The sequence below is a fragment of the Ambystoma mexicanum genome, chromosome 7p (genome assembly GCF_040938575.1).
Source record: "Ambystoma mexicanum isolate Mex_15411 chromosome 7p, UKY_AmexF1_1, whole genome shotgun sequence".
Classification (NCBI taxonomy): Eukaryota; Metazoa; Chordata; class Amphibia; order Caudata; family Ambystomatidae; genus Ambystoma; species Ambystoma mexicanum.
Window position 1 is genome coordinate 265,366,048 of NC_090939.1, and position 288,358 is coordinate 265,654,405.

Below are 288,358 nucleotides of genomic sequence, written 5' to 3' on the forward strand. Positions count from 1 at the left end.
ATGATGACGGGTAATGACAAGTTCCTGCAATTCTTTACTTGACAGAAATAACCGCTCTTGGAAGTAGGGGAAATCATCCTTAACGGTGTAGTGAGGACCCTTTTGACTCCATTCCAGTAAGGCAGAAGAGTCAAAAAGCTGTTTTACTTGAGCTTGGATGTCCTCAATGGTTTGCAATGAAGTCAAGCCCAGAATTCTTTGTTCCGGTATGATTGGCACAGGTTCTAAACTCGAATTGGGTTCTTCCATGCCTATCCGGGATAAGGCATCTGCCTTACCATTCTTGCAGCCAGGGTGATAGGTAATTACAAAATCAAATTCCGCAAAGAATAAAGCCCATCGGAGTTGTCGCGAAGATTGAGCTTTGGCCGTCTTTAAATACTGCACATTTCTGTGGTCCGTAATTACGGTGATGGTGTGTCTTGCACCGAGAAGATAGTGACGCCAAGCCTTGAAAGCTGATTTAATAGCCAGTAGTTCTTTGTCGGTAATTGCGTAATTGAGTTCAGGTGGAGAGAATTTTCTGGACCAAAAGGCTACAGGGTGTAGTTGGTTAGTTTCTGGGTCTCTTTGCGACAGGACAGCTCCCATGGCCGAACTGGATGCATCGGTTTCCACGATGTAAGGGAGATCTGGGCGCGGGTGCTTCAATACAGGTGCAGAGGTGAATTTGGTTTTCAGGTCCTGAAAGGCTTGTTCAGCCTCAAGAGTCCATTCAAAGCGTTTGTTTTTCTTTAGGAGAGCTGTGATGGGTTGAACAGTTCGAGAAAATTCCGGGATGAACCTTCGATAGAAATTGGCAAAGCCAAGCATGCTTTGCACTCCCTTCACAGAGCTAGGAGATGGGCATTTGAGAATGGCGTCCACTTTCCGCGAGTCCATTCGGATTCCTTGAGGTGTCAGGATGAATCCGAGAAACTCCACTTCTGTGGTATGAAAAACGCATTTTTCGAGCTTGGCAAATAATTTGTGCTGGCGCAATTTCTCAAGAACTGCCCTAACATGGTTTCGGTGATCAGATTCTGAGGAGGAATACACCAGGATGTCGTCAATATAAACGATGACACAAACATCGATAAGTTCCCGAAGAACATCATTCATGAAGTACTGAAAGGCGGCAGGTGCGTTGCACAAACCGAAGGGCATTACTTGATATTCGAAGAGCCCACATTTGGTGCGGAATGCAGTCTTCCACTCGTCGCCCTCTTTTATACGTACCAGGTGGTAAGCTCCTCGGAGATCTAGCTTGGTGTACACACGAGCATCTTTTACTTGGTCGATAAGCTCAGGTATCAGGGGCAAAGGGTAACGATTCTTAATCGTTATCTGATTTAGGGCGCTGTAGTCAATACAGGTCCTAAGGTCTCCTTCCTTTTTAGGTACGAAGAACAAAGCGGAAGAGACTGGTGACTTTGATGGGCGAATGAAACCATTGGTCAGGTATTGATCCAAATACTGGCGCAAATGCAGGTTCTCAGGTTCAGTAAGAGCATAAATCCTACTACAAGGTAGTTGTGCATTGGGTACCAAGTCGATTTGGCAATCGTAAGATCGATGGGGAGGTAAGGTGTTAGCCTGCTCTTTCTGAAAAACGTCTTGGAATTCTTGGTATTCAGATGGTAGCTGTACAGGGGTGGAAGTTACAGAGGCTAGACCCATAGCTGGATTCCTTGGGTAACAGGTTGGTTCACAATCAGGAAAAGTTATCTTCTTTGCTCACCAGTCTATTCTCGGATTATGTGTTTCTAACCAAGGGATTCCAAGAAGTACTTGAAATTGTGGGGCCTTGATCACATCAAACACGATTGCTTCCCGATGTCCCTCCTGACCCACCAGAGTGATTTCAACTGTGGAATGCGTTACAGGCCCTGAGTCTATTTCGGTTCCATCAACTGTAGTAATTACATCTTGGGCTACTTTCGGGCGGAGAGGAAGCTTAATCCTGGAAGCCAATTCACGGTCTATGTAATTTCCAATAGCTCCACTGTCTATGTATGCTTTTATAGCATGCAACTGCTGAGGCTGTTTTGGGTTCACAAGCACCATTGGCATGACAAAATGCGAGGTCAAAGAGTTTGTTTTCAAGCTCGGCAAGCGGACCCCTACGCTTGTCGGGCTAGGTCGTTTCCCGAACCAGGTGTCAATAACTCGTTATCAGTGGCTCCAACCACCTTATTGGGTGGTTTAGCTGGACAACTTTGAAGAAAGTGACCGGAAGTTCCGCAATACAGACAAAGTTGCATTTGTCGCCTTCTCTCTCGTTCCTTCTGCGTTAATGGTCCTTTAACACTGCCAATTTGCATAGGTTCGGAAACGTCAGAACTCTTGGAGTTAACATGGGTCTTGATAGGTACTCTGGTTTCATACTTGAGCCGATCTGCTTTTCTATTTTGAAGTCTGTGATCAAGTTGAACCACTAAGTCTATGTACTCTGCGCAGGCCTGGGGTGGATCTACTATCTGAGCTATAACATCTTTAAGCTCTCCGCGCAGGCCTCGATGAAACAATGTGATCCTTTTATTTTCAGGCCATCCGGTTTCCACAACTAGTCTATTAAAGGTGGCGATATAGGACAAAAGATCCTGATTACCTTGTCGTAAGGATAGCAGTTCGTTGTCAAGGGCCTGTCCCTGCGAGTGTCGAGCGAACAATCTTTCCATGCTGGCCTGGAAGCCCTGGAAATCCTGGAGAATGGGATCATCCTGATTTACCAATGGAATAGACCAATCGGCAGCACAGCCACTGAGGTAAGATAGTACAAAGGCTACTTTGGTCTGGTCGTTGGGGAAGGCCCCGGGCCTGCATAAAAAGTGTAAACGGCATTGGTTCATAAAAACGGCATATTTCTTGGGGTCCCCCGCAAAACGTTCCGGCGGGGCCAAAGGCATGTGTCCAGGTAGATTGATTTGTACCGGGTTATTCGAACCCATTGTTGTAGAAATATCTCCGGAAACAGGTAAAGGAGTGTACTCTGCCTGGCCCTGCAATAACCTTTTGGCCAGATCATCAGTTCTTTCCTTGGATAGGATTAGTTCCCTTCTGAGAGCATTAGTGTCCTGGCGGGCTGAGTGCACTTCTGCCCGTAATTCCCCTAAAAGATGGGCCAGCTGATCTGTCTCGGAAGTCTCCATAGCACCCAGGTGGGAAATTGTGGTAAGGCTTCGCGTTCTGTAACGCTCACCTGGTTCCCACGGAGGCGCGGCGTCGAAGGCGCAGAACTCTGAAGATGGACAGGAAGGGCCCCTCTATTCTGGCTTCCCTGGCTCGTTGGATACCCTCCTGTGCGTGAAAAGGGAGTATTACCAACTGTGGAACAATGCTCAAGCCTCCCACTCCCTTCCAACCCTCCACGATACCTCCTCCACGATTCCCCGTGAAGCCTCACCTTAGGGTTTGGAAGGATGAGCTCTCCATCCTGCTTCTGAGGCAGGGGCGCATTGAAACCCAGTTACTTCACTGGATTGGGGATTGATGGGAGTTCAGGTAAGCTTGACTGTTCAGGTAAGGCGCTGTAAAAGTTCTGCTCAAAAGTTCAAGCTTAATAATAATGTTCGTTGTCTAATTGCAGCAAGCGCTAATGCTTATGTCTTTTTCCCCTTAGGGGCCGGGGTTCGGAGTGCCGGAGATATGGCGCCGACCCGAAGTGAAACAGTTCTGGATGAGCGCTCAGGTAATGTCTTTGCATTTGCTCATTCAATGTCTTTGTCTTTTTTCCCCATAGGGGCCGGGGTCCGGAGATGCCAGGAAGCGGCAGGACCCGAAATGCACTGGGAATAATCCAACAGGTAAGACTTAAAAGGAAACTGAGCTTTCCTTATTCCTTTTCTCCCTCTCACCTTTGTTCTTGTCTTTTTTCCTCTAGGCGCCGGGGCGTAGCTGAATCCGGAAGATCGCTGCTGAAGATGGAAGCGCCTTGCAAAGGTGAGTAAAATGCAGCGCTGCAGCGATCGAAACGAAATGCCTTTAAAATGATGTCTTCCTTTTCAGGGCCCTTGGAGAAATGACTCCGGGATGCAGATTTAGCAGATAAGGGCTTTTCCTCTCCTATTCTCTTCCTTTCTCCCCTTGCAGGTGTTCCAGGGTGCTGGCAGGCGTGGCTGAAGTCAGGATGCAGGAGCTGACACGGTGAGCGTCCAGCTGCTAGGTGCAGAACAACGCGAAGCATGTGTGGCTGTTCGGGTGGGGTTTAAATAGCCTTGGAAGAAGTTCCTGGTATGTATCCTTCCACCAATCAGGTATGTATCCTTCCCCGACCACACCCGGGTGGTGAAGTAGTCCTACAGGTTAAGTAGTCCCATTCAGGCCTCAAGAGGGCCTGGATGAAGCAGCAAGGTCTGCATCAGGTAAGTGTGCACCCAAGCACTTAAACACATATCCTCTTCTATGAGCCTGGCGCCTAAGGCGCCAGGACTGGGGTCCGCTATGAGCCTGGCGCCTAAGGCGCCAGGACTGAGTCCAAAGGGCCCCGACTTGGGCCCGCTGAGACTTCCCTGGGGAAAATGATGTCTGCCTCTGGGGTTGCTGGGCCCGGCCTGGCTCCTTAGAGGTAGGCATCATGACACAAAGGTAAACAATACACGCTGTGAGATATGCATGCTGTTACGCAAGGACACAATTTCTCTGATAGAACTAGCCAGAGTGATAGGCCTGCTCTCCTTTTCCCTTAAGGCCATATTTGCAGGGCCCTTATATTATAGTCAGCTGCAGAGGTTCAAGGCACAGCACTTGAGATGCAGTCTCTCTTATACTCAACGTCTAGCCTTGTCGCCAGAGGAGAGAACAGAGCTACACTGTTGGCTGACGCACATGGAAGACTGGAATGGCAGGGCGATCTTCGGATCAGCACCAGACCTTATTATAGGATCAGACGACAGCCGCAAGGGATGGGGAGCCAGGTACGGTTCAATCGCTACCAGAGTAAAGTGGTCGCTCGAGGAGCTAGAGATTCATATCAACTGTCTGACACTCCTTGTGGGTTCTTTTGAAGTTCAATAATTTACCAGAGACAGACTCAGCTGCTGTATACTGCTCAAAATGGACAATATATCAGCAGTCTGATACAATCAATCATCTGGGTGGCACCAGATCGAGGCCACTGGCAGAGCTAGCCAAGGATTTTTGGCACTTCTGCCTTCAGCACCTGATTTCAGTGACAGCAGAGTATTTGCTGGGGCTAGTGAATGATGTAGCAGATTGGCACTCCAGGTACCTTTTGGACTACAGCGATTGGAAGGTCAACAATCAGGTCTTCCTCAACCTGCAAAGCAGGTGGGGTCCACTTGTCAGATCTCTTTGCACCAATACTGAATGCCCAGCTGCCGCTGTTCTTCAGCTGGAGGCCGGATCCCGCCACAGCGGCAGCAGATGCTTTTCTACAGCAGTGGGGGAAAGGGGTGTCTTATGCTTTTCCCCCATTCGCGATGTTTGCAATGACCCTGGCCAAGGCCCATCAGGAGCAGGTAGAGTTAGTCCTCGTAGCCGCAGTTTGGACCTCTCAATCTTGGTATCCAGTTCTTCTGGAACTTTTGTTGGATTTTCCAATCCTACTACATGAAATTCGGGATCTCCTATCGGGTCAGAGCAGGGAACTGCAAACCCTCCTTCAGAGTAGGACGCTGGCCCTGGCAGCATGGAGTATTTCAGGTTGAGATGGAGAGTCCCAGGCATTTCGTACAAGGCTGTCAGCCTCATCGAGGAAAGATAGGCCCCCGGCCACTTCTAAGAGATATATCAGTTCATGAGGTGCCTAGATACACTGGTGCATAGAACAGGGTGTCTATCCAGTTTCAGCTTCTGTTGCAGAGGTTCTAAACTTCATTAGCAGGGCTCACTGAGTTGAGCTTGGCTTACCGGACGGTGAACACTTATCGCTCCGCCATCTCGGCGGGGCATGACCTGATGGATGGCCTTCCTGTTGGGGAACATCCATTAGTTTGTAGGATACTCAAGGGTATCCGTCTTGCGGCCCTGCCCCCAGCCCGCTATGACGGGTTATGGGACATTAACAATGTTCTGAATCTCTTCCTCTCTTGGCCTCACAACGCAGCGTTATCCCGCAGATCTGGCAAGCTCATGACTTTGTTATGACTAGTGTCATGCAGGAGAGTCTTGGACGTGAGAGCCCTAGATTTAGCAGCCACGTGTACTCTTCGTACGGGGTTCATGTTCCACGTTTCCAGAAGGACTAAGCATAACTCTGGAGTGATCACATACCCTGCTTTCAGGAGGCAACTGAAGCTGTGCATGGTAAAGGCCTACGAGGAGATGACAACCCACCTCCGAACAGATACGAGGGGTCAGATTTTGATAGTCCTGCGCAAGCCCCATAAGGCAGTCCCCACACCTACCCTTGCTCATTGGGTGTGCTGGACACCTGTGCAGGCCGGAATAGACACCACTCAATTTGGAGCCTTCTCTTTAAGGTGAACCATGGACTTTTAGGCTTTTCAGGTGGGAGTTAGGCTGGAAGACATCATGAGGATGGCCGACAGGGTGGGGGAGTCTGTCTTCAAGGAATTTTACCTGAAACCGGTGTAGCACCCATCATCGTTGGTGGTGAGTAAGCTTTAAACAAGCATAATGCTCACCTGCGGTCTTGGCATATAATGAAGATTTTCCAGAATAACTTTTAGAAAAGTCTTGATTCTATTAAAGACACAGAGGTAAGCATTATCCCCACCTGAAGTTCATGGTAGAAATTTTTATCGCTGATGCTGTGGTTTTCTTCTGGCAGGCTTGTTTGTTGGGAGATTTCAGCATCTATGCAAGTTTTAAGGACTTTTTGAGCAGTTTGTATGGCTAAAATCTTGCTGCTGAGTTAATTATGTTGAAAGGTTAATAAAGAAAGAGAAGCATAATGCTTGCATCCGTGTCTTTAATAGAATCAAGATTTTTCTACAAGTTATTCTGGAAAATCTTCATTCTTCATGATCAAGGTCTGGCAGCAGCAGAATGGCTGCTACTCCAAACCAATCATATAGGAGCAGTTAAATAGTTTCTGTTGATTCTTTTGGAATTCATCTCCCAAAATGTATATTTTCGTTTTAAGAACCAACATCTTTTACAAATATCAGACACAGCTATGGCAGCCACTGTGGCAGGTGGGTTCTGTTTGGCATGGCCCATTGTCCTCTCTCACAGACTTTACACACTATATTAATGCCATTTCTGTGTTGCTGCCTAAAAGTCTGCCTACTTTGCTGCTGCTGTGGGGGCTGGACTACTGCTCAAAACCCTTTGAGACTGCAGAGCGGCCGCAGAGTAGCAGTCTTTGCGTTACTCTTTCTGTGTTGCTGCCTGAAAGAGTGTCTACTGTTGTTGCTGCTGTGGGGGCTGGACTACTGCTCAACACCCCTTTGAGACCATGGAGCGGCCGCAGAGTAGCAGTCTTTGCGTTACTCTTTCTGTGTTGCTGTCTGAAAGCCTGTCTACTGTTGCTGCTGCTGTGGGGGCTGCACTGCTGCTCAAAACCACTTTGAGACTGTGGAGCGGCTGCAGAGTAGCTGCAGAGTAGCAGTCTCTGCGTTACTCTTTCTTTGTTGCTGCCTGAAAGTCTGTCTACTGTTGCTGCTGCTGTGGGGGCTGGACTACTGCTCAAAACCCCTTTGTGACCGCAGAGCGGCTGCAGAGTAGCTGCAGAGTAGCAGTCTCTGCAGTCTATGGCAGCGCTAGCTGCCCGTGACGACATGGATCCATTTTCTTTGGCAATCTCCTGTCCCGCCTGAGGAGTGTGCACCGTCGGCGCGAGGAAAAACTGACCCAGGTCCTGTCGGCAGGCTTCTGCATCCTCCCTGCAAAGGGGCGGGGGGCGGTGTGCCTCCCTTGCTGCCCCTGCCGGCGTGCTCTGTGACTCCTGTTTCGGAGAGGATGGACAAAATGGAGGCCCCAGCACTGCTTAGAAAAGGGATGCCGATCCAGTGTATATTACAACTCGCTGGGGACTTCATCGACCTCCCGAATGGGTGGCCTGCACCCTCCCCCAGTCCAAAATGTACGGGCCTGCCTGGTTCTCCTTTCGAGCCTCCTGGCGGACCCGCTTCTGCTTCTGCAGCCATCTTCCAGCCTGCGCCCATCTCTCTTCCAATCCCCCTGCCAAGGTGTGGAGAGCCTGCCCCACCCCTCGGAGGAGAGGCGCTGTCGGCCCCAACAGGTAAGTGGGGGAGAGGTGGTGGGGGGGTGATGGTTCGGAGGGCCCAAAGGAAGGTCTGGTGCCCATAGACACCAAAGCAGGAACCTCTGTTGGACTCAAGGATGTCGAGACATTCTATTCACATAAAGAGATTGGAAGAACTGACCCCCAGGGGCTATCATCATGGGGAAATGATCTGGGGAAGGACCAGAGGTCTGCTGAGAACCCTCAATCCCTGGATACCCACTCACTGTGGAAAAATCAGTTTGTGGTGCTGATCCAAATACATGCAAGTCAGCATGAAAGCTTTCTGCATAGCCCTGTGAACTAAGAGGCAGAGTTTGCCCCCAAACTAGGGTCCTCCCAGAGCGTCGTTACTACAAGTCCAAATTGTTGTCTGGTAGGATCGCCCCAGGAAGAGATAAAGGTGGACAGCAAGGTCACTTCCAATTTCAAGTCACTGCAGCAACCATCTGCAAAACAACGGGCATATAAACAAAAAGAAGTAACTTCCCAGAAACGCCCATTCAAACGGAAAAAAACGGAAAAAGGAATAAGGGGAAGACTCCAAGAAAGGGGAAGCTGTTAGCTCTCTGCTGGCACCAACCCTGGTGGAATTCTTCAGCAAACAGGCAAAAAGAAAGTTTGATAAGACAGTTGAGCTTTCAGATGCCAAAATCTTGGATGCAGTGCAGGAACACCAAACTTCTCTTAAGCAATGGAAAACTGATGAAGTTCTAAGGCCTGAAAAGGAAATGTCTTGTTTCTCTCAAAAGAAGTTGCTTCCCGAAGCCCAGTCTCCTTCAATAAGGTGGCATTTTCGGTCACCGAAAGTGACTTCAAAGGCTCTTCAACAGTCCTATAAAGACTCTCCGTCGGTTTGTGGCAAAACTGAGTGTCCAAAGAAGCCACTTGTCACGATGAAGAGCCAAACTCTGGGTGGGGTACCGCAGGCAATTTACCCTTTGAAGCAAACGCCAACTTCGGCTGCTCCTCGGACTGTCCCTTTATTGGTTCCATCTAGCCATTTGCAAAATCTGGAGGTACGGCCTGCTGAGACAGGGCAGGAGCACAGCGCACCCAGACCCCTGGAAATCCAGGGGCCTTCTTCTACTAGTGATTCAAACGAAAATGTGGAGCTCCATCCTCAAACGCCTATGCAAATCTCCAATGAAAGTGGGGGCTGCTCGACGCCCGACCCGATTGGCCCCAACAATTCTTTGGGGTCGCGCACTGCACCTATGCGGAGAGACTCAATACCATCTATACTCTCTTCCCCTCCTAGAAACAGAAAATTGAGCGAATTGCCATTTAACACAGCTAAAAACTCTCCATCAAAGAAATCTGACCTACTCTCAGTGATGCCAGCAGTAATGATTGCCCTGGCTCCTTTTAGTAAGTAATATCAGTCACTCAACGATACTCTAAAAGACCATACGACCATCTCAGCTATGATGAATAGTAAACTAATTTACTTGGAATGATACATAACAACTATGGAACAACGCTTAGAAGTTCGACGGCATGACAATCAAGGAAATGATAAACATAATGCCCATGGAGTTGCCTCGCCCTGTTGCAGCTTAGCCTCTTCAATTAGAATTAAAACTTTCGAAGCAAGCACCCAGACCACCTTCGAGCAAGGGGAGCTCCAAAGTGAAACAATGCAAAGAAAGGAGAAGTGTATGCGCAACCCATCGACATATCGAAAAGAAAACAAATCAGGAGGATCCAATAACTGTGTTATAGACAAAGACGTTATGCTTATTTCGACGGAACCGGTAAATAACACCAGTGGCGATACAGCTCCAAAAAAAAACATCGACAGAGAGTTTGCCATCTTTAACCAGTCAAAAGCCAAAGAAACTGCTGTAAGCAGGCAGAAAGCCTTGTCTAACGGTGGGGACCCAAATGCCAGTGGTGGAATTCAAATTTGGCTACTGATGCCCGCTGCGAGACTAAAAGCACAAGGCCCAGGACATTTAATAAACAAGGTGGGAAGTCAAAATTCACCTGAAAATCTAGACAAAGGGAATCCCCCTCCACAATCTCCAAGAACAGTCAAGGATTTTATGGCGGCAGATGACTTGATAAACCTAATTGAGCATCTGGACACAGATCAAGAGGCTAATATAGCCCAAAAGGAGGTTGAAAATGTTGGGGCAGGTGCCTCTGTTCCGGCGCTGTCAGAGCCTCCCATAAAAAGAGCAGTCAATAGACAGTCAGGGGAAAGTGAGGTCTCAGCTAACTTTCAGACTCTTGAGGATCATTGCAAAAAACAAATTTCCAGATCGACCTGGGGTCCGGTTACTGAAAATTGGAAATCACGGGGAGATACTAGGTTGTCAAAGCCAAAAGACGAGAAAATGCCTATAAGGAACTCCTGTCCCTGTGTAAGAGATTCACCTCAACGTCAAACCTTGACCGAACGCACCACAAAAGGTGCGAAATATTCACAAAGACCTACGTCGGGCACTCAGTGGCAACGGTTGGACCAGCTTGACATTAGAACCTGTCGCCCTGAAACAAGAACCCATTGTCCAAGGGAGATGGTGAATGGTGTGAAGACAAGCAGGGATATTCGTGTGAAAACAAAACGCACCTTTAAGCTGGAGCAATTGCTTGACAACCGGGAATACCTTGTTTTGAAAAGGAGAACTGTATTAAACCTACTGCAATGTATCCCGAACTTGCAGATCTTAAACTCGTGGAACCAGGGGAAGTGGGGGACAAAGCGATTGCATACTTACAGATATCCTCCCCAGTCGTGAAAACCATGATAGGTGATGCAGTTGAAAACTTCCTGAGATTGGGGTTCGACTTGTTAGAAGTAACAGACAGATCATCTCCGCCTGACAAAAGGTTCAAATGATGAAAGTTAAGCTACCAAAGAGGGTGCTTAAAAACTTAGTTGGACCTCCAAAATGGAAGATCGGCTTTATAAAACGAGGTCTGAGGAAGACGTTAAGACTCAATCCCCTTCAGAACACACAAAACGGGATGCTCGAGCCTCCAACAGATCAAAAGAAAGGAACATACCTCAAACTAATTCAACGATAGTTAAACAAACTCCACCCGTGCGAACGTCAGTTGAAAGGCAAAACTATAAACATCCCCTTGGGATCATAAGATTTCCATTAGGACCCTTGGAGAAAATACAAAGGACAGTGGTTCAAGACCTTCCTCAAGATACGTTATTGACTCAGGTAAAGGCGAGGCCTGAGGCCCGCACCGCTCCAAAGCCTATGGTCTTGGATCCTGAAAGCTCCAACTTCCAATCTTAGAAAGTAGCAATGCGAACCTCCTCTCCACCAAAAGGTCAAACAGGTCAAAAGGTCGAACATACTGACTTTCATAAACCATCGGAACAGGGGTTGAGGTTAGGTTCCTGGAACACGCAGGGCTTCCGTCACCTGATGGTGAAAGGTGGAATCGATTTGGGCACCTACGATATATATTGTGACTTCAGGAATCTTGGATAACTGAAAAATCCTCTCTTGATGGCTACGATCTAGTATTTGCTCCAGCTCAAAAAGGAGCCCAAGGTCGCCCTGCCTCAGGATTAATATCGGCGATATGCTCAGGTAGTGATCTACATCTACAAGCAACGATTGCAGCTAATCACTTTCTGTTGGTCATCCTAGTTGGGAACACCAAATGGCCCAGTCAGGCAAGCTATTCTCTACCCCAATGATTATTATGAATACTTATTGCAATCCTCAAGTCATGGACAATAAGAGCTTTCTGTCAATGATGGAAAAAGCAATCAACGAGGTGTATTCGGAACATCAAGTCTCTCATATAATCCTTTGTGGGGATCTAAACGCAATCTGCAGAAGCCAGGAGGGAAGAGGAACATTGAAGGAGCAAAACACTTGAGGTGAAGAGCGGAGTGCCTTGTGGAACAACCTCATGACCTTGAGAGATTTCTTCGACATGGGTACTCTATTCACACAAGCAGAATGTATACCAACATGGGAAAAAGACCAATCATATGCAACAATTGATTACATTTTCGCAACAAGGGCCTTATTGCCCCTAATAGACTCATTTGAGGTCACTAAAACAGTAGCAAGTGAAAATAATTTACTGTCTTTCGTAAGGTTATCACACTTGGCGCAAAAACTTCAAATGAAGACTTCCATAGAATGTAATCCTCAAAGAACCCGACTGAAACTGAGTGCTAGAAACATCTCAGAACTTACTAAAAACTATAATGATGTGAAAGGTGCTAGTCAGGCTACTGGAAACCCAACAGCCTCGGATTACCAACCACTGATCGTATTATACAAGGCAAATGTAACAAAATCAAGTCGTCAATCGAATCCTAAAAATCATATCTACAGCAAAATTCTTGTAGAAAAAAGACAAGAACTTTGAAAAATCAAAAACCTGGTTCAGAGGCAAAATTCTAAAACAAACAGAGATTGGTTGCTTGCAGCTACAAAGGCTTATAAGTCATGGGTTAAAAACCATCGCCTACCACTTTACCAACGAGACTCGGAGGAGATGTTGAGGAAGGTAAGCGGCCATAACCCGCGAGAATGCTCGTCTCTGATTACATCTGTGGATTCCGCAGTGGAGGGCCTCTTGAACAGCATAGGCGAAACAACATGGGTGAAGTTCTTCAAAACCTTATTTCAGCTTGCACCATCTGGCAGCACGTTGGAGCAATGCGATATAAATGAACCATGGCCTGATCTTGGAAACAGGGATGAAATCGAAGAGGTCATCCGGAAGCTGAAAACATCGAGAGTTCCGGGTCCCGATGGTATCACAAACATCGATCTCAAAAACCACTCGGGGGAATGGGCTTCCTTCATTAGCGCCGCTTTCATGAGATGTACTGAGTCCACATCTATACCAACATCTTGGACCTCATCCATCGTGGTCCCCATCTATAAAAAGGGAAGTAAAGCGGGCCCGGGAAATTACCGTCCCATCGCATTATTGGATGTGATTGGTAAAGTTTTCGGTTCTAAGTTGCTGAAGCGCTTTTTATTTTTGGGCCAGTTCCGCGCTTTGTGCCGACCCCTTTCAAACGGGATTTATGAAAAACAGTGGTACTAGCGCGAACATCATATTCATGAGTATCCTTAAGAGCAAGAACCAGGAGGGGTGCCCTAGGGTTTTTGTCACGTTTATTGACCTGGCTCAAGGCTTTGACCAGGTGAATCGAGAAAAGCTCTGGGCCAAACTAATACTGTGGCAATGTCCACCCGAAATCTTACATCCAATTTGTGTGTTGCACATTAACACCAAAATGAGGGTGCGTTTGAGTCAACAGGGTTTGTTATCTGATGAAATTCCATCGACAAGAGGCGTTAAACAAGGTTGCCCCTTGGCCCACGCGCTCTTTATAGCTTATATGGGAGACTTCAAAGATACAGAGGAAAACATAAGATCATTTCCCCCTACGATGGGTCAGACTAAAACTACCCGCCTTCTGAATGCCGATGACATGATATTAATAGACCATACTCCAATTGGTCTCCACCGCCAGCTTGTCAAATTGGCTCATTACATCCGCTCTAATAACCTAGAGATTAACATAAGGAAGACGAAAATCATGTCACTGGAAAAGTCTCAAAAGAAAAAGGAAAAATTCAAATGGTTTTTGGAAGGCTCTCAAATAGAAAAGGTCAATAAATGTAAGTATCTCGGAGTTACCCTGGACAGCTCCAAATCAGAAACCGCTATGCAACAAGTCCTCCACAAAAAAATAAGGAAGCTCACTTCCCAAGCAAGCGCTATGGACAAAAAATGTGGCCGCTTTTCATTAATTTAAGCTATTAGCTTCTATAGAGCGAAAGTGGTCCCGTCCCTTAGATATGGTGCGGAAGTAAGGCCACAGATAGCAAAAATGATATGGCCTCAACTTGAAGGTTTGACAACTTGGCGATCCGTTCTTAACTTGCCTAAATCATCTTTCATGGTTCTAATTAGACGAGGACGAAGTCTCCTTTCACTACAAGAAACAATTGAGCGTAACAGCATGATGCTGTACAGGAAACCTTGCTGGAAAACCGCCCTTGTATCGTCAATGTAATAAGACAGGAAACTACAGAAGGGCGGTGCAAAATGGTCAAGGAGTGGAAGAAAGACTGTATAAAGAAGCTGGAGGAAATCCAAAGCTGTGAAGAAGAGCTTACTCAAAATCCGACAAAGGTGAAAATAAAAATTGATGAATTCGACTGGATCAGAACGGTGGAAAAATTTAAATGTACATCACATTAACCGGCTCAAGTAAGGAAACTAAGCTGCATACAGGACTTCTTGAAAAAGTTTCCAAACAAAACATTAAGGAATACTTTCCTTAGAGCATCAATCTCTTGGAAACAAATGAATTTCTAGCAGTTAGAGGCCTTTCAAGCTCGAACAAGTGCTGTTTCCTTAGGGGGGAAGACCAGATTGAAACAATAAGACACTTGCTTCTGGCTTGTCTTGGAACTCAAACCATAAGAAGACTTGTCGTGTGAAATACTTATTGGTGGAGAAAACACTGCATGGGTAATAGCGACGGCACAAACTATGAAACAAATCCTGACAAGTGGGGAGCACCCCAGCTCTAAACCGCAGGACTAGCATTGAGCATCTTGGATTTGTTACCTGGATAATCGAAAGAAACCAGTTTCTTTTGTTTGTTTCTGCAATGTTTTACGTTTTCTTCTTCATAAAAACTTATCTTGTAAAAATCGCTAATCCGATTAAATCAAGTAATACATTTTTTTTTTTAATTATAGTATCCAGTTCACTGCTGAGATTGGTGACCCTGGGTTCCATTATTTGGATGTTCGTGTACTTGTAGAAATGGGCAAATTCAAGATTATGTTCCTGAAACCTACATATAGGAACAACCTATTGCATCTATCAAGCTTGCATCCCCCTAACACGATCAAAAGCCTACCCTATGGACAGATGCTGAGGGTTAAGAGGATTATAAGAGGATTATAAGTGATCCAGAGCATTGTTGAGATGCGTTTAACAAGCTCCATGATAGATTTATCGACAGAGGGTACTGTTTAGATGAGCCGGCACATGCAGAACCTGAGTTTGAGAAAAAAAACAAAGAGTATCCCATGTATGGGGAGAAAAATCCATCTGAGCCTGCCTTAACATCCAGGGCCCCTCTCAGCACAGGAATGGATGCAAGAGAGCTGCTTTGGATGATGGCCACTGATGCACGACGACACAGTTGGACACACTAGCCACGGTCAAATCTTCCCTCCCTATCTTGGGTCCCCTTGATGCTGGAACCACGAGATTGGCAGAGGTGAGTCTTGTAGCATAAGCTAGCGATCCCCCAAGTTCCAGGCCTCAAAGCGGAACAGCAATGCCTGTAGCATGGTATTCCAAACTTGGAGCTGGTATGCCACTGAGCGGTCCAGGGGCAATTCCGAAGGCTCTCCTTCGCAGGACTCTGAGGTGATGTTGAGAATGTATGTTCCCTCCACTACAAAGGTCGCAGCTCCTTCGCAGGACTGCTGAAGATCACCTACAAGACAAGGCTCTTCCAGGACAGCGGCAGAAGTTGATCGACAGGCCTTCTTCCAATGGGTCCATGGGTTGAGAGTCTTACAGAAGGACAGGATACTTGGCTCCTTCGTTTCTTCCAGGATCTCTCTGGAGTGGGCACAGGGGTCCTCTTCTTATACAAAAAGCCAGGTAAGAGCCAAACCTCCCACTAGCGAATCAAAGATCTCGCCAACACACAGCCCCCAGCAGTGGTCCAATCAGGACCACTGGTGGCACAACTCATGAATAACACTGAGACACACTGAAACCAGTTTGTGGATTGCGACGAGACAGGCCCAACCCACTTCCTGGCAGCAAACACACATGGCCCTGCTGTAGCACGCAAAAAGTCTCTGCTTTCCCGGGCACTGATCCATACAAGGATTTTCCTGGCCTCACAGTACAGGAAGAAGGGTTAGAGACAAGATGGCCAAGGGACAAACGAAAAACCATGTGGCATGTCCAAGTTTGTGCACTAGCCACAGTTGGTATTGTGAGAAACCTGAAGTTATCTCACCTGCTAGTCCCCGGGGATGTGTCATCCAGGTGGCCAGGACACGGCCATCTCTTTTTGATCCAGTTCCTGGGGGTGGACCAGTGTGGGAGGATCACCTGGTTGAGGAGTCTTCGGGGGTCTTCAGAGAGTGGGACACCGGATGACGAGATGCAGTATCCCCTTCGCTGAAGCACATTTAGGAACTCAACTCCCCCACCCCCTTTCCCAACATGAACACTTTCGCACAGACATCTTGCTATGAGAGAACACGGACTAACACCCGAACTGTATACCTGACATGTCACAATAAAATAGTCAGGCAGGGTCAGACAATTACTGACCATTACACACACCTGACTTCCATTACACTTCCCCACACAGATAAAAGGCAGAGCATGAGAGCACACTATGAGTGAGGAAAAGCACACAAGGAAGCAGCAGTTCCAAGATGGCAGTTTAATACAAGGCGAAAAGACAGTAAAACATAAAGGGATCGCAAGGAGGGAAGTGCTCTTGATCCTTTCGACAAGGAACTGCTGCTTTCATGAACCTTTCAGAATAGAAAACATAAGGCCAGGAAACAAGGCTGAAGAATCCTGCATTGTGTGTCGGTAGTACCCGGGGCTCTCCCGCTTCGATAGTCAAGGCAGGGAGAATCCCTAACCTCTGTGTTACTGTCCTTGGCTCCTACAATAAAGCAGTGCCAGTGAGGTCAGCACAGCCGGTGAGTTGGGGAGACTGGTACCAGACCAGCCTGTGGTGAAGCCAAGGTTGCAAGCAGCAACATTGTATAGTGAACTCTGAAGTGAACAGTGTGAAGCATATCTGATAATCAACGGGCGTAAAGTTAGACAGCAGATGAGTGATTGAACTTGGAAGCCAAGATATGCTACCTTAGACCGAGTTGTCCAGCACTATGTGCATGCTCACTTGAAAGTCTGTGTAAGGTATCCAACTGAAAGGTGACAAAAGGGAAAGAGTGACAAAGAATTGTAAATTGAAGTGGTCCTACAACGGGTCAAGTAAAATCCTGTGCACAATCGAAAGTCTTCGATGTTAATAGCGTAAAGAAAGTTGATGACAAGTAAATGAAGTTGGTCTGAGCCCGACGGAGGGGGATCAGATGAGCGCTTTTGGTTACAGCAATTTTGTGTTAAAGTTGAATGGAAATTGGTTCTTTTCCTGGTGGAGAAAGACTAATTGAACATTGTTTTAAAGAGGATCTGAGCCCAGCTGCGGGGATCCGGGGTGAACTGTAAATCACCTGAGAAATTGGAAGCATGTGTTAAAGTGGATCTGAGCCCAGCTGAGGGAGATCCGAGGTGAATAGTGAATCGCTTGAGAAATTGGGCCTCATTACACGGAAGGCGGTAATGGTTAACGGCCACCGTTAATGGTAACGGTGACCGTTAACCATTACCGCCTTACTACGAGGTCCCTTAGCGGGTTGGTGCTTTAACGCCTGCTTTTTGCAGGCGTTAAAAACCAACCCGCTAAGGGACCTCGGAGCTAATTACGGCACCGCACAATTGCGGTGCCGTAATTAGCGCCTTCCCCATTCCCATAGAGCCCTATGGGGCAGAAATGGGAATGGGGAAGGGCAATGGCGGAAGGGGGATTTACCGCCCCACCAACCTTGGAATGGGGCGGTAAATCCCCTTTCCGCCAAGGCGGTGCCGGTAATTTACCGGCATGGTCCAGGGTGCTAATAGCACCCTGGATCACCGCCTTCCGTGTAATGAGGCCCATTGTGTACTTGTGAAATCCTAAGAGGACAATAACTTATTGTTTGTTTGTTGCATCAAGCCCTCTGAAAGAAGAGAGTTTGAAAGGCAAAGAGACTTGGACATGGAAGGTCATGATGCTAATGATTGCACTTTATCCTTGTGCTAGAGAAGCCAGAGGCTGTACTAAGCTTGAGTGAACCACCTTGTCCTGTGCTGAAAATGTGGGGAAGGGAGGCCAACGGCCTGAACATACTGTCATAACATTTTGTGAACACGTCATTCTTTTTCGTAACACTGTTTCCCATGCTATTTGTATTTAGAGGTAAGGATTGGCAATAGGTTTATTAGTCTAGCCACTTTCATTTTGACAAGACACCTCTAGGACTGCGTTATTATTTGATGGTCATAGCTAGCTCCCAACTGTAGATCTAGGATTAGATAGGTTTTTCAAACCCTTTTTGAAGTTCAATAAACACCCTTGAACTGTGGTCACTTTTGTCTGTCTTACGGATGATACCATGCCTTCCTCACAGTAGGCAAACACGATAAACACAGTAGGGCTAAAGTAAAATACACCAAAAAAAAGCAAAAAGTAACTGCTGCCATAAGCTTGTTCCTTAAGCACAACTAGAGTAACCAAAAATCCTCTGAGTGTTGGTCTAGGGCAAAACAAAAGGTGTTCCCCATTTTACTGCATCGTAGGATGCATTGTACAATGATACAAATTTACCAAAGTGATAACATCAAAAGTGGCAACAAAGTAAAGAGACTAAGGAAAACAATGTTTCCCAGTACTGACATCTTGAAGGGCATGTCATTTTCCCCGTGAAAGATGAGCAAAAGCCAGTGTAGTGAAGCTGAAGGCTTCACTGTACTGTAAAAGCAGTAGGTTAGAATCAAAAATAAAAAGCTAAAAATGTGGGGGGTCCATACAAATTGAAGGAAAGGTGCTGCAAAGAGAAATCTTTCCTAACACCTTACACACCTCGCAGCATGTATGACCAGTGGGCAATATCAGGGAAGAAGTGCCTCCATGCACTGGGTAACAAAGGAAGATTCTCCATGTGAGGATAATTTCATAAAAGAAGTGTGTGGTGAGTGATGTTGAAACACAACATGAGGTAATATGTTACATATTGTCAGGCCCAAGAAGAGGAGGAAATAATAACAGACCACCACCAATTTCTGTAATGCACTGACAAACAGGGAAAAGATATTACTGGATGTGGGAGAAAAGGCCATTTACAAATAGAAGGACAGGTATTTACCAAAGAAGGTTGGGTCGAAGGACTGATCAGCTGTAAAGCAGAGGTGCCTGTAGAGCAACCAAGAGTGGTTGTGCAATAAGTAAATAAGCAGCGCCTCACAGAATGGACTAAATACACAAAAATACTAATGTGGTTAGAGGATGAAGCAGGCCCACTACACATAGTACCCTTGAAGGATGCCACCCTACGCATAGGAATACAGGCACAGTAAAAATAGGAAAAAACAGAGGGTGCAAATGCATTTTCAATGTGCCTAGAAAGAAAGTAGGCACTGCAGTATTAATGGACCATTACTGGGCTTCTGGTTCCAGAGCCTACATGCAGCTGCCTCCAAATTGTGTAAGTCATTGCTCCCCAGTGGTAATAGGTGCACCCTCCCTAGTAGTCCCCCAGTGTGAGCTGCAGATAGATGATTTCTCCCGGATGAACACATACTAAGAAATAGAAATAAGAGAACCCTCATCCTTAAATGCACAAAGATGGATAACTATTCCCCAGTAAAAGCAGCAAAGGCGTATGACAAAGTACCAGATGAGCATAAATTGTTGAGTAGAACAGGAATGTTTTTAAACCTTTCTTTACTCCTGGGTTGCAGGCATATACAAATGCAAAATGGTTGCAAATACCCCGATGGGAACTGCTGCAGACCTAAATACAAGGGAGGAGCCGAGAGCAGTCAGGCTCATGTTTCTCCAAAACATGTATGTCCTTGGCATTATTTCGGCCATAGAAGGTAGCGTGTGCGCAAAGATTTGTCTTTCTTGCTGCATGTACATGCCTGCCCACGATGAGGAAAATGGGACCCTCACAGAATAGAAAAATAGAAATGGTGGAAGAGGTGGAAGACATTGTGGATGATGACTGGCTTACATACCTGACCTCATGGATACCGACCCGGTTGGCGAACACATTCAAAATAACTAGTGGTCATACTGATACTAGTCCTACTAGCTTTCTTTTTTCTTTCGAATAACAATAAGACAATGCAAAAAGGCAGTAGGAATGTAAATAATGATAAACTTGGATACGCATGTGTATGAGTGCACACAAACAGATGAATTCCCCTGTACCCAAACAATGGAGAGCACTTTTTCTCCTCCTAGATCAAAATGTACATATCCTCAGGACCCCTACAACTACACAGAGCAACAGGAACACTGTGACTCTGAGGAGGAATGTTGATACATGACCTGGAGTCCAGACAAACACAAGACGTGGAGGTAGCTTGAGGGGAGTGAGGAAAATATGGATACCCAAAGAGCACTATCTGGAGGAGAGCTAAAGCACGAGTGTTGTTGAGGACTCGACCAGAGGGAGGAGTGTTGGGAGGCAGATGAATGCATCCGTAGCTTCTACTCCCCCCCCCCTGCACCAATACTGTAAAGGTGAGATACGTTACTCATTGAGACAGCCGTTCCGCCTTTATCCCCAACTGGTGCATCAGGGTTTGGAGACAATGTAAACTGAAGATGGTAAAAGCATTTGAACTAATGTTGTAATGGTAAAAGTGCATGCATTAGACAAGAAGCAAATATGTACTACACATGAATAACACGTACAATAGTACTAAATGCCATTAGACATGAAGAAAACTAACATAGCATCCACAGACATGAAGAACACTAACAGGAACAGGAACAATAAGGTGAATACAAAATGAACGACACTCAAATGTTGCTTGCTAAACACAGAAGCAAGTGTGTAATCAGGCAGCTTTCGTCTTAAAAATGGAAGCCACAGCATGTCTTTGAATGAGCAGAGTCCTCTGAAAAACTACACAGAAATACAGATCCTTGCAGAGCTCAGACAGGGGCTGTCAAGTAGTGCCAAGGTTAGAGTGAAATAATAGAGGATCAGAATGGGGGCACAAAGGCACTGGATAATAATTCCCAAGATGCAAGCATTATACTCACATATTAATTAAGATTGTATAAGAGCACAACCAGCATTTGTTAGTCAGGTGCAGTATAACAGTAAGCCAAAAAGACTCCATGAAGAATAACGCAAGAGTGTCCTTGGTGGCAACAGAATGACTCACACATTAATATTAATTAAAACCCTTAATAAATAGGAGGCAAATATATTCCAAACTTGGTCCCATCGACCGTGACCCATAATTAGAGAACACTGGGCATTCATTAGAAGGAAACATAGATAGAACACCTGCAATACTCCTCACATGCACACATTCACACGAGGAGCCACACAAGGCCAAGTACAAAGGGATTTTGCCGTCTCATAGCCTGAGAATGAGGGATGGTAACTTTTAATTGAAAGAACAATGTTCAAAGGGCCTCGCTCCCCCTACTCTTCATCTGTCTCATATCCTGACTACCTGTCAAGTGTCCAAGGTTGGGTAGCAATGTATCAACCTATCAAAATTCTTAGTGTCATGTCGCCCATGGTGTAATGTGCCAACCAATCCCTTGTCGTGGAGATGATGCGTTTTAACCTTTCTTAATATAGGAGCGGTGGCAAAGATTGTGATTTTCCTGGAGAATCTATTTATATATTTGTGAAAGTGGGTTTGTATAATCAGGATTGGCTCCAGCTCCATAACAATTGGTGGGAAGACATTTTGGCCCAAGGTCGGCATAACAGTCTGGGATGTACCTGCAATAGTGAAATTTTAACAACCCCACCCATTCACCCTGCATCGGGTGAGGTCTGGCCCTGTGCTATCAGTATAGGCGTTTCGGGAGATTGCTGATTTTGCGATTGTTGGCTCAAGCCCCACAACAGTTGGTCGGCTGAGGTTTTGGCCCGAGGTCAGCATACCAGTCTGGGCTGTACGGACGATGGTGAAATCTGACCAACCCCACCCATTCGTCCTGCACAGGGTGGGGTCCAGCCCTGTGCTATCAGTATAGGCAATTTCAGGAAATTTCTGATTTGATTTTGTGACTTTTCCAAAAATGTTCCAAGATCGGCATACCAGTCTGTGGTACACTAGCGATAGTGAAATTTGACCAATCCCACCCATTTGCCCTGCACAGAGGTAGAGTGGGGTGCGGCCCAGTGCTATCAGTATAGGTGATTTCGGGAGATTGACGATTTTGTGGTTTTTCAAAAATAGAAAGTTATAACACAATAAAACATACACAAGACTATAGCATACCCCTACGTGCATGTCATCTACAGACCCCGCCAGGTGGTACTGCTAGTTCCGTAGATGCTGAACTGAATGCTATGTTGGAGAAGTGTGGGAATAGTACTATTAATAACTTTATGGATTTTTCACAGATTATCTTACAAGGGATTGATATCTCTTTATGAAAATGAACAACTAATTGTGGAAAGGTTAAACTGGCATTGTATAGGGCAGACTGTCATGAGTAGCCGGATTCGACCCTTCTGGACTTCATGGTCCATGATGCACCGCGGAATAAACACTGCAATTCATCCAAGAAGACCGACAAGTCAGAACCGTTGCGGTCTAGCCTTTGCGTGCAGTCGCAAGCTTCCTAGAAAACCAGCGCGGCTCCGCGCGGCTCAACTCTACCCCTATGAGTTACTAGACATTGTTCGAGTTCGCTCTCTGCGTTGCCGTGTATTTCTATCTTCCTTCTTTGTTCCTGGAACCCTCTCCCTTCCAATCCTTACCTTCCTATACCTTCCTTTCTGGATTCATTGACATTTGTTCCTGGAATTCGAACGCTACCAGCTTGGCAGCCGGCTTCCATGCTGGAACCCGAGGACTCGCGTTCCAGCCTGTACAAGTCACGGTCGGTGAAAAAGAAAGAAGCCTCATCCCAGAAGAACTCAAGCAAGGAGAAAAAGGTGAGAAAGAAAGAGGCTTTTGACAGATTGAGACGCCAGAACCTGATACGGAAACAGATATGGAAGCGGCAGTCCAAGACCTCATGCGAGGTATGCAAGAATTAACTACCGAGGTTCAAAATCTCAAAGCCGAAAATACAGCTTTAAAACAGCTGGTCTTCTCCCGGGATTCCACAGTCAAAGAAAGCATTTTGGTAGGAGGTGCTGTGGACAAGTATGATGGATCCTCTAGGTCCCTGCAATCATTCCTAGATTCATGCTTAGTGCACTTTACTTTGAAACCCTACTATTTTTCTACACCACGAGCAAAGGTCGGATTCATGATTTCACACTTAACAGGCAATGCCTTAACCTGGGCAACTCCCTTAGTTAATTCGGGAGATCAGCTCTTGGATGACTACGAAGGATTTGTGGATGCCCTAAAGGCTATGTTCGATCAACCAGAGCTTGTCTACAGTGCACAATGAAGACTTCCTGAATTTAACCAAGGGAGTCAGGATATGCTCACTTATGTGACTCACTTCAAGCAGCTAGCTAAGGAAGCAAATTGGTCACAAGAAGCCAGTTTCACTCTCTTCAGAAGGGGGTTAAATGATGAAGTAAAGGATGAGCTAGCCAGAGTAGCACGTCCAGGAACCTTCCAGGCACTTATGGATCTTTCCTTGCAGATAGATTTTAGGATCCAGGAGATGAAGGATGAGAAAAGAAAGGTGAAAACATTCCCAAAGACAGCTACTGAATATCCAAGTACCAAAGAGAGCGCTGCTCCACATACCCCGGATCCCAAACCCATGAAACTAGGTGCCTTCAGGGGTCCAATTTCTCCACAAGAAAGGCTCTGTAGAATCGATACGGGACTCTGCATGTACTGTGCCTCTGACAAACATCTAGTCAGAGAATGCCCTATAGCACCACCCTGGCGTTCGGGAAACGCCAGCTCCCGATCCTAAGCGGAGCACAGCTTCGGGAGAAAGATGCCTGCTCCACATCCATTCCTTCCTTGAATACTCTGGGACAGAATATCTTAGTGATTCTACTAACTGTCCTGACATCCACCGAGAATTAATCTTTTCCCATCCTAGCTCTCGTGGACTGTGGTGCCATGGGGATTTTCATTGATCACGAATTTGCCACCACTCATAACATCCCTAGAGAGCTCAAAGAAGTGATACAACCTGTGGAAGGAATCAATAGAATCTATGTTGTCTTCAGGCCCCATTACTCCTCAAACAAAAGAATTGCAACTATCTATAAACAACCACCAGGAAAGGATACGATTTGACATCATAAAGGCTGCCCACTATCCCATGGTTTTAGGCATGCCCTGGTTACAGAAGTACAACCCATAGATCAATTGGACAGCAGGTTCCTTGGCTCAGAGTTTTGTATGTCTCACTGTCTATGTCAGAACACATCCCAGATTCTTCCAGTAAACTCCCAGAACCACAAACCATCCTCCTTGAGCATGTCCAACATGATCCATGTACCAGAATCATACCAGACATACTCCAACGTATTTTCAACAGCTATTGTTCAAGCTCTTCCACCCCACAGACCTGAGGACTGCACCATAGAAACGGAGTCTTCCGCCGCAATTCCATTTGGGAGAATGTTCATATTATCCGAACCTGAAAAGAGGGCTCTACGTGATTACCTGGATACCAACTTGGCAAATGGAACTATCCGGCCTTCAAAGTCTCCCGCCGGTGCCTCCTTGTGTTTTGTTCCCAAGAAAAACACAAAAGAGCTACGACCCTGTTTGCACTACCGTGGTCTTAACCAATGTACCCTCGAGGACCGCTATCCATTACCACTCATTTCTCATATTTTGGAAGCTGTGCGTGGAGCTGTTATTTTCACCAAGCTCGACCTCAGGGGTGCTTACCATCTCATTCGAATTAAAGAGGGTGATGAATGGAAGACTGCCTTTGGAACCCCTTTTGGCCACTTCGAATATTTGGTCATGCCCTTCGGTCTTGCCAATGCTCCCGCGGTATTTCAATGATTCATTGGCAGGGTCTTCTCAGATATGTTGTTCCTTTTGATATCGTATACCTGGATGATATACTGGTTTATTCTAAAGATCCCCAGATCCATGAAGAGCATGTTAAGGCAGTTCTACAGCGATTATGTGAAAACAAACTCCTGGCCAAGCCTGAAAAGTGTCTATTTCATGCTCAGACTGTTCATTACCTTGGATTTGTGCTCAGCCCTAATGGAATAGGAATGGATCCGGGCAAGATAGATTCCATACTTTCGTGGCCTGCGCCTACCACTGTGAAATAGATATAATCCTTCCTGGGACTTGCACATTTTTACAGAAGATTTATTCCGGCATTTTCTAAAATTGTACATCCCATTGTGGCACTTCTAAAGAAGGATAGACTGTTTCTTTGGTCTGCAGAACAAGAGAAGGCTTTTCAACAACTGAAACGAAAATTCACTGAAGGTCCAAATCCTGGCCCAACCCGATACAGATCGAACTTTCCTGGTGGAAACAGATGCTTCTGACTATGCCATCGGGGCAGTCTTAAAACAAGAATTTGAGGACAAGATGGAACATCCTATTGCCTACCTATCCCGCACCTTGGCACCTAGTGAATTCCATTATTCAGTCCTGGAAAAGGAGCTACTGGCCATCCCACAAGCATTCGCTGACTGGCGTCATTTACTCCTGGGAGCTAAATATCCAGTGCAAGTACGCACAGATCATCGAAACTTGCAAGTACTACAATCCCTGGAATGCAGAAACAGTCGCCAGGCCCGTTGGGCTTTCTTTTTCACTCAGTACCAGTTTCAAATTAACCACCTTCCTGGAATCAATAACATTGTCGCAGATGCCTTATCCAGACGTCCCGACTACGAATCTGTCGAGGTCAGGGTATTTCCCAAGATGTTTCCTAAAACCGTGTTTGTGGCACAAGCTCAATTTCTCCTGGAAGACATCCATGCTCATACCCCTTTCTCTGATCTCTGGAAAGATTACACCCAGAACAATCAATGGAACTTGAACACCAAGGATGGTTACCTCTTCAAGGACAAACAACTAGTCATCCCTACACAAGAACTGAGAAACAAAATCATGACTCTCTGTCATGACACCTTTCATCCAGGACATCGAGGCATTACCACTACCCTTCATCTCATACAGAGGCAATTCTGGTGGCCTAGAATGATTACTGATATAAAAACCTACATCCAATCCTGTGCTGTGTGCAATCAAAACAAAAATGACAATAGAAAACCTGCCGGTTTTCTGCATCAACCTACATTACCGAGACATCCTTGGGAGATCATCGCCACTGATATTATTGTGGAATTACCCCCATCCCGAGGATATACGACTATTATGGTTACCATTGACGTGTTTACCCATACAGCACATTTCACACCGCTGTTTAAATTACCCTCTTCACTTGATCTTGCTGGGATATTTATTGAACGCATATTTAGGCTCCATGGATTACCTTCCAAGATCATCTCCGATAGAGGTCCTCAGTATGTTTCCCAGTTCTGGAAAAAACTATGCCGAATACTAGGCATTCAGCGGGTATTATCTTCAGGTTACCATCCCCAAACCAACGGGATCACCAAAACAGTCAACCAGACTCTTGAACAGTATCTCTGCTGTTTTTCTAGCAAGGTCCAGGATGATTGGTCACTATTGATTCCTGTGGCCGAATTCGCTTACAACAATTCAGACCATTCGGCCATCAAGACAAGTCCATTCTTCTGCAGTCAATGATTCCATCCTTCAGTTTTACCATCAGTTTTACCACATCCAACCCCGGTCCCTGCAGTTGATTCCTGGATTGAAACGTTGGTAAACGTTCACAGGGATGCCAAGGAACATCTGGAAAAGGCCAGGATAGCTGTTAAACGATATGCAGATGCCAAGCGGAGACCTAGCCCTTCTTATTAAATAGGGGATGAAGTCTGGCTATCCTCCAAACTCCTTCCTCGACATCTACGGCCCAATAAACTGCCTTTCAAGTACTACGGACCTTTCACCATCAAAGAAATCATTAACCCAGTGACATATCGACTGCAGCTCCCAGAATCCTGGAGAAGAATTAATCCGGTCTTTCACACCTCCTTATTAAAGCCATATACACAATCCAATCAGACTATTCCTGTAACGCTCACCTGGTATCCACAGGGACGTCACTCAGCCTGTTCTGAACTCTTACGACCTCAAACCCTTCCCTGGAGTCTACACGACTGGAGACTGGGACTGAAACACAGATTTGGTAGAGTTTAACTCCCTGTTGTCTCTGTGTGCTTCAACCCCTTCTTCCCCGGGGTCCAACCCTTCCCATTGATCCACAGCTCACCTTGTTTTCTTGGATAGTGTGCTCTCCGTCCTGCTTTCAGCGCAGGGGCGCGTTGATTGATGCGGGCTCATTGCTGCCTAGTTACTTCACTGGCAAGAGTCCGACAGGTAAGTATAATGAGTCTTTTGAACAGTTCTCTAACTTCGTTCCTTTCCTTCCTTAGATGATGGCCGGCGTCCGGGGATGGCGACGTGCTGCTGAGATGAGTAGCGCTGAAGGTAAGTGAGAGCGCGATGCAACCCTTTCGTATTTGTATCCAACCAAATTCTTTTTCTGTGTTTTTTAGGTGCCTCGACGTTTTCAGCGTGGATGCCGGTTATGAAGAAGAAATGCAGTGAGTATGCACGGTATGCGGCGCCTCTAGATGTTTCCACGCTAATCTGGAGTGTCTTTTCCCTCTTGCAGATGGATGAGACAGAGTTCCCCCAGAGCGGCTGGGATTCAGGTAAGCGTTTGAAGCTTGTACAGTCTTTAAAAATAAGCAAAGATTTGCTGAATGATTTCTAATGCCTTTTTCTCTGTTCTTTTCCCTTTTCCTTAGGAAGCAGCGGGCCTTGATGGGACTGGCACCGTTGAAGATGCCCGCAGAACAGAAGAAGCGATGAATGATGGGCAGAAGCGCTGCAAGGTAAGGCTGTTCCTAAAGGTGTTCTTGTTCTTGCAGGAGCTGAGCGCAGAAGAAAGATGCAGGCCTACTGGAGACCAATCCGAACATGGTGAGTGTCACGCTGCAGGTGCAGAAAAAACAAAGCATGTTTCTCAGCCTGAGCGTGGCTTAAATAGTCTCTGGGTATCCCAGGTGTCTCTGGGCTGAACCACACCCAAAAGACTCGACTGCACATGCAGTTCTGGGAACCGAAATATGTGGGGGCATCCATCTTGTCCCCATTAAAGCACTACAAGTGTAATCCCCAATGTTATCCTATGGGAGTGAGTGAGTGAAGTCTCCAGGATATGCGATTCAGAGGCCAACTACAACATTTGGTAGAGTGGAAAGGTTATCCCCCCAGCGAGTGTACATGGGAACCAGTCTCTAACATGAATGCTCCTCGTTTTATGCAGAAGTTTCATCGAATACACCCGAGCAAACCAGGTGGGTCTGGGCTCAGGAGGAGGCATACTGTAATGAGTAGCCGGATTCGACCCTTCTGGACTTCATGGTCCATGATGCAACGTGGCATAAACACTGCAATTCATCCAAGATGGCTGACAAGTCAGAACCATTGCGGTCTAGCCTTTGCATGCAATCGCCAGCTTCCTAGAAAACCAGCACGCCTTCGCGGCTCCGCACGGCTCATCTCTACCCCTACGAGTTACTAGACGTTGTTCGAGTTCGCTCTCTGCATTGCCGTGTATTTCTATCTTCCTTCTTTGTTCCTGGAACCCTCTCCCTTCCAATCCTTACCTTCCTATACCTTCCTTCCTGGATTCATTGACATTTGTTCCTGGAATTCGAACGCTACCGGCTTGGTAGCCGGCTTCCACGCTGGAACCCGAGGACTCGCGTTCCAGCCTGTACAAGTCACGGTCGGTGAAAAAGAAAGAAGCCTCATCCCGTAAGAACTCAAGTAGGAGAAAAAGGTGAGAAAGAAAGAAAGGCTTTTGACATCGACTGGATCCAAACTATAGAAGAGATGCATGGTCTGCAATCCTTGAAACACCTTGAATTGGAACATAAAAAGATGGGTGTGCCTGATTTTTACTTGGCTCGTTTACCTAGTCAATTTGCATGAAATATCTTGTTTAGATTTAGAACAAATATCCTTCGGGCAAAAAGAGGACTGATTCCTGGGGAGAATGCTTTTTGTTGACATTGTGGCAATACAAATTAGCCAGGATTATGGAAACATATGCTGCTACAATGCCCTGACCTTTTGTTTTATGGGATGCTTTATTTTAGGCAATTTATTCATAATGTCTTCTATGTGGACGAGGATTGTATATTGTATATTGAAAAGAATTGTGGGATTATCAACTACTTCAACACGTTTGGCAGTTTGAGGCTTTATTTAACCTGCGAGTGTAAACACTTTGAAGAGAGATTGCTTCAAGGTTTTTTGTAATGTAATCTTGGAGATCATCTTATTTTAAATGTTATAAAGGTGTAAATTATGATGGATATATTCGTTTAATTGGTTTTAGTGAAAAAGATCATGCTTTAAGATCATATGTAGGATAATGACATGCTCTTTTAGATAATTTAGCATTTTGTATTGCATTGTTGTAATTTGTCATTTTATTCTCACTATGGGCCTCATTACACCTTGTGTGGTAAAAAAAGGCATTAAACTCTGAGTGGGTGGGAGGAGACCTGCGCATCCACAATTGGAGTGGAATCCATAGAGGGTGTTGGAGAAATGGCGCATGGCGTGGCCACTTCGTCCGATGGAGGCGAGTGTATGCATCAAAAAATGCACAGTGAAGTGTGAGGGGCCCCCCAATTATGTGTCCATATTAATGCCGTGGTTCAAGCCCCAAACATACATGCATGCATCCCCACATACACGTGCAACACATACCCATTCATGTATGACCCACCCAACATCCCCATTAGCTGAATCAACAATAAAGAGGCCCAAACGCATAGAGCGGCATGACGTAATCATTCATCATAAGGCGGGTCGAACCATAAATGATGAATATCCCCATTTCTCACCCCTACAGAATCACACACAGAAACTGAGGAGCCACGCACTGCGATACCTGCTCCCCCATCCACCAAAAAACCCAGGAGAGATGCCACAGGGGACACGCCACAGCCTCAAGGGGAACCGGGAGGAGTGACCATGACCAGAGGGACAAAGGCAGCAGGAGCACCAGTTCCATGCAGCCTGAGGCCATGCCTGCTGCCATCGTAGCACCCATGGTAGTGTGTCTCCCTGCAAGTGAAACCAGCATGGAGGGCACGCACTCTGCTGCCACCAGTTCAACTGGTGAGGCAGCAGCCACTGCCCCACTTTCGGACGATGAGGAAGCACATGGCATTGTGGATCAAAGCCAGACCCCCAGACCAACACGCTCCATTCTGGCAAGCCCAAGGTTGTCATCAGGTCCGGGTAGCCATGGAGGATCACCCACCCCCACCCTGGAAGGGGCATGGAGCGCCCAGGTATTCTCACCTGATGCCAGTGCCATGGATCAAGGCGCAGCAGTCATCCCACCAGCACCTAGCATGTAACATGACCTCTCATCCATCATCCAGAGGCAGGCAGAGATCACTGGGCTAGTAGGGCAGCATGTGGCTGAGGCAGGCCATCTGAGGGAGGACCTCAGTATGTATGCACGGCAGACAAGGGAGGGCATGGAGGCATGCACCAACAGGATCTGCAATGAAATGGCCCAACTCAGGCAGGCCATGATCCGTATAGCAAACGCGATTGTGCGCCGATGCCCACTCATAACACAGGATGAACCGGGCACCACCTCCTCTGGGAGTTCCCGGCAAACTAGCCCCTACGCCGGTCTCTGCACAACCTGAGGCGTACCACATCCCAACCACCAAATGGCGGAGGAGGCACTGACAATTAGGGCCAGCAAGGACTAGGTGGCACATGTGGAGAAGGACACGTTCACACCATGAGGCTCACATGGGGTGTTGTGGGGGGATGGGGGTAAGGGTGTTCTTGGGAGTGTTGTGGGGGGAGGGAGGTAAGGGTGTTCTTGGGAGTGTTGTGGGGGAGGGGGGTAAGGGTGTTCTTGGGAGTGTTGTGGGGGGAGGGGGGTAAAGGTGTTCTTGGGAGTGTTGTGGGGGGAGGGGGATAAAGTCGTTTGCACAGTTGGGGCCATGCACTTAATTATTGTCTTTTGTTCACAATACACTGTTGAAAAGTTGAAACACAGGCTTGGTATTCATCATTGTGTGTGTGTACTGTATTGGGGAGATGGTTCTTTGTGGGACTGACCACATGCATCAGGGCAGTAATACCCATCTGCATCCATAATAATTATACCTTGGATGTCATGGAATCTGATACATCAGATGCTGACGCAAATCGTGTCCCTCCTGGACATTGCCACTTGCATGTCCTTGCGGGCCTTTTGACCCATCCTCATCACCATCCACATCATCCTCATCTGGCGCTTGCATGTCAGGTGGAATAGGCACATTCCGTCTGATGACAATTTAGCCCGGCATCACACATGCCATGGTTATCTTCGGGACTTTGTCATGGCCGTAAAGGAGAGCCTCACCCGGCACGCTTAAGCACCAGAGCTGTGTGTTGGAGAGGCCGAATGCCTGCTCCATCACGACGCAGATACGGGTATGTGCAATATTGTTGTCCTCTTCCTCCTGGTTCTGTGGGTTCCATACAGGGGTTAGGTGCTACCTCTTCAGGGGATAGCCGGCTTTGCCTGTATGGGGTGAAGAATGGGTACCTGTTACCGGCCACCCTGCTGTGGACTGTACATGTCACACATGTCTTCTTTGCATTGTGATTAGAAGTCACAACTGACAGCATGCATGCAGACAATCTGCGTGACTGCAATGTACAAAGCTGGGCTCAACCATGCAAGTCGACATGCCCGAAACATGCCTCCGCAAGTAATGGTAATGTCCTGGCTGAGGCCAGGCCTCAGGTGTCCTTGGGCCTAGGCAAATTTTGTACCGCTATGCCAGTGTGCAGCCATCCCTACATCCATGTTGCTGTGCTGCGGGGCATAACTTCAGTGGTGCTATGGGTTTGTGGTCATGTGCCATGGCTAGGGGTGATTCCTTTGCATGCATTCTAGGGCACATTGCGGTAATGATGTTGTGCTGCCCAAATTCTGTATGACTGTCCTGACGGCAACATGATGATTTGTGTATTATGTGGTGTGGCATGATGTGAAATGTGGTTGTGGATGGATGTGTCGTCTTTGAAATGTTGGAATGTATGCAATGTTGTGCAGCTTCGCATTTCATGTGGGGTCTTATCAAGTACATTGTGAAGTCCCCCAATGGACATTGAAGTACATCTGTATGACCATTTGTCCCACGCACGCCAGACAATTCACAGTTGGTGTATCGTTCTCTCCCCCCCCCCAATCACACCGCCCTGTGCATGGCCTGCTACTCACCAAGTTGCCACGATCGTTGGCCAGCTTGTCGCTCCATGTTGCTTGGTATGGTTGAGTTCTGCAGGACCATTGAATCATGCGTTGATCTGGGATGTCTGGCGCAACAATGTGTGATTGTCTTGTTTGCATCACATGCCATTTGGAAAATGATTGGGTGAAGATATTTTCTGTTTCTGTGGACTACTTCATTGTGAAGTGGGACCACCAATTCCACATGGGTACAGTTGCTGGCCCAGATGCTACTTGGCATGGTTGCAAGTGAATAGATGCATAATTTGGTGTTTGCAATCTCCTGGGCAGTCCGTGGCAGGAATATGTGTTCATGTCCAAGCTTCAGGAGGGCATTGTGTCCCTGGTTCGGCGTGCATGGGAATACTGGTTGTGAGATGCCATTCATCTGCCACACATTATGCTGCTGCGAGCCTGTGGCCAGGGAGTGGAGCGCAGTCAACACCTGAGAGGGGGGATTGCAGTTCTGATGTCTATGAGTCTCCCGCTGTCGTCATGTATCTTATCCACGATGATGGTGATGGTATCCCAGTGCAGACGGTACAGGGTTTGTATGTGCTCAGGTGTCTGGTTCAATGGACTGGCTTGGATCCTAGAGATTGGTGGCTTGCTCTGTGGTATTTCTGGGTGCCCTGGTGGTGCTTGCTGCGCCTGTCTTGCCCTCCTCCTCCTCCGGGGTCTCCTCTGTGCTGCCTGTTGTTGGTGCTGCCGCACTGCAATCATGTCCTCCAGCCCATATAATGCTGGCAGTATTGGAAGCATTTGTGTGTGGGAAGGGGTGTGGTGTGCTCTTTTGTGCTGCCACAGTCTCCATTGCCTCCACCTGTGCTGGATGTGTCCACCTGTGGCAGGTGGAAACACTGCCCAGGTCTCTTAACGGGTGGTTCGCGATGCCGGTATTTGCGCCATGCCGGTAAGGGGTTTTTGGGTCTTTCCCATGCCGCTATTGCCATGTCCGCCTAGCTTGTGATGGGATGATATTAGCGCCATGCCGCTATTTCCGACCTGGGGGTCCCGCGCCCACGGACTTGCCGCTATTAGTGGCACCGTACTTAACGGTTACGCTAATAGTGGCAAGTCCGGGTCGTAATTAAATAGGGAATTTAGCGGTACCGGTAATCGCTTACCGGTACCGTTATTCCCTTACCGCCGTCCGTGTAATGAGGCCCTATGTGTTTAAATGTTTTGTATGTCATTTCAATCAACTTATTTGTATTTTTGAATTGTTGTAAAGGTTAAAAAATAAAATTGCTGTATACAAATGAACAAATATTTGTGATTCCAGGTGAAGTCATCAAATACTTGTAAGCCAATTAAATGTTTAACCCCTATGGAATTTATATGTAGCCAAACCCATTAACCAATCTCCAGTTCCCATACATTTTGTATGCTGATATCATGTTACGACATCATTGATGACATATATATCTGTAGTACTTAACCTATTGTTTTTGATGAACATGTCGAGAGCAACAAGATTTCAATGCTTGTATGCTGTGCCGGTTTTGTCTTGATGTGAATAAAGCTGGGGCTTGCCGTATACTGTCTACTCTGTTATTGATACTGTTTTGGACCGATTCTGATTCCTCTGGGTTTATTTGGAATTTTGAGAACACATTAACACTACTTCCTTCTTCGACACCTTTACATATGGTGTCAGACATGGGATTTTGACTCAACTGATATAAACTGAGTAACCCCGAAAAGTATATGGCCAGAGCAGGAACAGATTTTCCACGCATAAGGTACCTAGGAATAAAACCCAGTTTAAGATAACCCATTACAACTCCCACAAAGACCCCCTTTACTGCCTCTCTACCCATGAGTTCAGACCCTGAGAAATCTGGCCAAGAGACCTCAGCGATAAGGGGAACCCACCACCTATAGAAGTTCCTGATCCTCCTTCCAGTTATTCAAGGATCCAGAATGAGTCTTTGAAGTCCCTCTCTTCCACACAGGACAGAATGCTCTGACAAGTCGGGGAAAACAAGAAAGAGTCCACACAGATACAAGTACTGGATTCCCATCCCCTTAGCTTGAAAAACTCTAATGAGTCCCTGACATCCCTTCCTTCCCATTAATCCAAGTCATTAGACGAAGCCAAAAGTGAAAAGGAATGCAAATGCAGTTCAGGGGATTGGGAGGGCGTGGTATCCTCAGATGACTCCCTGAAGTCAAGGCAGAGAAAGAGGAGAAGAGAGACAAGCAGAAAAAGACTGGCCCCAGAGAAAAGACACTACCAGACTCTCCCACCCAATTTCCGAATCTAATCATGATGAATCTGATAGAGGCATTACTCGACCGCCTGGTCACTCATCAAATCCAGGCTGACATAAGATTCCAGGAGGGGTTGGATAAAAAAGCATCCAACCAGCAAATACCTGTCCTGCCACAATGGATTCTTCAGCCTTATCAGGATGGTGGAGACCTGGGGAATATTTGTTTACATTTTGAGAGACTGCACAACAGTTTCACAGGAGCAAACAGATTAAGACTTGCTACCTAGATCCGCTGATAAGGTGTGAACTCCAGGCATTTTATCAGACCCTTAATACACTGGGAACTGCATCATTTTACGAAATAAAACCAGGCCTCCTACACAGAGTAGGACAAACTAAAAGCTTCTACTGTCATAAGTTCTGGGAGATGAGTCTAAACCCTATTGAGAGTCTGCTGGAATTAGAGGCCAGGATACAGAATACCCTGTCGCAGTGGTTGGGCCAGAAAACCCTACCAGAAGTAATAGAGGCATTGGCATTAGAACAGCTGATTAATAACCCTTCCCGTCCTTAAAACGTGTGGTTTTACAACTTAGTAAACCTACTTTGAATAGTGCTATCGAAATCGCCCATGACCATGCCGAGGCAACAAAGCAACTCAGGGTATTACATAAAGGGGATGGATGAAGGAAGGACATACAGATAAACCCCAGAAACCTACCACTTAAAGAATGTAAAATAAAGCTAAGAGAAAAATCTCCCAAAAAATCTAACAAAATCTTTAAAACAAGGAGTAAGGAAATAGAAAAACAGGATGTACTGGCATATATCCCCTTTACAAAGAGAGGTGTAATAAAACCAGAGGAGGAAAAATCCCCCCCGTGTTTCTCATGTGGGGAGAAAGGACATACGGCCAGACAATGGGCTTCATTACAAGTGTGGCGGACCGGAATTATGGGTGCCGGTCGCATCGTACTGGCACCCATTTCCAGATTGCCACACTACAACTCTGTGGGCGGAGGCCATTGCACCCAGAAGGTTTGACCTGCCGAGCGTAAATGCCTCCACCTGCCGGTGCTTCCATGTCCCCATTCCCATGGGGTCCTATGGGGACTAACATTTTCCAGCACCTTAGTTCCCGATCCACCGGGACTTGTAATGTTCTGGTGGCACCGGGAAGTCAGGCGCCGGAAATGTGTCTGAGGCCCAATGACCCTTAGCAACTGTTTCTGTCTCTCCACCCCATTTAAAACCCAAGAGATTGTCATAGTCAATGGAGTGCCAGTATCAGCTCTGGTTGATTGCAGTAGCCGACAGACTACTGTAAGAGGAGACTTGATATTCGCTGATGAAATACAAATGGGAAAACCAGTCAGGATAACATTTGTCCATGGAGATCAAGAAATCTACTCTAGGACTACTGTCTCTATTAACATGAGGGGTACAGAAACCATTATGAACTCAGCCGTAGCACCCGGACTCCCTGAGGAGACCATGATTGGTACTGATTTTCCTCGGTTTGATAAGCTGATAGAGGAAATGAATAAGGTACCAGTTACATATTCCCCTTTTAATACCTGGGAGGAAGAAGGATTAAAATCGGTACCCCTGTCTGGTCATGGCTTGAAAACCCCAGAGAAAGCCCCAAGTCAGATCAGCAAAATCATGACCTCTGGACAATCTCAGATAGAGAAGACAGCAGCATTGGGGAATCATTTGTAACGATCCACTGGGTATCATCACTATTCCCCAAGGGGGAGTCCATTTCCATGAGACATGGAAGGTGCAGTCGTACCCAATAGTCCCCCTAGGGGGTGTTCAATGTGGGAGGACCTAATGGGGAGGGACTACCCCCTCTTGGGACAAGGACGATCACCTTGGGTACAACCCGTTGTACAACATCACATCCCCACATGCCCAAGCACCCCCTCCATGCCAAACCACTATATTCAAGGTAAACCTATGAATTTCTGTAGTGCCTGGGGTACAGCCAAGACAGAAAATACTAGGATGAAGAAGAGCACAGGAAACATGAGGAATACATACTGACTGTGACTGTGCTAGTACTGAGACGAGGTGGCTCACAGGAGGCATGAAGAATACCAAGGAGCCATTGACAACGGGTGTTGATGTTACGCTGAGTCAGAGTAATCCCCATAAAAAGAAGCAGTGACGAAGCAGACGGATGCAGGAAGTGGGAATGAGACTGACCCCAGTCCCTGGAGATACCAGCGTTGTCCGACCAAGTCCCAGAATGTAACGTGAAGCACAGGAGGACCGAAAGGCAATGTGGGGGGAAGGGTAGAGAGGTCTCCAGGTTTTCATGCCGGTGCAAGCGTAAGGCCTATCAAATGGCCATCAAGGTTCGAGGACCCACAGTGCGACACAGAGTGCATCCCATCCGAAGAAATCTTCCTTGTACCAGTGGCGGAGATAAGACCACTGAATACCAGAGAAGGGTCTGGGACCCTCACAGAAGAGAGCCAAGTATCAGAGGAAATCCTCCTCATACCAGTGGCGGAGATAAGTCCATTGACCATCAAAGAAGGGTCTGGAACCCCAACCGAAGTGAGACAAGCATCAGAGGAAATCCTCCTCATACCAGTGGCTGAGATAAATCCATTGACCATCAGAGAAGGGTCCGGGAAAACCGATGTGAACTGATATAGTCAAAAGGTGTTGAGATAAAAACCAAGTTGAGCAATAACTTTCAAACACCAGGAGAAGGGAGTCATTCTCCTGGTAAGAAAACAGAATCCTTTCAAGTACACTGAAGAGATGCCACGGGAACAGAATCATTCCCCATTGCCTTGTTGGGAAGCATTGGTGTGAACTATATTGGAAAGTGCAGACCAGTACCAAGAGAAGGGAGTCATTCTCCTGGTACAGATGTTGACTGTACAAAGTGCTGGAACTGCCAACAAGGGGAAGGGAGTGAGTCCCACTGGCACTTGTTTGGAAACACCACCCATATACCAGGAGAAGGGAGTCATTCCCATGGAGAAAATGCTTTCTGTTAGATTGCTACAAGCCAGGAAAAGATAGTCATTCCCCCTGGTGCCTTTTTGTAAGAGCACATTTTGGAAACGCCACCCATATATGAGGGGAACAGAGGAATTCTCTGTGAGAAGGAACTTTCTGTTGGTTTATATTAGTATTTAGTTTTAGTGTAAGGGATAGAAGTAGTTTGTGACGCAGGATGGTGGACTTTTCATTTGGACAGCCATGCAGACAGATCCTTTAGTATTAGTAGTGAGGATTATTTTACTATCAATAAAAGTCTATAAACAAACACATGCCACCCTTGTGTCCGCTTCCTTCTTCAACACCCTTAAAGAGCCCACAACCTACCAATCCCCAACCACCATGTATCTTGGGCTGCTCTACTCAATCAAACTCATAGAGGATGGGGGACACAGATTCTTCTCTCCCCTTAGGTCCCTTTTGGTTACGTAGATATGACATAGTAATGGACTGCATGTACATCAGAACTTTGCAGCCAAATTCCACACAACTGCTCAGTGCCAATTGGATTGCAGTAGTAAAGATGTTCAGTTCTGTGTGCATGAAATGGTAAACTATTTTTGATTAGTTTTGTTTTCATCCATGGTAGGTTAATGTGAAGAAAATACATAGAATAGTCATTTTAAAAACCTAATTTAGCAGAGACATTGGGAGTGGCAGATTACTAGATCGCAGCATAGTTTACTAATCGTTTTTTTTATTTTTCTTCTCTAGAGTTGTTAATAGCTGTTGCTGTGACAAAATGACGACTGATCTGCAGGAGTAAAGTTATGAGTAGTGGCTAAACCACCTGCTCAGCCCCACAAAACCAAAACAACCAGCAGTGATCCTAACCATAAAGGTGAAACAGGCACAGCTCGTTCATCCCTATTGGTAGCCCAGGACCAGGTCAGTCTATATCTTCAGGAAGGGTAGATGCTGAAAATAGTAGCAACCCAAACCTGGTTCCATAATAAAACAAAATGTCCAATTAAGGTTCTTTATAAATATAGACTTTTCATCGAACAATAAAATGCAATCAACGGATTAGAAAACATTAGAAAAAACAAAACCTATAAAAGAAACACAGAGAATACAGACATCTGAGAAATGGCACTCTAGGTAGATGAGCTGGGGTATTCAAGCAAAATTGTCAATAATTCCACTGTTGAAGCATATGTCTTTGAAGAAAAAAGGTTATAAAAGGTCGGCTTAAAAGTCACCATGGTCCAGGAGGACAGGAACTCTTCAAAGTTTATTTATTCTTGTCTTTGGTCCCGTCTGCACCGAGTCTGTTAGAAGGTGCAGGCTCCTAAAGGATAGAGTCAGCGTTTTAAACAGCGAGTCAAAAGTTTCCAAAGTTTCAGTGAAGCGGGAGAATCGGCAGTGAGACAAAGGTTCTGGTGGGTTGAGTAGGCATTTGAGATGGGTGAGTCTGTAGCCCCGAGAAGTTGAATTAGTGCTCAAGTCAGTGTCTCCCAAGATGTCGAGCTTGCAATGGGGTCGAGATGAGTCAGCCCACTTCAATGCCAGCCAGTGTCTGGATCTGAATAATTTGAGATGCATCAAGCATTTAGAAGTTTAGTAGAGTGCCAAAAGCAGCACCACGGACCGTGTCATGGCACAAAGTGTGTTGAACATGACTGGTCCAGTTTAAAGAGGTCTTGAGGCATTGAAACATGATTCAAACCCACTTCTGGACTTCTGGGTTGCTAGGAGTCTCAATCCAGGGAATCTAGGAGAAGGTGAGCATGTCTGTTCTTTACTCTCACTCTAGTGAGCTTGGTTAGAATCTACAGGGGACCCTTCACCTCCAATGCAGCCAGCAGAGAGGCCTTGGTCCATAGCTGTTCACACCTAATGTGCCCTGGTGGTAGTGCTTTCCTTTGCCTTGGATGCCTAGGTCTTTACCTTCATGGCAGAGGGCTTTGGAGAAGGCTGTACTCTCAAAAGATGTCCAGTGAATCCTTCTTGTCTTGTAAGAGTACAAGGATGAATCTGTGAAGGAGGGGATCTCCTCTCCTTATAAAGGCAACATGTCAGATGGGATTGGATTAAAGCAAGTCTGCTATCAGGAATCTAATCCAGGGTATTGTAACAAGTACCCTTTGCCTTCTGACATCATACAGTGCCTTGTCCTGCAAGAAAGAGGGAGGCGGTTGGCACCCCTAACAGAAATCAAGATGGCGAAACCCCTCTCTCAGCCCACCTCTCCCTTCTGGCTCCTCTAACTCTTCCCCCTTCCCATGCCTGATAACTTCACAGCCCTCCATTGGTTAGCAACCTGGTGTGATAGTGGTTTATATATGTAATTGCTGCCTCTGAAGCACCAGTTCCTATGAGACCTCCTAGGGAAGGGTGACTGTGTCCTGAAGGAAGGTGTTACCCTTCCTCTATAGGATCAAAGAAGCCAGCTTCCCGGTCATTTCCATACATAGTTGTAGTGCAGAGAGTCAGGCTAGAGGCTGATGCACCTCAGACCTGGCATAGCTACAGGCTTGCTCACAGAATTGACACTGGTATGATACTGACTGTGGCTGTATAATTGTTTGCACTTGGTAGTCACCTTATCACACACAGGCTTGGATTATATTTAAAGCTGTATGTGCCACATGTATTCGGTTTTGGATCAGTGGTGTTGGAAATTAAAATGTCACCTCTGCCTGCTCTCACTTTGTGTTCCATCAGCTGTCAGGAATGTACATGTGAGCTTTGAACCTGCCCTCTGCCAATGCAAAACTGGTGCTGTAGATGTCAGGAGACCAGTACAGCAAAAGCCCATGAATACACCATAATTTTGGCATGGAGAAATGTTAAAGTGGGATCCAATTAGCAGACCTCTGCTTCAGAAACAGAAAGCAAGGGCTTTTATACCTTAGCAGAGGGAAATCACCATAGCACACCCCCAGGCAAAAACATTGAGATTCACTCATCTAAAGGATTGGCTCATCCTCAAGACGAAACATTATACTGAAGCCTTCTGTATAGAGGTTTTGAGATCCAGGCTTAGGCGGCATGCCCATCTGGAATCTCTGTAAAGACATAACCCAATGGAAAAGCTTTGTATTCTTCTCAGCAGCTATGATCCATTTCCTTTATTTTCCCACCAATTCTATGTGTAGATAGGCAACGGGCCAATCAACCACCTCTGAGCTTAACTCTGCTGAATCTGGTCCAGTTCCAGGTTTACATGTACCTGTCTGGCACATGATTCCCTGCCCATAGTCTGGGTGTTCTGGAACTGGGGCCCTTCACAAATCATCTTTCCAGCGCTGAAAAGCTGTGTGGCAGGCAGAGGTCAGCTGATCTTTCTGTGGGATCTTCACAGCCACAGACATTAAGGGGGCTCTCCTGCCAGATTTGACTTTCCTGGGGCGATTCCAAATGAGAGAATTTGTCCTTCCGAGACCACCCAACCAGAGGTAGTTGATTTAAGTTGATCTCAGTCGCCCCTCTTGGCCTACCAGTACCTTGGCAAGACTGGAAGAAGTGCACTGTTTCTTTCATTTTCACAGCATTCTGAGGCCTGGAAAAGGGTCTGAAAAGCTGTCAGGTGCCCCAGTCATGTCTAAGTGATAGCCAGATTTCTATTAAAAAAAAAAAAAAGTCCTGTAGGAAACTCCAGAACAACCAACCTCTGGCCACACCCTGCATTAGAATTCTTGGACTCACTGTTTTTTAAAAGGTCAAGGCTTTTGATCTTGCGCCTGCTCGCTGTCCTGCGATAAACAACTGATTTCACCATGCGCCTGCTCCCCATCTGCCTCTGCAGACCCACTTGAGTGGGACACTCTCTCTGCTTCTAGAAAAAGTCAACCTGGCGAGGGCCTCCATCTGAGGACAACTCAGTCAGTTCTGGAAATTGTGTCAGGTCTGAACTTCCTCAGTCCACCATCTCAGGTTCCTTTTCTTTTTTTGTTTAAGTAATGATTTTTATTAGAATTATATCAAAGGTACAATTAATAATGCAGAAATCTATTAGAACTAGGTTATACACAGGGTATGCAGAGAATAAGAAAAACCACTCATAATAGTGCGTATAAGAATGAACATAAGAAGAGATGTATAATCATCCAGAAATCTGCAAAATGAATCTCAATGATAATATACAAATGACGAACAGGGAAACACAGACAGGGTGCAAAAGAGAGAACTGAAGGGTTTGGGGGGGGGGAATATATAGAACCATATGCTGTGATAAATATCATATTGACACAATAAAAAAGTTGCGTTAGATGAAACATATAAATGAAGTAATAGAAGATGAGTTCATGTACCATGTGAGGAAGCATTGAAACAATTCATATAGCGAATATAGAAGGACCATTTAGCATTGTATTTGGGAATAGAGTCTTGATAATTAGCCACACATAGCTCCAATTTTTGTATATGGTATATATTATTGCAACAACCTCGATTAGAGAGGGAGTGTGAATTTTACCAGTTGACAGTAATACATTTTAACGCAATAATAATAAATAGATCATACAATTTTGTTGAGGCTTGCAAATCATGTGAGGTCACAGCTAGATTTCCCAGAACAATATTCAAAAAGGGTAGCGGGACATCCACTATAAATATGCTTTTAAGATGTTTCCACACATCTTGCCAAAATGAGAAAATAAAAGGGCAATTAAAGAACATGTGTTGAAATGAGGCAGGAGATTGACCACACGTTCAGCATTTATCATCATTAATATTTTTAGTTTTTGAGAGCTTCCACAGGTGTGATAAACACTCTATGGATAAAAAATAGGAAGTGATGTGTTATATTGGCAGATACTGAGACATATCTTGTTCTGGAGAATATAGAAGACCATGTTTGATCATCCAAAGTGTAAACAAACTCATGCACCCCTAGCCGGCGCACAGACATAACCCCCTGCTTTAAAGATATAATTTCATAGAATTTAGAGGCCTTGATGTCAACAACCATGGTGAGTTGCAGTAGTCTGCATACATCAGGTGATAGGATATTATTTGAGAAAAGGTGGAGCGCATCTAGACATGAGTTTACTAGTTTATTGAAAAAATTAAAATCAGAATTAGGTATGGAGAATAAATGCTTCTGATGTCGCTCACGGAAGTACACAAAAGTACTGTTGGCTGTTGTCGGCTACTGGAAAAAGACTTTCTTGGACTTGCCTGTTTTCACGGACCTGAAAAGACTCTCATTGCCGCTCGGCAAGTCTGCATGAAAGCGGACGTCTTTGGCGAGCACACGGAGGCTGCCTGACCCTTAATTTGGATGTAAATATTGAACATTGTTAAGGAGCAATTACGTTTAGCGCTGTCCTAGAGTATTAACGTTTAGCTCTGTCTTAGAGTAACCACGTTCAGCGTCATTCACTAAAATCTCTCCCTTTCACTTGTTTTCAGCTTGCCATTTGATTGGGCCAGAACTCCTAAACCCCGCCCCTGACTCTGCCCCTTTTTACTTTCAAAAACACTGTGTGCACTGCACTCGCACACGGAAGTACACAAAAGTACTGCTGGCTGTTGCCGGCTACTGGAAAAAGACTTCCTTGGACTTGCCTTTTTTCACAGACCTGAAAAGACTCTCATTGCCGCTCGGCGAGTCTGCATCAAAGCGGACGTCTTTGGCGAGCACACGGAGGCTGCCTGACCCTCAATTTGGATGTAAATATTGAACATTGTTAAGGAGCAATTACGTTTAGCTCTGTCCTAGAGTATTAACGTTTAGCGCTGTCTTAGAATAACCACGTTCAGCGTCATTCACTAAAATCTCTCCCTTTCACTTGTTTTCAGCTTGCCATTTGATTGGGCCAAAACTCCTAAGCCAGCCCCTGACTCCGCCCCTTTTTACTTTCAAAAACACTGTGTGCAGCGCACTCGCGCGTGCACACGGAAGTACACAAAAGTACTGTTGGCTGTTCGCTGCTTCGATGATAAGTGATGTGATGTTATGATTTTGTCCTCTAACATTCTGACCTTGATATAATGTCTGACCTTGACCTGTGGTTCGGTAACATAAAACTTGAATAAGGTCACTAGCAGTAAACTGTATGGTGTATTGTGTTACCCGCCCTCTGCCCTCTTTCTGCATTGTGGCCCTTCAAGGTTTTGTTTTTTTGGCGTACACGCATACTTAAAGCGCGTCCTTAGTCTACTAATTTAGGATTGTTAGCCATTGTTAGCCAGATTGTTAGCCATTTATCTATACTTACTAATTTGATCTGTGCAACCAATCTTTGGAACTTTTACAACAATTGTCTCTACCAGCCATGGCTGCAGGCTTACGGAGTAAATGCAACGATTTAAGTATTACAGCATTTACATCTTCTAGCATCGACTCACTTGTTTGTCATGGCCGCACATCATATATTGAACCGGCTGCCTTGGAAGCACTGACTCCAGGTACTCTTGGGGAGGCCAGCGTTTGTCCAAACTTGTCACCATATGTGGTTATGATACATGCTAATGAAACAAGTCCATTATCAACTCTATGTCCTACATTTTCCCATGGTGATAGAAATACGAATAACTCCCTAGTTATGCCTCCAGATGAACTACACAGAAATTGCCTTGAGGTGCCCTTGTCTAACCTATCCACCAGTGATCAGCACGATCTCATCATAAAAAACATGGCTGCCCTTGATGACCAAGTGTCCTGTGCCATAGGCACATTAACCCTGCTTCTCTATGGCCCTCTTAAAAAGTCCCAAAGGGCTTTGTCGCAATCATATCGTGATCAAGGCTTTGTAAATGAGCCTGATAGAGATAGTTTCCAAGATATCAAACATGAATTACCACCACCGCGCATGTCATATTCCTCTGATATTGCAGATGTTTCCATTAGGCCCTTCCAAATTGACCCCTTGGATGGCCCAATTGACTCTGGCGAGAAAGACCTCCGATCTCCATGTACCTTTCCAGAGGTCATTAAAATACTCGATCTACTGGATAAGGGGCATGACTTGACCCATCTAGAACTGAAAGAGATAAAAGGCACTCTGCAACATCTATGTTCCAAAATGGACAAGATGGAAGGCTTTATTATTACTGCAGATACCCTACGAGCTATAACCAGTAAACCTATTCAGTCTGCCCCAGTTCACCTTGAAAAAGGTACTCAATTTGACAAGTTAAGCACTCATACCTCACAGCCGCCAAGCACTTCCATTCCCTCCTTGCCATGTAACTGCACGTCCGATTTAAAAGAACTCAAAGCCCTAATTGAAGCAATGAATTCTACCATCACTTCTCAACTGATCAAGCTGGTTCCTCTAGCTGATTGTCCGGATAGTCCTTCAACCTTGGTGAAGGTACTTCACGAACAGCAGCTGAAGGAACGTGAATCCTTCGACTCCGAAAAGAATTTCTTTTTCATGTCTCGCCGTGCAAAAAATTTGCACCTCAGGGCAATGAAAAGGAATGCTAAGAGGAGAAAGGAATCTATGGTTAAAAAATCTAATAAGGATGTAACTAATAATACTACATCACCGAGACCTGAAGCCTCCCAGATTTCCGAACAAGAAACGGTCATTGTAATTTCCGATGAGGAAAGCATTGACCTACAGCAACTCTCAAAGGAAAGTCAGGAGGCACTAATATTGACTCCAAGAATAAAATCCAAATTACACTCCAAAAATAAAAGGATTGAATCCATCTCGAAAAAAGCAAGTGAGCCTGTGAAAATGACAACAATCAAGCCCCTCTTGCTGATACCTCTGCCAAAAGCCCACTGGTTAAACCTAAACTAAGTGTACGGAATGGAGGTCAAAGTGATCGGTGAGACGTCTCTCTCAAACTTGAAACCAAATTTGAACAGCTACTTTCCGATTTCAGGAAGCTGCTCTACGACTAGAAAAGATGTTATATGTAGAGATTATACTTGTAGAATGTTGTGGCACGCAAACCATTCTCCCTGTTTGTTTCTGTCGGAGCTTGGTTCGCGTGACACGAGAGCAGTTGAGAGTTAACGTTTGTAGGGCCGGCACGGCGGGCCCCGCTTGAATAAACTTTATGTTTACACTTACGGCCGTTTCGCGAATTCCTCACATTGGCGACGAGGATGGGATCAAACTTTCCAATTGAAGGAGCTCTACTGATACACTCCTTAATGTTCTCAAAAGCTGTATTACACTCTGTGGACCACTCAAACTTTGCCCCTTTTTAAGTATCATTCTTATAGGAGAGGACACCATAGCAAAGTCTTTTATAAATCTGTGGTAATATTCGGCAAGGACCTCATCTGGTCTTTATCTGCAGGAATAGGAGCTCCCTTCACTGCCTCCACTAAGCACCTCTTCGGTTTTATACCAGACTCATCAATCTCATGCCCCAGGTACTCAACCCTTCCAACCGCAATCTTGCATTTCTCTCTTTTCACAGTCAAACCAGCCTCTGACAACCTACGCAACACCTGCCTCAGAACCACATCATGCTCACATTCAGAATTTGCAAACACAAGCATGTCGTCCTGAAACACTACAATGTTCTTCACCCCTTCCATAATCATGTCCATCACTCTTTGAAATACGGCCGCTGCCGAGGCAAGACCGAAAGGCATCCTGCAATATTTAAAAGTACCAAAAGGAGTGATGAACGCTGTCAAATGTTGTGGTTGTGGTTGCAGGCAGAAGGCTGTGACGAAGATCTTAAGCTAATTAAGGAGTGAACTGTGAAGGGTTGGCCACAAAAGAGGAATTTGGAAAAGAAATTTGACATTTGGTGGGAGGTCAAGGAGGAATTGAACCTGCAGGGTGATAGACTAAGAAGAGGGCGTTGTGTGGTTCCTCCCGAGTCTATCAGAGAGAGTCTTTTGGATCTGGCTCATGAGGGGCACCCAGGGGAAGGGGCCATGAAGAGGAAGCTCCGTCAGAATTATTGGTGGCCACGCATTGACAAAATGGCTGAGTGTAGAGTAAAGGAGTGTATGGAGTGTCAAGTGAGCGACAAAACAAAAGTGATAAGGGAAGTTCCGTTAGTTCCTAATGTGGTACCGGAACAACCGTGGTCTGAAGTTGCGGTGGACATCATGGGACCCATTGTGGGTTTAGGTTTCTGTTTGTGCTAGTTGATTTTCATACAAAGTGGATTGAATGGGAGGCAGTGAGGGAAGTTACTACCAGAGAACTCAGAGTTTCTAGAGGGAATTTTCGTTAAAGAGGGGGTGCCCGATGACCTTGTTTCAGATAATGGGGGGCAGTTTGTCTCATTGGCAATAAAGAAGTTTCTCAGTGGTTATGGCATTAGACATGTCAGAACTGCGTTGTATCACCCTAGGGCTAACGGCCTGGTGGAGAGAGTCAACCAGTTTTTGAAGGAGGGTTTACAATTGGCTATGAGGGTGAGGCAGCCATGGAGGGAAATGTTGAAGATGACGTGGAATTACCTCACTACACCGCATTCGGTGACTAGGATTTCACCTTTTGCGTCTCTGAAGGGAAGGGAACCAGGGACGCAGTTGTGTCCTGGTTGGCTGGGAATGGCTGGAGTGGTTAAGGTGGATGGAGAACAGATAATTAAATGTATCAAGGGGAGCCAGGAGAGGAACAAGAGGGGTTTTGATGCCCGCAAAAAGGTGAAGGATCAGGAGTGGAAGGTAGGAGAGATGGTGTATGTGAAAAATCCCAGATTGGTGAATACATGTTGGGATAGCAAATTCATGGGCCCTAGAAGGATTTCTGCAGTTAGGAAGAGTGTGGTCATATTAGAAGGAGGAGAGGTCTGGTCAAAAGGGAGGATTGCCAAGGCATATGGTGTGGATGGCAGTGTGGTTACAAGCAAGTGTCATGGTAATGGTGGAATAAGGGGAGAAGAGGATGGTAGTGTCCAAAACAGTTCGGGTGGTGTTCAGAGGACTAGAGTGAAACCAGTCTGGATGAAGGACTATGCGTCATAGGGAGAGGTTTTCACTAATCTGCTTAAGCTCTTTTGGGTTCTGTCATGATGCCTACCCCCGGAGCACCAGGCCAGGCCCAGCACCCCCGGAAGCAGGCATCATGCCCTCGGGTAAAAGCCCAGCGGCCCCTTATAGGGGCTCTTTGGACTCAGTCTTGGCGCCTTTGGCGCCAGGCTCATGTTGGACATCAGTCCTGGCACCATAGGCGCCAGGCTCATAAAGGGAGGTGTTTTGTGCACTTACCTGATGCAGACCATGCTGCACGCTTCAGGCCTCCCTGAGACCTGAAAGGGACTATTTTTTCATAGGGACTATTTTTTCACTCGGGCATGGCCAGGGAAGGATACATACCTAGTTGGGGAAGGATACATACCTGGGACTTCTTTGGAGGCTATTTAAGCCACGCCCAGACAGCAGCTCATGCTTTGCGTTGTTCTGCTTCCTGCAGCTTAACGCTCACCGTGTCTGCTCCTGCTCCTGGACTCCAGCCACGCCCGCCTCGAACCTGGAAGACCTGCAAGGAAGGAAGAGAAGAGAAAGGTGAAAACCAAGGACTATTTCAAACTTCTTACCTGCATCCGGAATCTTCTCGCCAGCATCCCTGAAGAAAGACTTCCATTTAAAAGCATCCCGTTGCTCGCTGCAGCGCCACGCTTCACTCACCTGTCCTCGAGACATCTCCCGGCTCCATCGCGGCTGTCAGCATCGGACGCCACATCTCTGCACCTAGGGGAGAGAGGAAGAAACAAAAGGTGAGCAGAAGGAACACAGACGGAAAGCCTGATTAACAGCCATAATACTTACCGGCTTTTCTTCAACATTTCGGGTCGGCGCCGCCCCGTTGGCAGGTACCATACCCTGGCCCCTATGGGGAAAGGACAAGAGACATTTCTGGGGAATGATAAGGACATTTAGAAGGATCGCCCTCATCACTACTCACCTCGGCAGTTTAACCCCTCGACGCATCGCCTTCATTCTGCACCTGAAATTAAGGACAGATCACAGGTTAGAAAGACAACATAAAGGGGGCCTCACTTGAACTTTGAACTTTCATACTTACGGCGCATCGCTCAGGAAAGTCAAGTGGATTTTGCCAGCGCCATTCTGAAAACCAGTGAAGTAATTGGACGAACATGCGTCCCTGCACCAGAAGCAGGATGGAGAGTTCATCCTTCCAAACCATAACGTGAGCTTAAACCGGGGTTTGGAGGAAGTTAGAGAGGAACGAAGGGGGAAGGGGGAAAGGGGGGAGCTAGCACACTATTCTGCAGACTGTTAATCCCCTTTCTCATCTGCAGAAGGATATTCCTACAGGCCAGGCAAGCACGATTTCGAGGTCCTGTCCAATCGGTGTTCCGGGTCCTGCGCATCACGCTAGAAGAGGCCACAGCAATCCAGACTAGACCAGCGCCCCCGTGGGAACCAGGTGAGCGTTACAGGTTCATTATTTTAGCATGCCACATGTATAAGGGAAATGGTTATTATATCTTTCTCAGACATATATGTTTTAACTTTATCAGAGTACATTTTGCTGGTGTGTATTTTCCTTCTTCCATTATAGGTATTGGCGTTAATTTCAATTTTATTATATGCATTGTTCATATTTTTTTGTTTTCCTTAAGGAGGAAGATATGTAGAGATTATACTTGTAGAATGTTGTGTACCCGAACCATTCTCCCTGTTTGTTTCTGTCGGAGCTTGGTTCGTGTGACACAAGAGCAGTTGAGATTTAATGTTTGTTGGGCCGGCACGGCGGGCCCCGCTTGAATAAACTTTATGTTTACACTTACAGCCGTTTCGCGAATTCCTCACATTATACTTGAACAATCCACCTTCAATAACGATTTAAAAATCACCACTAACACCCATCCGGTTTTGAGAAGATCTTACAGTGCGGCATGCACTGAACTCCCATGCAGCTCAGGGACTTCTGTAGGAAAAAATGAGACTGGTAACACCAAGTTCTCAAATATGATAAATGGTAAGGGCAAAGTTTCAGTATTAGATACTGAATCTGATCAACACAAGCCCAAATCTGCAGGACCCACCTCTGGCAAGGACAAGACGTTCTTGTCAGATAATGAGCAGCCTATTTCACTGAAAAGGAACAATACTATTGGCAAAGAGGAGGTAAAAGCTATCTTTGCCCCTACTCGCATCTCCATACATGGTCCAGCTTTGAGTAGAGTCGTTCCTGAGGTCAACTCTAAGGACCTCGCAAACTCTCATCAAGACTCTCTAGAAATTCTGAAAAAAGCTTTGGAGGAGGGCACGTTGAGTATTGAAACACTCATGAAGGTGCTTCCTGCCGTGCCATCGATGATGACCAGGGAGGAATCAATGCCACCTCCTCGTATTGAACAAAAAAGCCCTGTGAAATCTCACCATGAAATATTAGAAATCCTGAGAAAGGCCCTATACATTGACAATTTGAATGTTGAAACCCAAAGTAAGGTGTTACCAACATCCGTATCGCAGATGGTGAAAGGGGAAGCTACTTATCTTGAGAATCCGCCTGAGGTTGTCAATAAACTCTACCTTGTTGGCCTAGAAGGTAACAAGGTCTCGACTGCAGGGAAGTGCATTAATCGATCCTTTATACTGTTGCTTTTTTCACGCATCCCACAACTAAGAATGGTTAAATCTGAGGACATCCTCCGAGTGTCTATAGCCCAGACTGATAATTGTAGAGCAGTATTCTATCTGAGCTCTGAAATTATATTGAAGTTTCTTTGGTTTAATCGTGATGAGCTCAAAAACCAAGGACTAAAGTTATTCACCTTTGAATTGGAATCAACAGCTAATGATTTCTTAGCCTACACTGACCCTGTCATTGCTGCGAACGCAGCGAGTGGCATTAATGCTCAACAAACTAACGGTAGCGTTGATGGAGACTTGCATGCACTCCTAGCTCACGTAGCTATAACAAAAGGGATTCCATTACTTGAACCAATGGTCACTGCTATTATGGGATCTAAAATTTCACCTATCACCTCGTAGCATGGTGAACACTCATTAGAGACCGCCAGTCACCTCAAGGTTCTCTCATGGAATACCTGTGGCTACGCTAATTTTACGGGATGGCATGCATCATTACTGAGTAAGAACCAACCAACGATTCTAATATTACAGGAGACAATGAAATTGACCGCATTTTGCATACCAGGGTTTTCCACTTATTGCAAGCTTGCAAAGAGGCCTCTCTCAGGCCGACAAAGTGGTGGTCTAGTAATTGCTATTAATAATTCGGTCAATCTCCAGTCAAAGTGGGTATGGGAATCTGCAAACCTTTTGGGTGTACTTGTGGAGAACAACCTGTCAAAAAGGACCCCTTCTATCTTAATAATTTCTCTATATTAGAATCCCATTGGATCCTCGATTGAAGTAATGCTTGATGAATTGGATGAATGTTTAGGGAATATATCCAGCAAATACCAACCCCTAGAAATCATCATTGGTGGTGACTTCAATTGTGATTGTAGGGACTTGAGTGAATGTGGACCACTAAAACATTCATATTTATCACAGGGAAGGGGTGCGCAATTCAGAGAGCTACTAGAAAATTGGGATATGGATATGGTTGTAAGTAATGATGTGAAGTCTCAAATTACATGGTCCCGACAATCCAAATCATCGACAATCGACTTCATTTTTGTTACTCGTTCCCTGTCCACTCTTATCTCATCTTTGCAATGCAGTCGTATTCTATCTAGTGACCATGCACGTATTATTTGTAATCTGAAATGGGAATGTAGACTATTGGCTATTGTACGAGCTCTGGCACTAGTAGAGATTGACCGTCCTCAAATCTCCATTAGATGGAGTCAAGGATTGTGCCAGAAATTTGTTAACCATGTATCACATCAAATACAATCTTTTCGACTTTCCAACAATGAAATTGAATCTTCTATGATGAATTGTTATTCTGATGTGATCAATAATGCTATTTCCATTTTTAGCAAAAGGTATACTAGGAGTGACCATCCTCACCCGTTTGATTCCACCTGTAAAATCCTAAAATGAGAGAAAAATAAGGCACTCAGACAACTTAAAATATTGGATAGAAATTTTGAAAACTAAATTTGACTCCATTATCAGTACTGGTCATATTCCCCCCTCATGGACTACAGCGAATATTGTCCCAATATTCAAAAAGGGCGATCCTTCTCTTCCACAGAATTACAGGCCAATCTCTTTGAATGATACAGATGAAAAACTGTGCGCCATTCTTCTCTTACACAACCTTGAAAAATTCATTGAAGAAAATAGGCTCTATTCGAAACATCAAACAGGTTTTAGAAAAGGTATGAGCACCTTGCTGAACGCTGCTGTCATGTCCCATCTGATCGCTGGCACAAAGGGAAAGAATTCTCAATCCATATACAGAGCCATGATAGACATGACATCAGCTTTTGATAATGTGGTACGAAACCACTTATGGAACAAAATGAGATGAGGTCTATGGGAATTCCTACAGTTTTATTTTATTGGTTTATCAAACTCCATACTAACATTTCTTATAAAATAAAAATCTCTGCAGACGGTAGAACAACTGACCCTATTAGCACATCCATTGGTCTCAAGCAAGGCTGCAACCTAGCAGCAACTTTCTTTAACCTGTATCTCTCTGACCTCGACACGGAATGGGACCATAGCAATCAGTTCTCTGTCAAAAGTGGCTCTTTACGGCTTAAATGGATTGCGTTTGCAGACGACATCATAGTATTTGACCCTACGCTGGCCAGGCTGCAAACTAAGCTATTGCTTTTTGAGGAATTTGCAGTCGCACATAACCTCACTCCAAACCCTGCAAAAACAGCTATTTTAAAATTTGGCACCAAGCAAAACAGCAAAGGATATCAATGGGAGATTATGAAAACCCAAATCCCATGTACCTCTAGTGCGATCTATCTGGGTTACAACTTGACTGTTCAAAATTCAATTAAAGCATGGACGGACTTAATTAAAAACAAGTCGCGCCCTCTATTATCTCAACTTAAAATGATTTACGCAAAATATTATAAATTTTCACTAACACCCATGATAGATTTCTTTACACTAAAAATAGAAAGCGTCATTCTGTACTCCATTGACATGTGTCTAAGCGACATCACTGCAATTTTGGACTCTACGCAGGGATCACTGATAAAATCTGCTATGCACCTTCCAATGTGCATACCAAATGCAGTGATAGGTCATGAGCTTGGGTTGGTTGCACTATCTACACGCTGGAAATGGCGCCAACTATCGGTTATGTAAAGATTCACTTTCCACCCAAAAACTCTTTGTACGTAGATCTGAATAGTATGTTGAATTCTTCTACTTCCGCCTCCTTTAACAAATATCATCTTAGTATGCAATACATTTTGAACTCTTTAGGCATTACTATAGAACATGTTTATCAGCGTCCTGCTTTTGCAAAAAAGAAGCTTTTTGAACAGAATTGGAGGATCACAATAGAAAGCATATCAACATATAAAATGTACAAAGAGTATGGTGCTTTCCTCAAACAACGCATTCCCAGATTTGACCACATGGTTTTATTTCCATGCAACCATACCCGACAAGCTTACATTAGGTATAGATTGAATTTATACCATACTAGAGAAAGAACTTAACTGGATCAATAATGGTGAGCCCAAGGTAACGAAATGTCGCTTCCCTTCTTGTAAAGAGCCGATTGAGTCCATGAAACATCTTATTCTTGAATGCCCACATTTTAAATTAATAAGGGCCAATCGACTCTCGAAATTTGTGAATATTGATTTTGAAGATTGCATGCAATTTCTTTGGGTACGTATGATGCAAGGTACGCACAAACCTTTGATATTTGAATTAGTTAGCCTGTGTAAGCACATTGAAAAAGAGTTGCTCAAGTTTTAAGAATTAGAGGATATAAAGTGTTTGATATGATATCCTCTATTCTGAACCTGTTTATATATGATGTAAAGCCTATCAGGCCGATTCATGGAATTAATGTGCGCCGAAAAAACAGCGCACGCGTGCGAAAACGTGCGATTCGCAGTGAAATAGCGAAAATCGCAGTGCAAGTGCGATTATCGCACAGAAAACATCGCACATCAATTCATGGAAGTCCGTGCACGCGCAAAATGTGGGATGTGCGCTGAAAAAGTGCGCAGCGCACGCTGGCGCACAGGTCATCGAACGCCGTGCGATAAGGCCACAGCGAATTCGCACATAGCGCGGCGCACAGAACAAAAGTAGGCGTAACACGGGGCGTCACACGCAGAATGGGGAACAACTCGTGAAAATGCGGGCGTCACGGGGGAAGTACAGGAGGCAAGTGCGCAGAACGCCCACACGCTCGCCTACAACACGTATTAATGGAATCGAATAGGGAAAAACAGCGCACGGCCAAAGATGCGCACAGGCCCATACATGTCCGCCACACGAAAGCAGGCGGTAGCGCCCCTGCGCAGGAAAAAAATGTGCACCAAAGTCCTACACGCGCGAGAAGGCCCACACGCGATCGGGTCTGGGGGAGCGTGTGCGTGTATTACAGAGGTGCGCGAGAACTTTCACACGCGATCGGGCCTGGGGGAGCGTGTGCGTGTATACCAGAGGTGCGCGAGAAGTTTCACACGCGATCGGGCCTGGGGGAGCGTGTGCGTGTATTCCAGAGGTGCGCGAGAAGTTTCTCACACGCGATTGGCCTGGGCGCGTGTATTTCAGGGGTGCGCGAGAAGTTCCACACGCGATCGGGCCTGGGGGAGCGTGTGCGTGTATTTCAGAGGTGCGCGAGAAGTTTCACACGCGATCAGGCCTGGGGGAGTGTGTGCGTGTATCCCAGAGGTGTGTGAGAAGTTTCACATGCGATCGGGCCTGGGGGAGCGTGTGCGTGTATTCCAGAGGTGCGCGAGAAGTTTCTCACACGCGATTGGCCTGGGCGCGTGTATTTCAGGGGTGTGAGAGAAGTTCCACACGCGATCGGGCCTGGGGGAGCGTGTACGTGTATTTCAGGGGCTCGCGGGTGGTTTCACACGCGATCGGGCCTGGGGGAGCGTGTGCGTGTATTCCAGAGGTGCGCGAGAAGTTTCTCACATGCGATTGGCCTGGGCGCGTGTATTTCAGGGGCTCGCGGGTGTTTTCACACGCGATCGGGCCTGGGGGAGCGGGGTACGTGTATTTCAGGGGCTTGCGGGTGTTTTTACACGCGATCGGGCCTGGGGGAGCAGGGTACGTGTATTTCAGGGGCTCGCGGGTGTTTTTACACGCGATTGGGCCTGGGGGAGCGGGGTACGTGTATTTCAGGGGCTCGCGGGTGGTTTTACACGCGATCGGGCCTGGGGGAGCGGGGTACGTGTATTTCAGGGGCTCGCGGGTGGTTTTACACGAGATCGGGCTTGGGGGAGCAGGGTACCACTCACGTCTGCCTTGCGTGTAGAAGAACGCGTAGCCAACACCCACTCGCTGTGAAGTAATAGCGTGTGAACCCCAACGCCTGCAAGACACACGCACCGCACCCCACGAAAAGCAACGCCCGTGCGCGATACGTCATAGACACGCATACGCGCTAAGGGCCTTTGGTCCAATGGAATCGCGTATGTGTGCTCACGCGCTTACGCGCTAAGGGCCTTTCCTCGATTCACACGCTGACATGCAGAATTTTCACGTGCCAAATCACTCAGTATCAAGCTGGCCACGCGTAAGCACACAGAAGACCACGCTCCTGCCCAAAAGGCCGAATTACTGCCCCCCAGAGCCCCAAGCAGCCTCCCACGAGCCATCTGCTGCTGCCTGCTGCCACCGTGCCCTGCCATTTGGTGCCTGCACATCAGCCATCTGCAGGGGTCCAGTTGCTGTGTCCACCCCTGCTGGAACAGAACACTCCCGACTGGGATACCATCGCTCCACAGCCCAGCCCCAGGACCCAGTTGCCCACCCACGCCTGCCTCGGGGGTCGCCATGTCGGGGCAAACACCATCCGAGACCACTGGCGACCCCCAGCCAGAGGGGCAGAGGGCCACCAGCTTCAGTCAGAAGGAAGTTGGTGTCCTGGTGGAGCTTGTCCTGGGGCATTATGATGCCCTCTTCGGATTACCACGCGCCGACAAGGAAGGACGGGACAGGATCTGGGACGACTTTGTGGTTGCCATCAACGCGGAGGGGGTGGCAACCCGCAACATCAAGCAAGTCAAGAAGCGCTGGGAGGACTTCAGGTCCAGGACCCTCATAAAGGCCTGGCGCCTCGTGGAGGGGGGCCGGGGCAGCATGAGTACCATCCAGCTGAGGGTCCTGGAACGCGTACGCCCAGCGCTTCATGCCCAGATCCTTGAGAGGCAGACCCGTCTGGAGTCGAGCGGTAAGTGGCCAAGCATTTCTGTGTGAGACAGGGCATGTTGCAGCGTGCTGGTTGTCTGATACTTGCCTGTATGTGTGACATAGGCCATGTACGCGTGTGTGTGTGCAGGGACTTCATGGTCATGCATGTGAGACCAGTGATGTGTGAAGCACACGGTTGGTGTATGTGTTTAAATGTAACATGGGGAACCCTATGCGGAATGGACACATGAGAGCATGCCAGTCTCTGTTCCTGGACATGGGTGTGGGTGAAGGATGGGTGCTGATGCCATGTACATGTATGGTGTCCATGTCTGTGTTTCCGACCTGCGTGTCTGTGACTTGTGGATGCCATGGATGCATGACACACGTCTGTGACAATGTTCAGATTCACTGATGCAGCCTAGTTATCCTTGCATCCACTGTGTCTGGGGTGTACGAGTCCAGATGGATGAAAGTATGTTGAAGTGTGTGCATGTGATAGGCATGACCCATGATGCATGTGAGTCCAAAAACAACATTGTATGCTTCAAGAGTCCCTTGGACATGTTTGCTTATGTCCATAGCATGCGCCATGCCTGTTACTGCATGTGTTTTGCTTGCACTGACCCATGTGTTGTGGAGGAACATGATGGAAGTGATCTTTGACAGTGCCACTCATCTGCTATTGCTTCCTGTCTAGGGGACCATTGTACAGTACCCTGATGCTTGTGTTCTAGATCTCCCTCTACACAGTGCAAAGTGAAGAGGAGGGCGGAGACGGCGCTGTGGAGCTAAGCGGCGGGGATGCCCCCACGGCTGCAGCGGAAGGGGTGGGTGAGCCCCCACAGGGGCTTGCAACGGCGGAAGACGGTGTGGAGCCATCCAGGTTGGTGGTTTCCACAGAGGAGGAGGAGGGCGCTACTGAGCCGCACATGGGGCCTGGTGGGGGCATCCCTGCTGGTGCAAGTGGTGCAGTCCAGGGGCAGGGGCAGGAGGCAGCACAGGTCGCCGTGGAGGTGCCTATGCATGTCACTGTCCCTGACACTGACTGCACCACCATGCACCAGCAGGGATGCCCCATCCCAGGCCCGTCCGCAGGTAGGGGGGATGTCCATGTCATCTGACTCCTCTCCACCTGCGGACGAGGGGACCCCTGGCCGTAAGGAGAAGGTCCTGATAAGTGTCGTGTTGTGCACAGCTGTCATTCGTGATGAGGTACGTGCTTCCCGGGGGGAGCACGCACGTCATCACGAACAGCACCGTGCCAACGTGGCCCAGTTGGGAGCGGTCATGGTCGGGGGTCTCGTACATGTGTCAGGCACTCTGGCGACCCTATCCTCCTCTGTGGAGGCTATGCGCCAGTCGTTCTCCGGGCCGTCTTCCGACCCAGATGCCACCAGGGCCCCCTGTGAACCTGCCCCGACCAATGCAGCCGCCTCGGTGGGGATCCCATCCCTGCCACAGTCGGGAGTCGGAGGTCCAGCAGGCGTGGACACACCAGCAACTGGACCCCAGCAGATGTAGGATGTGACGGCATCATCGGGCAGGGCACGTGCACGACGGCGTCGGTGGTTTCCATCAGCCTGGATGCCGACGTGCTGGCACAGGCAGTTGCGTCGGAGGCAGCGGCAGGCTCTACGTGGGAGGCATCATGGCTCGGGGCCATCAACATCAGGAGTGCAGGCATCGGCCGGAGGGCAGGAGAACCCTGGAATGGGAGTGGCTTCGTGTGGGAGCGGTTGGGCCAGCAGATAGGTGCGGAGCGGCAGCAGGCAGAGGAGGAACGGCTCACAATGGTCAGGGCGGAGAACTCCATGCGGAGGGCGCTGAGGCGGGCTGAGTGCCTCGAGGGTCTTCGCAGGGAGTTGGAGCTGGACACTGCATTATCCCTGCGGGACCTCGGGGCCAGGGAACATGCCCGCCTCCACGCCATTGAAGAGGAGTTCGATGATGCCCTGGCCCATGACAACAACCAGTGAGCCGTCGGACTAGCCCGCTGCCCTTGTAAATAGTTATGTAGTTAGTGTTAGGTTTCCTTTGCTTTTTTATTTATTTTGGACCTTTTGGACAATGGGCCACATTTTTGTATATAGTTTTATTTTATTAGGTAGTATTTTTATGTAGGTTTCATTTCTTCAGTTGGGATCATGGACCCTGGTTTGTTTATCTGTATATAGTTGACTGTTGGATTTTTTAATTTTTTTTTGGATTTACCGAAGGAGCAATGGTTTTCGGTTTTGTTTTTACCTTGGATTTACTTTCTTGAACTGTGACTTTGGACACCTTTCCTTTGGATTATGATTTTTCGTTTTTCATTATTTTACGGACATGCTGTTTTTGTTTTTTGATTCCCATTGTCATTTGTTTATTTGTAATTCCATTTATGCTGTTTTTAATACATTTTTTTCATCAAACTTCAATGTGTAGTATCATCTCATTGGTATCATGCATATCATGATATGGGTTTTGAGATTCACTGACACCCATTGGGTGTATGTGAGGGCCATGTGTTCATTTCCAAACTTGCTATTGGGGTTCTATCATGTCATTGCCATTTCTAAGTTGGTGGATGCAATACTCGAGTGGGTGTTTTGCATTTGGAGGCTGACCATAAGGGCCAAGGATCTAGATTGTGATGACATGTTGGCTGGGGGACATGTGTGGGGGCCTGCTGGCAGGTGCCCCGCAACGCTGCGGGGTGGGGGTGCAGGGGGACATGAGTGGGACATGAGTGGGGGCCTGCTGGCAGGTGCCCCGCAATGCTGGGGGTGGGGGTCCAAGGGGACATGAGTTGATGATCAGTAGTGCAAGGAGACATGTGCCTTTGCTGGCGGGCATGCCCATGTTGGGTGGGCTGCCTGCGGGACATGACCAGGGATGCAGGGTAGTCCCCTGTGGTGTGGGCTGCCTGCAGGGGCCGTGGAGGGTGTACATGGGACACCTGGGAGGGCCCACACTGCCAAATCACATGTAGGACTCCCCGGCACCCCTGAAATCCACGTACCCTGCTGAAATCGCGTGTGAAAATTCTTGCGCACCCCTAAAATACACGTACCCTGCTGAAATCGCGTGTGGAAATTCTCGCGCACCCCTGAAAAACACGTACCCTGCTATCGCGTGTGAAAATTCTCACGCACCTCTGGAATACACGCGCCCAGGCCAGTCGCGTGTGTAACTTCTCGCGCACCTCTGAAATACACGTGCCCAGGCCAATCGCGTGTGGAACTTCTCGCGCACCTCTGAAATACACGCGCCCAGGCCAATCGCGTGTGGAACTTCTCGCGCACCTCTGAAATACACGCGCCCAGGCCAATCGCGTGTGGAACTTCTCGCGCACCTCTGAAATACACGCACACGCTCCCCCAGGCCAATCGCGTGTGGAACTTCTCGCGCACCTCTGAAATACACGCACACGCTCCCCCAGGCCAATCGCGTGTGGAACTTCCCGCGCACCTCTGAAATACACGCGCCCAGGCGAATCGCGTCTGGAACTTCTTGTGCACCCCTGAGATACACGCGCCCAGGCCAATCGCGTGTGGAACTTCTCGCGCACCTCTGAAATACACGCGCCCAGGCCAATCGCGTGTGGAACTTCTCGCGCACCTCTGAAATACACGCGCCCAGGCCAGTCGCGTGTGGAACTTCTCGCGCACCTCTGAAATACATGCGCCCAGGCCAATCGCGTGTGGAACTTCTCGCGCACCTCTGAAATACACGCGCCCAGGCCAATCGTGTGTGGAACTTCTCGCGCACCTCTGAAATACATGCGCCCAGGCCAATCGCGTGTGGAACTTGCGCACCCCTGAAATATACGCACACAGGCCAATCGCGTGTGAAAATTCTCGCGCACCTCTGAAATACACGCGCCCAGGCCAATCGCGTGTGGAACTTCTCGCGCACCTCTGAAATACACGCGCCCAGGCCAATCGCGTGTGAAAATTCTCGCGCACCTCTGAAATACACGCACACGCTCCCCCAGGCCAATCGCGCGTGGAACTTCTCGCGCAGCTCTGAAATACACGCACCCAGGCCAATCGCGTGTGGAACTTCTCGCGCAGCTCTGAAATACACGCACCCAGGCCAATCGCGTGTGGAACTTCTCGCGCACCTCTGAAATACACGCGCCCAGGCCAATCGCGTGTGGAACTTCTCGCGCACCTCTGAAATACACGCACCCGCTCCCCCAGGCCAATCGCGTGTGGAACTTCTCGCGCAGCTCTGAAATACACGCGCCCAGGCCAATCACGTGTGGAACTTCTCACGCACCTCTGAAATACACGCGCCCAGGCCAATCGCGTGTGGAACTTCTCGCGCACCTCTGAAATACACGCACACGCTCCCCCAGGCCAATCGCGTGTGGAACTTCTCGCGCACGTCTGAAATACACGCGCCCAGGCCAATCGCGTGTGGAACTTCCCACGCACCTCTGAAATACACGCGCCCAGGCCAATCGTGTGTGGAACTTCTCGCGCACCTCTGAAATACATGCGCCCAGGCCAATCACGTGTGGAACTTGCGCACCCCTGAAATATACGCACACAGGCCAATCGCGTGTGAAACTTCTCGCGCACCTCTGGAATACACGCGCCCAGGCCCGTCGCGTGTGAAAATTCTCGCGCACCTCTGGAATACACGTGCCCAGGCCAGTCGCGTGTGGAACTTCTCGCGCACCTCTGAAATACACGCGCCCAGGCCAATCGCGTGTGGAACTTCTCGCGCACCTCTGAAATACACGCACACGCTCCCCCAGGCCAATCGCGTGTGGAACTTCTCGCGCACGTCTGAAATACACGCGCCCAGGCCAATCGCGTGTGGAACTTCCCGCGCACCTCTGAAATACATGCGCCCAGGCGAATCGCGTCTGGAACTTCTCGCGCACCCCTGAGATACACGCGCCCAGGCCAATCGCGTGTGGAACTTCTCGCGCACCTCTGAAATACACGCGCCCAGGCCAGTCGCGTGTGGAACTTCTCGCGCACCTCTGAAATACATGCGCCCAGGCCAATCGCGTGTGGAACTTCTCGCGCACCTCTGAAATACACGCGCCCAGGCCAATCGTGAGTGGAACTTCTCGCGCACCTCTGAAATACATGCGCCCAGGCCAATCGCGTGTGGAACTTGCGCACCCCTGAAATATACGCACACAGGCCAATCGCGTGTGAAACTTCTCGCGCACCTCTGGAATACACGCGCCCAGGCCCGTCGCGTTTGGAACTTCTCGCGCACCTCTGAAATACACGCGCCCAGGCCAATCGCGTGTGGAACTTCTCGCGCACCTCTGAAATACACGCGCCCAGGCCAATCGCGTGTGGAACTTCTCGCGCACCTCTGAAATACACGCACACGCTCCCCCAGGCCAATCGCGTGTGGAACTTCTCGCGCACCTCTGAAATACACGCGCCCAGGCCAATCGCGTGTGGAACTTCTCGCGCACCCCTGAGATACACGCGCCCAGGCCAATCGCGTGTGGAACTTCTCGCACACCTCTGAAATACACGCGCCCAGGCCAATCGCGTGTGGAATTTCTCGCGCACCTCTGAAATACACGCACCCAGGCCAATCGCATGTGGAACTTCCCACGCACCTCTGAAATACACGCACCCAGGCCAATCGCGTGTGGAACTTCCCGCGCACCTCTGAAATACACGCACCCAGGCCAATCGCGTGTGGAACTTCTCGCGCACCCCCGAGATACACGCGCCCAGGCCAATCGCGTGTGGAACTTCTCGCACACCCCTCAGAGACACGCGCCCAGGCAAATCTTGTGTGGAACTTCTCGCGCACCCCTGAGATACACGTGCCCAGGCCAATCGCGTGTGGAACTTCTCGCGCACCTCTGGAATACACGCGCCCAGGGCAATCGCGTGTGGAACTTCGCGCGCAGCTCTGAAATACACGCGCCCAGGCCAATCGCGTGTGGAACTTCTTGCGCACCCCTGAAATACACGCACCCAGGCCATTCGCGTGTAGAACTTCTCGCGCACCCCAGAAATACACGCACACGCTCCCCCAGGCCCGATCGCGTGTGAGACTTCTCGCGCACCCCTGAAATATAGCACGCAGGCCAATCGCGTGTGAAACTTCTCGCGCACCTCTGGAATACACGCGCCCAGGCCCATCGCGTGTGGAACTTCTAGCGCACCTCTGAAATACACGTGCCCAGGCCAATCGCGTGTGGAACTTCTCGCGCACCTCTGAAATACACGCGCCCAGGCCAATCGCATATGGAACTTCTCGCGCACCTCTGAAATACACGCACACGCTTCCCCAGGCCAATCGCGTGTGGAACTTCTCGCGCACCTCTGAAATACATGCGCCCAGGCCAATCGCGTGTGGAACTTCCCGCGCACCTCTGAAATACACGCGCCCAGGCCAATCGCGTGTGGAACTTCTCGCGCACCCCTGAGATACACGCGCCCAGGCCAATCGCGTGTGGGACTTCTCGCGCACCACTGAGATACACGCGCCCAGGCAAATCTCGTGTGGAACTTCTCGCGCACCCCTGAGATACACGCGCCCAGGCCAATCGCGTGTGGAACTTTTCGCGCACCCTTGAAATACACGCGCACAGGCCAGTAGCGTGTGGAACTTCTCGCGCACCTCTGAAATACATGCGCCCAGGCCAATCGCGTGTGGAACTTCTGGCGCACCTCTGAAATACACGCGCCCAGGCCAATCGTGTGTGGAACTTCTCGCGCACCTCTGAAATACATGCGCCCAGGCCAATCGCGTGTGGAACTTGCGCACCCCTGAAATATACGCACACAGGCCAATCGCGTGTGAAACTTCTCGCGCACCTCTGGAATACACGCGCCCAGGCCCGTCGCGTGTGGAACTTCTCGCGCACCTCTGAAATACACGCGCCCAGGCCAATCGCGTGTGAAAATTCTCGCGCACCTCTGAAATACACGCGCCCAGGCCAATCGCGTGTGGAACTTCTCGCGCACCTCTGAAATACACGCGCCCAGGCCAATCGTGTGTGAAAATTCTCGCGCACCTCTGAAATACACGCACACGCTCCCCCAGGCCAATCGCGTGTGGAACTTCTGGCGCAGCTCTGAAATACACGCACCCAGGCCAATCGCGTGTGGAACTTCTCGCGCACCTCTGAAATACACGCGCCCAGGCCAATCGCGTGTGGAACTTCTCGCGCACCTCTGAAATACACGCACACGCTCCCCCAGGCCAATCGCGTGTGGAACTTCTCGCGCAGCTCTGAAATACACGCGCCCAGGCCAATCGCGTGTGGAACTTCTCGCGCACCTCTGAAATACACGCGCCCAGGCCAATCGCGTGTGGAACTTCTCGCGCACCTCTGAAATACACGCACACGCTCCCCCAGGCCAATCGCGTGTGGAACTTCTCGCGCACGTCTGAAATACACGCGCCCAGGCCAATCGCGTGTGGAACTTCCCACGCACCTCTGAAATACACGCGCCCAGGCCAATCGTGTGTGGAACTTCTCGCGCACCTCTGAAATACATGCGCCCAGGCCAACCGCGTGTGGAACTTGCGCACCCCTGAAATATACGCACACAGGCCAATCGCGTGTGAAACTTCTCGCGCACCTCTGGAATACACGCGCCCAGGCCCGTCGCGTGTGAAAATTCTCGCGCACCTCTGGAATACACGCGCCCAGGCCAGTCGCGTGTGGAACTTCTCGCGCACCTCTGAAATACACGCGCCCAGGCCAATCGCGTGTGGAACTTCTCGCGCACCTCTGAAATACACGCGCCCAGGCCAATCGCGTGTGGAACTTCTCGCGCACCTCTGAAATACACGCGCCCAGGCCAATCGCGTGTGGAACTTCTCGCGCACCTCTGAAATACACGCACACGCTCCCCCAAGCCAATCGCGTGTGGAACTTCTCGCGCACGTCTGAAATACACGCGCCCAGGCCAATCGCTTGTGGAACTTCCCGCGCACCTCTGAAATACACGCGCCCAGGCGAATCGTGTCTGGAACTTCTCGCGCACCCCTGAGATACACGCGCCCAGGCCAATCGCGTGTGGAACTTCTCGCGCACCTCTGAAATACACGCGCCCAGGCCAGTCGCGTGTGGAACTTCTCGCGCACCTCTGAAATACATGCGCCCAGGCCAATCGCGTGTGGAACTTCTCGCGCACCTCTGAAATACACGCGCCCAGGCCAATCGTGTGTGGAACTTCTCGCGCACCTCTGAAATACATGCGCCCAGGCCAATCGCATGTGGAACTTGCGCACCCCTGAAATATATGCACACAGGCCAATTGCGTGTGAAACTTCTCGCGCACCTCTGGAATACACGCGCCCAGGCCCGTCGCGTTTGGAACTTCTCGCGCACCTCTGAAATACACGCGCCCAGGCCAATCGCGTGTGGAACTTCTCGCGCACCTCTGAAATACACGCGCCCAGGCCAATCGCGTGTGGAACTTCTCGCGCACCTCTGAAATACACGCACACGCTCCCCCAGGCCAATCGCGTGTGGAACTTCTCGCGCACCTCTGAAATACACGCGCCCAGGCCAATCGCGTGTGGAACTTCTCGCGCACCACTGAGATACACGTGCCCAGGCCAATCGCGTGTGGCACTTCTCGCGCACCTCTGAAATACACGCGCCCAGGCCAATCGCGTGTGGAACTTCTCGCGCACCTCTGAAATACACGCGCCCAGGCCAATCGCGTGTGGAACTTCTCGCGCACCTCTGAAATACACGCACCCAGGCCAATCGCGTGTGGAACTTCCCGCGCACCTCTGAAATACACGCACCCAGGCCAATCGCGTGTGGAACTTCCCGCGCACCTCTGAAATACACGCACCCAGGCCAATCGCGTGTGGAACTTCTCGCGCACCCCCGAGATACACGCGCCCAGGCCAATCGCGTGTGGAACTTCTCGCGCACCCCTGAGATACACGTGCCCAGGCCAATCGCGTGTGGAACTTCTCGCGCACCTCTGGAATACACGCGCCCAGGGCAATCGCGTGTGGAACTTAGCGCGCACCTCTGAAATACACGTGCCCAGGCCAATCGCGTGTGGAACTTCTCGCGCACCCCTGAAATACACGCACCCAGGCCATTCGCGTGTAGAACTTCTCGCGCACCCCTGAAATACACGCACACGCTCCCCCAGGCCAATCGCGTGTGGAACTTCTCGCGCACCTCTGAAATACACGCGCCCAGGCCAATCGCGTGTGGAACTTCCCGCGCACCTCTGAAATACACGCACCCAGGCCAATCGCGTGTGGAACTTCTCGCGCACCCTTGAGATACACGCGCCCAGGCCAATCGCGTGTGGGACTTCTCGCGCACCACTGAGATACACGCGCCCAGGCAAATCTCGTGTGGAACTTCTCGCGCACCCCTGAGATACACGCGCCCAGGCCAATCGCGTGTGGAACTTCTCGCGCACCCTTGAAATACACGCGCACAGGCCAGTAGCGTGTGGAACTTCTCGCGCACCTCTGAAATACATGCGCCCAGGCCAATCGCGTGTGGAACTTCTGGCGCACCTCTGAAATACACGCGCCCAGGCCAATCGCGTGTGGAACTTTTCGCGCACCTCTGAAATACACGCGTCCAGGCCAATCGCGTGTGGAACTTCTCGCGCACCTCTGAAATACACGCACACGCTCCCCCAGGCCAATCGCGTGTGGAACTTCTCGCGCAGCTCTGAAATACACGCGCCCAGGCCAATCGCATGTGGAACTTCCCGCGCACCTCTGAAATACACGCACCCAGGCCAATCGCGTGTGGAACTTCTCGCGCACCCCCGAGATACACACGCCCAGGCCAATCGCGTGTGGATCTTCTCGCACACCCCTCAGATACACGCGCCCAGGCAAATCTTGTGTGGAACTTCTCGCGCACCCCTGAGATATACGCGCCCAGGCCAATCGCGTGTGGAACTTGCGCACCCCTGAAATATACGCACACAGGCCAATCGCGTGTAAAACTTCTCGCGCACCTCTGGAATACACGCGCCCAGGCCCGTCGCGTGTGGAACTTCTCGCGCACCTCTGAAATACACGCGCCCAGGCCAATCGCGCGTGGAACTTCTCGCGCACCTCTGAAATACACGCGCCCAGGCCAATCGCGTGTGGAGCTTCTCGCGCACCTCTGAAATACATGCACACGCTCCCCCAGGCCAATCGCATGTGGAACTTCTCGCGCACCTCTGAAATACACACGCCCAGGCCAATCGCGTGTGGAACTTCTCGCGCACCTCTGAAATACACACGCCCAGGCCAATCGCGTGTGGAACTTCTCGCGCACCCCTGAGATACACACGCCCAGGCCAATTGCGTGTGGAACTTCTCGCGCACCCCTGAAATACACGCGCACAGGCCAATCGCGTGTGAAACTTCTCACGCACCTCTGAAATACACGCACCCAGGCCAATCGCGTGTGGAACTTCTCGCGCACCTCTGAAATACACACGTCCAGGCCAATCGCGTGTGGAACTTGTCGCGCACCTCTGAAATACACGCACACGCTCCCCCAGGCCAATCGCGTGTGGAACTTCTCGCGCACCTCTGAAATACACGCGCCCAGGCCAATTGCGTGTGGAACTTCCCGCGCACCTCTGAAATACACGCGCCCAGGCCAATCGCATGTGGAACTTCTCGCGCACCTCTGAAATACACGCACACGCTCCCCCAGGCCAATCGCGTGTGGAACTTCTCGCGCACCTCTGAAATACACGCGCCCAGGCCAATCGCGTGTGGAACTTCCTGCGCACCTCTGAAATACACGCGCCCAGGCCAATCGCATGTGGAACTTCTCGCGCACCCCTGAGATAAACGCGCCCAGGCCAATCGCGTGTGGAACTTATCACGCACCCCTGAGATAAACGCGCCCAGGCCAATCGCGTGTGGAACTTCTCACGCACCCCTGAGATACACGCGCCCAGGCCAATCGCGTGTGGAAATTCTCGCGCACCCTTGAAATACACGCACACAGGCCAGTCGCGTGTGGAACTTCTCGCGCACCTCTGAAATACATGTGCCCAGGCCAATCGCGTGTGGAACTTCTCGCGCACCTCTGAAATACACGCGCCCAGGCCAATCGCGTGTGGAACTTTTCGCACACCTCTGAAATACACGCGTCCAGGCCAATCGCGTGTGGAACTTCTCGCGCACCTCTGAAATACAGGCACACGCTCCCCCAGGCCAATCGCGTGTGGAACTTCTCGCGCAGCTCTGAAATACACGCGCCCAGGCCAATCGCATGTGGAACTTCCCGCGCACCTCTGAAATACACGCACCCAGGCTAATCGCGTGTGGAACTTCTCGCGCACCCCAGAGATACACGCGCCCATGCCAATCGTGTGTGGAACTTCTCGCGCACCCCTCAGATACACGCGCCCAGGGCAATCGCGTGTGGAACTTCTCGCGCACCCCTGAACTACACGCACCCAGGCCATTCGCGTGTAGAACTTCTCGCGCACCCCTGAAATACACGCACACGCTCCCCCAGGCCCGATCGCGTGTGAGACTTCTCGCGCACCCCTGAAATATAGCACGCAGGCCAATCGCGTGTGAATCTTCTTGCGCACCTCTGGAATACACGCGCCCAGGCCAATCGCATGTGGAACTTCCCGCGCACCTCTGAAATACACGCACCCAGGCCAATCGCGTGTGGAACTTCTCGCGCACCCCCGAGATACACACGCCCAGGCCAATCGCGTGTGGAACTTCTCGCGCATCCCTCAGATACACGCGCCCAGGGAAATCGCGTGTGGAACTTCTCGCGCACCCCTGAACTACACGCACCCAGGCCATTCGCGTGTAGAACTTCTCGCGCACCCCTGAAATACACGCACACGCTCCCCCAGGCCCGATCGCGTGTGAGACTTCTCGCGCACCCCTGAAATATAGCACGCAGGCCAATCGCGTGTGAAACTTCTTGCGCACCTCTGGAATACACGCGCCCAGGCCCGTCGCGTGTGGAACTTCTCGCGCACCTCTGAAATACACGCGCCCAGGCCAATTGCGTGTGGAACTTCTCGCGCACCTCTGAAATACACGCGCCCAGGCCAATCGCATGTGGAACTTCTCGCGCACCTCTGAAATACACGCACACGCTCCCCCAGGCCAATCACGTGTGGAACTTCTCGCGCACCTCTGAAATACACGCGCCCAGGCCAATCGCGTGTGGAACTTCCTGCGCACCTCTGAAATACACGCGCCCAGGCCAATCGCGTGTGGAACTTCTCGCGCACCCCTGAGATAAACGCGCCCAGGCCAATCGCGTGTGGAACTTCTCACGCACCCCTGAGATACACGCGCCCAGGCCAATCGCGTGTGGAACTTCTCGCACACCCCTCAGAGACACGCGCCCAGGCAAATCTTGTGTGGAACTTCTCGCGCACCCCTGAGATACACGTGCCCAGGCCAATCGCGTGTGGAACTTCTCGCGCACCTCTGGAATACACGCGCCCAGGGCAATCGCGTGTGGAACTTCGCGCGCACCTCTGAAATACACGCGCCCAGGCCAATCGCGTGTGGAACTTCTTGCGCACCCCTGAAATACACGCACCCAGGCCATTCGCGTGTAGAACTTCTCGCGCACCCCAGAAATACACGCACACGCTCCCCCAGGCCCGATCGCGTGTGAGACTTCTCGCGCACCCCTGAAATATAGCACGCAGGCCAATCGCGTGTGAAACTTCTCGCGCACCTCTGGAATACACGCGCCCAGGCCCATCGCGTGTGGAACTTCTAGCGCACCTCTGAAATACACGTGCCCAGGCCAATCGCGTGTGGAACTTCTCGCGTACCTCTGAAATACACGCGCCCAGGCCAATCGCGTGTGGAACTTCCCGCGCACCTCTGAAATACACGCGCCCAGGCCAATCGCGTGTGGAACTTCTCGCGCACCCCTGAGATACACGCGCCCAGGCCAATCGCGTGTGGGACTTCTCGCGCACCACTGAGATACACGCGCCCAGGCAAATCTCGTGTGGAACTTCTCGCGCACCCCTGAGATACACGCGCCCAGGCCAATCGCGTGTGGAACTTCTCGCGCACCCTTGAAATACACGCGCACAGGCCAGTAGCGTGTGGAACTTCTCGCGCACCTCTGAAATACATGCGCCCAGGCCAATCGCGTGTGGAACTTCTGGCGCACCTCTGAAATACACGCGCCCAGGCCAATCGTGTGTGGAACTTCTCGCGCACCTCTGAAATACATGCGCCCAGGCCAATCGCGTGTGGAACTTGCGCACCCCTGAAATATACGCACACAGGCCAATCGCGTGTGAAACTTCTCGCGCACCTCTGGAATACACGCGCCCAGGCCCGTCGCGTGTGGAACTTCTCGCGCACCTCTGAAATACACGCGCCCAGGCCAATCGCGTGTGAAAATTCTCGCCCACCTCTGAAATACACGCGCCCAGGCCAATCGCGTGTGGAACTTCTCGCGCACCTCTGAAATACACGCGCCCAGGCCAATCGTGTGTGAAAATTCTCGCGCACCTCTGAAATACACGCACACGCTCCCCCAGGCCAATCGCGTGTGGAACTTCTCGCGCAGCTCTGAAATACACGCGCCCAGGCCAATCGCGTGTGGAACTTCTCGCGCACCTCTGAAATACACGCGCCCAGGCCAATCGCGTGTGGAACTTCTCGCGCACCTCTGAAATACACGCACACGCTCCCCCAGGCCAATCGCGTGTGGAACTTCTCGCGCACGTCTGAAATACACGCGCCCAGGCCAATCGCGTGTGGAACTTCCCACGCACCTCTGAAATACACGCGCCCAGGCCAATCGTGTGTGGAACTTCTCGCGCACCTCTGAAATACATGCGCCCAGGCCAATCGCGTGTGGAACTTGCGCACCCCTGAAATATACGCACACAGGCCAATCGCGTGTGAAACTTCTCGCGCACCTCTGGAATACACGCGCCCAGGCCCGTCGCGTGTGAAAATTCTCGCGCACCTCTGGAATACACGCGCCCAGGCCAGTCGCGTGTGGAACTTCTCGCGCACCTCTGAAATACACGCGCCCAGGCCAATCGCGTGTGGAACTTCTCGCGCACCTCTGAAATACACGCGCCCAGGCCAATCGCGTGTGGAACTTCTCGCGCACCTCTGAAATACACGCGCCCAGGCCAATCGCGTGTGGAACTTCTCGCGCACCTCTGAAATACACGCACACGCTCCCCCAGGCCAATCGCGTGTGGAACTTCTCGCGCACGTCTGAAATACACGCGCCCAGGCCAATCGCTTGTGGAACTTCCCGCGCACCTCTGAAATACACGCGCCCAGGCGAATCGTGTCTGGAACTTCTCGGGCACCCCTGAGATACACGCGCCCAGGCCAATCGCGTGTGGAACTTCTCGCGCACCTCTGAAATACACGCGCCCAGGCCAGTCGCGTGTGGAACTTCTCGCGCACCTCTGAAATACATGCGCCCAGGCCAATCGCGTGTGGAACTTCTCGCGCACCTCTGAAATACAAGCGCCCAGGCCAATCGTGTGTGGAACTTCTCGCGCACCTCTGAAATACATGCGCCCAGGCCAATCGCATGTGGAACTTGCGCACCCCTGAAATATATGCACACAGGCCAATTGCGTGTGAAACTTCTCGCGCACCTCTGGAATACACGCGCCCAGGCCCGTCGCGTTTGGAACTTCTCGCGCACCTCTGAAATACACGCGCCCAGGCCAATCGCGTGTGGAACTTCTCGCGCACCTCTGAAATACACGCGCCCAGGCCAATCGCGTGTGGAACTTCTCGCGCACCTCTGAAATACACGCACACGCTCCCCCAGGCCAATCGCGTGTGGAACTTCTCGCGCACCTCTGAAATACACGCGCCCAGGCCAATCGCGTGTGGAACTTCTCGCGCACCACTGAGATACACGTGCCCAGGCCAATCGCGTGTGGAACTTCTCGCGCACCTCTGAAATACACGCACCCAGGCCAATCGCATGTGGAACTTCCCGCGCACCTCTGAAATACACGCACCCAGGCCAATCGCGTGTGGAACTTCCCGCGCACCTCTGAAATACACGCACCCAGGCCAATCGCGTGTGGAACTTCTCGCGCACCCCCGAGATACACGCGCCCAGGCCAATCGCGTGTGGAACTTCTCGCGCACCCCTCAGAGACACGCGCCCAGGCAAATCTTGTGTGGAACTTGTCGCGCACCCCTGAGATACACGTGCCCAGGCCAATCGCGTGTGGAACTTCTCGCGCACCTCTGGAATACACGCGCCCAGGGCAATCGCGTGTGGAACTTAGCGCGCACCTCTGAAATACACGCGCCCAGGCCAATCGCGTGTGGAACTTCTCGCGCACCCCTGAAATACACGCACCCAGGCCATTCGCGTGTAGAACTTCTCGCGCACCCCTGAAATACACGCACACGCTCCCCCAGGCCCGATCGCGTGAGAGACTTCTCGCGCACCCCTGAAATATAGCACGCAGGCCAATCGCGTGTGAAACTTCTCGCGCACCTCTGGAATACACGCGCCTAGGCCCATCGCGTGTGGAACTTCTAGCGCACCTCTGAAATACACGTGCCCAGGCCAATCGCGTGTGGAACTTCTCGCGCACCTCTGAAATACACGCGCCCAGGCCAATCGCATATGGAACTTCTCGCGCACCTCTGAAATACACGCACACGCTCCCCCAGTCCAATCGCGTGTGGAACTTCTCGCGCACCTCTGAAATACACGCGCCCAGGCCAATCGCGTGTGGAACTTCCCGCGCACCTCTGAAATACACGCACCCAGGCCAATCGCGTGTGGAACTTCTCGCGCACCCTTGAGATACACGCGCCCAGGCCAATCGCGTGTGGGACTTCTCGCGCACCACTGAGATACACGCGCCCAGGCAAATCTCGTGTGGAACTTCTCGCGCACCCCTGAGATACACGCGCCCAGGCCAATCGCGTGTGGAACTTCTCGCGCACCCTTGAAATACACGCGCACAGGCCAGTAGCGTGTGGAACTTCTCGCGCACCTCTGAAATACATGCGCCCAGGCCAATCGCGTGTGGAACTTCTGGCGCACCTCTGAAATACACGCGCCCAGGCCAATCGCGTGTGGAACTTTTCGCGCACCTCTGAAATACACACGTCCAGGCCAATCGCGTGTGGAACCTCTCGCGCACCTCTGAAATACACGCACACGCTCCCCCAGGCCAATCACGTGTGGAACTTCTCGCGCAGCTCTGAAATACACGCGCCCAGGCCAATCGCATGTGGAACTTCCCGCGCACCTCTGAAATACACGCACCCAGGCCAATCGCGTGTGGAACTTCTCGCGCACCCCCGAGATACACACGCCCAGGCCAATCGCGTGTGGATCTTCTCGCACACCCCTCAGATACACGCGCCCAGGCAAATCTTGTGTGGAACTTCTCGCGCAACCCTGAGATATACGCGCCCAGGCCAATCGCGTGTGGAACTTGCGCACCCCTGAAATATACGCACACAGGCCAATCGCGTGTGAAACTTCTCGCGCACCTCTGGAATACACGCGCCCAGGCCCGTCACGTGTGGAACTTCTCGCGCATCTCTGAAATACACGCGCCCAGGCCAATCGCCCGTGGAACTTCTCGCGCACCTCTGAAATACACGCGCCCAGGCCAATCGCGTGTGGAGCTTCTCGCGCACCTCTGAAATACATGCACACGCTCCCCCAGGCCAATCGCATGTGGAACTTCTCGCGCACCTCTGAAATACACACGCCCAGGCCAATCGCGTGTGGAACTTCTCGCGCACCTCTGAAATACACACGCCCAGGCCAATCACGTGTGGAACTTCTCGCGCACCCCTGAGATACACACGCCCAGGCCAATTGCGTGTGGAACTTCTCGCGCACCCCTGAAATACACGCGCACAGGCCAATCGCGTGTGAAACTTCTCACGCACCTCTGGAATACACGCGCCCAGGCCAGTCGCGTGTGGAACTTCTCGCGCACCTCTGAAATACATGCGCCCAGGCCAATCGCGTGTGGAACTTCTCGCGCACCTCTGAAATACACGCACCCAGGCCAATCGTGTGTGGAACTTCTCGCGCACCTCTGAAATACACACGTCCAGGCCAATCGCGTGTGGAACTTGTCGGGCACCTCTGAAATACACGCACACGCTCCCCCAGGCCAATCGCGTGTGGAACTTCTCGCGCACCTCTGAAATACACGCGCCCAGGCCAATCGCATGTGGAACTTCCCGCGCACCTCTGAAATACACGCACCCAGGCCAATCGCGTGTGGAACTTCTCGCGCACCCCCGAGATACACGCGCCCAGGCCAATCGCGTGTGGAACTTCTCGCGCACCCCTCAGATACACGCGCCCAGGGCAATCGCGTGTGGAACTTCTCGCGCACCCCTGAACTACACGCACCCAGGCCATTCACGTGTAGAACTTCTCGCGCACCCCTGAAATACATGCACACGCTCCCCCAGGCCCGATCGCGTGTGAGACTTCTCGCGCACCCCTGAAATATAGCACGCAGGCCAATCGCGTGTGAAACTTCTTGCGCACCTCTGAAATACACGCGCCCAGGCCAATTGCGTGTGGAACTTCTCGCGCACCTCTGAAATACACGCGCCCAGGCCAATCGCATGTGGAACTTCTCGCGCACCTCTGAAATACACGCACACGCTCCCCCAGGCCAATCGCGTGTGGAACTTCTCGCGCACCTCTGAAATACACGCGCCCAGGCCAATCGCGTGTGGAACTTCCTGCGCACCTCTGAAATACACGCGCCCAGGCCAATCGCGTGTGGAACTTCTCGCGCACCCCTGAGATAAACGCGCCCAGGCCAATCGCGTGTGGAACTTCTCACGCACCCCTGAGATAAACGCGCCCAGGCCAATCGCGTGTGGAACTTCTCGCGCACCCTTGAAATACACGCACACAGGCCAGTCGCGTGTGGAACTTCTCGCGCACCTCTGAAATACATGTGCCCAGGCCAATCGCGTGTGGAACTTCTCGCGCACCTCTGAAATACACGCGCCCAGGCCAATCGCGTGTGGAACTTTTCGCACACCTCTGAAATACACGCGTCCAGGACAATCGCGTGTGGAACTTCTCGCGCACCTCTGAAATACAGGCACACGCTCCCCCAGGCCAATCGCGTGTGGAACTTCTCGCGCAGCTCTGAAATACACGCGCCCAGGCCAATCGCATGTGGAACTTCCCGCGCACCTCTGAAATACACGCACCCAGGCTAATCGCGTGTGGAACTTCTCGCGCACCCCAGAGATACACGCGCCCATGCCAATCGTGTGTGGAACTTCTCGCGCACCCCTCAGATACACGCGCCCAGGGCAATCGCGTGTGGAACTTCTCGCGCACCCCTGAACTACACGCACCCAGGCCATTCGCGTGTAGAACTTCTCGCGCACCCCTGAAATACACGCACACGCTCCCCCAGGCCCGATCGCGTGTGAGACTTCTCGCGCACCCCTGAAATATAGCACGCAGGCCAATCGCGTGTGAAACTTCTTGCGCACCTCTGGAATACACGCGCCCAGGCCAATCACATGTGGAACTTCCCGCGCACCTCTGAAATACACGCACCCAGGCCAATCGCGTGTGGAACTTCTCGCGCACCCCCGAGATACACACGCCCAGGCCAATCGCGTGTGGAACTTCTCGCGCATCCCTCAGATACACGCGCCCAGGGAAATCGCGTGTGGAACTTCTCGCGCACCCCTGAACTACACGCACCCAGGCCATTCGCGTGTAGAACTTCTCGCGCACCCCTGAAATACACGCACACGCTCCCCCAGGCCCGATCGCGTGTGAGACTTCTCGCGCACCCCTGAAATATAGCACGCAGGCCAATCGCGTGTGAAACTTCTTGCGCACCTCTGGAATACACGCGCCCAGGCCCGTCGCATGTGGAACTTCTCGCGCACCTCTGAAATACACGCGCCCAGGCCAATTGCGTGTGGAACTTCTCACGCACCTCTGAAATACACGCGCCCAGGCCAATCGCATGTGGAACTTCTCGCGCACCTCTGAAATACACGCACACGCTCCCCCAGGCCAATCGCGTGTGGAACTTCTCGCGCACCTCTGAAATACACGCGCCCAGGCCAATCGCGTGTGGAACTTCCTGCGCACCTCTGAAATACACGCGCCCAGGCCAATCGCGTGTGGAACTTCTCGCGCACCCCTGAGATAAACGCGCCCAGGCCAATCGCGTGTGGAACTTCTCACGCACCCCTGAGATACACGCGCCCAGGCCAATCGCGTGTGGAACTTCTCGCGCACCCTTGAAATACACGCACACAGACCAGTCGCGTGTGGAACTTCTCGCGCACCTCTGAAATACATGTGCCCAGGCCAATCGCGTGTGGAACTTCTCGCGCACCTCTGAAATACACGCGCCCAGGCCAATCGCGTGTGGAACTTTTCGCACACCTCTGAAATACACGCGTCCAGGCCAATCGCGTGTGGAACTTCTCGCGCACCTCTGAAATACAGGCACACGCTCCCCCAGGCCAATCGCGTGTGGAACTTCTCGCGCAGCTCTGAAATACACGCGCCCAGGCCAATCGCATGTGGAACTTCCCGCGCACCTCTGAAATACACGCACCCAGGCTAATCGCGTGTGGAACTTCTCGCGCACCCCAGAGATACACGCGCCCATGCCAATCGTGTGTGGAACTTCTCGCGCACCCCTCAGATACACGCATACAGGCAAATCTTGTGTGGAACTTCTCGCGCACCCCTGAGATATACGCGCCCAGGCAAATCGCGTGTGGAACTTCTCGCGCACCTCTGGAATACACGCGCCCAGGGCAATCGTGTGTGGAACTTTGCGCGCACCTCTGAAATACACACGCCCAGGCCAATCGCGTGTGGAACGTCTCGCGCACCCCTGAAATACACGCACACGCTCCCCCAGGCCCGATCGCGTGTGAGACTTCTCGCGCACCCCTGAAATACACGCACACGCTCCCCCAGGCCAGATCGCGTGTGGAACTTCACGATCGCGTGTGAAACTTCTCGCGCACGCGTGTTCCCGACACTTGTAATACTCGTTCCCCGCTTTGCGTTTGCTGTTTGCCAGTCCGGTAAACTGGTACAGGGTTGGCGCAGCCCGTTGCGATGGTTTTGCGATCTTGATGGCTTTTCCTTGCGCGAGGGCGTTCTTGGGGGCGTAACTGGCGCTGCTGCAGGGTCGCTGCGCAACTCTGCGCCACGTCTGCTTTTGGAGGTGAGAATCCATGAATACGCTGTGCGCGGAAATTGATTTTATCGCACGCGGCTGGCGCAGACATTCACACGGGCACGCTGTGCGCCAGCCGCGTGCGACACTTTCGTGAGTAATTACATGAATCGGCCTGTATATGTTGTAAATGTAAATATTTTATTGTTTTTTTTATATTATGTTTTGTAACGGTTCTACAATCTTTTTTGTAATTGAACCAAATACAAATAAAAAAAATAATAAATGCTTCAGATGTTGAAAGGAAAGAATGGAAGGACCATTAATTTCTTGAATACATCCGATACCTTTCTTTAACCACGATCTACGACACAAAGAACTGTTATTAATAACAATATTTTTATTATGCCACAGTAATGGGGAAAGATGTTTATTAAAAGGTTTGATGTGAGGGAAAAGGAAGATCCTTAGTGCATAGATAGAAGCTTTTATGTGGTTAGAAATAGTAATGGAGGTATGGCTGAATAAATAGGTATGGTTGCCTAGTTCATAAGGGTAAAACAGACTTTTATCAACAACATACCAAGAGGGGAAATCCAAAGTAAGATATGAGATAAACCAGCAACGGGATTGCTTAGGAAGGAATGCAGATTGATATGATTTATAGTCAGGAAACTTAACTCCTCTCTTATCATATGGGGCCTTTCATTTGACTACCGCTATTCTCTTACACTTGCCGTGACCTCATAGGAAATTAAGGAGGACAGAATGTTTGGGTTTAAAAAGAGAAAGAGGGGGGGCGCTGTTGCGCACGACGAAGATAGCCGCCTGAATCCTGAGCTCCTGCTCCAGTGCAAGATCCGTCCAGAAAACATCCGTTTTGGAGCCACCTAAGCACCCACAAATGGCTGTGTAGACGAGCCGAGGTCTGATTCCCAACGTCTCCAAATCCTGGTGGAAATCGGTCTCTGGCGCCGAAGTTACACCGCTCTGAACTTTGCCCGACTGGTGTTGGCAGCACGATCGCGTTCGGAGTTCCAGGCAGAGGCAACGCAGAGCCGTGGACTCTGGCGAGGAGGAGGCCGAGTGGGGGCGGGGCCATTGTCAACGGCCCGCGCCTGACTCGCGCCCGCGCTGAACAGCTGCAGACTTAGAGCTGTTCGTCCGTGAAGACGAGGAGACGTTGAGCCCCCCTCAGGTACAATACCCGCTACTCTTCTGTGGCCCCCACACCTTGGAAATTGCGGCAGAGACGCCACTAGACACGGCGGTGACATCCTGCTACGCGGCTGCCTGTTGCAGCCGGAGACACTCTCTGTGCTGCGCTCGGCAGGGAACCGGCACGTGGGGTGCGGAGGAATTGGCCCCAAGTGATCCGACACTCCTGGTGGACGGGAAGCCAGTCTCTGTGTTACGCGCGGGCCCATGCCCGCTAAGACATTACATAAATTTACGGAGGCCAAAGCCCACGGCTTCATGAAGCAACGGGAGGTGAGGAGCCCCTGCGCCAGTGAGGGGGGATCGACGGAAACGCCCTACTAGCGGGCAACATTGCTCCTGATACTACATTGCACGCCCTACATCCGTGAAGTCTGCTGCGGAGTCCTTGCTTCCCGGTTCCCATCCAGAACTATCTGTTTGTCGTGGGCACACATACGCAGGAGATTGCACTACTTTTGGCGGCTTCAGGCACGGTCGCCCTGGCGCATGAAGCCCTGTGCTGGTGGTCTGGCCGACCCCACGCACTGGTGGACACCCAGACATCTATATAAGCCCTCTTTGGCGTAAACTGTGGCGCACCCTGAGTTTTGACACCTAACTATGTGGGAGAAAATATCCATCGCTGGTGCCCAACATTAGGCTTTGGTGCCCTGGTATTGGGGCTCTGCCGGAAAATCTACAGGTGTCCTGGGAGCAGGGGGGGTGAGGCGGAGTACCCCCTTTGTCCCAGCGGCAAACTCTGTCATCCTGATCCAGCTGGCTTCGCCGAATATCCATAAACAACGGGCGGGTGCTCGAGCACCCGGCAGTAAGGGTAACTGAACCAGGTACTGAGGGACGGCACCATGGGCGAGCCACACAAGGCTGGGAAGGGAGGCAAAACACCCAGTAACAAGAGGAAGGGTCCTATGGATGCATTTACCGGCAGCCAGGCGCCGAAGGCCATAACTGAGGTGCATGACGACGCTAATGAAACCCCACCTGCAGACATTGAAGGACGGGAGGACAAGCTGACCAAGCTTGTGGAAAATGGATTCCGAGCACTGAACATGAAACTGGACGACATAGTGTCTACCATTGAAAAAGAGAGCATACGTGTCACTGATGCAGAAAATAGAATTAGCAGTAACGAAGACGCTATCTCACAACATGGTCGTGACATCGCTCAGCTTAAGGAAGCCATGTCTAAAATGCAACATAAATGCGAGGATCTTGAATCTAGATCGAGACGCAATAACATCTGTGTGGTCGGCGTGGCAGAGTCATTTGGGAAAGGCCAAATGGAAAAACAACTTGAACAACTGCTTAAAACACTATTTGGTCCTGAGTCATTCTCTGAACATTTCTTGGTGGAGAGAGCCCACCGTACTCTTGCCCCGGCCCCCAAACCAGGTGCTCCCCCTCGCACAATAATTGCACGGCTGCTTAACCATAGAGACAGGGACACAATCCTGCGGCTGGCCAGGGAGGCTGGAACGCTTCAACACGCGGAGTGCCGAATACATATATACCCAGTCTTTTCTGCCGGGGTCCAGGCGAGCAGGCGATCATATGAACCAGTCAAGAGACTCCTTAGAGACCGCCAGATTCCATATGCTCTGATGTTCCCGGCAAAGATGAGGATCCAACATGTGGGTAGGGCGCATTTTTTCGAATCCCCGACTGAGGCCACACTGTACATAGAGACTTCCATACCTCTCCCCCCGAGGGTGGGCAGGCCGGCACAGAACAATAGACCAAGACCCGAGGACTAGGGAGCTCCGGCGGCCGGATTGGTTTGTATCCTTATGCAGTATCTACTGCAGCCCTATTGATCCTACAAGCAGGGCGGCTCCATTCCATGTGACTATTGGAGATTGGAGCCAAACAGGCGGCCATGTGAGGCAACATGGCTACCCCGGGAATGTTCCACGATTGTTTTTGGGTACATCGTCAAGTTGGGGGTGATGATGAGGGTGGGGAGGAGGTAAGAGGGGTTGGAAATGGGTGTTCTTGGTGTGGAAATTTGGACCACCTGAAGGGGTTTCATTCAAATACAAGGTTGGCTTCGGCCGGAATTTTGGTCAATGCCAAAACAAGCTCGAGCATGGTTATTGAGTGGGTCAATATTCCGCAGTTGATGTGGGCGGTGGGTGGGACAAAGTTGGGGCAGATGTTGTGGGTTCCTGGTGTCAGATCAGGATGGTTTGGGGAGTTTCTGTTTAAAGGAGTTCGATTGTTAAAATCAGAGAGCGGTTACATGGCAGAATGGCCGCATCACTTGCGACAGGGGCGAGGCTACGGACAGATGATCTTTACAACATGCGGGTATGGCACAGGCTGATAGGGGCTTAGGAGTCAAGCTACTCTCTTGGAATATTCGTGGGCTTAACAACCCGGTGAAGGCAAGGAAGGTGGCAGCATATGTTACACTTCACAATCCTCATATTCTTCTCATTCAAGAGACGCACGCACTGGGAAATGTCAATTCTGCATTCCTGCCACGATGGGGCCCCCAGAGATACTACACGGAATACTCAACACAGTCTAGGGGAGTGTTGACCCTTGTACACCCCAAGCTGTGCTTTAAGTACCACTCCAGTAAAATAGATCCGCTTGACAGATATGCACTAGTCTGGGAGGAGTTGGCAGGATACCAATTAATACCTGTTAATACATATGGGCCAAATGTGGACGATCCACAGTTCTATTGTACGATACTTGATACACTGACTACGTCACGGGAGGCACTGATAATTTGGGGCGGCGCTTTCAATACTATTTTGGACCAGTCCCTTGATCGGTCCTCTACTGCCCCCAGGGCCCACTCCAGAGCCGCATTGGTTGTGCGGCAGTTGATGGAACAGATGGATGTGGTAGACGCTTGGCGCACACTGCACCCTGCTGAGAGGAAATTCACCTTTTACTCTTCTGTCCGTGATTCCCATTCACGTATCGATTACTGGATCATTAGCTCACCTCTTGCCGGCATGGTCGCCAGTTGTGAAATACACCCCCGCACCCTCTCTGACCACTCACCAGTAACACTTGCCATTCAGCTGGGTGATGCCCCTCCTCCAGTTAGACGGTGGAGAATGCCCCCCGCCATACTCGGGGACACTAATATTTGCGAAGCCCTCCATACTGAGATCACGGAATTTATTGAAATAAATGAGGGATCGGTAACCACTCATGCTACCCTTTGGGAGGCATTCAAGGTCTGGATCCGGGGTACTATCCTGGGCAAGTCCACGGGTATGCTTAAAGCTGTAAGACGGGAGCTGAGCGTAGTCGAAACTAAAATAGGCCTGTTACAAACTGAATATGGCGCCACACAGGACAAGGCAACACTATCGCAAATGCATGTCGCGTTGAAGGAATTCAACGCGTTACCCAGCAGGGAAGTCTTATACATGGCTGCGCCTGCCAAGGCCCGTAGATATGGGGAGAGTAATAAGGCCGGGAAATTCTTAGCTACCATGCTTAAAACAGATAGACATCGGAGTCCAATCCCTGGTATTCAGACACCCACTGGGACTTTGGTTAATAAGGAGCAAGACATTAATTCCACCTTCTCTGAGTTTTATTCCTCCCTTTTTCTCCAATCATGACATCAAAAGTAAAGAAGACACGTTCCGGTATTTGGATAGCCTAGACCTCCCTACACTGACCACTGAGACCCGTAACATATTAGATCAGCCCATCACTATTGAAGAAATCGTAGACGCCATTAAATCTCTGTCAGGGAGCCGCGCCCCCGGCTCGGATGGACTATATAAAGAAATTTAGGACTGAACTAGCCCCACTACTGTTAAAAGTGTGGGAAGAGGCGATGGATCAAGGGGACCTTCCAGAATCGATGCGCGAAGCTATCATTACTGTACTCCTGAAACCCCGTAGACCTGCACATGACATGGGTTCGTATAGACCGCTCCCCTTGATTAAAACCGATGCAAACATTTTCGCCAAGGTGTTAGCCACCAGGCTCCTGCCGTACATGTCGATCCTTGTTCACCCAGACCAGGCGGGCTTTATACCAACTAGATCTACAGCTCTCAACCTGAGGCGCTTGTTTAACGTTATGGCACACATTGATCCCGCAGCAAAGGCTGCCGTGGTGGCCCTTGATGCCGAGAAGGCCTTCGATTCTGTGTCCTGGTCTTATCTCTTCCTGGTGCTTGAACGGTTTGGCTTTGGCCAATACTTCATCAAATGCAAACAGCTACTATATACTCACCCGACTGCTAAGGTTCTGACCAACGCCACTTTGTCCCCCTCGTTTAGGCTCTATAGAGGTACCGGGCAGGGCTGTCCCTTTTCACCTATACTTTTTGCACTTACTATCGAGCCGATGGCGGAATATATATGCCAGAACCACTCACATAGAGGGCTTAGGATGTCCGCCCCCCCAGATGATTTCACTATATGCAGACGACACCCTGCTATATGTCCGCGACCCAGAAGAGAATGTACAGCACATAATGTTGGACATACATGAGTTCTCGGAATATTCAGGGTACAGAATCAACGTTCCCAAGTCCGAAATATTTCCCCTTACAGATTGTACGGGTAACATTGCTGCAATTGCTGGGCTTAGGCCCACCCCGACTCAAGTACGTTACTTGGGTACTATGGTGGCCAGGGACAAACAATTGTTATATACACAGAACCATGGTGAACTGTTACTGAGTTTGACGACCAAGTTCCAAACGTAGGCTAGTCTTCCCTTGTCCTTATATGGTAGAGTGGCTATTCTCAAAATGGTAGTCTTGCCCAAACTCTTATATTATTTTAACAACATTCCGATATGGCCCGGTAAGTCCTTTTTCATGAAACTCAAGTCGCTCGCCTCTAATTTCATTTGGAATGGGAAGACGGCCAGATTGGGGTGGGAGAAGATGCTGGAACCATTCTCATGGGGTGGCATTCCTGCGCCAGATTTTGAACTATATTATCTGGCTGCACAGGCTTAATTTGTTAAACACTGGTTTGACCCTGAGTACACATCTCCCCACATCCCCATGGAGAAACATGCTGATTGCCCCAATGACATCAGATCACTTCTTCTTAACCCTGTCTATGGAGACACATGCCCATTTGACCCGGTATATACAACCATACACGCCTGGGCCAAGATATATAACAGATTAGGCCTTGAGACCCCCTATGACCCGGAGGTCCCCCTGTGGAACTTCTCGAGTATATCACCAACATTTGATAAAGCCATTCAACAATCCTGGGATCCTAACAAGTTATTCACACTAAGGGACATGTTCCCAAATGGCACATTCTGTGAACTCACTGACTTCATCGGGATGGTGGGAGGAGGCCCACTTTAATGCTTTCAATATCATCGTATGAAAACTGCTTTTGCGGCTAGATGGCCATCTTTTCCGTTGGAACCCCAGGTACATGAATGTATTAGGGCAATAGTATCCCCTAACAGTCACAATAAAGGGGTCTCGTTGGTATACTTATTAGTACAAACCCACTCCCCGTCACGTAATACGATGAGAAACCTGGGAGCGGGATACGGGCACTCAGATTGATGAAATACGGTGGTCACGCTTCTGTCAACTCACCAGATCTGTCTAATGAACGCGGGACTACGGCTTATCCAGTTTAAAGTTCTGAATCAGCTCCACTATGCCCCCGCCAGGCTAGCCAAATTTGTTGAGAGTTGCACGGGAGCCTGCCCCAAGTGCAATGCACCAAACGCTGGTCCCTACCACATGTACTGGTCATGCCCTTTGATTATGGAATTCTGGCGGGAGGTGGCAGAACTCCTCGAAGACATAACGTCGATTCCGGCGACTCTGTCCCCCTTGAAGCACTTGCTTGGTGACATTGGTAAGGTGAAAGAAACTAAGAGGCGCTTATTTAATATTTCATGTGTTGTCGCCAAGCGCTGTATCCTTAAATCATGGAAGTCTACAACTGCACCATCCAGAGCCAATTTCTTAAAAGACTAATGTTTGGTAAACGATGATGAAGAACTTTTGTTTTATCGGTCCCGACACAGTGTCGGCCCAAAGACATTTGGTCGCTGTTACGTATTTACTTGTGTTCCCAGATACCGGACGAGGATGCTACGCCTCTCTCTTCACCATGATGCGGGATGTTTGTTGTGTTTTTCTTGTTACTCTGTATATATGTGCCAATACCGTACATGCCTCAATACCATGTCAAATTCTATTATTTGTGGACGGTCTGAATGCTAACCCGCTCTCTTAATAAAATAAATGTTTAACAAAAAAAAAAATAAATAAGAGAAAGAGGAAGTGAAACTGGAAGGAGTTGCAGGTAATATATAATGATGGAGGAAAGAATCATCTTAATTGTTTCTAGTCTGCCCCACCACTAGAGATACAGGGGAGACCACTTGGAAGTTAAGTCTTTAAGTTTCTCCAACAGTATTTGCGAATTAAGTTTAATAGTTTCATGAATAGTGGGGGTGAAGCGAATGCCGAGATAATTAATAGAATCACAACATCATTTAAAACCAAAGACATCCAAATCATGCTTAAAATAGAAGGAATTGTGGAGAAGGATTTCGGATTTATCTTTATTAAGTTTGTATCCCGATCCTAAACTAAATTGGTGAAGGATGTTAAGTAAGTGAGGAATATGGAGTTTGGGTTTTTTGATGAAGATGATGACATTGTTAGCATAGGCCGCGAGTTTGATATGCAACGAGTTCACTAGAATCCCGGGTATATTTCTATCAGACCTGACACGCTCAAGCCAGGGTTCTAAAGAAAGGATGTATAAAAAAAGGAGAGAAAGGACAACCCTGTGTCATACCGCTGAACAAAGAAAAAAATGATGAGGATTGACCATTAATATTTACAGAAGACTTGGGGCACCAATAGAGAAGTTTGACCAGTGAAATACATTTTCACCACACCCGTGCCATTGGAGTAATTGAAACAAAGTCCCAATTAACACGGTCGAATGCTTTTTTTGCATCCAACGCAATGGCTGCATAACCCTGTCTGTCCTTTTTGTCTTTAGAAACTATATGGAGAACGTTAAGTAACAGTCTTGCGTTAGAGGAGATATTGCGACCCTTAACATAGCTGACTTGGTCATTTACGATCAAATTGGAGAGAGATGACTCAATTCTATTGGCGAGGATTTTAGCGAAAATCTTACTCTCCACATTTATGAGAGAGATGGGGCGATAGTTACCAGGTAATGTGGGGTCCTCATCAGGTTTAGGAAATAAAATGAGTAGAGCTTCAGAAAAGGAGCTAGAGGATGATTTGTGAGAGATAAAGTAGGAGAATAAAGACCTACGTTTAGGAGTAAGGGAGTGAGCAAGAGCATTATAAAATTCAACAGAGAGGCCATCCGGTCCAGAAGCTTTACCCCTACCCAACCCCCTAATAGCATGTGTGATTTCAGAAGGATCAATTTCGTTGTCTAAATGAAAGAGGTTAGTTTGGGGATAAGAGGATTTGTTTATATTATTAAGAAATGACTTAATGTTCTCTAAAGGGACCAAAGAATCAGGAATATATAATTTTTCATAAAATGTTTTGAAACAATTCAATGTGTATTTTGGATGTTTATGTATGGTGCCAGAGGTGTCTTTAATCTATGATATATAAACATTTCCTTTTAGTCTTTAAGTATGAGGCAAGTGACCTGCTGGCGTTATTTGATGTTTGGTAGATCTTCGTTTTGTATTTTAGGATGGTTTCAGTGGCCATGTCCGTGAGGTCTTGATTGATTTGAGAATGTAGAGCCATGGCACAACGGAGATTCATTGGATTGGAGTGCTCTAAGGATGTCAGCTGGGCATAGAGGTTGTCAAGATGTTGTTTACGTAGTCTCTTCATCCTCCCCGAATATGCCATAATGTGGCCCCTAATTGCAGCCTTGAATGCATCCCAGTTGTTTACTTTGGAGGTATCACTGTCCTGATTGTCATCATAGTATTGTTGTAGTAACAATTGAACAGAATCAATAAATTGTTGATCTTGTAGTAGGTGGTTATTGAGTCTCCAGCGGGAGGAAGGCTTGCTAATGGCTTGAAACTCAAAAGAGGTGCTCACGGGGCGTGGTCAGAGATAATAATGTTGGAGATTGTGGAAAGAAAATGCCAAAGCAGCAAAGCTGGGAGACAACATATCTAAAGATGAGGAATACGTGGGAGGACACAATCTATTAGAAAGTGTATTATGTGGTGAAGAATGAAAAGTATAATCCAATTGTGTAGGATGGGAGAGCCACCATGTGTCAACCAATCCAGTCTCGGCCAGACAATTTAGGAAGGACTGGTGAGACTTAGGGCCTCATTACGACCCTTGTGGTCCCGTAATGAACGGTGCCGGCACGGGACCGGCACCGTTCAATACGGGATGCCTGATTACGAGGTCCCCTAGCGGGACCCGGAACGGACGTCTGGTGAAACCTTTCCGGGTCCCGCGAGGGGGCCAAGGAGCTAATAACGGGCCCGTTATTAACGGGCCCGTTATTAGCTCCATCCCCATTCCCATTGAGCCCTATGCGGACTCAAATGGGAATGGGGAATGGTTTTGTGCATGACGAATTACCGGTTCCTCCAAGTTCGGAATTACCCGATAATTCCTCATACACAGAACCCGGTATTGGAGCCTCGTATGGAGGCAGCCATGCCTCATTAAGGGCATGGCTGCCTCCATACTCGTAATGAGGCCCATAGTGTTCTTAAATACACATTTGGATTTCTGATCCATGAATGGATCCAGGACCTGATTGACATCCTCGCATACAACAAGATTAGTGAAGCCATTCCTAAGGATCATCTCCTTAATTGACCGCCAAAAACCAGGGTCTGGTAGGGTGGGACCATATATGTTAAGAATGGATATATGCACAGAGTCAACCAGGAGCCTGATCCACACCCAGCGCCCCTCAGTATCAGCAACTTGATCTATTATTTTAAATGGAAGCTTTTTGCTAAGTAATATGGCAACTCCATTCTTCTTGACAACTGCAGGGCTAGTGATAACTTCTTTAACCCATGGGGATTATTTGAGTTTCATGGCCTCTTTACTAGATAGATGTGTCCCTGAATGCAATCTACAGATGGTTTCCATTTGTTAAGATGTGATAAGATCCTACATCTTTTAATAAGGTTGTTGCATCCTTTAATATTCCATGTTACACATTTAAACACCATAGACTAAATTAATTGGTGTTAGAGATATCATATAAAACCATAATGAACACAACACATAAAAAGAACCCAAAAGGCAAGTTGTTTCATCAAAGCAATATGTTCCATTAGCATCAACATAAAAAGATAAACCCATAGGTCGGGACACAAAAGGAAAACACATGAGGAAACAAGTGGAGGGAAGGGGGGGTCTGATGAGGAGTAATGTGAACAGAGGTAGAGATCGTAGAAAAAAAATCTTAGAATGAGAAAGGAGAGGAACTTTAACATTGTGGAAAAGGAGTTCAGACCAGGGAAAAGGGAAAAAAGGATAAAGAGTATAATAGAGGCAGGTGACATCTGGAGGGCAGTCAAAAGAAAGAAAAAAGACGGCATATAGCGGAAGAAGGACGCCGTCACAGCCCCCATCCCACCAAGTTATAATAGGAGAATAATGATTGCATTAAGTGAAGAGCAGACTAACAAATAAAATGGAGAAGGTCTTTATGGTGCATATGAAGGCTCTTAGATCAGCTGGGTCAGCAAACATGACAGAACGACCATCATGAGTGACCTTGAAGGAACAAGGGTGGTACAGACCGTATCGTATGTTGAGCTGTTTTAGCGCAGGTCAAAGGGATAAGAACTCTTTCTCACGCAAAGCAGTGATTCTCACAACATCCTGGGATATATAACGTTTGTTTCCTTGCCATGCCAGAGACCTTTTTTCCTTAGATGCAGTTAGGATGAGTTGGAGCCGGGTATACTCAAAAAGATAAAATACAAGTGTTCTGGGGGGAGAGCGGGATGAGATAGAGGATTTTGGTTGCCTAATGCGATGAGCCCGTTGTATGTTGAGTTGAGACTCTGTAGGTAGATGCAGAATATTTGGCAGTCATTTTTGTAAAAAGGCAATGGGGTCTGATCCTTTGAATCCTTCCGGCAAACCAGATAACCGAAGGTTGTTGCGCCTGTTCTGTTTTCTAAATCCTCATTCTGTCGTTGGAGCTCCTTGATGGACTTCTCCAGCAGAGCAACTCTAGGGATACATCTTCCACTTCACCCACTCCTTTCTCCACCTTCTCCATTCTATTTTCGAAAACCCTCCATCTATAATCTATTTGTTGTAGTTTTTGATATGTCGTCTCGATGAAGGGTTTGAGAGCTCTAATTTCAAGTAAAATGGCTTCAATGGCTGGATCGGAGACACTGAGCGGAGGTGGTGAATCGCTTTTGGGTCTTTTAAGGTTGGTTGAAGACATGGTTGTATCTTTTGTGACTGGAGCATTTTTTTGATTATTTTTACAGGCAGCCATACTAGTAGCAACTCGTAGCCGGGTGATAAAGGAAATAGTTATACAGACACTGAGGTACAAGGGCTTAGGAGGCCAGACAAAGCATACAATGAGGAGCTTCCAGAGGCTAGGTTGAGTTCACAGGAATACAACCCTGTCGCCCAGAATCAAGATCAGCATTTGGAATTATTTAGATAGAAGGTTGCTGAATAATCAGGTGTAGCTGTGCTATGTTCTGCGTTTAACGTTGTTAAGTAAAAGGCGTGAGGTTTGCCTCTGCCCAGTTACAGTGAAGAAAATCACAAAACTCCAATAATAGAGTTCAAAACAGTTGAAATGCCTCAGAGTGTATTCTGATAAGGTGGATGCCAGACCCGAGTAGAAAAAAAGGGCAGCACTTTCAAATTCCACAGACAATGCTGGCTTGGTATTTGTATAGAGCATTACATGAGAGAACCAAGCTTATCAGTGCAAAAAGACGGTGTGCAATTGGTGGAATCCTCAAGTCTTAACTGTGGAGAGTTGGGCTGCATCCAGTGATGAAAAATATGAACAATCCCCAAAAAAGACCTGTTAATTGTAATTATGTGATTCCAGCAACACCGTTGTTATCTTAAAGAATTGTTATCCCTTTGGAAATTATAGAAATTCTAACAGTTCGAAAGGGTGCAGTATGCAGTAAGCACCTGAGGGGTAGCCACTGCCTGGGCCCAAGCCGGCACGTCACGTAGGAAGTGATGCTGGGTGTCTCCACACAGTCGTCGGTTACAGTGATAGCAGCTTGTGGGGAGAAGACGCAGTCTGTCAAACAAACTTCTTCAGTTTCGAGCACCGTCAGAGCCTCTGCATTTTTTCCTAAAATGAGCTCCGAAAGAATTAGCAAGAGTCAGGTGAGCAAAACAAGTAGATTTTATCACTTAAAAGCATATAAAACGAGGCGGTGGGACAGAGCAGTAGCGTTAGGCGACCATCCCCCGTGGCATTCAGCCACGCCCCCCATAGGTTCCTTTTCTACACCAACAGGCAACCCTTAGTTCACTCAATCCTGTGCTACATCTGTAGACACCTCAGTGCCCACTGGGTCCTCTCGCCCAGGTGCAAGCACCTCCAGGGTCTTGAGATCTGGACTGAGAGCTACTGCTGCGACCGATGTTTCACACTTTCCAGCTGAAAAAGCCTCAGGGCCCCGAGACTCATACACTTCCAAGATTTTGAGGGGGTTATCTTTGCAGGTGTTGAGGTGAAGGTAATACTGCCTTTCTGACGACACCCTGACCTCAACACTGTGGTGGAGAAATAGACCCGATGAGTGTAGAACAAGTTGATTGAACTATTTTTAATTAGAACATTTGAATCTATGTCCACGTGGGTCTTTTTTTTTTATAATGCTTTTTATTGATTTAAACAACAGTCACAATCAACAAAAACAGAAAGAAAAACAAAGTCAAAACATACGCATTCAAAGGATGGATCAGTAATTTTAGCATGGTTAGGGTCAATCGGTTTCCACATGTAGCCACCTCCATGTGTTATTTGATCATGTTCTTTTGGGTATCAAATGTTACTGAGGTTCGCGTTCTTCCCTTTTTCCCCATATTTTGGAGGCTTTAGTGGGGCAACCTCTTGCCTTGTAGACTCTATGTTGCAGCATTGCAAATGTGTCCATATAGTCTGCCCATTGATCCAGTGTCGGAGTGTCTGGGGCGCCCCATTTCTGTGCAATATTTCGTTTCATCAGCCCTGCAGCAGTGGACAGGAGCAATTATTCCCATTTGTTAGCAATGTTCTCATCGGGTTTACCCAATAACAACGTTTTCGGATCTAGTGGTATATTGCGGCCAAGCACTCTGGACAGTTCAGTGCAGCCTTCACCCCAGAAGCTCTGGATTTGGAGACACTCCCACAGGATGCGTATGAATGTTCCAGCCTCTTCACCACATCGGATGCTGTTCGGGTTTGGGGATCTCTTCCAGTTGTGTATCATAGTTCTGAGATACTATATTCTGTGCAGGATTTTTAATTGTACCACACGGAGTCTGGAAGAGATAGCGATCTCCCTGGGGTGCATTAGGATCTGGATGCAATCCTCCGGGTCTATGGTGCCCACATCTTTTTCCTATTTGGATTTAAGATGAGGGAGTTCCGGAGTGGCAAAGGAGGACATGGCATTATATAATATAGAAGTGCATTTAGCAGGGATGTATGCCGGGAATATATTGCGTTCTATGGGTGTACTCTCGGGAATGGCCACGTCCATTTGGATGTGTGTCTGTAGGGCGTGAGCCAGTTGAGTATAATGATATTGTTTGGTTGTTGGGAACTGGAATTTCAGCCGCAGGGCCTCGAAGGAGGCAATTTCCCCAGCTACCAGGACATCCCCGATCTTTGTGATTCCGGCCTTCTACCACTTAGACCACAGTTTGAGTTTGCCCAGTTCAACCAGGTTACCATTGTGCCACGGGGGCTGTGCAGTGGTGATCTTATCTTTCCATCCCACAAAAGCATGTGCTTGCCTCCAGACCATAGAAATGTGTTCTGCCATTGTTTGTGGTGGGGGTCTGTGAAGTGGCTGATAAAGCAGATGTAATAGGTCTGTATCATGAATGGCAGCAATTTCGGCCCTTATATGTGGTAATTCCCGGTCCCATGTAACAGGTCGTTGACCACCACCAGTTGAGAAGCCCAGTAGTAGGCCAGGAAGTGAGGCACGCTGATACCTCCCTCCCAGATCGATCTCTGTCTCTTTTATTTTTAGAATACTTAATGAATAAATCTTATGAGACACATGACAGTTTAGTGTGGTTTTATAGCATGCATCCTGGTTTGGTATTGTGAATAAATGGAGATGTAAGACAACCTTTCTCCTCGGAATGTGGACTGGCCTTATTCGGGAGTACATATTGAAAAAGATTAATTTATATTTTCTCGGGTTTCACTGCAATTCCATTTGTGTTTGAGAAGGGTTTCTAATGTATCTACTTGCCAAATCATAATTTAGCTTGCTGGCAAAATACCTTGTCTGGGAGTCTGTTGTGGAACAAATACATTTTTGTTTTCACACGTTTTAATGCAATGCCTCCAGTGTTTGTAAATCGTTTGTGAAGTGTTCACAAGTGTGCCTGCTGCATTAATTACCATTGCTCTTGACTTCATGAGGGGGGCCTTGTCTGTGCATTTTGGAGCAAATCAATTTTTGTTTCAATCTTGTTTTTTTATACTTTGAGCCTGATGATTGTCATGTCTCCTGGCCATTTCAAGCATAACTGGAAATCCGACCACACATAACGTTTACTTCCCTGCATTCAGTGTAACTTACAGGATCACTCTGAAAGATCAGCCTAGTTCCCAACACTGGCCAAGCAAGTTTAGCACATGTATTTTGGGTCCCATCCATCACCTTTAATGTCTTCTTCCCCTCTTATTCTCTTTCACTTGCCTATCTTCTCTGTCACCTCTTGACCCTGTCATAGCTGATTGCCTAAGCCCCTTGTCATTGGGTTTAACTGTGATATCAGTTCTCATTCCTAAGTAAACGTATGTGCTTCAAGGGAATTTAATAACACATCCCTAGCCTATCATATAACCAAACTACATACTATGAGAAACCTGAAGATGTCTCACCCGCTAGTCCCAGGGCATCTGTCATACAGGTGGCCAGGACACGGCCATCGCTATTGGATCTAGTTCCTGGGGGTGGACCAGTGCAGGAGAATCACCTGGTTGGGGGTCTTTGGGGAGTGGAAGTGGGACACCGAAGGGTGAGACGCGGTATCCCCTTCCTTATGACACCTGTTCCGCTTCCTGCCAAGAAGGATACTTAGAAACTCTACCCCCCCTTTCCAACACGAACACTTTCTCACACTGTTAGTGACAACGGTCTAATACCAGAGCTATTTACCTGACATGTCCCAATACAAGGGTCAGGCAGAGTCAGGCAAGTGCTGACAACTACACACACACCTGACTGCCCTTTCCCTTCCCCACTGGGATAAAAGGCAGAGCACAAGAGCACACTCTGAGCAAGGCCGAACGCACGAGAAAGCAGCTATTCCAGGACGACAGTTCAAACTTATGAGGAGAAAGGCGGCGAGACCTGAAAGGATGTCAAGGAGGTAGTCGTCCTTGCCCTTTTCAACCCAGACCCGCAAAGCCTCGAACAAAAGAAACATAAGACCGGGAATTCACAGTTGGCAATGGTGTGACGGATGTCAGCGCTACGGGGAACCCTCCCGCACTGATTGCCAGGGTGGGGAGACGTGGTTGCCATTGTGGTACCGTCCTTGACTCCAGCGGCAAAAGAAATGCCAACGAGTTCAGCACAGCCGGTGAGTCAGAAGAACCTGATAGTGGTCAGGACTGTGTTAGACTCAAGGTTGCAGTGGCAACATTAAGAAGATTAACAAACTGAGGTTTTTTGTGAACGAACTTGCTCCAGAGATAGAGTGGTCTGGAGCCACGTGGACGCTCATTCGAAGGTCTCTGGCTGGTACCCCTCTCCTGAACAAGGAAAATATTGAAATGAAAGATAGTGAAACTACAAGTAGCAAGAGGCTATATAGAAGGCTGGCTTGAGGTGTCAAGGTGGTCATACAAGGGTGAAGCCAAACCCCTTGTACAATCGAAGGTCCTTGACACGTTATAGAAAATTGTGGGAAGTGTGAACCCGAATGGGGGAACTCTGAAACTAGCGTTTGCACCCGGCTGAGGGGAACGCCGTACGAATTGGGATATTGTGAAGCACACACTTGCCACAGAATAACTGAGTGACCCAGCGAGACATTATTGCCCTTCGGAAGCCTCTGTTTAACATGGCAAGTATTTCGAGAGGCTAACGCTGACATTTAGGTTCAGAGCCCGGCTGAGGGGGATCCTAGGGTACAGAATAATCACCTGACATGAAGGTTATCAGAAGGAATTGTTTGTTTTGTTGTTTTGGCATATCAGGCCCTATAAAGCAAAACACTTTGCGTGAGAAGAGATTTGAACGCAGAAGGCCCTGATATAGAGAAAAGGAACTGTAAACTCGTGCTGGAGAAGCCCAGGAGTGTGCTGTGCTCAAGAGTTCCACCTTGTCCCAAGCTAGAAATGTGGGGAAGGGAGACCCCGGCCATAACATCCGGACTTATTATTTTGTGAACACTTCTTTCTTTTCTTGTGAAACACAACGTCCACACTATTTTGTAGCATAGCCGTAAGGATTGGCAATAGGTTTTTTAGTATAGGCTCGTTTTATTTGACTAGACTCTACTAGGACTGCATTATTATTATTTGATGGTCGTAGCTTGCTCCCATCTTGGATTTAGGTTTAGATTAGGCATTTATCTCACCCATTTTACAGTTTAACCCTTGAACTGTGATCACTTGTGTCCGTCTTCCTTACAATACCTACTAAGGGTACTGGCTACATGAGTACCAGTATTCTGCCACTCTGCTATGGTCGGCTTTAGGATGTTGCTCCCTACTAAGGCATTACTCCTAAAGCCTTACTCCTCCTCACTGCACTTTGTTCAAGTCACATTTAAGTCTGCACACCTCCAAGTTTAAGAAGTACTCCCCAATCTACCTGTCTATCCGTTGCTTCATCAATAACTTATGTTCAGCTTGTCTGTAGCTGCTCACGCTTTACCCGGCTACTTTCCTATTCTTTGTCCTTCTCAGACTCTGGTTTATGTGCCCCTGGCGGGACCCAATTCTCCAAACTGCAGACCAGCCTCGGCTCTGGTAATCATAGCAGTATAACATATTGTTAAATTGCAATACGTTTTATGACAACTGCTTGCAACCTCGGGTAGGCCAAATTAAAATTTGGCTATCAGTTTTCCTTTGCCACTCCAGACCATAACTCACATTCAGATTATTTAAGGCGAATAAATAAGGAGTCTATAATAGTAGGGAAAGGGTAGGTAAATGAAGAACCTTCTCAGACATAAACATATCCACTAAACTTGTTGCCCCCTGCCATCCAGGAAAGGGGAGATTCACAATAAGGGGGAACCAGTGCCATTTGACTCTGCCAGTTTCTTCCAGATGACATCCTGGTTGATAGTGTCACATTGCATCAACAAATCAGAAGCACCAGTGCCTCAGTGGGGCAGTTATCTACCAAGGTCAACATTTTCTTCCCAAACATCTATTAATATTGTTTTGGGTCAATGATCTAGAAACTATCGTAAATCTCCATGTGACTAATTATCCTTAAGATGGTTTTGACACTAATATGTGACTTGTAACTCCATACTTTAAGGCACATAAGGTTAATTTAATATTGGGACAACTATTCATATTGTCTCAGCATATGGCCCATGGAATGTGCACCTATTGCTGGATGGGATTACACCAGAATAATTCTGAGTCCAAATACCTGGACACACTGAAGAAGATGGCAAGTTGCTGTTTTATTAGCAATTATCTAAAACAGGGAGTTTAAAACAAACATCAATGGACATACGCTCATTCTCAGCGATTTCCACAAAAAATACAATTATATACTTCTTTATGCGTCAGAATGACGTCATGCTACTTGGCAATAGTGAAAAACCTATCAAGGGTTGGGATTGGTTAAGGGACAAATCTAGATATACAATCATATAGGAGCTAGGTTTGTTATTGGCTGTCCATCATCAGGTGGACATCTTCACACATGTCATTTAAGAAAACTCAGTTATATAATGCTTCATTGGTTCTCAAGTTATAAGGTGCTTCGTTATATGGACTAATACAATTGGTTTGGCACGCTGTCCATGTATGAAACATTTGGTTCAATAAGCAGCACACAAGCCAAGACCCAGGTGCAAGTAGATAGGACATGAGACTGCCCTACCACCCAATTAGCCCAACATCTCTCATCACCCATGCCCTCTGCCATGAGATTCTCTTTGTACTTGGCCTTGCAGAGTATTTTTGTCCTGGGAATGCAACCGGAGTGAGAGCACTCACTATCGTGTCTGGAACTCCAAGTTCAAGCCCTATTTCCATCCTCTACTCATGTGACAGGAGACCACGATTCTGTTCATTCTGCAAGCTTTTAAATGTTTTAAATTAATTAAGACTTGGCACCCTTTGTGTTCTTTCTTGAACCTTAACGTGAGATGATTCATCCTCCGCACACACGCTCCTCTTCAACGTAGATAGCTGACCTCGACTTCTCAGTTATTGACTTCAGGCCAGACAGCCTCCCAACGCAGCTCCAACAACCTGCTATTCTACTGCGACACAGCCTTGCATTCTTTCGTCATGATTCTATGGTTTATTATTTCATGATACCAATGTCCAGTTTCTGTACAATGGCGGCTCTGCCTGTATTCTATTCACTTTTTATAGCTAGCCTATATGATGACTTGATCTAGCTTGCGTTTCAGCATATGTACATTCTTTATACTTCTGATTTCTACAGCACTTTCAACTGTTTAATATTCTTCTTTTACACTTTAAAGTTCACTTGATTCTTTACTTCATCGTTTCTCCTCTAGGATCCATACATCGTGTTCAGTCAGTATTTCAGGACGTTGTACACACTTTCATATGATGTCATCAGTCTGTTTTCTTAGCTCTTTCTAATATTCCTTCAGAGAGTTCTTCCTGCAGGCTGCCATCAACTCGAGGGTAATTCGATATGGTTGTCTCAATGGATACCCTCTTCCAAATGCTAGCTGCAGTATTGGTACAATAGCCGGTGTCAGACAGGGCATGGTCTCATGTCTCCAATAGAGGGGAAGTAGGGGTGTAGGATCTCCAGCAGATGTGCATGTCTACTCCTCTACAGGTCATTCCAGGTTTCCTTATTCTCCAGGCACTATTACTGCTTGACTTAGAGATCCAGGAAACACACTTTATGACAAAGACATGAGGTACTAATAAACACCTTAAAGGTTGTGGCTGAACATGGATCAACTGGAGAACAGTGGACTTCCGATGACTCCAAATAGTTAGAACACATTTTTTTTCATTATGGGACACTGATTTGGTCAACTCAGCGGGATTTCCCAGTGTGAGTTTTATTGCAGATGCAATACGTGTAGATTCGTAACATTTCAATTATACTTCTCGGAACTTTAAACTGGCTAATGCCCATTGGACATCTTCAGTCTACACCAGTAGGCATAGTCCAGAAATTCTTATTTAATCTGCACACACACTCCCTGCTGTGACTTCCCCAAACAAAAAATCAGCACTCTCCCCAAGGCTCACTAACATGTACTGCCAGTGCCCTCTGCCACTCACAACGTCAGCCAGGTCCCCGGGCCCTCAGCTCTCAGTTCCTACCCAGTGCTTCCCACTCACAGACCTAGTTGGACCTTGGTCATTGGTGACATGTGAGAGAGCTGCAGCTAATTCCATAGATTTCCCCAGGACGATTGCCAAAAAGAAGGATAAGCTGCAACCAATGTCCCACACCTGCTCATGCGGATTAATCTAAAACAGCACTAACCCCCATACTTGGTGACTGGACACGCACTATAATATCTTTATGGACCCCACCCTTGGTCCATACTGTTAGTTATGTCTCCGTAAACCTTGTTATATGCCCTTGCTATGCTCAGGTCTTTAACTCGGTCTTCAGGGTCCAAAACACCAGGGACAGCCCTCAGGCTTTTATTATTATTATTTATTGCTTGTTATGTGCCACACGCTCACAGGCCTCTGTGAGCACATAAAACACTTAAGACAACAACAGAAGCACGTAGGACCTGTAGAGCCAAAATCCAAGCACATACAATGAAAAAGGGAGGTTGAGGACTATAGGGTCTCTCATATCTCTGAGTTAAAGAGGAATGTTTTCACCACTTTCTTAAATTGGGCCACGCAGGAGATCACATGAAGTTCGGAGGAAAGCTTATTCCAAATGCTCGGCCCTCAAGCATTGAAACTTGTGCCTCTGAATCTCTTCAATTTACAGTGCAGCCGAAAAAGCTTGTTGACATCATTAGAGCGTAGTAGTATCTTATTTGGGACATCTTTTAGTTGCTCCGATAAACAGCATGGAGCATTACCGGACCAACACTAGTGGGTCAGCGTGAGGATTTTGTGTGGGATTTTCCGCACCCAGTGAAGAGAAATTCTTGCCTCTGATAAATGCTCCTTAATACCCATCCCCCAAATGGCCCTATCGACGAAGGAGGCAACTGGAATGATAAAGTCGGCTACCTCTACTGGGGCTCCAGCTTTTTTATACATGGACTTGATCCTACGATAAACAACATAGTCTTGTTGTCATTCAAGGCCAAGGATTTGAAGGCCATCCAGGACTTACATAAATACACACATGTAATAACACAAACACTTTAAATAATCAGAGCCACATAAAGTATACATAGCAGTGAACAATCACTGTGCAACCTCTGAAATATCTGTGAAGAAATAAAACATAATATAAATTTATATATAATATAAATGGCCGCAGAGTGTGAAAGCAGAGTGTGGAGATTCTGCGAGAGTCCTGTCTGCCAGTCTGTTGTTGCTGGCTACTGTTTGCTGGGAGGAGCAAACAGGAGTGTGAAAGCAGGGTGTGGAGAGTATGCCAGAGTCCGCATGGGCAGCGGTAGACAGGCTGGTCTTCTGCCCGCATGTATATGAGACACGTTGCAATCAAGGTAAGAAGCGCTGCCATCCTCTATCGCGCTCCCTGTTTTCATCTACATATTGATATTATTTGGCAAAGACTTGCTACATACACATATAAACCAATACCCTCGTTTTAACTCTGTGGGGACTGTGGATCTTGATCATTGACCTGCACAAGTCGATCAATCGTCCACGAAATAAGGGTGAATTAATAAGAGGGTGACTGTCAGACTGTGCTGCCTGCCTGGCTACCTCCACTTGCTCAGAATAGTATGGAAAACACTCAAAGGAACGTCACAAACTTACCTTACGGAAGCGCTGACGCTGGAGTGCTGCGTACATCCCCGGTTTCTTGACTCGTCTGTCTGAGGCTTCGGGCGTGCGCACATTGAGATAAGGTTGATAAAAGGAAAACCACAAACTGCAACATACAAGCGTGTTGCCTAGGGAACAAGAAATCCACTGGAAAGTAAACATTAACAGTGACCTCCCTTGAACGTACATTATTACATGAGAATTATGCAAAGCCACTCCCACTCCGACCCCACACGCGACAAAGAACTAAAACAATGAGAGAGCTGACAGAAATAGAACTGGGAGTGAAGACTCTTCAAGATATACAAGAAACTTAATCAATAGAGAGTAATAAGGAAGGAAACATTTATTGATCCCCTCCTTTGCAACCCGTACACGAAATGCTGAAACCAAATGACATAAAGAAACAAGCATCACCCACCAAGGGAGACAACCACGATGAAACGATCAGAGGTAATGAATACCGAAAACATCATGACGCGGGTGATTGCCAAAAGGAAACAAACTGACAGAACTAAAAACGATACAGCAGAAGCCTTGCTGAGACATAACATGGTAACACAGAAACTAAATATGGAATTGCAAGAAATTAACACTGATGACCAAAATAAGATCACCAATACAAAATGAACTGAGATAGAAAGCAAACCAACAAAATTGGACACACCTGATGTTCGACCCAAACACAGAAATAATTCAAGGCCTATTGAAAGAAACATGATGCCACATCTTAAAACATTCACGAACCAACAAAAATATGGTCAAGAATATCTAAATGTTAGTACCCCAGTGTTACTGACACAAAAAGAAAAAGCACATCGGGCAAAAGAACAATGTAAAAAACATTACGAAAGACATGCAAGATCGGAACGCAATGATCCGACAGCCAAACTTCCACCAAAGACGCCTTGCTCGCCTATCTTTAGACCTTTACTGAGATTGAGGCCTTAATGGAGTTGCAAGAAACATCCAGAAAGAATAAACAGGCGAAAGAAACTAGAAAAGATGCTGATAAAACCACACAAGAACCTTGGATGGTAAATGCAAAGATGACGAACAAGGAGGGCGTGGACGAATCCTTGCATAAAATCACAAAGTCTCAATCCAAAAATCCGGTTTGCTGCACAAACCTAACAAATGATCATATCCATCAAGAGACCATCCCGACAACAATGGTCGACTTACAGAATATGCTGATAACAGTTACAACACAAACGATGATTCCATATATGAAACTGCAAGAAATAAATACAAAGACGGCAAGAGACAACGCCACGCTGCTTGCGTCTATTTATGCAAAGCAAAACACATGTGATCAGTTAATGGATAAAATACAGATCCGCCTCGACAGAGAGGCCGAAATTAGTCACAATTGGCAACAGAGGCTTGCTGATATGGCAAGACAAAACAGAGAAGATAAAACTCAAATAACTGAAGCACTAATTGCAATGATGAGGATATATCAACAAAAAACATCATCGAAACATGAAGGACATATGAAACCCACATCTTTACACCATGGCATGGGGACACAAACTGGGGAGAGCACACAAGAACGATGACCCCACATCTGGAGCAAGTTCACGATCAAAAAGTGAGACAGCCACAATAGAGGGTCTGCTGATAGATCTAACATCTAACACCCTGGAAAAAGAACCAATTCTTATTCCAGATTGTAGACCCAATACGGACAATCAAATTGAGAAAGGGAAAAAAAAATACAAGACAACAGTTCAGTAAAACATCAACAAAAAAAAACAAAAGTGATCAAGGGCATTCCTCAGAAATCTTACTCGAACCTTAAATACACCCAAACAAGAGAAACAAATGCCACTGATAAAACAACATAAGCTGGTTTTGCAAGCAGAAACAGTAGATCAGCATGAAGCAGCTCAAGAAGAAGCAGCAAATATCAGCATTCGGTAGACGGGAATGAAGAGAATGATAAAGATAAATCACAAACACAAGGAGATCAACTGATAAACGTTTCATCAATGATAATATTGGACCACTGTGAAGAACTAGAAGATCAACAATACGATGTGATTTCAGACACTGAGCTAAGCTATTACAATAATGATATAACCCCATTTAGACAAAACAAAATCTACCTTGAGGCGAGTCAACATACCCTCCACCACCTAATGCCACCCACAATCCCCAGTCTAGCAAATTCTCCTTCACCAAAACCACCACACTAGAGGTAGAGAAAATCATCCTCACCCTCAAACCATCTAACTGCAAAGGTGACATCTGCCCAGCACGGTTCATAAAAGACACTGCCAGAGATTTATCACCGTTTATCTCCAAACTTGTCAACGCATCCTTCTCCACAGGCATCATCCCTGCTAACTTAAAACAATCTTGTGTGCTCCCATCGCTCATTGCTAGACCCTCTTATCCCCACTAATTACCGTCCAATTACTACAGTTCCATTTCTTTTGAAGATCCTGGACAAAGTGGCCTATACACAGATTCAAAAACACTTTGCATTGCATAAGCTACTAGGAACTAGACAATCTGGCTTCCGCCCACTACATGGAACGGAAACAACCCTTATCGATTTAAAGACCCAAATAGACGAACTGAGAGATCAAGGCAAGACAGCTCTCCTCCTCCTACTAGATCTCTCAGCTGCATTCGACCTTGTGGACCACAAGGTCCTCTGCAGACATTTGGATTCTGCCGCTCACTTCTCCACCCAAGCCATCAGATGGATAGAATCCTTTCTGAGTGAGAGAACTATGAGAGTTTTTTCCCCATCGGCAGCAGCAGACCCTATACCCATCACATGTGGAGTCCCTCAGGGATCCTGCGTTTCCCCGACTTTATACAATATTTTCACCAAACCTCTGTTCGATGATCTGGACAATCTAGGTATCATCTACACTAACTATGCAGATGATACACAGATTCTCCTCCCGCTTTCTGGGGATCATAGCAGGGACAGGGTGTTGGTGAATAGAGTGTATCTTATCATTCAGGCATGGATGGCTACTCATGGTCTCTGCCTGAATGATGATAAAACAGAGTTGATTATTCTGGGTACACAAGCCAACATCAACAAATTGGGCCCGGACTACTCATTTTTCACCATAGATGGAAATGTTATCAAAGTCTCGAGGGAAGTAAAAACACTTGGTTTTTACCTTGATTCTACCATGTCTTTCACCAAACAGGTCAACTCCCTATCTTCCACCACTGCTTACACCTGTACATTGATAAGAGCAGGCAAGCCCTTCCTATCCAATACTAGTTGTCTGATCCTGGCGAGAGCCTTAATACTTTCCCGACTCGACTATTGTAATGCCCTCTATAGTGGTGCCAACAAAGTCACTACCCAAAGACTCCAAACTTTACAAAACAATGCTCTCAGAGCTGCACTTGGCATAAAGAAGAAGGAGCATATCTCCTCTATTAGGCGGCAACACAAATGGCTCTCCACTGATAACAAAATCCACCTAAAAATGATCTCCTTGACCTATAAGGCTCTTAATACTGCTGCTCCTAGTTACCTGACAGACAAAATAAAAAGAAAAACATCCAATAGACAGACCTATGAGACTTGCCAACTATAACTGCCTGGTAGTACCCAGATTTAGACTTGCCAAAATCGGTGGCACTAGCTTCCCTGTGAGAGCTGCTAACTTGTGGAACGCTCTGCCACGCAACCTAAGAGTAGACCAACCTTTCTCACACTTCAGAAGGAACTTCATTAAGCACATTAACGCTAACAATGCTTAGACACCTGTAACGACCCCCTCGCACGCTCAGCCCTATTCAATGTACATAGTTATTAGCTACCCCCTTTATGTTTATAACTGCTAACACTGTATGTATACTCCTGTACATTATATAGTTTCTCCTGGTAATCTCTCTAAATAGATTGTAAGTATGCAATTGTACATTCATGTAATATTGTAATATTGTAAATTTATTCATGTAACATTGTAAGTCTCGCATATACTTTCTGCTGCGCCCGGTAACCCATGGGTCTGGAGTAGGGGTGTCACGGTATTAGTTTTATAACGGTACGATAAACTTCTTGCCAAATGACGGTATATCATGGTTATCGCGGTATAGCAGGCGGAGTTAACTAATCTTAACAAATATTTTCTAAAAGGTCACAAATTGTCAGATTTATCATCACAAACAAAACCAGGCACACAGAGCCAGAATTGGGGTTTTCAACATACTTTCCACTGAAATGCCACCCCTTGCTTCCACCAAACACAAACACACATGTGGAGAGGAGGAGGGGGAGGTGGGCCTGCTGCAACTGGGAAAGTAAACTGATAGCTTTTCTTAAGTGGTCATTTAGGCTTTTAGCTCCCCCACTGGCTACTGGGGAAGATGAAAATGTTGCCATCTTTATAACCTGCATGCCAAAGATCAATGGAGGATGATGGTAGTATAAGCTTGTGTGCATACACACACACACACACACACACACACACACACACACACACAAACGCGCGCACGCTCTCTTTACGTTACAGCCTTTAGTTTACTTGCGGGCCAACATGTTACCCTTTGGTATGACAGTAGGGAATACCCACAGAGTAGTGAATTTCACAGTGTGACTTATTATATGTAAATTCAATGATAGAACCAGGGAAATCCTCCATTGTCATATGTTTAGCAAACATTATCCATTATAAATATATAAACCCCAAAGCCGCCAACCCAAAGTAAACCCTTTTCCTTCTTGGCACTGTATTTATTCTTCCTATTGCTAACATATTGATTTTGTGTCAGGCACGTGTGGTTTATGGAAGGGCATTAAAAACTGCTCCAACTGAAACTACTTTGCAGATGGCACATCCAACAGTGCAAGACCAAGACTGCGCAGAACTTGCTTACTGCAGCCTTTCCAAATCAGATTGAAAAGCACACTTAACGGTTTAAACGGTATACCGGTATAAACAATGTGACGGTTATTATTGTTTAATTGAGTGGTTCACGGTATCTTTAACGGTATACCTTAATACCGTTACATCCCTAGTCTGGAGCGCATTATAAATAAATAAACAAACAAGCAAACGAGGAAATCAACCAAGAACAAAACCCACAAACAAGAAGCACTTCCAAAGCCACCAATTTCTCTAGACCCACACCAAAAGATCAAAAGAAATAGGTAGAAACTAGAAAGGAAAATCAACCGAGATGGAAAATTGACCTTCAATAGAACAAACACGTTGCGTCTGCTACAAACAATTCCCAAATTTAATAACATGTCAACCAAAGACCTTGAACTAATTGAATTCATAGATACAGAGATTCTAGACAAAGTCTGGATTGACTGTTACACATATGACACTTTAGGGGTCATTACAAGGTGGGCGGTAAAGGATCCCTTACCACCCTATTCCAAGGTCCCTTGGCAGGGACCGTAAGGAACGTGTGGTCCGACCACACGTCCCTTACGGGTCCCGCTAAGGGACCAGGGTGCTAATAGCGAGCCCGTTATTAGCACCCTACGCCATTCCCAATGAGCCCTATTGGGGCTCAAATGCGAATGGGGAATGGTTTGTTCAATTGGGACTTATCGGTCCCGCCAGGGTCGGACTACACCGGTAAGTCCCCATTGAACACCACCTGTGCCGGACCCATTATTGGAGGCAGCCATGGCGCAAATAGCGCCATGGCTACCCCCAATCTCGGAATGAGGCCCTTTGAGTCTGATTGAATCATGCTCGCAAGAGATGAGACTACTTGGATTTGAATTAACCATCGAAGACATAGAAGCTAAAAACCAGATTGAAATACAGAACCGGACAATCCAAAGCAACTACACCATATATTCAGATATCAGCAGCTGCGAAGGTATTCGAACCTGTGATCTCCAAAAAGAACACCAATATATGAATACAGACAGCCATAGAAGACACCATCGGCAAACCTCTTACCAATCCAAAATTATGAGATCTCCATTTTAGCGAGATACTAGATCCGAAACACTGAGAGGAGAAGCAGAGCTCGCAAATATCAATGACTCGAAACAATAACATTATCCAAACAGCTAGGATATGTTCGTGGAATATACAGGGACATACTCATTTATTTCAACAAGAAAGATCGGATCTGAACAAAGCACATATTTTGTCCTTCCAAGAGACATGGATATCAGTGGCTCCCATTTGCGAAGGATACATGACTCACATGAACCCTGCAATTACCAAAGATAAAGGTCGACCCTCAGCAGAATTATTAACGTTGATCAAACATGACTCTCCATTCGAAGTAATAGAATCTTACAATATAGAACATTGGGCAATGAACACGATTCTGATATATCATCAAACAATCAAGAAACACGATGATAAAGTCCACCCACAATGCACAAAGCTCTATATTAGTATCTTGAACATATATTGGAATCCAAGAAAGACAGAGGACAAAACAGTTATTGACTCTTTGCTATCAGACATCGATAAAATCACAATGAAATATACAAATGCGGAATTTATTATATGTGGTGATTTCAAATTTCATTTATTTACTCAGACCGGGAAACCAATCGAAGAGCACAGGCTCGAACATCTTGCACGGAGATGGTCGGCAGAGATGCTCGACAGGAAATTTGATCGATTGGATTCATTAGATTCCAACACAAACTCTCTGACACCTACACGGTCAGGAGGAAAGAATGTATCCATCATCGATTATATCTACTGCTCTAATGGTATAAACGAAAACACTATTGATTCTAGTAACACTTATTCACAGAATAGTGACCACTTCATCTTGATGCAGACATAGCAGATAATGGGAGCTAGCCCAGAGAGAATAAACATACCCCCTCTGGGATTGACTGCTAGCATAAATCGCCTCAGAATATCACAGAATGAAGTGGCCGCCTTACCGGAAGCCTTTAAAAACACAAAAATGGAAGATAGCAGGAAAATGAACTATGGATGCCTCCTGGATCGATTCAAGCTAACCACTACCTCCAATCGACTTTTAAAAATCCAACCCATCTATGTCTACAACAAAGCCATAGCAGATAAAAAGCGAGAAATGAAAAAACTGAAGAAGGGAACATTTTATCCCATTGAAATAAAGAAGACCAAGATAAGAGCTGCCAAACAAAAATATAAAAATTGGCTAAGAGCAGCGAAAATGATGCAAGACCAGGAAAATGCTGAAACCATGCCTGGCGCATCAAAATCTCACAACACTTGGATGCTATGGGAATTATTAAAATCAGACCCTAAGCGAAAAGACCACATGATAGTTGATGTACAAGAACAGACATGTGTGACATATTTTTAAGCTCTGTATAAGGAAACACAAATAACCAAGGAAAACGGCCGTTCCACTAAATCGAAAGAGATGGACCATAACATGGGAACCGACAGAGATAACAGATATAATTCGGAAACTTAACGTTTCGAGAGCTACTGGACCTGGTGGCCTTTCGAATGCTGTCATAACAAAGAACCCAGAAGCATGGTCCGATTTCGGTTCCTAGTGATAGTTTCGAATGCCATAGTTTCGAATGGCAAAGTTTCGAATAAAAATGCATTTTTTGAAAAATAAATATGTAATGGGGGGGTCCACATCAACCTATTATTGTACCCCATAACACCCCTTTTGGTAAAAAAAACAAAAAAACCTTTACCTATAAATAAAATGCTTTTTTTGATGCATTTTTTGAAAACTTTTGTCATTCGAAACTATGTTTTTCAAACAATGCCTGGATACCCCGATTTCTGTACGACGATTTTCAAATTAATCAATTGTACCAACACTATCCCAGAATCATAGCAATTGGCAACCCTAGTTCCAATTTACAAACAGGGTTCAACAAAAGAACCCTAAAATGATTGCCCTCCGGCCCTACTCGACCCTCTGGGGAAAATGTTTGCAAATGTAATGTTAAATAAACTTCATGGATGGTCCAAACAAGCAAAACCTCCAAGCGGTGAGGCAAACTGGATTCACTCGAAATGTTGGGACCAATGTAAATTTAATAATCATGAATATGCTGAAGCATGAATCGACCAAGTCCAAAATTCAGATACATTTAATTTTATTTATTTTTTACATGTGTATATTGCACTACAGCCCAAAGGCATTGAGGCGTTTTTACAGGAAGTGTGCTTAGTCAAGATTGCGGCTACAGACTGTAATTGCTTAGTTACGAAGAGGAAATATACATGGTGAAGATTACGGTTACAATGTGGTTACTTGGTTACAAAGTGGTGGATCAGAGGTGCTCAGATGCTAAATACAATACAGTTAGGTGAAGTTCAGTGTGCACTGATGTTAACCAATCAAACAAATAGCCTAGGTTTTGATGGCTTTGCAGAAGGCTAGGTGAGAGTCAATGCTCCTGAGGTGCGTAGGTAGGGCGTTCCAGTGTGTTGCAGCCATGGCTGGGAAGCTGTAGCTACCTGCAGGCACTCTATGGGTTTTGAGCATGGAGATCCGGTAAGTGTAGGCCAGTCTGGACGGCCTAGAGGGGGTAGGCATGGATATGCGTTGAGGCAGGTAGGGGGGTATGCGGCTTATGTAGACCTACACTTTGCATTCAACAAGACCAACAGGAGGATACTATGGGAGAAGCTAGAGAAATGGGGCTGCCCCCACGACATCCTAGAAGCTATAAAATTATTATACTCCAACACCATGCTACAAGTGAAAATGACTTCTGATGGGCTGGTCACCAAGCCTATATTGACATGGAATGCATTAAAACAAGGCTGCCCTCTGGCTACGGCCCTATATAATCTTTATACTTCTGATTTCGAAGCAAGTATTTACACTCCACAAAATAACCCTCCTAAACTCAATGCCACCACCATTTTGTCGCTAATGTATGCTGACGATATTATCATCTTAGCGAAAAAACACCATTGGGATTACAAACTGTATTGAACAGAATGCAAGGATACATGGACAAGAATGAATTAGCCATCAATGTAACTAAAGCCAAAATCATGACTTTAAGGCTCCAGTCACAAAGAAAGAAGCAACCAGTCTTTTACATAAAAGAAGAAAAACTTGAGCAATTCCACACGTATAAATATTTAGGCATATGGATCAATCAATCCGAAACTGAACAAAGTTGGTTGATACATTTAAAATCCAAGGCCAAATCCCTGGCAAGGCAAGGTGTGAGCATTCACCATAAATATGGCAAATTCTCTGTTAAACCTACTGTGACTTTCTACGGACAAAAAGTAACGCCAATTCTAACATATGGCGGAGAAACACTAATAAACATAGATGTAGCCAGATGGCAGCAAATAGAGGCAATCTATTGGAGGAAAGTGTTAGCGCTACCTCAATAAACACCTACGCCAACGATAAGATACAAACTACGTCTATAGTCGTTGCGTTCAATGGTCATGTGGAAATCTGGAAATCTTTGGATCTCTTTCGCAAACTCAACAACGGAGAATCCATACCAGCGCTCGATATCCTGAGAACAATGGACCTACATGCAAATGATACCGTATGGAGTACATGGAAAGACGCCACTACGAAAATATACATTGAAAAAGAGATAACCATGGAAATGCTACTAAACAGGCCACAAAAAGCGAGAAAACAACTTGCGAGAACTGATTGGATTGACACCCAAAATAGGAAGAATCTTTATAAATTAACTTTAAGATGCGATGGCGAAGCACAATCACTGAATGAACTACCTCACTATCTCAGTCTCTTCCCCAATCGCCAAATCAGAGATACATTCCTAAGACTTAGGGCCTCATTACGACTCAGGCGGTAAGGGGTTTACGGCGGCGTAAACAGCGCCGACCCTTACCGCCTGATTCCGAGGTCCCTTAGCGCCATGGAGGATTTAACACCTGCTTTTAGCAGGTGTTAAAATCCATGGCGCTAAGGGACCTTGTTAATTACGCCACCGTAATTTACGGTGGCGTAATTAACGCCTTCCCCACTCCCATTATGCCCTATGGGGCAAAAATGAGAATGGGGAAGGGTAAATGGGGATTGGGGACTTACCGCCCCGCCAACCTCGGAATGGGGCGGTAAGTCCGCCAACCACCATGGCGTAAACGTAGTTTACGCCATGGTGGTAAAGGTACGAACCAGGCGGTAACTTACCGCCTGGGTCGTAATGAGGCCCTTAGACTAAACTTGCTCTAAACTCGGGAGATCATCGGGAAAAGAAGCCGCAACAAAGAAATTATTAAATCGTGCAGATTCTGCAAAAAAGAAGAGACAACAGAAACCATCAACCATATCGTCATGTAATGTGAAGCTCTAAACCATGAACGTGTTGAATTCAGCCGAAAATTTTCCAGTGCTCCCACAGAGCTAGAAAAATCTGAACGCTGGTCCGAGATACTGATTGGGAACAATAGACGAATGGTTACCACCATAGTACATTTTTGGACACTCAATCTGCAGATGGATACTCTGTGGAAGAATGAACACTTCGAAGATATCTTTAATGTATCATAACTGTAAATGATGTAAATAATGTTATAATTCGAATTTTATTTGAACAACTGAATATAAGGTTTAAGATATAAACCATAAACATTTAATTAAAAAAACAAAATATATAAATCAAACAAACTTTGGTTTCATGTTACACCTTTCATGTCATCTGCAATTTCGGCAAAATCCGCTCCCAGATGTGCAATGCTGCTGCCACTATAACCCGAGATTCGGCTGAAAAGATGGTAGCCCAAAACAGATTTGTATGAAAACTCTAGGTGAGGAGCAAAAGTGCCCATAACCCCTTACATCCACCCGCACCTTGCAGAGTCTGCACAGTCTTTGGATGCATAGTATGTTTGTCCATGCTCCAGTACACTCCAAGACTGATAACAGGTTTAGGCGCAGATATAGTATACATCATCTCAGAGAAGAGATACAGATTTTTGTAAAGTAACTACGTGATTTTTGAGGACAGAATCCCTGCAAAGCATACGCAGTGTAACGTTGCTGTTGGCCTTGGAGACCATATCCAAATAAGGACACACACCAGGATAGTGTAATACGTATTTTTTATTGCGCATACACTTTCAAACTGCCTTTCCCTTCCGTGCTCCTCCCTCCTTCCACATCACTTAACCCACGTGACTAACTTTTGAGTGTTGTCTTAAAGAGACAGCGATAATGTCCTTGCAAATGATTAACATTGTAAACTCACTGTTTATATTTAACATTCTTCTACTAGTCTGGGCGGCTTCCTGATGGTTCTCTGTGGACACCCTTGTGGCTCTTGAGTAGTGCCATCATCGGTGTTGTCCTGTGGATCTAACCAGCGTAGAGGCAGTGGCTCTGAGGGGATCCACAGCTCATATCGAGTATCGTGATACTCCGGGTCCAGCTCAGTAGGCAGGGGTCTCTCGGCCTCTCCTCTGTTGACATGTTTGAAACGAGAGCTGTTCCTGGTTATCTCCTTCTCATCATTTGCTGCTGTTACCTTGATCCCTTTGATGGCCGTCACTTGGAGAGGCATTGGGGAAAACTGGGAATCTGTTTGTCTGCTCAAGTTTTGTTGAACACACACTTCATCTCCTATGTGGAATTCTTTTGGTTGAGCTCCTCCCCCTTCATCTGTTTTGAGTCTTGTCTTCTCCTGCTCGGTATCTCTCTTGATGACGTCTCGATCTCCTTCAGGCTGGCTTGTGGGGTTTCTGACAACTCTGGTGCAGACCTGGCACCTCATCATTACTTCCGCCGGAGTTCTGTTGGTGACCTCATGTGATGTGTTGCGGTAAGCCCATAACAGACGGCAGAGCGCCTGATGTGGATCTGACCCTTTGATGCAGGCCCTTTGCAGTGTCTTCTTAACTGAGGCCATGAACCTTTCTGCCATCCCATTGGCTTGAGGCCAGCGCGGCATGATCTTTTGAGGACTGAACCCCATGTGTCTTGCAAATACCCCAAACTCGTGTCCACTGAAAGGTGGTCCGTTGTCTGATTTGATGATGTCCGGGATCCCGCATTCACTTATGACTTCGTCAAAGATGGCAGCTACATGGGTGAACGCTGTGGATTTCACCTTCTTTACGATCGGGAATCTGAGATGCTCCTCAATGAAGAGTAGCAGGTATTCACCTGTTTCAAGAGCTCCATAGAAGTCTACCACAACTCGCTCCCAAGCGTGTCCTGTGATCTGAATTGTCTTGAGCGGAATTGGGGGTTGTGCTCTAGCAGCAAATTGACAGGCTACACAGTTTTTCACCCACCGGTCAACCATGGCATCCAAGAACGGGAACCAGATATGACATCTGAGCTGCCTTTTGGTGGTGTCAGCCCCTCGATGGCCCTCGTGGGCTGTCTTGATGACGTCTGATTGGAGGGTCGCTGGGATGACACTCTCTCAGGAGTACCGTCTTGTCCTGAACAGCCAGCTCAGTGTGTACTTTGGCTAGCTTTTCAAGCTCATCTTTGGAGGCACCTGGATGTCTGAGTACCGTCCGGCGGAAGTCCTTCCACCTGTTGTTTTCCATGAGGCTTATTGCTAAGGCCATGGACGTTTCTGATGCTGAGGCCGCCGCTATGGCCTCAAGTGAGACAGCTGGGGAGAGTGCGATGGAAGTGACATACCTGATGTACTCACTGTCTCCTGGTCTGGGGACCGGCTTTCCAGCTGGGTGTCTCGATAGGTAGTCCGCCAGGTTGTTCTCGCCACCCGGCTGGTGAACGATTTTGAAATCATACTCCTGTAGTCTTATGCCCCACCATTCGATCCTCAGGGGCATCTTCGTCCTGGGGTTCCCGAAGAGGGATAACAGAGCCTGGTGGTCCGTGATGAGGGTGAACTTTTCCCTATTACAAAGTTGTGGACATTTTCGCAGGCCCAGACAGCCGCCAGTCTCTCTTTTTCGGCCTGCGAGTACGCGGATTCAGGTGGGGCCAGTGCTCTGCTGGCATATGCCACGATGTGTCTCTGGTTGGCATCTGCCCCACTGGTCTGTGCAAGTATGGCACCCAGCCCCACTGGGCTTGCATCTACCACAATTTCTGTATGTCAGTCCGGATCAAAATAGGCAAGTCTTCGAGCTTCCGCCAGAGCATGCTTCATCGTGTCAAGGCCGATTGGCATTCATCGGACCACAGGAATGGGGCTTATTTTTGCAGTAGACGCTATAACAGCAAATGGTGGTGAAGTCAGGGACATATCTGGCACAATACCCTGCCATCCCTAGGAATGATCTTACATCCGCTACCTGTCCTGGTTCTTGCAGGTTGAACATGGTGGAGACCTTCTCAGGGTCAGGGGTAATGCCTTCAGCATTTGTCCAGGTTAAGGGTCAGTCCTCTTGAATGGTGTCACGGGCGGCTTGGAGGGCTATATCATGTTCTTCAAGTGTCTTTCTGAATACAAGGATGTCGTCGCTGTAGTCGAGTGTTCCTTTCACAGGCCTGATGACGTCTGATGGCTGCGTAGACAATTTCAGCTGCCGACGAGATACCAAAATGTAGTCATTTGTAACGAAAGAGTATGTCATGGGTGGCGAACGTAGTGATTATTCTCGTAGCCTTGGTTGAGGTTGAGTTTTGAAAAGAGGACATCCTTATTGAGTTGATCTAACATGTCCTCAATTCTTGGTCCGGGATGCCGTTCTCTTTGGATGGCTGTATTGGCCATCCTCATGTCCACAATGGACCTGATCACGACTTTGGCGGTAACGGCGGTGGTATTAGCCCTAGCGCCGAACTCCCCGGCGCTAATAGCGCCGGATCACGAGTTCGGCGGGAATGTTAATCCCCATTCCCCATTGAGCCCATTCGGGAATGCCCCATTCCCCATTGAGCCCAATGGGAAATGTTTGCGCTCTTACCGCCGGCGGATTTCCCGCTGGCGGTAATAGCACGACTTTTCGGCAGATTTCCCCCCAGCTCAGAGCTGGGGCGAAATCCACCGAAGTCCTGATTTGGCGGACCCTTAAATCCAGCAGTAATAGCGCTACCACCGGATTTAAGTGTTAACGCCAAAGTCATGATCAGGCCCATAGTCTTAGGCGGCCCCCTTCCTTAGGTACGATTACAAGTGGTGAGACCCACGGGGTCGGGCCTGTGGCCTTTTCAATTATACCGTCCTTCAAGAGTTGGTTGAGTTCATTGGATACGGCAGCTTGGAGATGAAACCCAACTCTGGGTGGATGTTGATGGACCGGGGGCGGACTGACAAGTCAATGTGTAATTTGACAGGGGGACCCTTCATTTTGCCTAGGCCTTGACATAGAAGTGAGAATTCCTTCATGATGGTGTCTTTCGTGACAGTGAGAATTGGTGATTGGTTGTATACCATGCTGCAGACGCGTTCCTGTACTTCTGGCATGGGAGTTGTGGAGCGTATGGTGTCGCCTTCCTGCACGTGAATGTCAATCAAACCTAGGCATGAGGCAGTCTTGTACCACAACAGGCATCTCCCCTTTGTTGGGCTCCGGATCACATGGATCAGTGTTGTCGTTGCTTTGTTGCAGTGAATTAGCCGTCACTCAAAGGTCCCTATGCTGTGGATCGGTATGTCGGCTCCCCATTGAAAAATCCTGGAGGGTGTTCATGTTAGCATTGGTCTGTATTGCAGTTGTTGAAATTCTCCTTCCCCCATAATGTTTACGGTGGCCCCTGAGTTAATGAGGAAGCAAAATTGTTTACCACAAATGTCCACTGGAATTCTGGGTGCTTCCTCTGCCTCTCTGTTGTCCATGATGAGGTTTACAAATTCATCTTGCGAGTATAGGTCATAGTGTTCACTCTCATAGCTTTGTCTGTATGTGGCATGGTGTATTGGTTTTGATGGAACAGTGGTGGTCCGTCGTATTCATCATGAATTTGTGGGTTCAAGTCTTGCGTCTCGGGTTCTTGAGGTTCGTCTTCCGGGTATAGTTCCTCAACAACTCTCACGTACCTCCTTGGCCCTTTTTGGTACGGGCGCATTTGATATGTTTGATTCTCTGTTTTCCTCTGGTATGGCCTGTGTTGCAGCAATGAGGATGCTCGTGGCGTGGGGAATGGTCTGCCTTCTCTGCATACTGACTGGAAGTATCCTGCTCTTGCACAATTCCTGCATTTCTGGGTGAGTGCTGGGCACGTGCCTGCATGGGGAAAGGCCATTCCACATCAATAGCATTGTCGCATTCTATCTCCTCCTCATACAGTGTTAGTGTGAACTGCTGCTATCATGTCTCCTCAGTCCTGTTTCGGTGTTGTATTGTTGATCATTTGCGCGCCTTGTCTGTCTACCCTTTAAGGATTCTGACCATCTCGCTGACTTCTTCAATGGTGAGGGGTTTCTTGAGGAGTTGTTTTTTCAGTGTTGGTGAGAGATACCCTTCTATTACTCATAGACGGATAGCTTCTTCTAGGGAAAATGCATGGAGCTGGCAATGTGCGCCTTTGATTTGTAGCCTTGTGATGAATTTGTCCACGGTCTCATCTATTCGTTGGGTGCATTGATTAAACATGTACCTCTCATAATCTCTGTTGGGCTCTATGACCAATCTTTTGTTGAGGGCTGTAATTAGTGATGCGAAATCAGGGTGCTCCGCTGCCAGGATGGTTTTGATTAATGTCTTTACTTCGGTGCCAGCTGTATTGAGGAACATACTGCGCAATCTTGGGGATGTCTCCTCACCTGCTGCTGCAATGAAATTGTTAAAGTCCTCCAGCCATTCTACCCACCGGGGGCCTTTATCAGCTTGTGGGGTCATTGAAAATGGCAGGGGCATTCACCATGCTGTAGTAGTTGATCTTGTTGGGGGGGTTGAGGGTGGTGGTGCCTGCCCTCCTTGGTTGGGAGGTGAACTCATGTTGGTGGTGAGTCGTGGGTTGTTGCCACCGTCCTGCTGGACTTATTTGGTGGTTTGTGCGTTGTGCAAGGCATGTGGGTTGGTCCTGCTCAGTGTTTCAGCCTTTGTGAGGCTGGTGCGAGGTGACCTTGGTTAACTACCTTGTTTGGCACCCACTGTATTCACATTTGTCAGGTATTACCATCATAAGCTCAGCTACTCGCACCTTTGGGCAGCTATAGATATGATATGGCATTTATAATGCGCATATGCACAAGTGTTTCAAGGCGCGACAAGGCAAGGGAGGGGGAAAAAAGGGAGGACAAACAATGATCATACTAGGCCAGGTGTCATTCAGATCGCCGCCACATATGTCCAAGAACTCGTATCATCACCAGGGATTGACTTTAAATATCTCGGCACGCAAACCATTGTTGTGAATTTCTCTGTAATTCCCAGGTACTCACAACACTGTTGTGTGTGTGCATCTGTGTGGTGTGTGCAGTGTGTGTTGGCAGGCAGTGTATGTGTGTTTGTGTGTGAACAATGAGTGTGTGTGTATTTGTGGACTTTGTGTGTATGTGGTGTGAGAATCCTAATGGTGTTCTCCCACCTACACCTCCAGGGATCCTCTAGTCAGGTGGTTTGGGGAGGGCCATCGCTTTTGGATCCTGACCCTGGGGGTAGCCAAGTGAGGGAGGATCACGTTAGTAGAGGGTCACAAGGGATTGGGAGGAGAACATCCAAGGGCGAGACATGGTATTCCCTATTTTCTCATTACAGCTCAAAACCCTTTCCCTCAGCTTTCATGGGGTATTTCCAAACCCATACCATCACGCCCTGCCCATTTTCAACCAATACTGGGAGGAGGAAGAGGCAACCGGGAGTAGTGAAGGTTTCCCATAGGAATAACATGGTGAATATAAAGGAAACCGGCTATAGAATGAACTTAAGCTGTCCCATTGCTTGAGTCAGGCACTTACCAATACACCTGACTCCACTTGACTGCTTTCCCAACTATAAAAGTTTTGGTTCTAAACAAGTTTTTGAGCAAGCTGGGGACGGTGTTTGGATAAGAGAAGCCACGGAGCAGAGAGCAGCAGCATCTATGGCCCAGAGGAGAACGGTGTGCTGAGACACTTGCCCAGTGTTTCTGAGGGGCTGCAGTGTGGCAAGGGAGCTGTGTCTCCCAACAGCCGGAACAAAGCATCCTGCAGGTTATTGGTGGTCAGGACATTTCACGTTCCCTTGGGACCTGTGCCGGTCACACGTGAGGGGCAGGTGGTGAGACCCTGACCTCAGGCCCGCATAACCCAAATGGACCGCTCCCGCGTTGCTGCCCAGGAGAGTCTCTAAAAGTAAGTGAGAGAGAGACTCGGGAGCATGCGGCTGATTAAGACGGAGTGGGCGAAAGAAAATGCATAAAGTGGCACAGAGCAGAAGGAGGAAAGAAATGTAAAGAAACCAGTGAAGCTACTTAGACTGAAAGAGGAATGAAGAAATAACGAGAAAATAAGAGAGTCAGAAAAGCAGAGCAGACAAGGGCTGTGAAGTGAAAGAACTGGCAGATTGGGAGCAGGTTCAAATGGATCTTGGTCACCTGGATCAAGCCCCACCCACCTGGTGCCTTTCTGGTTGCTGCTTTTTTTCCCCACTTAGCAAGCCCCACCCATGCCTTCCTGGTTGCCACTCTTTTTTCCTACTTAAGAAGCCCTCCAGCCTCTTTTCCTTTGCAGATGGGGTGCAGGTGCAAGTGGATCTTGGTCACCTGATCTAAGCCCAGGCCACATGGTGCCTTCCTGGTTGCCGCTCTTTTTCTCCACTTAGCAATCCCCGCCCACCTGGTGCCTTCCTGGTTGCTGCTCTTTTTCCCTACTTAAGGAGCCCTCCGGCCTCTTTTCCTTTGCAGATGGGGAACAGGCGCAAGTGAATCTTGGTCACCTGGCCTAAGCCCTGCCCCCCTGGTTCCTTCCTGGTTGCCGCTCTTTTTCCCTACTCAAGGAGCCCTCCAGCCTCTTTTCCTTTGCAGATTGGGAGCAGGTGCAAGTGGACCTTGGTCACCTGGCCTAAGCCCCGCCCACCTGGTGCCTTCCTGGTTGACGCTGTTTTTTCCCACTTAGAAAGCCCTGCTCTAACTGGTGCCTTCCTGGTTGCCACTATTTTTCCCTACTTAAGGAGCCCTCCAGCCTTTTTTCCTTTGCAGATGGGGAGCAGGTGCAAGTGGATCTTGGTCATCTGGCCTAAGCCCCCCGCCCACCTGGTGCCTTCCTGTTTGCAGCTCTTTTTCCCCCGCCCACCTGGTGCCTTCCTAGTTGCCACTCTTTTTCCCTACTTAAGGAGCCCTACAGCCTCTTTTCATTTGCAAATGGGGAGAAGGTGGAAGTGTATTTGGGTCACCTGGTCTAAACCCCGCCCGCCTGGTGCCTTCCTGGTTGCCGCTCTTTTTCCCCACTTAGCAAGCCTGGCCCACCGGGTGTCTCACTGGTTGCTGCTCTTTTTCCATATATAAGGAGCCCTCCGCCTCTTTTCATTTGCAGATGGGGAGCAGGTGCAAGTGGATCTTGGTCACCTGGCCTAAGCCCCGCCCATCTGGTGAATTCCTGGTTGCTGCTATTTTTCCCCACTAAGCAAGCCCTGCCCATCTGGTGCCTTCCTGGTTGGCACTTTTTTTCCCTACTTAAGAAGCCCTCCAGCCTCTTTTCCTTTGCAGATGGAGAGCAGGAACAAGTGGATCTTGGTCACCTGACCTAAGCACCGCCCACCTTTTTAGCCCTACCTCTTCCTTCCTGCTCTTAACTCTTAGATCAAGGGCGTCTCTCACCCAGGCGCCCGAATTAAAGGCCAATTACTGTTTGGACCTGTTCGAACCAGGAGGATCCAGGGCCAAACCCTTGCTCATACAGCAGGTAAGCATGCACCAACTTGTGTTTACTCCCTTTGTCCCCAAAGGCCCTCACCACCCCTCTGGTCCCCCGTGATTTTACATTGTGCCCCCCTTCTCGCACACAGGTGTCGCCTGTTTTGCTTGACTCTTCTACCCTGCTCTCCCTTAACCCCCTCCAGCCTACTTCTGCAGGAGGCTGTCCTGATACATTCTGGTTTCACCATCACCGTCTTGTGGCCAATGTTGGATTTGCCTTTTATGGACTTCATTGATTAACACTGCGTCACCCTTTCTCATGGTGGCCCTGAATCATGCTGTTCCCATATTCATCTTGTATGCAGGCTTGCAACATTATGTGTTACTACTGACTTCTGAAATTGTATTCGCTCTCCCCTCTTCCTTCTCCACTCTTTTTGACTGCTTAATCTGTTCTCTCCTCCTCTCCCTTTCTCCCTTTTCATATCTCCTCTTCATCTCCCCTTACATTCTTGTATGCACTTACTCTATCATGTCATCAGGCCGAGTACGATAGTTAATTTCACATCCTTACTGTTCGTGGCCTGTAAGATTTTCCCTTGTTCCCTCCCTTGCCTTGAAGCGCTTTGAAACACATTGGGCCTCATTACAACTCAGGCGTTAAGGGTTAACGCCACCGTTAACCCTTAACACCTGATTCTGATTTTAACGCCTGCTTTTAGCAGGCGTTAAAATCCATGGCGCTAACCTGCCATGGTGCTAATTACGCCGCCGTAATTTACGGCGGCGTAATTAGCGCCTTCCCCACTCCCATTATGCCCTATGGGGCAAAAATGGGAATGGGGAAGGGAAAATGGGAAATGGGGATTTACCGCCCCACTCACCTTGGAATGGGGCGGTAAATCCGCCATCCACCATGGTGTAAACAGAGTTTACACCATGGTGGTAAAGTTGGTGCACTTAGCACCAAGGTTGTAATGAGGCCCATTGTGTATAGGGGCTAAATAAATAAACTATCATATCATAACTTAAAATAAAGAGGGCCCCAGCAATTCGAAGGTTTCAAGTGACCAGGTAGAGTGGAAAAAGAGTGCTGGTGAGCACAAGACATCTGGACAAGGTGCCAGGGGGCACAAAGAGGACAAAAAAGGCGCAAGTGTGCACAGAGAAGGTTAAAGAAGGTGCCAGTGGGCACAAGAAGGTGAGGAAGGTGCCAGAGCGCAGGAAAAGGAAAGAAAGGTGCCAGTGGGCACGAGAAAAAAGTCAAGAAAACAGAGATGCATTAAAGCTTGGAGTGGTCACGCTTGAAAGGAGAAAAGAACCTAGTGTTTCAAATTCTCTGATGCTACAGCTACTAAGGAACTGTAATGAACTTGTATATGAAAGAAAGGTACATCCTGACAAATTGAGCTTGTATTTGAAACTTGGTAGAGGGGCCTAAGATTGGGGAAGGGAACCCTGAGAGGCCTAAAAGCTGAACTTGTATTTTGTGTTACTGAAAGAGCTGAAGCTTGGGGAAGGGAACCCCAGGACATTAAGTACATTGATATTGTTTGAACTATGAAGGTCCTATTTTTGAGTAAGCTCGACCCTTTTGAAGCTGACCAACCTACAATCTGGTGAGAAGACCACCTGAAACCAATCCTGGTTTCCTATTTTTGTTCAACCACTACCCTTTACTTTATATAAGGCTTCCTAACACATTTATCTTAAAGGGTGAGGGCAAGCATAGGTTTAGACACATACAGAGTTTAATTTTGGACGTCAAGACTTCGACAGTCCTTAGATACATCAGTTAAGGGAACCATCCCTTTAGTGTTGGGGCCAGTTAGGCATTACACCAACCCAAGAACTTTAGTAAAATAAAGGTTTTGAAACAATTATCATGGAGTCTGTGTCTCTCTTGATACCATTCCTATCTCACAGTGGACGGTGTGTGTGTGTGTGTGCTGTATGTGGGCGTTTCAGGAATATGTATGTGTTGTGGGGTGTCAGTATGTGTGTGGGGCTGTGTTTGGGGGAATGTGTTTTGATGGACAGTGTGGGTGGAGGAGGTACAGCAGTGTGTGGGTGCAGTGTGAAGTGTGTGTGGGGGGCAGTGTGGGTGTGGGACAGTGGCTTTGTGGGTGATGTGTCTGGTGGCACAGTGCTTGGCATGGGACAGTGCATGTGTGCTGTTGATATGGGGGAGCGTGTGTGGGGTTAGTGTGTGTGGGGGGGTCAGTGGTGTTTGTGGGGGGTGAACAGATTATGAGTGCACGGGCAATGTGTGTGTTTTGGGGAAGTATGTGTGTGGTAGTTGTGATGAATCCTACGGATCCCCCACTATTTCCCTGCCTAAAGTCTCTTCCTAGGTGGCCAGGGAAAGGCAGAAGCTTCCTGATCCTGACCTTGGGGGTGGCATTCTGCGGGAGTATCACCTGGGTGTAGAAAGGGGCCAGTGGGGAAGAGGAATCCATGGGATGAGACACAGTATTCATTTTCCTCTGGCTGGCCCACAAGATATCCATACAAATAGGGGTGAACCCACTCGTGCACTCCTGGACTTGGAGAGAAATCAAGGTCCTTCTAAAGTTTTGGACATTTAAGAACCTCCCATACAGCCAAGGAGGCAGTAAAAGGAAAGTTGGGAATAACAACAGCGCAGAATAATTGCTTTTAAGTTCCTTCAAAGAATGTTACAAAGTGTGGTTTGAAAGTAGAGCAATAGAAGAACGAAAACCTAATTTTTCCCATCGGGACTTCAAGTCCCAGACTTCCCTAAGTGCAGGGACGAGGAAGAGGGTTGAAGAGGCACAATGTTGCAGGAGTGGTCAGTTCATTAGTGGAGATGACCCACACCTGAGGGGGACTGAGAGGCTTAAAAGGCTCCCTCAGGTGCAGGCCATAGAGAAGGAGCTGACTCTGCTGGTGAAGAGCAGCGGAAGTCAGACGCAGTCAGAAGCAGAAGGCACATGGTTCGAGTTGACAGCCCAAACAGAAGCTAGAGGAAAGAGAGGACACTGGGGCCACTGCAGGTGTGCGAGTGAGAGGCACTCACGTAGTAGCAGAACGAGTGCAAAGCTGCAATCGCGTGTGAATGAAAATAATCGACATGCTGGTTTTGAAAACAGAACATTTGTAAAACAACAGAAGCAGCAATCGCATAAGAGTGAAAGTGGTTCCCAAGCTATTTGTGTGATTCTAGCTAGGGAAAAGCGGGAGTTTTTGGAAAACCCAACCAACTGTGGGGGCAACTTTATTGAGAGTTGATGATAGTAAGCATTGCCCAAGCCAAGAGAGGCTGGAAATAAGACCAACACAATCTGGCCAATATTGCAAACAGCAGAAGGGGGCTAATTACTGCAGTATTATCTGTTTTACCATCTTGCCGCATTTAATTCTTTAATACTGTGATTGCATTCTAGCTGCCTCACGGACTGTTCAGTTGCCTTTCCTTCCCTCCCCACCCCTTGTTCCTCCTCCTGCACCCTTCCTCTGCCTGCCATGGACACTAATTGACCACTGGCCCATTGTCTCATTGCTGGTTTTATCTCTACCAAAGTGCACGGCGCAGCACTTTCATTTGGCTAGGTGGAGCACACGGTAGGGGCTGAGCACTCTGCTCTTGTCCTTACTGCAATTGTATCTTTTTCCATCTTGCCGCATTTAATTGTTTAAATGTGTGATTCCATTCTAGCCGCCTCACGGCATGTTGAGTTGCTTTCCCTTCCCTCCCGAACCCCTGTTCCACCTCCTGCACCCTGCCTCTGCTCGCCCCGACCCCGATTGGGCACTGGCCTGTTGCCAAGTTGCTGGTTTTATATCTGCCAAAGTGCTTGGCGCAGCTCTTTCAATCTGCTGGCCAGAGCACACGGTAGGGGCTGAGCACTCTGCTCTGATCTTGTCGCATTTAATTGTTTCAAACTGTGATTCCATTCTTGCCACCTCATAGCCTGTTAAGTTGCCTTCCCTTCCCTCCCCACCCCTTGCTCCTCCTCCTGCACCCTCTCTCTGGCCACCCCAACCCTGACTGGGCACTAGGCCCTACTTAACTGTTGAACTCAGAGCAGCCCTGCTGCCAGTTTCAGCCCCTGCGGCTAAGGGCCCCAAGGCAAAGGGCAGCTCCCACAGTAGCAGCTCCAGAGGGTGTTTGCTGGTGTTAAGTGTGTAAGCATGCAGTGCAGCTGTCAAACAACAGCAAATTACAAAGTAAGAAACATGCAGGCAGGAGGAACAGCTACTACTGCCCCATATTTAACTGACCCACCTCTCTTATTACTTCTATTATATAATTCTGCAGTCTGCTGCACTCGGCAGTTGTATGCTATCCTTATCTGTCATTGGTGAATTGTCATAATTAGCCTGTGAGGGTTTTCCACCATCTAGGAAAGTCAAATCTGTGTTTCTTGCATTTGATGCTTTGTTCAAAGAATTAGGCTTTTCCCTCTTTTCTAGTGCATTGAATCTGTGTTTTCTTGCAGTTCTGCTATGTTTAAGAATTACGCTTTTCCCTTTTTTTTCTAGTACAATTGAATCTGTGTGTTCTTCATTTACTGCTGTGTTTAGAAATTAGACTTTTCCCTCTTTCCTAGGAAAGTCGAATCTGGGTGGTCTTGCATTTCTGCTATGTTTAAAAATTACGCTTTTCCCTTTTTTTCTATGAAAGTCGAATCTGTGTGTTCTTGCATTTGCTGCTGTGTTTAAAAATGAGGCTTTTCCCTCTTTTTCTAGGAAAATCAAATCTGTATGTTCTTGCTTTGCTGCCGTTTCAAAAAGAGGCTCTTCTCTCTATCCAGATTCTTCCCTCTGTCTTGATAACTCGCTTCCAGGTGTCATGCTTTCTGCTTTCTGATCCATTCCTGGACACTTGACTCTAGATTGTGTCACTGCTTTTGGTTGTAGTTAGTGTCATGCTCTGCAGTACCGTCCTCTCTCCCTACTTGCTTTTCTCTGCACTCTCCCTCAATGGTGCTCTCAATCGCCCCTATTCTCTCTAATTGCTATTCTATCACCTATCCTATCCCTCTGACAAAATCTGGAAGGTAAAGTTCATTAAGGATCTCCTGGTCTCCAATCCAGGCCTGCCCATCGCTGACACCTATGTTAACGCTTCTTCCAGGCAGAGTTTCACCAACATCCTCTTAGTCATTCCTTCGCTGGACCATTGGATTCCTCTTATGGTCACTGTGATCGCCCCTTTCTCTTCCTCTTCCATTAATAGTGGCATCCTTCCTGTCCTCTAGGGTCATCATTAATGTCTACCTAAATGGCACTTTCATGGTCGAGGGATCTCAGCCCAACCTCCTCCTTCCCGATAGGCGTCTTCCTTCTCTCATCAACTTTCTTCCCTCTCCTGCAACTCCTCTTTCTGGCACCCCTCTGCCAGCTCCAAGGGATGACCACACTCCTGTACCCCTCATCGGTAGACCTTCAAAAGTGGCAACATGCTCCACTTAGCTACCCTCAACTCTTGCTCTGCCGTCAAACACTCTCTGACATCTGCCACCTCCTTGTAGACCTCGACCTAGACAGCCTCATTCTCACTGAGAAGTGGTTCACTGCCAGCTCTGTCACGATTTTTGATACTCTCCCCCCCTGAGGGTTACAAGATCTTCTCTAAGCCCAGGCCTAACCGGCCCGTGGCGGAGTTGCCCTGATCTTCCCCGAGTGGGTCCCTGCTACTATCATACCCACTCAGTCCTACTCCTCTTTTGAATGCCTTGTCTGCAGGTTTGGTGTCTCTCCTGGCCTCTCCCTGACTCTGGCTACCAGCTACAGGCCACCTGGCCAGGTCTCCCACTTCCTCTGAGGATGGAATGACCTCACTTCTTATCTGCTTGCCTCCTCTTCCAAGCTTCTAGTTCTCTGAGACTTCAATATCCACCTCAATTCCCCTGATACGGCCTCTGAGCTCTTCCGCAACCTCTGTGACTCTCTTTCCCTCTCCATTTTTCCCTCCGGGCCGATGCACTTAGTAGGACACTTAGTGGGACTCACCTTGGATGCTCTCATCTCTTTAGACATCCCCATCTCCAGCCCTCTCATTACTCCCCTCTCCTGGTGTGATCATGCTCTCCTGTCCTCTCACCTGGACCTCCTGGGTCCCCCGGCTAAGCCGCCACCTGCACTGCCAGCCTCCTTCTTCTCCGTCATTCGACCTATGAAGCGAGTGTCAGCTGCCGCTTTCGCTGCCACCTTCACTCCCCCCTCCTGCCACTGACTCTCACTATGACACAGCCCTCACTAACCTTCAACTATCAATCTCCAACACTCTGTACATCCTTGCCCCTGTCATGAGGATCCACATTAAACCTGCCTCCAAGTGCAATTCATGGTATGACTCCGACCTGGCGCTCTAAAACGCAAGCGCAGGAACAGCTGAGCAGAAGCGGCAAGCTTCGAGCACATCCTCTGACAAACTGGCCTGCTGCCTGCTCCAAAAGCAATACAGACTCTCCATCTGCTCGAAGAAGGGGGCCTATATCCAAGCCTGCATCTCAATGTCTGCTAAAAATATGGCAGAACTTTTCAAAATATGCAAGCAACCCGCCTACCCTACTGCAGTCTCCACTTCTCCTCTGCCTTCCCTGGCACTCTGCACTTCTCTGGCCTCTCACTTAATTTCTAAAACTCAGGACATCTTGTCCTCACTCTCCTCTACTCCTTACCCTTCTCCCTCACGCACTCACAGACCTCCCTTGGCCCCCTCTTCCCCCTCCTACTCTCCCTGTTTTCTCCCATAACACCTGATGAGGTTTCTAGACAAATCCGCTCTATGAAAGTCTCATCCAAACAGGTGCTCCCCTGCTCCTCCAGAACTATCAAGGACAACATTTTCTCTCTTGTTCCAATCTTAGCCAATTTCTGCAATCATTCCTTTGCCACTGGATCCTTCCCCTCACTCCTCAAGCATTCGCTTGTACATCCTCTCCTCAAAAAGCCCTCTGCCCACCCTTCCTGTCCAGCAAACTATCACCCTATCTCCATTACCCCCTTTCTGGGCAAACTTTTAGAAAAGCTAGCCATCTCCCTGCTTATCCACCACACTGAATCTGCTGGTTGTCTCCAGAACCGCAAGTCCTGCTTCAGAGGAGCCAGAGGCACAGAAACTGCTCCAGTGAACACACATGAAGACCTGCTCTCTAATCTCGATTCTAGCTCTCCTTCCATTCTCAGCCTTCTTGACCTTTCCTCTGCCTTTGATACGGTCAATCATGCTGATAAATCGACTACGTGATACCCTTGGTTGTCCTCCTCCCTCTCGGACCAACCTTCACAGGTTCAAATGGGCCCTTTTCTGTCCACCATCTCACCCTCCACCTGCGGAGTCCCTCGTGGCTCTATCCTCTCACCTTAACTTTTCAACATCTACCTTGCCCTTCTAGCCCATTTGATCCCCACCTTCTCTCCTAACTTCCAGTATAATGTAGATGACACGCATCTCTCCCTCCAGCTTCCCTGGTCTGCCTCTTCCTCTTTCATTCCTGACTGCCTGTATTGTGCACTGCTAACAACCTCTGCCTTAACTATGGTACTGGTAAGCATGCCGGTGCCGTAGTTCCCGGACCGGCAAACTACAAGTTCTGCTCGCAGGTGCAATTGCAGCTGCCAGGTCTGACCTGGCGGCAGTAACGGCAACCGCGAGCAGAGCATGTTGGATGCACCGGCACCGTTGATAACGGTGCCGGCGCATCCGGCTTCCCCATTCCCATTGAGCCCTATAGGGTTCAATGGGAATGGGGAAGAATGTTTTCCGGTGCCCAGGAATGGGCAAATACCGGGTCCGGCAAGGCCGTAAGGAGCCGATAATTGTCAATTTCTGTGTGCTGGAAAAAAAACAATACCGGTGGCAGCCTCGTAATGAGGCCCAATGTCTCCAGAGCTCTGGTCCTCTCCAGTCTCGACTACTGTAACGGCATCTTCCTTAATTTTCCTAACGCCTCCCTTTGCCCCCTATAACTATTCCAGAATAGGACTGCAAGGCTTATCCATGACCGCAAGCTCAGGGACTGCATTTCTCCAGCCCTAAAATCTCTCCACTGGCTCCTGGTTGCTGCAAGCTTTCTGGGGCCTGACACCCCTCTACATCCAACTCTCTCTCCCTAAATACCTCCCTGCCAGAGCGCTTCGATCGTCTAGCTCTAACTTTCTGCAGATCAGATGCTTTTCCAAGCAGAGAGTGGGGGGCGGGGTGGGTAGATCCCTCTCCTCCACAGGTGCCTCCCTATGGAATGGCCTCCCTATCCCTCTCAGACTTGAACTGGATCTCCTTAAGTTTCCAGAAGCTTCTCAAGACCCTCCTTTTCTCTTCCTCTTCTAACTCCCCCTCCCCTGCCAATGTCCCTGTCTGCTTCTCGACTGGCTGCCTGGTTCCTTCAGAGTCTTACAGGGCACCAGGCCCCCCTAATCCAGTCTACTCCTGCATGTGGTCTCGCCTGACACCTTCCCCTCAATCTGCACTGCCCTTTTGGGCCCCTACCCCCACACTAGCTCTGCCTTCTTGTAACTCTTCCAACCCCTTACCTCGCACTTAGCTCGTAAACATTCCTTCCCCCACACTCTCTGCTTTCCCCTGGCTCTGTCCACCTGGCCTCCCCTGGCACTTGCTTTTCTAACAGACTCCGACGCCCTGACCAGCACTCCCCCCACTCCCATCTTCCATGCACTACTCTTTACTGCACTTGCATAATCCGAATGTCCCAAGGCCTAGTAGGATCGTTTTTGGTTTTGTCCTCCCTGTTCCCCCACCCTCTTGTCTTGTTGTGTCTCAAAAAACATTGTGTATATGCCATTATAAATACCCAATAAATGAAATAAATAAAATAATGCAAGGGATGTCAACTCTGGAACTAAGTGCCCATATTATATGCAACATCTGGTACATAATGGGATACCCACAGCTTGTGAAAACCAGGGGAAAGGTAGAATGATACCTTATCCCCGTCAGTCTTTAGTTTTTTGTGAACTGGGGAAACAGGAGTGGCAAAAAGGCTTCCCTTCTGGGCACAAGTATCCACAAGGAAAGGAATAGCATTTACAGAAAAGTGTTGAAGAGCATCAATGTGACTCCGGTCTTCACAGATTCTTGAAGCTGTCACTTGTTGAATGCTGTGAAGCTGTTGTAACCTCATGTCAGTTGACATTGAAAATAAAAAGCATGTGTTATTGTGAAAAGCTGTTTGGGCAGGGGAGTAGGCCGGAATGGAAAACATGTGGAGATTGGAGGCTGGCAATGAAGCAGGCCAACTGGAAGTTGGAGAAGAGCTACAAGGAGGTCCTGACATAGACATTGTTTGTTTCGAAGTACTGGAGGAAGAGCCAAGTAAGGCTGTTGCTACTGAAGAACAGTTATATTTCCTGGAGTTGTTAAAGTGGGATATCATCCTGACCAAAAGACACATGTTTGCCATTAAATATATATAATAACTAAAAGCCTGTGCAAAGATGATGGGGAATCGTATAATGTATGTGTTTGAAGTTTCTGTTGAACTTTCATCAGACTATGTTGAAACTTGGTTGCCAATCAGGATTTCCTTGTGTTCTTTTCTTGAACTATGATGCAGAATCATGTTTAAAACCTGGGGAAGGGGGGTTCACCCAGGTCCTCAAGAGAGACTTCATGAACTCAATCATTATTGTTTTGAACTGCCATGTATTTCCTTGTTTATTTGTTGTATATTTAGGTGCGAGGGACAGATGTCCTTTGTTAGAGTGCTTCCTTTAATTTATTTTAGGCAGGGAAATCCTCGTCAGGGTAGGGATAGTGAGGTGTTCATCCAACCTAATATTCGGACAAAATGGCACATGTTTAGAAAACCTCACAACGTGGTCTGCCTCACATTTCTGACCCCTCACAGGGTGTAGTGTGTGGTGACAGGGTTAGTGTGTGGGCACTGAACTTGTATGGTCTGTTTGTGGGGCAGTGTGTGTGTGTGTGTGTGTGTGTGGGGAGAGTGGGTAAGGGAAGTGTGAGGGGTCAATGGGTTGGAGGGGACAGTGTGCAGGTGTGTGTAGGTAGATTGTGCCTGGGTGTGTAGGCAGAATGTGCTTGGGTGTGGGGCAGTGTGTGCATGCATATGTAGTGGGAGGTGTATGTTTGGAGAAAATAAATGTTGGTGGGTAATGTATGTGTGGGACCATGAGGGGGCAGTGTGTGCAGATTTGTAGAGGCAATGTGCATGTGGGGGGAGTGATAATGTGTCTGTGAGAGCTTTGTGTTTGGGCAGTTTGTATGTGGGTGCGGTGTTAGTGTGTGTGGGCCATGCATGTATGATGCTGGTCAATGTTTGTGATGGGAAGTCTGAGTGGGTGCAATATGTGTGGGGGCAGTGTGAGTGGTGGGGTAGTGTGAGTGTGGTGTGTAGGGGGCTTTGTTTGACAGCAGGCATTGCATGTGGGCAGATGAAGAGTGCAAGGAATGTGTGGAAGCAGTGTGTGTGTGCATGAAGTGTGTGATTGTTGCCGAGGGGAGAGTGTGCATTGTGGGGACAGTGTGCATGTGTGATCAGTCTGCATGGGTGGGGCAGTGTGCATGGGGGTAGTTTTGGTGCATGTAGTGGGGTAATGTGGTGGGGCAGTGTGTGGGGACAGTATTTCTAGAGCAGTGTGAGGGGAAAGTGGGTTCCTGCATGTTTGGGCAGTGGATGCGTGTAAGTGTGTGGTGGTAATGTGAATGTGTGGGCAGTGTGTGTTTGTTGAGGAGAGGTAGTGTGTAGTGGGAAGTGCATGTGTGGGGGGTGAGAGAGCAGCAGTGTATGTTGGGGTGGTTGTGTGTGGGGGAGTGGTATTGTGTGTGGGAAGTGGCAGTGTGTGTGTGTGAGAAGTCACAGTGTGTGTGTTTGTGAGGGACAGGGGGATAATGTTTGTGTGGGACAGTGTCTCTGTAGGTGATGTGCCCGGTGGCACAGTGCCTGGGGGTAGTGCATGTGTGTTGTCGATTTGGAGGGGCGTAGGTGAGGGTAGTGTGGGTGGGGTGTAAGTGGTGTTTTTGGGGGGTGGGCAAACTGAGTGAGGGGCAGTGTTTATGTGTTTTGGGGCAGTGTGTTTGTGGTGGTGCAGTGTGTGATGGCAGCGTCAGTGTGTGGGCACTGAGCATGTATGGTGAGTGTGTGGGGCAGTGTGTGTGTGTGGAGAGTGGGTGAGGGTCGTGTGAGGGGTCAATGGGTGAGGGAATAGTGGATGTAGGTGTTTAGGTAGAATGTGCCTGGGTGTGTAGCTAGAATGTGTCTGTGTGTCTGTGTGTCTGTGTGTCTGTGTGTCTGTGTGTGTGTGTGTGTGTGTGTGTGTGTGTGTGTGTGTGTGTGTGTGTGTGTGTGTGTGTGTGTGTGTGTGTGTGTGTGTGTGTGTGTGTGTGTGTGTGTGTGTGTGTGTGTGTGTGTGTGTGTGTGTGTGTGGAGTGAGGTGTATGTGTGGGGAAAGTATGTGTGTGGGGGCAGTCTATGTCTGGGCCCAGTGTCCATGAGGGGGCCGTGTGTGCAGATCTGTAGAGGCAGTGTGCATGTGGGGGGAGTGTTAGTGTGTGTTGGGGAGATGTGTGTGGAGGCAGTCTGTGTGTTGGTGCGGTGGTAGTTTGTGTGGGCAATGCATGTGTGATGCTGGCCAATGTATGGGATTGGAAATCTGATTGGGTTCAATGTGTGTGGGGGCTGACACGCCCATTTTTTTCCAGAGCTTTGCTGAGCTATGTAGTCAGGAAATGGGTCAATAAGTGGAGCGGGTTACCGTGTCCTCTGTTAAAACATTATTACAATATTTCCCGATTTCAAACATACAATGTCAACAGTTTGTTGAAATGAGGAGCTCATGTGGGAGGCAACGGTTTAAAAAGATCCAGTGGGACCTCGATCCGTGCCCAAACATGTTAATGTCGCCTAGGAAATCAGGGCTCTCTTCATCTCACTTTAGGCAATCAGACATTGATGAATTGTTTATTCTACTCACATAGTGAGAGCTGCATACCATCTCCATTGATGTCACCATCTAAGAACGTGATTAAATTGGTCAAACTGTACTTAAAAATAAAAACGTGCAAATTATGGTTCGCACACTATAACACATACGCTTGCAATATTTGGACTCAGTCATCATAGCTGTAAAAGGGAAATTATGGCATTTTGGTGACAAGCCATGAAGGGAAAATGCTTTAATTTTTGGGTATAGCCATCATATCCGTATAAGGACAAATGATGGAAATATTAGGGCAAAGCCTTAGCAGGTGTATCCACAGAGGAGCAAATACTGGTAATATTTGGGCAAAGTCCTCACACGTGTATCCTTACAGGGGCAGAAACTGGCAATATTTTTGCAGAGCCACCATGAGTGCTTACAGTGGTGAAGAAAAGGTCCATGGGATACCCCCCCTCATCCCCATGAAAATGATAGCCGAAGAGTCAGAACGCACAAAGCCACTCATTATTCGGACAACCTCCAGGAGCACCAGTCACTGACATGTATGCAGAGAGGTATTCCTTCAGACAACCATTCCAACTTTGTCCAGGTAATGCCTTTATGGATACAGGGGCCTCAACAGTGGTCGTAGATCTGCATGCCTTGATAAATGATGTTGACTAAAAATGCCAACAAACCACAGTGCTGACGTCACTAGTGACACCACCATGTAGCCATGTTAGTCATGAAGTACACTCTCAACCATGCACAGCTTTAAATAAACACACACTCGTATATGAAGAACATGCTTGCACAGTTCTTTAGATTGCACACAGAAACATATACATACTGTCAAAGCTTTTATTATTATTCTCATTAGCGAAGTGCAGAAATGCTGAACGCATCGCAACGAAGAGATGCAGAGCAAGCTTGCAGATGCTTATGGCAACTAACCCTTTGGAACTGCAGGATCACATAAGGAGATTAGCAGTACCAAGTAGGACTAACCTATAGGCAATATAGCACTATATAAGTGTGCAGAAATCGAAGTATAATAATTGAAAAACACATAAGGACTCACCCGTGGGACAAGAGATGAGAGAAACGCAGAACCAGGCTGCACAAAGCAGGAAGGTCAGGGCTCACAGCCAAGGTCAGAGACAAGCAGCACATTCCAAACTTAAGACGACAAGGAACCACCTGCAGTAAAACAGAATAAATCCTCATAATTGCAGAAGTGAAGAGATCGATTTTGTGGTCCTCAACCACATGATGCAGCCGAGCTAGACAATGGGTATTCTCCTGCGGTGGGAAGATGAACCGCTCTCAGCCACCCAGAGGAAAAGCGAAGCACAAACAAGTTAACAATGTTGCAACAAGGAGAGCACTCTCATAGGCAAAAGGGATAGGTATGATTTGACTGTGGCATAATTGTTCGCAGTGGATTTGACCATAGTCAATTTCGCCGCAAACCCAATTTTGCCATGGCCAAAATCATACCAATTTACCCCCCCTCACCCTCCCCAAATACTTCCCCACCTCCTCCCCCCCACGTACCTTTCAATATCTGCTTTACATCTCAGCTTGCGGCGTCAGTTCCGTCCCTGCAACGTGGGTCATAACTGATGACGCAGGGTCCCTTACTCTGTTTTCTTTTAAAAATTTAAATCCCCACTTCCAATGTCCTGGAAGCGGGGGATACCCCTGCAACACTGTTCCCATTATAGCGAGCAAGGGGAGGGACATTATAGCACCCCCATTCCCCTTGTTCACTATAATGGAACCATTTTGGCCCATTTCACTGAAATTTTGGTTGTACAATCATTTTGTGCAGCCTAAATTTGGTCAAATGGGCCATATGGTAAAAAAAAATATATATCGTTCAAATTGGCTAATACCAGCAAAAGTGGTATTGCTAACAGATACATTAGAAAGACATAGAGCCTGATTCACAGAACCTTTTCCTATGGGATTGCACAATTGTAAAACGCTTCTGTGAATCAGGCCCATAGTCGTTTCACAACATCTTGAAGAGGTGCACAGAGGGTTGAGAACCAAACTGGGTCCTAGGCCTAAGGAGACCAGCTTAGGCCAATCAGGGGACAGAAATCGGGGAGGGATGGCAGGGGGCAAGGGCCAATGGTAATCTTGCACCCCTGCAACAATGTAATAGACAGTTTAATGGGGAAGGGGCAGGCCAGCCACATGACATTGAAGGTCCAATAGAGTAAGATGTATATCGGCGATCCATTCTTCCTACCAATCCGAGCACCCAATTAACATAGGCAATAGGTTTTTGGGGCAGGGCCAGGTGCGGACGCCATTCTCTATCAAAACCGGGTGACATGCTTGTTGGATTGGTGATTCTGGAGATCTTTTGAATGTCCTGTATGATTCCTGTCAGTTTTTGTAATAAACAATAGTTCTAAGTTGTCCTTGGATGAGTTCTCTGTTTATTCTGGGAGCTGGGTTGTTGGGCTCTGTGGAGCTGAACGGGTGAGCCGTAGTAACCTTCAAAACCTCTGGCATACCCCTCCAACAGTTGCAATTCTGGCATTCTTTTATTTTATCTTTACTTGTATACCTACAAAATGTTCCAACTGGGCCGGGAGGGTAGCTATGGAGCAGCGCGCTCGCCTTGGAAGCTAGGCGGTGCCGCGCAACACAGGTTTGATCCCCAGGTCCACGCTTAGAAACCTCTGGCTATTAAGTGCGTTATAAATAACCAATTACAATTACAACTTAGAGCCGGACATCTATTTGTTTTTCTGCATGCAAACTGTATGTTTATTCCTGTGCGGAGTAGCCTGGTTCTCTTTGCCCTTGTTTTTATCACACTGGCATACCCTCTGATGGAATACATTTCACCCTACGACTGGCCAGTACCAAATAATTTGCAATTAAAAACATTTTTCGGACTGAAAGTATTTGGCTTCAACCAGTGGCATTGCCTCTCCGATTTCCCTGTACCGTTGTTGTTATACTCTTCCTCCATTGTGCGTGATGTCGCTTCTCTGTCCAATTCTTACAGACAGTTTAATTTCCAAAGACCAAAAAATACTCGTTAAACTTTGAAAATGCAATTTTCACTAAACAGACAAATTCATCGAAAAGCTGCTTCTTATGTTTATTGTCTTGTCAAACGTTATCCTAATTTAATGCAATGTAAACGTAATAAAATAAAAGTCGCTAACACAAGATTTTGAGCATTAAGGTGGCCATGGGGAAGCACAAGAGTGCAACCTTAGCAACACAATGCCATGAATCCATCAATCACATTTATTTTAAAAGTGTTAAAAACCCCCATTTGAGGGCGCAACAAAACAGCGTAAAACATATATATGGTATATCTTAAAAAATGGGCTTAGAACGCGGCAGGAACAACAATGTTGGTGTGAATCCTTGAGTAAGGGTGTGTTCCGAAACGCTGGATCCACACTTGAGACAGTGCAACCTCTTCGTACTGGACGAAATTTCACGGGCATGACGTGGAATGGTGAGACGCAGCCTCTCTGTGGACATTAGGTTCTGTGTAGTTGCAGTCTGGAGCGCCACACACAGTGGAGTAACGTTGCTGAATATGTTGCGGGGTAGGGGAGGGGGGGCGGGGTCGGACATGACATTAAATGAAAGGAGCCCTTTTGAAATGAGTGGGTCAAAATGGCGTGCCACAAAAGTTGGGGGGACAAACACCCTTGCCCCCCCCACCACCCCCCCGAAAATTACGCCCCATTCCTGCACATATGGTGGCCTCATAGCGATTCTGGGATTTGGAAATGTTGTAAACATAATCTCAAAAAAGCAGAACATAACACAGAAATTGCTTCTTGCTAGTGTTTTATGAGAGTAAATAAAAACAGGTCTCCACCCCCAGCCCCACCCCACGCAATTCCATCCAATACTAAGAATAATAATCCAGTTCATCGAAACATCTCATCGTCGATTATCTGTGGAAAAGCTGCAGTCTCTTCAGTCTTATTAATAAGCAGGTGCTAGCACCCTGACATTTTGAAATGAGCTAAACTAAATGCTAGTTACTTTAATGAGACCCCGTTTGCCCTGCAGTCACTGTTACATCAGATAAACATGGCGTTGCAATCTGTTCCTTCTGTATTTCGGGTAGCTGAGCAGCCATGCCAGGTATGGCGGCATGCTACGTGCACAGGCTATATTGTTTGTTGCACAAAGAGGTGACAAATTATTTAATTAGTGCATATGTAATGTGTCTCTTCAGCTGCGTGCATCTCTCTAATTGCAAAACAACCTTAATTTATTGCAGACACACTGCCCCAGATTACCAGCACATTAATTATCGGTTTCACTCACTCATGTAACAGCATCCTGTGGAAGCTGGAACACTTCCATCGTACAGAATTCTGTCACACTGGCAAAACATCGCCTTCAAAAGCTCGCCACTGTTTGTATTTTTAATTGCACTGTGTGGGTTCTTTAGTCCATGGTAGGCAGTTTTGCAAAATCATGTTGGGGACAGGAGCCAGCGGTAAACTTTGAATATAAATATACACATGTACACTTAGCACATAGCCAATGGGGGGACTGATGATGCACCTTTGTACACGTTTCCAACACACGCACTTAATCTGACATAGGTAAATTAGTATGGCATGGAGAGTCAAAATGGGCACCTAGCAGTTTGTGTTGCTATAATCAGAAGCCTACGCCCTCCTATAGGTATCACGATTCTCAAAACAACGTCTGGGAGATCACCGTTTTGTGGTTCTGGTCACCCATCTTCGCCACGAAAACGAATGCTTGCGTTTCTGAGGATACTGCAGGATTCTTCTTTTCTGGTAGACTTTTTATTATCAAACATTCTCCTGCCTCCCCTGCATCTGTTCTGTGGGCTGTCGCACTCTGAAGCGATCATCAGATTGCATGGGTGTTTTGTATTGCATTGTAGTTGTCCATTTATATAGCGCCTTTTCCCATTTATTTGGCCTCACACTTTGTAGTAGGAATGCCCTCGGGCACCAAAGTCCAGGTGTACGAAAAGTTCTAAGAGGAGACTTAAGATGTGTGTGTGCATTTGCCCGAAATTAGGATTTAGGAGGGCTGGCTAGGCTCCAGTACGCAGACCAAGGGGTCAGGTATGTGGGCAGGTGCTGAGGGTGGTCAGGACAGAGCGCTAGTGCAGGAGACTCAATCCGTACCCAGCTAGACCGAATTAGTCATAGGTTGTCGCTGTATTCTAATGGCAGAGGTGTTGCGGCATGTCTGGTGTTTCAGTGCAAAAGTTATGTTACCAGCTAGATTGAATTTGCCATAGCCGTAGGTGCGTTCTAGAGTGCATGGATGGGAAGCCGTGCCTACTGCAGATGTCCACAGTAGTGCTGAATAAACCCAAATAAATAAATAAATATTAAACAGGGCTACGAGCAGGAGCTAAATAGCTCTGAACAGCTTGATGCTCAAAGGTGATCGCTCCCTTGCCAGGCATATCCACAGGTTCTATCATTGAATACTCTTTAACTAAACACCTCAAACACAAAGCAGTCCAATCTCCACTGCCTGCCTCCTTCCTAGATGTTTTAGCCTAACAACTGAAGGACCAGTTTGGATTTATTAAAGCGGGGCCCATTTCTATGAAAGCGGTGCCCATTGGTGAATCAAGCATTCCTTGTTGCATTACTCCTCATCCCGATCTGGCATATAACGCTATAGCCAAACCTATTCCTCTGAAGGATACCAATATTAGGGTGGTTGAACTTCCCAACACGTGCCCCATTGGAAGGTTCAGTTTTCCAGGCAGGTTCAACCTGCCCTATCGGTTTTCCACAGGTATACTAAAGGGTTGAATCCAGCCACCCAATCAAAAGTCTGAGATTTGAGAGGGGAGTTCACCATAAAGAGGAACGATTCTAAAACAGGTTTTTAGGCATTTAGAAGGATGATCAAAAGCCTCAGAAATCGTGGGTTGACCTATTGAGGGGAAAGTAAGGTGACCGTGTGCCATTGGATAGGCAGGTAGCGGTGGTGTTCCCTAAGACTTTGTGAAAAACTTTGAATCAGCAAGATTCTCTGATGTAATAGTGCAGAATGGTGGTGCAAATGTACCCACTGCCTGTAGTTAAGGGATTGGAAACGTCCGGGCCTGCCCACCTTTCCTTTTGCCAGGTATCCAGCTGAGGCAGGCGTTTCATATGGAGTGACAAAAGATGCCTAAATTGGTATCCGTCTGCCCTCGCAGGACACATTTTTTGCATATGTGGTGGGTAGCAAGATGTGCTGCTGGTTCTTCTGATGTAAAATAACTCCACACTCCTGATTTTTTGGGAGGGCTGAGACAGGCCACATTAGAAGAATTTCCCAAAATCATTGCTAGTGTGTGGTTAGAATAATTCTTAGTGGGCCTGCAAGGACTTTTCATACTTTGGTCTAAACAAAATCTTTTCCTGAAAAGGCATGGTGCAACTCTTAATTCCTACTCATTGCCGGGTCCACAGGAAGGGATTCCTAGACCAGAACTCCACCCCCCACAGTTAGGTAGGGGTCATTGTAGGGATGAGGCTTTATGACAGTTTAATCCCTAACGGAAGAGGGGATTCAAGCGTGGAATGCTATCTCAGTCTCAGATCCTTAATTTAATTTGAAGACAACCAAACCCTAGGTAAGTAGGGGCGGCTGAGGACAACTACTAATGCCTTTGGTCCAGTTGCAGGAGATGCAGAGGTCCCGGGTGCAGTGGTTGATTTTGGTATCGGGTTTAGGCTGGACTAGCATTGGTGCAAGCCTCTCACAGGTTGATCAGTTCATGTGACCCACTAGCTGGAAAGGACTGATGTTAATAATGGGCAGCAACTGCCATGACATTGGAGGACCCCCTGGAATCTTCAGTCATGGCATCTTGCTTTGGTGATTGTGCACAGGGTCAGGCAGGCTAGACAGCACAGGTGGTTGAACGGAGGCTCCAAGCAGGAACCTCTCCATGGCGGATAGCAGTATCAGCAGCAGGTAACCAGGTTAAAGTCCAATGACTAATGGATCTGCTGAATCTCAAGCTGCAAAGTGAGACGATGCCCAGGCAGCAATGGTGTCCTCTTATAGGATGGTCCGAGTACCAGTGACACTTCTGAAGGTCCATGGAGACTAGGAGAGCTGTACAGGGCTTCAGACGCATTAGGCCAGCAGTCTATGGGAGTAAGGCACACAGTGAAGAGCTCTCCTTGTCACTTTAAGATAGGCAAGAGGTTCCCTTTGGCAATGCTTGTACGCAGTTGCAGCCCCCGGCGTTCCTTCATGATGTTCTCAGTGTTCAGACTCTTGGTCCCAGTGGGTGAAATCAAAATTGGCTCATACCAACTTCTTATATCCCAAATCTAGGATGGTGGCAACCCCAAGCCTTCAATGGTAAGGATCTGCACCATTCAAATTGACAGTTGCTGTCCATTGATGGACGGCAAGCTGACCCACTTTTGTCCAGCAACGAACATCCCTTAGCTGGAATGTGGACAAGATAGCACCAAGACCCAGTTTGAGCCAATTCAAACGCACAGAGCACTGACCAGGAGTCCAAGGCTAGACCCTGCGAAAGTGGGTTACCATACATGGCCATTCCTGGCACAAAGGGCACGAAGATGGACAAAAGCAAGAAGGCACAAATAACAGTACATGCACTGTGAGGAGTTATTTTCAATACATGGAACTCGCAAACACGTTATCGCTGTACAAACACTGTTGCACAGTAGTGCACCATAAAAAAAAAAGAAAATGTAATTAAGTTCACTTCCATCAGCCATTTCTATATACATCAAAAAGAGTTGCAAACGTTACCAAAAAGTTAAAGAAAACGGGACGTAAAACCTCAGTGCAGCATCCCACTCAAGGCAGGTTCAGCTACATTAAAACCACAAAGGTAAAAAGAAACGGGAGAAGCTATACTTGCTCTGGGAGCCAGAAGGGCTACCAGTTCACACCATACAACATAGGTGCAGCACATGAATAAGGCTGAAAAGTCATCACTCACCCAGAAATCAGTCTGAAGTCCAAGTCTATAACATATATTTTAGGGGCTTCATTGAATTCAATGAAGGGAAACATTTGAATAAGTGAACATATCCCTAACTGTCCCTAAATTCTCCTTTTTGGGGGTCTACATGGAGTATCTTCCAATGGATGCTTTGTGGGTTGTAAGGATGTCAAAGAAGGATGCTGACACAAGGGTGGCATGATGGTGGCTGACCTTTATATATTCTAAAAAGAAACACTAACTATCCCTATCTTCTAAGAGCGGGTACCCTGCCTCACATTAATAGTAAAGGATCTGTCAGAATGTCCCTCAAAATCAAACTTCACCATAATGTGTCATAACCTACTTCAATCCCTTACACTACAACTAAAGAATAATAAAATCCAAAAGAAAGATCCTTCTTCAGGTTAAAGACTTCCTTCTACTGATATTCAGGTGGTGTTTAAAAAATGTTCTCTTGCAAAAAGGATGTCAGTGGGAATGACTCCCTTCACCTGGTTTGAAGTTACAACAAACCTTGTACAACCCACCTTTCTAGACCAGGAGAATGACCTCCTTCTCCTGATATTTGTGTGTTGTTCCCAGAAATGTTCTCTGGTTGCCATGGGGCATGACTCCCTTCCCTTGGCTTTTGGTTCCAGCACATCCTTTGTACAACTCAACTTTCTGGGCCAGGAGAATGACTCCCTTTTCTCTTGGTATTGGTCTGCACACTCCAATATAGTTGGATATATATGCCTTACTCTCTTTCTCCCTTTCTCCTCTCTCACACTCCTCTACTGCTAATTCCTCCCCTCCAATCTACTCACGGCGTGACTTTCGTAACTTCAACGCTACCCTCTTTATAGACACTTGCTCTTCTTCTCTTCCAACTCTCCAAGACTTTGCTTTATTTTCTGCAAATGATGCTCTAGCCTCCCTTTCCCCCTCTATCTCCTCTGCCCTTGATCAACTTTAGCCCCTTTCTCTCTTCCATCCAACCCGGAAACCCTCTCAACCTTGGCTTTCTCCTCATCTCCTCCCTATGCGGCGCCTTCTCAGACGTCTGGAGAGACTCCGGCTCAAAACTCCCTTGCTTTCTAAGCAAACCTCTTACTTCTCTTACCACGCACTCTACAATTCTTGTCTTGCCTCGGCTAAATCCTCCTACTACTCTAACCTACTCCAATCTCAAGCCACCCACCCTCGTCGTATCTTCCAAACTCTCCCTCGTCTTCTCTCTCCTCCCACTCCTGATCCCTCCTCCAATTCCACACTCTCTCCTTCTGACTTTGCTAACTACTTCTCCTCCAAAATTCTCACCCTTCGGCAAAAAATCAACACCCCCTCTGATTTACCCTCTCCTCCTCCCCCCCTCTCTTCCCTCATCCTTCATGTCCATCTTCTTACCCATCTCCCCTTCCAATGTCTCCGCCCGTCTATCCAAAGCCCACCCCACGTCTACCCCATCTGACCCTCTGCCTTCCCTTCTTATCCCTAAGATCTACCCTCTTCTTATCCCCTAACTAACTTCCCTCCTTCTTCAACATCTGCCTCTCCTCAGCAACCTTTCCCTCTGCTTTCAAGCATGCACCGATTATTCCTATTCTGAAGAAACCTTCTGCTGATCCACTTCTTACCTCTAACTTCAGACCTATCTCTCTTCTCCCATTCCTCTCTAAGCTTCTTGAGCGCCTTGCCTACTCTCAGCTCTCATCCTTTGGTACTACTTCCTCTCTCCTACCTCCCTCCCAATCTGGCTTCCGTCCCAAACATTCCACTGAAACTGCTGTCACCTCTATCCTTAACTCCCTCCTCTCTGCTCGCCATGCCAAGCAATCCTCTATCCTTATTCTCCTTGATCTCTCCGAAGTCTTTGACACTGTCGATCATCCCCTTCTTCTCCACACTCTTTCCTCTTTCGGGTTCAAAGACTCTGTTCTCAAATGGTTATCCTCTTACCTCTCTTCCCGCTCCTTTGCTGTATCCTGGGGTGGCCGGACCTCTCCTACCTTTCCTCTTGATTGCGGTGTACCCCAAGGTTCTGTGCTTGGTCCTTTCCTCTTCTCTCTTTACACCTCCCTCATTGCCCCTATTATCTCCTCGTTTGGCATCTCCCACTATTTCTATGCCGATGACACTCAACTCTTTCTCTCGTTCTCCTCCTTCTCAACTGACCTTCACCAAAAACTCTCTTCCTGCCTTACTGCCATTAAGAACTGGATGTCCTCCTGCTTTCTCTCTCTTAACACCGACAAGACCAAAGTCCTTTTCTTTCCCTCCAACTCTCTTCCTGCTCCCTCTCCTCCCCCTTTCATTCACTTTCCTCCCTCTAATCTCCCTATCTCTCCCCAAGATCGTAATTTAGGCATTCTCTTTGACTCCTCTCTCTCCTTCTCCCAACATATTTCCCTCACCTCTCGCACTTGTCGATACCACCTCTACAACATTCGCAAAATCCGTCCCTCCCTCACTTTCCAAGCTACCAAACTCCTAATCTCCTCCCTCATCTTCTCCCGCCTCTTCTATTGCTCTTCTCTACTCTTTGGACTACCTACATCTCATCTTGCCCCCTTTAAATCATCTACCACTCTGCTGTTCGTACCCTATGTCTCCTTACTTCCCGTGACTCCATCTCTACTTGGCTCTCTTACCTTGGCTGGCTACCATTTCACTCCCAGCTAAAATGTTACTTTCTCTGCCTTGTCTTCAAATCCCTCCATGGTCTTGCTCCTCCTTATCTCTCCTCCCTCCTCTCTTTCTACTCCCCCTCCCGTTCCCTTCGATCTGCTGACCATTTCCTTCTCACTGTACCTCCATTCCCCTGTGCCTTCTCCCGTTTCCACTCCTTCCAACTCCTAGCGCCTCTGCACTGGAACTCACTCCCTCTCGCAATCCGCTCCACCCTGACCTTCTCCTCATTCCGCACCTCCCTTAAGTCCCTCCTCATCCATTCTCCTCCTTAAAACCTCCCACCCCCTCTCTGCTTCCCCTCCCCCCTTATTCTTTCCCCTGACTATCTCTCTCCCCTCTCCCACCTCCCATTTCCCTCCTCCAACTCATCACCACCCCTCCCCCCGCCCAGTCCCACTCCCCTATTCACCCTCTCCCCTCCAGTTAATTGCTATTTTCACTGCTTTGTTGAATGATTCATAATGTAATTTTGCTTCCACCGTTATTGTTGATGTTTTATGTATTATGTGGTTCCACTGTACAGCGCCTTGGTGTAAAGCGCTTTATAAATCAATCAATCAATATATATATAGTTCACAACAAGGCCAGGGGCCACTGCAACAAGGAAGAGGTCCTCATATGCTGGCTTATCTCTGCCATTGCTATGAGGAAGATTAGTTTGGACGAACAACTGGCCCTTCAAAGGCCCAACAGCTGTATCATTGCTCACGAGCCGAGGGAGAATCACCTGAGTCTGCCCCCTCTTGCAACTCCATGCCCCCTCTGGGTCTCCTGTACTACCTTTTGCCTTCACTAGGGCTTTGGTACGTCACCGGGGCTTCCTGGGACTGAGGTTCATCTCTCGGTGAGACTTCTCGGTCTGCAGCTGCGCTCAGGCCTCCAGATAAGGTGCGTACTAAGCCTTTTTACGCATGAAAATCTTGCAAATACGACAGCTTTTTTATTTTCCTGCGTACATTTACACACAGGTTTAGAGCAGAGGGCAGTGCAAAGGTCAGGTTACTTGACAGAAACCAGAAGACTTCTTTTGATTTTTATCTACATGGATGTAATTGCAAGCCACCTCTGAAACAGAATGTATTTCTCTGAAGCCAGCCAGGTTTTTGTGATTTCAACATTTAAATATATACAGGAGAGATCAAATGGCCAGACCTTAGAGAAATAATAAAAGGTGTATTCTGTCACAATGCAGAAAGCTGCCGTACGGTAAGGATTTCCATACAGTTTGTGCATGCGTCGCTGGATGTCACATACATTTTACTCTCTTGCAAAGGAGAAAAGTCATTTTTACTCTATTAAAATCACATTTACTCTCAAAGTTTAAAAACAGGGAGTAAAATACTCCCACCTCAAAATCTTATCTGGAGCACTCGCTGCGCTCATCCCTGCTTCTCCTCGATCTCGTGCCTGGGTCCGTTCCAGCGAGACCCCGGGCGGATTCTCTCAGCTGCTCACCGGCATCCTGCATTCTTCTCTTCCTCGGGACTGTCATCCAGGTTCGATACTCCCGTGCAGGGCAGTCTCCGCCGCTGCTGCTTCTCCAGGCTAGGCTTGATAAGTTCTTTAGTCAAACGTTTATTCGTATACATTGTTTCCAGTCCCGCTCTGGTGGATTGTCAAAGTCTTTTGTTTCTTTTGACACCTTTATCTCTATGCCTCCTCAGGGCCACCTCGTACCAGTACAAGCACAGTCAGTAATCTTCATGTCTTCTGTGCTCTTCTTCGTCCTGGTATTTTCTGTTTTGGTTGCGTGGGCTACATTGACCCCCTGAACAGAATTTCGCCAAAACCAAGCTGCATTTGCACAGAAACAGCAAAATGGTTGTGCTGGCTCCTACGAGCACCATGGACTCAAAACTGCATTTTGCAGCAACAAAAAGATGGCTGCACCGTCTTGCCAAGCATACATTGGGCAGGGCGGAATAAGGGGACACAATGAGGGAGCGTGCCAGTGTGTTCTGACATATACAAATGGAATAAAGTGAAAAAGCAGCGTTGCCTTGCTGCAAGCCCAAAATCCCCATTAAAAATGAAACTTTTTCACCTTTAAAAAATGCTACTCTGATGTTATTTCCATCTGTTCTTCCTTAAACCACTGTGATTAATAAGGCCCTGCCCATGCCCAGTATATCTCATAACCAGACATGATTTCTGAATGACAGGCCCTGTGTAATCAACTCTCAGAAAAATCAAGGATCTCCACTTTTACCCGCATGGGAAAAGCGTTCATTTTCTTCATAAAGTATCAAAGCTCAGTAGTTCAAAGAAACTCCAGCTATATGAGCCATGTCAATTTCAAGGAATCTCTGCTTCAAACAAAACTCCTGCATACAAGAAAATAACTATAGCTGCAAGACAGTGTGGGAATCCAGAGGGAGATGCAAAACCGAATTTAAAAAGAAATGCCAGCTTTTCACCATACATGTAAAATGGGCTTTGCAAGCCTGCCATTATATAGCAATGTGAAGGGGTTTGTTGCTGGGGAAAATACACACATGGGTTATTTTATTCAACTGGCTTGTTTCATTCAGGTTTTAACTGAGTTTCTCACACACCCCTTACTGCACCATACTCATTTGTCTGACTGACTCTCAATTCATACTAGTTCTATTAAGTTATAAAAGTCCTTTCAGTCAAAAAGGGTGGTAAGTATTTATTTGTGATAGAGTCCCTTTGTAATAGCACGTGTTTCAAAAACTCTGTGTCTTTTTCAAATCAGGGCAAGTCTGTAAAATAATTGAACCAAATGTGGGCAGAATGGTGCACCATAAAAATGTGAGATAAATTAAAGAAAAAGTCAAATGTATACAAACATGTTCAAGAACACAAACCAAATCATTTTCACATGTTCATGACAATGATACATGTAAATGCACATGCATGTCCAATTGCAGAGTCATCGGTGTGACAGAGATTAAGGGAGGGGGGAAATCGGGGAGTTTTGAAAGGGGTTGTACAAAAAGGTAGAGATGGGGGAGAGAAAGGGTAAGAGGGGTAGTAGAAGGAAAAACATTTTAGTTTCAAAGTCTTATTTCTTATTTCTGTTAACAGTCATGCTCACAACACATACATTGTTGAAGTAGCTTTGGACATAAAATATTTTGTCATCTTATTTGAGCTTTATACCAAATTTGAATGGCCATTAGAAATGGACAAATATCTCTAAGTTAATAGCTTGTGGGTAATTGTGGACGTAGGAATAGAATAATCTGATATGGGTCAGCTGATCAAAGCCTAGATCTGTGCACTCTGGTCATTAGTAAACATTTCTTAGATTTGAACTAGAAAGTATAGATTGTGTTTAATTCAGGACCAAATATAGGAAAGTAAAACTGTTAAACTATATGGGCTGGTTTTTGCAAGTTCCAAATGAAAAATAGGTTTCTGCTTGGGGGGATGCGACCAACAGGAGGGCCTCTCTCCGCAGATACTAACACCCCAGTGATAATGATTAGGTTGGACAGAATCTAGTCTAGGCTGAACCCACTGACAATGGAATTTCCAGGACAAGGAAGTGTGAAGTGGGGAAGGGGCAATAAACCTTCAATCCAGATGAGAAACCCCCACCTTGCTCTTTAAGAAATGACAGTTGGTGGCAGCTGAAGAAAGAACAAAATGGTCCAGTGAAAGACAAATGACTGCCATTTGCTGGCAAAGACTATTTATGAATACAAATGTAAAGACGTTTCTCTCTGCAGCAAGCCTTTGTAAAAATGTAAAAACTTTGCAGTTTAAAAGTGATTTTATGGGCTTTCATTTAAGACATGGTAGAATTCACTGACCCCTTTGGAATAGAAATGGCAAAGAATCAGGGATTACAAGGAAAGTATCCATAATGTCAATGTGAATTTTTATACTTCCATCCCTTATGTTAATTCACACATGTGTATAAAGCTATGGAATTTTAGGCCGAATCGTTTATACTCAAAATTACCAAAAAGTATCAGAAGGGTGAAACAATGTCTCACGGATTGCAGAGTTGGAGTGCTATGCTCTACACCAAATATGTAACCTGTGTATATAATTTGCTAAGAGATTTCAACTGTATAAATGTACCGTTTGTGGCAAAATCAGATTTTGGCTAAAATAACTGTGGGAGGTTTCTGAACATTGTAAACTCACATTGCAAATCTGCCCTCCTGCTTTGAAATCCAACCAGTACATGGGAGCGTCCATTTTGCCATTTCAGGCAGCCTCATCAGCTCTGCCCTGGCGGCACTAAACAATCAACAAAAGCCCCCTACTGGGAGCTTTTGCTTACTGCAGCCAGAGCAGAGCTGAGGAGGCTGCCTTCACTTTCATTTTACGTTTTCGGTGCTCCCCAAGCCCAGGGAAGCCCAGAAAACATAAAATGAAGGCAAAAAGCCAAGCCACGTCAATTAAAATACAATGTTGTATTTGTAAACACTGCAGCATATACAAATACAAGGATGTCGTATTTCTCAGTACTGCAGCTTTCGCTTGGAGTCTCCTGAACTCCCTCAGGGTTGGGGGAGCCCAGGAGACTCCACGAAAAAGCCGATGTAGTCAGAAGCACTGCAGCATTCCAAAACACACCCACGTTGTGTTTCTGCCATGCAGCGGCTTTCACTTTGGTTCTCCCAGGCTCCCCCGAGGGAGCCCGGGAGACCCAAACTGAAAGCTGCTGCAGGCAGAAACACAGCGGCATGGAAACACAACCGTGTTGTGTTTCTGCCTGCCTTGGCTATCACTTTAGGTCTCCCGGCTCCCCCACGGGAGCCAGGGAGACCCAAAGTGATAGCCATGGTTGACAGAAACACAATGCAGTTGAGTTTAAAGGAGGAGCACGAGAAACTTAGAAAGAAAACCGCAGTGTTTTTAAATACATCAACGTTGTATTTATGTTTGCGGTAGCTTCAGCAACGTTGTATTTATGTTTGAGGTAGCTTCAGCTTGGAGCCCAAGCTGAAGCTACCGTAAACATAAATACGTTTTAAAAGCTGTGGTTTTCTTTCTAAGTTTTCCAGGCTCCTCCAGCCCGGAAAACTTAGAAAGAAAACGCAGCTAGTGCTTATTTTAAAAAAAGAAAAAAGCACTTACCGAGATGCAGCTTTCCTGCCTGCAGTCTCTGGTCTCCGTCCTCCGGCACCAATGAAGCAAAAGCCACCCAGTGGTAGCTTTTGTTTATTACAATTACAGCTGGCTGGCTTTTGCTTCATTAGTACCGCAAGGGCAAGCACAGGAGGCATAAATTTACAAAATGGATGCCTCCTAGTGCTTCCCATTTTTAAGTTTGAGCTTCATTTGCTCAATACTTTACATAGGGGCGTTTTAAAAAAAAAATATTTAGATATGTTTTTGATTATTGGCCATCTTTTTAGCCAATAATATTTCTGACCGCACTATTCCTTTAATTTTCCCTAAAGAAAAGGGGTACAATGCATGAAGGGTTACAACTGCAGCGTAACTTTTATATTCACGGGTGGCGTTCCTCTTTTCTTAGCCATTAAATCTAGTTTAAGTAAAACTTTCCTTTCACTTTTAAAACCGATTTTCTCTTTTTCACTGCTATATTTTCCTAAATCGAACCTCACTCTACCTTCCCAATGTCTCTCAATTCACCTGCTAGTGACCTGTTTTCACCTCTATGCTGTACCAGTGATTTATATCTATTCCCCAGCCCAAAAACCACACTCCAAATCAGAGTATTTCACCCATTTTTATTAAAAACCCTTTGAGTAAATTTACACAGAAATTGAAAGGAAATGCAACTTTTACACGTGTCATTTTGCTGCAATCTGTTTTTAACTTTCCACTCAGTTTTCAATTGTATGCTCTTGGTAATCCATTGCTTGTGACTGTTAGTGACTTTGCATTGTTGCTTTAGTGAGGAATTGTATTTGCTTCAAGGTTTTTAACACATATTCATTATTTATTTGTTCATTTCTAAGTGTCATTTCATAACATTGTAAGGGGTTTAAAATCTGTTTTCCACTCTTATTTGGTGAGGGAAAGTCAGATTTGGATTCCGTTTTCTGCATCTTATTCCTGATTACCTGCTGTGTCTTTCTATCCATTCAGAATTGATTATTTGTGGGTTGAGGGGACATTGCAGGGGGAAAGTCCTAACTTGTGTGCTATCTTTCCTAAATCAAAAGTGCTCCTATTCCCCGGTGTTTTGTATATGTTACACTAGAAGGTTAAATTAAGTGCATTTCTTCCATTCTCACTGTAGTTATCACCCATTTGGTGATTACTGCCCATATTAAAAAATGTATGATTTATTTAGAATTTTAAAATAAATAAATAAATATTGCATTTCACCAACCATCCTGGTTCATGGTCCATTTTGACCCAGGGTATTTGAAAAGGGGGGGGTGATACAAATTATGTACCATCTCAAATTGAATCTGCATAAAATAAGGAGAAAAGCATCTCAGTTGTGCGCTACATACTAGGCCGAGACCAAAGTGAGTGTCGCCTGATTGAGATCCTTAACAAATTTGGAGGCTCATCTGGGATTGAGTTTGGTTACCACCCATGCAGTCTAGCACAGCAGGCTAACCTGCAGGGTAGTGATACTTGTGTGGTTGGAATACTGTGTTACACTGTACAAGCGCCTCCCAAAAATATTTTACTTTAAGTACCAGGACTGTGTCTAAAAATAAAACTAAAATCAACCCCAAAATAGACAGAAGAGCAATAGAATACAGGTTACCCTTACATAAATAAATAAATGAAGAAAGAACATGTCCAAAATGACTGTAGTAGAAATCAATATGACTAGGGAGCACCTTCTGCACAATCTATTTGTCAGAGGTGAGTGGCCAGAACAGGATGAACAAGTCTGGCTACAAGAAATAACACAACAGGTCACCGCCATGAACCTGGACACGTGGCAGGACCGTGGTCTATTACACCAAGCTTTGAGTGAGCTATATATGACCCCAAAAACTCTTGCGCAGAATCAAGTTGAACTATTAAATAAAATCCAGACTGATCTAAATTTAGCAGAACAAAAATTACAAAAGAGCCAAGTGTTGGAGGGAGAATCTGGAAATTATATCATAAAATAATTAAAAGAGGATTTGGCTCTCCAACAGCGGAATAATGCAGATCAAGAGACCCAATTGATAATAAATGTCTTCATTGGAAGAGTTGGGTCTCAAGGGGTATTTTGAAACTGGGAGATGTTTTGGATGGCACTCGGATGTTGAGTTTTGTGGAGTTGGTGGATAGATTTAATCTGGGTCAAAGAGAAATGGCTAGATATTTGAGATTGGCTCCGATGGTTGAACATAGAATTGCTATGGCGGGAGGCTCGCTTGGGATGAGACCGGAGATTAGTAAATTATTGGATGGTTCAGAGTATAGTGCACAAACTTACATGAATTTCATGCCCATGAATGCGAAACACCTGTTGGCATGGGGTGGGTTGAGGACTGCTTGGTCGAATGATATTAGCAGGGTCATTTCTGATGTTGAATGGAAAGATATTTTGAGAGTGGGTGTGAATCTAGGGAAAGATTTAACCTTCGTTTAATTCGGCAGAAAATTGTGGGTAGGTTGTATTGGACACCTGTGAGGATGTTTAAGTTGCGATTGAGTTTGGATGATTTGTGTTGGAGTTGTGGTACGAATAGGGGTACTCTTTTACATCTATTGTGAGAATGCCCTAGAGTACTGTCATTTTGGTGTGAGGTGATAGATAGGATTGATTTCATTTTTGGAATACGTTTACCTAGATCTGCGGCGAATATAATCTTGCTCTCGCATGTTGAAAGGGGTGCTCAAATTAGGAAACATAATTTTTGGATTGATAGAGCTGTGATGGTTGCGATTAGATTAATCCTCAGGATCTGGAAAACTAGGAAGAAACCAAGTGTTGAGGATTGGTTGATAGACCTGAGGGTGTTGTCTAGGTATGATAAGGTTTTGTTGAAGAATAGAGGCAAGGAGGACGAGTATTTGTTGCTGTGGGGTTCGTTTGATGCTCCCTATGATTGATTTGCTCATTCATGGAACATTTTGGTGGCAGGTGGAGATTGGTATAAGTTTTTTTTTTTTTAGTTTTTTTTCTCATTTACTTCCCGTCCTGTGGTGTTGTGTTTTGTCTTCGTGGTGTTTTGTGTGTGTGGGGTTAGACATTTGGTGAGGTTCATTTAGCTGAGTTTTACATAGTTGATTTTATTGCAAGATTTGGTTTAATTGGTTTGTTCGTGTTTTCATTTGAATTGAGTGCTTTATTGTTTGTTTCAGCCTATGTGGAACTGATGTATTGTAAACCTAATAAACAGAAGTTTAAAAAAAATAAAAAAAAGAGACCCAATTAGAGGCATTGAAAGGAGTGTAAGGAAAAGGTTGACTCTCCGCAAGAGAGTCAACAGAAGTTAAGTCAACAAATACATTTTAATAGAGCCTGCATAGAGCAGATAGTTACCCTACAAGATCAGATAGAGAAATTAAAAGAGGAAAATAATAAATTAATTATGAGAGACCTCCACTCTCAAGCAGAATTTGACCAAGAGTGCCAGAAATTCAATACCGTCAAGAAACAAAGTGAGGACCTGGCTGAGCAGAGGGGCACCCTAAATCAGGAGAAAGACGCCCTAGGCCAGGTAATAAGCAAATTAAAAACAGAGTTACAAGGAAGTGAGTTAGCCCTCCAGAAACTAAATGAACTCAAAATACAGTATGGGAATCTACGGGAGCACGCCAGACGGGTAGAATTTGCTCTGGAACAGAACACCCAAACCAAAGATGCACATACTCAGGAGGGGAGTCTCCTGCAACAGAAATTGTCTCATCATTTCCGAACCATACAGGAAACGCAGAGAGACAATGAGGCCCTCTGTGAAAAGAATGATGGGCTCCGCCAGCAGGTGGTAGCGCAAGAGCGGGTCATAGAGACCAGTAAAGCCGTGGTAGCTGAGCAAAAGGCTAAGATCTGTGCTTATTTTCAAGAAGTAGGGGCTGAGAAGGCGAAACTAGCAAGGTTGGAGAAAGAGGGTGCTAAATTTAATCCTAACTGGAGGCACCCTGAACAGGTAGAGGGTGAGAAGGTAACCCCTGATCATAGTATGATGACCTCTGTACTAAGGGACTCAAACCCCTTTTAACACTTTGTGCACTGCTGACTTCATGGTTGCTGATTCACATGAGCCGGAAACCATGAGGCCATCAGAATTTAATAGGCCAAGCATGATGGAACTGACAGGTCAGCGCCCCCCAGAAATTGATGTACGGGCATCCCTGTATAGATACCCAAACATTAAGGATGATGTCTCTGACAAGGAAGTCTCCTATGGGGGGGAGAGTCAGGGAATTAGATCCACAGAAATACTATCTTTCAAGGGACCACTTGGTTCAATTTGATGAAAAACCGAATTAAATGAGGCCCAAAAAGAGCATCCCGAAGACCTCTACCCAATTAGGGCAGTGGGGGGATACTCTGCCAACCCTGGGAGCAGGGAAGAGTCGGAATACTACTCTCCTGAGCACCACGGGAGTGGAGAAACTAGGCCCCACCATTCTGCAAGCCCCTCTCAAGCTCACAGAATCAAGGAGTGCCTAGATGAACATGAGGGGTCCTCAAGTAGTAGCGCCTCTGAGTCTGAGGGCGAGTGGGCTCGGGTGACTAAGCCAAAGAGGGCAAACAAACTCAGTAGAGTGACAAAATACCCCATTAGGCAGATTAAGGCTATTAGGAATTTCATAACCACATACCATAAACGCAAAATATTCTGTTTGGGAACACTTGGAACTCTATGAGCGGATGATGGGATACTTTTCATCTGAAAGACAACCAGAACTGCATAGAGTATGTAAAATTGAACTTTTCCCCTCAGTACTCCAGCTTCTTTGCGGGACTGGAAGACCAGAACCATTCAAAATGGTCCAACTACAGGGCAGCCATCTTGAAACACTTTCCGCTCACAGAAACTCCCAAGATGCTGGCAAAGCGGCCTACAATCTGCAGTGCGGGAAAGATCAGGCCCCACGAGAATTTGTGCCGGAGCTGAAACACGCCTTTGCACAAACCACCAGGAGGGTGCGCACAGATAGAAGGGAGTTTATAACCACCTTCTTTCATGCACTCTCCAAGTATATCATGACCCAGCTGGTGAGGGATTTCCATGACAAAAGATCTCTGGACTGGGTCATAGAGCAGGCGACCCGCATTTATGAGGTCAAAAAACTTGCAGAAGATAAAAATCTGGCCAAGAACCCCAAACTAGCCAACACCACTGCTGCTGCTAAGGTGGCAGAGGTGAAGGTTCCCCATTTTAGACCTAGAGATGGGGGGCCTAAAAATGTACCTACACAAAATCAGCAAAATCAGAGACCTAGAAGGACTTCAGGCCAATCACAAACAGGTATCAGTCAGGGAGGTAATCCCACCAATGGGACCCATTATATCAGTCCCAGATACAAGGGCAACTGACCAGTTCTGGGGTATGTATGGACTCCCCCAGCTCCAGGGGGGGATCCAATCAGGTAGGTACCGCCCCAGGAAACTTCCCTCCTAACTTCTCCCAGGGGGCAGTAATTCCACAAATGCTGGGTTAAGGTTCTTTCCCCAGTCCCCATCAAACCCGAACCTGCAGGACACCCTCTGTTCATTCCCCGATTTCAGGAACCCAGACAACCTAATCCGGGAGAGGGGAGCCCGAAACTCCCCAAATATCAGAATGTAAAAATGTTCTTTCAGATCCCCAAACTCCAACACGGAATTATGCCAAAACTACCCCTTGCCCAAAATGCACATTACCTTTGCCCATTGGAGGAGAAAGAGGGTAGATTTTATGCCCCGGTCCAAGTGCAAGGGCAATGTACATTTTTGGCGCTGCTGGTCACTGGATCCCAAGCCACTCTTTCTGTCAAAAAGGGCCTTTGATCAGCAAAATTCAGGAAGGGAGGAGAGATACCAGATCCCTCTCACCCCTCTTCCTGGACAACTCCAGAACTTCGATGGAAATGAAATTCCTGTCGAGGGGACTGCGGATTTGATAATAAAAAGTGGACGACACAAAGTGAAACACCCAGTCATAGTCATGACTCCAGAGGGCAAACCAGGTCTACTAGGGAATGACATCCTGCATAGGTTGTTCCCCCTAATAGACTGTGTGAACAAGGTCCTCTGGACTCAGACTAACAGGCCAATAAAATTGAAACAGCGCGTCAACCATGTTAGTTTAAATGGCACATGCCACATGGCTGAACAAAAACCTGATCATATTGAGTTTCATTTCCAGAACAATCAAATACCTGACGTGACAGCAATTGCTGTAGGACAACAAACAGGTGATGGGAACTCCTCTCCATGTCTGAAAATCAACCTTCCTTCCAGTTTCAAGTGGCAAAAATGGAAAATTAGAGAACAGTTATTCATCCCTATTCAGTTAAATGAGGGGAAGGAATCTGCTCTCGCCCGAGTGTGCGTGAACAACGGTAAGAGCTTCATCAGCGAAGCCATGTTCCGAAAGCTCCCAAAACATTCAGCCATTCCCACAGTTAAATTGATCAATAAGTGGGAAATGGGCCTGGAAACTCCCAATTCCAAACATCTCCTGCCTAGCAGGTGTATACTCAAAATTTCTATAGGAAACAAAAGCATAGTACATAATTGCTGGGCGAGCGAGATGGTCCCTACTGCATTCTATTTAGGCAGTGACATTCTCAATCGTTTTGCCATTAACTTGGACCTGATCAATTACAAAGCCTGGTCCTGACTAGGGGGTTAATCTCATGGACTTTGATGATTCAGAAAAAGCATTTTGGTCAGCCCAATTGCTGCCGTATGCAGTTGAAGTTCAAATTGGAGAGGAGGTCACCATCCCAGGATGGACCAGGCTATTCCCACTTGAATTAAAAATTAAAAGAGGACAGAACTGCAAATTCCTGATGCATATGTACACCTCAATGCACATCTCCAACAGAAGGGGTTGGGGTTAAACCCAACACCATTAGTCAATGTAGAACACAACACCATTCCAATATTGATGGATAACAGCGACCTTAGGAGTATCACTCTGGGCGCAGGCACCATTATTGGAATGGCAGTTGATGACCGAAATTTTTCCATGGATCTAGGTAATGAACTGATAGGACCAATCCCCAATGACTGTTTTGACAGTGATAGTGACAATGACATACCACCAGACAGGATCTTCACAAGGCAAGGGGGGAATTTCCTGGTGTACTCTTCCTGCCCTTATGGTGAGGGACAAGTGACCTGTGACATAAGGCAGGATGAGGCGATCTTCCAGGTCCACAATGACAGCCTCTCCTACCTGAAACCCTCTGTCCAGATCAATACTCTAACCAGGGACCTCTCCACTCAGCTGGAGGAAGCCGTTGAGATAGCAAAACCGTAAGTCTTTCCAGGCTTCAGGCAAATGGTTGAAGAGCGGGTCAACCTAGCTGATGCCTGTGAGACTCCGGAACAAAAGCAAAAGTTAAAACAGGTGTTCTTAAATTTTCAAGATCTCTTTGCGGTGGACTTGTATGACTGTGGTCACACCGAAATCCACACTACAACAATTCCCATAGACCCTGGAATGACTCCAGTGTTTGTGAAGCAATACTGCTTGCCTCTCGCATCCATGGAGTCCCTGACGGACATCATAAAAAACCTTGAGTCCCGTGGGATAATTTGTCCAGTCGACAGCACCCTTAATAATCCGGTGCTGGGGATTTTAAAACGGCCAGTGGAGACTCTGTACTGACCTGAGAGAGCTGAATAAATGGGTCCACATTTCCCGATGGCCTCTACCCTACATTGACCAGGGGCTGGCCCAGATCTAGGGGTCAAAGGTATACACTGCCACTGACCTGACCAATGGGTACTGGACCGTGCCTGTCAGTAGGGAGGACGCTGGCCTTTACCTTTGGGGAGCAGCAGTACACGTGGGCCCGGACTCTCTTCGGATACATCAACTCCGGCAACAAATTCAACATATTCCTACATAAGGCAATGCCCAACTTGGATGAAAGGGGTAACCGGGCCTATGTGGATGATGTCCTGATAAAAAGCTCAACTGTGGAGGAACACATAGCGGAAATCTGTTATGTTCTAACACAGTTGAGGGTTGCAGGAGCAAAACTATCATTCCAAAAGGCGCAGTGGTGCAGAACCCATGTCAACTTCATGGGACATGAAATAACTCCAGAGGGTCTCTGTCCCCAGGAGAAGAAAGTGGAAGCACTCCTAAAGCTGAAAGACCCCACAACTCTGCTTGAGCTAAGAAGCCTCCTTCGACTGACTAATTACAGTAGGAAGTTCATTGAGGATTACGCAGAGATCACAAGACCCCTGATCCATCTGTTGAAGGGGGGGGGTCAAGTGGGAGTGGGGTCAAGAATAAGCCGAGGCAGTAAAGCAACTCAAAAGAAGCCTCTCACGAGTGCCTTGTCTAGCTTACCAAGTCAGAAACAAGGAGTTCTTATTGGAGACAGAGTTCTCAAATACATGCTTGACAGCTGTAGTATATCAAAAGCATGACAAGGTCAATAAAGTCATCTCCTACGCAAGCAAGACTTTATCCTCTGTGGAGGAAAAATTCAAGGATTGTGAGAAGGCACTCCTGGCAACGGTGTGGGCATTGAAAAATTACCACCCGTTCATCCAGGGGGAACACATCATAGTGGAGACTCCACACCAGCCTTGGCAATACCTCCAAAGTGACAGAATCTGGGCCGGAAATGTGAGTAATTCCAAAATGACTTCCTGGATTCTGTCAATGCATGGCTTTCCTGTGGAGGTCAGATACGGCCAAAACAAGGGGAGTCCCCTCGCGCAAGGTCTGGCTGACTTGCATGACTGTGCCAGAGAAAACTGTCTCGAGGACAAAAGTCTTAAATCCCAGGACAACATGGAGGTGTACCTGAATTCCCCGCGCAAACTCTATGAAGAAGACAAGTGTGAGGGAATGCCCACAGTTTATGTGGACGGGTGCTCCTACCATGTTGACAACAACAGGGAAAAGGAACTGGTGGCCGGCATTGGGAATGCCTGGGTGAATGATGCCCCGGAACCCTGCACTGGGTACAAAATAGGTCCCCTTAGTAGTCAGGTGGCGGAGTTGATGGCAGTTCATCAAGCCATCCTCACTGCCATCCAACACCAACTCCACAAACTGGTCATAATCACTGGCTCAGATTATGTCCGGAACGGGTTCGTGGAGCACCTGGTAAATTGAAAAACCAGAGGCATGCTATGTGCTAACAATAAACCGCTTAAACATGGCAAGCTAATCCAAAATATTGATGATCCGGTCACCTCTAGTGGGATGACAATCTATTGGAAGAAGATCAAGGGTCATTCCCGAATAGAAGGACCAGACAAAACTGGAGACGACCTGGTTGTCATGATCTCTGCTTCCAAAAGGTCAGGGTTTTCCCAACTCCCTTGGAAGCAGATCCATAACCCAGGTTCCGAGTGCCAACCAGTCCCAATGGGGACCTTTTGGACCCAGTCCTGGCGCCAGTGGCACCAGGCTCATAAATATGCCCAGTCCCAGCGCTGGAAGCGCCGGGCTCATAATGCTTCGGTGGACTTACCTGCAGCAGACCATGCTGCTTACTTGCCTGCCAGTTGAGCCTCTGATCCTCTTCTGTTTGGAACTACTTTTCCTGTTGCGTGGGGCTGGAGCCACTCCCTAGATGCAGAACACTGGAACTCTTCTGGAAGGCAGGAACTCTTTTCTTACCAGGAACTCTTTTCTTACTTAGGCGTGGCTGTGGAAGGAGACACCTAAGCACTACAGGAGGCTATTTAAACCACACCCGGTGGATGAATCTTGCTTTGCGTTATTCTGCATCCTCTGCAGCAGAACGCTCATCGTGTCTTCTGCATCTGATCCTGGGCCTAAGGAAAAAGGCTTACCATCCTGAATCCAGTCTTCAGCAACACCTATAAAGACAAGAAAGAACAGGTTAGCATTCCGGCATCTGAAAGGCAAAGGCTTACCTACTCTTCGTGCGCTCCGGAGGTCTTCACACTGTATTCCGGCATCTGAAAGACAAAAGCTTACCAACTCTTCGCACGCTCCGGAGGCCGTCGGCGCTGCATCCCGCATCTGAAAGACAAAACAAGGTGCGTTTAAAGACATTGGGGAACTTTGATACTCACGTGCCATTACTCCTTTCCACATCTAACCCAGTGGGTATCCCGGCACCCTGCAGCCGCTCCGAACTTGTACCTGCAAAATAAAAAGACAGTTCGAGCGCATTGTGAAGCTGGCAACAAGCGCTTACTTACGTGCTTCCAGGCGCTTCTATTCCTCACACGGGCTCCATCTTCAAGGCACTTCAGCCCGTCATCCGCCATCGCCGGAACCCTGCAAAACAAGAGACATCATTATTAAAGACTTTAAAGACATTTGAGTTACTCGAAACTTACCGTTCGTGCAGTAAACGACGGACAGCAGTCCTCTGAAGTCAAGAGGCCTGCGCTACCTATCTGGTGAAGAAACTGGTTACAGCACCCTGCCCCGAGGCAGATGGAGAGCTCGGCATTCACTTACCTAAGGTGAGAGCGTTAACCTGTGGGGGTCTACAGGAGAGGAGAAGAGGAAAGAGATAGGGACACCCCAATAACCCCAGTTCATTAACCCCGTATTTTCTATCTGCAGACATCTTACTCTGCACGTCAGGCATACAGGGCACAGAGGTCCAGCCCAAAGAGCCAACCGGGTGCTGCACATCACCTTTGAAGATACGGTAGTCGCCCAGTCAAGACCGGCGCCTCTGCGAGAATCAGGTGAGCGTTACAGAACGCAAAGCCAACCGCAAAACTCTCGCCCAGGCACTATGGAAACCTCGGATACTGACCACCTAGCCCGGTTACTTGGGGAACTAAGGGCAGAAGTGCATGCAGCTCGTCAGGAAACGAACGCTCTAAGAAGGGAACTAATTATTTCCAAGGAGAGAACAGATGATCTTGCTAGACAATTGCTACAGTCACAAGCCGGACAGACCCCGCTACCCGCATCAGGGGCAAATCTTCCTTCAACATCCTCTATGAATCCAGTGCAGATCAACCTACCTGGGAATGTACCTCTGGCTCCGCCCGAATGATTTTCTGGTGACCCAAAGAGGTTTGCGGTATTTATCAATCAGTGCCGGTTGCACTTCTTATGCCGGCCAGCAGCCTTTCCAACTGATCAAGCTAAAGCAGCTTTTGTACTTTCGTACCTTAGTGGCAATGCGGCAGACTGGTCGATCCCTCTAGTTAATCAAGATGATCCGGTTCTCCATGATTTTCAAGCCTTTCAGCTTAGTATGGAAAAACTGTTCGCAAGACATGCACAGGGGCAGGCCTTGGACAATGAGCTTCTTTCGTTGCGACAGGGTAATCAAGACCTTTTGGCTTATATTGCATCTTTCAATAGACTAATAGTGGAAACCCAATGGCCTGAGGACAAAAGGATTACGCTGTTTTATAGAGGTCTACGTGGAGAGCTCAAAGATGTTTTAGCCCAAGTAGTGAATCCCCCACAAGACTGTTCGGATTATATAGACTTGGTCGTTCAAATAGATCACCGACTGCAGAACAGGAAGGCCGATCATTCCAAGTTTGATGCCCGAGTATTTTCCAAACCGCCAACTCCTTCCAAAGGAGTAGACTCCGGGGAACCCATGCAAATAGGGGGTCTGAAAGGTCCTCTAACACAAAGGGAGCGGGAAAGGAGAAAACAGTTGCAATTATGCCTATATTGCGGAAACTCAGGGCACTTTCTTCGAGACTGTCCGGTGAAACCTGCCAAGAAGGCAGCAGGAGCTGCAGTTACCCCAGTTACAAACTCTGAGCAGGGAAACGACCTCGCCCGACAAGAATAGAGGTCCTCTTGCCGAGCGTGAAAACCAGTTCCGTGACCTCGCATTTCGTGATACCTATGGTCCTCATTAGCCCTGATAATCCGGATCGATTACATGCAATTGAAGCTTACGTCGACAGCGGTGCCATCGGCAATTATGTGGATCATGAAATGGTTTTGAGGATGAATCTAACTCTTTGTCCCAAGGCTGTAAAGGACGTCATTACTACGGTGGATGGTACGGAGATAGCCTCCGGGCCAGTAACGCATACCACTCAAGAGGTGACGCTAGTAAGTCAAGATGGACACCATGAGAAGATCGTGTTCGATGTGATCAAGGCCCCTCAGTTCCAGATTATTCTAGGAATACCTTGGTTAGAGAAACACAATCCTCTGATCGATTGGCGAGCAAGAACGGTCCAGTTTCCAGAATGTGTCTCTACTTGTCACCCTCCACCTGGTGTTGCACTGGCAGCAATTTCTTCAGAGACTCCCCAGTTACCTCCCGAATACCTAGAATACCAAGATGTTTTCCGGAAGGAGCAGGCTAACTCTCTACCTCCTCATAGGTCTTATGACTGCCAGATAGACCTGATACCTGGATCTACTCCTCCTTGTAGTAGAATTTATGCCCTCACCGAGCCTGAGAACCTTCACCTTCGACAATACCTGGATCAATACCTGGCAAATGGGTTTATTCGTCCTTCCAAGTCCCCTGCCTCTTCAGCTTTGTTCTTCGTTCCAAAAAAGGAAGGAGACCTTAGAACTTGTATCGATTATCGCTCCCTGAACCAGATCACCGTTAAGAATAGATATCCGTTACCTTTGATCCCTGAACTCCTGGACCAAGTCAGAAAAGCATGCATATATACAAAGCTGGATCTTAGAGGAGCTTACCACTTGGTACGAGTAAAAGAGGGCGATGAATGGAAGACGGCCTTCCGCACCAAGTATGGGCTATTTGAATATCAGGTCATGCCCTTCGGACTTTGCAATGCCCCGGCCGCCTTTCAATATTTTATGAACGATGTCCTCAGAGAGCTCATAGATGTGTGTGTTGTTGTTTACATCGACGACATTCTCGTTTATTCTTCATCGGAATCTGAACATCGGAAACACGTGAAAATGGTCCTCGAAAGATTGCGTCAACACAAACTTTTCGCTAAGTTGGAAAAATGTGTTTTCAACGTGACTGAAGTTGAATTCTTGGGATTCATATTATCGCCTGGCGGAGTGCGTATGGATTCAAAGAAGGTCGATGCAGTTCTCAAATGGCCATCACCATCTTCCGTAAAAGGTGTGCAAAGCATGTTAGGCTTCGCTAACTTTTACCGCAGGTTTATCCCCGAGTTCTCTCGAATAGTCCAGCCCATCACTGCCTTGTTAAAGAAAAACAAACGTTTTGAATGGTCTACCGAGGCGGAACAAGCTTTCCAGGATTTGAAGACTAAATTTATCTCTGCACCAATCTTAAAACACCCTCGCCCCGAACTCCCCTACATCGTGGAAACTGATGCTTCAAGCCTTGCCATGGGGGCAGTTCTATCACAAAAGGACCCGGTAACCAATCAGTTGCATCCCGTGGCATTTTGGTCCCGCAAATTCTCGCCTCCTGAAGTCAATTACACGATTACTGACAAGGAACTTCTGGCTATCAAGTCTGCCTTTAAGGCTTGGCGGCATTATCTACTGGGGGCCCGACACACCGTTACTGTGATTACGGATCACCGAAACCTGCAATATTTGAAAACCGCAAAAGCCCAATCCTCTAGACAACTCCGTTGGGCATTATTCTTTGCCGAGTTTGACTTCATAATTACCTATCGACCTGGTACAAAAAACGGTAAAGCCGATGCCCTTTCTCGGATGGGAGTGGAAGAACACTTGATCAACCCTAAACCTGTACCAATCATTCCCGAACAAAGAATTCTGGGTGTAATCGCCACAGAATCCATAGAGGAAGTCAAGGATAAAGCCAGGCAACTTGTAACTCCAGCAGACATACAGAATTGGCATCTGCAGGGAAAGGACTTTGCAGTAAAGGACAACTTATTGTATTTCCAAGAACGATTATACCTACCCAGCACAGATTTACAGAAAAAAGTAATCTCTTGTTATCACGACTCTTTAATGGAAGGTCATCCCGGTATAGCCAAGACCTCAGAAAAGATTAAGCGCTACTTCTGGTGGCCGTCTTGGAAAAAAGATATCAGAGACTTTATAATGTCCTGTGGAGTATGCGCCCAAAACAAGAGTCAAAAGGAAAGACCAGCAGGCCTCTTACGCCCTATTGACATCCCACCACGCCCTTGGCATACGCTTTCTATGGACTTCATCACCGATCTACCTCCATGCTCCGGATACAATACGATTCTAGTAATCGTGGACTTATTCTCCAAGATGGCGCATTTCATTCCGCTCAAAGGCTTGCCAACAGCAGCAACTCTGGCCCGAGAATTTCTCGAAAACATCGTCCAACTGCACGGTTTTCCTTCGGTTCTAATTTCGGATCGAGGTAGTCAATTTATTTCTCATTTTTGGCGAAGTTGCTGTCGGTCGGCTCAAATTGATGTGAGACTATCGACCAGTCACCACCCTCAGACCGACGGACAAACCGAGAGGACCAATCAAACTCTGGAACAGTATTTACGCTGCATGCTGCAACAAACTGGAAAAACTTGGAAAGATATCCTTTGGATAGCCGAGTATGCCTACAATAACTCTGTCCATTCGGGAACTGGGAAAACCCCATTTTTTCTTTTGTACGGCAGTCACCCTCGAACCTCGGAGTTGGATCCCCTCCAAGATCTTGAAACACCAGCAGTAGACTACCTGCATTCTACAATCACCCAAGCCATTAAGGAAGCTGTTTCTCACCTTCAAAGGGCTAAAGAACAATACAAGAAAGGAGCAGATCAACATCGGAAGGAAGCCCCTCACTATCAAGTAGGGGATCAAGTCTGGTTATCCACCAAATATCTATCTCTAAAAGGGCCACGCACATTCAACCCAAGATACCTTGGTCCCTATTCCATCACTACCATAGTAAACCCAGTAGCGGTCAAGTTGGACTTGCCCCCGCACATGAAGATACATCCGGTCTTCCACGTCTCTCTATTAAAACCCGTGCAACCTCAAACCCGACTAACCAAATCTCCAAAACCTATCCTAGTTGATGGAGAACTCGAGTTTGAAGTCAAAAGCATTCTGGACTCCAAGATCTCCAAATCTAAACTATTCTACCTAATTGACTGGAAAGGCTACGGCCCTCAAGAGAGATCCTGGGAACCTGCTGAATATGTCCACGCTCCTCGCCTAATCAAAAGATTTCACCGAACATTTCCTGACAAGCCAAAACCCCCGGAGAAGCCCGGTTTGGGAGGGGCCTTGAGGGGGGGTACTGTCATGATCTCTGCTTCCAAAAGGTCAGGGTTTTCCCAACTCCCTTGGAAGCAGATCCATAACCCAGGTTCCGAGTGCCAACCAGTCCCAATGGGGACCTTTTGGACCCAGTCCTGGCGCCAGTGGCACCAGGCTCATAAATATGCCCAGTCCCAGCGCTGGAAGCGCTGGGCTCATAATGCTTGGGTGGACTTACCTGCAGCAGACCATGCTGCTTACTTGCCTGCCAGTTGAGCCTCTGATCCTCTTCTGTTTGGAACTACTTTTCCTGTTGGGTGGGGCTGGAGCCACTCCCTAGATGCAGAACACTGGAACTCTTCTGGAAGGCAGGAACTCTTTTCTTACCAGGAACTCTTTTCTTACTTAGGCGTGGCTGTGGAAGGAGACACCTAAGCACTACAGGAGGCTATTTAAACCACACCCGGTGGATGAATCTTGCTTTGCGTTATTCTGCATCCTCTGCAGCAGAACGCTCATCGTGTCTTCTGCATCTGATCCTGGGCCTAAGGAAAAAGGCTTACCATCCTGAATCCAGTCTTCAGCAACACCTATAAAGACAAGAAAGAACAGGTTAGCATTCCGGCATCTGAAAGGCAAAGGCTTACCTACTCTTCGTGCGCTCCGGAGGTCTTCACACTGTATTCCGGCATCTGAAAGACAAAAGCTTACCAACTCTTCGCACGCTCCGGAGGCCTTCGGCGCTGCATCCCGCATCTGAAAGACAAAACAAGGTGCGTTTAAAGACATTGGGGAACTTTAATACTCACGTGCCATTACTCCTTTCCACATCTAACCCAGTGGGTATCCCGGCACCCTGCAGCCGCTCCGAACTTGTACCTGCAAAATAAAAAGACAGTTCGAGCGCATTGTGAAGCTGGCAACAAGCGCTTACTTACGTGCTTCCAGGCGCTTCTATTCCTCACACGGGCTCCATCTTCAAGGCACTTCAGCCCGTCATCCGCCATCGCCGGAACCCTGCAAAACAAGAGACATCATTATTAAAGACTTTAAAGACATTTGAGTTACTCGAAACTTACCGTTCGTGCAGTAAACGACGGACAGCAGTCCTCTGAAGTCAAGAGGCCTGCGCTACCTATCCGGTGAAGAAACTGGTTACAGCACCCTGCCCCGAGGCAGATGGAGAGCTCGGCATTCACTTACCTAAGGTGAGAGCGTTAACCTGTGGGGGTCTACAGGAGAGGAGAAGAGGAAAGAGATAGGGACACCCCAATAACCCCAGTTCATTAACCCCGTATTTTCTATCTGCAGACATCTTACTCTGCACGTCAGGCATACAGGGCACAGAGGTCCAGCCCAAAGAGCCAACCGGGTGCTGCACATCACCTTTGAAGATACGGTAGTCGCCCAGTCAAGACCGGCGCCTCTGCGAGAATCAGGTGAGCGTTACACTGGTCCAGACAAATACTCACAATTAACTATCAACTGCCCAGTGGAGTAAGGAGACCCCAGATGCTATTTAATCACGGAACAAAAAGGGGATCCGATTATTGGTAAATTTTATCAACACATTGAGGACCCTGAGAACTTTCCTCTGACGGATAGCGATTACATTGTGAAAGAGGACCTCAGAGTGTTGACGAAATGTCCATAAATGTTCTGAATCCAAGACGGTTTGTTGGTAAGGAGATCCATAGCTGGCTGTGACCAGTGGGTGGTCCCTACCTCATTCCGAAGCCTGATGCTAAGTCACGCCCATGAAGCGGCCATCGGGGGTTTCACACTACTTTAGAAATCTTGCAAGAGGTTGCATACTGGCCACACATGGGGCAGGACCACGACCAGTACTTGAAGGGGTGTCTTGTGTGTGCACAATTTCAGCCAACATCACTTACACATCGAGCTCCCCTGCAGAAGATGGGGATGACACTGCCTTGGTCAGATTTACAAGTAGACTTCATCAGGCCTGTGATTCGCTCCTCTAGAGTGAACAAGTACATGTTAGCCGTAACATGCTTGTTTACCAAATGGGTGGAATGTCTCCCAGCCCCAAATTGCAAGGCAGAAACAGCAGCTGCCCTGATGATCAACCACATCTTCTCGCGTTTTGGCCTACCCCAAAGGATTGAGTCAGACTGAGGTAGTCACTTCACCAGCGAAGTGATGACAAAGATGTGGGAGATACTTGGGGTAAAAAGGAACTTCACATTGCATACCGTTGTCCTCTAGTGGTGGAGTTGGGAGGTACAATAAAACCATTGTGAGCATTCTAAAAAGGTTTGTGGCAGAGCTGGGCCAAGTTGGGACATCCGATTACCGCTTGTCCTGATGGCCATCAGATCTACACCTTCTTCTGCAACCAAGATGTCTCCATTTCAGCTGATGACTGGACGAACGATGGTGCTACCTCAGCATTTGAACACAGGAGCAGACGCTGATAAACGCCTCCACAACTCATGAGTATGTTGAGAATGTAAGAAAACACCTTCAACATGCATTTGCGTACGCTCAGCGGAATCTAGAAAGCTCTGCAGAGGCTATGAAGATTCAATATGATCTAAAAACAACCAAAAAGGAGACAAGGTCTACTTGTACAATTTCCAAAGGAACCAGACCAAAGAGCGAACATGTTTGCCCAGTTGGTGTGGTCCTTTTGAAATTGTAGATACATTTTCACCTGTCGCCTACAGAATCCACATCCCCAAAGGCGAATTGACAGAAGAAAAATGGGTCCATATTAATCAGCTGAAGAGTTGTCACCCTAGGCACACTTTGCAGCAAATTGAGGAGCCAAGAGAGAATCAAATAGGGGAGACATCTGAAGCATGAGAATAAGAAAAAGAAGAATCAGAAGGGAGCAAGGGATTTATAAATATAATTATGTAACAGGGAGTATTTTTCTTCACTATCAATGGTCATTATTGGATGCATGCGTGTCCCACTGCTGTCAACCCTTTTGGAAGGCAGTTAGTGGAAAAATTAAGCAACCAGTTCTGATTTATTTAATAGATTGAAACTGGTTGCGCCGATTCAGAGACCAAGGAGGACCTCACCGGCAACCTGGAAGGGAGAAATCAAAGAAAATCTGGGAGTGTTGCTTAACACCATAAAGGAAGATCCAAGAGAAAGCTGGGGGTGTCAATCCACGCTCCAACAAGAGAGAGCGAGAGGATCGGGGCGTTCCACTCTCTGATGGAAGGACCCCCGACTGATGAAGCCCACCTTGCCCTACTCTTCCTTGACAAGAATCTCAGAAGAGCCGTGGGGAGAGGGGGGAATCTGTGGGCTAAATTGACCCCCAGAACAGAATGTTGCCAAAACCAAGCTGCATTTGCACAGAAACAGCAAAATGGCTGTGCTGGCTCATGTGAGCACCATGGCCTCAAAACTGCATTTTGCAGCAACAGAAAGATGGCTACAATGTCTTGCCATGCATACATTGGGCAGGATGGAACAAGGGGACACACTGAGGGAGTGTGCCAGTGTGTTCTGACATATACAAATGGAATAAAGTGAAAAGGCAGTGTTGCCTTGCTGCAAGCCCAAAATCACCATTAAAAAGGAAACTTTTTCACCTTTAAAAAATGCTGCTCTGACATTATTTCCATCTGTTCTTCCTTAAACCACTGTGATTAATAAGGCCCTGCCATGCCCAGTATATCTCATTGTGCTTCAGCAAAACCAGGCATGATTCCTGAATGACAGGCCCTGTCAAATCAACTCTGAGAAAAATCAACAAAGAGTTCCACTTTTTTCCCACACAGGAAAACACGTTCATTTTCTTCGCAAAGTATCAAAGCTCAGTAGTTCAAAGAAACTCCAGCTATCTGAGCCATGTCAATTTCAAGGCATCTTTGCTTCAAACAAAACTCCTGCATACAAGGAAATAACTATAGCTGCAAGACAGTGTAGGAATCCAGAGGGAGATGCAAAACCGAATTTAAAAATAAATGGCAGTTTTCACCACATATGTATTATGTACTTTGCAAAACTCAAGGAGAAAAATGCCTGTTTTAACAAGTAAACTGTTGAATGAAAGCCTGCCATTATATAGCAATGTGAAGGGGTTTGTTGCTGGGGAAAATACACACATGGGCTATTTTATTCAACTGGCTTGGGGGGGGGGGGGGATTCAGGACCTAATATAAGAAAGTAAAACTGTTAAACTATATGGGTTGGATTTTGCAAGTTTCGAAAGAAAAATAGGTTTCTGCTTGGGGGGATGCTACCAACAGGAGGGCCTCTCTCTGCAGATACTAACACCCCAGTGATAATTATTAGATTGGACAAAATCTAGTCTAGGCTGAACCCATTGACAATGGAATTTCCAGGACAAGGAAGTGTGAAGTGGGGAAGGGGCAATAAACCTTCAATCCAGATGAGAAACCCCCACCTTGCTCTGGAGGAAAGGACAGTTGGTGGCAACTGAAGAAAGAACAAAATGGTCCAGTGACAGACCAAGGACTGCCATTTGCTTCCAAAGACTATTTATGAATAAAAATGTAAAGACTTTTCTCTATGCAGCAAGACTTTGTAAAAATGTAAACATTTCACAGTTTAAAAGTCATTTTATGGGCTTTCATTTAAGACATGGTAGAATTCACTGACCGCTTGGGAATAGAAATGGCAAAGAATCATCGATTCCAAGGAAAGTATCATGATGCCAATGCACATTTTTATACTTACATCCCTTATGTTAATCCACACATGTGTATAAAGTTATGGAATTTTAGGCCGAATCGTGTATACTCAAAATTACCAAAAGGTATTAGAAGGGCGAAAAAATGTCTCACGGATTGCAGAGTTGGAGTGCTATGCTCTACACCAAATATGTAACCTGTGTATATAATTTGCTAAGAGATTTCAACTGTATAAATGTACCGTTTGTGGCAAAATCGGATTTTGGCTAAAATAACTGTGGGACGTTTTTGAACATTGTAAACTCGCATCACAAATCTGCCCTCCTGCTTTGAAATCCAACCATTTGAGAGCGAGGTGGAGACTAGCACCCCTGACCAATTCCGTGGGTTAGAGGTGTGCTTAGCTAAGCCTCCCCAGCCATATACTTTGATGATGTCGATTTGCATTATAAATAAGAGTCCCTGACAAGACTCTGTACACACACACTCTTCCTGATTTTCCTGCGCCGGCGTTCCTGTTCCATTCATCCTGCTGAGTCCAAATCCCAACTACAAGGCCAAAGCATTGCTGACCCTACTCCAGGGCCCACTGATCCTATTCCCAGCAAGGCCATTGATCCAGAATCAACCCACTAATCTCCCATTAAAAAGGGGAAAGCTGTGGTACCTTTTGCATCCTGAAACAGCCTGGGTTGCTGCCCGCTAACTGCATCCAGCGGTACCTGTGCCATCCAGCGACCAGAATTACCATCCGGTGACCCAACCCTGGTCCAGCTGTCTTTTGCCAAGCTGTCCTTTGCCAGGCACGCTGCCGTGTAGTGACCAGAACCATTGACGGTCCAAAAATCCCAAAACTAAAAGTGGACTGTAAGTATAATCCCTACCCCATAGAAATCCATAGTCTACCTTGTCTTGCATTTGTCCTTATACCACTCTCTAAGCCATCCTATCCTTATCCTGGTAACTTGTTAAAACTGTCAGAATTCTCTGTGTTCTTGCCCTTGATCTCCAAGCGTTAGCGCCACTTTTCTCTTCATTTCTGTCTTGCATAGATCATAAGTCATTAGCGATATTGTGTCTAAAAAAAAATAATTTTCCTGAAAGAAAAGGGGCACACTGCGTTTAGGGTTACAACTGCAGCATAACTTTTATATTCACTGGTGGCGTTCCTCTTTTCTTAGCCATTAAATCTAGTTTAAGTAAAATTTGCCTTTCACTTTTAAAACCGATTTTCTTTTTCACTGCTATGTTTTCCGAAAAAAGAAGCTCACTCAACCTTCCAAATCTCTCTCGATTCACCAGCTAGAGACCTATTTCCACCTCTATTTTATACCTGTGATATATTTGTATTCCTCAGCCCAAAAACCAAACTCCAAATCAGAGTATTTCACCTGTTTTTTTATTAGTACCACAGCGAGAGACAATCAGGCTCTCGTCAGGTCCATACTCGGGCCGGGAATTCCTCTGTCGGGATTCCACAGCCTTTGTTCCCTGCAGGGGGTGTGGCAGCCCCTCAGCCAATGAGGAGGCTCGAAGCAGGGCCATCCCCGCTCCGAGCCTCCCCGCGGCTGAGAAGCTGCCTTCGCCTCCCGCCGGGACTCGGGTAAGTCATTTTTGTTTTTTTTTCCCTTCCCTTCCCTCTCCTCCCTACCACCCGCCCCCCAACCACCCTTCTTGATCCTGCGTCCCCGGCGGGGGATGAGGGAAGCCTCCAGCCGCGTGGAGACTCGGAGCGGGTCCATCCCCGCTCTGCGCCTCCACACGGCTGGGGGCTTCCCTCGTCCCCCGCCGGGGACGCAGGTACATTTTTTTTCTTTTCCTCTGTCCCACTCCCGCCCTCCCAATCCCACTTACCTTTTTTTTTATCCTTTTTCGGGAGCGGAGGCGCTGGGAACACTTGTGTTCCCAGCGAGTCCGCTCCCGATGGCCGCCATGGAAAGGGAAAACGGACTCCGTTTTCCCTTTCCATGGCGGCGGCCATTTTCTTGGTCGTTCTTTTTTCTGTCCCAAAACGCTGCAGCGTTGAAACGCCGCAGCGTTTCGGGACAGAAAAAAATTGCTTTTAGTACCCCGGTCATGCAAATTTTGCGGGCTGGGATACTAATAGCAATAGAACCCTCGCGGCGGGGGCATTACCGACTCTGGTAATGCCCCGGGGCCTTCGATAAGGCCCTCGCTTCACTCGGGTTCTATTGCTTCATTAAAAACCGTTTGAGTAAATTTACACAGAAATTGAAAGGAAGCACAACTTTTACACGTGTCATTTTGCTGCAATCAGTTTTAAACTTTCCACTCAGTTTTCAATTGTATGCTCTTGGTAATCCATTGCTTGTGATTGTTAGTGTCTTTGCATTGTTGTTTTAGTGAGGAAATGTATTTGCTTCAAGGTTTTTAACACACATTCACTATTTATTTGTCCATTTCCGAGTGTCATTTCATAACATTGCAAGGGGTTTAAAATCCGTTTTCCATTCTTATTTGGTGAGGGAAGGCCGGATTTGGATTCCGTTTTCTGCATCTTATTCCAGATCACTTGCTGTGTCTTTCTATTCATTCAGAATTGATTATTTGTGGGTTGAGGGAACATTGCAGGGGGAAATCCTAACTTGGGTGCCATCTTTCCTAAATCAAAAGTGCTCCTATTCCCTGGTGTTTTGTATATGTTACACTAGAATTAAGTGGATGGAACGGATGAAATCAATGGAACTGACAAAGTGGATGAACAGATGGAGTGTATGAACGGACCTCACTTGACCCATCAATACCAGGGAACTACAGGCCCATCACCACCGTCCCCTTTCTACTGAAAATTCTGGACAAAGCGGCCTACCAGCAAGTCCAAAAGTTCCTCCAAGAGCACCGCCTTCTGGGCCTTCGGCAGTCTGGTTTCAGACCTCGACATGGGACTGAAACGGCTCTACTTGACCTAAAAAATCAAATGGACGACATTCGTGACGCTGGCAAACCAGTGCTCCTGCTCCTCCTCAATCTATCAGCAGCATTCGACCTCGTAGATCACAACACACTCTGCCACCATCTCTCTATAGTGGCTAACTTCTCCCCGAAAACATGCGCATGGATCACTTCCTTCCTACAGGAAAGGGCCATGAAAGTTTTCTCGGACTCAGCATGCGCCTCTCCCAGTCACATCAAATGTGGGGTGCCCCAGGGCTCCTGCATAGCGCCCACCCTCTATAACCTATTCACTCGGCCTCTCTTCAATCTCCTCGATGCCATGGGCATCTCATACACCAACTATGCAGATGACACCCAAGTGCTCATCCCGCTCTCAGGTGACTATGAGTTGGACAAGAACACCCTCAACTCCATCTACGCCACTATCCAAGCTTGGATGGCAGACAACTGGCTATGTCTTAATAGTGAGAAGACCAAGCTTCTACTTATTGGGTCACCAACAATTCTAGGCAACCTCGACAAACAATACTCCTCCTTTGCCATCGACAACATACCGATTGCGGTATCCCAAACAGTCAAGACTCTAGGAGTCTACCTTGACTCTAATCTCACCATGGACAGGCATGTTAATGCCATAGCCTCTTCATCTGCATACTACTCCAAACTCATGTACGCAGCAAGACCCTTCATATCCTCTCAAAATGGCCTCACTATTGCCAGGGCCATGATAGGATCCAGGTTGGACTACTGCAATGCGCTCCTCTGTGAAACCTACGGCAAAAATATCGCCAACCTCCAACTTGCCCAGAACAACGCCCTCAGGGCCGCCACAGGTCTCTCCAGGAAAGACCACATTTCTGACCTTAGAAGGCAGGTCCACTGGCTGCCCATTACACAGAGGATCATCTTTAAAATCCTCTCCCTCACCCATAAATGCCTCCATGACCTTGCTCCCCCTTACCTTGCCCAGAGAATTTCACGACCCACCTCTGCCAGGCCCTCTAGATCTGCCTATACCAACCCGATTTCTACACCCAAGACCTGCAGAGTATGTGCGGGCGGTTCGAGCTTCCCAGCTCTAGCATTCTCACACTGGAACGCTCTACCCACGCACCTCAGGGGTATTGACTCTCACTTAGCCTTCCGCAAAGCCTTAAAAACCAGGCGGTTTGTCTAACCTTCCTGCTATGATCTCTGCAGGCAGACGAACGTCCTATGTAACCACGCTCCGTTTTCTCTCTCTGTAACTAAGTACCTTTGTTTTTTATGTCTACATAATCTTGCTTGCGTACACCTTCATGTAATAGCGCCTTGATGTCTATGGGCTGCAGTGCATTCTACAAATGTAAAAAATAAATAAAATAAGTAGATGGACGGATGGAGCGGATGAAACAGATAAAGTGGATGAAACGGATGGAGTAGATGGAACAGATGGAAATGATGAGTGTGTGGATGGAATTGGATGGAGTGAATCAAGCGAATCAATGGATGAAGTATATGGAAGGGATAAGTGGATGGATGGGATGAGTATATAAAGTGGATGGAGAGGACTAATGGATTGAATGGATGGGGGGATTGAATGGATAGAATCGATGAGTAGATACAGTGGATGGAACGGATGGAGTCTGTGGCACTGATGGAGTATATGAAACGGATGGAGTATATGGAACGGATGGAGTGTATGGACGGGTGGAGTGTATGGACGGATGGAGTGTATGGAGCAGATGGAATGGATGGAACAGATGGAACAGATGGGACGGTTGGAAATGATGGAACAGGTGGGACCATATAGAACTGATGGAGCAAATGGAACGGATGGATTTGACAGAACAGACGAAATGGATAGAGCAGATGGGAAGGATCGAGCGAGTCGATGGAATCGGATGGAGTGAGTCGAGTGGAGGGAGTGGACCGAGTGGATGGAGTGGATGGAGAGGGTGGAGTGGATGAGTGGATGGAAGGGATGAGTGGATGGAGCGGATGGAGAGGGCAAGTGGATGGAGTCGATGGAGGAGATAAGTGGATGGCACCGATAGAGGGGATGAATAGATAGTGTGCATGGATGGGATGAAGGGATGGAGGGGATGAATAGATGAAGTGGATAGAGGCGATGAATGAATAGAATGGATGAGTAGAAGAAGTGGATAGAACGGTGGAAACGGATGAAACGAATGGCGTGGATGAAACAGACAAATAAAAAGGATAGAGTGGATGGTACGGATAGGGTTGATGGTATGGATAGATTAGACGGAACAGATGGAGTGGATGAACAGATAGAGTGGACGAGTGGATAAAGTGGATGGAACGTATTGAACGAATGAGTGAACAGAGTGAATGGATCAGATGAAAAGAATGGAACAGACAAAGAGAACTGAACAGACGAAAAGAATGAAACGTACAAAGAGAATGAAACGGATGAAATGGATGGAACGGACGAAATGGATGGAACGGAAGAAATGGATGGAATGGACGAAATGGATGGAATGGACGAAATGGATGGAACGGACAAATGGATGGAACGGATGGAGTGGACGGAACGGACGATGTGGATGGAACGGACGGTGTGAATAGGATGAATGGATAGATAGTGTGGACGGAACGGGCGGAACTGATAGAGTGGACAGAACTAATGGAACAGATGGAATGGAGAGAGTGAATGAAGTGGATGGAACGGATGGAGTGGATAAAACGGATGGAGTGGATAGAACGGATGGAGTAAATGAAACGGATGCAGTGGATGGAACGGATGGACTGAATAGAACCAATGGAATGAATTGAACGGATGCAGTGGATGGAACGGATGCAGTGGATGGAACCGATGGAGTGGATGGTACAGATTGAGTGGATGGAACGGATGGAACCGATGGAGTGGATGGAGTAGATGGAACGGATCGAACGGATGGAGTTGATGAAACCGGATAGAACAGATGAAGTGGATATAATGGATGAAGCGGATGGAACGGATGAAGTGGATGGGAAGGATGGAGCGGGTAGGTGGAATGGATGGAGTGGATCGTGTGGATGGAGGAGACGAGTGGACAGAATGGATGACTGGATGCAGCAGATGATGGAAAGGATGAAGTAGATCGAACGGATGAAAATGGAGGAAACAGATGAACCAGATAAACATGTGAAGCGGCTAGAACCGATGAAGCAGATGGAACAGATGAAGCGGACGGAACGACTGCTAGATACCTGTATCTGCATGTTACCCTTTCCACCCTGTCGCTTTATATACGTATCCCGCTATGTGGCCCCCTGTACTGCTCTCGTGCCTGACCGCAAGCGCTTCACTGATAAACCACCATATCACACTACTACGCTTACTCTCTCCTATACACCATCATTCAACTAGAACACAGCTATGCTATGACACATTCGCCTAGCTGTTCTCATACTAACGTGACCCCACGAACACCTCATCATCCTAATAAAACACAGCTAGCTGAGCACATACAGGCTATCTTAGGCATCTCCTCAGGCCTAACGCAGCCAGAACTCAGTCTGAGTGCCCACCCTCCAGACTGAACACATCCAACTGATTTCCTCAGCACCACACCTACTGCTATGAAGCAGCTAACATGCAACAACCACCCCAGCTGCACACATATCCAGTGCGCCCACGTACCATATCACATTCTCTCTCTCTACTGACATGAACTGCGGTTCCTGTGGGCGTTCAACCTACCAGCGCTTTGAGGTCATACCAATGATACATAAGGCGCTATATAAATGCCAAGTAATATAACATAACATAACATCAAAGTTTAAATTAAGTGCATTTCTTCCATTCTCACTGTAGTTATCACCCCATTGTTGATTGCTGTCCCATATTAAAAATTGTATGGTTTTATTTTGAATTTTAAAATAAATAAATAAATATTGCATTTCACCAACTAGCCTGTTTCATGGTCCATTGTGACCCGGGGTATTTGAAAAGGGGGTATGATATGAGTTGTGTACCATCTCAAATTGAATCTGCGTAAAATAAGGAGAAAAGCATCTCAGTTGTGCGCTACATACTAGGCCGAGACCAAAGTGTGCGTCGCCTGATTGAAATCCTTAACAGATGTATCCCAAGCAATACAGTAATACATTAGTCTACTCTCAAGCAAGTGGCTTGGAATGTAGAGGGAGGTTAGGGAAAGTTGGGGTATGGCATAATTCAACGGGCTGCACCCTAGGTGATCATCCTTATCCCCAGAAGGGGAGTCCCTCCCCATGAGGTACTCCCACATTAAACCACCACTAGGGGGACTATTGGGTAGCAGCCGCACCTCCCTAGCCTCATGGGAAAGGAGTTCCCCTGGGGAGAAGGGACGATGCCTGGCGATTTGTCACATACCGTACTCCTAATGCTGCTCGTTTCCCCATCTCCATCTATGGGAAATCAGGAAAGGAAATTGACACTTTGCCTTTTCTGTGTTCTACACTAAAACAGAAAGGCTGGAGATCAAGGAACCAGTGCATTATTCGTGGGTGTGTATCTTTCCTTAGTCTGAGCCAGGTGAGTATAGAGTGGTCAGTTACAAACTTGAATTTTCTACCCGTCAGATAGTATTTCAAGTAACCCACTGCCCATTTGACAGCCAGGGCCTCAAGCTGTTGCACAATTTCTCTCCCTGGGGAAGAGCTTCCGACTGATATATAAACCCAGATGCTTTTTTCCGTCATACTTTTGGGATAAAACGGCTTCTATTCCCACCCTGGAAGCATCTGTCTGAAGGACAAATTTTTTATTAAAATTGGGAACTTTCTGGACGGGCCGCCTGGGGAGAAGTGACAAAACCTGGTGATTCTTCACAGGGTCCAGCAACTGATGGAGGAGCCAGTGCTGTTGATGTGACTAACTGCAATGTTGCATTATTTTTAGCATGTGTATGTTCTGATTGTTTTTTTAAAAAGACTGAACTGGTACACAGGGATTATCTGAAGCTTGCTTCCAGTATACAGTGGTTGCATTTAGCAATATCATCCGTTCAACAATGCCTGCACCCTATTTTTCTGTTTCTTGGCCTGTGCAATAACGTCACAGTAGAAGTAGTGGAGTCTCGATCTTGAATGAGGTATAGTCTTTGTCCCGTTCTTCATTGCCATCTGTTTCCAAGGAAATCAAAGGGGTGGGGCGATTTTAAGGAATTACCTCTTCTTCCTTATCCCTGGATTGCTCTCCTTGTTGCTGAGCTGATGTCATCCCTGCTCCATCTTGTGCCTCTGTTGGTGGGGTCACACCGTCCCCCTCTTAAACGCCATACTGTGACATCTGATGCATGTGCAAAGGCAATGCATGGGTAATTATATTTCTTCCCGATGCACCAGATTTTTTTGAGAAAGATGCTTCTGTTCTTTGGGGAGGAACGGATCTGTGGCTGCCAAGTGAATTGCATGGCTGGCACAGAGGCCCACATATTGTATGGGGTTCTGCAAAGTAAGCAGACACATCTGTGGTAGGTTGGCCACCCCCAACAGATACTTTCTTACATAACCAGTGCCTTAAGACGTTTGGGCACCGGAGAAGATTCAGTAATTTTAGCTTAATTCGCCTTTTCCTCACAAAAAGTGTGCTGGCTTTTTTCTGTGTCTAGCAAATCCATGTGGTGTTCTCACTACTTGGCCTTTTCCACCTAATAAATGCACACAGGGTCCTCAATGCTTTCGCCTTCTTCCTTACCCACTAAATACACACAAGTTTCCAAGTACTTTGGCCTTTTCCTATACGCAGTAAATGCACAGTGTTTTCTGAATGTTTTTGCCTTCTCTGATGCCTACTAAATGTGTGTGGGCTATATTGTATTTTCCTCCACAGCTCACACCTCCACCCACAAATCACGTGGCCCCAACACCTCCCCATAAAAACATCCGATCTAATACCCTAACTCTGCCTAGGTCATATTATTGATTTAATTGTACTCTATCCTACACGATCCCCGATACAGTTCACTTCCCTAACAAGCCAGAGCGACACTGCAGCTCCAAACACCAACAATCTCCTGCCCTGCGTGTTTATTTGGCTTCCTTTATATAGATGCAAGTTCGAATCCGGAAAAATTTAATATCCAGATCCTCGCGAAAAACCTGCAAAGTTCTACCTTTTTGAAAAACACGCACAAGCTTACTCTTTACCCCACTAAATGTCACAACATTAAACTAAATATCGCCTTTTAGACAGTCTATCATGAATGTTTGTGTTATTACACTCAGCAAACTATCATATAAATAAAACTGAGAGACGTATTTTACTGGAGTTGGATGCCCAGCTAAGGAGTCTGCAAAGAAGAGAAGGCCGTTTTTTCTGAGGGCTCTTTCAGAGTGGGCAAACATGCTTCAATGACCGTCTAAAAAATGCATTCTATAGGGACGAACAGCTGAGAGGATTACAGGAACCCAGCTATTTTCCCCACATAAATTAAGTTCAAATAAAGATAGAATCCCTCCATATGAGGAGTATGGTAATGGCCGCACATGCCCCTGACCCCGGCATAGTCTGCCACTCTCAACCCAAGACTAACATTCAAGGATGGAATTCACAGACATTGGTTCAGCAAATCTATTCTTTGTTGTAGGCAGTATGCAAAACATTACATGGCGGCATCCATTCCCTTACTCACCTTTCTAATCAAAACAGGCTGACAACCAGCAACACATTTCACCCATTCATGCGTCATGGGTCAGAAGTTCAAGTTAGAAGCAACTACTACCCATGGATTAAACGTCACTCGCCCCCTCAGTTACCCACAAGTACAATGCTTGTGGGTTTTGCGGAGCATAATCCTACCACTATTTCAACTTGTATATATAGTATAGCCATTCAAAATGGGTCTCTTGTAGCAGTCAGAAAAAGTGGCAGCTATCTTAGTGTGGAGGGTATAATATACCATATCTGTATAATCCATCAATAATAGTCTTATACCCCCATCCATGCAGGACAGTTACTGCCCAGTCCATACACACATTAAATAAATATATGTAGCAGAATTAACATGGTGAAAAAAAAACAAATAAACGTTTTTGGTTTATCTGAGAACATTTTGTTTTTCATGTTTCAACTTCATTGTTAATTTTCCTTTAACATGTTTTAGTAAAAAAAAATTCAGCTTCAATGGCTAAAACATAGACATATTTGTAAGCACGTTATCTACCATATTGTGGCTTCAAAGTCTGTAAAAGCCATCAATAATCTAACCATCACTTGATCCACATATTCTTCACATCACTATCAATTCCTTGCTTATTCTCCCACCTAGTTTTCCAAATCCCACATATATATCATATAAAAATGTCATAATATTTCATATCTCGAATGGCAAAAATATGACAATGCCGGATCAACACTAGGAAAAGAAAAGAGTATTAACATGCACTGAGTCTAATTGACAACAGACAGAAGAAGGAGCAAACAGAAGCAATATAGAAATGTACAGACTTTTTAAAAAAATCGATCAAATTGATTAAAAATATAATTTCCCTGCTGAAATGAATCATCATGATCATCATTATGGTCTATTTCGTCATACGACATAAAACATTACAGAGGATGTGTGAAACAGAAGAAACATGAAAGAAAAGGAAACATAGGAAACAATACAATTCATAAATCAATTTTACAAATTGATCTACAAAACAATACTTTTCATAAAATAAGATATCAAAACAATCCATGGAAGCCATGTCGTCACAAATGGTATATAAAGCAGCATAATGAAATGAACGCCACACTTTCAAAAAACCATAAAGCACCAGGAACAATAGGCTATAAAGCTATAAAGTGCATAACAAGTGATGATTCTATAAAGTACATAACAATTGACGTACATAACAATTGACATTACAGTATAATTTGACCTAACTAACCAAGCCCTATACAGGAACTTAGTCAGCTGCAAAAACTATGCTCTTGTTGCAACTAGATTTGCATACAATTAGTGCATTACCTACCGGTCTCATGGAGTGCTCTCTCAGCATAGCTTTTTAATATGTATAACAAAACTGGGTGTATTTTGAGCAAAACAAGAGAAAATGCTCAACTGATTCCCTGTCCAGGGCAGATATCTGAATCTTGTGAATTCCAGGAGTGAAGCATGTACGCCAAAGGTAGGGTCTCAAAGTGTACACATGAACACAGGAACTATCTTGTCAAACTCAATCTCATCATCTTCAAAACTATTCACAGCCATACCCCACCCTACCTATCAGCCCATCTCACTCCCTCCCCTCCTCCTCACTCCCTACGATCATCCGCAGCTCACCTCCATGCAAACACTCGTGTCGCTTGCGCTCCCTCTCATTTCCGTCTACTCCCTCTCCTCACTCCCTTACTATGGAATGGTCTTCCTCTCCCTGTGCGCACTACTCACTATTTAAATCCAACATCCTAGCTCTCGTCCTTTCTGAAGAATCACTTTCATAGCATTTATGCCACCCCATCTCCTTGGTTCTCCTCTCCCCCACCTCTCTACTACATCCCCACAGCACTTATCCCTCACCCCATCATACTAAAATTACCACGTCCTCTACTATCCCAAATGTAGAAAATAACACGTCTCTGCGATTAAACATGGGTACACCGGGGCATATCACGACCTCTGTCCCACGATAAAAGATCACATATAGCATCACTATATTTCACTAATACATGTGAGGACCACAATCTTACCCAATAGAAAATGGGTTGAAAGAGATAACATTGCTTACTGTTTTTTGGTCAAGCTCTAAATGTAAGGTGGAATTTGGTATAGTAGGTATAAGGTGTAGGAGACTTTTTAAAAAATTGGTTCTCTATTATCTCAGTTTTAGCACTCTCTGTGAGCCCCCAAAGCTCAGAGCTGTATACTTGTGTGGCTCTTGCCTGCATATTATTAATCACAGTGCAAGTGAAAGGGCCCCAATGCCATGTAATTTGACATATTTGAGAATTGCACTGCTATTTATTTCTAGAGTGAGATTTGCCTTTTCCAGCTGTTCGGTCCATTTAGTATTTCCCGCAAAATGGATGTCTGGGTATTCGTACCTGGATACCTGCTCTAAACTAAATCCATCTAACATCATACGTAATCTAGGTGCTTTTGTTTTAGGCAGATGGAAAACCATAGCCATACTCTTGCCCAAGTTAATAATTAGACCGTTTTGCTTACATCCCTCATTAAAATTAATGAGTTGAATCCTGATGCCCGAGATATCAGAACAGCGCCATCCGCAGAGAGTAAGGTGGGATTATATCCCTTCATGGCTTGGGAGCATCTATCTGTACATTGGTAATACATTCTATGAGCCTATCGATATAAACACAAAACAAGATGTGTGCTAGCAAGCATCCCTGTCTGACACCAGTTTTGATATATCCCCTGCAAGGTTCAATCTAACAGTGGCGGTATTATTGGTATAAAGCATTTCACTAGACCTAAGAATGCCAGATAGTATCCTTGCCCCCCTTAGTGCCTCCCAGCGTTTAACTCTTGGTATACCAACAAAGGCTGTTTTAAGAACTATAAATGACACATATAAGTTTGCCTTTCTCATCATGGTACATTTCTGGGCCAACACAAAGAGTCTAAACACCTGGTCTATAGTGCTGATACTAAGGTAATGAGTTTACAGAAGGCTGAATTATATCCTCTTGGTGGCGTGTCTAGCAATACTTGCCACTTGGCTGCTTCAAATATAATTTTTTCTTTAATATTAGTTAATTATATTTATGCTCTAACATACGTAACATATCCCTGTTTGGTCCCTGTTCGTCCTTGAGCTCGACAAGGAGTACTTTTTTGGCCTCAAGACATTCTCGATTAAATCATTAGGTATGTGTGAAAGAGCTGTTTTTTCAATGCGTTTTCTATCCTTGGTTACCAGAGGATTTATAACGTCTACCAATTCCTCATCAGTTTGTTTGATCATCCTGTTACTTTCAAATTCATTACCGAGGAGATTTTCTACTAAGGGCAATATGTTAGCGTAAATTACAGGTAATACATTATTTGCCTCAACATCCTCCCCAGCGAATCCTGCACTTGCTATAGCCAGTAATTTCTAAGCACACATATGTGCCCTTGTTTGATGAAGTAGTCTTTAACCAATCCTCAGTGCTCAACTCAAGATAAATCAGCTGATGGTCACTCTCCTGGTGATTTACAACTTGAAGTGATGTCACCAAGTGCCAATCCATTATTATTAGTACATTTTTATGTGCCTTTTGATTTTATCACATCTAATTCTTGGATGTCCTAAGCAGCAGTAAACCCCGAAATAGCTCTAGGCATTTGACCTGTACACTAAAATCCCCACCCAAGATGATGTGATCCACTTTCAAACTGCTACTTCTAGCAGGGGAGGTTCTCCTTTCTGCCAATGTGATTGTGTCTATTGTACAAGATCGATTATAAATATTAAATGACACAATGAGCAAATCAGATCTTGTAGTTGTGTGTAACAATTCAAGTGGCACAGTGAGTAGAGCGCTCGCTTTGACATCCATGCAGAGCCTGCTAACGCAGGTTCGAATCCCGGCAGCACCAAATTCAGCCCTTTTATCCTTCCGAGGTCGATAAATGAGCACCACACACCATGGGTAATAATAAGCAGCGCTCAGATACCTCAGGGTTCGTAGTGCTATATAAATGCCAAAGTATTATTATTATTATTTTATTAATAGAGCAGGTCTCAACTGCCTCAATATCTCAATTTAGGGCAGATTCAACCCATGTCGAAAGCCCCCCACTTCGTCAACATTTGGAACCCTAAGTGGCTGAGGTATGGAAAGAGAAATAGCCTTGTAAGTGATGGTTTTCAATCACCCTTGTCTCCTGTAAACAAACAGCATGGTGTTTTCTGATACAATTGCACCAATCTCCATTGCAAAACCTTTTAAAACCGCAACATTCGATGACAATTTCACAATATTTAAATTCACTTGGTGATGATGGGGGTGCAACATTGGAAGAAGTTGTCTCAACTCCCCGAAGCCTGTGGTAATTTAGTCAATCTAATGTCTCCATCCACAGATCTTCATTAACATTGTACAGAGGTTTTCCCTCCTAGTACATTAAAACTCCTGGGATGCACTCTTGACACATCCTCACTTGGGCGATAAGTGCATGACACAATTTTAGAACTGACAGGGGGGAGTGTTCTATAGTCAATTGTTAAAACTCCTTGGGCTATATTCCTTTGTTTGAATTCTATGCAAATACATTCCCTATCTTCATCCTTCAACATAGATGTTCTGGAACATCTAAGAATATCATCCCAAATTACTGAGAGGCACCCGCTTGTTGTTCTTAGCCAGTGTATGGTTTTATTTGTGAGGGCAATAGGTCCCTGTGAAGAGTTCATAATCAAGGGAGATATGGAAAGCTCCTATAAGGTTGGTTTGCAACCCGGGCAGAAGATGAGAGGTTAAAGGGGCCGGGACTTTCCGAAGTTATGGTAATTTACAGGCCTCAATTGTAAAAGCTATGGTCAGGTACTTTTCTTTAACAAGCTGTTTTGCTTGTTGCTAGGAGACAGTGACAGAGGAGGAAGGGGATAACGTCAGTTACGAATGGGCTTACTAAGGTTGTTCGTTGTTGCTTCAGAGAAGAAGGAAATGGTGCGCCGTTGCGCCAAAGTAGAGTATTATTAAAATAATAAGTGAAAGGAACTGTCCGCTGTCAAGTCTGTGATCCGAGGTGAAGCAGAAGCTGAGTCGCATATCGAGCAGAGGATCAAGAGGAGGGGCCGACAATGTTGTGGATGAGAGAGAGCGTTGAAACGACCCGATCAGCTGAGAGATGTTAATCCTATGAATCACACTCACCAGCTGTGAGCTTTGGGGAATGGAGAAGAGGCAAAGCAGAGGAGATGCAGGAGGCAAGGCCTGACCGCAGCGATACAGAGAACGGTATGCTGTTTCAGCCAAGACAGCTGTGCGGAAAGCAGACGGTGGCGTATTGAAGCAAAACCAACTAGATTGAGGAGGTGGGCCTGACTGCAGCGATAAAGAGAACGGTAAGCTGAATCAGTCAAGACAGCTGACTGAAAAGCTGATGGAGGCGTAGTGTGTGAAATGAGGCAAAAGGGGGAGGAGCTTGAGACGCTAATGCATGAGAGACAGCTAGGACTTTGCCTTAAGAGAAGTGAAACTGACTTCTTCCGTTAGTGAACGTGATTTGCTAAAAAAATTGCCTTATCTCCCATGGTCCCTACTCTGTTTTATATATGGACTCACTCACTACTTCTACATTTCCTGGACCCCCAATTCTAGAGAAATAACAAGAACAATGCATAGGAGTCTGTGATGAAGGTTTTATTTGGTTAAAGGACAGAAAGTGATAACTATGATGAAGAGGATGCCAGCTTGAGATATAGATTCCAGCTGGTGGAGGAATTATGCAACGGTGATACATTTAAAATTGAGAAGACAGTTTTACAATAAGAGACCAAAGAATTCTTCTGAGTCGCTCGTCCCTCAGACCAAAGAATTCTTCTGAGTCGCTCGTCCCTCTCAATTTTAACTGGCAGAGAACCTATGCAGAATTTGGAAGAAACCATCGGCTGGTGTATCCTTTTCTTCAAGAGAAACAAGTTCTTAAATAAAGTTGTGTTAAACAAGTTATCTTGTCTATGTGTGCTCTTATTCCCACAAAAGGTATGACAGTCCCTCACAAGATTTATGGCCCAATTTTTGTGCCTGTGCAAATAAACCCTATTCCCATCACCATTTCTAAATTTTGGAATAGGAATATTTATTTATTTAGTATTCAATGCCTATTTTGTTAGTATCAAACCTTACACAATCAGATAACACAAACAAGAGAAATGTTCAACAATTTCTTCACAGAATAATAACAATTAAGTCTATTTAAAAACATACCATAGTTCCCATCTAACAAATAAAACAAATGTATCATTTTGTAAAGGGAAAATCCATAAAACTCAATCCCCTGATTTACGTTTAAAATGACAGACACATTAACATAGTAAATAAGTAATATTTATCGGAATTCACCAAAAAGGCAACAACCGCCACAGTCATTGACACCCTTTTGCCTTCTAGTACGCTCGACCACAGGTTTTAGGGGAATGACGGCAGCAGCAGAATGAACATATTTTTCTAAATAAAAGATCCTCCTCTATTCAAAAGATGGACATTAGATTATTAGATGATATAGCGTCTCCAGTTGTCTGGATTTACATAACCTACATGTACGATCACCCCTTAATAGCCCCAGTCTAGGACCCTCTACCTCCAGTGTGTGAAGCCAGTTTAATCGAAACCTCAAAAACCTGATTAGTGTACTGGGACAGCAATCCTTCTAACGTTTCAGTCTCAACAGATCTTTTTCATCTTGAATCTTGTCCCAATGCCTCACTTTAGCTTTCATTTTAACAAGGGACACTAGTCTTGTGCAAATAGCCTTTGCACGAGGACACCAAATCCAACAGTGTCTTCAATGACTTTGCGAGCAGTAAATCCCTCAACTTGCATGCAATGTATCTTCCAACCCGTCTCTGATTTTGAGATAGATACCCAGTCTACGGCACTTATAAGAATACCACATGACTGGAGGCCCAATTCCAGCATGATGACACTTATAGAGACTGACTGAGGAAGGCCTAAAATGGCTCTCCAAATCTTCCCTTCTTGTGTGTAAAACCATTTCCTCTTAAAGTCGATCAGATCAAGGACATACAGTACAGAAGGAGTGACTGTCTCGCGATAGAACTCAATACAGGCCCACAAAGAATATGCATATTTCATTTCCTAGCTTTAATCATTTTCATCATAGGAATAAAAGCTGTGACTTTAGTTTATGCTCTTTCTTTAGTCCATTTTTAGCAGAGAAAGTGTAGCTATTATAAAGACCAGATATATAAAATGACGGACTTCCTCTACCACCATCCATTTATTACCCATCTGGTCCTAGAGCCTTTTTTGGTTTTCTGGAGAGGTACATTCTGAATTTGCTCAGATTAATATCTACGATATATAGTCCACCATCCTTTTTAGTCTCTGTTGCAGACCTAGTGGCATTTGGTCTAGAAGGACAATACTGTCTACATAGGCAATGCAGCCCACTCTGGCCATACCTAGTTGGGGTGGTGGGGAGCCTGCTGGCATATCCTAGGATCAAAGATCCGAAATGTATAGATTAAACAAGGTCAGCCAAGACACAGCCCTATTTTAGGCCCCTTCCTACTATCTCAGCCCTTGGAAGATCGCCCTCCAACTTTAATCAAACTCTAACTTTTGTGTCCTGATGAAATAAAATTAGCATATTTAAAAGACCAGGGTTAATACCCCAACTGACCAGCTTCCTCCAGGGCTGGGGACGGTCCACCTTGTCAAAGGCTGAACTTAAATCCAGACTAGCTATATAAAGGGAGCGGGCCTTGTCACCAGTGGCAGATGCCACACATGCCGCTAAGAGAAGCCTGCTGGCGGTGGTCCCCACTCCCTTACAAAAACCAGTCTGGAATATGTTTAACCTGTCAGTCATCGCTATCCACTTTGGCAGATCCTTCAATACCAAGCCAGCTAATAGCTTAGATGACGTATTGATTAATGTGATGGGTCTGTAGCTCAGAGGGGAATTCCTCTAACCCTTCTTATAAATCTGAATAACAGCTTCCGACCATGACTACGGTAATATCAATTTTTCAGCTACCCAGGCAAATAGAGTGAAGACAATATCTGCCCAGAACCCCAGATAACGCTTAAAGCAAATTCGTAATACCATCAGGTCCACATGCTTGTGAGCTATTTAACTTGATCATGGCATTTTCAATGTCCTCTCTATCAAAGATCACCTTCCAGAAAACCAAGTCTTCTGTCACTGAGGACTTTTCATTACCGGAATCAAATTGGAAGTATGTAGTAAAATGCTCTACCCAATTGGCTTCAGTGACCGAATTAGATTGACTAACAGTTTGCGTAATGGCGTTATTATTTAAGGACCGCAAGATGGCACTAACATTCTTCTTTAGCATAATATTCATCAATATTTGGTTTTCCTTAACATATTGGAGTATCGTGTGTGACCTGCAACCGTTCTTATAATGCTGTCTGATCTTCTTTATTCTTAGCACTTTTTGTTTGTAAGAGCACTCCAGCTCTGCCTTAACTTTACATACTTCTGCACTCATTTTTCTTTTTCTACCCTTCACTGCTATATCCAATACCTCAAGCACAGCTTGTTCATCGGATTTGTTTATGCTTCTTGATTCGGCTTGTAAACACTGTCCGGAAAGTTTACAACACAGACCGTTCTTTGGACTGCATTCGCTGACTACTCATGCCGGTAAGCATGGTCTGTTGACTCTGCCTCCTATTTTCATTGCAGAGCACACAAACACGCCAGAAGCACTGCAGTACAGTACATTTTACCCAAGCAATCACCTTCTTATGGGATCCATTTGCCACATTTACCTTACTTCCTCTTTTTCCTTCTTCTATCACCACAAAGTTCCACAGATACCTTATGCACAGGACTTTGGACGCTATGCTGAGTACACCTAACTGTGCAGAAACCCAACACTAGTGCATCCCTTGTGATGCCCGGATTTAGTCCCCTACTAACCTTCCCTCTTTCGCTGCTCCCCCGTCCTTTCCTTCCACTCAACCACACTACTGGACCTCACCCTCATGGACACCTCGAGCAGTTCTACCTGGTAAGGATTATTCCATCCTCAAACATAATTTATTAGAGTTGGAAGGTGCAGGATTGCTACTCTGACGGGTGTGAGGCTAATCAGTTAGTGATTTACTCTTGTGTTTTCCTAGAGGAAGACTCAAGGCAAAGGACCTCTCTGGTACAGTTATTAAAGACCTTGTCAATACTCTAACCAGGTTAGTGTTCTTTGATACATTTGCACTCTACCCTATTTTGCACTGCCCTTTTACACAATACTGACTCGGATTCCTCTCCTGTTGTTGCAGCCTGGTGTCCCAAAGTGTTTTTTGGATCACTTGCTCTTTCAAGCGATTTGCTCATCTAGCTCTCCTATTGACATAGGCTAGTTGGGTGTATCGCTGGGAAGATCTCCCTCTTGTGAGGAGACTTGGACCTATCAGGTTGAAGTTCACTACACAACAGAGTCCAAGTTGACGTATCCGTGGTTATTTCTTGGTGAGTACCTCCTGATATCTTGCCTTCAATGAACCCTGATATTCTCTACATTAAAAGCCACTATGTCTTTTGTTTGTAGATCTCCTACAAAGATAAAATCAAGGATTTTAGAAGAGACTGGACCAAGCCATGTTGGTTTGCTGGGATGATTAGTACCAAGAAGCTCATTCGTTTTACACAAATTCCACCTGACCATACACCTCAGCCATATTAGACCTCTAGATTCCTTCTTCTTATTAACTGTCCTTTCCATTCCTAGATTTCCAGTCTTTACATTGATAATATCTGTAAAAGGTGCTTCAACCAACATGCAGGAGCAAAGATTACCTCTGATAATAATAAAACTTGTTTGACTGACTGAGGTCCATTTTAACAATTCATCTTCAATTTCACATACAATATTCACAACGTGACTCACCCCATGATTAATATAAACATTTATTAGCAATGCACAATCACATCTTTCCCTCTGCTCATTGTCAATCGTGTAATCAGGTAAGAGTATGCAAAATGTACCAATAACATTTCCCAATCCGATCGATTACTCAAGGCTGTAAGAAGACCTCCGAAAGGACAGCTGAACCTTCCCTTTTTGGCATTACTGAACAGTGGAACATAGCCTCTTGTGTTCCAACAGAGAAGAGTCAAGAGGGACATTTAAGAAGCCTGGTCGTTTCCACGCTGCTGACCCAAGAGGAGGGGCAAGCAACAACCATTTGTCTCCATTCGCAACTCTATTGTCCATCGTAACCCTTCTTAATCCCTGTCTGTCCACTCTACATAGTAGGCTCAAACCACTGTCCACCTTTCTTAGGGTCATCACCATTCCCCATTATGGAACCACTCTTTACACATAGGTTTTGTCTATATACTTCAAAAATTCTTAGCAAGAGATCTTGTTGGGCTGACAGCACTAGGTTATAGATTAACTGGATGAAGAAGTATACCTTACTTTTCCCTCCTAATATCTGCTGTAGAATTTGAATTTAGGGCTGGTATTGACCTAAGGAGCACCAATATTCTTGCCCTATTCAGGGTAACATCAGATTCCTCTCTGAAAATAGACTCAAAACACACTACCTTCTGAGGGTCACTATCACCAGAGTCCACTATATCCTCAGAAGCTGAATTCGTACCTAATCCAATAGACTTAGAACTGATAACATCGCCTATACCCTTCAAATCAACAACATGCAACTGAGCCAACATATTTCTGGGGTGTCACTGGCACACTTGGGGGTTAAATATCAACATCCTCAATATGACCTAATAAATCACTATTTATCTTTGAATTTGAACTTGATGATTCATCTGCATATTTCTTAGAGGGCTTAAAAAAAAAATCGCTCTATAGCCGCAACCTTTCTTTTCCTTTTTACCTTCTTTTTCCTTCCCTCTCCTCTCCTTTCATTCCCTCTGCTCCCCCTTCCCTCACCCCTGTCACACACTCAGCATCCCTCGCCATGATAATATCAGTCTGATCTATATCAGCTGGCATATCTGTGATGATGAATAATATCTTTATCAGCTCCATCAACATCTATAGGATCACTCATCTTGTGCCTCTTAACCGACCTCAAGATTTTCCGTAAAAAATGTCTTGATCCGTTTTTGGAATATTTAATACCAAATTGAATGAAACAAGCAAAGTTGTATTTTCTGAATACCGAATTGAATGAAACAAGCAAAACTGCACTTATTAATTAAATACCAAATTGAATTAAACAAGCAAAGCTGCATTTATTCAATACCGAAGTGAATGAAATAAGCTAAGCTGCATTTATCGAATACCGAACTGAATGAAATAAGCAAAACCTGCAAATATTGAATACCGATGTGAAAGGAAAGGCAAAGACTATTCATTTTGAATACTAAACTGCATGAAACAGCACAACTGCTAACATTGAACATTGAACCTCAAACTGAATGCAAATAATAAACCCGCTGAATACTGAATACTGAACAATGAACCGAAAGCAAATAGAAAACTAAGTTGAATAAAGGACTCTGAGTGCAGAATAGTCAAGTATGAGAAACCTCTTGTATATTAAAGTTGTGGAGCTACATTTTGAGAAACCACTTGTTTGGCTAAATATTGAACTACTCAAGGAGAACTGGAAGCTCATCATCGCATGACCTGTAAAGGGTGGATCGTGCGATCCAACAACTGCACCTAGACCAGAGAAACTACTACCCATTGACGAAAGAACTGTTCAAATTGAATCCAAGGTTCCTGGCTGCGTGACATGTAATGGGTGGACTGTGTGATCTAACAACTGCACCAAGACCAGAGAACCCGTTGGATAGGTGAAAGGGGATTTATTCAAAGCACAGCCGACACGTGTTTCGACTCATCAGTCGTTCTCAAGGCAGTTAGTTGAATCTGGGGATGAATCCCTAATTGTTCTTTGTAGAACTTCTTAAGTGAAAGGAATATGTAATTTGCTTGAAAAATGGTGCCTTTATCATAAATCACTGTTAAATGCCGTCTCATTGCGGGGTTCAAATGCCTGGATAAATGATTAAATTGGGCATGTGGCCAGTCTGAAAAAATGGTTCCTCAACATATATGAAGGTCTCAATAACTTGAATTCCGTGGGATAAATCCCAATCCAATGCCAGTAGTGAGCGTTCTGGCATTGGATTGGGATTCTACAAAGAACAATTAGGGATTCAACCCCCCCCCCCCGATTCAACTAACTGCCTTGAGAAAGACCGATGGGTCAAAACATGTGTCGGCTGTACTTTGAATAAATCACCTTTCACATATCCAACGGCTTTATCCATATATATTTTCTGATACTGTCATGAGTTTTGAAATTCAACTTTAAGTATTGATTACTGCAATCTCGGTCCATTTGCGCAATATAAGTAGACAAGCCAACTGTTATTGTTCCATACCTTTGAGGCATTAAGGGGAACCTCAAGTGTATTTTATGCTGCATTTTTTACAAAACTCAAGGAAGCTGAGCGCACTACTCATATTTACTTCCCCACATTTTTTGGTCTGGATTCCACTTATAGGCCATAGAATCAGTGAAGGAACTAGATCCAGTGAAAGTGCCTAAGAACATTAAAGCGCCCCTGCATTCAGACGTAGGACGGAGAGCCCATCGTGAAAATACCTAAGGTGAGGAAAGCGCAGAGGGAAGCGGTTGGAGGTTTGAGGGAGGTGGGAGTCTTGCCCACCATACGCAGCAAGTTAACTTCTCCGTTCATCATTTTAGGATAGCGCCCAAGTGTGAGTGAACCAGTGGGACGGGAAGAGACGAGCATAGAAGTTCATCGCTCAGCTTCATGCAAACGCCCCCATGGAGACCAGGTGAGCGTAACAGAACGCGAAGACTTCATAAAATTCTCTACCTGAGAGTCATGGAAACATCTGAGACTGACCAATTAGCTCAGCTTTTGGGACAACTCAGTGCCAAGGTGCACTCTGCTTGGCAGGAAACAAATGCTCTAAAAAGAGAGCTGATTGCAACTAAAGATCGCACGGATGAACTAACCAGACAATTACTTCAGTCGCAGGCTGGTCAAACACCATTAACTGGAATCTGGTCATCAGTTCCAGCTCTGTCAAGCAACCCCGTACAGGTGGTTCTTCTGGGGGCCGTTCCTTTGGCTCCACCTGAACGCTTCACTGGAGACCCAAAAAGATATGCAGTTTTCATGAACCAGTGCCGCCTTCATTTCCTGTGTAGACCTGTAGCTTTTCCAAACGATCAATCAAGGGTTGCTTTTGGGCTTTCCTATCCGAGTGGCAGTGCTGGGGACTGGTCGGTACCACGTGTTAATTAGGATTAACCTCTTCTGCGGGACTTCCAGAGGTTTCAACAAGAAATGGAGAAGCTGTTTGCTCAGCACACCCAAGGTCAAGCATTAGACAATTAACTTCTATCTTTGCGTCAAGGGAACCAAGATCTGTTAACATATATCGCAACCTTCAACAGATTGGTAGCTGAAACTGGTTGGCCCGAAAACAAAAGAACAATAATATTCCACCGCGGATTGAGGCGCAAACTAAAAGATGTTTTGGTTCAAGTGGTAAATCCTCCAAGAGACTGTGCAGAATATATTAACCTGGTGGTGCAATTAGATCACAGACCGCAGGATCGAAAATCTGATCGAGCTAAAATGGAAAATCAGGTTTATGTGCGCCCTAGGGAAAATGTTTCAAAACCAACCGACATGTCCAAACCTATGCAGATTGGGGGAGTTCGAGGACCATTATCCAAGAACGAAAGAGACAAAAGGAGACAACAACAATTGTGTTTATATTGCAGTAATGCCAGCCACTTCCTCCGAGAATGTCCAGTGAAACCACCCAAGAAGACAGTTGGGGTCACTGACCAGGTTGAAGCAGAACCGGAGATGGGAAACTTCCATGCCCGACAAGCGTAGAGGTCCGTTTGTCGAGAGTAAAGAACGATTCTCAGACCTCGCACCTAGCCTTGCCAATAATTCTAATCAGTCGCCAACAACCGTCTCGCATGCATTCGGTCAGAGCATACATTGACAGCGGAGCAATTGGTAACTATATGGATCAAGAATTAGCATCAAGGATGGATCTACCTCTTTGCAAGAAGGCAACAACTGAAATGGTCACCACCGTCGACGGAACAGAGATATCCTCAGGCCCTGTAACGCACTCAACGGCAGAGATGACCCTTTTGTGCCAAGACGGGCGTCGGGAAGCCATTGCGTTCGATCTAATCAAGGCTCCACAATTTCAAATAATTCTAGGAATGCCGTGGTTGGAAACACATGATCCTCACATTGACTGGCGTGCTAAGAGGTTGACCTTCTCCGATGAATGTGCTCATACATGTTATAAAATAGAAGAATCCTTGACTGAAAAGAAAAAACCTACCTCAGAAGTAGCAATGGTCATCATGAGTCTAACAAACACACTACCCCAGGAATACCAAGATTTTCAGGATGTCTTTCAGATGGATCAAGCCAATACCCTGCCGCCCCATAGACTATAGGACTGCCAAATCAACCTTGTACCTGGCGCACAGATTCCTTGCGGTCGAATTTATGCACTCACTTAACCTGAAGATCTCAATTTAAAAATGAATTTGGACCGATACCTGGCAAACGGTTTTATCCGTCGTTCCAAATCCCCGGCGGCCTCGCCCTTATTCTTCGTACCTAAGAAGGAGGGAGAGTTAAGGACTTGTATAGAGTACCACGCATTGAACCAAATGACTGTAAAAAACCGTTACCCCCTACCTCTTATCCCTGAACTGTTGGATCAGGTGAAAGACGCTCAAATATATACCAAGCTGGACCTCAGAGGGGCGTATCATCTTGTACGAGTTAAAAAAGTCACACAAAATATGGGCTATTTGAATACCAGGTAATGCCCTTTGGGCTTTGTAATTCTCCGGCGGCATTTCAGTACTTCATGAATTACGTTTTACGAGAACTGATTGATGTTTGCGTCTTAGTGTACATTGACGACATTTTGGTGTACTCTGCTTCCAAGCAAGATTATGTGAAACATGTTCGCGCTGTCCTTGAGAAACTTTGGCAACATAACTTATACGCTAAACTAGAAAAATGCTCCTTCCATGTCACCAAAGTCGAGTTTCTTGGATTTGTTCTAACTCCCCGAGGTGTTCGTATTGACTCACGTAAGGTGGATGCCACCCTCAATTGGCCCTCTCCAACATCAATCAAAGGAGTCCAGAGTATGCTCAGCTTTGCAAACTTTTATCCTCGGTTCATTCTGGGTTTTTCTCAAATGGTGCATCCAATCACATCCTTACTGCGAAAGAATAAACACTTTCAATGGTCAGATGAAGCGGAAAAGACCTTCCAGGAATTGAAAGAAAGATTTACCTCAGCCCCGATCCTGGAACACATTCTCCCCAGATCTCCCGTATGTGGTTGAAACCGATGCTTCCAGTCTCGCAATGGGGGCAGTTCTCTCCCAAAAAGATCCTGAAACGGGTCAACTTCATCCCGTGGCCTTTTGGTCACGAAAATTCTCAGCACCTGAACTAAATTACGCCATGACAGACAAAGAACTCGTGGCCATTAAAGCAGCTTTTAAAGCTTTGCAGCATTACCTCCTAGGAGCAAGACACACCGTCACAGTGATCACTGATCATTGCAACCTGCAGTACCTAAAGACAGCAAAAGCCTAGTCATCTCGCCAGCTCCGATGGGCCCTATTCTTTCCTGAATATTATTTCGTGATTACATATCAACCCGGGTGTCGGAACAGAAAAGCTGACGCTCTTTCCCGTATCGGCGTAGATGAAAATGCATTCTCAACCCCGGATCCAGTAGCCATAATCCCAGGGGGAAGAATCTTGGAAATTACTACATCTCTGACCTTGGACGACATCCGAAAGGAAATTCGCATCTAATATATGCAAAGACTTTGCAAGATTAGTCTACCCAAAGCGAACATCATACAGTTGCGAATCAACTGCCATACTTTCGAGAGCGTCTTCATTTACCCAGTAAAGAACTACAGGAACAAGTCATCTCAAATTACCATGAATCTCTAGTGGAAGGTCATCCTGGGATTGCAAAAACTTTAGTTGAAATTAAAAGGAACTATTGGTGGCCAACTTGGCGTAAAGACATCACTCAATTTGTGCTATCCTGCGGTATTTGTGCACAGAACAAAGCTCAAAATAAAAGACCATCAGGTCTTGTGCAACCTTTAGACATTCCACCTACATCCTGGCATACTCTTTCTCTTGATTGCATCACTGACCTTCCTCCTTGTAATGGGTTCAACACCATTTTAGTGGTAGTGGACCTGTTTTCCAAAATGGCCCACTTCATTCCACTAAAAGGCCTACCCACGGCTTCCACCCTGGCAAAATAATTCCTAGAACAGATTGTTCTAATACATGGATTCCCTCCCATCCTGATTTCAGATCGTGGCAGTCAATTTATTTCACATTTTTGGAAGAAATGTTGCGAGTTATCCAAAATCAACGTAAGACTCTCCATTAGCCATCACCCTCAAACCGATGGTCAGACCGAGAGGACCAACCAAACTCTGGAACAATACTTAAGATGCATGCTACACCAAACAGAAGGAAATTGGAAAGATGTCCTATGGATAGCCGAGTATGCCTATAACAATTCCTTACACTCTTACACTGGGCAAAGTCCGTTCTATACAATTTATGGAATACATCCACAAACCTCCAACCCACACCCTCCTCTACTCTTGGAAATGCCTGCCGTAAGGAATCTACACGCTACCACCACACAAGCCTTCAAAAAAGGCGGCAAAGCATCTGAAGCAAGCTAAAGAAAAACACAAAAGATTTGCAGACCAACATTGGAGTGAAGCTCCGAAATATAAAATTGGGGATGAAGTCTGGTTGGCTTCCAAACATATACCAGAAAGACGAACTCATACTTTTAATCCCAGGTATTTAGGACCATATACCATTAAGGCCATCATCAATCCCGTGGCAGTGAAATTGGAGTTACCACCACATATGCAAGTCCATCCAGTGTTTCACGTCTCACTTTTGAAACCAGCGCAACCAGGAACTCGAGTTAAAAAACCACCAAAGCCAATCATGGTCGACGGGGAACCCGAATTTGAGGTTAAGGATATTCTGGATTCCAAAATTGTCAAGTCTAAATTATTCAACCTAGTTAAGTGGAAATACTATGGACCACAGGAAAGAACATGGGAACCTAGCAACCATATTCATGCACCGCGCCTGGTAAAAAAGTTCAATTGAAATCATCCAAACAAGCCTGGACCAGATAAAGAACCCACCTTGAGAGGGGCCTTAGGGGGGAGTGCTGTCATGATGCATGTCCCCAGTCTCCAGGGCCAAACCAGCCGTTCCAAGTTGCAGGCTTCCATTGGGCTTTAAAGACCACAGAACGTTATCAGAGTCTCTCCTGGAGTCAGTCTATTTGACCACATGGAATGAAGTTCCAGTGAACATGGAGGCACACATAGCCCATTCCTGAAGAACTGAGCTATGCAGTCTAGTTTCTAGGGTGTGGCTGGGCCTGGAACTACTTTACCTGGGACTACTTTACCAGGGCTATACAAACCACACCCAAAGAGCAGAACACGCTTTGTGTTATTCTGCACTCCTGCAGCGTAACGCTCACCGTGCCAGCTCTGCTCCTGCTTACCTGGACTTCAGCCACACCCTGTTATCTGCATCAGGAACCACGGACCATCAGCACCTGTCGAAAAAGGGGAAAAACAAGAAGAAGAACATTAGTTAAGTTCTTACCCAAGAGAAGCAGTCTTTCCAATTCCATCCGAATGGCTCTCTCTCCCGCCGCTCCTGAGGACCACCGCACCTGCAGAAAGGAGACAAGAAGGGAGAACGAAAACTTACCCGGAGGCATCAGTCATCTCAGGATTCCATCGAAGCGGTCCACAAGGTCTCTACTCTGGAGCATCACCGCACCTGCAGAAGAAGGAAAAAGAGACACCAGGTTAGCCGCGCAATAGAAAAATACCCATTTTAAAATACATCTCGACGCCGCGCTCACGCGCTAACACCCACCTGCATAAATATTGCTCAGCACCGCATTTAGGAGTCTATTGCTTAACCTGGCATCTCCAAGACCGCTCCTGCAAAAAAAAAAAAGTACAATAGTGAAACTTTGGCAACAAGAAGAAACACATTAAGCAAAAACAGTTACCAAGAACCAATTGGTACCAAGACTTACGGAGTCACAGCTGGTCTGGATTCCACTTACAGGCCGTAGGATCAGTGAAGGAACTAGATCCAGCGAAAGTGCCTAAGAACATTAAAGCGCCCATGCATTTAGACGCAGGATGGAGAGCCCATCGTGAAAATACCTAAGGTGAGACATAAGCACACAGGGAAGCGGTTGAAGGTTTGAGGGAGGTGGGAGTTTTGCCCACCCTACGCAGCAAGTTAACTTCTCCGTTCATCATTTTAGGATAGCGCCCAAGTGTGAGTGAAGCAGTGGGACAGGAAGAGACGCGCGCAGACGTTCATTGCTCAGCTTTGTGCAAACGCCCCCATGGAGACCAGGTGAGCATAACAAACTGGCAAACTACGAGTTTGCCTGCCGGGTCTGCTGCACCCGACAGGTCTGACCCTGCCGGGTGCAGCAGCCATGGTAAGCAGACCGTCCACGGAAGTGCTGGCACCATTAGCAACAGTGCCAGCAACAGTGCCGGCACTTCCGAGTCCCCACTCCCATAGAGTCCAATGGGACTCCATAGGAATGGGGACTAACATTTTACCAGCACCTAACTTCCTGGGCCGCTGGACTTGGAAGTCAGGCTCCTGTAAAATATTACAAGTCCGGTGGCAACCCACTGGTAGCACCGGCAGGGTTACTGCTGGACTCATAATGAGGCCCATTGTGTTGTCTTAGTAGTGAGGGCAAGCATGCATTTTGGACACAGACAGACCTTTCAGTTGAACTTACTGACAAAGACTATCCTTAGTTTCTTTAGGTTGGGAAATCCCACTTTGGCATAGGGCATAGGGCAAGTTAGACCTTACACTATCCTGACATTTTCGTTAATAAAAAACCTTTTGTTATACATTGAATCTGTTGTCTGCATCTCCTTCCATGATGCCAACATCACAATGGGGAGCCACAGTTTGATGGGTTAGGATTTACAAGGCTGGTTCACCGTCCCGTCAGTAGCTTCCAGCTTATCTGTAATGTCCTTGCAACAAACTCTCTCCCTCCTTGTTCATACTACTGGGAAATTCCACTTTGCCTAACCCAGACTCTCTTATGGATTCTACCAAAGCCCTCAGCTCAATTAGTGCACCAGTGTGGTACCTTTTTTAACGACTGATATTACTGTATAGCTTTACCAACGTTTCAAGCACTACATTTAGAGCTACTAGGGAACTGCCACCCATAGACCCGAGGGAGCTTTCCTGATATAAAGTCCTGTCCTTTGAATGGGAGAGAGGAATGTGAACCATCTTCTGTACTCGTGCCAAAAATCCCTGAGCCTCCAAAGTCATCCCCTTCTTCGGAAAATAAGTTGGGTGAGGCATTTAATGGCACTTGCTGTCTTTCCAGAGTGCACATTTCCTCCTCCATGCTCATATGTGCATTAAGTAGCAAGGTGTTATTTAGGTCAAGAGACTTCTTCTGGGGTGAATTCACCCCCCCTTCTATGGCAGGTTCCCCTATCAGATTAGCCTCAGTGAGAGCATCTTCAGGACACCTTACTCTGCCTGGGGCACCTCATTTGATTTTACCACCTCACTGTAGGATTTCACTATAACCTGTTCAAAGAAGGCAGTGATTTTATTTGCCACTTCCACACGGATTGCTCCTTCCCCCATGTTGAGCATACTATTAATTTCCTTATCCAGGGGAGTTTCATCATTGCTCGTCCAATGGTACCTTATGCCAGTGCCTCTCATCTTTCCACAGCAAACAGTGTAATAGCAAAACAGTAAACTAGGCTCCAGGAATAATGTCTCGGTTGAGAAGTGCTTAAGTATCATCTCTAAAATCCTGTGCTCTTAGCGCCTAAAACAATAGAACTGGCAAGAGCAGGGCACCATATGACAGACAGAGACTCGAAAACCCTGGGTGACTGGCATACTGTTGAAGCCTATCCAGCAACCCAGAAGAGTGCCCAAGAGGCCTAGGTGGTTGTTATTCTGCCACAGCAAAGGCAGGCCAATCCTCTGCCATTGGCTCCTGTCTCAGCATTAGTTCTCCAAGGGCAGGAGGTGACTTGTCTACTCCCTCTAGGGAGCTAACAAATATGGCAGGTGCTGCTCCTGTGACTAAGTGCAGGAGGTCTGTGAAGGGGAGCGGCCCGGCTCCAAGCCTGGATCCACATCTCAAAGCCGCCATGGTTCTACGGGCATGCCCTCTGGGGAATTTTTTGCCAGCAGTGTTGTCTGGGTAGGTGGGGGAAGTTGCAGCCGATTGCTGGTACCAGACCCGCTCGAGGGTTGGCGTACCACAAATCAAATATTTGTCTTCAAGGACAGGACTTGCAGGAACAAAAGCAAGCTATATTTTTGACTTGTAGTATACTTTCAGGCTGTGGTGGTCATTCCGAGTTTGGAGGTAGCCATGGTGCTATTAGCACCATGGCTGCCTCCAAACCCGGGTCCGGGTACTCTGAATGGGGACTTACCGGGTCATTCCAACCTTGGAGGACCCGGTAAGCCCCCATTCAGAAAACCATTCCCCATTCCCATTCGAGCCCCCATAGGGCTCAATGGGAATGGGGAAGGAGCAAATAACGGGCCCGTTATTTGCTCCCTGGTCCCTTAAAGGGTCCCACTAAGAACAGCTGGTTAGACCTCGGAATGTGGCGGTAGGGGGTTAACGGCACCGGCATCCTACCGGTGCCGTTAACCCCCTACCGCCATACTCCGAATGAGGCCCTGTATGTTCTGTGGGGGGGGGGGTCATGTTTGCTTTGGTCTCGTTAACCCTTATGTTAGAACATGCATTTTGATTTCATTTGCAAGGATGCCATGGCAAGTAAAGGTGTAGAGGAGCCAAGTGCCTCTACCGGAAATCCTGCCCCCATTTTGCCCATATGTTGTAAGCCGGAAATTGCAACATGCACAACGCCTGTAATAGTACCTATCCCGCGAAGAATCCTCGAAGCAAGGTATCCATTGAGAAAGCCCTACATAATGTACCCACAAAGAAATGACAGTCTCTTAAGGGAGGTACTTGAAGAAGTATGAAGCAGTGAAGGTAAGAGGCTGGTAACGTCACATGAAGCAAAGATGACGCACCAAGAAGAAATGCCGAAGAAGAAAGCATATAGACCTTATAGATTCTGATGATGAAATAAAGAATTGAGTGACATTTCATGTGTGGAATGAAGATTGTACGTACAAAACGCACTGAAGAAAATGCAAGCCGTTTTATAAATGTACAGATGCTGAAACACAAGTAAACTAAGTAATCGTGAAGGCTGGCTATACGTAGTGAGTAGACTGCAGGCAGTGCCGCCAAAATATATATATATATGTATAGAATCTGAATGTTCCACGTCGTGTTTTAAGCAAACTAGGACCCCATGAGTGAAAGGGCTGAAAGTGTGGAGCAGTAGAAGAAAACAGCTGACAATGAAGGAAAAATCGAGAAGGCATATCTGGCCCTGAATCAAGCCAAGAAACTGGTTATCTATTTGAGAAGATACAATAAACACAAGAAGTGAGACAAGCTCCTGTTGAGGTGCAATGGAAAAAAACTATGAGTGTAGGTTTTATTCATTCAATAGTGTAAAATACGAAAGAAAGAGCTCAAACACGGTCTACATGGAAATAGACTGTGTGAGCTACACCGAGACTTAAAGAGAAAACCATGCTCATACTCCCGTCTATTCTCAGGAGCGGTGCTACTTTGCAAGGCCGAGTTCAAAGACAATTTGAATGGCAGACACTAGGAGTGGTGATGGATGATGGGCTAATTGGGTGGGGAGGCATGGTCAAGTCCACCCACAAGCACCTGGGGTACCAGCTTGCGTGCTGCTAGCGAGTGGAATATTCCAGAAGGGTACAAGCGTGACAACCAATTGTAGAGGGCCAAGTAGCAAGGAGCCCTACAGTTTGACAGCCAATTAAATGGTGTGTATTTCATGAGAGTGAAGATGACTTGCACTAGGGGTGGGCTTAGTTGTCCACCTGATCTTAGAGACCCAATCACCATCCTATCCCCCATAGAAAGTATACCTAGATGTTCCCCATAGACGAACCACAACCCCAAGTAGGTTTTCTTATTTTGCCACGTAGTATGAAGTCAATGATGATGGGTTTTTGCTATCTAACTGTGTTTTTTCATGCAACACCTTGAGAGAAATATACTAAGATGTCTGTTGAGGTCCGTTGTACTCCCTGTTTTAGATAATTGTTCATTTCTAAAACCATCCCAAGTTCGTGGAAAACAGTGACTATCATACCGATTCATTAAAATAGACCCCACGCAGATCGTGCCAACTATAACCATATAGCGCTTCTAGATGTGCTGGGGAAACTATATGGCATCCTACTGCTTAAACGGTTGTAAAATTGGACCGGGAAAAATAGGTTGAATGACCAATTGCAAGCTGGTTTTGTAAAAGGCCTGGATATGGCACCGCCAGCTCTCTTGATTAGCTTCCTAAAAAATGAAGCCATCGATACCAACATAAACATCTACTTGGCCTTTGTAGATTTTACCAAGGCTTTTGATAGCTTAAATCGAGAGCGCCTATGGGCCAAATTAGTAGCAAAGCAATGCCCGGATGACCTAGTGGAACAGATCCAGGGATTATACACAGACACCACAATACGTATCCGCCTATCAATGAAAGGTGATCTGACGGAGGCAATTCCAACGCACAGAGGAGTCAAGCAGATGTGTGTCCTGGCTCCAGCGCTCTGTAATTTCTACATTACAGACTTGGAGAAATTTATGAAGAGCTGTAAAAATGTTCAACCTAAATTGGGGCCTAACTGAGAGTAACTCACCTTTTATATGCGGACAACCTAGTCCTATTGGATATACTCCAGTGGGGCGACAAAGTCAACTCAAATGTCTCCATAAATATGCGAAGGCAAACGATCTGGAGATAAACATTGTGAAAACAAAGATTGTGACTTTAGGAAAAGACTGCCTGTACATTTTCTCTCAAACCTGTTATTGATTTCTATACTGCGAAATCCCAGTGCTAACTCACGGCGCAGAGGCCTTTGCAGATCTACCTGCTACTCTCTGGATTCGTATGGAGGGCGCCTTCTGGAAGAAAGTCTTGAGGCTGCCACCATCAATTCCTATCCCAGTGGTGAGGAAAGAATTAGGTCTACGTACGCTCAAGTGCAGCCGATTGGAAACTGCTGAGTTTGTTTCTGGAAATGCTGTGCTCCAAACCCCCCATATGATCGGTGGGATCAGTAAGGAGCTTCAGGCCAATTGCAATAAATACTTGACCAAATGGGGAAACTATTGCTCCAAACTACTTGAAGCTATATCCTGCTCGTTGGAAGACTTGAAGTCAAACCCAAGCAGAGTGAAAGTAAAAATATCTGAAGCCGACTGGATCCAAACCTTGGATGAAGTTGGTAAACTAAAATTGCACACGCATCTAGCCTTGGAAACAAGGAAATAAGGGGGATCCAACGCTATTTAATGAGATGCCCAAGCCCAAAAATAAGGACAACCTTTATGAGGATGAGATTTAATCTTTGCAGAACCAATGAAATTATAGCGGCCAGGTCTAAGGCCAACAGAAAAAACATAGGCTGTAGATTCTGCAAAAATAGAGAAATGAAAGAAGATCTTTACCATTTAGTGATTGTTTGTCCATGCCTTGTTGAAAGCGCACGGAACACTTTGGCCACTTTACAAAGAAATGTAGACCTCTTTCGGCTGCCGATTGGTGGCAACAGCTAATAAGAGGAACTCAGATGCCTCTGGTCATAGCTTTGGTCCAATATTGTTGGAAGGTGTTGGAGCCTATGCTGGAAAGATCCCAATTTGAGCCTATCGACCAGGCAAAGGACAAAAATAATGAAAAGCAATGAGCAGACGTTTAAAAGGATCAGACGATGGACCTTAGAGATAGCTGGCCGGTCTGGTCGAGAAACTGATGGTTTAATTGACAAAGAAAGACCTTGTTGTTATTGATGCAAGATGAAAGATGGTTGTGTTCGTTTATTTTGCTAAAATGTTTTTTATAACATAAAAATGCAAATACATTTTTTTTAAAATTGTTTATAAAACAGCTATGTTTTGCCAACTTCCTGAGTCAGTCTTATTATTGGTGTGAGAGTAAATTCTGTATCCCCATCCATCCCAGATAGTACTACCTCGCTTAAAGGGCCTGCAGGTTCAAAGGAATTGTGGTGTGTTTTAGATCCTGCTTCAAAAAAATGTCATCTTCACGACTCTTGGCTCAATCCAATTCTGGGCCAGTCTTTTGTACCTGTGGGTCTGGTCGGGATGAAGAGAAGGTGCTGTGGTCCACAGCCTTGAGACAGGAACTACATTTTCGACTGCTCTAATGCAACCCTGGACTCTGTGTTAAAGGCCTCCCCCTCAAAATGTACTCAAGTCATCTCTAGGTGTGCCTGGGAGAATGTTTACAGCTTGTGAGAAACCCAGGGTTATTCTCCTGTGTAAACCCAGAGAATCCGCTAGTCAGGTGGACAGGGGAGGGGCATTGCTTTTGGTAGGGGTGACCAGGCCTGACAGGGGCTGCCCTCAAGAGAATACCCTAGGAGAGACCGGGTATACCAATGGGACAATTGGTGGAGACATTCCAGAAGCCTTTGTGGGTTATGCAGGCCCCATTACCCCTAACCCAAGAAAGAGACATCAATTATCCCAGAGCAACCCCAGGGAAAGGATGAAGCAAGGTAAGACAAAAACAATATCAATTTCATTTCTCCAGTTCATATCACGGGAAGGGTTATGCAGGCCCATGCTTGCATATTTGGGTGGATAACATAGGGAGTAGTTTAATACAAAGAGATTCACCTTTTGTCTACCAAATTAGAGCCAGGGGGTCTCCCCCCCCCCTTCACCAATCACACTGTAATAACACAACCTGTCAAGTTCAAGTCCCATCTCATCCCATCTTCCACTCCCCATTTCCAACTAATACTGAGACGAGGAAGAGGCAACTAAGAACAGTAAAGATTACCCATAGGAATACCATAGGGTAAATAAAAGAAGCCAGCCCAAGAAAGAACTCAAGTTGTCCCACTGATAGAGTCAGGCATTTAACAGTAACGATTCACACATGACTCCAATGGACTGATCTTTCCACCATAAAAGGTGTGGTCTCACACAGATGGATGAGCGAGTAGAAGAGCAAGCAGAAGAGCAAGTTGGGAGGTTAGCCGAAATGCCAAAAACGGCCCAGGACCAGAGGCGAGAGAATGGGACGCTGAGATGCTGACTGACTGCAGTGCGAAAGAGCAGAAGCGTGGCGAGAAAGCCGTGTCTCCATGGAGACAAGAAGAGTCCATGCATGGGAGCCGAAAGGCATGCTGGTCCCCTGCAGAATCTGTGAATGCTCTTTCCTCTGGGCTGGTGGGACAGCCCGAGTGGCAGGCGGTGAGACCCTGACCTCGGAACGAAGAGTCGTCGGAGGCTGAAGCGTAGAAGTCAGCCCGGTGAGTCAGAAAGAATTGCAGAGCCGTGTTGTGAAGAACGCAATGCAAAGTAGCACTAGAAACACGTAAGAAAGAGAACAGCATTTGTGTGAGTGCTCGATTGAAGTTAATGGGAAGAGTTCAACAATGGCAAGATACAAGTAACTGTGTAAGCACAAAACTAAAGGGATGCATGTATGTGAAATAAAAACTAGAAGAAAGTTGCACAATGAAATGATACAAATACAAAGAGGGCCAGAAGCCTGTAAGAAAGGTGCAAGAGGCTCGAAAGGAAAAGACAGTGTAAAAAGGGTGCGAGTGACCCAGAAAGCAAGATACTAGTGCAGGGGTGTATAGAAGAGTGAAAGAAGAATGCAAGATGTACATTAAAGAGATGGAAAAAAAGGATAGTGCAAGTGTGCATGACAAAAGGAAAGGAGTACATGAAAATGGTGCAGGAGGCACCTGAAGATAGAAAGTGCAAAGGAAAGTAAGGAATAAGAGACAATGGGCCTCATCCTGAGTTCGGCAGAGCAGTAAAATGAAGCAGTAACGCTGTTACCGCTGCATTAACTGCTCTGCCCAATCTCGAGTTGGGTGGAAAGTTGGAGTTTTACCAATGGATGCAATGCGAATGGGGAATTACCTCCCCGCCGCAACTTTTAGCCAAAACTCTGGTGGGGCTCCAACACCAGCTTGGGGTATTTGGGAAATAATGCCGTGCCAAAAGCCTTCACATCAATTTGGCGAAGACAAAGACAATGATGTGTGCTCCTCATGGGTGCCATTCTCGTCTAACCAAATTGTATCTCAATGACCATCTTTTGGAGGTGGTTGATTCTTTTAATTACTTGGGATTGACTTTCTATGACAAGCTGAAATGGGTGCGTCAGACTGCAAAGAGTTCTTTGACAGGCACACGCCAAAGTGTTCTCCTCAAGCATGGTCTCTAGCTTGGGTGGTGGGGCAGCATTAGTTCCCCATAAGATTTATTTGACTCAGGTGGTGCTAGCAGTTACTTAAGAAGCTGAACTAAAGGGCTGGTCTGATGGTGCTTCAATCCAAGTTGCAGAGAACACATTTCTCAAAAAGCTCCTGTGCCTACCCTCAAATGCACCATCTATTCCAGTGGTTTGCGAAGTGTGAATAATCCAAATTATATATACAATCATGCTCCTACCAGTATTTTATTGGTTGACGATCTGGAATTCTCAGGCCCTTGAATTACACAGGGAAGGGCTGGGGGAGGTTTTATCTATGGGGGGATGCAAACAGCTGCCGTGGTTTAAGCACATGAAAAAGAAGCTTGCCAATATTGGGCTTGCAGATCTATAGGCAAACCCTACCAAATTTGGCTCTGGCTATAAAAGTCATATTAAGACTTATTTTAAGCACTGGGCATGGGGTATGATGATAGACTCTTGCTTGCGAGAAGGATGGGAGCTAATTATCTGTCAGTTAAAATGATATGGGGTCTGGAGCCATACTTGGATTAGCAGTTAAATCCGAATGTGAAGAGAATCTATGTTAAATGTCCACTTGGTATTCTGCCACTTGCTCATTAGACTTCTGCAAACTACTGAAAACTTGGCTCTTCCCCTAAAACCAACCCTACGCAACCTAACCCAAACTGAATAACAGCATCTCAATGTCACCATCCCAAAAATACTAGATCTTGAATAAAAATAAGACAAATAATAATACAACATCAATATTCATGCGAGAAATCGACAACCAATAACTGCAAATGTAAACTAAAAGCACAAACAGAATAGAACAAGTAAAGTAGATCAAAGCAGTGAAGTGGATAAAAAGAATACAGTAATGATGTCTAAATTAATGAAATGAATGTAATGAGTGCAATGGACAAAATGAACAAAATGGATGAAATGAATAAAGAGAAGAGGATGGAAAGATGAATACAAAAAGATTGATGAGTACACAGACTGATGACACCGACTGTATGAGTGCATGGCATAAATGGAAAGTCCAGAATAAACGATTCAATCAAATGAGATGAGTGTAGTCCATGAAACAGATTGAGAGCACGGAACAGATCCAATGCGTATGACAAGTGACATGACCTGAAAATCGATAATGTATGATGAATGAACGAAGTGAATGGAGCTGATGAAATCGCTAGAATGGATGAAGCACGTGGAACTGATTAGCGTGCTGAGCGGATGAATACATTGAACAGAGTGTTAGATCGGATGAGTGTATAAAACGGATGAGTGTGTTGAGCGGATGAGTGTGCTGAGCAGATGGGGTGGATGAGTTGTAGAGCGGATGAGTGTGTAGAGTGGAAGAGTGCGTTAATGCGGAGGAGTGTGTAGAATGCAGGAGTGCACAGAACATATGAATGTGCAGAGCTGATGAGTGTATAGAGCGGAGGAGTGTATAGAACGGATGAGTCTGTAGAGCGGATGAGTGTATAGGGCGGGTGAGTGTATAGAGCGGATGAGTGTATAGAGCCGGCGAGTGCGTATGAGCAAAAGATTTTGTAGAGCAGATGAGTGCACTTAGCAGATGATTGCGTTCAAAGAATGAGTGCATAGTGCAGATGAGTGCGGGGAACGGATGAGTGCGTGGAGCGGATGGGTGCGCTGATCAGATGAGTGTGAAGAGCAGAAGAGTGCACAGAGAGGAAGAGTGCGCAGAGCAGAGGAGTGTGTACGAACGGATGAATGTGTAGTCTGGATGAATGCAGGCATTGAACAGACTAGTGGGTATAGCGGACGAGTGTATGAAGCAGACTTTTACGTAAGAGTGGAGGGGTGGGTGAGAGCGGAGGGGTGCTTAAGGGCAGGTGAGTGCGTAGTGCAGGTGAGTGCGTAGAACAGGTGAGTGCGTAGAGCATGAGAGGGCATAAAGCAGACGAGTGCCCACAGCGGACGAGTGCGTAGAGCGGACGAGTGCGTAGAGCGGACGAGTGCGTAGAGCGGATGAGTGCGTAGAGCGGATGAGTGCGTAGAGCGGATGAGTGCGTAGCGAAGATGAGTGCATAGCGAAGATGAGTGCATAGCGAAGATGAGTGCATAGCGAAGATGAGTGCATAGCGAAGATGAGTGCGTAGAGCCGTTGAGTGCGTAGAGCGAATGGAACGGGTGAAGTATGTGGATGGAATGGGTGACGTATGCTGATGGAACGGGTGACGTATGTGGATGGAACGGGTGACGTATGTGGATGGAACCGATGAAGTATGTGGATGGAACCGATGAAGTATGTGGAAGGTACTGGTATAATATGTGAACGGTACGGGAAGTAGGTGGGTGGTACGGATGAAATACGTGAATGGAGTGCATTAAACAATGTAGAAATACACAGACTGGATCAGAGTACATTGAACAGATTCGAATGCATGGAACGGATTGAAGTGCGTGGAAAGGAATGAAGCACGTGGAACAGATTGGAGTGTGTGGAACGGATTGGAGAGCGTGGAACGGATTGGAGTGCATGGAGCAGATTGTAGTACGTGGAACGGACTGGAGTGCGTGGAGCGGACTGGAGTGCGTGGAGCGGACTGGAGTGCGCGGAGCAGACAGGAGTGCATAGAATGGACCAGAGTGCATGGACCGGATTGGAGCGCATAGAATTACGTGACTTACACGGAATGGCTTGGAATGCATGGAGCGTTTGAAAGAGCTTATAACCCATCATATCACATCACCATGCTTACTCTCTTCTTTCTACCACCATTCAACTAGAACGCAGAGATACTATGACACCATTCGGTATAGTTGTTCTCATACCAACATCTGCCTCATACTCCACATCACTCTAACTAAACACTGCTGGTTACACCCCCCCCAGCCAGGCGTTCTCTTCAGGCCTAATGTAGCCACAATTGGTCTGGATAAATCCTGCCAGAACAAACACATACTCATGATCTCTCAACCACCACACCTACTGCTAAGAAGCAGCTATTACAAGAATGCCACACCAGCTGCACACATATCCAGTGCTCACAAACACCTTTGACTCGCTTAACTCTCTCTACTGACTTGAACTTCGGTTCCCAAGAGCGTTCAACCTACCAGCGCCTTCATACAATACCAATGGTACATAAGGCGCTATATAAATGCAAAGTAACATAACAATGATTAAAATTCATGCTGCAACGCAATCCAGGCACGCCACTGCACACTCCTCCATGGCACTCTTGCTCTCTGGTGCTCTGAATGTGCAGGGCGAGGATAAGCACTCTTTGCGCACAATGATTAAAAGTCAGTGCTGTAACACAATCCAGGCACACCAACTGCACTCTCCTCCAGGGCACTATCGCGTGAAGAGTGTTTGGGCACGACCTGTGGTATGCTTATAGCCCTTGTGAATTTCTCTTATAGTTTTCGTGATTCACAGCACAACGCATGACCTGAGCTTCCTTTGCATACCCAAACTGAGAGGTAATATCTCCATGGTTCGAATCCCGTGCTTTCCTGTTGTGGGATGACAAATTTGGTCTATTCCAATTAAACAGGGACAGTGTCGGTATACCTGATGTGATCCACTGAAGTACTTCACCTAAGTAAATGATGGCACAGAGCTAAACTGAAACTTATGATGATATTATAGAAACAAATGCAGTCCCTCATGTGTATTGCGGCCTGTTGGGTGTCCTGAGCCTAATCTAATGATCATTTTGGATTCCATGTGTTGGAGAACGGGTTCCCGATTCCCACCTCTTCTATTCTTTTTTGCCAACTGTGCTCCAAAGAATATTAAGCCATTGGATCAGCCCGACTTATTTGTTGAAAGTGAATAGCTATAGAATATTATGGATCAGATCTATGAATCTCTCCAGCATGTTCCTGTATCCCTACTTTCAATGATAAGATGGTGCCGACAACCTACAAAAGTCGACATGGACATGATAGTCCTGATCTCTGGTTGTTCCTGTTATAACCAATTAGTAAATGCCTTCTAAAATTATTCAAATGGTTCTTGGCCTTGCCTGAACACAGTTCAGAAAACCCTAAATTGATCACGTTTGCAACAGTCAAAACCCCTACAATTTATTTTGTCATGTAGCATCTCACTATATGGGATGTTACATGTAGTATTGTGAGGATGTGCCATTTTAGCATGTAGCATCACATTGCATGGGGGGGTTTCTATGTAGCTCGGTTTGGAAATCCTGCGCTTTAATCTTTTAATCCAAAGAATGAATAGTCAGTTTGCTCGCCTCATATGGGAACTGCAAATGAGCATCCTTCTCATTTATACACAAAACATAGTGTTTCAGAAAAGAAGCTCTCCCATCTCACAGCAGAAACACATCATCAATCAAGCAGCCATAAAAACATATGGCTAAAGAACTGAGTTACATTGTCATTCAGGACCCATAATTGTCTCTTATTCTGTAGAATCTTCCATTATAAATGAAGAAGTTGTTGTTAAAGAAGAGGTTAAATCTTTTCTAGGATCATAATATTGCGATTAGTAAGGCTAGCTGAATGCGTATTTTGAAAATATTCTGACTGCCTGGGGCCCACCTTTGTTTCTTGTACAATTATAAAGAGGTCTTTTATCCAAGGCAGTCAAAATGTATAACTCACACGAAGTAACTGAATATACAGGGAACCACACAATGTTTGCATCTTTCCGATATTCTGACAAAGCTTCAAGCCATGGTGGAAGAAATGAAAATAGCAAAGATGTGAATTTTAGCACATGTGGAGCACATTGAAGAAAGGATCTTAGGGAATAAGCTGACACAGGACTATTCTAGGACATTTCACATTTAATCTTTTTTCATCCAAAGATAGAAGCCTCATCATGCCATTATAAGATCTTACTCCTAATTAACCCATCTTATTAAGCAATGGTTCCATAGGTTACCACTTTGTAATAATTAAAATCATTGAACTGAAGCATCGTCTCCCCGTCATACTCTTGTCTTCCCCATAAAACAACATTTCCACCATTATCAGATAAGAAGGCTTAATGACAACAGTTTTATTATTCATCAAAGATTTCATAGCATTTCTTTGTCTTTTATTGATATGTTATTTGCATATATTTGCATCTCTCTCATTTAGTTTAGCTAGATCCCTCAATACTCGATGTTTGAATTTCTGAAGAACATCATTTTGTGTCTCTCTGTGGTTGAAACAAACAGAGGTTGATTATGAAATCCAGACTCAATCATGACATTCAGATTTAAATGCTAGTTGTCAATGCGTAATTCTATTTGATCATGTTTCTCATTTTCCTTTACCTTGTCTAAAATTCTTGGTTTGGGTACACCGCTGTTTTACATTTCTTCTATTCAATTCCCTGCGTTTTGCAGTTTTCTCTTGCAGCATGAACATTTAACCTAGAAATAATATGCCACTAATAATTAGTATTTTGAGATCCTTTCCATTAGCGTTGCTGTAATGTTTTGCATAAGGCCGCATTTGGTAGCGCTAATGGTGCATTGCTATGAGGCAAGAGTGCAGTAGGGAGCAGGCCCTACAAACTGCTGACACTGCAGTATGGTTATAACAAGGGGGGGTTGTCCTACACTCTATGGATCTTAGGGGTGCGCAGGGTGGATTCAGTGCACACTGGTTTTAGACCCTTATGGGTGCCTGTGCAGTTTGGGCAACCGTTGGAGGAAAAAGCATGCTTGCTGCTATCAAACATATCTCTAATACAGTAATCATGTACAAAATTCCAATTCTTTTATACAAAATTTGCAGCTTTTTATTAATTTAGCTGATGCTTATTTTCTTTGTGCAAAGCATTTTAGTAGATTTTTTTATATATGACAATCTATAATGTCCATTGTGGAACACAGAAGAATAGTTAAACATTCACTATGACATCAATGTAAAAGTCAAATGCATGGTAAATACAGCATTCATTTGTACATTTTAACTGGCAGTTTGTCAGTGAGAAAAAATGTTTCATGCCAATGAGTGTAGAAAACACAAGATAAAAGTTCAAATGGAGGAGACGTTGGAAATCAGTCTCCTGTGCCCGGCTAAAGTCTGACCTCATATTTGGTCTACGTCTGGGTGTGATGTTAGGAAATGAAAATGCAGCACAGGATTGAAATCCGAAAATACTTTAGGGAAGATGTACTGCTGACATTTCGGCAGAATGACTTAAAAAGTCTTCCAAAGCCATTTTGCTTGGAGACATCAACCTTGGCCTGAATGACGCCAAAGACCCCGCGGCCAAAGCTCTTGACACAGCCCTAGCCACCCTAGGATTCGTCAACACCATCACTAGCCCCACACACGCCCTAGGCAGATCACTAGACTGGATCGCCCACCACAATTGTCCCCTCACAGTCACAGGCAACACCCCCACCCCATGGTCTGACCACCACACCATCACCTTCAACATCCCCACCACGACAACCACTTCCCACTCCCCTCTACCCTTACCTCCAGCCCTTACAAGGAGTGCCCGTCAACTGACCAAAGAAAGACTCTTTCCCTTCTTACAGGGACCTGCCTTCAGAGCCCCATTCTCCAACGACCCAGAAACCCTGGCCAAAAACTACGATACTGCCATCATGGCAGCAATCAATACCATCGCCCCACTTAAACCTCGCAAAACCAAACCCACTAGACACGCTAAAGCGTGGTTCACCCAAGACTTTCTAAAACTACGCATCGACAAACGAGCAGCATTAGCTCTTTGGCAAACATCCCGGGATGATAAAGACAAACTCAACTTCAAATCCCTTGCAAATAATTACAAGAAAGCCATCATTAAAGCCAAAGCTAAATCTTTTGAAGATAGAATCACGGGGGCCAAATCGAACACCAAGGAAATGTTTGCCATATTCAGGGAACTTGAGACCCTCACAACCACCCCCCAAAACTTCACCAAGGATAAAGAATGGTGTGACAACTTCCAAACAGCCATGCGCAATAAGATCAGCTCCCTCCAAGCCAAAATTGTGAACACCAAACTAACACTTTCCACCCACATTACACCCTCCTCGCCACCACCGCCCCCTCACCCACAGAGGCCCCACCCACCTTCTCGTTTAAAACCATCCAAGAAAAAGACATGATCAACATCATGAAAAACATAAAACCCTCCAATTGCAAAGGCGACCCCTGTCCTGCCTCCATCATCAAAGACTGCGCAGGCACCCTGGCGCCTTTCCTTACAGCCTTCGTCAACGCCTCCTTCACCACAGGGAGAGTCCCCGCATGCCTCAAGGAAGCATGGGTCCGACCCCTCATAAAGAAACCCACACTTGACCCCACCTCCCCTAATAACTACCGCCCCATCACCACTGTCCCTTTCCTCCTCAAGATTCTAGACAAAGCAGCCTACCTGCAGGTCCAGCACTTCCTTGAAGAACAGAACCTCCTTGGACTGAGACAATCTGGCTTTCGCCCCAGGCACGGGACAGAGACTGCCCTACTCGACCTCAAAAAACCAAATGGACGACGCAAGGGACCAAGGCAAACCTGTCCTGCTCCTTCTCCTGGATCTGTCGGCAGCCTTTGATCTTGTAGACCACGACATCCTCTGCCACCACCTCTCCTCCACAGCCAACTTCTCTCAAGAAGCCACCACATGGATCACATCCTTCCTCCAAGGCAGGACCATGCAGGTCTTCTCTGACCTAGCCACGGCATCACCCTCCATCATGCTATGTGGGGTGCCCCAAGGATCCTGCCTCTCCCGCACCCTCTATAACATCTTCACCCGCCCCCTCTTCCTCATCTTTGACGCCATGGGCATCTCTTACACCAACTACGCCGACGATACACAGATCCTTCTCACTCTGACAGGCGACTATGACACGGACTCTGCTACCCTCAACAACATTTACAACACAATTCAAATGTGGATGAAAAACCTCGAGAAGCTCCAAGTAATACAGAACAGTGCCCTGCGTGCTGCACAAGGCATTGCCAAGAGAGAGCACATCACCGCTGCCAGAAAAGCATCCCACTGGCTCCCCATAGAGGAAAGGATCTTATTCAAAGCGCTAAGCATCACCCACAAATGTGTCCATCTTGCCGCCCCAATGTACCTTTCCCAGAGGATCCACCCGGTCTCCTCCGCAAGACCCACTAGGTCACCCTATGACAGCATGCTCTCAGTACCCAGGGTAAAAAGAGCCAGAGCAGGGGGCTCCAGCTTCCCGTACCTCGCTGCCATACACTGGAATACCCTCCCTAGCTCCCTGCGCTCTGAACCCTCACTGGCCGCCTTTCAGAAAGCCTTGAAAACGACCCTGTTCATCTAACAATCATATGGTCTAGCCCTCATGAATGTCATGTATGATGCATTACGTGGTATGACACCACCTATATCTGATCACAGGTCACTGCCTCACTGTAACCCAAGGCACAACCTGTACCCATTGTAACTAAGCTTTCCTTACAAGTAACAGTGCCACAATGCCCCTGGGCTGTCTGCGTGCTATATAAATGTGATAAATAAATAAATAAATAAATAAATAAATAAATAAATAAATGATGGTAGCCGTCTTCTGGGGCCAAAGAAAGTCAGGAGACTCTGTGTTAAGAGAAACAGAAACGTTAGAGATAGTATGTAAGAGAGTACAGTTAAAACAGCTAAAGGTTGCTGATGATAAAATGCTAAAAAACAAATCCTAAAAACGGTTCCAGAGACAGACACCACTCACCACTGGTCGTGCGTCCAGTTGGAGCGGATGAACCCGAAGGGTTTCATCATAGGGCAGTGGGAAAGGCGGAAGTAGCCTGTGTGGGCATAGGTAGAGTGGATGGCCGGGATGCCGAACGGCGGCCAGTGGGTGAATAATGCCGGACCCTTGGAGTGGATGGCGGGGTCGGTAGTAGGTCCACAGGAGTTGAACCTGTACAGCAAGAGAGAGACAAAGGCGGAAGAGGGGGGAGGGAAAGGGGGAAGGAGGAGGGAATATTGCATGAGTCAATGGATGCGGGAGGGGGTGCAGCACAAGCAAGCAAAGAAATGCAGGAGGAATGCATAGTGGTGTGGGAAAAGGGGGACAAATGGTACCTGAAAATGGTTGGTGGGGTCCCACCAGGAATGGGCGGGGGGCCGTCTCAAGAGCAGTCTGTGCGCAAAGTCATCATGGCTGGATGGCTCTGAGGAGTGAGAGCGTCTGGAGCGCCCTGTGGGGTGGAAGTGAAGAAAAATTGAGGATCGGGTAAGTATCCAAGTGGGGGCCTCTAGAGCCGAGAAGGAGCAGCGTTCTCAAGAGGAGGCCAGGAGGCGAGTGGCTGCCTGGCCGTGGGCAAGTATGGATGGGCATACCTACAGTAAGTCGAGGCGAGCAGAACTTGGACCAGCATCTCGAAATGGCGCCTTTGCTGGCTCTGGAAAGGAGAGCTGTGGATAAGCACAGTCCAGCGGGAAGGGACTGCGCATGCGCACAAGAATAGTGTCTCGTGTGCACAATGCCGTAGCTGCGCAGTGTCCCTCCCGCGTGTAGTGTCTCCGGCTGGACTCCCTGCTGCGGGAACAATGCGGAACAATATGGGGGTCTAACCCATGGCGTCGGAGAAGAGCTGCCCCCGGGATCAGCTGATCCGTGTGTAAATGGTGAGACGGCGATGTGCGCCAGGTATGTGCTCTGAGCACAGAGGTGGGTATGGGAGGGAAGGTGTAAGGAGGGGAATAAATCCGGTGTAGGCTGGGAGGCTGGAGTAGAAACAGCCATGCACTGAAGGGGGAAAGGAGATGGAAAGCGGCATGTCGTTGGTCATGCGGCTGGGAGTGAAGAGTAGAAAGTAAGAACAGTGTGTATGAATAATTAGCACACGACGGGAGGTAAAACGTAAACAGTGGCAAAACAAAGGCCAAACTCAGAACAAGATAAGTGCTGAAGACAGGGTGAACACGTCCTGTATGGCGGGGGTAGGGAGGGAAAGCCATGGCCCCAGGGGTAGTGCTGGAGTAGGAACTGCCAGTCATCAAAAGGAAGCACCTGAAGACATAAGATCTGAAAATGCCACAAAATATAAATCAAAACTGTAGACATGTCTGTCAGAACCAAATCAGTACAGAGGAAGGAGCAAATCAATAAAAAAGAGTTCTGGGATATGCATGCACAGTAATCTGCGTCAGATGGTAAGAGCATGGGGTACACCATATACAGTACACAGTTGTAACACAGGTCATGCATGTAATGCACGGATGCATCATATAAAATACAGAGTTGTACTTCAAGTCAAGCCTCATCGATGGAAACTGGTGGTGAATGACACCATGAATATGCGCATATGTACAGGCACACACGGACGTATAACAATGTCTAGACACATGGTAGACAATAGTCTCTGTTGCATGTAAGTGCATCGGTTGTGGCAGAGAGCAGAGCAAGAGGGAGCTCATGTATATAGTAATTTGGGAAGGAATTTCAGATGCTGAATGGTCCCGGTAGGGCCTCGTTGAGGCCGGTGGTAGTGGATTTTAGTTTATGCATCCACCATGCCTCTTTAAAATTGAGGGTATTGGCGATGTTGGTTTTGTTCTGGACTTTATCCACCACCCACCAGGAGAAGGAGTCGGAATCATGATGAAATTTGACAAAATGGTGGACCAGAGGAGCAGTAAGGGATTTGCAGCGTATCCTTGATCTGTGTTCGCAAATGCGTTTGTGAACGGGTCTTGAAGTTTGGCCTACGTACCGTAGTGCACAAGGACATTGGATTACATATATAACATTGGTGGATTTGCAATTAGAAAAGTGTCTAATTTTCCACTCTTTCCCCTCAATCATAAACGACTTGAGTTTCTTGGTCTGTTTACAAGCCGTGCATTGGCCGCACGGGTGATGTCCAATGATATCTCTCATGTTCCACAAGGTGGAACGGGCTGGAGTTTCGTTGGATTTGGAACTGGTAAGGAATTCTTTTAGATTTCTGGACCTCTCGAGAGCCATGCGTGGTTTAGGTTCAACTGGAAGATTGAGTTGAACAAGAGTTGAACAAGATTTCCTCGACAAAGACGTCCCGCCGGGACCCGAGGACACCGGCCTGAGACCGAAATCAGATTTCCAGCCAAGAGACTCTGAGACTCCTGCTTCCATCCTATCATTCGAGAAATGCATCCGGCAAGAAATTGGGAAATTGCAGCCCATCGCGGAACAACACAGACAGAACCTGACCTCAGGAGAAAGAAAAGCCCTCGCCACTCTAGGTGCTAGTAATACTCTCGTGATCTGATGAGGGATTTGAGTTTGGAAGTGGTAGGACTAAAGGTGGTGACACAAGTCAGGATATTCTCAGAAGTAGCAGTTCGGTCTTTGGGTGTCAGAAGGGCCTCTCTCGGTGTGTATCTTGCTCTCTTCTGGGTGTTTTTTATATGTTTCTTGGGGTAGCCTCTAGACAGCAGTTTTGTCTGAAGGTCGCTTGAGTGTTTCTGAAAGTCATCCATTTGCGTACGGTTGCGACGAATCCTCAAGAACTGTCCATACGGGAGGTTATCTCGTAGGCTCTTGGGATGGTGGCTGTTGTAGTGTAGCACCGTGTTGCGGTCTGTGGTTTTTTTTAAAAATGGAGCACTCAAGTTTATTGTCTTTGGGTGTTATGGTGAGGTCCAGGAAGTTCATATTCTGGTTACTCCTGTTTATGGTGAATTGAATGGCAGTAGTACGAAAGTTGAGCCATTGAAAGAATTCCATCAAGATAGTGTATTCTCCTTTCCAGAGAAAGAGAATATCGTCAATGTATCGAGACCATAAGGTGACCGAGTCAAGATACGGGTTGGTCATGTTGAGGACATGTGTCAGCTCAAATTCAGACATAAAAATGATCGCCATACTGGGGGCGAACACTGCGCCCATGGCTGTCCCACAGGTTTGGAGGTAGAAGGTGTTGTTGAACTCGAAGAAGTTGTTTGTAAGAGCTAATTCGAGGAGTTCAATGATCAAGTTGATGGGCACCCGTCTCTGTGTCACGTGTTGTGTCAAATGATGTCTGATACATTGCAGTGCTTCTTGTTGCGGAATGGACGTGTAAAGGCTTTTGATGTCTAAGGATACCAGGAGATCTTCTGAGGAGTGGAATGGTTGGTTTTCGAATTTGGTGATAGTATCCATGGTGTCCCTCAGGTATGTTGGAGTCTGCTGGCTCAGAGGTTTGAGAAAGTGATCGGTGAATATTCCAATGGGTTGGAGAATAGAGCCACATCCCGATACGATGGGTCTACCGGGGGGTGTGTGACTATTCTTGCGGATTTTGGGAAGGGCGTAGAGAACAGGTGTTCTGCCTTCTGATGTGTTGAGAAAAGCCTCTTCCTTGTCAGTGATCCAATTGTGTTCCAATGCGTATCCTGTTATTTCCTAGATCTTGTTTTTTATTTCTGATGTGGGGTCTTTTCTCAGTTTCTTGTAGTTGCCTTCCTCTTCGAGGAGTGACATCACCATGATATTGTACTGGGTGTTGCTCTGTATCACGATGCCACCACCCTTGTCGGCTGGTTTGATCACGAGAGTATTACTAGCACCTAGAGTGGCGAGGGCTTTTCTTTCTCCTGAGGTCAGGTTCTGTCTGTGTTGTTCCGCGATGGGCTGCAATTTCCCAATTTCTTGCCGGATGCATTTCTCGAATGATAGGATGGAAGCAGGAGTCTCAGAGTCTCTTGGCTGGAAATCTGATTTCGGTCTCAGGCCGGTGTCCTCGGGTCCCGGCGGGACGTCTTTGTCGAGGAAATAAACCTCTCTTCTGATATTACGAAAAAAGCTGGTGAGTTCCAGGTCCAGTTTGAACCAGTCAGTATGATTGGTAGGCACGAAGGATAATCCTTTTGCTAATAGTGAGTTTTCATCTTTAGATATTGGGGTGCCGGAGAGATTAAAAATGGGAGTCATTATTAGCGCCTCCGGTTGCTCCTGCGGCGTTGGTTCAGGTAACCCCATTGGGGGAAGTTGTAGAAGGGAAATTGAGGAGGATGGGGTGGACCCCAGTACCCTCCTCTGGGGCCCCCCTGGCCTAAAAAAGGCATGTTGGGAGGTTGTAAAAATGGCTGGTTTTGGCCAAAGTTGGCCAGGCGTCCTCTTGTCTGTGGTTGATCCCCTGTCGAGGAGTCAGAGCTTGAAGTATCAGAGAAGGAAACGCCTCTGCTTCTATTTCTTGAGGCCCCACCTTGTTTGGCCATGCGTTCTTTGTCCTTGATATCTTTATAATATGCAGCGAGGTAAGGGTAGATATGCTCTATCTTGAAATTCTTGATGTCCTTCACAAGTTTTTTATGCTTTTTTTCTAAGGTTGTTGCCATGAAGGTGTCAAGGTCTTTGTCGATATCTTTCAGTTTCTCGCGTGCGTTGGTTAAGGTTTCATTCGATAGAAATTTAGTCTCTTCTGTCTTGAGATCATTGAGAATATGCGAATGTATTCTTTGTGCAGTGGTGATTGTGAGAGCCATGAGGTCTCGGCTGCATTTCGTTGCTATTTTGCTAAAGCCATCAAGGTATTCTTGATCCTCTAAAAATAGTGCTGGCTCGTTCCGTATTATGAGACCAAGGGGAATCATGTTCACGCGAAGATATTCTCTGAGGAAGTGTCCGTGCACCTCCGTCCTGAAGCCGCATTTCTTAAGGTTCAGAAGGTCTTCGCCTGTTGCTGTCGATGGTAGGTGCTGTTGGGCCCCTTCCATGTTGAACATGGATGGGCCATGGATGATATAATTGATTTCTGTTTCTGAGAAACTCAAGGTATGCTCCATAATGGTAGGCTAGTAGGAGATGGTTAGGGAGGGAGTGAATCAAAGGAGCACAAAGTGTGAAGGGGAGGAGTGTGGGACTGGAACTGTAGAAGTAGGAGATGTGGTGGCCCTATCAGAATAGGGGAGGACCATGGAGTGGACCTTTAGAGACACAACTATGATTTAGAGGCCTCTATTATAGCATGCGCTATATCATGACACGCAGTATGGGCGTTGGCACTGAGAAGCAGCACGGAACCTGAACTCGCAACCAATGGAGACCTTTAATAAGGGTGTCAGATCATAGAAATCTACTGACTGTTTAGCACAGGAAAAGGCAGGAGGTAGCCACAAGCTTACCTCCAGAACCTGGACACTTTGAGAAGGTGACACATGATCAGGTGCAGTGAAGGCTGATGATGGGCTACTAAAGAAACACAAGAAGGACTTTGCTTGCTCTTGAAAAGCAAGATGCCCTCCCAGGACTGTCCACTGCCGTCTTATCTCATTGTTCCTGATATGGTTTCCTTTTCATCAGCACTCTATTTCTAACATAAACTCATGTTTTGGGGGTGAGTATGGATCTTGGTATCTTAAAAAGTAAGAAAGGAGTGTATTAAAGAGTTGAAATGTACAAGTATGAGCCAAAGAAGTAATATGAGAAGATAGGAGCAAAGAAGATTCTCGAATAATACCAATAATACATGCAAAAGAATAAAGAAGAAAGCTAGGGGAAAAGAGAACATGCTGAGGTGGAAAGCGTAGAAGGGGTGGTTAAAACAAGATATCCTTTTTTGGATGAATTAAAACAAAGCGAGTGCGAATGCCTCACATTCAACAGCATACAATGGCATACAACGGCAGAGAAAATTACTCTTCTTAATATTTATGGTCCCAATAAATGCACAGCATTGTACTAGGACACCAAAGCATCTCAACCGCATATTATTTGAAGGTGATCTAACTAATTTAGTCCCACATCTGAAGTAATTGTTTGAGACAAAATAGGCACAATTATTGACATACTTTCCAAATGAATTGCTGGTTTATTATTTAATCAAATGACATTGAAAATGATATGTGGTTGTGAATTTGGTGAATTTGCATGTTTTCGAATGAGCAATGCAAGTGAGTTAGATTAATTCAAAACCTTACTTATATCACTTTTCTGTTCTGAATTTCCATGTTTACACATGTAGGTGAAGGATATATATACATTACTTTAGATAGGGATTTTGATACCTCAAGAAATGATTGTATTTATTTTATTTATTCTAGGAATGAAGTGTATAGGATTGGAAGAATGTAATTTTACAATTTTTCATTGATTTTAAAATACCTTTGAACAAAATGAAAATCTAATTTTGTAAATTTGGTGGAATGTATGATTGCCTGGATGGAAAACATTTTGTTTACATATACACTTTAACCCAAGTTCCCGGAGGGATAACAGTAATTGCCCTTCTACATAGAAACAATGTCTTGCCCAACAACACAACTGGCAAACTTTCTCCCTCCATTTCAAAGTCTTCACATTGATCAATGATCGTTATGCCAGGGATTTTGTTTCTCTGTGAAACCATATTCAGTATGAATTTTGATTTGCTATAACTCTGAATTGCAGTAGTGTATTTACATCCTTCTTCCTTTTCTTACTCCCGGGAAATGTATAGGTTTAGCAATTATTTTGTGTTTCTCAAGGAAGGATGGTGTGTGATACCTTTTCCTTTACTTTTCTTTGTAGTTTTCCTATGACACTATTGATGCATATAGGCCAGAATGCAAGATGCTCTGGGTACCCAGGGACATTGAGGTAATGTGGGACAAAGAACTACATTGTTGACTCAGGCAGTGGTATCCAAGTCTGCAACCTCCGTTTAGCCATCAAGGAAGTCTGGGGCATGTTGTTCTGGAATGCTCACCCTCCTGCACCTGCATTTCCGGACCTGCAAAACTAAGATTTCACAAATTTCAGAGAGCCCCAAAAGGGCAATGGAGTTCATCATGGGGAGGACTCACTGGGCTCCCGAGGCTACAAGTCGCCAGTGGAGCATCACCTAGGCACTAAGGGTGCCAATGACGATTGTCTGATCAGAATGTTTATTGGGGATACTGGGTAGCAACACCCGTCAGCTTGCAATCTGAGGTTAGTGTCAGGGTAGACCTTTTTCGGCATTAGTTCTCTCCATGTGCAATCCTATACATGACCTCTAAGTGCCTGTAGACTATCTGAGGTGAGGGGGAGGGTAGGTGGGCCCAGGGATGCTGTGATTAATTATGATGGGACGTTAAAAGGGGTTCTAAGTGACTATCCTGAGGAGTGTAGTGCTGCATACCAGGTGTGCGAATTATGTGGGAATTGTGTAAACAAGCCATTAGCCCTACATAAGCCTTGGACTTGCCCTGTAGATGTATGTGTGTGTGAGAAAAGTCGGGAAGGCTGTTTCTCTCCTAAGTCAGTCTGCCATGACCTAGCAGCTTCATGTCATATTTCAGGTCTTAGTGATGTCTACCATATTGACAATTTGTGAATTTAAACAACCTGAATGAAGCATAAGCTAAAGGATTGAACTGCCAGATGGTATTCTTCCTTCCCACAAACCCCCAGCAACACGATGGGAAAAGAGATGCCACGCCTTCTCAAGGAAATTAAACCCCTTTGAAGGTGAGCAGTGAAGATAATGACGGTCACTGGAACTAGGTCCAGGAAGGCAGACCCTGCAATTAAGTCCAAGCGTTGACTTTGCAGCATGCATCTGGCTATGTGCTTGGCCTTAAAACCTTAAAATTACAAGGAATTCAGGTTGGTGAGTCATTCTTCCTCATCCAATATGATATTGCAATCACTGAGGCCTTTCCTGAAGGAAGGAATATGGCACCTAGGAAGACAATCTCTTATCTAAGACCAGCCAGGGCCCTGAGACCACTCCAATGGGATGGGACTAAAGTCATAAACAGCCCCAGCGGCAAAAAAACATTACCATGGTGCCAGGCCTCTGAGTCATAAATACTCCAGCTCTGAGTTAACAGCATAGACACCAGATATGTTGGTTTCCAGGCAGAAAAACCAAAGACTGCCATGACATATTGTATAAAGAAAAAATGCATTGGGGAAAACATATTGGATTCATATATCTGGTGAGAACTTTGAAACAAAAAGTCATAGAGAGCTATTTAAAAAAAAATATTTAGCTTGAAAATATCTATTAGAGGGACCAAAAACCAAATTGTTCTGATGTCATTTTCATAATGCATATTAGGCGAATTTGTATTTTGCTGCGCATAAACGGTGCACACCACGGATTTGCATATCCTAGCGTTAATACTGGCAATCCTGTTACTTTGAGATGGAAAAGTAATGTGTGCATAAAGGTATAAGTAAGTTAAATAAAAATATATCTGAGTCATTAACCCTAAGTGGTATTGAGATGAAAATTGCATTATTAAATTTGCACCATAGAGAAAACTCTGGTGAACCGATTAGTGAATGGTCAAATGTGTGGAATATACAATTTCAGAAAGTACAATGTTTAATGCAAGAAATCTCTAACATGACATCACATCAAATGGGAGGGAAGCTGAGTATAGAAGTTACTCCCATTAGACTGTCCCTTTCATAATATGCCCAATGACCGCACACAAAGGGGTAGGTCTAATGTGATATCACCTTTAGAACACTGTTCAATCGCATAGATTGACCAATTACATTAGACAAGGGAGTGGTTTCTGGGTATACAGTGATTTAACAAACAACTTTTGAAATGACCCTAATATAACAAAAAATAGGACGTTTTTTAATTTAAAATATATAATATATATGGGGGTGGGCTATAGGAATAAAACGGGTCGGGAGGAGTTTGCAGTGGGGTTATAGACCTAAGAAAATAAGGGGCTTAGGGGGACCCCCACAGTAAAAAAACAAACAAAATTCAGTATTTTTTGTTATTTTAGAGTCGTAAAAAACGTTTTCGTTATTCCTGTTTTCGTTGTAATCACATGGAACATGGTTTCTGTTATATGCAAGGTGGAACCCATAGATTGTGGACACACTCACTCCCTCACTCACTGACTAGTGGAGAGGAAGAAGGAGAGAAAGGAGAATTGGTAACAACAGGAAGGAGATGCAATAGATTGCTCTCCTTTTGCACCCATTTTGGATTATTAAGAGAGCACAGTCAATGAGGCCTGCCAGGAGTAAAGTCCCAGGTCTACTTCAGTGAAAGAGATAGCAGACAGGTTGGGAAGGAGAGCTGATCCCATTTTGCAGACTAATGCCCACCTGTTCCTAGAGGGGGAGAATTGAACCAGTCCTTAAGAGGGTGCCCACAAGAAATTCACATTTGAGTATGATCTAAAGGGGAAGTAATGGTGAGGGGAGCTATACTATTTGTATTTGTATGTATTAATTTTATATAGCGCCTTACACTAAAGCGCTTTACATTACAACATCAGGAATACATTAGAAGCATGAGTACTGAACATGAGTCAAATAATCGATAACAGTATAAATAACAATTGGCAGAGAACTAGGAACAAGATAAAAATAGCGTAAGTATAAAAAGCTGTCAAGAGAGAGGATGAAGAAGGTGAGATTTTAAGGAGGAGCGGAAGGAGAAGTAAGAAGAAATGGAATGGATAAGGAGAGGTAGAGAGTTCCAGTGTAGAGGGGCAAGGAGCTGAAAAGATCGGAAGTGGAAAGGGGCGCAAGGAGAAGGTGGGACAGTTAGGAGGAAGAGATCAGCAGAACGCAGGGGGCGAGAAGGGGTGTAGAAATAGAGGAGGGAAGATAGGTAGGGAGGGGCAAGGTCATGAAGTGATTTAAAATCGAGGCAGAGGAAGTTGAATTTAAGTTGTGAGTGAAAGGGGAGCCAACCGAGAGAAGAAAGCGAAGAGGAGATGGAATCATAAGGAGACAGGAGGCAAAGAGTACGGATGGCAGAGTGATAGAGGGATTTGAGGGGGGCAAGACAAGAGGCAGGAAGGCCAAAGAGTAGAGCAGAACAGTAGAATAGGCGGGAAAAGATAAGGGATGAGATTAAGAGTTTTGTAGCATGGAAGGCGAGAGGGGATCGGATTTTGTGAAAATTGAAGAGGTGATAGCGACAGGCACGTGAGGTAAGGGAGATGTGGTGAGAGAATGAGAAGTTAGAGTCTAGGCGGAGACCAAGATTGCGGGCAGAGGTTGAGAGGGGAAGACTGGCGGGGGGAGAGGATGAGAGGAGGGTGAGAGGGGGGAATTAGATTAAGTACTTGCTCCTGTTGTTTGTATGTACTGATTGGGGGGGTTATTTAAATTGATTATACATCCTGGGAAATAAGTACATATTTCAAAGTCTGATATGTGATTTTACCGACCCAAATTTCAGAGTGGTACATTTCATTGCGACCGAAAAACACCAATTTCTTTTTTTTATTAGTGCCCCCCCAGCCCCTCATTTTTCTAGCCTAATAACACCCCTCCAAACCCATCCCGACTCATTTTAACCCCTTGCCGCCCTACCCCATATATATTAAATTAATGTTTTTGGTGTTTTTCGGTATTTTTCATTTGTAAAGCGCACATGCAGCACAGAGGTATTGAGGCGCTGTTTCAGTTTACAAGGCAAGCAGAAAACATTTGTGATGATACAGTTGTGATATTATTTGTCACCGGGCGTGGATTGCAGAATTACATACAAGTGGGGTATTGTCATAGCTGTTGGTAGTACAACGTGGTGGCAATAAAGTGTTCCGTAAGAGGCACTGGCATGGTGTGCAGGTGTGGTTGTGGGTTAGGAGAAGAGCAGAGTTTTGAGAACTTTACAAAAGATCCAGTAGGATTTCTCGGCCTTCAGAGTTGGGGGTGGTGGGGTCGTTCCAGAGTATGGCTGCTAGGTAGGGGAAGCTTGAGCCTCAGGCTTTGCATCTCTTTATTTTGGCCACGACTAGTCAATCAGTGTAAGGGTCCTTGTGGGTCTTGAGGACTGAGCTTTGGTGATTCTTTGGGTGAGGTATGGGGCGATGTCTTGGAGAGGCACTTGTGGGTGATAGAGAGTGTTTTTAAGGTGATGCGCTCCTGTATGGGGAAGTCAGTGTGCTTCTCTTCTAGCTTTAGAGATGTGTTCTCTTTTCGGGAAATGGGAGGGCTGCTCTCAGGGCATTATTTTGTATGACTTGTAGTTTCTGGATATTTTCGGAAGAGGTGCCTGAGAATAGGACATTGCAATAATCAATATTGGACCCAATGATGGCATGGACAATTGTAAAACAGTTTAGTTTAGTTTAGTTTATTATTTGTAGGGCGCGCCAGGCCCTGGAGCATCAGGGCGCACAAGACAAGAATATTCTCAGCTTTGTTACAGTTACAATTACATAAACATAATACATTCTGCCATAAATAAAATATATACAGGTACATGTGCATGGTCATAATGCAGTATACAATAAGCAAGAATGAGCAGGGCTGGAGCAAGGTCGAGACAGGAGGTGATCAAGGTACAGGAATATTCACAATGTGGAGGTGATATACAGTGGAATAGGTACAGTAATATACAATGGAGTAAAATACAGAAAGTGGTATCAAAACTGGGGCATGCAGGTGGAAAGCTAGTAGGGACAGTCAGGTCAAGCAGGTCGGATTAGTTAGATGTCATTAGCTCTCAGCCACTTGGTCAAATTCTGCCTAAATTTCGCAAAGGGCTGGGGTTCTCTTATGTCATGTGGTAGGGAGTTCCAAAGCTGTGCTGCTTTGACTGCGAAGCTATGTCCTCCAATAGTGGCATGTTTAAAGCGAGGGACATAGAGGCAATTTGCATTGACCATTCTTGTTGGTCTAAGTGAAGTTCTTAAGTGTAGCCTGTCCATGAGGTAGGGTGGTGCCATGTTATTGAGGCACTTGTGAGTAAGGGAGGAAATTTTAAGTTGGATTTTGTCCTGAGTGGATAGCCATTTATATTCTCTTCTTATAGAGGAGATATGCTCTTTCCTGTTGATCTTAAGCGCGGCTCTCAAGGCAGTATTCTGTAGGACCTGGATTTTTTGGATAGTCTGTTTGTTAGCCCCAATGTAAAGACCATTACAGTAGTCCAGTTTGGACAGAATAAGGGCTCTGGCAAGCGTGATGCAGCTGTCTGTAGAGAGGAATTGCTTCCTGGCTCTAATGAGTTTGCAAGTATATGCTGTGGAAGAGGCTAGGGAGTTGACTTGTTTGCCAGTTAATTTTAGATGAGAAGGATCTGGCTGCGTTGAGGGTCTTATGCTTATTATGGACTTTAATGAAATGTACCACTCTGTTTTGTGTTCGGTAAAATGACTGGGTACCATTTCAAAGTGTATGTGCTTCTGGAATTATAGACTTAATCAAATAGCACTTATGGTCTGTATACAGTGCGAACCCCCTGACTCCTTCTCTGTGCATTGCACCAGCACAGAAGAGTATGAGACATCTCACAGCATGCTTATCTAGAAAAATAAAGTAATGGAAGTCACTTGTAGGGTGCACCTTCAAGCAGAATCTTATTAATAGTGCTGAATTCCTCAAGACAAAGGGAAAAGGTGATTATTCAATACCCATTCTACCTCCTTAAGTTGCCCATTGCAAGTGAGAAAGGTAGACTTTTACACAGTAATATAATAGAAACTCCATTGCAGGGAATTTAGCCCACATACAGGTTGAACATACATTTTCCTTTCTACAAGCAATGTACATGCAAGAAGACCCAGTAGCTTGTTGCCATCGAGTTTTCAGGAATGCTGCTGAAATTCTGATCTGTCTATTGAGTAAGGAGGATGGTATCTATTTTCAGTACACGGGAAGTAGAACGAAATAGGTAAGTATGAATGTTTTGAATTCATTTGCTTTTTAACAAGTGAAAAATTCATCTTGGACTCTCATTTTTTTTATCCATTGTGCATGAACACTCAGGGTGAATTAAATGCATAGATACCTGATGTGTGAGTTAAAGAAAAGTTTCTATTTCTATAACCGTAGCATTGAAAACTGAAGTGACTAGTGTATTGATCATTTTTCATCAATGGCACTTGCTGAGCCTGAGAATAATGACCTTCCGACCATACAAATCAAACTATGGCCCACCATGTGAAACCGCCCCCCGAGTACCTTTACCACTAATCATGGGAACAATCTCTGCCATCTCATCCTGACTCAGAAGTAACCAAGACCAGTGAGCTCCAAAAGTACACCACCCACCCAGACACTCACCTCTCCTACCGCCATGCTCACTTTCCACTTTCCACCAACAAACAATAGAATGCAGCTGTACCCCTTGATCAATTTCGGCCTAGCTGCACACTTACGTTCAATTCGTCATGAACACCTCAACAACCTGCTAGGACGCAGCTATACCCCACAAAAATCACCTAGCTGCACACATAACTTTCCTACACAGGGCTAATGCCACCAGAATGCAGTGACCAATCACCGGACTGCACACATTTGACTGATCTCTCACTACCACCACACCTAATGTTAGGATGATACCTCCACCACGCCAAGCACACTGGCAGCACACATACTGAGTGCACCCAAGCACTGTACTCTACCCTACTCTCTCGACGGACATGGACTGAAGTCCCCGAGGGCGTTCAACCCACAAGCGCTTTGAGGTCATACCAATGATATATAGAGTGCTATATAAATGTCAAATTACAATAACTGGCACAGGAATTTCATGGATGCGTTACTTGTTTATCTTTAAATTAATTAAATCATTTTGATTTTTTAAAATAAAATAGACCTTCTGTGCAACCCTGTGTGTCACTTCTCCCGAAAGTGGAGGGAGGCTGTAGTGAATGAATACTGTTACATTGTTGTTCCCAGATTCATAAAAAGAACTTTATCAAATAAAGGAAAATTGTGCGCGCCTGGTTTGTGGTGGGTAGAAAGTTACTGTGAATTAGAGATCGCACGATTAAAGCAACCTCCACTGCCCCCTACCATCTCCTTTGGGTCACTACCAAGCCACTGCATTAGCAGATGGCACTCACAAAACACCAATAAAAACATAAATAAAAATAATTCTGGAATATGGGCTGGCTGGTACACAAATTCCTAGCCTTAAGTCGTTATAGAAGCGAGTATTTGCAGTATTGTCTATGATATGCATGGCATATTTGCATCAGCCCCCGGTGCCCAGGGAGGGATGGTTCCACTCCTGCCACCCCCTCTCCAAAACATTGAGACGTGCTGGTGCACCAGTGTCACAGTAACAACTCTACATGCCAATGCCAAAAGGCGCAAATCGTGCCAACATGGAAGATCTGGGGTTGAGCGGAGGATGTTTTTTCTTAGCCAGCAGGGAAGGGACCTGGCTGTCAGGAGGGTGGTGGGTGACAGGGGGGAGGTAGGCCACCCTCATTAGTTCAGGGAGTATAGCTTGCAGCATTCTCAGAGAGGGTCGGTTGCTTTCAATTGTTTTATCGTGATAAGCTGTGAAAGCAGTCAAAGCTAAAAATCCCCCATCATTGGCAATTAAATGAAACCAGTGCTCGGTCTCGATGTATCGCTGTGGATTTGCAGGCTGTGTGAAATCCAACCCACCCTAAGGCTGATTATAGCCAATCTGCAGCAGCTACATTCCTTTCACTTTGGGTGGCAAAGCAACCATGCGCTCCTGGAGTAATACCTCCCTGCCAGGCGCCGATTTCAATGCGGCCCATGTCGCTCCAGCCTCCCTTTTTTTCTTTCTTCAATGTGGAATACAAGGCCACTGCCAAAAACATATCCCGCACAATCAAACATCAGATGGTGACTCCTTTCCCACAGCTTGTGTGAGTGAAAACAGTGAAATTATACCCATGTTTCAGTGGCGAATCCCCCGGTGTTGAAGCGAGGCCAGCCCAGCACTGGGCTCTTGTTCGCCAGCTTTTTGTTCCTAGACCTGCACTGTTTTTAGCACTGGACACCATTCAGCCGCCTTTCAGCATTGTATGTCACTTCGCATATGGTTCATCCCCTCCCAATGTGTGCATGTACCCAGAAAATGCAGCTTTTCATGGCGTATTCTCGATGTAACAGAAAAGATTAAGATGTAAGGCCGCTGAATGCAGCAGGAATTAGTTGGACAGATGAATAAGGGAAAATGAATCCAGGATGACGGCGGATTTAGTCTAATGATTGTGGGAGGGCGTTAAGAACTTGGTGGTGGGTTTCAGCCCTGTTAATCCCAGACGCTGTGTGTTTTGGCAGGAACCCCTTCCTTCAGATGTACAGGCAGAAGTGTACAGTAGGCCTCATTCAGCCCGACAAAGACCAAGGCCTTCAAATGAACTGCCACTGAAAGCACACGATGGCAACTTATTTTGTCAGTTTCTTTTTATTTTGCTGGGTTTCTCTTTCTTTCATCACTTGTTTAAATCCTTCCCTTGTCGGCTCGTCCCACTTCATTCTACTATGTGCCTCGTCCAGTTTTCTTTCCTATTTCAGACAGTAGGGGACATGACCTCCCTAAACAAAAACGTGCATGGCTAATATTTGAAAATGTCAAGGGTTAGAAGGAATCCAAAACTACATATCTGTTTAAAGATGTGTAGACTGCATAAATACCCTGTTTATAAAGACAGATGTATGGCTAGATGGGTAAATACAGATAGCTAGATTGACAATGGTGCAGATGTTATGACATGTCAGGTTGTGAGTTATAGAGCGACATGGGGTAAACTATAGAGAAAGGGACCAGGGCACTAAATAAATTCGATGTTTTACAACTTGTATTAATGTTATATATAGTTGAGATTTAGGGAATCTATGGAAATGGGTCGACACCAGGGTGAACCATATTACAGCCTTAATTAAACACGTAGATTCTCATTCAGTTCAGAGTTAACTGAAAGAAAGTTTATCCAAATAAAATGAAAAAATTACCAACTGGCACCTTAATTAGAGTAACAAAATGTACAGTCTAAATGTTGGGTCCACTAGACACGTATGTGTGTAAATACATAATCAAGATTCACATTTGAAAGTCATTATTGTTGTATATACATATATAGCGTGTGTGTACATGTGCCTGTGTGTATGTAGATACGTGTGTACGAGAATGTGATGAGCTCTTCCATCTCGTAGATAAAACACTTCCAATGCTTCTGATGTGTAACATAATGTGCTGCTTCTCTGAAACTGGATATGAGTTTAAGACATATTTAGCCAGCAGGACTGAACATCCACCTTACACAAAAGGGATGCTGCAAATTCAGTTTATTTCCTATTCCCTTTTTCTGCAGGAAGAATGATTTTGAGGCAATTTGGGGCGAAAATCAGCATTTGCATGAGAATGGGGATATTTCAAACGTGTGAGCACAAAAGGCTGCAACTTCAGAGGCTTTTTGATCAGATGTGTCACTCGCTTTCTGATACATTGTCTCACAAGGGCCTCTGCTGAGGGATGCTTGTCCATTCAGAAAGCCGGGCACATTCTGCCAGCAACTCGGTGCAAAATGTGTGAGAGGCCTCGGCTTTCTGGGAACAGGCCTCGACTAATCCAATCACTGGGGGGAAGCAGGGGGACACTGGGATTAGGGTAGCAGGGCCAACACCTCCCCAACCCCACTCCCTCCCGCAGTATGTAAAACATGCACCCTAGCAGCCACGCTCTTGTCCTATATACAGGTTTTTATAAAGTGGTGGGGGCACGAGTGTCAGTTCTCCTCCCTGTGAGCCACAACTAAGTATAAAACTAGATGGTGTCCTTCTGTTATGCAGTAGGCAAGGCCTTTGTCTTCAGACTATGTTCCTCCATGGTACTCTATGCAAGTGGACTATTTAAACCGTGTTCAAGCAGTTATGTTTGCTTGTACATTTGTATGCAAGCAATCGCTGTACGGGAATCATTTTTACAAGTATATGCTTCATAATTCAAATTCAAAGATGTAACCTATTTGGAATTTAATACGATCCTCCATTGCCATTTTGCAGTGTTGGATATTGGACGTGATTCAAGAGTAACTGAATAAAATATGCTTATTTCGTCACCATTGCTCTCCCATTTTGAATGTTCAGAAGGAAAAATGTAAGTAATGTGGCAGTGGTAAAACTCCCACACGTTTTCAGGTCCAGCTTCAAGGGGCCCACACCATGTTATCATAGAAAACTGTTTTCAGGGGCAATTAACATTAACAAGTTTGCATAAAATGTAAACCGAAGTCTGCTTTCTCTGTTCACCAAACACAGAAGTATGTGTCCTCCCAGTCCTCTCATTTCTCTTTTTGCAGAACCAGAAGCATCAGTAAAGTGTACTAATATCACTAAGCGCAATATGACCTGACCACGCATCATCTTTCTTAACCGCAGGGCTACTGGAAAAAGTGGGTGGGCCATGCTCATTTGCCAATCCTCACTCATACTGTGCACTGTTTGATTGTGTAATGCAATGTCAGTCCAGACTATGTCAGCATTTCGAGGCTGTGGTCCCGATTCATGGAATTATATGTGCGGAAAATCCTGTTTGTCAATTCATGGAATCAAATGTGTGGCACTTTTCCGTACTTTGCGTGGACTTTGCGCAAGCTCGGCACATCTCTGCGAGCGGCTGAGTACTTTTTGGGAGACACCTCCCATAGCATGGGCTGGGCTTACGCAGAGGGCAGGGAAGGGGGCGGAATTCAGAAAATGAGGAACAAGGGAAAATGTGGGTATTACGAGGGACGGCCCACAAGCAGTCCATCACATGCCCACTATTGTGTGGAATGATGCATATTCATGGATCCAACCGTGCAACCTCTCGGTGTGGAAATGGCCATGCAAAGCCCTCATCCTATCCGCAAACCCGAAGGCAGGCATAGAGATACTTGCGCATAGGATTCATCATGCAGAAGTGAGATTGGGTGTCGGATTTTGGGGTGCCTATACGAAGCCGGGGTTCCGATCTAACTTAGGGGTGCACGTACACGTTGTAGAGGGGTGCAGGAACGGTTTACGGGGGTTTGCACACAAATTTTGAGAGTTTTACTCAAGTTACGTTAAATTGTATGCATGTTGTCGGGGTGCTGGTAACAGTTACGGGGGACCCCGCGCAAGGTCCATAGATGAAGGCCTTTTTGCAGGGGACCCCACGCACTATTTGAAGGGTGCATCTATTTGTACCCGGGGAGAACGCAAAGGTGGCTGTTCTGGCTGTTTTTGCTTTGCGTGGGGGTGTGTCAGGGCCATTCCGGTCGCGACTTGCGTGTACGGTTATTTTGTGCAAACAATTCCATGAATACGCAGAGCGTGAATTTTTTTAATATGCACACAGGCTTGTGCAGTGTTCTTCTCAGTGTGCCTCTGCTGCAGGATAAATGTGCACTTTATCATAAATTGAGCCCATTAGCCTTGGCAGTCAAATGCTTTTCAGATGCCAAATAACAGATCATAACATCTCCCTCTTGCAGTGGAAGGTTCCTATGCTGGGAGTCCAAGCTGCAGTACATTAACTTGTGTTTCCACGGGTTTTAATATAATGCCGTCTAGGTTCTTCAAGAGTTTGGAAGGATTTCCAAGTCTATGTACTGGCTAAATTCCCATATCTCCTACTGCACAGTGCTTACTTTGGGGTATGTTGCATTTGTGCTTTGTCAGGTTTTGATTCTATGTTGTCTGTGTTTTTAAAGGGTTTCCAAGTGTGTCCACTGCCTAGATCACCATTGCTCTTGCCTGTAAATCTGTGTTGAAGCACATTCATTTATGTTGCCATTCCCTTTTCACTTCTTTGGGCCTAAAGACTGTCCTGCCCCGGCCCTATTGCCAGCCTACTTGGACATCCCACCGGACACAGAACATTCAATTCCTAGTGATCCAGTGGCATATCACCAAACCACTACCAAGTGGTCAGACTACTATCCAATGGCAGCCAAGTTAGTTTGGCAAGAGGATTTTGGCCCCACTCCTACTCCATTGTACTTTAGCCTCCCTCTTTCTCTGTCTTCCCCAGGCAATTTTACTGGCCCATTTCAGTAATGTACAAAGAGCAGGTTGCCCACTAGACTGGGCTGTTTTTCCATAGGTATCTGGGTTCACCCTAGTGCCACCTGCTAATCAAACTGGGAAATCACAGCTCAGGGAGGTGGAGGAAAGGGTGGTATATATATATTCAGATTATTCCCAGGAGAGCCCAGCAATAACTGAAGAGGAGCCCAGTCTCTGCAACATTCCATGAATCCCCAAAAGTCTGCTGGTAGAGGGCCCAGAATCGAGAGGAGGAGCAGGGGTGGGGGGGGGGGGGGTTCTAAGTAGGACACCTACATATTAACAGTGTTGCCAGGGTCAGCTACTTATCCCTGCTATAGAATTGAAGATCATTCAGGGACTCTCGGTGCAGACCTCTGAGCCCATCTAAGCTTATATTGTTTGGCTGTCGCCTCAAATACTCCCTCCCTGATCTTCACTTTCACTATTGTGACGTGGCTTTAATTTGGCATAAATTGCTACACAAACAACATGTGTAGTGACACCCTTGGTTCTCTTTTACAGTGTAACGACTTGTGCAGTGTGGTGGTGCTCTACAATGTACTCTCTCTGTTGCTGGAACAGGGGCGTTAAGGAACTTGTAATGGAAAGGAATACAGTGCCCTGAAGGGATAGAGCACAGGATGCCAACTTGTGAGGTGGACGGATAACAAGTGATGGGTCGCGCCACTCATAGAAAGTTCCTGAGTTCTTGAACTTTGCATATTTTATGGGGCCAGTGGGTGCTATACCTCCCAGGACCAAGCAAGGGCTCAGTGCATATGACAGTAAAGTGTCTCCATCTGGAGTGGTTTTTGGGAAGCAAACTTCACAAACCTCTAAAATGTAAGATACGAGCAACAGTCAACACTACAATAATGAACAAACTGCAATGGCAGTTGGCATGAAAAAAAGTACACGAACACAGTGACAGTTCTTTAAAATTCCTTTCTGGTGGTACAATATGAAGGCATAACACTTCTCACATTACTAAATAAATTTGGGATGTGCATGAAATGCTTGCTCTAGTTCCTTGCAAGGTTATCATATGTATCTATTAAGTGAAGGTCTCAAGGCCCAGGCTGAAAGTTAAACTTTTTCTCAAGAAGAGAATGTTAAATTTGGAAACAAATATGTTAATGCTGGAACAAACGATGGGTTTGCATGCACATTTAGGTAACAGTGTGTCCAATAAATAGCCTCTTACATGTTCTGAGTAATAATGCAATATATAAAATGATAAATACTGAATAGCTACACCTGCCATAAACATACAGCATAAATACTCTTGTTGTAAACTTTTAACTCTATGTATTCATTTAAAGCAATGATAGGCCAGGCAGTTCATCCACAGTATCTGATGTATTTTTTTTAATTTACGTCCCAAGAAGGCTTCACTTGCTATTTTCCCAGTCGTTAAGTCAGCTCAGTAAACTTTACTCACACAGCCTAAGGTTCTTGAATGCAAAGAAAGGTTTGTTCTAGCTCACAATGTTCCAATACAATAACCTCAAATTGTGTCCCTACCTACAAGACCGCTGCAGTCTGCCATAAAAGATAAACATGAAAAATAACAGCAAAGATATTAGAATTCCGCAAAACAATTTTAAAAAGAAGGCTTACCGCCAGTACTCCGCAATAGCTGTGTCCAGGACAAAGGTGTGCAGGATGCTGCAACTCCAGGCAGGAGGTGCTGAAGGCATGGAGCATGGCTGGGAGGGCTTCCTTGCATGGATGTTCCTTCGTGGAAGGCTGCAAGAGCAGCCTCTTCTGAAATGTCTTCATATAACTCTTTGACTGCAGCTGCTGAACATCAATGAGAATCCACTGAGGCCGGCGAGGTAGAGTGTATGGCTTCTGTCTGCCGATAGCAGTTTATACATTTCCTGTGGAAGTTGCTGGCTCGTGCAGTTGCTGAGGAGGCGGGGTTGGTACCTTTCTTTCAGTGCCCTTTTGATAACTCTAAAATGTACCCACACAATCAAGAAGGTCTGTGGTGCTCAGATTCCTTCTTTGATGATCTCCTTTTACTGTTATAGGTGTAGCACAGGCTGCAGCAGCTGCATGGTCGGCTGCTTCCTTCTGGGGCATGGAGTTCTTTATCTAAGGCTAGCTTATGCTGGTCTTCTTCCTGGCTTTAGGTAACTGTTCTTTTATGGGTCCAGTTCTGGATAAAGGCTGGGTCCTGCTTTCTTTTTGTTCCCTACTTTGCACAGAAAGCTAAGGAACTCAGGCATTCTCTTTGCCCAGTGTGGGTGCTGTGCCTGCAGGACCTACAGACCCCAGCTACACCTCGCTGATGACACCCAATGCGGCTGAAACAGGTCTGGGGTTGCTTGTGGTCATGTGCAGAAGGAATGTAACCTGCTAGTTCGAGCTGGACTGCCCCTTTTTGGGGTGGGACCAAGCCTGATTTGCATATGGTCTTTGCCCTTTTTGTATTGACTTGGCAGGCTAAAGAATTATGGTCTGAAGGGTTGCCAAGGGCAATGCCAGAGATTAAGTTTAATTCTAAACCTTCCAGCCATCACCTCTTTTGTTGTGTATAAATTGGGTTGTCAGGCCTAGAATAATTCCATGTGGATTGTCAGGGGACACCTACAATTGTTAACTGGCAACCAAGTCTCCACAATTCAAGGGTATATCTGAGCAAATCTCTGGTGCATCACACAAGCACGTTCTGACTCTTCCCATCCCAGTTTTCTCTTCCCAATACAAGAAGCTTCCATCAATGGAAAATCATGTTTATCATGTGATGCTCTATTTTCCCTCTTTATAATCAGCATTCCAACTGATACGCTGTCGATGACTGCACATGCACCGCTACTACTACAACCACATGACCTATCCCTCATCTCAAATTAGTATCTTTCCAAATGCTCGCCTCTGTTTTTCTATCCTTGCCCCAACGTTCTCCTCCCTCTCACCTTTTCCCCATTCCCTTCCGCCACTGACCTACGTCTCTGTATATCCAGATGGGAGCACAATACACCATTATCCAGACGAGCTCTGGTGCAGTAAGCCCACAATGGTGGTGGATAGGATAAGTACATAAGCTTATTAACATAGCATGAATAGAAAATACGTGTCTGCAACAATTGAGCCATTGAAAACGAGGATGCAACAACAATATGATATCCTGCACTATACAACCGCAAACAAAGCACCTTCCCAAAATGCCACTGTGCACCACAGGTACACTGTGCACTGCTCATTGCAATTGCATTTCTTACTAGTGACCACCACCTCACTACTACCGAAATTGTGCATGTGTTTGCGTGTCCATAAAAAATCTTGTATTCGTGGAGTATTGTGTCAGAACATTCAAAGTATGAATGTTTCGGCGTCCAAGCCACAAGGCGAAGTTCGCGCAAGCCTATTGGATCTCAGAGAAAGTGGCAGACACTTGTGTTTTAATAGTGTCCTTACCCTGCACAATGGCGTTATTCTTTTTATCAGTGAAATCAGGAGTAGGCCTTGCACCAACACCTTGATTTCCATGTCTCCAAGGAATCTGATATTTTTTTCTGATAATCATACCCATTTATTAATAGTATTGACCACTTCTAGCAGACACTGCAAAGTGATTTGTCTTTATGAACTAATAACAGATGTTTCTGTTACCCAACTCAATAGCACTTGTGTTATGAGCCTGGGGGTCCCTTAGTGATAACTTACCAGTTACCACACATTGAAAATATGTCTCATAAAATGAAAGCATGTTGTGCTGTGTACTAATATACCTATCACGCCCCCCTCACCACGACAGTCGCATCCCCTGGTGCCCAGTTCGCCTCCCAGCCTCCCGCTGGTGCCCCATTGTCCACCCCCACAGCAAAGGCTGCCTCCGCTACTGATTACATACTAGTTTCTGTAGTTCTGACCTGACCTCATAAAACATACTGGTCGAGCTGCGATGTAGCTCATCTAACAGTAAAATCAAGTTCTCCGAAAAGCTCTCCATTGCTCCTCGGAGGTAGGCGCGCACCATAACAAATATCGCCAAAAAACAGTTTTAAATACAAAATCCAATAACATGGCACAACACATTTTCCTTGACCAGTCTCAACGATGTTGACAGCCCATGAAATGTAATCTACAACGCTACGTTTTTTAAAAAAAAAACAATCTCCGTTTTTCAAAAAGAAATAACAGCTGCATCCTGCATGTGAGAAATACAACGTAAGTGTTGCTGTTACTCTTCGGGTGGCCACTGTCTTGAATTCTGGTCCACGCCTAGGCTTTCGACGTAAACACGTCGGAGTGGGCAACGCTCTTTCGTTCCGCGTGCTCTGCAAAGTGCTTTATTTAGATGTCACAAACTGCGGTGGGCAGGAAAGCTGCGCAACATGGTGGCAGCAGAGCACTTCGATTATAACTTGCCTACGGCAACAAGGCAGACATGACCCATGCTTTGTCTGCCTGTATATTTAGGGTTATTATCAGTGTCAGCACATCTAAAGTGTCTTTCTGTGCTAAATACCGGGCCGGACCGTGGAAAATCAGAAAACCAACTTGCCATTGGAAGCAATAACTTCTCCCTCGGGCAGGAGAAAGTCCGCTTTCAGCTTTTCTCTCACACTTACTTCCGGCCCTGTGCCTTTTCCAAGGCAACGGGGAGCGAGCGAGGGGTCACCCAGAGCTGACGTGCGCACAGACGCTCCCCCACGCAAGAGCACGCACGCACGCGCGGTGATTCCAGACGTAGCTGTCTCCTTGAATATTTACTATTTGCATCGCAAATCTCCAATAATCGTACAGTACGTTCGCGTTGGAAATAAAGCTGAAAGCTCATTGCTTTTCTCTGAAAGTTGCTATGTGAATTCTTTCTAAAAGCATCTTGTGAAATAAAAGCGCCCCCGAAAAAATCTACCTCCTCTAGAGCTATACACAGTGAACTAACCTTAGAGTTCATTTAGTATTAAAGCGTCACTTGTACCAACTTGAGTTACTAAATCATTGTTTGCGCCTGCTTAAGAAAATTCTTTGTATTTCTAAGTGATAGGTAATGAAGACTGAGAGTTGCTGTCAATACAATTATCAGGTATTCGTGCGTCTTTTATTTTAGAAAAACTCGTCGAACATATCCTTTCAGTGAAACACTGCCACGTAGGACAGAGGTTAAGAACATACATAACATCGAGGAACTATTTTCTCTGCTGGCCTGTCCCCACTCCCTTGAAACCCCATCACCATGGCCCCTCACGCTCAACCCAAACCCCCAAATAAACACGCCTGCTGTTTAAGGGAATGTTCAGTGCAGTGCACACGTTCAAGTTCTTCCTGCACTTTTATTTGAAAACTAAATAATTCCGGAACGTTTTCTTTTTAAAGTAAAAGTATAGGACAGTAATACCTTTTTTTTAAGTAGAGGAGGAGGTTTTCTGGTGGTTTTGCACATTTTGGCCAATTGACGGGCCAAAATGTTTCACAGCGCCGTAATCAGCTGAAATTTCAAGCAAGCCACCCGAAAAATGTAATTTCAGACAGGAAAGCATTCGAAATTATTATTTTTCCTCTGAAGGTAAAATTGACAAAGTGGGTACATTTTGCGCGACATTTTTTGACCACCGTTAGGGTGCATTTTAAAATGGTGCAATTCCATTAAAAACGCACCATGTGTCAGGACCTGAGTCACATATAAGGCGAGAAAATGCAGTAGGACTAGCGCAGACAAAATAATGATGGCTCTGGAAGCCTACATTATTTTTTAGTTTTCTAGTTAAATCGCAGACTTCCCAATAAGCAATTAGTGAAATAAGCAGAGCATGGTAGTGGAAAAGGTAGGTGTCTATATGGCCTGTTTCATAATAACAAAAACGAGTTATGTAAAATTCTCATTCCCAACGTATTCATTTCACCATATTCAAACAATTAGATACAATACAATATTAAACACAGTAGTATGCTGTTTCATGGAAGATGGCACAAAGACAATTGGCATAAGTGGAGTGCAAGGAGATTACAAGAAAGTGAACATTACCTCCACGTCCACTCTTCCTCGTCCCAGTACTTACTTCATGAGGCACCCGCCTCCGACACAGGACCTTCTTCTATTTCTTTAAATCCCTATAACTCCTCCCCCACATCCATGTCACTCAGTTTAAATTTTTCCTGCCTCCGGCAGGTTGGACTTTTTCTTCCCGGTGCGGGGCACCAGGGAGCACCGATTGCTGGCCCCCTGGGGGGGGCTGTGTGGCGGGGCCCTCGGCTCCCTCAGGTGCGGCACTGCTCCTGGGCCCCCTGCGGGGCTTGGGGTCACAGTTGAGCTGGATTGCCTCGCTCGGTTCTTTGCTGGGCTCCGGACCGCAGCGTGAGCATTGTGTCCCGGGTCCTGCACGGCCCGGGGGAAGGTAAGGAGAGGGGAGGACTGGGCTTGGTGTTTTTCCCCTCTCCTCCTGTTTTGGCCATCTTGATTCGACTTGGCAGTGTGGGCTAGCCTTCCCTTTTGTTGTGAGGCCTCTCTGCTTCTTGTCGTGGGTTGACAGTGGCAGAGAGTCTTTGGGAGTGCGGGGGCTCTGTTCTGTCGCGGGCATGTCACATACCACCCGCTCCTCAGACACACACAGCACAGGATGCACCGGATGTTGGCTGCATTATCTGGGGGAAGGTAAGGAGAGGGGAGGACTGTGCTTGATGTTTTCCCCTCTCTTGCTGGTATGGCCATTTTGACTCCTTCAACATGCCGTTTTCCTCGTGCTTTGTGTGCACATCTTTATTGGAAATGATGGCAAGCGCTTGGCAGTATGGGCTAAGCCTTCCCTTTTGTTGTGAGGCCTCTCTGCTTCTTGTCGTGGGGTGACTATGACAGAGTATTTGAAAGTGCGGGGGCTCTGTTCTGTCGCAGGCATGCCACATAGCACCCGCTCCTCAGAGACACACGGCCCAGGATGCACCGGATGTCAGCTGCATTCTCTGGGGGAAGGTAAGGAGAGGGGAGGACTGTGCTTGATGTTTTCCCCTCTCTTGCTGGTATGGCCATCTTGACTCCTTTGAAAGGCCGTTACCTCGTGCTCTGTGTACACATCTTTATTGGAAATGATGGCAAGCACTTGGCAGTATGGGCTAGCCTTCCTTTTTTGTTGTGAGGACTCTCTGCTTCTTGTCGTGGGGTGACTGTGACAGAGTATTTGAAAGTGCGGGGCTCTGTTCTGTCACAGACATGTCACATACCACCAGCTCCTCAGACACACACAGCACAGTATGCACCGGATGTTGGCTGCATTCCTTGCGTGCTGCCTGTGAATACGGCGCAGATTTTGGACACATCTGCAAGCGGCCGGAAGGGTACCGGCCTGGCATAGTCTACACTTCGGGTTCGAGTCTCAGCGGTGCTGACTCGGTCCTTCATCCTTCCTAGACCGATGCATTGGAACGATTTAGAGCATGGGGCTACCAGCTACTGGATACAGGGCTCAAACCACCTCTCAGTCATGTGGTGTGTTAGTGGTGTGTTTGGGTCTGTGCTAGCTATGGACGCAGACTCCTTGTCCTGTCCTCTTCCTCTAAACTGCGCAAGGGAAAGTCAAAGGAGTTGATTTGCTTTTCCCTTGTCCGGCATGGGATTATGGAAAATGATCATGGAAGTAACGGCCATGCAGGGGGTTCCCAGTGTCTCTTCTTTTAGGCCCTAGGTCCTCCGGTGCTGACGTGTTGCTTTCACGCCTCCTCTCAGACTTGTGGGAAGTGATAGGGCACATGGTGGCACATGTCTGTGCTTAGAGGGGTTCTCAGAGCCCCTGGTGCCGGTGGAGGGGGATGTCACTTCAGTGGGTTTTCCAGTATAGGCATACCTCAGGTAGGGGGTTGCCTTTGATGTCGGCTATCCGGGATGGATTGCTTTGCCCCGCTTTGTGACAGTACTCTGCCCTTTTGACGCCAGCCTGGTGGCTCCTCTGTCGGCTGAGGGGGCCATAGTCTGCTGGACTTCTGGCCTGTCCAGTATCTTCCTTTTGATAGGTCAAATCTTTTTGTGGGCTGACAAGCATGCTGTTATATTGTGGCGCAGGCCTGTTTCAACGTCCTGTGATTTCCCTCTGGTGCAAGTGCAGTGACTGGCGGTTTTCCCTGGCTCCTCGTCTCTATCTTCTCGGAGGTGTATGGGACCGGTGGGGTTTGGCTTCCTGGGTAATGGGCTCCTTCTGGAGGGGGTATCAGTTGCCGTTCCTGTCTCCTCCTGTCCAGGTTTGCATGGTTAGGACTTTGGTACCCAGCTCACGGTCCAAGTAGTTGGCCATGGGATCCGTTCTCTCCGAGCGGTTGTTGTGGGTTACCGTCTTGCCCGTTCCTCTCCCTGTTCAGGGTCAAGTTTTCTACTTGCGGGTGTTCCTGGTCCCTATGCCTTCTAGGATGTGTCACCTGCTTATGGGTCTCAAGACCCTGCACTGCTTGTCCGGACGTCTGGGGAGAGCGTACTCTGGATGTTGTGCAGGGGGGCGCTTGCTGGCTGTTCTGGGCTGGGTTCTCAGAAGGCAGTATGTCTCGACTCACCTGTTGCTGAAGTTACGGGGCACGTGGCGTCTTGCATGTTTTCCAGTTCCTTGAGCCTGTCTTCGGTTACGTCTCCTGGTGTCTTATACTCTCTCCCACTGGCTCCCGACATCTCGGCTTTCGTAGTTTTGTTTTCAGTGTCCCCAGCGCTGCGAGTGTCCCTGCTATGGTGGCGGGGGGTTTCAGGTCTACAGGCTGAGGTGTGCATGGTCCTTCCTCCTGTGACCTCTCCTACTACCAACACCAGCAGAAAGGGTATACATTGGGGGTCCTCTCAGCTCAAGGGTTGTGAGATCTGGGGAGAGCCGGTGATCATCCAATTGGCAAGAGGTGTGCCATTGTGCAAGCTCTGGTGTACTTCGAGGAGTTGCTTGACGGTCGGCGGTTTTTGGTCCGATCGGACAATACGACGGCCTTGGCATATGTGAACTGCAAAAGGGGTTCCGGCTGTTCCTTGAATGCTCTGGCAGCGCTGATAGGCACCTGGGAGGAATCTCATCTGGTGTATCTGCTGGCCTCACGTATCAGAAGGGTGGACAATGTTCAAGCGGATCTTCTCAGACGCCGGTTTTCACTCCTCTGCAGAACTGGTCCTGTTGGCCCAGGTCTTTGCGGTGACCTGTGTCAGTTTAGGGTCCTTGGTTCTAGACCTGTTTGCATCCCCGGCCTCAGCAGAAGTTCCCCTCTTCTGCTCTCGGTTTCAGGTTGAGGGGATTGGGGGATGGACGCCCTCTCTGTACAGTGGCCTTGGGGTTTTCCTTTATGCCTTTCCGCCTATTCCCCTTCTGCCCCGGGTGGTTTGGTGCATCTGAGTGTCCAGGGTGACTGTGTTGTTGTTAGCTCTGTTCTGGTGCCGCTGGAGTTGGCTCCCCTCTCTGTTGGAGCTTCGTTCCTAGGAACCTTGGCTGATTCCGAGGTGGCCGTGTCCCCTTCAAGGGGATCTGCGGTTAGAATTCCACCGGATGCAATGGGCGGTGTGGCTATTGCTCAGTCTAGGTTGATATCTCAGGGGTTCTCAGATCCTGTAGTTGAGTCCAAATGGATGCTCTTAGACCCTCCACTCTGAAGGTGTTAGGCAGACATTGGGGCCATTTCCGAGACTGGTATGGGCAGTCTGAGATCCCTCCCCTGCGTTCTGGCCTCTGCTATCCTTCGGTTCCTCCAGGAGGGGTTTTGACAGGGGCCTGGCAGTTTTTCCAGGCTTCGCTCTCAGCGGGCCTCCATGAAATTCCTTTTGGGGGACTCTGACGGTCACTTGGATGGGGAGGTGTTGGTGGGGAAGTTGATCCAGGGTTTTTCTTCTTCCCTTCCTTGTGCTGATAAAGGGTTTTCCTTTTGGGATCTCCCTCTTGTATTACGGTTCCTTCACGGGCCTCCTTTTGAGCCCATTTCCGAGATTGATATCAAACATCTTACACTGAAATCTGCTTTTCTTATTGCCCTCACTTCTGCCCGTAGGCTTGGGGAGATTGGGGCTCTCTTATGTCACGCTCCTTTCCTGAGGGTGCTGCCAGACTCGGTGGTGCCGGGGTGTGGTCCGAAGTTTCTCCCTTCAGTTGTCTCTCGGGTTTCACACCTCTCAGGGTCTGGTTCTCCCTGACTTCTTTCATGATCCAAGAACGCCTGAGGAGGTGGCTCGGCTTAACATTGATGTCCGGCGGGACGCGTTGGAGTATTTGGCTTGGTTTGCCTTTTCCACCAATCTGATAGTCTTCTGATTGCTTGTGGTCTGGCTGGGGCTGGGCATAACGCATCTGTGGTTTCCATTTTCCGGTGGTTCCGGGTTGTGATCTCTAGGGCCTTTGTGGCTTCTGGCCTGCCTGTGCCTGCGCACAATCAGGGGCGCTCTACCAGGGGTTTCGCGGCTTCCTGGCCCGATGTAAGGAGGGTTTTTCTCTGCAAGAGATTTGTATGGCTGCCGCCTTGGCTGGTCTAGGCATTTTCATCAACCGCTATGGGTTGAGTTTCTCCCACTCGGGGGTTGGTTCCTTCGTGGTTGGAGTTTTTTGGCTGTGGGGATGTGATTTAAGAGTTATTGTGGGTGTGTTTTGCTGCACTGTTTTTGGCTCTGTCTCATTGGGACCTTTTCCCCGTTGATGCTTTGGTATACCTCATGAAGTAAGTACTGGGACGAGGAAGAGTGGACGTGGAGGTAATGCTCTGATTACTTACCGGTAATCTTCATTACTCCTAGTCCTACTCTTCCTCGTCACAGTACTGACGACCCTCCTCACCCTCCCTGCGGGGAAGGTCCCATGCTCCGGCTTGGTAATATGAAACTGAGTGACATGGATGTGGGGGAGGAGTTATAGGGATTTAAAGAAATAGAAGAAGGTCCTGTGTCGGAGGCGGGTGCCTCATGAAGTAAGTACTGTGACGAGGAAGAGTAGGACTAGGAGTAATGAAGATTACCGGTAAGTAATCAGAGCATTATTCCACACTGTATGTGATGCAAAGGTGGAGAGATGAAGCAACCTAATGTTTACAAATAATGGAGCCAAGAATCCTTCAGAATGAATGACAGTGGATAGCTACACCAAGGAACGTAACAGCCGCTGACATGTTTCACCCAACCAGAAACGCACATCGTCTCATTCAGAATTGCATAACAAGTATAGGTGATGGGGAGACAAGGCCCTTGCCATTATATTCCACACAAATAGGCGCCTTTTATTATACTGCTGGCACAAATGAAATAGCTGAAGCTGTTTATTGTCACTGGCTGTACTGATCCACACTGCAATGTATCTCCTTGATTCTTCCAGTTTGCCATAATCTATAACTTGCATACACATGCGACTTGGAGGGTCTCATTGATAAATAACTCTAGATTGACTACATGGACCTATCTATGTGCAATTGTAGCTTTGACGGTTGCTGACTCAGCATTTCTTGTTTAACTATTTCTATCACAGTGTGCTGTGCCCTCTCTGTATCTCACACACGCAGTAAAATACTGTTTAATTTCTTATAATCTAGTTGTATATCACTATGTCAAGTGTGTCTGTACGTTTATTTTACCCTTTGATCAAAAATTGTGAATTTAGACGAGTTAAAGAGATGTATTTATTTCATTATTTTATTTATATAGCGCCAAGATCCGGAAGTATCACGGCACTTGTACGGAATTAGTGGATAGCAGCAGGAACAAACAGTGACCATCATTGTAAACAGTTAATCGGTTATACATATTGGTTAAATAACCAGGTTGTAAAGAGATTTCTGAAGACCAAAAAAAGAGGGTTAATTTCTGATGTGGTCGGGCAGAGTGTTCCAGAGGGTGGGGGCAGTCACATAGAAGCTGGAGCCCCTTGCTCCCTTATGATTGAATCTGGGGATGAAAAGAGCACAGCTTGATGAGGAGCAGAGGCAGCGAGTCACTGGTTTTGCAGCAATGAGGGGGGTGATTTAGAATGGGGCGTTCTGGTGGAGACATCAATCGGCGATGGCAAGCGTTTTAAATTCAATTCATGATTTTATCGGTAACCAAAGCACTTCCCTTCTTGCAGCTGGGATGTGGTCGGTGAGTTTTAAGCCTAAGGCTGCTCGCAGGGCCTTATTTTCCAAGAGTTGGATTTTACCAGGTTGTTGGATGAGGTGCCCGAAACAGTACATTACAGTAATGTAGCTTGCTGCCGATAAAGGCACATGCAAGGGTGAGATATATTTCCTACTCAGAGAGATCAGCATGACAGTGTAGGCTGTGGAGGATGCTAACACATGGATATGTTGACACATGTTAAGTTCAGTGTCAAGATACACACCCAGTGTCTTTACATGATTGATTGCCGACTTGGATGGTATGTCTGACGATGGGGAACGAGGAATATGATGGATCCAGGGTGACTACTCAGTGAGGGGAGCCCACAATGAAAAGGTCGGTCTTCTCGTCATTGAGACAGAGGTTGTGGGCAGCCATCCAGTTTTGTATGACACTGTAGATCTGGTTGATCACTTTGACATCCTGGGCTTAATTCCCTAAGATTGGAAGAAGAACGTGACGCGTCATCTGCAAAGTTTGCACAAGGAATCCCTAAAGCGTCCAGATGGTCAAAGAGAGGTTTGGTATACGTATTGTAAAGATCAGGGGAGATGCAAGAGCGTTGAGGGACACCACATGGAACAGGGATGGGGTCTGCACAGGGGTCACCTACGAAGACTTTAGAGGTGCGCTCACTCAGAAATTATTTAATCCAACAAACCGCTTGATTGGAGAAGTGGAAGTTTGTCAGGAGGTGTTGGCAGAGGACGTCATGGTCTATGAGGTCAAATGCTGCAAACAGATCAAGGAGGAGGAGTATGGCCACATTTCCCCATTAGTGGAAACAATCAAGTTGGATTTTAAGATCCAATAGTGCAGTTTAAGTGATGTGTTTTGATCTGAATCCATATTGTCTAGTACCTAAAAGCTTGCGTTGTTCAATGTAGTTTTGGATTTGGGAATAGGCAACACGGTCAAGGATTTTAAGAAGGAAGGGCACTGTAGTGATGGGCTGGTAGTTAGTGGGGAGGGTCAGATCAAGGGTGGGTTATTGGATAAGGGGTGAGAACCATGCTGTTTTGAGTAAGATCAGTATGTTATTGGAGGTGAAGGAGGCATTAACAAAGCCAGCTAAGGCAGGGGTCAGTGTAGCTGCACAAAGTTTGATAATGTGGGCAGGACAGGCATCACCTCTGCAATTAGAGTGTTTGAGGTGTTGGACTATGGTGGTGATGTCTTCTGTGGAAATAGTCAAGAATTAGAATTGAAGAGGGCGTGATTGTGGAGGAATGGGCGTCTGCGTGGGGGAGTGAGTGCAGGCAGTTTTGATAGGAGTTGTTTCTTGGAGAGGATTCTGCCTTGTAGTTTGTTGATTTTACTGGAGAGGTCTGCTTGGATAGTCGTAGACCATGCTTTGCCGATATGAACAACAGGGGGCGTATGGAGCGGGGTGTTCTAGATCATTGAGTATGGAGAAGAGTTCTTTGGGGCTGGAACTAGCTTTGGTGATTCTAGTATTGAGGGAGTAAACTTTGGCCGATATAAGGGTGTTTTTGAAGGTATTGGAAGCAATGTGGAAAGCACTGAGGTTGAATGGTGTAGGGCTTTTCCTTCATGTATGTTCTAGGGAGCACTTGTGACACTGCAGGTTGTTGAGTTCCTCTGTAAACCAGGTGTTTGCTTTTCCTGCTTTAGGGATTCTAGGTTTAAGAGGGTCATAAAGGCGGATAGTGTGTGACAGAGCAAGAAGATCATAGAGGCATGGGTTTGCGATTAAGGATGAGTTAGAGATTTTTTACATTACACATTGTTTCATGTTGAAACTGGCCATATATACATCATAGATTGTCCACTACCATAACCTGCTTTTTAAAACTATTGCTTGTTGAGAAATTGATGGGTTAAATAGAACTCCCCATAAAAAATAATGTATAATTGCAGGGTTCATTCTATTCTGTTTGAATGTCCATTGCACTATGAGTTTTCTGGGTTGACCTTCCAAGACTGGGGTAAAGTCAGTAACATGTTAGTATATGTAGAATTAGATATAAAAGGCTTTACATGATGTGACATGCTACGTATAGGACACATATCATCTGAGGTATTGTATCCTGGGATATGATACTCTATATAATCTCACAATTGTGTTTTTTTCAAGCCAACTCTAGCAGTGTTTTCCAACATCAGTCATAGCAGGAATACGTTTTTGCTTTGCTGGCAAGATGTCCTACTTTCTTGGGTCATACCAAAAGAATACATTCCATAATGATTTCCAGCATCTTATCAGTTATTTTAATAAAAGCCTGAAAAGAACACACCCAGAATGCTAAGGCTTTTAGCACCCAACAGCCTGGCCAGTTATCGCCCAAAACCTGGTAAGTGGGTTCAAGCCTACCACAGAGTCTTCTCTGCGGTTTGCAACCATGGCAACATGGCCGCATTGTGGAATCCCTCCACGGCAGGAGAGAATGTGCGACAGTGTGTGCTCAGCAGTCGCACACAGGAAGGAGGAAAGATGGGGGAGAAGGCCCAGATCCACTGAACCGCATGGGGAGGTGTGACGGGCCAGAATTTGCAGCAGACTTCCTCTAGTACGAGCCAGGGAGGAAAGAGAATTTCAAACGAATACTGAGACAATACGACCCTGCCGGAAATGGCCCACCACCCAAGTTAATGGACCGACCGAAGAAAGGGTCCCCTAATGCAAGCAGCGTGCCTTTACTGGCCCTGTCAGCCCACCGCCTGGGTTATGTTATGTCATTTGATATTTGTAGAGCACCTATTGCCATTGCTGTGGCTTTGAAGCGGTGTACGTTGGGAGGCATTTCAGAAGATCAGTCTGTGCAAACACGAAAATATAAAGAGCATTACATTGCATGCAAATAGTAATTACAAATAGAAGAATATTCAATTACTAGCAGAGATGGCTAGTTTAAAATATTATAAAAAAACATGCAGAACATTGTGTTCGGGCTCAGAAATGACTGCTATGTCAGTGACTGGGTGACAGCTGGGGCAAATTTTTCATGGGAGTCCGCTGCATTCGATGGGTTGAAGCATAACAGGGGGAATGGGTATTATAAGTAGTCTATTAACCCCTGTGGGTAACTGTATACAGCTGAGGCCTCTGCTATACTTTAGATGAAGAACACATTCACACTGAATAACATGCCATCACATGCAATGACATGCACAATTGTCAGAGCAGCATCAGGCAGCAGTGGAAAGATTTTTTTTTAAATTCAACCCCACCCTTAGCACCCGCGTTGGATCTAAGCAGGCGCTAAGGGGTGGTGGAACGAGGATAAAGATGGGATACTGGTGCAGACCAAACTACACTCAGGTTTGCAGAATGCGGGCTTATACCAGTGAATACAGCCCATGTTTCGAGCTATTGATTGGCTAGCGCCACCTCCCAGTATGCTAATAAACAATACAAAATGAAAATGATGAATAATGGAAGAAAAACGCTCCAGAGATGGCAGGCGGGCAGCAGGGAGGACAGATCTGCGTCTGGAAAATGTTGGCTGTCTTGGGCTTACACCATTGTATGTCACCATGGAAGTTCCAGCAAGCTTGCCCTTTTTGTCCTGAGCATACACTGGAGTCCCATTCCAGCAATTGAAAGCACTGAATTATGCGTTGCGTCAAGTGTTCATCTCAGAGTTTTATAGGGAAGATTATCAGTTTTTTAGGGGGCTTTTGGAACAATGTTTATTTTTTTATTTTATTTATTGTGATTTAGTTTCTTTACAAACTTTTTACACATTTATGTACTCCAGTATCTTTAAAACTTTAGCTTGTCTTTAAATCAAGATTTTGAATCATATAAAAAATGGATGCTGGCGCATGCAAGTCCTTTTTTTCCCCTGTTAGAAACTTAAGCCACCATTCTTCTGCAGATTACGTACTTTCTTTGTTGACGTATTTCCCCAAGAAGAGTGTTGACGTATTTCCCCAAGAAGAGTGTTCTTATTTCTGTCAGAGCACCACATTCTGCCATTAGATGATTGACTGTTTCCGTTTTGTCTCAGACATTGCACATTCTGCAATCCCCATTATTTGTACCCCTTCTTCGTGTATGTGTACGAGTTGGTCTCTATGGTATCTACTCGGGAACTGTTATAGGTATTTTGGAATTTCGTTTCCTTTTCTTAGTGGTCTTTTGCTGCATTGACCAAGCTTCTATATTTCAGTTTTTCATCTTGTGTATTTATCCAATCGAGGCATTTTTGTTTTTCTTTGACTCCATCTGGGGATTGTCGTTAGTTTCTCTAACGATGAATTTAGCCACTCCAACTGTTTTGTACATTTGTTTTCTATTCAAGTAACAATGCTGTTCCTTTCCCCTTCCCTTCTGTTTTTAGAAAAGTGTAAGGTACTGCTGGCTTGTCTTCCATTATTTTTCATAATAAGTTTAGTGACTTCCATACAATCATTGAATGTAGAGTTTGCAGTCTTAGTTCTGATTTAATTGCTACTATAGGTAAGCTATTTGGCAGGTTCAATACCCTTTTCCAAAACTTGCTTTCCAATTTGAATCAAATTCCCGAATGTACATTAAGCATTCCTTCTCCACCATATGTAAGACATGGTACTATTTTTTGTAAGTAGAAGGTTCTCAATGGAGCCATGGTAAATTTTCCATAGCGCGAGTGCATAATTGATCATTGTGCTGCTAATGCTATTGCTTTATTCTCTAATTCAGTTTGCCAGATGTTTTCCTTTTCTGCAGTATTGTACAGTATTCCTAAGTATCTTATAGTTTCCACTATTTCTAGTTCTTTTCCATCCAATTGCCATTTTAATTTTTTCCTCTTTCTCAGTCTCTTGTTTCCAATTACTAGAATTCTTGATTTTTCACTGTTTATTTTTAAGTCATTCAGTTCCATATATTTTTGTATGTTGTTCAGACTTCGTTGTAGCCCATTCTCAGTTTGATCTATTACAACCAGGTCGTCTACATAGACCACGGCTGTTATTTTGGTGTTATTGAGAATTGGTGGTGTCGGTTTGTTATCCCTTGCCATCTCTGGTAAATCTGGTAGATATCATTTATAAAGTGTTGCTGCTAGAGGACATCCCTGTTTAACACCCTTTTTAATTTTAATTTCCTTTGATAGATTTCCCTCCTTATTTAACCAGACCTTTGTTGTGGTATTTTTGTGAAATGCTTTAATCATTTCTAATACTTCTTCTGGACACTTCCATTTATACAGTTTGTCCCACAATTTCTCTCTATTCACACCATCGAAGGCTTCTTTTAAGTCAATAAAGGTGATGTACAATTTACTTTTTGATTTTATTGCCACTAGTTTTAGTAATGGTAGTGTGAACAAGTTCAGTTCGGTTCCGGCGTGTGGTATAAAACCTGTCTGTCTTGGATCAGAGGTCTTCGCTTCATCCGCCGAGTTTGATAGTCTTTCTTGCAGGCTTGATGCTAAGATTTCCCAGGGATGTCTAATAAGGCTATTGGCCTATAGTTGGACGGGTTTTCTCTAGGCCCCTTTTTAAATATTGGAACTATTATTCCCGATGTCCATGTCGTTGGTAATATTTTTGTTATAGTAATGTTATCATATACTTTTTCCAGGAATCCTGGCCATTCCTTTGGATTATGCTTTAAAATGATGTTTGATATACCTTCTGGTCCAGCTGCTGCAGAGTTTTTTAGTTTTTTAATTTTAGTACTTATTGCATCTGCAATTAGATCATGCTTCCAGATTGTGTCTTTCACTGGATCTTCTATTTCGCATTCTGTGTTATTTGTTCCAAATACCTTTGAGAAGTGTTTAATCCAACTCATCTCTCGGACTGCGTTGTTCAGACGACTTTGTTGGTTTAAGGTTATACTATTGATGATAGCCCAAGTTTCTTTTGTTTTCTTATCTTTCATGGAGTTAAGCATGATTTCCCCCTGCTCTTGATCTCTTTTTCTCTTAAATCTAATCAACCAGTACTTATATTGTTGTTTTGCTAACTTTATTCCTCTATTTCTTTCAGTTTCTGGTAAGTCTGTAGTGCCTTTTTTCCATTTGTTTAGATCCCTTTGTAGTTTCCACCTCATTTCTACTACTGATTTTTCAGTACTCTGCCAATGGGGGCTCATATTCATCGTCATTTGGACTCTTCTCTACTAGCTCAGTATAGTTCTTTTTTTTTTTTAAACATATTTTTATTGATGGTCTCAACAGTTGCATTGGCGCACAGTGAACACAATATACAATCGCATACATAACAATATCTTCGTTAAATGATTAACAGTTGTCATTTAAATATTCGTTTCAGTGTCTGAAAGCATATCGCAGAGGTATGCCCTGAATGGGCCCCAGATGTCTTTTGGCCTACTCATGCTCGGTTGGGTCAGTACATATTGCTCCTCGCATTCGTTTATGTAGGTTAACTCCCGTAGGAAGGCGTCCATTGTGGGGGCGGCCGGGCTCTTCCATGCCTTCAATATACATCGTTTAGCTATGACACATGACACATTAAATAGCCTTCTGAGTTTTTCGGAACATTTACCAATATCAAGTCAAGTCAATAAGTTTATTCGGATTTCGAAGGAAATCCATCAAACATAAAAAACATCATACAAAAACAATTACATTCAATATTCCAAAAGATAGCAGAATGCACCCCATCAAAATCATTGAGGAGGGAGATAAATGAAACTAGGAGCCCCATTATCATCAAGACGTCCCCCATTACAAGAGCCTGTCCCCCAAGGAACCTGACCCATAACGTCCCAAAGGGGTGAGGTTAGCACCGGACAGGGGGGAGGGTCTCAAAGTTAACCTCGGGGGGCACTCAGGGACTATTTGAGGATGACTACTAATTAGAATACCACTCCTGGGTGACCAACTAGACCCCCCACGTTGACCTAGGACCGCCCTTGCCACTCCCAAGTCCCAAAATGCAAGTTCCACAGTGTCACCCTGCTGGTTGTCCACTCTTGGCGTTCTGCGACACCCTGCCAAGGATTCCCTAGACACAAAATAGCAGCCTCTTACGGACCGCAGCCAATGTAGACTTTTGTTGAGGAGGGCATCCCTAGACTCCTTTCTGTCCCTTGCCAGCCTGGGTACGCCATGCAGGTACATGGTAGCTTGTCCGGTCCGGCCTAGGCCAGAGGGTGGAGGTAGCCTCTCTCTACGCCACGGGCCATAGGCTCTCCCCTCTCCAGGAATGAGGCGTTTAGGGCCCGATTTGCTTGATGCAGTGTCCTCCCGAGATATAGATTTTACCTTAGGTTGTAGCACCCCCATGGACACTCTAGGCTTAACACAAGTACTGGGGTTAATACCCTTGGCTGCTTGTAGATTCCCATGCACCAAGCTAGGGCAAGGTTCAGTGAACGTGGGTGACATAGGGGCCTGTTCCTGATGGTGTGCCAGGGGGTGGGCCATGGGTGAGACGATGGGCCCTTTGCGAGCTATTGGAATGGTACAGGGCTCCCCCTCGCACTGCTTTCCCCCCTGCATTCCTATGAGGACTGAGAGCAGATTTTTAATAACTGCCAACTCAGCCAACACTTGGATGCATACACAATTGCACACCCTGGCTGTAAAATCACCCCCAATTGGGGGGTCAGTGGCTTGTTTTACAGCGGAATTGGGGTCATCAAGTTGTTGCTTTGGAGCCCCGAGTAAGGATGGATGAGAAAGCGAGCTGACTGAAGGGCTTAACGATGACATATAGTCGCTCCAGAGACTGCTATGATCAGAAGATAGATTCAGCGGGGGTGTGACAATAGGCGAACTGCAAGGATGCAAGCTGCCCTCGTTGAGTGAGCAGTCAGGGGTGGAGCTGGACAGGCCCACCTCTGTGCAAGAGCCAGGGTTAGAGCAAGGGACTGGGATAGGGACCATGCTGAGGGTTCCGGGGGTAGGATTTGGTAGAGGACAGCTGCTTTCCAATGTTACAGGCCCGGCCACTTCCCACTCTTGTTCCCCCTCTTGCTCTTGCTCGAAATAGGGTTGGTCGGATGCAGGAATCCCAATTAAGGCACTGGGTATCGTGGGGAACTGGGGTGTAGAGAGCTCGACCTCATCGGAATTCAAGGGGGCCGAGTTGGGGGGTTTGGCTGTATGACCCTGTTGGCGCTGTCTCCTGACAACCAGTATCTTGCGAGCCGATTTAGGACCGTTGACATGGGGAGCGGACGTGAGGCAAGAGGGGGGGGGAGGAGGGGCAAAACAGAGGGAACTTTCCTTGGCTCAGCATGAGACTTCATGGACCTTAGAGACTTTAGGAGAGTCATGGTCGACGATCTCTGTCCCCCCTTGGCAGCAGTTAGATTTGGGGTTGCTTGATGGCTGTCTCTTAGATGACTCTTAAAAGGTCCCTCCAGGGACAGACAACGTTCTCCGCGGACCACCAACACCCCGCGCCCTTGACCCGCGTAAGAATCTTGTTGGGGGCTTGTTGAGGGCTTGTGGGCTTGGCTGTTACAGAGGACCTCAGGTACTCTAAAAGAAGGTTGGCAGGAATAATGATGGCTGGCTTTTGCTCACCTTGAAGACCCACAGAGCAGTCCAGGACGTTAAAGGCCGGTCAGTCTGGTCCCCCACGGATCCGCGAACACCCTGCGGGCCGCAAACACCCGCGCCCTTTCTCCCGCGGGCTTCACCCTGGCGGGTGCGGGAGGCGAGCAGAAGTAGTGGAGGGGGCGTGGCTTCTGTATGGAGGCCCTCCTGGGCCAAACGAAACACCCTGCGGGCCGCAAACACCCGCGCCCTTTCTCCCGCGGGCTTCACCCTGGCGGGTGCGGGAGGCGAGCAGAAGTAGTGGAGGGGGCGTGGCTTCTGTATGGAGGCCCTCCTGGGCCAAACGAAACACCCTGCGGGCCGCAAACACCCGCGCCCTTTCTCCCGCGGGCTTCACCCTGGCGGGTGCGGGAGGCGAGCAGAAGTAGTGGAGGGGCGTGGCTTCTGTATGGAGGCCCTCCTGGGCCAAACGAAACACCCTGCGGGCCGCAAACACCCGCGCCCTTTCTCCCGCGGGCTTCACCCTGGCGGGTGCGGGAGGCGAGCAGAAGTAGTGGAGGGGGCGTGGCTTCTGTATGGAGGCCCTCCTGGGCCAAACGAAACACCCTGCGGGCCGCAAACACCCGCGCCCTTTCTCCCGCGGGCTTCACCCTGGCGGGTGCGGGAGGCGAGCAGAAGTAGTGGAGGGGGCGTGGCTTCTGTATGGAGGCCCTCCTGGGCCAAACGAAACACCCTGCGGGCCGCAAACACCCGCGCCCTTTCTCCCGCGGGCTTCATCGAACAAGTATTTTTGTGGGGTCAAGTGCGGGGGGATCTGTGTGATTTCATTTAGAATATTTGCAACCCCTCCCCAGAACCGCGCCACGGCTGGACACTCCCAGTACATATGATAGGACCCCGCTGCCGGGGACCCACACTTGGGACACTTGGGACACTTGCCTGGGTCGTCAGGCGTGAATGTAGCTATCCTAGCAGGGGTATAGTGCAGCCTGTTTAGAATTTTAAACTGTATTTGGCAAAGCCCGGCATTAAGGGAGACTCTTTTCGTGAGCGCACAGTATCTTACCCACTTTTCTTCTGGTATTGGCATTTTCATGTCAGTTTCCCATTTCTCCCTCACCTGGTTTACCACAACAGAGTGAGTCTGTATTGCCTTATAAAGTTTGGAAATTCCCAACCCGCCCTGTGTAGTGGCCAGCCGCAAGCACGGGTGAGCAGGGTGTTCGTCTGGAAATGACGGCCAGCGCCTTTGATATGCAGATCTCATTCGATAATACTGCAATGTCTTGAGCTGCCCACCTCCCACGCCTCTAGTGAACTCCGCAAGGGTCGCAAAGTTTCCCTCTATGTACATGTCGCCTATTTTCATCTCCATGCCCGGGTCCCAGGTTTCCTGTATGTCGGTATCAAACGTGGGGGGGGGGCAGGGTATTTCCACAGGGGTGCATCGGGGTTATACGGGGTCTCTATTTTCAGTCTTTTGTGTATTGCTCCCCCGGCTTTCACCGTACAACTCACAGGGTCGAATTCGCAAGAGTCTTTGTGCCCAGTATTAAAAATCACTGACCTAATGTTCGTGGGCTCGGTGGTGTATTCTTCTATTTGCGTATGAGGAGAGTTGTCACATTCATCGTACCAGTACTTTGCAAATTGTGCTTGTGACACAGTGTAATAGAGCTCAAAGTCTGGTGCAGCTATTCCCCCCTTCTCATATGGCTCTGTCATCTTCTCCCAGCTGATTCTGGCTGTCTTCCCGTTCCACAGAAAGGACACTGCCATAGAGCGAAGTCTAGAGAAGAACTCTCTCCCCGGCCATATAGGGATATTTACAAATAGGTATAATAGTTTCGGAAGTACAATCATTTTAAGAATGGCAATTCTACCGTGTAATGAAATTGGGAGACGCCTCCAGACCTGCAATTTAATGTTAAGCGTATGCAGCGCCTGGTCATGATTGTCAATGTATAATGTTTGTTTATTACAAGAGACCAGCACCCCAAGGTACCTGATGTGGTGTTCAGCCCATTTAAGGCCACACATGTGAGCTCGGCATTTTGTGGAGGGGGTGAGCAGGAACACTTCTGATTTGGAGCTGTTGACCGTGTATCCCGAGTATTCTGCAAATTCGTTAATGTCTGTCATGATGGGGACAATGTTTTTTTCGGGTTCTCGAACATAGAGTAGCGTGTCATCCGCATATAATGATATTATTTGGGTGGCTCCCTTCAGCGTTATGCCCCTGTTGCCATGTCTCAACCGTATCGCCGCTGCCATGGGTTCAATCGTCAAAGCAAAAAGAATAGGGGAGAAGGGGCACCCCTACCTGGTACCTCTGCCCAGTTCAAACCTTTGAGACATAGTTCTATTCGTGTATACTTTCGCACATGGAGCTGTATAAAGCAATTTGACGTATTGAATGAAATATGGGCCAACCCCAAATGCCTCCAATACCAAGAACAAATACTCCCAGGAAACCAAGTCAAACGCTTTCTCGGCGTCAAGGGAGATTGCCACTGCTTGTTTGTTCGGATTAATCTGTGACATTATGCCGAATAGCCTACGCAAATTTAGGGCGGTGGACCTTTGGGGAATGAATCCGCCTTGATCTGTGTGCACTAATAATGGCGTGATGGGTAGCATACGGTATGCCAGCACTTTCGCAAAGATTTTTGCGTCCACATTTATCAGGGACAGGGGTCTATAGGATGACATATCTTGCGGCGGGCGTCGAGGTTTGGGCAACACCATGATTATGGCCTCGCGCATTGTTTGTGGCAGCGTTTGTTTACCCAGGGCCTCCCCCCACACCTCCAGCAAAACAGGGATCAGTTCTTTCTGGAATTCCTTGTAGAATTCCACTCCCAGGCCGTTCAAGCCCGGCGCCTTACCAGACGCGAGCCCTTTGATCGCCTCAGTGAGCTCCTCTGCCGTGACAGGTTGCTCCAATATTAGCCTATTTTCTTCTGTGAGTTTGGGGAGCTCCAAGGTGGCCAGATAAGCTTTGATCTCGTCAGGGGATTTCCTATCTTTATTCGCATATAGTATTTTGTAAAACTCTACAAATTCATCGTTTATTCCCTGTTCGCTTGTCACCATCACATTTTGCGCTGTGTGGATCGATGCAATCGGGGCCACATGATGTTCCTGCTTAACCAGGTTGGCCAGCATTTTCCCAGCCTTATTCCCCTCCCCGTACCTCCGAGCTCTTGAAGGGGCTGCTATATAATGTACTTCCCTTACCGCCAGTTTGTCAAATTCCCTGAGAGATTTATGTATTTCAGCAAGGGTGTCTCCTCCATGTGTCCGACCATATGTCTCCTCCAGTACGTTCAGATCCCTCTCCACCCTTTCCATGTCTCGGCGTACCTCCCTCAGAAGGCCCGTTGTTTTGGATATTAGGACCCCTCTCACCCATACCTTGAAAGTTTCCCAGACTGTCGAGACATGGTCAACAGACCCTATGTTGTCTGCAAAGAAATTGGCGATGTCTGTGTGCAGGCCTTCCGCTACGTTTGGGTCTTTTAATATACCAATAGGCATTCTCCACCTTCTAGCCTGCTTACGGACGTGCCCGAGGGTAATTTCCATGGTCATGGGAGAGTGATCAGATAATGTACGGGGGAGGATTTCGCAACTCTGTAGGGCGTGTGTCGTATTTGAGGGGACAAACCAATAGTCTATGCGTGACTCACTGTCATGTACGGAGGAATAGAACGTGTAGCGCTTGCTTGTTGGGTGGAGCACTCTCCAGGCATCTAGCAGGGACAGCTGCTGTGTTATCTGTTTCAAAGCAAGTGCCGTCCTAGACGGTGGCCTAGGTGTCTTGGCGGACCTGTCCAAGGTCTGGTCCAGCACAACATTAAAGTCCCCCCCCATAGTATGGTTGTCGCTTCATGTTTAGCAAGGATTTCAAATAAGTGTAAGTAAAAGTCTGGATCTTCAAGATTGGGACCATAGGTATTTACCAGGGTTGTCTGTTCTCCAGCAATTTCCCCCCAAACAATCACATATCTGCCCGTCGAATCCACCAGGTGGCCTTTCTCGATGAACCCTAACGATTTGTGAATCAAAATGCTTACCCCCCTGGATTGTGAGGAGTAGTTCGTATAATAGCGCTGCTTGCCCCATTTTACCAGCATTTGATCATTAATGGAGCCCTGCACATGTGTTTCCTGTAGCATTAAAATTTGGGGCCCGTGCCTGCTAACGTAATTGCCCACCTTTCTGGCTTTCATTGGATTGTTTAGGCCTCGGATATTCCATGTCATTAGTTTAACCTTTAACCCTTCACCCATTTTCTACGTATATGCATTGTATTGTATTATGACAACCATAGATGTATGTGCAATCAGGACTGAAATGGTGCCTGCATCTGTGAGACCTTTTTCCAACAAACCTGCAACCTTCAACTGCGCAAACACTCCTCCCAGCCTTAAACTCATCTGGGCGGTGATCACAACAAGAAAACTTCCCCTTTTGCCCTTTCCCGCACGCCACCCACATCATCTGCCCCAACTTGACGATGAACCCAAGTAACTGATTGGAACGTTCCTGAGGGAGCTTCATCGCAGAGCAATGCACAGCCGTCTGGCCGCCCACGCGGGAGACTCTATGGCTCGGTTACATCGGGTTTTGGTCCAGTTTGGCTGTGTCGACTGTACAGCAAAGAGAGCATGTTTCAGTTAGCAGGGGGGATGCCTCATCCGTCCACCGGATCGCCTCTGCCTTCACCCAGGCAGGGTCTTGCATTTGGGTCTCTTGCACGATCTCTAGGGGGCAGCGGAATAGAGGCCTCAATATATGGCATTGCCTCTGCAGGGTTTTCAAAGAAGTGGGCTCTGCCCCCATGCTGGATTCTCATTTTCGCAGGGAAAATCAAGGCATAGGGTGTATTGCGGAGTCGTAGCTGTTTTCTGACCATCTCGTAGGATCTGCGCTGTGCTTGTATACTTGCAGAAAAGTCCGGGTAAATGTGTATCCTGCTGTCTTCATGATGTAGTGTCCCCTTTTCTCTTGCTAGTCGAAGGATCGTGTCTCTGTCCCTATAATTCAGGAGACGTGCAATGATGGTTCGGGGTGGAGCGCCCGGCTTGGGGGTTGGTGCCAGGGTACGATGGGCCCTTTCGACGAGGAAGTGGCTTGACAGGGAGTCTTCCCCTAATACGGATTTCAATAATTCTTCCACACTCCTTTCCATGCAGCCCTTGCCAAACGACTCTGCCATTCCAACAATATGGATGTTATTCCTGCGGGACCTGGATTCAAGTTCCTCGCACTTATTTTGCGTCTTACAGAACTCCGTCTGGAGTAGGGCTATATCACGACCGTGTTGGGTAAGCACGTCTTCATTCACACCTATCCTGTTCTCTGCCTCCGAGATGCGTGCACTTTCCTTTCCCAGCACAATTGTTGCCAAGCGGTACAAGGGGTCTATGTTTTGGCCTTCGGAAGTTTGTGCTGCACCTCCTGGTGTCTCCTGTTGTTGGGAGCTTGTGTAGGAATCCATTGGGCCGGTCTTTCTTACCCCTGCAGCTTTCCTCTCAGTGCGGCCCATTAGGCGACGTCGCAACTACCAGGGTGGACTGTGCTTTCCCACGTGTGTGTGTTGCTGGCTGTCGACGACTGCCCACAGCGGTTTTGCTGTACGTTGTTAGCACACTACAGTGGCAGACAGTGTTTGTTCCCGGGAGGTCCTAAGAGTAGGATTTCCACTTCGGGAGTGCTTCCCGGCGTCGGGTTTTGCAGCGCTTTCACCAATGCAGCGGCGGCAACCTCCGTCTATAGTAGTATAGTATAGTAGTCTCCGCCAGCCCGGTCGGCCCACTTACTTCATCATCTTAGTCCTAGCTCGGCTTAGCCGTGGGGGGACCAGGATCCAAGGGGGCAAGCGTTGTCGTCTCGACGTAACCCCGTCGGGCTTCTCCTGCCGCCCGAAGTCCGGTGTGGGGAGGTCTGCGCTCCTGCTTCCGCACAGACTAAAAGGAGAAGAAGCGGAACGTCACCGCCCACGGGCAGCACTTGTGTTTCGGCGGGCTGCCCTTCCTCCACCAAGCCGATCTGCCGTTACGAGCCTCGGGCTTGAGTGAGAGTCGCCTGGAGCCCGCTGGCGGCCGCGCCACGGCTCAACAGGCGCTGCAGATGTAGGCAATGATATCTCCGCCGTCCCGGGGTCTTCGCGCACCGCCTTCACACGGTGTCTTCCGAGGACCTTCCCCCGCACTATTCTGTAGCAGCGCGACGGCCAGCGCAAACCTGGAAGGATTTAGAAGTTAAAGGATTTCGATCGAGACGGAGCTCTTCACCTAGGCGGCCATCTTAACCGTGCGCAATAGCGCCCCACTCAGTAGAGTTCTTTTTGAGTTGTTCAATGTCCCCCATTCTAAGTTTTAATCGGTTACATCCTTGGTTGGTTTCTAACCCAGGAGCAGTTGTTTTTTAAGTTCTCTCATCCTTTACTTCCCATAGTAGTTTCAAGGGTTTGTGGTCACTACTTTGGGCTTCAAGAACCTCCAACCATTGGACTTTGTGCAAGTAATTCCTTGACATGTCTATATAATCTATTGTTGACGTGTGTGTTCCGTCGGTCCATGCCTGCCTTCCTGGAGTGTCTCCTGGAGTCTGTCCATTTAGTATATACAGGTTTAGCAATTGCAATAACTTTGACCATTGTACCTCGTTCGAAAAAGCCTGTTCTTTTCTTTCAGTATTTGTCTTCAGTATACCCTGTTGGGTCAGGCATTTTATATTTAAATCTCCACAAATTATTATTTGGGGATTTATCAAACTGCATTTTGTGCGTTGTCCATTAGGTTTCCTATGCAGTCAAGAAGAACTGACGTTTTAATTTTTGTTAAATTCCAGTAGATATTTATGATTTATACTTCCAGCGTCTCGTCCCTTATCTGAATCGCTGGTTTTAGGTGTGACCATTGTATGTAACGGTTCGAGTTCCCGATACTAACTATTGACAGGTTACTGTTGTTTTTAACCATCGTCAGTAGACCTGCAAAATGTCTGCAATTTGGACCCTTGCATGCTGGATTTATTCTTATTTTGAAACCTTCACATACCGGACACGTTTGTAACCATGTTTCCCGGAGACAAATTATTTCGGCATCCTTTATTTTGTCCAAAGCTTGATTGAATTAGTGTCTAAAGCCGCTTGTATTCCATGTTATTAACGCATAGGTCCGAGGTTCATTCTTCTTTGTGGCCTATTGTTTTGTTTTTTCTGGAAGTGTTCTGGCTAGCCATGACCAGTCGTTTCCTTATGCTTCTTTTTCTCTTTCTTCCATTACGACTCCTCGTTTTTGTGAGGGTTGACTTTGGTTTGTAAATATTACTTTTATCGACATCAGACTATCTTCTTTTATTCCTCTTGTTTTATTGTCAACAGTTTTCCCCATTTTTTCCCTTTGTGTCCTTAAGTTTGCTTCCCTTTTGTTTGATGTCTTTTGTTGAGTGTTTTCATATTCTCTTAAATCGTAGCCTTTTCGCAGCAATTCCCTTGCTTTTTTTTCCAGCCGATCCACTATTTTTGTTTATTTCATGTGCAATACCGCTAGATCGACACGTTCTTCATCCAGGTTTTCCACTATGGCTATGTCGTCTGAAGTTATATACCGTAAACCCTCTACTGAGTGTATCAACTGCATTACATTCGCTCAGTTTAAATTTACTTTGTTCCGATCTTTAAAGATGTTTTCCAGGACTAGTTTTAGGCCACGTCTCCTGTTGACGTTTGGGGCTCTATCTTGCTGGTGGTCTTCGAGTCTTTCAGACTCTAACTGTCCTGGTGTCTTTGGATTCCAAGTGCTGTATTTGTTTTTTTCCTTTGTTTTAGTATCTGTTTTTCGTGTTTCTTTGACACTGTTGTTGTTCTTATCATATTTTCTCCTTTTTTCCGATAGTGTTAAAAATGGAGCCGTAGGGCTCTTTGCATAAATTATCATTCTTTTTTTCAGTTTTTCTTCCTCAATAACTATTTTGTCATTTAGTTGTCTTTTTTTCTGGGTTGCGTGTCGGCTTTTTTCCGTTAGTTTCCATCTGTATTACAAACTCTTCCTGTCAGTGATCATTTAGTTCGATGTAATATGAGATATCATCAATCAGGTCTCGGTCTGCTGTCTCCTCCAGTTTTTGCGACTCCCCACCCGATGAAATCTCTAGGTGTTCTGATTGTTCTATCCTTTCCATTTGTTCAATAGTTCGTTCTGGTTTCTTCATTGACAGTTCAATCGTTTTCACACTTTCTTTTGTTACTTTTGAGGGGAGTTGAGATATTCCTTAGAAAAGCTCAAGAAACTGTGGCTTTTGATTAGGATACCGTTTTCATAGATATACTTTTTTCCTGTTTGGTTCTTCAATTGGAACATTACTTCTATACCATTCTGTGTAATCATTCTCCCTCTTGGTTTTGGTATTTCACTTTTCCCATCCGTCGTTGACACAATATTTTTCTGAAATATCGAGTACTCGACTTCTTTTTGAGCTGTCTTTCCTTGTTTTTGGCCTTCTTTGCTTTTTACAAGCCTGGCAATGGATTTTGTGGTCTTGGGTCTCTTTGCTTAATCCAATCCACTTTGTCCTGTAACTTCCCCAAGACTTGTATCTCTTCATTCATGTTTGGTACAATTTTTTCCCCTTGTTCTAGTGTTTTGTCCTTAGATGACATCAAGTTGTCGTATCCTCCGTTCTTGTCAATATGCTTTCCTATCCATTTTAAAGATTCCAATAATGCTGCCATCATCGCTGATTTATCACTATGTTCGCCACTTGCTAAGTAACCAAGTCTTCTTTGCCAGGCGGCTGTATTTTCTACTTCATAATTCAATCTATCTTGAACTTGAGCTGTAAATGTCTCCAGCTAAATTAATTTGGAGTGTATCATTGCCAATAATGTTGAGTTATCTTTCACACTCTTGTTCATGGTCTCGTAAAGTTTTGTAAACGGGGCCATCAAGATGGCCATCATGGCCATTACATTGTTGTGTATCTGCACTCCCGCTGCTAGGGAAAGATTCTTGTTTTACTCCTTTCTTCCATTAGCTCCTCTGAGCACCTTTGTTTTTCTCTCATCTGATCCTGTGAGTGTTCACATTGCAAGGTGTTTCTTCTATTTTTCTCTGGGATGGATTTTCCTACATTTTGTGTAGTTGAATTTTGTCCAACTCCATGTTCTAGTCCACTCGTATCCGTATATTTGTCTTTCATTTCTTCCTCGTTGTTAGATCTGTCCTGTGTTTTTCCCCTTGGTGTGCATTCCCCTCTTTGACCATCATATTGACTTTCTTTTGTTCTCTACAGAGGCGCCAGGATGCAATGCATATCCCCGTCCTCCACTTCAGAGCGTTTAAATTTGTCTTTCCTATTCCATCTTTTTTTCTCTAAAGTGCTCTTCATTGTGTTATACTCATGACTTTCAATTCTGTCATTTGTGTTGCTGGTATGTGTTGTTCCACTTGCTCCCGTTTTCCCTTGCACTATTTTGATGAACTCGCAGTTCTTGTTCTTTCATCTTGTCGGCAAATGACTCCTCACTTTGCTTGGATCGATATTTGTTATTCCGGCCATGCGGCAAAAAGACTGGTGCTGGTGTGAACATTTTAATTCCTGCGTATCTTTGTTTGGTCCTTTTTGTATTAGTAGAGTTTGTAGCCCATTGCCTGTTCCTGATTCCTGTTGTCTTGGTATGTTCCACTTTTCATTTTGTCCACCCGATAGTTTATTTGTTGGGGTATGGTTTTCCCGTAAGTGTTTACCCATTTGAAAGTCTTCCTTGTGCAGTCCTGTCTCAGAGCTTGCGAGGATACTGCAGTTTTTACTTGGTGACAAGTCAAGGCAGTCATGACTGTTACCGATATTTCCGCTTTCATCAATGTCACTGATGCCAATGTCAATCGGCTCTTTATACATTGAGTAATCTGCCTCGACTTCTACCTCTAGTAGTTAGGCATCCGTTATATCAGTCGTACATGTAGTTTTCTCTTTATTTGTCATAGTTGACATATAGTTGTTCTGTTCATTTGAATTTGGTTTTAGATCAAGTTTGGGGTTGAAATCACCTTCTATTGACCCCTCAGACACATTTCCTTCTGAGTGTCTGCCGTTTGTTTCATTTTCCGTTTCGCAAGCACTTTTGCTTTAGTTTTCATTCACTACTAACGGTATCAGCAAAAACATCAGAGTCATTTTTAGTACGTTCATTTCTAGTATCAAGTACACTTACTTTCTTTGCTTCTGACAGCAGTACTCCGGTTTTCTTCTTTGGTGCTTTTGTCTAGCTTTGCCGGACCCGTGTTACAGCCATGACTGCAATGGCTGCCGCATCGCCATCCTTCACTGTAAGCCGCTCGACTACCGTTCATTCGTGTACTTGTGAGTTCAGGCGGGTGTTTGGTCTTCCACTACTGTGCTCACCCTTCACCACCATTTCTCTGGTTTGTGCCTCCTAAGTGCCCTCTGATTGACTGGGAGAGACCGGAACTACGCACCATACAGGGGTTTATAAGTCCAACCCACTTAGTTAAAGGCACAGCACAGGTACAGGCTTCCAATACTTTCAATGTTCTAACCGCTTCTTTCTGCAGCAAAAAATGATCACAGCTTTCACAGTGAGGACTGGGAGAGAATGGGACTCTTCGGGAATCAGGCGCGGCGCTACGGGCCATAAGTGGGTTTATAAGTCCAACCCACTTAGTTAAAGGCACAGCACAGGTACAGGCTTCCAATACTTTCAATGTTCTAACCGCTTCTTTCTGCAGCAAAAAATTATCACAGCTTTCACCGTGAGGACAGGGAGAGACTGGGACTATCTGGGACTCACGCGCGATGCTACGCACCGTAAGGGGGTTTATAAGTCAACCCACTTAGTTAAAGGCGCAGCACGGGCACAGGCTTCCAATACTTTCAACGTTCTAACCGCTTCTTTCTGCAGCAAAAAATGATCACAGCTTTCACTGTGAGGACTGGGAGAGACTGGGATTCTCCGGAACCTACAGAATTATTGGAATTATTGTGTTAGTGCAAAAATCAAAGTGCAAATGGCGGGCATTCTTCAGTCAAGGGATGATCAAGTATCATGGGCCCATGTCTTTGTTAGGTTGCATAAACCGAAAACAGGTTGAGGATGGATCAGCACTGTTGCTCTTTAATTCCAAGGGTTTGTATTGTGGTCTTGCAAGCGGCGAGAATAAATTCAGCCTATTTGCATTCTCATCTTTGCAGCTGAGAAGGGTTTTGCTCCTCAACTACTAGAAATCTGACTGCGGGGAGAGTTATGTCCACCACAACCTAGGATAGCTTGGTATGGTCTCATGAATTCCAATGGTTTTTCAGGGTTTAATCGTGTTTTGTTTGTTTTCTCCATACAGAAGAATTACGGACAACTGCATTAAATGTCCACGGTTGATGAGGCATTTCTTTATAAAAAAATCCTTGTTGCTTGTAAGAGATCTGATAAGGTATGGTAGGATGAGACATGATGGCCTGGCACTGTACTGCAATAGAGTTGGCGACACCCACTGGAGCATTTAAGGGCTGATGTGATCGGTGCGCTGCATGACAAATTTCCTCTCCCAAAGCTGGTACTGCTCCACATCGGTGGTAATGATTTGGAGAAAATAGGCGAAAAGATCTACTGGAGATAATATTGCCGGGTTGTCATGGGTAGCAAATTCTTTCTGCAAACAATTGTGGTATGGTGTCATGCGGACAAGGTTGACTGCGCTATATCGCATTCAACTATAGCCTTGATTTGTATAGCTTTAAGGCGACTAAGTGAGTAACAATGAAACAGCAAGCAGTGCAACTTGTTCAACAATGTTGGTAGGAGGGATTGATTGTGTGGGGAGTGTATTTTGTTGGCAATGGCATCACTAACCACATTTATCCTTCCTTACCTATTGGCTCAAAACTCTGTGTTGCTATGGTGTCCTACAATGAATGCTCTGCCTATTGAAGTATTCATTATTGAGAGAACAGGTAGGAGCCATGAATGTCTGCACGCAGTCTTTGTCACCGGTGAGAGTCAGGAAGATGGCATCCCTTAGGCGCTACAAGTCTTCTAACAGAGAAAGAATTCTGGTTCTTCACAAAGAGGCTTCCACCATGCTGCAAAGTGTTAAGCAAAGAGGGGTATGGGCTTTCCAAGAAAGAATTGACCATCCTGTTTTTTTCATACTCTACAATTTCAAGTCCATTGAAACCTAGCAAATGTGCTTGAAACAGCTGTAATATGCTTGAATGCCTTCATCTCCCATTGTGTATGTGGTGCATCGTGCAGGTCCTAGCAAAACACTTTTAGAAAAAGACATACTGGCTGATTTAATACATTCACACTAACCCTCATGTGTGGATGCAAATTGCACCCGTGGCGGTATGTTCGTCCACCCTGGGAGAGATTGCTGCAAGGATGAAAGCACTGGACCAATTGCTTTTCAGGGCTTTTTGCATGACTTGCATTTTATTTTTTAATGTGGTCAAAACGTACAACGTTGGAGAGGGGATGTAAAAAATCTGGCGGCATTGTGTAAAGAATATACACAATTTGTAAGTGTGTATATTTGCATATTCACTTATTTATTTATGTATTATATTTACTTTGGATTTTGTTAAAGGAGGAAATAACTGGTTGTGTTTAAAAAGTATTGTTTCTCTGATGTTTTTTTAAAAACTTCGATTTATTTTAAAACGGTGTATAATTTTTAGTCTATTTGAAAACCTCTTAAGGGCTTGTAAATGAATAAGGTAAAATGCTTTTCATGTTCTTTTAGAAAACATGCATCTAACATCAAAAGTTTTAAAGCCCTTTAACATTTTTCAAACTGTTAAATTCACTTTTTTAAGGCTGGACCAAGTCGAACATTATTTATGTTTTTTTTATAAAACTTGTAATCGTAATAAAAAAATGATCTCTAAGGAGTTTTGAGGGGTTTTGCAAAATTGAAATGCTTCTGAATATTTTTTCAATGTGATCGTTTGTTTGTTTGTTTGTTTGTTTGTTTATTTTATTTATATAGCACGCCTGACCCAGAGGTATCTGGGCGCTTTAGGTGAAGAAAGTGGTTACATGATACAGTTATACAGTGGTTTCATGATACAGTTATAAAAAACAGATTACAGATAATACATTCAAAATATCAAATGAAAAAATAACAAATGAAAAAAGAGAGGGTAGGAGGGGAGCGTGGTAGGGTATGTGATAGAACGGGAGAGATGTATACATAAGGTGAAGGGGGTAAAGGGTAATGAGTTACAGGTGTAGGGTAAGTGGTGTTAATTTTTATTCAGTAACCATGTGATGACGTGACTTCTGAATTTTTCAAAGGTCTGAATAGTTTTGATGTCCTGTGGAAGAGTGTTCCATAATTGGGCGGCTAGAACTGGGAAACTGGTTCTGCCAGCACTTTTTAGGTTGTACCTGGGCACCACCAGGCAGGATGTTTTAGACGATCTAGTGATTCTGGTTGACGATGATTTCATGGTGAATTTGTCTGCAAGATATGGTGGGGCTTGGTGGTTCAAGGCTTTGTAGGTAAGGCAGATAGTTTTTAAGTCTATTTTTTCTTTTATGTAAAGCCATTTGTATAACTTTCTAGTTGCTGATATGTGCTCTTTTCTAGGTATCTTTATCACTGCTCTGGGTGCATTATTTTGCATCACCTGTAGTTTATTAATTATGGATTTGTTGGCGCCTAAGTATAGGCCATTACAGTAGTCCAAAGCTTAAAAACAATTGTAAAGCCTGGAAATGTTGGCAGAGTTTATCCTAAAGGTTATTTCAAAAGTGTAGACACCTAGGTGGTGCCTTTGATGAAGTTGGCATTGACCAGTCTAGCATTTAAAAAATCAATAAAGATATTCAGATGTGTTTAGCAACCTCTCTCTGCAAACTTGCTTGGCCACCTTCTGGAAAACTTGGTAGATTTTAAGGTAGCAATTCCAGCTTTCATTTAAAAAAGATTATGTTTTAGAATCACTGAAAGCACTTGAGCCTCACTGGCCATAACATGTGTCCAAAAATATCTTGGTTCATTTTTTGTGTCTACGAAAATGTGACTGAGAATACTAGGAAAGAAGCAACAAAAACAGTCTCAGGTGGCCATACAGCACTGCAGCCAGTAGATGTTAAAATGGTTTTCCCTCTCCTCCTCAGCCTTGAACGTTATCTGCAGTCATTCATAATATGTAGAAAGCATACTACTTGCAGCCAGAACACCCAGCAGTGGTGGTAACCATGAACATTTTATAACGTGACAGATGTCGTCTCCAGCTAGAAAGCTTTGAAGCCAAAACATTCCCCGCAGCCATAACACACCAACCAGAACAGTACTGCATTTAGAACACTCCCTGCAGCAAGAAACCCGTGCAACCAGAGCAGTCTGCACCCAGCAGAATCTATAGCCGGCAGATTCTTGGAAGCCAGAGCACACGCTGCAGTTAGAAACATGTCCTAAAGTCATTTATACTCTACTGCCAGAGCAGACTTTCCAGGCAGAAAAACACACTAAGGTTTTAATACGCCCTGAGAACAGACCATTGTCTGGTCCAAGAACCCTTCTAGTGGGTGGTATGCTAGCTGGTCTCCCATTGCTTCCGTAATTTACTTTGTGGAAATAACTTCGAATTACTTTGAATATATGTATAGATTTGTGAGTTTAAAGGGTAAAAGGGGATGGTAAAGGGAGTTTGAAGGGAGAACCAGCCCGCCCCCATAAATAAATACAAACAATTGAAGTCTTTCATGGAAATGACATGGAACCATGCTAGCCACAGCCAGAATATGCTCTGCAGACACATCACTTTCAGTTGATAGTGTACTGGATAGTATACTGTCTACACCCAGATGATACTATGCAGCCAAAATACTTCCTGCAGTTAGTTTACAACTACACCCAGAAGTCACCCAGCAGCTAGAACAATATCCATGGATAGTATACTATCTACAAACAGAAATTACTTTGCGGATTCTATAACTGACAGCTTCAGAGATGGCTGCCTGAAGGCTGAGCTCCTGCACTGAACTGATTCCCTACTCTACACTACTATGGCTGAACCAGTCTCACCTGATATAAAACAACCTGCAAAGAGACAGAAAGGGGATGGTGAGAAGACTTCAGATGAGAGAGAAGATAACATTCTAGACATGCTTACTAAACTGACTTTGGATGTGAATGAGATCAAGGATAAGATGTCTAGGGCTGAGAAAAAATATTTTGAACTAACTTCCAACTTTAACAGAGTTGAAAACCATTTGAATGGTATGGATAACACTGTGGAAAGGATGGAAAGTCAGATTAAAGACCTGCAATCAAGAAATGATAAGTTGTTCTTAAAACTCTCTGAGCAGAAAAATGGCGGAAAAATGTGAGGGTGGCTGACCTTCTTGAGGACATGGAGAGAGGCAAACCCATGGACTATATAGAGAAAGTGCTGGTCTCTGTACTCAAACTGGACCCTCAGATGCATCTGGAGTTGGAGAGGGCACATCGAAGTTTGGGACCAGAACCAGCTCAGGGCCAGCGACCCAGACACTTTGTGGTTAAGTTCCTGCACTTTACAATTAAAGAAATGGTACTGAGAAAAGCTCGAGAGCTATGTGATTTATCCTGGAATGGTAAAAAGGTGATGATATTTGGGGACCTCAGCCGGGATGTCCTTGATAAGAGAGTTAAATGCTGCTAAAGACAAAGCAAAGTTAAAGAACCGCAAATACTATATGGTCTATCCAGCCATCTTCTGTGTTATTAAGGATGGCAGACTATTTTCCTTCAGCGATAGTAAGGGGGCTGAAGCCTTCTTGAGTGATCTGGAAAGTGCTGATGACAGGGTTGACCTGGAGCAATATATGGAGGGTACTAAATCTACTTCTCAAAGGCTGTTGCCATCAAAGAAGAAAAGATAGACATGTTTGTCAGTAGGCATTTGGAGATACACTGGTGATTTTGTGGTTATTCGACTTTACAAGCTTTCTACAAGCTTAAATGCTAAGTACGCTTTATTCTACTTTTTCATCTCTAATATAATATATAGTGTTTCTATCATCTATCGTCTATATAGAGGTAACAGACTTTAGAATCCGTTGCTGTAGCTGTTTACATTCAGTATTGTGGCCACAAGCCATTAGAGGAAAGGCCATGGTGTTGTTACGTTATTTCACGTTGAGCCACGTCATGGAGGACGTGATTAATGAGCTGTTGCGGAAATGGAGCCTCCATCGGCGGTTCACATGGGCGTAGTAGAACCCTGTGTGTTGAAGGGCTGACCCACACTTTTGGATTGCTGCCAGGCGTGAGTGGAGGATTCGTTATGGCTATGATCGCAGACGGTAGGTGCTTGTGACATTCCCCGCCTGCGCTGCTGCTGATGGGGCCCAGCTTCCTGCTGCACTCCGTTCGCCTCTTGGTCCCTATCTGCTTCCTGTCCCTCGGCTGGGCTCTTTTTCATCTGCGGCTCTGCTCTTCGCGCTGGCCCTGCACAGTCTGCAGGGTACACTGGATTTACTCATCTCCTCGACCTCCCCATCTCTTACCCTCCCGGTAGTCCTCTCCCGGGGTGATCACATTCTCCCCTCCTATGGAGCCTACCTGCGAATTACATCTCCTCTGAGACATTCTTTTTTTCTGTTCCTGCTCACTGCACCATTTCGACTTGCAACCACTCGCCTCCCTGCTCTCTGATTTAACCGCATGTGTTCCCTTCCTCTCACCTGCCTTCTCTCCTCTTCCCGCTGCCTTCTTCCTTCCTTCATGTTATCGCGTTTTGGTAACAACTCTACAGCCACATTATGCATATTGGGCTTTTTGGACGTTCGATTCCTGATGTGTTCCGAACAGCACATGTAGTTATCAACGCACGAGGCAGGATCAAAATGTATTGGAATAAAAAAGGGGGAAAAAAAAGGTTCCAAACACGCAGACATGCCCAAAAAGCATGAAAAACTCAAAATCCAGTCTGTAAACTGGAAGGATTGATTGCCATCACTTTATAGGTTAAGAGATGATGAAAGGAGCTCCAGAAGACACATGAGTACTCACAATGCTTTGAAGAATTTCATTATTCAACCTATAGCCTGTGAACTGCTGGGAAGGAACAAGACGTACTGAAACGTTCTAAAGACCAGTAAACACTGCTTCAAAATACACTTTCCTCGCGTTTTGGCAAATGCGAATTCTGGTGCATTGCCATTTTGTACTGTGTTTCCGTGTGTTTGTTCATTCGTTCTCAAAGTTATTGGCTTACATCTATGGAATAGTGCATTTCTACAACATTCCAGGTGCTTACATCTGGTGGTATACTCAGAGGAGCATCTCCTGAAGAATATTGATGACAGTAGAATGTTTTTGTAATGTTTATAGATGCCTGATTGTGTATGGTAACAGGTAACAAAAGCAGTGGAGTGTTCTCATATATCTATGGAATTGAGAGTGAGGTAGTCCTCTCCCAGGTACTGGTCAACCCCCACTTCTGTTAGGGTTGCTTCATTGCCTTTCAATGTCTGCTGTACATAATGTTAAAGGGGTGGGTGCCTGTAAGAGCATGCTGTCTTTCCCAGATCACCAAGCTCTGGTTGGTAGATTCATTTGTTTATTGCACTTACTGCAAGAAGCTATGTACGATCGTTGATCTGTGGATCCTATGTTGGGTAGGAAAGAGGGGAAAAAGGAAAGCTTAGAGGATTAGTGCACTCACTATGAGGACCTCTATGATGGAGGCAGTTGGTTAATTGGAGTTCCCTGGAGATTATTAACGGCGCCAGCAACATCATTGCACCTTGGTTGTGTCGTCTAGTCTTGGGATGGCCACAGAGCGCTACTCACCAAGTTTTGAGTGTGTATGTTATGGAACGGGCCATGTTGCTACAGTCACTATAAACTATTGGAAATTGAAAGCACAGAATTCTGCTAACTTAGCTTCGAGCCAAGGGGAACTCTGAACTCAGTGCTGATTAAGGGTTAGGGAAAGTGTGGGTCCTACTCTTCATATAAGGGGGCTCTAAGGTATGGGGGTATGTGGTTGAGAGGGGGGGGCTGGTGGTGGCTAGTTCCTACTGATGCCTCCTATGGATTTCAGTTCTTTATAGACCCATTTGGTGAACTGGTTTGTTGACAATGAACACTAATTGGTGGGTCTGGGCTGAAGCTGAGTTTAAGGTAATTGCTTTAGAATTTTAGTGTTGAGCAGTCTACCTTGCTATCTCTCATCGGTTTCCACTAGTGGGTGCGGGTGGTTGGGTTGCGGATGGGTTGGAGTCTTCGTGCCATGGAGGGCTAATATAAATGTAAGTCATTTCAGGTATACGGGAAAGCTGGGGATGTTTTTTTTATCAGCATTACATGGATGTGGGATATGGCGTATGTTACTTCATACTGCATATATTTAGGATTTGGATGGGATATTTAGGATGGTTGAATTGTATTGATAGACTACTATTATGTCTGTGGTATTAAATGTCGTGGGTATTGGGTGAAGATGCTTGGTCGCAACCATTTTGGCTTTACTAATGCTATTTTTAAAATGTATTGGGCTCCACGTAGGGAAAAAGGAGTGTTACTCATGGTTGTCATACTGATTTGAAGTTCTTTACAGATATTGTTAGGGGTGGTGTGAGGAAGATTATTGGTATTTGTTGTTGCTGAAAAGGAATTGGGTGTGGGTTCTGGGGCAATTGCAGTTCAGAGACTTTAGAATTTTTGTAAATAAGGGCACTCAATGTCACCTTACAATATTGCAGGGTGTGCTGTTAAGTGTAATATATGTTTGTTCATGGGTTCGGTGTACTTGTATTTGTTGTATGTTGTCCTGTGGCGTCTGAACAACTCAAACTATTTGCTCCCCCCTTTCATCCTTTGAAATGGATATGTTCTGGAACAGTATGGCTGGTTACATGTTCAGTAGCGACTGTCAATGGGTGATCTGAGGGTATGTTCCTGGAATGTTAAAGGTCTTAACATTCCAAGGAAAAGGAAGGAGGTACTGAACAGGCTGAAGAGGGAAAAGATAGATGTTGCCCTTATCCAGGAAACACATTTGTTGGATGATTCAATACATCTACTTAAAAATAGATGGTATACTAAGACCTTTCAGAATTGCCACAGTTCCAAGTCAAGGGGAGTGGGTGTACTACTACGCAAAGGTCTGCTGCTTCAGATAGAAAAGGTAGTGATGGATGAGGAAGGGAGGATACTTCTTATTGATATCAAATATGAAGAAAAACTAATTACGATAGGTTCTGTTTATGGGCCGTGTACTAGTGGTAGCCCTTTCTTTGGGAAACTATCCTTACTTTTGAGAGAGATGGACGGTGAATATATCATTTTAGGGGGTGACTTCAGTTGTGTGATTGACAGGAAAATGGACCGTTCGACACAATGTAGATATACTGCTGAGAGCACGAGTAGGACCTTTAAAGAGTTTATGGATAGCCTGGTTTTAGTTGATGCTTGGAGGTTTGTTCATCCAGAGGAGAGAAAATTCTCCTTGTACTCGCCGGTGCATGACTCCCACTTGAGGATTGATTATTTTCTTATTTCTGATAGGTTGGCTGGTAAGATACGGGACGTGACTATTAAGGAAAGAAGTATTTCGGACCACTCGCTAATGACGATGCAGATGAATATAGAGCAGGAAAGTTCAGGGTGTTCTAAGTGGCGGCTTAAAACCTATGTGTTACAAGAACAGGGGGTAGCTGACTCTCTGGAGGGTTTCACAAAAAATTACTTTGAAATTAATGTTGGCTCAGCTTCTGATATAATGGTCTGGGAAAGTTATAAGGCGGCTGTGCAGGAGGAACTAATGAATATTACATCCCGGGTTAGGAAAAAGAGCTTGGCTGAGCTCCAGAAATTGGAAAGGGAGTTGGAGGAGGCTCAGAAAAATATGCAGTATCTAAGAGTAATGGGGATAGGATAGTGGTGGGAAGACTCAAAGATCTACTCAAACAAAAAATGGATGTTCAATACGAAAAAGGCATGTTCTTTATGAGGCAAAAGTTCTGGGAGCAAGGTGACAAAAATGGGAAACTACTGGCAAATAGATTGCGGGGCCTAACAGATAGTTCCTTTGTTCAAAAATTGGTGAATGACACTGGTGAACATATCATTACAAAGGGAGATATGCAAGGGTTTTAGCAAATTTTATAATACTTTATATCGAGAGGATCAATTCCTGACTTCAGATGATATGGACTCCTTTTTTGATAAGAATGTTATGCCAAATTTGAATGAGGATCAGTCTGTGATGGTGGATAGCCCTATTACAGAGGAGGAATTATTGATAGCAATTGGACAACTCAATAAGGGTAAGTCACCAGGGCTAGATGGTCTCCCGGTAGAATTTTACCAGATGTTGAGTGGTGTGCTGGTGCCGCTCCTGTGCACCCTGTATAATGACTTTATGAGGAACGGGATAATTTGTCCCACAATGGGAGAAGCCTGTGTTATAGTTCTTCCGAAACAGGGAAAAGATGGTAAGAAATGTGAGAATTACAGGCCGGTTTCACTTCTGAATGTGGATCTCAACATTTTTACTAGAATATTGACTAATAGACTGTATGCGTGTATTGGTAAGCTGATTGGTAGTTCTCAAGTCAGATTTCTGAGAGGTAGATATGGTTACGATCATATTAGGACATTGATTGACATTATGGGTCTACCGAAGGTGAAAACCTGGGATACCTTATTACTTTTTATGGATGCGGAAAAGGCCTTTGACAGGGTCAACTGGTCTTTTCTTTATCACACTCTTAAGAGAATGGGATTTGGTGACACATTCATAAAGACCATTAGAGCATTGAACTCTGATATTAGTGCGAAGGTATGGGTGAATGGTGTTATGTCTTCCTCATTCTTGCTGTCTAGCGGGACTAGACAGGGATGCCCATTGTCTCCATACCTGTTTAATCTGGCATTGGAACCCCTCATTATATACTTGAAACACAAACAGGGCCTTCTTGGCCTTCGATTTGGGAATAGTGAGATAAAAGTTTTGTGCTACGCTGATGACATGACTATTATCTTGTCTAATCCGGCAGAGGGATGTGTGAAACTTAAACATATGTTTGAAGAGGTAGGTCAGTTGTCAGGCCACAAGATAAATTGGGGGAAAACAGTGGCCTTCCCTCTGGAGGTCAGTATCCCACGTGATGTTTTGGGTTCTTGGAACTGCCACTGGGAAATAGGGGCAATGAAGTATCTGGGTATTTACTTGGTCCGAGATTTGAAAAGAATGGCTGAATTCAATGTATCAAGAATATTGGAGGTAATTAAAATGGACATATTGAAGTGGGGCCAGTTGAAAATGGGGGTATGGGCCAAGGTTAACGCCATAAAAATTGTACTTTTGCCAAAGATTCTCTACATCATACAGTCCATCCTTCTAAATTCACAAAAAAAGTCATTTCTCCTGTTGACAAAGCCTTCCAAGAATTTCGTTGGGGGGAAGGTAAAAGGCCTAAAGTTCGAAAATTTATTTTGACGTGTCCTGTGAAGGATGGGGGATTTGGATACCCGAACTTGATGAATTATTGCAATGACTTTGACTTGAAGAAATCGACTTCTTACTTCTCTGAAGTTATCGAATATGTTCCCAATTGGCATATTATTGAGAGTGCCCAATTCTCACCTTACACTCTTAGAGATATGTACTCTATGTCGAAAGTGCAGTCTTCGGTGAAGAAGCTACCTACCATGTGCGCTACTAGGGAGGCGTTACAACACTTTATGGAGAATGATGGGGGAATATCTGGATGCATTATGATGCATCTTTGTGGCAAAATGCAAGTTTACAGTTGGTGAATAGACCCTTATGCTGGAAGAGTTGGATCAGTAAGGGCACACTTAGAATTCGTGATGTGTGGCTAAACGATCACATGATCCCCTTTGACCAATTGAGAGTGTCTTTTGGGATTGGGGCTAGAGAAAGGGGGCGTTATGATGCCTTGAAAGCTCTCTTGACTGAAAGGGCAGGGTTGTTGGACGGGGTCATAAAAGAGAGACCTTCAGTGTGTGAAATTCTTCGCTCTACTTCGTGTGTGGTTTCTACGTTAATTAGGTTGATGCCAATGGAAAGGACGGATGTGGAGGCTTGGGATAAACTTCGCCAGGCTTGGATGAATGATCTTGGTGCAGGTATTCCTATGAAGGAATGGGTCTATTTGCTTCATGTAGGGTTGCAAACAAAGATGGATTTACAGCTGTGATATATTAGGCAAAGGATCCTCTACAGATTATATTGGACACTGGCCCTCATTACGACCCTGGCGGAGTGGGTTTACGCCAGCGTTATTCGCGGCGGACCCGTCCGCCCTACTACGAGTTCCCGTAGCGCCATGGAACGTTTTCCGCCTGGTTTTTCCGGGCGGAGAAATCCATGGCGCTACGGGACCTTGATGTTAATTACGCCACCGTATTTTGCGGTGGCGCAATTAACGCCTTCCCCACTCCCATTATACCCTATGGGGCAAAAATGGGAATGGGGAAGGGTAAAATGGGGAATGGGGATTTACCGCCCCGCCAAGGTCGGCATGGGGCGGAAAATCCGCCAACCTCCATGGCGCTATCGGCAGCTTTCCGCCGTGCTCCGCGGTGCATTTAGCACCGCGATTTCCGCCAGGGTCGTAATGAGGGCCACTGTCCAAGATGGCTAGGTTGGGGCTTTCGGATACTGATTCTTGTTGGGGTTGTGAGTGTGGAGGAGGTTCGTTAATGCATATGTTATGGATGTGCTCAAGCCCAGGGACTGCATCTCTCCAGACTGCATCTCTCCAGACCTCGTGGTGGAGGAGAAACCTCCACACACTTTCCATTCAACAATTTTATTATCCAACAGGGGAAGAGGGGACAGGGCTAGGGATAGTGCAGATTGGATTAATAGGGTTTTGGTTTTAGCAATAAAGCAAATATTACGAGTTTGGAAGTCTAGAAAGAAACCAGATGTGGAGGAATGGCTACTGGGTATGCAAATTTTGTCAAACTATGAAAAAGTTATGTTATTTGGACAAGGAAGAGAGGGACATTGCTCTTGGCTTTGGGGAACTTTTAATGATTTATACTGTTGAAAGCACATGGTCGGGAGTTTAGTTGCCTGTTCCCTTGGGTGGGGGTGTTTTTATGGTGGTAGGGGGCTGTTCATTGAGCGTTTTACTGTTGTTTTGTCTTGTTTGTTGTGTGGCATAGATCTTTTATAAGGTTGTAAAATAATATGAATTTGATTATTAGTTCTGTATTAGTCCTAGTAATGTTATGAGTTTTGCAATCTGGATATAATGTTGTGATATGGAGATTGTTGTACTGTTTTTGTTTGTTGTTTAAAATATTAAATACAATGATTTTAAAAAAAAGAAATTACTTTGCTGCCAGAACAATGTCCATGAATAGTGCAATAGCTACAACCAAAAGGCACTCTGCAACCAAAACAATTTCTTCAGGCAGTATACTAGCTACAGACAAGAGGCACTGTGAAGCCAGGACACTCCCTGTGGATAGTACACTAGCTATAGCGAGATGACACTGGAGACAGAGCAGTTTCTGTGGATCATATATTTGCTACAACTACAAGACTCTATGCAGCCAGAACACTCTCCGTGTATAGTATACTAGGTAAAGCCAGAAGACACTCTGTAGGCATAACAATCTTTGTGGATAGTATACTAGCTATAGCCAGAAGAAATGCACCAGCTAGCACAATCTTCATGGATATTATACTAGCTACAGTCACAAGACATGGTCCAGCCAGAGGAATCTCAGTGTATCCTACACTAGCTTGAGCCAGAATAAACTGCAGCCAGAACACTCTCTTCATTTAGTATACAGCCAGAAGACACTCTACAGCCAATCTTTGAAGATATTTTATTAGCTACAGCCAGAAGATTATCAGCAAGCAGCACACTCTCGTAGATAGTATACTGGCTACAACCACAAGGCTGCAGACAGAACAGTTGCTGCGGATAGTATATTAGACATTGCCAGAAGAGATTCTGTAGCAGGAACACTCTGAGCAGATACTCCTAGCTACAGGCAGAACACACTCTGTAGCAAGAATATCTGGAAGAGGCATGCATACACTATTGAGATATTTAGTATTTGCAAATATCTCATAACGTTTGTTTAAGTAGCCAACATTACTCATTAAGGTAATAAGTGCCATGTTATGTTACGGGCATTTATCCCATGCTCCTGTAAACCCGTGCTCCCAATAATCCATAGCAAGCTCTTTGTGAATCTGCCTACCTCTACTCTTCGCCCCCTGAAACTAATCCAGAAGAGGACTGAGAGACCTATCCTTGGCCTCAAGCCCAGGGACTGCATCTCTTCAGCCCTGAAATCACTTCACTGGCTCCTGGTGACTGCAAGGATCAATTTTAAGTCACTCTGCATCGTCCACAAGGCTTTCTCGGGCCTGGGCCTGCACTACATCCAACTCTCACTTCAGTATACCTTCCTTCGAGAGCCCTTCACTTAGCTACCTCCAACTCTCTGAGTTCTCCAGGCAGAGAGTGGGGGGTAGATTGCTCTCCTCTGCAGGTGCCTGCCTCTGGAACGGCCTCCCTGCCCCTCTCAGACCTGAGCCAGACCACCTGAAGTTCAGGAAGCAGCTGAAGACTATTTTTCTCCTCTGCCTTCTCTCTCGCTCCCTTGCTAACTTACCTGTCTGCTGCTCCGACTGGTTTGCTTGGTTCCCTCATGGTCTCACTGGGTACCAAGCCGCTGCATGACCAGTCTTTCTTTGCACTGCCTCCTGTCCTACAGTACACTTAGGGGCCCTAACTATAACCCCCATGCCTCCTTGCACTTACCCAGAGCCGCGCTGCCATGGCTGCACTTACTCAGAGCCATGCTGCCCTGCTCGCACTTCCCCCTTCCTCTCCCCTGCACTTCACCCTCTCTCCTTCCCCTTCTATTGTCGCACTTGCATGATCCAAATGACACAAGGCCTAGTAGGATTGTTTGTCTTGTCCTCTCTTTCTCTTCCCTCCATTGTCTTGTGGCGCCTAGAAACACTTGTGTACAGGCACGCTATACATGCCATATCATATTGTGGGTCTCATCACAAGTCTGGCGGTAAAGCTTAAAAGTGACGGTAATGGAACTGGCAGTGCCAATACCGCTTTGCGGGATCATGAGCTGCCGCAAATATAGCCGACTGTAAAAGCAGCCAGCGCTATTACAGCCAGCTCTATTACAGCCAGCGCAATTACAGCCAGCCACATGCAGCGCAAACCCAGCCGCATCACAAGTACATGTTCGGCGGTATTAGTGCCGAAAAACCAGCGCAAATACAGTTGAAACACGGTGCAGTTACCTCCAGCATCCAGCTAGAGGTAAATGAACACAGGTGCCTGAAATGAAGCCACAGGTGAATCCAATCCACCCCAGAGGGCTACATAAGGCACACCCCTACCCGAAACACTTTTTCCAACACCATGCTGCCACTAGTCACTGTGAGCTGGGACAGGCAGCTGCTCATGCAGCACCTGGAAGCAGGCAGCACAACCAGGCAAAGAGAGCCTCTCTGATAGCCAGTTGGTCACCCTATACTACCCCAACAGGGAGACTACAACAGAGCTGCTCACCACAATACAAGATGACATAGGGAGCAGGATCAACATCCGTACAGCTGTGCCCCCACTGCTGGAACCAGTGTCCGTCCTTAAATTTCCTGGAACTGGCACCTTCCAGCACCCTGTGGCCATGATGCACGGCATGGCACACCCACATTCTGTGCAGTGCTGGCAATGGTGCTTGAAGACCTCCTGTGGCAAGTGCAACGCCACATCTCACTGCCTACCAACCCAGCCCAGGTCAATGTCATGAATGCACAGTCGTATGCCTTTGCCCAAAAACCAAAAGTGACTGCTGCCCTGGACTGTACCCATTTTGCACTGGTGGCATCTGCCTTGGCATGGCATGTGTCGACCTTGCGGGGTGGTGGTGGCAGACCTTGTGGGCACGGATGCACCACTCCCTGATGGGCCTGCATCATCCGCCTCCTCGTCTGAAGCCTCTGGTGATGCATAGTGCCTGTAGGGGACATGGGAAATGTTGTCAGGTATGGTTCCGCCACATGTGTTGGCATGCAAGACACAATTTCTATGGTGCAAAGTGTGACCCCACACATATGGGCAAAAGGGCATGGTTGATCATGGGAGGATGCATGAGGGCCCAGCATCATGGGGGTGCTTGTAGCAATGGGTGTGTGACCCATGGCCTGTTGGTCATTGGTCTGTGTTTGGGTAGAGCAGGGTGTCCATGCCGGAGCAGCTTATGTCTGACATGCATGCTTGTGGTACTTCATGGCCCCACATCCCCACCCCGGGTGTCACTCACATGGTGGGGTGTGCAGGGGGCTTGTTCATGGCACTGCCATGGCTCTATGGGGCACTGCTGTGCAGCCAGCAGGGTTGTACTGTGGTGTACAATGTTTGGCAGGCTGGGCACATGTCGGTGTGTGGGACATCTACTTCCCAGTGGCTTGTCTACCATGCTGTCATGGGGCAGGCCTGCTGGCCCTGCAACATGCTGGTGTGACTGCTGAACAGTGTTGTGGTCGCTCACGCACCTCATTCCCGCTGGCATAGGGTGAGTCAGTAAAGGTGTGGTGCACATGGCATTTCTTTTGTTCACTTGACTGCCCTTGCCACTGCTGACACACTCAGGGGTCTGCCCCGCGGCTGCTGTGCCATCTGTTTGCAGGCCCAGCTTCTGGGTCTGCTGATTTGTATCCCTGTTCACTGGGCATCTTATATTAGGCTATCTCTTGTGCATGTATTTATTTGAGGGGGTTTCACTCACCTCCTGCCTCCTGGCTGCTGTCACCCGCCTCTGCACTGCTGACTCCTCTGTCCCTTAGAGGTCCAGTGCTGTGCTACATTTCTCCTTCCAAGTGGTGTGGACCAGTGGCTCAACAGTGCCTCCTCCTGTCTCCAGGGTCTAACGGCGGTGTTAGGACAGCAGTTCCTGCACCCTGACCCTCAGGTCATTCCACCGCTTGTGGAAGTCCTCCCCATCTTGGGGTACACTTGAGACTGCTGTCACCTTCCGGGAGATCGAGTTCCAAATGGCAGTCTGGAGCTGCCCACTGGTCTTCCGTTGGCGGCTTCCACAGAGTTCTTCTCAGTGGGCAATTAACTCATCTGTGAGGACCCCCTCACTGAATTTTGGTTTTCACAAGTGATGTTCGGCCCCCTTGACTCTTGTTTTCTCCTGGGACATATTTGCTGCTTTCCATGACCAGATGTCTGCAGGAAGTGGAGATATTTAATTGTGTTTTTCAAAATGGCCGCCGTGAACTTCCCATTCTGGCAGTGACACAATTTCCACAGGTGCTTTCTGGGCAGTAGCCCCTATTACGGTGCAGTTACTGCTGGGTGCTAATAGCGTTTCTGCTGGAGTCGGGGTGCATTCACGCCAGGTTGTGATGTGGTGCCAATTCTGCCTCAAGACATGGTGGCAACGCTATTAGCGGCCGGTGGAAATTGCGCCGGTTTACCACCAGACTTGTGATGAGGCCCCATATCATAACCAAAATAAGGGAACAAACTACAGTGCACAAAGAAACCAGCTTTATTAATACGTTTGGCCATTATATGGTACAGAGATGTTCTCACTTACTTCCTGATAGCCCAGGGGTTATAAACTAAACACATCCCATCGCCATTTTCATAAAAAACAATATCGCCAAGCTACCATTGGCTGTTAAAAAAAGTCACATACATTGTTATATACATTTCTTCTTCCATTGGACAATCATTACCTTTATGTCTGCCCAGAATCCCTCGCACTATGTGGGGTGACATGTCCCAAACATTGTTTTTCCTTAGCCACGGTAGGGGGACCACTTGCAAGTGTTTGATCCAATTGGGTCATGACGTATGTAGCTCATTCATTTTAGTATGAGGTCAGTGTATGAGACCTTTTGCCATCAATGTCTTCAAACTGTTAATGCATTCTTCATACATGTGTTGAACTGCTTCCACCATTGGCGGCACGGTGGATGTATCTTGCTAGTATGTTATTGGCAATGTTACGTTACTCTGGGCCACAGGTCATAAAACAGCAATCACCTTCACAATCTACCCAGTGGTGTGTATAGTTCTTGAGATCAAAAGCGGGCATAAATATAGGTCCAGGTGGTCCAATTGGTCCCTCTATTGGAACCATTCTAATTTCATCTGGGGCATCTGTTTGTGTATCGTTGTGCACTGGGCCAGCAGTACCTTCTATAGTAGCCATAGTAAGGGAAATCATGTTACTTTCTTCCTTCCCCTTTTTTACTTCTTTACAAACATTACAATATACCATTATCATATGCAGGATGCACATGCTTACTAGTAGCACCAACAAAAGAGGCACTACTACTTTAAATATATTACCCAACCAGGGAAGCACCCATGAGGACATCCAATAATACCTGTGATGTAAGAGTTGTGAGGCTTTAAAGAGAAAAGAGGATATGGTTAGATTTTGGAAATTGGTTACCCCATGTCAGCTGAGCGGTGATCGGGCGTCACACGGTTTTATACCGGGTGTGGCACGGCAGTCCCTTTTCTAACCTATATTCAGATGGGGCAGGGAGTTCGTTGGAGCTGGATGACAGTGATGCCATGTCGGCCACCCCCATTGAAGGGGTTTTGTTCATCTCCGATATAGAGGCGGGGGAGGCCTTAAACTCTCAGAAATTGCGTAAAGCTGCAGGGCCGGACTAGATAACAGGGGAATTCTACTGGGATGAGCCACTAATTTGGACCCCGGTGTTGTCCAGAATTTTTAATGCAGCCATTTGCACAAAAGTAGTCCCTAGCACTTGTAGAGAGGACACAATTGTACTTGTATACGAAAAGTGAGGCAAGGACCGGGCGGAAAATTACAGCCTTATATCTTGATTGGACCGTGTAGAGAAAACCTTTGGTAAAGTATTGCAAACTAAACTGCAGGGTTGGGTGGACAGCTCTGGCATTATTAGTAATGTGCAGGCAGGGTTCAGCGTGGGTAGGGGAACTGTTGACCACTGTTTCTTATTGGTCTTACTCATTGAAAAGTACCCCAAGTTACTTAAAATGAAGTTACACATTATTTTTCTTGATTTGAAAACAGCGTTTGACTCAGTCCCCAGAAAAATAATGTGGCAGGTTATAGAGAAATGTACCACAACCCTTATTAGAAACAATTAAATTGCTTAATGTTAAGACTTTAGCTTCAGTTTGATATGGGACAGGTGGGGAACAAACTAAACCCTTTAAGGTAAATAGGGGGGTTTCAGCAGAGATGCGTCCTGACTCCACTCCTCTTCCTGCTCTACATCCAGGAAGTGGTGGATGCCTTGGAGCTAGGTGGGCTGGATGCATCTAGAATTGCATCCAAAAGATGGCCCTCCCTATTTCTTGCTGACGATGCAACAATCCTTGCAACAACCCCGAAGGGTCTATCAGTGGTACTTGATATTTTCCTGGGGAAATGCAATGCCCTTGGGCTAGAAGTAAACATCAGCAAAACCAAGGTTATGGTTTTTAAGCCTCCTTTTACTAAGTCCCACAAGATGAGAGTTATGCTAGAGGGCCGTGAATTGGAGCAGGTTAAGTGCTTCGATTACTTGGGGATCAGGTTCAATGAAGTAAGAGGCTGGGCTAATCAAAGCTAAGGTTAACCTCTCCAAATATAGTGGGGACATTGTTTTGTTTTTCCTTAGCCACGGTACTGTGGCAATCTCTGCGGCTATGGAGTTGTTTGACAAGCAAGCCTTCCCAGCAGCATTATACGGTGCTGAGAGATGGGGTTACATTCCCACAAAAGGTTTATCTTCCATCGAGAATATATTCTTAAAGAAGCTATTGTTGTTACCAAAAAACGCCCCAACCTCTTTGCTCCATTTGGACCTACAAACATGGCCTATTGCCGCCCAGATCGCCCTAAAACCAGCCCTGTATTGGCTACAACTGTGGTCATCCCCTGGTTTGTCCCCTTACAGGGACACACTTAGAGATTTTCTTAAGATGGCTGGTGCTGCTAATTGTGGGTGGGTGCAGCATGTGAAAACTACGTTAATGGGGCTGAACATAGGTTCCTGTTGGCTGGTCCCCTCTGAATGTTGTTCTGCCTTTAAACCTGTTCTGAAGGCTAAGGCCAAAGCTAATGCTGGGACCAAACTGAATTCTTCAGCTTGTGCCCTGAAGAATGACCCGGAATGTCTGCCTATCAATATGTTGGGGAATTTCAAACACATTTTGGACGAGATCCACCCTTCCTTTGAGCGTTCACTTTATGCATGCTTTAAATTAGGATTTTTAACTACAGTACACTATACCCGTTCTTGGTCTGTTCCTAATATTGGTCTATGCCCCCTTTGTAGCACATCTGACAAATCCTTATTGTGCTTTACGTTAATATGCCTTGTTTTACTTTCCTTGAGGCGAAGGTACCTGAGACCCTTCCTGTTAGTGCTGTGCATAAGAAATACAGGCAATGCTATGTTGCTTTTTTTCTTGATCCTTCAGTTGGAAGGTTTAGCTTTTTATGCCAAATCTGCCTTCTGTCTAGTTTTGTCATTGTGTATTTTTATGTATGAATCTTTTTTATATCAATCCGACTTTGTTTTGTTTGTTTGCTAATGGTCAAACTGAATAACACTTTTTAAAATTAAATGAATGATTATACCAGTCCTCATCTACTACTTTAGTACCTTCCTTCTCCATATGAGGGTGCAAGGCAGAAATATCTTCTATTAAACTGACATTTTGCTCATCGTTAGCTGGTGATAGGGTGCAGCAGCATGCACCTATTTTTGTGCACACTCCTGCCTCCTCCATAGCAGCGAGAAGTTCTAGCACACTCCTATTCTGGAAAGCAGTTAGCCTGACAGCCCGTAATTCTTCTTTAATGGCATTCAGGTCTCCCTTTGTGGCATTCGCCAATTGCAACAATTCCTGCCTTGTTATCAGGAGCCATTTTGCAATGGCTGCTGCCTGTACCCCAGGGGCCGGCAGGAATGCAAAATATACAGCTGCCTTACTAAACAGCCTGTATCTTGCCAGTATTTCCAGTTATCTGCCTATGGAATCTTGTGAAAAATATTGCTCTCTCTTTCTCCTTTGTCAGCCCATACTCCTACAAGCACCCTTCTTGTTGGCTGCATCTGTCACCATGGTATGCTCATTGATAGGCACAACGTGGCTTTGGGGCACTACAAGTGCTGGTAAGTGCAGGGTGCCCAGTCGCATACCTTGCAAATCCATAATTTGTTTACATCCTGCATTTTCACTTATATGTACTGTGCCATTATTCCTAAAACACAATGACAGTGTTGTCATTCTTGGTACATGCATGGAATCTCTGTTGACATCAACCCATGTGGAAAAATTAGTGTACTTCTTCCAATAACTGAGTCACTGTTCAGGAATGTAACCGTTTCTTCTGCTAGTCCAGCCATTATTTCTGCAAGACATCCCATCACTCCATCCGTCCAACCTGTTTTTTAAAAAACCTTCTCCCCGGAATGATGGTCTTTGCCCTTCTGTAATGGCTTGGCAGGCAAAGAACGATAGTCTGGAGGGTTGCCCAGAGCAATGCCAGTGGTTAAGATTCATTCAAAACCTTCCAGCCATCACCTCTTTGTTTTTGCTTTGTCACCCTGAGTAGGACGGGTATGCCCAGACGTGGGTCCCATGCCTGCTGGGCCTAGAGACCCAAGCTACTCCTCACTGATGAGGCCCAACAAGGCCGAAACATGTTTGGGGATGCTTGTGGTCTTGTCCAGAAGGGATGTGCCCTTGCAGTTCAGGCTGGACTGCCCCTTTTGGGTTGGGACCAAGCCTGATTTGCATATGGTGTTTCCCCTTCTGTGATGGCTTGACAGGCAAAGAACGATGGTCTGGAGGGCTGCCCAGAGCAATGCCAGTGGTTAAGATTCATTCAAAACCTTCCAGCCATCAACTCTTTGTTTTTGATTTGTTAGTAACTGCCATAATGTATATATATTCTGCTTCAGCTAATCACAGGGAATGAAATAAAACACCAGACAGGTCTGCACCATTTTGCACAGCCGTTTGGCAATTTTCAGCTATTTTTTCAAAAAGCATAATAGTTAGGAACATATAATTATTACCCATATTGCTAATTTCACCCTCCACTTGTTCGCCAACTCTCAAATTCAGAATATGTTCGGATCAGCCACAAACCCATTTTAGATGGCCATGACAGTTCCGTAAGTCGCAGGTGGAGGATTTTTATGTTAACAAAATCACCTGGAAATTACATTACCTAAAAATGACAACTCAATCAAGGAAGTACAATTTATGGTTGCTGAGAAAAATGCCTAAATGATTATAGTACTTAAAAATTAATAGGACATCTTTAGTTTATGCACATTGGAGCCCTCCTGTCCCCAGTGCCATGTGCCTCTCTTGGCCAGCCTATTACCAGAGTTTTTTCCTTTTTATTATCCTCTTTTTTGTTTGAAGTTGGAAGCTTATGGTTGTAAAACCTGGGGCCTTGGCAACACAGAGATCCCCCTCCCAACTTTCCAGTCATGCACCTGCTAGAGCTATTTTGCTTTGCGTAGAAATGAGCTTTCAGAGATACCAACTCTAGGGAAAGTCTATTTTCAACACCTTTTAGCAGCTGGGATGCCAGCCAGGCTTTCAGTGTGGGAGTCACATGTGAAGGTTGCCCCACAGCAAGCAAAAGGTTCTGCCTCTGGCCTGCAGGAACTTTTTCATGGAAACAAAGTTGGCTTTTCTTTTCAAATGTTTGCCGGTATTTTGCATGTGAAGCAATATATACCTTCCTTTTTATCAACACGCACCATGTCTTTTTCCTAACATCTTTATGGTGGCAGGAGAAAATTGTTCTCTTGTCTTGCTTGAAACTGCAAACACACATGCAAAGCCATTTTGGTGTTAATGTTTAAAAATCCAGTTTTTCACATGAAAGGGACCTTTGGATTTCTCCTGTCACTGTGAATTATGAAGGCTGCTTTTAATTTTGTAAATGACAGGTAAGTCTTTTGCATCCTTCTCTTATATGCAGAAACCCCCGCATTCTGCCTTAATGGGCCCATTATCTTTGTGAAGATTTTTCTTATTTACTTTGTTGAAAGCTGGCAGGCCATGCTTCCCATGGCTCTTCAGTTCTGCTTATTTAGGGGCTTTGCCTAATCCCCACAGGACAGAGCACTTCTCGACCGCTACTGACATAGGCAGTGAGAGCGCGTCAATCAATTCAGACAACAATGCAGCATATTGCAACGGCGTGCCATCTGATCGCTGGAACCACCTTTGTTTCCAGCGGGACAAACCTGAATGTACAGTGGAGGTCACATATGCTGAATCAGAGAAGATTGTCACCTCTCTGTTAGCATACAATTGTAATGCCATTATCTATGCCACTAGTTCCTCTGCTTGCACAGAATAGTGCAGTCAATCTCCTTCTCGCTATTACCTTGAGGTGTCCATCCTCACCATGTACAACTGATGTTACTGTTTGTCTCAATCCCATGCTCTGATCGATCATCAATGAACCATCAACAAATGCAATTTCCCCTCCCTCAAGTGCATTCGCCTTCACAAGGGTTATGTCATGATATACATCAATACATGTGGAACAATGATGCACGTAATCACCGTCCTCTACTGGTTTAGCGATAAAGACTGCTGAATTCACAATGCAGCACCATACGATATTAACTGCAGGATTGGATATGATCACTTCATAGCCAGACGCTCACTGTACAGTGAGCGTGCTTTTCAGTTTCTGCAATATTACAAACAGGACGTGCTCCTTATACAGTGTCACTACACAGCCCATCATTATTGATGCTGATTTTCTGTGCTTGCTCACATGGGAAATGTCCCTTCATCACTGGATCTAACAATCCACTGTAATATGCAAGGGGGTTGTACCCCATCAAAGATTTCTGTGTGAGGATAGCCATCATCACATACCTGTTAGAATTGGAAAGCAAGAGAAACTCATGTGCATCATCAGGTAGTGCTAAAACTGGGGCATGTGTAATTGCATCTTTCAATTCATTAAATGCTTCAACCATCTCTTCTGTCCATCTAAGTGCTTCTTTCTCTTTCTGTGCTTCTTTTAACCCTTGCAACAGGGGTCGGATAAACATAGTATAGTCAAAAACCCACGATCAGCAGTAGTTGCACAATCCCAAAAACTGTTACATTTCTCTCACTGTGATTGGGCGGTGTGTTTTGTGAAATGCTTCTGCTCTTTCTGGTGTCATCTTCCATCCTTCTGCTGATATTATCTGTCCCAGATAAAGTACCTCTTTTTGGCAATACTGTACTTTTTCTTTGTCAATTTCGTATACCTTTTCTGCCAATAACATTAGGAGCATGACTAAATCTTTCCTGCATTGCTCTTCCATGGTGCTGCACACCAATATAGTCAACATATTGTATCACTGGGCTCAGTGTCTGTATGTTTGCCAAATCATCTGTAACACTCTTTTAAATACACTATGGGATTCACAGTACCCCTGTGGTGATCTTGTGCGCTGAAACATTTTCCCTCTCCAGGTAAACAAAGTGAGATATTGTGAGTCTGGATGCAATGGAATGGAAAAGAAGGCATTTTTTAAATCAATAAATCAATAACTGTAAAACCGGTGGTAATAGTGGACATGTTACATAAAATGGTGGCTGGATTAGAAACAACTGGGAACTCAGCCTCCACAATATTGTTAAAGAGCCATAAATCTTGAATAAACCTTCATTCCCCCCTTTGCATTTTTCACTGCATACACAGCCGTGTTGCTTGGGGATTCTGATGGTACTATTATGCTTTGCTGTAGCAGCGCAGCTATTGTCTCATATATTCCTTCATCTGCCTCTCTTGACATGGGATATTGCTTCACTCAGGGTAATATTGCTCCCTTCTTCAATGTAATTCTAACTGCTCCTATGCTTTTAAGGCAACGTGCATCATGGGGGTTACTGGTCCATAATTCTTTGGGCACTTTCTCAAAGAGGGTGTTGCAGCAGATGTCAACGGTACATGGCGCATGCCTACACTGATAATCAGAACAGGGAGAGACGCTTGCTACAGTGGTACCGGCCTTGACTCCAGAGACAAGAAAAGCCAAGCAGTTCATGACAGCCGGTGTTTCGAGGGGAGAGCCGATAAGAAACCGAACTGTGTTGAACAAAAGTCGCAAATGGCAAATTAAGGGGGGTTCAAAGAACTGTTAACATTAAGGGAAAACCAGCTGCAGAGGGGTCCAGCACCACATGGGTGCTCATTCAGGAGACTCTGGTTGATTGCACCTGTGTTGAAACTATCGATACCAGAAGGGCCTGGAAGAGCCACAAGGAAAAGGTCAAAGTGGTCATACAGGGGTCTAGCAAACCCCCTGTACAGTCGAAAGTCTTTGACCTGCACGTAAATTGAAAGCTAAGGGAGATGAATCCTGCATAGTGAGAAAAGAGAAAGAACTGTGTTATTAGCAAGAGTGAACCCGACGGAGGTATGCCAATGGAAGAGGCCGAAGCCTGAAGACCCCATGAACAGTGTGTTCACAAGAGTGAACCCGGCAGAGGGATGTCCATAGTGAACTGTTGAAAAAGACATTAAGACTTGTGAATGCCACAGGTGAAATTGTTTTGTGGAAAAGCCGTAGTGAACCTGATGGAGGGGGGCAAACATTACAGAAGGGTCTGAGCCTGGAAGAGGGGGATACATGGGTGAAAAACCATCACCCATCGACAGAATGCAACTGAGAAAATCTTTTGAATATAACCCAGAGTGAACCCGATGGAGGGAAGCTGATATTCGAGAGAGGTCTGAACCCGGAAGAGGGGGACCCAGGGGTGAAGAATCATCACCCAAGTGTAATCGGAAAAGAACCTTTGTATATGGTTTTGAACATACTAGGCCTTCGGAAGCAAGAGGTCTAACCACTGAAGGTCCTGATATCATGAGGAACTTTATGTATATCTAAGCCCAGAAGAGGGGGATCCAGGGGTTAGAAGGCATCACCCAACTTACATACAGCAAGGAACTTTTTGTTTGCTATCTTGAATACATCAGGTCCTCAGAGGCAAGAGACTTTTTGTAGAAAAGAGACTTAACCACTGGAGGTCCTGATACCTGAGAATAGAATTGTTGCTTTGTGCTGGAAAAGCTTGAGCGTGTGCTGTGCTCAGGAGTCCCGCTTTGTCCTGTGTTCAAAACATGGGGAAGGAAGACCCCTGGCTTCTACATCCTGACTTATCATTTGGGAACACTTTTTCTTTCTTGTGAACACCATCTAACACTCTTTTCGAATTTAGTTTTAAGGATTGGCAATATGTTTTTTAGTATAGGCCCTTTTTATGTGACAAGACACAACTAAGACTGCCTTATTATTATTTGATGGTTGAAGCGTGCTCCCATCTTAGATTTAGGTTTAGATTAGGCATTTTTCCAACCTGCATATACAGTTTAATAAACACCCTTGAACTATGATCACTTGTGTCTGGCTTTAGTGTTGCCACCATGAGTTCCTTACAGGACCCATCCCAACAACACCTGAACTGCATAGGAGTCTGCATTAAATAGCACTCCTCTGATAACTCTATGGCCACAAAATGCTCAAATTAACGTTTTGGTGTTCGTATAATTGCTACCAGTCGTGGAGCACACTGTGCCCATCTGTGTAAATGAAATGGGCATGTACAATATGCACATCAAATATCTACCTAAAATATTCACTGGTGTGCTTTGTGAATATAGTAAAAGTACTGACAGTGTACATGACCCAAATGTAAGTGGTGTATCTTCTATAAAAAGAGCCATTAACATAGCCCCAGAAGATCCCTGTGCATCCATAATCATGTCTGACAACTGAAATTTCCCCTCTGTGACACAGGATCTAGTCACCCCAGTGTCTTAATAAGAAAGAGAATTTCCTATTCCCTACTCTCATTCCCACCCTCAGTTCCTCTTCTGGATCGTGTGTTACTGATAGCATTGAACACACCTGAGCCCCCTGTGGGCTGTCCATTGTGCATACATGCTTGTACCTGTGGGTAAAAAGGGGCTCCCCCCTGTGACTGCTGCTCTCCCAAAATGCGGTACACCACCTGCTGGTATCAAACTTGTGTCCCACTGTTGTGCTGTCTGCTGTGCTTGTAGAGTTTTTGGTTGCTGTTCTTGGACTTAGGGGTGTGCCTGTTGCTGTGTATAATTGAAATTGTTTGTCGGCACATATGGCACCTGCTGTGTTTGCAGTACATCATAAGAATACTCTGCCTACTGCTGTGGAGGGTACGTGGGTGCGAAATGTGTTTTTATTCCTCTGTGACCCTAAGGCGCCAATCCATATGGCACCATCCGCCTGATTTTGCATCATCCTCTCGCAAAATGTCCTGACATACATGTCCAACATGATCCTTCAAAATTCCCATGGCCACCAAATCTAGGTTTATGTCCGTTAAGTCCTCCTCTGCTTGTCCAAATCCACCTCCACTTCTGCTTTGCAAGAACCCTCTCCCTCTGGGATAATACGTCTGTTCTCCTGCATTTGTAATCACTGCTCCTTCTACTGCTATTTTCACCAACTTCTCCTTGTACTTTCTTCTTTTCCTTCTCCTGTTTCAACCAACAAAAATGAACAATATGCAATTATATTTTGGGTCATGTTTTCATTTCTATCCCCACTGCCTTTCGCAGTTGAGTTTGCATGCTGTCAGGAAGGCTTTGGCATACAATGTAATAGAATATGGGAATATTTTTGTCCCATATCTTTCTCATTTCTAAGTGCCGTTTTCTTTTCATCCCCTCAATATACTGCACAGGGTCCTCATTTCATTTCATTTTCTGCATCATTATTCCGGTCATGTCTGATGTACCTGGCTACATTACTCTTAAATCCCTCCGCATGTTCACCCTGCAATTATTAAATGGTGACCCATTATGCTGATTACTGTTCACTGTTACCCCAGCGTATCCTAACCTCTTCCACAGCTCATCTGCCTTGTCTCCCTTTATCGAAGCAAATAAATTCTTCATGTCCCCCACAGTCAACGTTTTTCCTGCTGTTCTCTTTTCCAGTTCATGAATCCACTTGCCTGCCCTTGCTGTAATAGACTGCAACTTAGCTATTAAATATTAAATTATCCTTATCTGTCTAGGGCCACGGGATGTACAGTGCCAATCCTGCCCCTTCTGTAAAAAGGGTCGCTGTATACTCCGCTTCATGCAGCACATGGGTATAATATTTACCTTTTTCCATTTTACCACAGCCATAGGCAGGCAACACAGTCTATCTCGCATTTACTGGGGGGTGCAAGAAATGTAAGCTCTGGTAGGCCTTCCTCTTCTGCTTGCTTGTCGTTGCCCTGGACATCGTCAACTTCCTCTTCATTATCCTACCATTCCACTGACTCGTCCCAATGCACTGAATCATAATCAATACTGTGAGGTAGTCCCACACTCTCTCTTCTCCTTGTTGATTCACTCACTCTATCTGGCACGCTCTGCCGGTCCCCCCTCTGTCTCTGCACAATATCCTCTGCTGGTGGTCTCACTTGGGAGTCTTTGACAGCTCTGCTGTCAATCTTGAAAAGAATGTGTCCTGCTCTGTTTGTCTGGCACTGTTCCTATTCCTTGTCCCTTTCTTCTTGCTTGCCTCTCCTGCTCTCATTCCTCTTTTGCTTCTCACACCTGGTCCTCTAAATGCTGCTGCATATCATTTTCTATCTGCAACGTAAGAGACCTCCATGTGTCCTCTTTTATCTGTCCTGTCCTTTTGTCACTGTCTTTGTTGGACAGGTATAAACCAGGGATTGGTGTATCCCGTGGCTGGCTGTAATGGGAACTGACCAGGCACTGTCTACGCTGGAGAGCATAGCAGAGCAGGAGGAGCAGTAAGTGGCTCATGTACTTCATCACGCTTCACGTCACTACAATCATACTTGCTTTTCCCCTCTTCTCCAAACATTTTCCAGAGTTTGAGAATGCCTAGTCTGTTATTTAACTTCTTCCCCTTATATGTAGTGGTCAAATGTGTGTACAGATGTTGCAGTACTTCCGTCATGTGTGTTCCCTCCGTGGGCCATGACCTAAATATTGTATCCAGTTTCCTGTACGGTACTTAACAATTTTCTCCCAATATTGGTGGAGTGATTTGCACATGTGTGCCAGCGGGAAAACCATCATACACAATAATATACTCTTTTTACCAATTGTATTAATCAACACTCTTCCAGCAGCATTCACTACCTTATTTCCTTTTCTCCCTTAACAAAATCACCCTCCCACCTTTTATTATATTCCCCAAACACCCCTTAAACAAAATTTCAATGCAACTCACACCCTTTCATACACATCAATACTTCATCACAAACCTCAACTCCCCTCAACACAAAAACCCTACTCCATATCAAAATACACAATCTATAACTATACAAAACCACCACTGCTATATAACCAGCTCCTCTCCTTATATGTGGAACCGACCTATGCTACACAGCATGCTCGTCCCCCTTAATACAACAGGAGTATCCACTTCTCGTTGTAATTTCTACTTCTACAACCACATGATCTCTCCAGATCACATCAACAGGATATTACTCCATAGTTCACCAGAAATATCCATTTCCTTCTCTTCTTCCTGGCCTCAACACTTAAACAAACAACAAATCATATGTATATACACAGTTATCGTTATTCATGCAAGGGAATATGCATGCCCTAGGATTTCTGAGGCCCTCTGTTGCTGAGTCTCCCTTAACTACCTGCACTCCCCTGGATCCAGTGTGTTCACTTGTGAGATTGGGCAGAACCTTCATGGAACTCAGCGCCTGCCAACCTCCTTGTTTGTGCACACAGATTCCGGGCTCGATGGGCAAACACCACCATCAAATGGGCACGGCTAGGGGTCTTCGACCCTTTGAGGACTCTGGAAATCTCAATGGGACCACCAAGTGTAAACGTGTCCCCAATAATCCACACCAACCAAAATAAGGGAGCAAATCATGGTGCACGAAGAAACCAGCTTTATTAATACATTCGGATGGTAGAAGGTCCACAGAATTCCCACATACTTCCTGATAGCCCAGGGGTTATAAACTAAACACATTACATCATCATATTAAAAAAAACAATATCTACAAGCTGCCATTACCTGTTACAATAAAGTCACATACATTGCTATAGACATTTCTTCTTCCAATGGACAATCATTATCTTTGAGTCTGTCCAGAGTCGCTCCGACTATGCGGGACGTCATGTCCCAGACACCATCGGACCATGTTCTAATTGGTTGGCACCACAATATTTTGACATTGTTACAATACTGGTCCCCATTACTGATGTGGCCTTGGGTGTTACACTTACCCAAAACACTCCAATTAACTTTGGTGGGAATGGAGGGATCGAAACCTTGCTTTGGCCAAACAATGATCAAACTAACTCCCATCCCATCATTCCACACCAGGTCCCAATATCCCAGATAGTTTGCTGAACTTTGGACAGCTCATCCCATACTCCCTTTGACACATACTGCTGCTTGCAGTGGTTTGATCTAATTGGGTCATGACGTATGTAGTTTATTCACTGTAGTGTGAGGCCAGTGTATGAGACATTTTGCTGAAAATGTATTCAACATGTTAATGTGTTCTTCTTAAGTGTGTTGAACTGCTTTCATCATTGGAGATGCTGTGGATATATCTTGATAGTGTGTTATTGGCAACGTTACTATGTGCACCTGGCGATGGAAACTTGTATATTTCTGTCTACTAGCAACAAAACAAACTCAATTGTTGCTTATCTAAGCTGGAAGCATGGGAAAGACCTATTCATACTGTTTAAGTGATCCTCCCGTTTCTCTGAGCCTTGGCACTTTCAGTTGTCTGAACCAACAAAATCCCTATTAAACTGCAATTCTGTGCTTTTTAACCATGTGCTGCGTGGGGCCTTGCAAAGGAAAACAATTGTGCCTCTCTTGTCCTTTATGTTGTTTCATACATATACCCTACCTAACTGTGCATATCGGCATTCAATATGTTCCCGCTATGTGAATTCAGCAACCTAACCCTCCCTGTGATATAACAAACT

At 46.3% G+C, this 288,358-nt stretch overlaps 1 long non-coding RNA gene across 1 annotated transcript; it reads right to left on the minus strand.

The window, feature by feature from the left end:
* Positions 1 to 97,331: 97,331 nt before the first annotated feature.
* Positions 97,332 to 231,442, minus strand: LOC138526028 (uncharacterized). The gene is made up of 3 exons (XR_011283465.1): positions 228,483 to 231,442; positions 128,865 to 128,983; positions 97,332 to 97,449 (listed from the first exon to the last, which is right to left on the minus strand). It is a non-coding gene; the product is annotated as an uncharacterized lncRNA (long non-coding RNA).
* Between the last annotated feature and the right edge of the window lie 56,916 nt (positions 231,443 to 288,358).